The sequence below is a fragment of the Ammospiza caudacuta genome, chromosome Z, assembly GCF_027887145.1.
Source record: "Ammospiza caudacuta isolate bAmmCau1 chromosome Z, bAmmCau1.pri, whole genome shotgun sequence".
NCBI lineage: Eukaryota > Metazoa > Chordata > Aves > Passeriformes > Passerellidae > Ammospiza > Ammospiza caudacuta.
Genome location: NC_080632.1, coordinates 79,259,575 through 79,508,111, shown reverse-complemented (window position 1 = coordinate 79,508,111; position 248,537 = coordinate 79,259,575). Strand labels below are relative to the sequence as shown.

Genomic DNA, 248,537 nt, shown 5'->3' with positions numbered 1-248,537 from the left:
GCAGAGGGAAGGTCGCTGTCCAGCCCCGGTGTGACCCTGTTGCCCTCGGTCCCTCCTCTGAGCGGTGTCCGTGGTGTGACACCAATGGTGACGTCACCGTTCCCCAAACCGCCACCCGTGACGTCACTGCGTGCAGCACATATCTTTTCCTCCGCGTTCACAGAACCATCAGGGCTGGAAGGGACCCCCGGAGATCACCCAGCCCACCTCCCCTGCCAAGGCAGGGCCACCTGGAGCAGGTGACACAGGAACACATCCAGGTGGGGCTTGGATGTCTCCAGAGAGGAGACCCCAGGAGCTCCCTGCGCAGCTGCTCTGCCACCCTCAGCGTAAAGAAGTTCTTCCTCAGGTTGAGGTGGAGCTTCTTGTGTTTTAGTTTATGGACACTGCTCCTTGTCCTGTCACTGGACAAGGTGTCACTGGGCACCACTGAAAAGAGTCTGGCACCATCCCCTTGTCACCCACCTTTGATATATTTAGACGCATTAATAAAATCCCCTCTCAGTCTTCTCCAGACTGAACAGGGCCAGCAGTGCATATGGACATGCAGTATCTCCTTGTAAAAGAGATGTTTCAGACCCCAAATCATCCTTGTGGCCTCTGCGGGATCCTCTCCGGCAGCTCCTTGTTTTCCTTGTGCTGAGGAGCCCAGAAGGGGACAGAGCACTCCCGATGTGCCCTCACGAGGGCTGAGCAGAGGGGCAGGGTCACCTCCCTTGACCTGCTGGCCACCTGATGCACCACAGGATATCACTGGCAGCAGGGGCACACTGTGGGCTCACGGTCACCTCACAATCTGCCAATACACCCAGGTGCTACTAAGCAGAGCTGAGGGGTTGAAGTGACAGCTTAGGTTGCCCCACAGAGCTGTGGCACTGGAGTCAGCACAGCCCCTCTTGGCCTTGTCAAGTCCTGGCTACATCATATTGTGTCATGCTGTGTCGTGCTGTCCCTTCAGCTGCCTGTGACGCCCTGAGAGTTCTGTGGCATTACACAGCTCTTCAAACCAGCCTGTCCCAAAGCTGCAGCACCCCTCACTCTGTCACCATCCTGTTCAGCCCTGTGAGACTACAAAGTCTTCAGACACTGTCAGGCCATTTCATCACACTTCCAGTATCCAGCACCCCTTCCAAGGCAGGGCATAATGCACTCAAGGTGTCTCCAGCCTGCCTGCGGATCTCCCAGAGACACTGAGCAGACAAAATCCTTTTTCTTGCAAAAATTTTAAAAATTATTTTAATTATACCCAGCTGTGAGTTTTGTCTCTTTCCTTTTGCTTTGCTATTTGGTCTTTGCTCAGCTTCAGCAATGAAAGGGGGTCATTTGCTACCCTTCCTGGCCATAAACCTAGACTGCTGTGGGGTCCCTGTCTGTGAGACCTCACTGTAATCCTTTGGGCTCTGTGTAGGCATGTCTGCATGCATCCTCTTTTAGGAGGATTTTAGGATAAAAATCTCAGGTTAATTTGAGTAATTCCTGGGTCTTGTCTGCTACTGGATTATCAAAGGGTTTAATTTAAAAGTGGATGGTGGCCTGGCTGATAAAACCCTTTTGTTAACATTTTTAGATCAATCCTAACACACTTGATGTTAGGCTTGATGGGAGGAGGGTTAGCAGGCATGTAAGCAAGAGTGAGAGGATCATTCTGACATTCTTAGTCCCCTAGTAAGTACTAATAAGTATCAAGATACAAATGGCTTTATAAAGTTTTCAAAGGGCACAAACTCAGAATCAAAACCCACATTCAGTCCTAGACAATAAAACTATTTATGCTAAAATTGTAAAAAACCCATTAATAATGATGTGAACTAAACTGGGGATTAAATTCTTGCTCTGAATTTCAGTTTCTTTTATTTTCAGAATTTCCACATAAATATTTTCAATCATTTTCAGTAGCCATTATCTCAATACTCTGAAATGGAGAGGCTTCGATTGGCATGTTTGAAAAACTTAATGTGCTGTAAAGGCATTCCTTTTATTTTAAAGCTCTTGAAACATCATAAGCTGTTTAAACACTGAGGATGTTTGACTTTTCACATAATTTTCATCACAATAACCTAAAAGGCAATAATTGTAACTTGTCCTGTATTACATTTCCTATATTTGCCTTGAGCTTGTTAAATCTGATTGCTGTTTCACATCCTTTTATCTGCTAGAATATTCTTGCAGTGGAGGAATTACTCAGTGGAACTACCTCTGAGTCCAGAGGTATTCAACTACACAATTTTCCCTCATGTTCCCTGACTCAGAGTACAGATGACATCTCAGTGGCTTTGGGAGTGTGGGGAGTGAATGCCTTTGTGCTTGAGGGCCTGATGTTTGATATCTACTTGGCCATACTGGCTACTGTAAAACTAATTGGTGGGTCAAGGTTTAGATTCCAACTCTTGACAAGAATTATTCTGTAGTATTATGCTCTTTCCCCCTCTCCCTGTGCTTTTTTTTCTTTTTTTTTTTTTTTTTTTTTTCTGTATATTGCTTTATTCTTTATTATGTTTTTCACTGCTGACTGCTTTCACTTTGAAAATTTTTTTCTTGACATTGTTCTCAAAAGCTGGGATACTTACCTGTTCACCTGTTCCCTTTTACCATATATCACTTCCAGCTCCTCCTCTGCTTTCATGACTCCACGTTCTTCACATGCTCAGTGATAAATTCTTGTTTTGTTTTTTCTCCTCCTTATGTGGGGGTTGTCTGCTCTTCTTCTGTGCCTGTCTTGTATCTGCATTCTCCTCTAACATCAGTTTCTTGCTTTGTTTCACTCCTTTTTTTCTTTATCCAGATGATTTCTGCCTCCAGCTCAGACTCCAGCCCCCTGATGGCTGAAAATATGTCAAAGTTGGGCTGATCATAAGAATTCAAGTCTGTGGTGTTCTAGATGAATTACTTGACTTGACCAAGCCTTATTTATAAATGCCTGTAGGCTTTCATATATTTCTGTACATTAATAAGAAACTTTACTGTTTCAATGTTCAAAGTCTTAAAATAGTGCTGTATGTCTGGATCTTTGTGCTTCCAACGCAGCTTTGGAAATAACACCTATGTATGTTCTGTACTTCAATAACACCATTCCTTTCATCTCTGAAATACGTTATGCACAATTGAGCTCAACAATTTTTGTAGGGATGTGGAATTATGGAAAAGCATAGGCCAACTTTCCTGCATCAGACTGAAGGGAATGAGTGCATCAGATTCTCAGCTTTCATGAAAAATGAGGTCTTGAGCATGGCAAGCAGGACACTCAGAAGTGTGGTGTTAACAGCAGAGATGTGTGGCATGTGCATGGGCAAGCCAAAAGTGTTAGGGCAGGGAACAGCACTCTGTTGGTCTTATGTCAGTCCTGTGTGGGGTCCTGGGTGAGGAGAGAAAGTGGCCAGTGATTTTGAGATTGTTGTTTTGAATGTTTGACAGGTTGGAAGTGTTTGTTTCAGATTTCTGTGCTTTTCCTATGTAGCTCAAGGAGCTGTGTTAACACCCTGGGCTAGTGTGTACCTCAGTGGCTGCACCCACCTCAAGGAGAAGCAAGATCTTGTTTTGGCTCCTTAGCAGATCTTCCGTGCATTTAGTATTTAAAATACAAAACCAGAATGTTCAATCTTACTAGTTAGGGTTAACCCCACTGCTGGAACAGATCACTTAAGCAGTGCTAAGAAGGGGTCTGAATTAGGACAGAGAGGCATTTCTTTTTACCCTTGTGGTCTTGCACCCACTGACATTGAAACAGCTTCTTTGCTGTTCAGCAAGTCACAAAAGAAACAAATTGACCTCTTCCCCAAATACAGAAAACAATGAGACACAGTTTACTTTTTTAGTATTTTCTTATTTTCTATTTTTTTATTCCCCTGAGAAGGCTTTTAAAGGTGCTTACTTGTTCTTACACATGCATTAACATATCCATGGAGTATAAAGCAAACATTCCATTTAGCGTTGCTCAGAAAGCATTAGAGAATGTATTGGCAAATAGCTCTTAAATTGGCATCCCTAGTGTGTGCAAATAAATATCTGCTACAGGGCAGGCTTCAAGTGACTTTGTTTCCATGCTGTGATTTCTTGCTCCTTGTGCCAACTGGTGGTTTACTATGGAGTTTGTTAATATTCAAAACAGGAATAAAAAGCTAGCAGGAAACTTACAAAATTGTTGTACAGAAGTGCCAGGCTTAGTTCTCATAATGTCTCTACCTCTTTCTTTTAGAATCCAACAAGTGCATTACTACCTTACAAGTACATTACATTTTCCCCACAGTTCTAGTTAATCTCTGTGCTGTGCTGTAGAGGAAGTGGAAATTACTGTCGCTGCTCAGGAAGATGTACTAAACAGGAGCATTCTGTGATTGCTCAGCCTTGTAGCCTGATTGTATTATGGTGACAGCTAGCATGAGGAGCAAAAAGGCTGCAGGAATGTCTCTTTAATTATATTTTAAAAATATAGTCTAGGTTTGTCATTTGCCCTGATGAGTATTTCATTAATATGTAATCAATTTTCAGCTCTTGGAAAATTATCTTAATATGAACTGAACTTCAGCTTGTCAGAGTGACCAACATGCATCATCACTGCTACTGAGTTCTTTGGTATTTTAGGCTAGATCTGTGAATCCAGGTCTACTTGTCCACCCTTATGCTTTAAGGTGGAAATTTTACATTTCTCAAGGAGTCACTGAATAGTGGTGTCTGGCTCCTCACCATACAGTGACGCTTTATAAGATCTAGTCTGAAAGGGGCAGTTTGGGAGAAAGATGTACTGTGGGAATCCTTAAAATCAGAGGGTTTTGGGAAAGCTGCAGAAGGCAGGCCTCAGAGACAGCAGAGCTGTGATTAGAGATAAGCAGTAGCCATAAGATAGGTCAGCAGAAAAGTTATGTAAGAAGTAGAAAAGTAAGGACAAATAGAACAATGGTCTGTGTATTAATGCTTGACTAGAATAACTCCCTAAGCTTCAGAAAAATATATCTAGTGAGATATTAGGAAGTTCTAAGCTTAATAATGGAGCTCTGTGCATTATGTTTTAAGGCTTGCAAGTAGGTATTGTATTCCAAAATAAGCAAGCATTGTTTTAACGAAAGGTAGGTGTGCTTATGGTGGGTGGATAGAACTACTGTCAATGTGCTTTTGCTTTGTGTGATTGGTCAAAAAACTTTTAAAGTTGTAACATTAATTTCTTGGTCCACTGCCTGGGATGTCTCAGTCTGCTGCCTGAGCTGATGGCATCTTCCCATTGTCATAACCATGAAATGAAACTGATGCTGAAAACCAAAACAGCTCAAGATGTGTTCCTAGCAGTCCTGTCCTGTTTGTGATTGTACAGAGACCCTGTTCGGCGATATGTACCAGTCAGCAAAGGCTGCAGTGACAACCCTTATCCTGGATGGCAGTGCAGCACACGTGGGAACAATCATTGCATCTCCTGTTTGGATAGACAGTGCTGGCCTTGGGGCTGAACCTGAGGAATAGACATGTTTTTCCAGGAGGATTTCTGTGCTCACCAATTCAGGATTCAATCTGGTTTTAAATGAACACTGGCTCTTGAGAGTAAATCTGTGCTTCCTAGGTCACCAGGATGATTTAGTTACCACTGGAATTGCCACTGACAAGTCAGAGGATTTATGCAGCAAATGATAAAATAGTTGAAAAGCAAGGCTCAGGGAAAGCAGTTCAGAAGCAAACAGACTTGAAAAAACTTCAGAGCTTTTAATATTCAGTCAAGAATAGCAATAGGTACTGGTAGTCCTGTCTCTTTTATATTAATTCAGTTAATGATTCTCAGATCAGCAATTAGTGACTGTCATGTCACCAGCAAAAAGGAGAGCAATGTGAAAAAAATGTAGTTACAGTAAACCAGAACAAGACCTGAATGTATGGTTGAGTGCGATTTTTTTATTTTCTTCGTTGCAGGATAATCTGGTAATATTACTAGGGAGTTGAGGGCAAAACTTCTATTAAACATTGCAAGTCTTTGATGGTTCCCCTCACTGTCTTTTTCTTTTAGGATGCAGAAATATGATACCTCTTATGAAATGCCAGCCTGGTAGGGCTTTCTTTTCAAACTTCTTTCTCATTTACAGCAATGGTCTTTAGAAAGTCACCAGTAGTTTCTTCTCATTTTTGTTTTCCTATTTTATGACTACAGAAAAATTAAATATATATTATCCAGACATCCTACCCAAAATACAATTGGAAGTTCTTGTTGAATAGCTGAGCAGCAGAAAGACTCCCTGCTGAAGGACTTAATTTTGCATCTATTTGTACCTCTTGGTGGCTCCTCTGTGATCGAGGGAACTGTGAGAAGGGAAAGGAATATTAAATAGCATTTAAAACATCGCTTATTATCGGTTTCCTCTTTTCATTTTTATTATCCTATTGAATTATGGTGTCTTTGCTGTAGTCTATAGTCAATTTGTCTTGTAGCATAGTAGACATCTGGCCCAGGGAAGAATTCCTATATGCTGATATCATACACACCCTGGAAGAAAGATCCAGAAAGAAACAGTAACTTGGGTCTTCTGCAGCCTTTATCAAAGTATGGTGACTGTCGCAGGCTTCTAATATCTTTTTGCTGTTGGAAGTGTGGCAATCTGTTAATTTATTTAATGTAAGATAGTCATCAGAGTAAACATTACTAGCCTCCATTAATTCTGACTCTGGCATTTTTCTCTGGAGCACTTGAGCATCTCCTGGAGTGGTCAGAGTCACGATAGTGACCCGGAGGTGAGAAACTCCTCAATGCCTCCTGCCTGTTCTTTAGTTCCCTAGCAACTATGTCTGCTCTTTTTTCCCTAATATAAATTCCTCATGATTATTCACACTCTTCTTCTCATTAATTAATATTATTATTAAAGGCAGGAATAGCAGCACATTTATTAGGAAGATTTAGGAAGACAGTTGATTTTTTTTTCCTGTAGCAAAACCATCTTTAGTTTATCTAGAATTTGATAAAATGTAACTATTTGGATTGATTAGTTCCTTGTTGGATGTCTGATTTAGGCTTTGGATTACAACCCCCCCCCCCCACCACCACCACCACTCTAGATGCTGAACAATATGAACCAATAATCTATAGCAACATGACCTGGGAGGACTGAAGTGAGGCAGGAAACCTACAAAAAAACAAAGTGTGGGACTATGGAATTAAGCTGTGTATCATAATGCCTGTGCCCAATGGAATGAATTTAATGTTTCCCCGGCAACCTTAATTCTCGCATTTTCTAAGTTCTGAATGCTTCTCTTTGAGATGTTAATAATAGTTAACTTTTTTTCCCCTATAGCTAATGTGAGACACAAAAATGTGGTTGAATTTTAAACATGCATATGAAGGCAAGTAAGCATCTTACTAGTGAATATTGAATATACCATCATTATGTTGATTCACAGTTATAATTTGTCTTTTATTTGTATTGCAGATGTGGTTGTGAATTCTTCCCTATTGTATGAACGCTGTGTGATATATTTAGGTATCTGTCAGAGCAAAAGGATTACATTTTTAATCATAGTTTATGAGTAATGCATTGTTACAGTAAAAAGAAAAATGGGGAAGCCATGGTGACAGGACACAAACTACCTAGGTGATATTAAGGACTGTTTACAGCTAATGTGGCAGAGAGAACTTTTAAGAAAAGGTATTAAAAAAGAAAGTGTTCTGGCTTTGGAAAGATTTACAGAGAGCAGGAGCTTGCAAAAAAAGCCAGCAAAAGAGCAAAGCACAGATACACCAATAAAAAGGAATGTCAGGACTGCCCTTTTCATCAAGCAGCACAGCAATATTTTCTGTGCTATTGTCTGCATTAGGAAACAGTAAAAGATTTTGTATTTTTGACTGATTTATATTTGCTCCCCAGCTTGCTTCTTGTTATAGTTTTAAACAGATCTACTAGTTTTGATGACTTTCACATACTGCTAATATTGCCAAAATACTCGGAACCCATCTTTCCTCATCTTATTTTTTTATCTTTGTGCCACCTTCCAGCTGGGTTCCAAAAGTCTGAGATACTTTGGGATGCACCTTCTGCAGCATAGGTGGCAGTAGCAGGAATGATGCTTGCAGAACAAAGTATGTCTTTGCTTTTCATGCTGACTTCAATAGAGTACTGAGTCAAGTGGAGCTAGAGTCTCTACCTTCACTTGCGAGAGTCCAGAATATCCAACAAAAAAGTCATTCAACTTTTGTTGTTGTTTAAGTAGGCCTCTACATTGTGAGGGATGTTTTATCTGGGCAGGAGACAAGAGTTTTGCTGAACAACCCCAGAATAAGCTAAGGACCAACTCCTTAGACAGCTCCAGGTATGGCTGTCCTACGTTTGTGGAGCACACAGAGAAGAAAGCCCCAGACCCACGCTGATCTCTGTCTGCTGGCTCCCATCCTACCATTTCAGATTTATCATGTCTTTGGCATAGGCTATGTCCGTATAGTGCAGCATTTGACCAAGGATCTGTGTCATAACAAAGTAGTTCTAAAGCATAACTGTTCAGGTTGGATGGAGTGGTTGGAGTTTCTTCAGTTCAAAATACCAGACATAATAATTTTATGTCCTGTCAGTCATGTGCTTGCTCCCTGCTGTAGGGAATTTCTTGGCTTAGTTCCAGGGAGCCCCAAAGCAAACTGTCACAGTCAGCAAGTAGAGCCTGGTAGGAAAGAAGGAGAAGCATGGAGAAGGCTGGTGTATCTCACTGACAGATGCAATGAAACCTCTTCCTTGAATACCCTCTCCCAGTCATAAAGAACAGCCATCCTTTGATAAAGGTTAAAAACATGCATAGGGTCAAAGCTAAGACTTTCAGAGACTGGTTCTGTATTTTGCAGTAGTTTGTAAACTTTGTTGCACTCAAAATCTTGTTTATGGGCAAAGAGAAGCTGTAACTTATAAAACTAAAAATTTCCTGTCAGTGGGACAGAAATTTTAGTCTAAACATTATTGTCTGTCCAGAGGTATTCATTAAAGAAAATAAGAAATACTTCTGTGCGAAAAAAAAAAATCATTAATTGTGATACTGCAGTTGAAGATGTTGAGAAAAATAAAAAGCTTCCCAGTTTCTACCTCTTTTCTTGTATTTGCTTTTCCAGTGCTCTGATTCCTAAAGTTTGATTTTGCCATTGCTGGTGGTGTTGGTGGGGATGTTATGATAAGTTGTCAGCAACTGGAGACCTTCTTTGGGGAGGATTGAGATGTCCATTTTGATAGTTTCTTCTTTACCTGCAGTTTCTTTTATATGATACCTAATATATTTCCCTTTTTCCACTGGTCTGGTGCTCCACATTACACCTGATATTACTGCATGTGGTGCTTTTTCAGTGTGCTATATACTATTTTTTTTCCTCCTTTGCTACATCTAAAGCAGATTTTCTTCAGTTCCCCTGTTTGCAGACCTGCAATTCTCTAACTGGCCAGTGGTTACATGCTTATAGCTGTGGGATCTATGATGCCAAGTATGTGCTCCATGTCTTATCCTGCCCTGCCTGTACTCCTCTGTGCCATATCCTGAGTCTCCTCAGGGTCTCTCTATCATACCAGGCCTGTACTGCATCATTAAATTCCAGTTGTAAAACCATGATAGTTGTGTACAAAGACAAGGGAAATAGAGCCAACTAGCCACTGGTCCCTGGTTAATTTGAAAAATTTTTCATGCACTCATAGCTGTAGCTTTTCTTTAGTCTCACTTTTATATTTTAATACTGTTGCAGGTATTTATTCACAGGTGACTCTTTGTGTTATGTTAATTGAAATCTGTGCAACTGCTAAAACCAATTATCCTCAGATCGCCTTGGCAATGCCTTTGCTAATGGATAAATGCTTTTGTAGACCCACTTACAAAGGATAATAGTAAGTAGACTTAGTTTCATGTTTAAAATTAGGAATCTGATTTTGATTTGGATCAGAATAAAATTCTGCTCTGAAAATCTGTTTAAGTCACATCAATTCACACATAACAAGGTCCTTGTTAGGGAGAGCCCTTTTTTGCCCATTGCCAAGCAATCACATGTGGGAGACAGGCCAGCTGCATGATCCAGTCATCTCAGTAGTGGTTGTGACACAGGACCTCTTAGCCTCTGCTCTGCAATCTGCCCATGGTGGGACTATAAGGGAAATGTTATAACTTTTATCTTCTCCACCTGCATCACAAAAATTTGTATTTTGAAGTGAGGCATATTTTCTAAGCATAGAAATGTGTCATTCTGTTCATTTTTCATGGCTTTTAATATGTATCTTCTGGAATAAAGATAATCCCTAGTGCCTCTTTAGTAACAGCAGTTTTATGTGTCTTAGCTTGTACAAAGAGAAATAACACAGAGACACTGTCTCACATTTTTGTGGAACTTTGTTCTCCTCTGAAAATATTTCTTTTCTGAGTTCTTATTGTCAAGACTTAACAAGAAATGGGGCTTGATGAGCAATGCTTTGGGATTCTGGGTCAAAGTCTTTCTGGCTGCTTAATTGTTTAATACCTAGAAAGTAGGTGGTGGAAATGAATATTTAGTTTTCATAATGAGGAGGAATCATGAGGGGCATGTACGAATCTCTGTGGAGGCTTGTGTTCCTGAAAGTGTTCTTAAGACAAATGGAAGACAAGAGGAAGAATAGATGTTGTGATAAAGTGGGGCTTTCCAGAAGAAGAAGGTGGAAAACCAGGTGAGAGAAACAAATGGCAGACTTAAAAAGTAAGCAGTGGTTCTTTGCATTACCATGTAGTTGTACTGTGGGAGTCCTTGCTGTGGAAGCTGTGCATGCTAAAAATGTGCATGGATTCCAAAATCACAGAATAAATTTGTGGAGAAAAAGATTCACTGATATGGAATAAAAAGGACAGCATTTCTGGTTCAAGTCCCTGTGGCAAGCTAAGAGGTCATCCTGGAGAGAATAGAACAGACACACTTCTTTGAAGTGTTGGTGAGAGATACTTGGCTAGGTGGACCTTTGATCTGAGCTGAAAGGCACACTCTAATGTTCTTTTGAAGAAAATCAATCAGCCCTTGGGAGCTTGCTCTCCCACCCCTTCGTTTTCCTTCCCTCTTGTCTAGTATCCCCTTCTTTTCTGTCACAAAGTCAAACACTTTTTTTTTCTAACTCCTCTGCTTTTTTCATCCATACCATCAAATATTATTTGTGATCCTACCTGAAACTGTTCTTGCCAAGGTTTCTAATGTTGTTTCCTTTGCTCGATTTACCAGGTCTCTCTCTTCCTTCAGGATTCATGGTCCTGTCTGTCCCTCAGCATCTCCTCAAAAGGATCCTCTTCATTTCCTCTCCTACTTTCTGTTAAATTTTCACGAATCTTGGTCAGTGGTGCCCTTCTGTTATTCCTTGACTCTAGGGTAGTCTCCCTCTGTAAGGCACCCTATAAACAATTGTTTAATTGTTTTCCTTAAAGCCTGTCAAAATAATTTTTCTGTGCTATCATGTGTGCAGGGGGGTTGACAATGGTTTGTTTCCCAACTATTCATCAGTGTTTTCCATGTTTTCTCAGTGCTCATGACTTTATGGGTGTAGATCTATTGTCTTTGGGCTCCCTGTGCCATGTAAGCTCTTAAAACAGGGGCAGCCTTTTAGTGTGTTTGACCAAGGCACTAAAATGTGTGTATGACATTTGGAGTGTATCACAGACTAGGATAGACTGGTAGTGTTGTACTAGGACAGAGCCTGGCATTTTTTCATGCTGAAAAATCACTGTCTTGTGTTGTAAAAGTGACTGTTTTTCCTTCAAATGATTTATACGCACGCTGCTGGCATACTCAGCTTTTAAAACATACCATTGGAGCAAGCATCCAACTTCTATTCTGATTTTGTTAAATCCAGAAAGAAAGTGCTCTGGAAGTTTACATTGGATGTGTTCTCACTTTAGGGCCAAGGTGGACCTTCAGGAGGAAAGGCAGGAAAAGCTGGTAAAAGTAAAAAAAAGGTAAGATTCTCAAGTCTCAAAAAATGTTTTTTTCTTTTTTCAGCTATGAGATGTAAAGAAGATATAGTCTGAACAATGAGGTGTTTTTTTATAAAGTTGTTAAAATATAATTTGATTTAGCAGTAAGAGGTTGCTGTAGGTTTCCACTGAGAAGCGAAATATACCAGCAAGTTAAGCCAAAAAGTATCACCTGGAACAAAGGCACAATTTGGGTAAAATGCAATATGAAAAGATTAAATTAAGATATTTGGGATGTGAATTCCAAAATACTAGCTGACTTAGACTGTGAAAAATCTGCCTGCTCAGTTTAGAAAATTCAAAGTATAGCCCATATTCACTTATCAAAGAAGTATTAGCTGATAATAACTCATGATAATTTTTTTACTATTGGGCAAATAAATTATTTGAATACCTTGATTTCATCTACCTTCCTCTTACTTAGCTCCACTGGGAAGGATGGAGGATCCATGACAGGGATGGAAGAACAGTCTACATACCTTTAAATAGACATATTGCTAAACAGCTTTTCACTTTCTTGGGACAAATCAGTCTCACTGAATGTTCCTCTTTTCGCCATTTAAAAATGGAAAGTTATTTACTTTTAAAATTAAAATCATAAATAAAAATGTTAAAACCATAATACTGCTTATCTGATTCACTTGGGAAAACGGCCACTGAACTAACTGGCATCAAATAGTATGTGATAAATGTCCTACAAGCAGGTGTTCATGTGGGGAGCATTAAATCACAAACAACTGTTCTGCAGCCATCGTCCCTCGTGCATCAGAGCGCCTGACCTTCCTTACAGCTTGCCTCATTTCAGCTCCCTTGGGGAGAGAAATAAGGCTGCAGCCTGTGAATTTCCCTGGGCTCTTGAAATATGCAAAATTCTCAGTTACTTTCAGCCAATGCACATTTTTACCCAGCGTTGTGCTTTTTACCTTTGTGGTACTCTGCAGGTAGCAAAGCGTTGCTGGGTCCAGCCTCTATAGCTTCAGCCGTAAGCTGTACTTACACCTTGGACTCATCCTCAGCTTTGTATGGCTGTAAAGTCAGCAGGCCTGAAAGAGCTGTATTTACAAGAATGATTGATTTATTTTAAATCAACTCATTACACAATTTGAACTGAGGGAGAAATTTTGCCTGGAGCAGTTAAGCACTTTAATCAGCAGTTTTGTGTTCTGACAGTTTTTTCTGTAAGGACAATTAATTGAAATTCATTCCTGCAGTGATTCATTTTCTTTTTAATGACCTTATATCCTGACATGAGCCCAGTGCTATACCAGGGAGAGTAGCAGCCCGTTGTTTGGAGAATGGAGACATGCTGGCCTTTGCAAGAAATTGGTTAACATTCCTCCAGGAGCCACATCCCTGCAGCTTTGTATTTCAAACTAAATTCTAAGAGTAGCCTATAGAATAACAAGCCAGGAGTACTGGCAGGTTCTTGGCTTGTGCCCTTGAATAGTCCTTAAGTCCTATAATACCCTTGGGTATTCTGTGGCAAGGGAAACAGAATTGCCGACTTTTAAACTGAGATTGAAGTGGAATCACTTGAGTTTTGTTATTGGAGTTAATCCAGTTTTGTGCCAGGGCAGGAATTATCTTCAGAGTGCAGCTCCTCCAACTCACTGAACTCCTGCTGGCAAGTGTAGCCATACGAAAATCTCAAATTTTGGCCTGCCATTTGTGTTCTTCTGCTCTGCTCAAAGCAAAGATAGGTGGGAGAATGTTGTTTTTATCTCTTTGCTCTGTGCCTCAAGAAGTGCTGCTTTGGCAAGAAGCAAAACTGTCAGTCTTGTTGCATTTCTGAGCTTGTCATTCCTGTTCTAGGATGAAGATGACTTTCCTGAAGCGGGAGAGGACGGGTCGACAGCAAGGGCTGCAGTCAGATCCCCGGATCAGCTGGAGCTGACTGAAGCTGTGAGTAAAGCAATGCCTCTCTTGTCATGAGGTGTGTGTGAAACTCCATAAGCAGAAGCCTACCCATCAGTTTTGGAGGAAATTATGCAAGAGTGAAACTCCAGTACTTGCTGAAGTACAGTGTCTGCAGTAACATACGAAATGGCTTCAACAAAAAAACAGGGAAAATGTGCTATGAAAACCAGTTCTGGGTTTAAAGCACTGTAACTGCCTGGAGATAATCCAAAAGCAAAAATGGGGATGGGGCTTTGCTCAGTTAAGGAGGACTCAGAGCCAGCACTGAGCTTTCAGGTGCCTGTGTGCAATACACAGGACAGGGAAGTGTCCTACAATTTTATTGCTATTTCTTCTGTTGGTTCAGTAGCATTGCAATTGGTCACCCTTCCAACTGCAGTTGTTTCTCTCTGCGCACTGCCTCATAGAACTCTAGCATTGTTCCCTGTCCTTAAACTATCACTGTGACGGGGAAGGTTTATGCATGTCCTCCAACTCAGGCACTAAATATAGTTAGCAATATTTTTTTTTTGTTCACAGTGGTCAATCCTAAAAGTACTGCTACTGAGCTTATTGTTTATTTTTGGACAGTGTAAATTTTAAAGACACGCATTGTCTGTCTCACCCTATAGAATGCAGTTAGCATTTTTCAAGTGATTCCATATCTTAGATAAGAGTTAAAATCAAGAAAGCCCATTGAAATACTGTAATCGGAAGCAGGATGACTGTTCTGGATTCCACTCTGAGCCAGGATGTCCCCTGGCTCAGATATGTGGTATCTGTAGTGAACTGAGCATAAACATGGTGATTTTATTGCAGTACATTGTATTAGTAGTGAAGTTTTATTCACAGTACTATTTTGTTTCCATTCCAAAGGAATTAAAACAGGAAATTATACGTACCTTGACAGCTGATAATCCCCATGTTCCCCAGGATATTATCAGATTCAACTTTAAAGTAAGTGTGACATGATGTATAAAACTGGAATTTTTCACAATTAATTGGTTTTGTGTTTTCCTTTGGTTTATAACCAGGTAAATTTTCTTTTAATGCAGCTACATCTTATCACATATTTACTGCCAATGGTTCTTAAAGGGTTTTGTAGAGGGTAAAATCTAAAAGCACTGATTCATTTATTTATAAGTAGGATATCATAATTATGGTACAAGATCTGTCAGTGAAGGTAAAAATTGCACCTAATCTCATGTAGTTACTTTTCCCATTCTTTGGTGGTTAAAGGGCAAAAGGTAAAGTTTTTCTCAGTCTGTAAGAATTATGTCTCAGTATCCACACTTGTAGACTGAATTGCAGGAGAGCTAAAAAATTTGTTTTGTGAAATCAATGTCCAGCTTTATTCATGATGAGTAGGAGTGAACAACAGACAGCCAGAAAATATCCAAGAGTCACACCTTCACTTTTATATGTGCAGGGCACACACTGTTATACCCTCTAGCAGCCTTCTGCCACTACCATATACAGCCACCAACACAATAGGGAGGGTGGGTGATGGCCTTGCCCTGAATGAAAGGGCATGGAGACAGCTCCTCCAACTCTGGCATTGAATTATTCCCAGATTTAGAGAGGTGTCATGGTTTAATCCCAGCTGGCCACTAAATCCCACCATTCACTCAGTCTCCCATGGTAGGACAGAGAAGAGAATCAGAGGAGTAGAAGTGAGAAAACTCATGGGTTGAGTTGGAGACAGTTTAATAGGGAAAACAAAAGCTGTACAAACTAAACAAGGAATTAGTTCACCACTTGAGGCAGATGTTCAGCAATCCCTAGGAAAGCAGGGTTCCATGTCACTTAATGGTTACTTGGTAAGATACACACCATCATTCCAAACATCCCCTCCCCTTATTCTTATTCTTCCCTCCAGCATTCTTTTTCCCCCAGATTTATATGCTAAGCATTCCATATGGTATGGCATATCCTTGGAGTCAGATGGGTGAGTTAGTGATGAGTTGGGGTGGTGAACAGAACTGTGCAAGTGCTGCTGAGCAATAACTAAAACATCCCTATGTTATCAGCACTGTTTTCAGTACAAATCCAAAATAGAGCCCCAAAATACAGTAGCTACTGTAAAAAATATTATCCCTATCAAAACCAACACCCAAGAGAAGAGAAAACCAAGCAAAATATTCCCACATCTGTTTCACCTCTGTGCTACTGTACTTGTTTGACCAACCATCGCAAGATTCCAGAGAAAGGAAAACAGTCTTGTGGAATAAAAACAAAAGTCCTTCTCTTCCATTTGGAGCTGAAGCTTTCCTTATTTATGGTATATAGATAGGTGATCAGTAATCCATATCTTCAAATTCTCCACAATGACTGAAGTGAGCTCAATGATATGCTGTGATTGACATAGTAAGCAAATCAAAGTAAGCGGGCTATTGAAGCATCTGTGTTCTTTGGTGGCTTCTGTTTGCTTTTAGGTGCAGCTAAAAACTAAATTATACAGATTAAGCTGTTCTTTACTGTGAAGGTAATGAGGCACTGGAACAGGTTGCCCAGAAAAATTATGGATTCTGCAACCATAAGTGGGATGGGGCTTTAAGCAGCCTGGGCTAGGGGAAGGTGTCCTTGCCTAAGGCAGGGAGGTTTCAACAAGATGTTCTTTAAGATCCCTTCCAGCCTAAACCATTCCAGGATTCTATGATTCTGTGGTTTTGTTGGGTTTTACTTTTGTAGGAACGAGCATACAAGCTGGTGGATGATATGGATCATACAGCCGTTCACTTCACATTGAATGGATATTTGATACACAAAGATTCAGATGAAGGCAGACGCCAGAGTATCAGATCATCCACTGAAGCAGGTAGCTTTATTGTCTGATACTACAATAATTTTCAAAGAGGCACTAGTTCCTCTTATTCAACACGATGGAATGATCATGCTGCATTACCACAGAATTAAACTGCTCCTGCTTGGGCTTGCCTGCCTGTTGGCAATCAAAATTAGAAAAATAATCAGCCAGGTGTTTGCTGCAGTCTAGAAAATAGTGTGTGTTTTTTATTTGAATGCTAACACTGGAATTTTCCAAGTTATTTAGTGTCTTTTAAACATCTTTCACTACCTCTAGCTGGACATACATGTCTAAACTACCTAGCCTATTTTGAAAGTTTCAGACATGATTTAAAGTATCAAAGCAGAAATGTTTGGAATCTGGGTGATTTTTCAGGGAACTATCACATGCATGACCAATTCTTGAATTCTTACTAAGACATATACTTTCAGACAATGTGAGATACAAAACCCTGAACTACTTGGACCTTTGATCTGAGCTACTATCAACACTCTTAAGTGTTCGGACAAAAAGATGCATTAACCAGATACTGAAAGCTCTGTTGTTAGTAAAGATTCTAGGTTTGAATTTTCAGCAGGGAATGATGTACTGGCTAGTGATTTAATTGTATTTCTGCTGTTTGTGAAGGGAGAATTTCTGTCACAATGAGTGTTCTGTCAAAGTGGTAACTGCAGGCACAATGATAACACTGGGTAAACTCCTGAGAATAGTTTTTGCTTGGAGCTTCTGAGGGTCAGTGCCTCCTTTATTTTACACTTAACAAACTATGTATGATGATTTGAAGTAGGGCAAAGTGTTTAATGGGATCTTCAATGCCAGGAAATCATGGATTTTTGGCAGTGCTTTTCACAGATTCCAAACCAATTAGTTTCAAGTGGCTCTATGCTAGCATGGCTACACAGTCAAGGCTATGATTGGAATGCAGACATCCATCATTGTCAAACAAAACTCGTATATTAATTTTTATCCATATAAATAAGAACAACCATGTTATAACTTCTGTGTGCCTTGAAAACATTCTTAGTAGTTGTACAAACTGCAGAAAATTCTGGAGGATAGAAAGGTCTGGAGCTGAAGCGATACCCAGAAACAGAGTTACTCAGATCAAAAGGGTTACAGAAATTTGCTCTGAGTTAAAACATTTACTTTTTTTATTTCAGTTAATTGAGAAGTACTGCAAATGAATTCTAGAAATACCCTTGTGACCTTTTGTGACTTTGAGCAAACAATTGTTCTCCAAAGTGGGGATTTGTTACTGTGTTGTCTAGTTGTAAGGTTTTCATGTTTTTCTCCCGGCTGATTTATGTCCGGAGATATCTCAGGGACGCCACTTGTAAGGTTTTCTGTGCTGTTTAGGTGGCCTGGAAAGGCCCAGGGATGGCCTTGAAGAGCCCGGCGCTTCAAAGGACGAGGAGAGACTTCTGATCTTGTCTCGGTCTTGGTGTTTATTAATTGTTTATCTAAAAGATTTTCTTTCAGCCCGACAGAGGTCTGCACAGCAAGTCAGCCATGGGCACACTCCCGAAGCCCCCGGGCGGTCACTTATCTTTATACCCTAAGTTACGTGTACAATATTTATAATTTCTCCCCAATACCTTCTACCCTTATTAACCGGTGCGCTTTTAGTAATAACCAATCCCAAAGTGCCACCACCACCACAGAAGATGGAGGCCAAGAAGAAGAAGAAGAAGAACAGGACACACCCCAATTCCTCCATCTTACTTCTTTAGACCCCCCTGTACCAAAATCCTAAACCCTGTGTTTTACACTTTAACTAACTTATCCCTTCACCATTCACCCAGTGAATTCCTCCCAGTCCTCATACAGGTCTCGTCTCCTGTGTAGGATCAAAATCCTGCCACCACACACTTCTGGCAACATTCCAGGACTCCCGAGCCCCCCAAGGGTGGTCTCGGCCTCTCTGCACCTCCATCCTGAGGTGCTGAGATCCCACATCTAGTGATGCAGCATTAGGAAAGGGTACATATGTACATCTATGCTCCAGAAGATAGAGGATCTGTAGATTATTGGATAAGATGTCCTATTATTCTGGTCTCAGTCATGTATCCTTTCTGTCATCAGAAGAGACTCCTGCTGAGGATGAAGAGGCTCCTGTGGAGGCTGCTGCTGAGCCAACTGAAGAGGCAGAGACTAAAGATGAAGAACCCACAGAAGAAGCTGAGGTAATTCTCTATAGCCAGCTAAGAGCTGTCCATTTTATTTTTAGTATTAGCTTTTAAATTACATTACTATAAAATGGGTTTGCTTCTGTGATTGATTATTTTATGTCTGAGATGTCTGTACTGTAGGTGAGAACCTCCAGGTTCTCCTGGGCAGCTGTGGTCCTGCTGCCATTTTTCAGATATAGAAGGTGAACAAGGAGATCATACCAGATCTGTCTTTATCCAGATATTATATCAAAATAAAGTATAATCTGCTGGGATTTAGAATCTTCCTGGACAGTATATCCGTTGGTGAAAAACAAAAAACTGAAGAGATGATTAAGACATAACTGAATGAAGTGGTGGCTTGATTTAAAGGCTGATAGGAAAGGAGTAGCCTGTGAATGTCTGTTCTTATCCACACGGTGCCAGAACCCACATTCTCAGAATTTCAGGTGAAACTCATTGTCTAACAAGGAAATGAAGACACAGGGTAATGGGACTCTAACAAAATCTTGGTGTCCCTGAGTCCATTTTACCAAAGGCAGCTGTGCTATATTATCTCTCCGCATCAGGTATCTCTCTTATGTCAGGTTTTAAAATAATTTCAGTCCTTGAATGTATATATTCCCGTTCAGATATAATTTCAGAATCTCATTGATCTGAGTGCTGGAAGTCTCCTAATTTGCATCTTAAATCTTTATTCTTCAGTTACAGCCCCCTTCACTAGGCAGCAGAAGCCAGCAGTCTGAGAAGAAGGAAAGAGATAACTGATTCTCTCAGGGTGAAGTCACTGCTGTTTTTTCTTGCAGGCTGAAGAAGAAGGAGAGGGAGAGGGAGAAGGAGAAGGAGAGGGAGAAGGAGGGGGAGAAGGGGAACATGAAGCTGAAACAGCTGAGGCAGCAGAGGAAGAGCCTCATCCTGAAAAAGTGCCAGAAAGGAAGCTTAAAAACCAGTTCAACTTCATTGAGAGAGGTTCAACTACATTCCACTATCCTCTGCGGGTATGTTGCTGTTTCCTTCAGTGACTTGGAGGATCTTTCCTTTGGCGGGGGCATGTAGATCACCTGTGTTTGTATCATATCCTGTGATCTATCGATACTATTAGGGGAAAAGGTATAGTGGTTGTACTGTTGTAAAACAATTGTTGTAAAGACAATGGTGACAGAAAATTTCTTGCCTCATGAACTCTTGGACAGTCTACAAAAAGTTTTGAGGCTTCTGTAAAACCTTAAGCCTCTACTTGGTTCTATTTTTCAAGTCTGTTTTCTCATCTGAAAATGTATGGAGCAATGTTAGGGTAGCAGCTGAGTACTTGGAATGTGTGAAAGCAATTTCTCTTTGTCACTGTGTACTTTTATGGTTTTGTACTTCAATTCTTATTAATGGAGCAGAGATATAATAGATAAGATATAATCTCCATATATTAAAAGGACAAATATGTTTGGGCTTGTATTAACATGGGTACTAGAGTAACAAACTTATGTAAGTGTGATAAATCTGTACTTCTTGTACATGGTACATCTCCCTCCCACTTTGCATGCACTTTCCAATAAGTACAGACCCAAACCCTTATGTTCCTTCCCTAAGCTTTTTGCTGAACCTACATCCATACCCTGTGAACATGTTTTCATGGGGCCTTCTGACTGAGCAATCCTGGTGATGTTGGCTCCTGACAGAGTGTTCAAAAAGGAGTTTCCTACACCAGGTATACAAGTTTCAGAGATAAGATTATTTTGTTTTCCTTGCTACAATTGGAATGTGTATTTCCCCAAAGAGCCTGTCTGTTGTCTTACAGCCATTACACCGAGGGTTAAATGTCTTTACATATGAAGGGCTCAGAGAGATATATGAGTTACTGTGCTGCTGGAGACTGATCTCAGGACAGTTTGTCCAGCAGTGGGGTGCTTGCTATGAAGTTTGAGCTTAGATTCTGCATCTTTCAAAAATCCCACTGGAAGGTGTGGAATTTCTTATTACTTTGTTCCCAGATCTGAATATTCTTTCTTCCCAATGATTTTATTGGAAGAAGCTTGTGTGTCTCTGTAGGATTCTGCCTTTGAAAGCAGAATACAGACCTTAAATAGCTGCATAATATTTCTATGCTGTAGTGGATATGCAGTTTCCACCTCTGAGATGTCTTCATTTCAGAGGTCAGTAAAATGCCACAGGCAGCTTCCTAAAATTTTTCTGACACAACAGTTTTTTGAAAGATGCTGTTCTTTTAAGGGAATGTTTCATAGAAATATATTAATTTATTTCAGAATGTTGATGTAAGGATGGTAAAAATATTATTTCAGTAGCATCAGATGAATTGACTCCATTCAATTCTTTTGTTCTGATTGTTGTATCCAACTGGCTTTTTAATATATAGGACAAAACTTTTCAAATTTGGTAGGATGTCATAACTGATACCAGAATTGGTAACCAGAACATTTCAAATAACAGAGGTGAAAAAAACCCATATGAATTCCTTCAAAATTAACTGCTGAAATATTTGAAGTATGTGGGAAAAAATCAGAAGGTCTTGTGAACATTCTTTTGGCCCACAACAAAATCTTTTTATAGTTGCACAATCACCAACAGTGTTGTACATTGCCTTAGGAGTCATTTGGATATCAAGTTATTCATGCAGACTGTTTCCACAACTAGACTGTGGTACTGCAGGGTGCTTCAATGCTGAGATTATGCTTCTTTGAGCTTTTTCTTTTTTCAGGAAAAAGGATTGCAAACTGACCCTTTACCTTTTGGAACTTTCTCAGAAAATGTTAACCAGGTAAATTTATACCTATATCTATATCTATATCTATATCTATATCTATATCTATATCTATATCTATATCTATATCTATATCTATCTATATCTACCTCCTTTTTATCTTTAAAGTTATTTTAGACTACATTTTGGAAATTGAGGTGTGAGAAAGTTAAAACCGAATTATTGTGTTTACATTCCTTGCAGTGGAATGAATTCCTTTACTGTGGCTTTGGTCTCCTATTTGACTCTGACAGCAAACTAGTATGACTCTCTCTTCTGCCTTAATGGGTGAACTTGCTCATGGTTTGTATTTCTAAGGTTAAGTGTCTCAGTTTAGATGCTTTTCACTGGTTTATTTTTTGCCAGCCACCCTGACCTGTCTGCTTTACAGAGTCTTAAGGCAGTGGGAATGGGGAAACCATGGGGTGAGGATAGTTTTGGATTCAGCAAGAGGTGGGCTGCAGCCTGCAGGGTACTGGCTCCTCTAGGGACGTAGTTCTCTCTTGGAGTATTGTTAGGAATTTGGCATATACAGCGCTTGGGTTTTTACTCTGACTAAGTTTAGCAGTATGCAAAAGCAGGTTTCTAAAGCCTGAAGCTGAACCAAGTGAGAACTACAGCAAAAGGAACTGTTGCAAGAGACTTAACTCTGCTTTGTGTAGCAGAAATGTGCCTATCTATTCATGGTGAAAGGCTCTGTAGCTTTTTCTGCATCCCTTAAAAATGTAAAATGAACTATTTTGGATGAAATTTCACCCAAGAAATATGTTACATCTTTCAGTGGAAAGGGAATCAGCCAGTTTTGCTGATTAATTCTCAGATATTTGTAAAATGTAATTGTGTTTGTCAAAGGTATAAACATAGTTTCAAAGTAGTGTATCAAACTGGTATTGAAAATACCATTTGGGTACCAGTGAGTAGAGGAACGGGAGAAGACAGTGTAACATAATGGCAGCAATTTAAAAAATGCTGGTATAGGAAAATGATAGGAAGGGGAGTGGAAGTATCTCTGTCAGGTTAAAAACTGTAATCTATTCTATTCCTAAACCTGAAATTACAGAGTAATTGGCTTAAGATCTTCCTTCCCTCCAGCTGGAGTTTTCTTCCATTTTTTTCCTTACAGTGAGATGCCCTGAGACTTAGAATGGAGATCTTTAAGATAATTAGCCCCTGACTAAGATTTTGCATTAAATGTTTGAAAGCTAAGAGGAAAGGTTTTCCTTTGATTTCTTTTTATATTGTTGAAATTTTCAGTGGGTCTAAAATAGTGTTTTTGTATAAACACTTTTTCCCCCTCAGCTCTTTTTCCTTTATGTTCTTCCTTATGTTCACAATCTCCTATTCCAAATTTTTCTGTTCTACTCCTTCTCATACTTGTCTCATCTTATTTGTGCTTTCCCTGATGTTTGGAACATCTTTCCATCTTATTTCTGCAAATTTACAACATAATACAGTTATTTGTTTGTTTTTTGGTTTTGTTTTTTTTACCAAAGAGTTCTGCTACCTTTATTTCAATGTTCTAGTCTATAGTCTATATTTGAATCATACTCCCTATCCTAAGCTAATGTGTCAGATTGCCTTTTGTTTTGTCCTGAATGAAATGTACTGGCCTCAGATACAATACTAGAATTTCAATACTAATGAATAATTCTGAAGAGAAGTTACTTTTGGATCTACTCAAGTAAGACATGTGTGGCATGTGGCAGAGCAGAAGATGTTAAACTGCTCTCAGTTTCCATTTGATCATATGCTGCAGAGTTGGAGTCCAAATTTAAATTGTGTTAAGCTTCTACAATTTAATTTTCCAACACCACATGAGAAATGTCATAAAGCAAATGTTTAATGCATGTTTCCTGTTAAATACTGGTAAATTAGCCAAACACAAAGTCCTGCAAAAATAAAGGTACAGACAGAATCAAATAAGCAAGTAGAGTGTTGGAGGAAAGAAATTGTTAAGAATGCTGTAATGTTGTTAAAATAAGACATGCTCCATCATTCTTGAAAAATCCTAGACCTTCAGTCTTCACTTTTTGTGAAGAAGACAGATGTTCAGCTAATTCCGGGAACAGTTGAACTGTTGTGATGACTATAATATTTTTTGTGATGGTGTAGTTGGCTGTTCTAAGGAATATGATCAGCTCTTGATAAATCCTGCCTCTGTCTGTCTCTCAGTGGTTTATCTATGATTCCTATATGGAGGAACTTGACAGAATGGAAAAGGCAAAAGAGAAAGAAAAAGCAAAACCTGTGGCAGTAAAGAAGGATGATCAGAAAACTGGAAGAAAGTTATCCATTGTGGAGATACCGGTATGTTTCACAATGTGGGAGGAAAGGTTGTTCAAAGTCCTGGTGGATGCATCTGTAGAGCAAGTCAGGTCAAAGTAAATCATGTTGGCAGTGTAGCTTGTTGTCTTAGTAGAAAAAAAACACCTTTAGGAAATGCAAAAGTTAATTTTTGCTAGAAATTGAATTCCCAAAACAGGATTTCTGTTGTGCTGTATAAAACAGGATTTTGATTTTGCATAATCTAAGTTTCAAGCCAGATTTCCAAGTGAGATATATAGCTCTTGGCTTATGTGCGCTGTGTTTGTTTCACATTTTTGATTATTATGTGAGAGATAAAAGAATGAAATAGGTAGAAACACCCTGTGATTTTTCAAAGAGTTATAAGGGAGGATGGTTTTACATACAATGTTTCAATCTGAAAGGCACTGAAATTTATGATTATTTCAAAATACAGCACTGTAGTAAAACACTTCTCACTATTTTTTAATTTTAATTTTTAATGATTTTATTGAATTACAATTTATGCATTTTCTAATTATAGATACCTAAGTGGCATGCTTCTCAGAATATCAGGTGTCCTAACACATGCCATGCCCTGACCTGATGCTGTGAACTTGCTGTGAGTGTGATACTGACTCCTAATCCAGATTCAGGAGTAACCTAGGAGTGCCTTGTGGGAACGACTGTTCATTCTATCAAAGTGACAGTATCCCCATCTTAAAAATATGATCCCACTTCAGACACTGACTGTACAATATATAGGGCAATATAGCAACCCTGAGAGATCTTCTTCATGTTCCAAAATGTTTTCAAAGGGTTCAGGAAGTTTCTATTATGGTTTAACTGGCTGGTTCTTTCTTCCCCAGTCTAAGGTAAACAATTTAGAATGCAAACTGAAATAATGTCTTTAATGACTGGAGCAAGATGCTCTGAGAATTATAATACAGAATCATGGAAATCAGTTCGTAACTTCCTCCTAGAATAGGTGTAGACATATATATATAATGATAGATAGATAGATAGATAGATAGATAGATAGATAGATAGATAGATAGATAGATAGATAGATAGATAGATGGATGGATGTGTGTGTTTGTGTGTGTCTGTGTCTGTCTGTGTGTGTGTGTGTGTGTGTGTGTATGTGTGGGGGTGGGTGTTTAATAAGAGCTGACTCCTGAAACTGGCTTTAGCTCTTTCCTACCATATGGCCAATACAACTGCAGAGGATTTAGCTGGTTTAGCCACGAGGCAGCACTGTGCCAGCATAAACCTTACAGTATAAAGAGACCAGGAACATGTTCTGATAGGCTTCTTCCTGTGAATTGTGCCATGGAAATTCACAGTCCTTTTGAAAACCAGTGATCCTTTCACCTGTGTGTGTTTTGGAGAATTAGGCCTCAAGTCAACATTGCAATTACAGGCTTAAAAAGTGGACTGCTAAAAGCAAAATGAAAATAAAGTGAAACCATATTGTAAAGCACCTGCTGCTCACTCTGCTGACAACAGTGGGAAATTGAAATCCAGTCACTCATGCTATCTGTCCCTTTGGTGTTTTGCTTTTCACGCTTAACACTTTCCATGGGGCTTGAGGGGAAACCAAAAAGTTGATGCACTCAATAAGTGAAAGGAAAAGCTTCTTTATATAGAGCTGATGTCCCAAACTGAGGTCTGCTGTGAGGCTGATCAACCAACCCTGAAGTGTGTGAAAAACCTGATGAATTCTGACTCATTAACTGGAAAAAAAATGCAACCTGAAGTACTCCAAGGCTCAGATCAGACTTAAAACAGTTATTATGTCTCTTCAGATGTAGGTATATGGAAATTAAAAGCTGATGGTATCAGGATCTGTATTTCTGGCCGCAAGTCAGCAAATGGAGAAGTAGGTTTTGTGGAGCTGCTAACTCACACGTTACATATGTTGTTACACCATGCTAATTAAAACAGAGCTTTTCCAGCTGAGTGCTTTTAAAGGCCAGACTGTGCTTGATCATTGCTGAAGGGAACTGTGGAACATCAAGCAGGAGACGTGGCTGATCTGGATCAAGCTGCAATGGCTAGAAGCCACAATTAATTTCCACCATTGTTTTGGTCAGGCTAGGTATTAGCAAGAAAAACTATGATAGCTACTGAGATAGCACCAGATTTAACCCAAGGGAAAGAAGAAGATAAAATGGGTGGCTATTACCACAGGTGGGTCTCTCATGGAAGCTGTTGCTATGGTAGGAAGCCATAAAGGAGACGATCCAAGAACCAGAGCCACAGCTGGAGATGATGGTAGGAGTTAGATGAGGATTTAAAAATGTAGTGAAAGAAAAGAGAGAGAAAACAATACTGGTGCTGAATAAGAGGTCAAAGGAGTGCATGACTGGAAAAGCAGAGAAGAACAGAGGGAAGGGGAAGGGAGGAGAGGAGAGCCTTGGCAGTTCTTGACAGAAGCCTCTCACTAAAGGAGGAGAAGTAAAATGAAGCTATGCATTGCAGCTTTCTTGCTAGGAAAAGCAAGAAAGATGTGGTTTAGCAAAACAGACAATAGAGGCAGCCAACAGGAAAGGAAGGGAGATAACCAAGAATTTCCACAGAGGAAGGGTGAGAATTTTATAAAAAAGATGTGTGAGGGAGAAGAAGTTGGAATAATAGAAAATATTTGACTGGAGACTGTAATGAGGAACTCCTAGAAATCTCTCCATGTGCCTCTCACTCAAATGGAAGTAGAGGGGAAAGGGTGTGCTACATCTAATAACAGTGATACAACTTTTGGAACTTTTCCTCGGTATTTAATCAAGGCAGTACACAGACCATGGATAACACAGAATACCAAAGTGGAATGATATTAAATTTTCTGAGCTGAAAATGTCTGGAAGCAGAGATAACTAGACAGAAGTGTTGTATCTGCCTGTCCTGCTCTTTCTGTTCCTGTACCATCTGTTTATGGCTCTGATTACAGAGAGGATACTCAATGATCTTAAAGGTCTTTTTCAACCCAAATGATTCTGTGATTCCACAGTTCTGACCCAGAGACATGGTGGTCTGACCCATAACCCTCCTTATGTTCTTGAATGGACTTAGAAATGACAGTATTGAGGCAGAAGCAAAATGCAAGGAGCTTAATGTAATTGGTGCAGGCTTGCTCCTCTCACCCTTAGATGGCAAGGTATGAAAACACAAGTCTGGCATTAAGGATTTTGAATTAATCTATGCAAAGAGGGGTGGAGCAATGTGATTAGACCATAACAAGGACATGTATGCAAGAGAGGCAAAATCAATACCCTCAGTCTAAGCTTTGCCAGCACATGGGGCAACAGAGTTAATAAGGAGGGAAAAAATACATAACAGGGATTAAATATGAAATGGAATAAAATAGCACATATTTACCAAAGGTAGGCTGTGTCCAAATAATCTCATCTCTTTCTTAAATGAAAAGCAAGTTGTGTTTTTCTTGAACAAGCAAAGTAGAGGAAAGGTAATCTGGCTGGAATTCTGTTTAGCAATAGCAAAACTATTGCTATAGTGCTATTAGGCAATTATTAGATAGACCAGAAAAGTTGTTATTACAGCTTGAGAAGGACTGGTGGAGTGGAAGACTTCATTTTGGAGTATCAAAACAATCTTTGGTAAGGAGCAGGTTTATCTCTCTGTCATTACATTTCTCTCTGTAATGACAGAGAGAAATATGAGTGTGTTTCTCCAGCAGTTCCATGTTGGTTGGGGAGCTGTGATGTGGCTATGAGAGACAAGTCCACTGTTGGAATTTAGTCCAAACAAAATTTATATTTAACGGAGAAATGTGCATTCCTGAATCATGTGATGTTCTGTCTCACTTGTCTATCTCATAATAGCATTATGCCTGTCTGAGATGTGCCTGGTGAGACAGCCCACAGGGTCACAAATATCACTTGGAAGCTCTTGGATGATGGCTGTCATTTGTCATGTAACAGGTCAATTTAGAATGCAATTAATTTTCACATTATTGTTCAGCTGTTCTGGTCATCCTGAAGAGTGCAAGAGTTGTTACCGACTCCCCTGTCTTCAATATTAAGTTTGCAGTTTATCAGAATTAAAAGCAAAGAATGGAAATGAGGAGATGAGTACAGCTGTGGAATTTAATAACTGCTTGACATGCTATCAGCTAGGGGACTTTATTTGGAATTTACAGTTGGTGTTTGCATTCAGGTGTTGGCTGGGCAACAATGACAACAGCCCTGTACTGTGCTTCTTTTCTTTGTAAAGCAAGGACTCTTCTAGCCACAGTATATATATTGCTAGAGGTATGCGTGGATATTGCACTGATTTCAGGGTGGGGTTTGTCTCCTGGATATGCAGTTACGCACCAGTAGAAGGCTACTAATTCTGTGCTGTTTGAATGAGACTCAATCTCCCTTGAGTCTCTGCAGAGCCCAGGAAAGAAGCAGAGGGACAGACATAATCTGAGGTCATGTTCTTAGTTCTGACTGTGACTGTGTGGTGTAGTTTGGTCAACCCATTTCAATTTTTCTTTTCATATTCAGAGCACACTCTGAGCTGTGTTTCTTCCCAGTGTTGTCACTAAGAAGGAAATCTTACTGTGCTGGCAGCCATCAGTTCATAGCAGGGGCTTTAAGATTAAAGGCTTTGAAACACTGGTAGGGCTTTGGGGCAGCAGTAGTGGATGGGGATTCAGGTGCTTGGAGCAGCAAGCTCTCAGAGCACTTTGTATATGCCTTGGCATTCTGACATCATTGCACAGAGCTGTGATGACATACTTATATGGTCAACACTGTGGACTTTCAGGCTTTGTCCTTCCCACTGCTAGCACCTAGGCTTCTTGTCCTTCTTTCTAGTTAGTCCAGTTTGGATTTCACTGGTGATCACACTTACACACAGAGTATAGAGAGCACACTCACAAAAATAGTTGAGAATGGAGTTTAGTAAGATACGGTGATCAGCCAGAGGGCTCTGTGAGATAGGCATATGAACCAGCCAGCTGCTGACAGACAAACAGCCCCTGCTGGGCTCTCTTTTCTCCACGTGTCCATGGATGTGTGAATGGATCAGGTTGGAATTACCCAGTGATTGACCAAAGGACTCCTAAATCCTGTGACATTTACTTAATGCACGAAACCTTAGAGCTCTCCAGGTAGAGATGAGAGAGTGCTCATGCATGACCAAGCCCCTCTGATTTCATCACCAAATCTGATTAATTGTTAGACAGTGAGATGTGGTAGGAATCATCTGTGTCCTTTTAGATCATCCTGCCAGGAATTACATTGAAAGACAAGACTCTTATGTACCTTTAGAGGTTAGTATCAGTATTGAGCTAAATCAGAAGCAAACACTGAAGTTACTGCAGCTCAGCTGTGGACAGCATCTTGCTAAATTTATAATAAAGCAATTACATTTTTTCAAGTGCCTGTATCACTAGGTTCTGGTATGACACATTTCAAATTAATCTGTATTCAAGATCAAAGGACTCAGGTTTTTCAGTCACATGAGGTCTGAGGCACCTGTAAACAGACAGGAAATACATTTTCTCTTCCTTTCTATTCTCTTCAGCACGTCGATTCTCTAAGCATGGTTGCAAGGGCTGCTAAAATAGCGGAACGGATGGTGAACCTGAACACATATGATGACATTGCACAAGGTATGGCCCACTGAGAGGTGCTTCTAACTCAAGTCTCGAGTGTTAGTTCTGCACATAAGTACCTACAGCCACAGCAAGGACAGGACAGAACAGAGTAGAAAAACAACTAAAATGAGCAGGTCTAGGAACCTGCTGACTGACACAAGGCAAATAGTACATCAGACCATGGGCAAGCAAAGACCATGGCACATGAGCCTTGCTCTGAGCTGGCTGGGGACAGCAGGTCTGGTGAGCACTGCCCTCCCTGCAGCACTTCCTTCCCTCAGCAGGTACTTCACTCCTGGATGCAGGTGCTAGTGACAGCAACCACAGCAGAGCTGATCCCTGCCCACATACCAACCATGGCAATGTCCTCAGTCTTGATGTCATTTTACAAAAGTAATTTTGCTGCATCTGCTCAGCTTCCTCCTGAAGAGCCATGTCTAGCCTGGGAGTGGCCTGAGGTCACACCTTGCTCAGGGCTTCTGTTTTCTTATTAATTCTTTGTCTGATGATCATCAGTTTGGTTTTTATTTTTCTTATGTGTGAGAGAACTTGTTAAAATGTATTTAAAGGGCTGAGTTCTGGTTTGCAGTCAGGATTTAAGAACTGAGACAGATTTTACACTAACAATTGGGTTGTGCAGAAGCTGTGAGGATAACAGATTGTCTTTTAAAACTTCCCTGACACTGAACTATGCTGATTGATTTCTGATTTATATACTGGGACCTTTCCTTGATTTTTTTGTTTGTTTAGATTTTAAATATTTTGAGGATGCATCAGATGAATACAGAGGCCAGAATGGAACCCTCCTCCCACTCTGGAAGTTCCAGTATGAAAAAACCAAGAAACTTGCAGTTACTGCCCTCTCCTGGTAAGTCTCTTCATTCCAAACTTAATCTCGACTGTTGCGCAGGGGAGTGGAATGGAATGTAAAGGGATTTTATGAGGCAGGGCTGATTTCTCAGGGAAAACGGATTTGATTTGTTACAGTCGGCTGCTTGGGCAGCACTGAAACGTGCCTGGTGCTTCTGGTTGCAGAGAAGATTGTGTAAGGCTGAATGTGACAGGTTTGTGCCCTTCAGCAGAAACTGAAGGCAGAGCAGGCTCTTAGCAGCACTGGGGAAAAGTGAGTGTGGTTAATGGGGCAAAGAAAAGTCCTTTCTTGGAAAAGCTGGTTAGATGTGTTGTATATTCCTACAGTATGCTGTAGGAATTGGCCCTGCATAGGACAGCCCCAAAAATCCAGCTACGTACTTGAGTGCTGATCAAACACTTCTTGTGCTCTGTCAGGCTTGGTACTGTGACCACTTCCCTGGGGAGCCTGTTCTTGGGCCCATCCACCCTTTGGGTGAAGAACATTTTTATAACATTGAACGTAGCTCTCTCCTGATGCAGCTTGATGTCATTCCCTTGGCTTCTGTCACTGCTCATCATGGAGAAGAGATCCGTGTCTGCCCCTCCTCCTCACAATGACATTTTGAGGGCAGTGAGGTCTCCCCTCAGTCTCGGGTTCTCAGGGCCGAGCAGACCAAGTGACCTGAGCCACTCCCCACGCAAGGGCTTCCCCTCCAGACAAAAGAGGTATTTGTGTACTGGGATCTTGCACAGTTCAGTGCAGTTGGCATTTCCCCTGCAGTCCACTTTCACATATTTTGGTCAGGCCAAAAATGATCACTGATACTTGCAAATCTACTCTCTTTTGTTCTGAGATATTATTACTATGGTTATTGCTGTGGAAAAAAACCCCACTTATCACCAACACAAATGAGTCCTTTCACTTTTTAACGTGCTTGATGCTCCTCAGAGCTGGCTTGGTTCATGCACTGAGCATGAGACGTACCTAGTCAGACCCTGCCCCATGCTCCCCTGCAGTTAGGCCTCCTCTTACTTGTTTGTGTGAGCATGTTTGTGCCTTGATAAGGAGAATCTGTGGAGAGATAGAGCAGGATTGCCATCTTCTGCCTTTCGAGCCACTGTGGTATTATGTAAGAGAGTATCATGCATGCAGTTGTGTGAGAATTACAGATAACAGTAAAAATGGGAAGCAAAATTGGGAGAAAAGGCATCTTTAATAGGTAGTTTATACTGCTGTTAAATTTATCTCCAGGAAATGATAAGAGAAAGATGACTCTGAATGTGGACGAATTACTCCAAATTGCTTTATGGAATAAGCTTTTCTAATTCAATTTTTATTCTCTCATTTTTAGCAGTGATGGTGCATTTAGTGAAAAGAACAAGAGCATTAGGATGCCTAGGTATTAGCCCAAATGAAAAAGGAGAAATGAAAAGAGAAGTGGGTTTATTTTATCAATTCACAGTAGCAATTCAGAGAAAATACTCATAGATAATTTCCACATATGTTCATTTAATGGAATAGAATTCACAACACAGCACTGGTTGTGCTGTGTGAGCTCAGGGGTAACAACAGTACTGATCTTTGTCCCATGGAAATCCTACCTGCAGCAATCTACCTCCCACAGCAGAGGTTGTAGAGAGAGCAGATGTTTTTCAAGTAAAGGGACTTTTGAAGACACAGTAGATGGCTAATTGCTCATTGCCAGTATTTACCACAGGAAATACAATGTTCACCAGCTGGGTCAGAAGGGAATTTCCCTTCCTGATCTGTGGTTGTGATCATGAGTTTATGAACTGATAGCTGTCTCTGAAAGCATCTCTCATAATTTAATAACAGGTACAGAAAGTGAGCTTGTTGATTTAGAAACTCTTTAATTCTTGCCACTAAAAGATAGAAACCTATGTATTCCTGTCTTTTTGCTTTTCTCAAAGATCTAATTTTTTAAAGTAAACTTCCTGCAGTTATGAAATGGATAGGCCAAGAAGTGCTGGAGATTGACATGTCTGTCTTTTTATCTTTTTCATCTACTGTTTTGATCTTCTGATGTTCTGCTTTTTTGTGCATCATGGCTTTGGATGAGTTGCTTACAAACTTTATTAGTGCATATGGTCAAAGGGCAGAACCCTCAGACTGAGTGGAGTCCTGTGAGAATGAACTCTGAAGTTAATGTGCGAAACACTGTGTATTGCTGTGGAACTACGTGGTTAATAATAAATGCCATCTTATATATATTTTCTCATTACAGGAATCCAAAGTACAAGGACCTATTTGCAGTGGGGTATGGTTCTTGTAAGTATTAAATGCAAAAGAATCACTGAGAGATTTAAAATATTTAGCAAGTGTTCTGAGATCAATTCAGACAATCCTCTGAGGCATGGATTGCATCTCGTAGCAAGAACTCACTTAATTTCATATCAATAAGTTGAGATTTGACTCGTACAGGGATTAGGCCTTTCCATTCCATGACATGAACATTCAGAAATACATAGGCATAGACAGCAATTACTGTAGGACTAAACCAAATTTAAAACAGGATAATGTGATACATAATGGAATTGCTGAACTATTTTTTTTCCTTTGTGGTCTGGAGAGCAAAAATAGACATGATTTCAAAAGAGTTTAGATAGATTCATGGAGGTCCAGTTTGCTGTTGGAGGGATAAATCACCTGATTCAGTAAGTTGATAGCTGTGAGTTGCAGGGAGCTGAGTACTTACAAGGGACAGACTGACCTTCTCAATTTAAACAATTGCTACATGTGTTGGTGTAAGATACTTGGCTAGACTAGCAACAGGAGTCTTTGATATCATCCCAAATATGTCTTTATTCTTACGTCTTTTTCTGTGCTCTGACAATGGAACCAGATGGGTTGTCTTCATTTACACTGGTAAGGACTGTGCTTTGCTTGCAATGTTGCAAAATTTCATTTTCCTTTTAAATTTACATTCTTCTTTTGACTTTCACTCCATCTGAGTCTGGAAATGTTCTTGTTAGTTTGCCAAGATGCCTAAATTGGCCTGACACTCTTTTTAATTCAGCAGGCAGCAGCTATTCTCAAAAGCAGATTAGAATCAGCTTTAGGGAAAAAAAGCATGGTGTGAAGTGCTTAGGATGTCCTTGCCTTGTACAGCGCAGCAAAATCTTATTGTTCTCAACTCTCTGTGCTGAGAGAGTGCAGGAATTTAGTAATGCCTTCCCACTGCCCTGCCAACCAGGTGGCAGAGGAGGGATACAAGCTCAAGGAAGGTAATCTCCCTGCTTAGCCTATTCCTTAACCTATTCATTTAATTGTTTTAATTTCATACACTTTGTACACTAGGCAAGACCAGTATGCTTTCTGGGTTCTGCAAAAGTATTAGTTAGTTCTACCAGGGTCCGTTGTGCCAAAGGCAATACAGGGATGCAGAGGGAGGAAGACTCTAACTCAGTGGTTTCCCATGTAGGTGACAAGAGAGCCAGAAATCTTCTTACCCCATTTTTGTAGAGGACAGAGGGCATAGCTTGTCTCAACCTGCTGAAGGCAACTAACAGCTGAGTTTCTGCTCTCCACTCCCCCTTAAGTCAGCACGGAGAGATCAGCACATCCAGAGGCCATCCATCCTGATGTTCAAGGGAGGAGCTAAGTGGCTCTCTGGAAGGGCTGATCCCTCCTCACAAGTGTGCTGAGGCAGAGCACCTAGCTGGATTCATCTCACCTCACTTTAGTTGTCTTAAACGACTAAAGTGAGATGAGATAAATCCAGCCCAGAGGAAATGATCCTATAGTCACACAACGACTGGGATATCTTTGGGTCTGCTGTGGCCATAATTACATCATCAGTCTTCTGAGCAGCAGGCATTTGGGAGCGCTGCCAAAATACAAGTAACACATTTGTCCTGCTGCCTAAAATGTACTTTTTGAAACTAAAGATCCCTTGTTTACTGTGGGTTGACACCACTCCAGACTCTTTCTTTACAGAGAGGGTCCTAGCCTCTCCCTTGCTTTTGTACCCTATTTCTGCAGTCTGCTCCAGTGATTTATTTGGATGGGGTTTCTGATGCTAATGGTGTTTCTTTGAGACAGACTCTTCTGAGCAAGGAAATATTGTCATCGTAATTTGCAATTCAGGGTTTATGCTGCCTGGCTGGAACTAATTTTTATTCCCATGAGGAGGAGCTGTCTTTCTGTTTTTATTTTTGCATAAATGAGATTGCTGGGTTTCTGGGTACACTGACAGCTTGCAGTTCAGGGTTCAGAGCCACTAGTGGGTGTTGGGCTTGTGTTCTGCCTTGCTGATGGGAATACTATGAATACAAGCTCAGGTCTTTGCCATCACCTCAATTCATGTTCCAAAAGCAATTGTGCCTCTGACAGGCTTCAGAGGTGGCTTTTTATGTGCAGCTCCAACTGTCAGCACATGAGCTGAGTCGGGAATAACATTTTCTCTATGGCCAATGTATTTTATCCCACAGTTTCTTTGGATTTAATGGACGTAACTTTCCACTCAAGGATGTTTGAAGAGTACAGACTCAAACACAAAGCACTGGCAATCTGAGGTATTTGGCAAAGATGTCTACTCAGTTCTTCACAGTCTGAAGTAGGGCTCTATGTAGACAGAAGAAAAGCACATAAAGATACATATACTGTTCTAACTTTCTAGTGTAAAATCAGCATAAGCAGTGCTGGCACAGGGTCCCTGCACTGATGTGACTGCATCCAAAGCAAGAGTTGCTGCAACTTTGTGATCAAACTAAATTGGTGTCAAATCCAGACCAGAGCTTTCATGGAGGTGAGCTGTCTCTTAGTAGATGTCCTGAGGCTCCCCAAAGCTGAAGAGTAAGTGTGGAACACAGAAGATGGAGCAGCTCTGGTTGCACTCTCCTAAAACATAGAGACAAGTAAATACAGGGAGATTGGGCATACTTACTAGGCAGTCTTGTATTTTCCCGTTTCTCAAATGAACTGCCCAATGACCATGGATATTCTTTTATGTATTGCCTTGCACTGAGTGAGGCTGATGGATGGTTGGTCACTGCAGTAAGGGTATTCCCAAATAGGACATGCTTAGGATGCTTCAGTGAGAGGAGAAAATAAACCAAATGGCCTTTACAGCAAGGTACTGCCTTTTCCTGTTTGCCTCTCTACTTTATAGGCATTTTCAGAATCAGGCACTTTAATTAGAGATTAGAATCAAGAAAATGAAAAGTAAAACTAGCACACTCACAGAGGGAAAAGTCATTCTGCAGGGACTGAGAGGAGATATGCATAGAGATATGCTATTTGCCTCCTCTTTTTCTTCATGATGCCTTATTTCCCTTTATCTAGAAAACAAATAGTGGAAAAAATAATTAGTAGTGAATTCCCAATCCACTACTCACTCAAAAGATTGAATAAAAACAAAGATGAGCTTCATGTTACACCACTTAGGTTTGTACACAGCCTGTTTCAAGCCCCCGAGATTTATTCTAGGCAAGTATTTTGTTTTCTAGCAAAATATCTTTCAGCCAAATACAAATTTGAGAATCATGGTGTGGTTTGGGTTGGAAGGAATGTTAAAGAGTGTTCAGTTCAAATCCCCCTGCCACTGGCAAGAATGCCACTCACTAGATCGTGTTGCTTAGGATATCAAACCAGTCCTTGAACACTTCCAGGGATGGGACAACAGGTTGTCCCAGCATCTCACCTTCTTCACAGTAAAGAATTTATTCCTAATATCGAGTCAAAACTCTCAGTTTAAGAAGGTTATCCCTTGTTCTATCACTATCTGCCTATGTAAAAAGGTATCTCCATCTCTTTTATAAGCCTGCTTTAAGTACTGGAAGGCCACATTGAGATCTTCCCAGAGCCTTCTCTTTTCCAGGTTGAGCAACCCCAGCTCTCTCAGCCTGTCTTCATAGTGGGGATGCTCCAGCCCTCTGATCATGCCTGTGGTCTCCTCTGAACTCACTCCAACAGGTCCATCTCTTCCTTGGCCTCCAGAGTTGATCATCAGGCAGTGTAAAATGGGGTGGAAAATGCTAAATGTTGAGGAGACAAGGAAGAGATTATTGTGATGATGATGGCTAAGCCTTGGCTCCCTCACCCAAATTCTTGAGTATCAGGATTGAGAGCTCTTGCGCTCTAAGAAAAATGTATCTAAATGTCTCCCAGCTCCTATTCACTCCTTGATCTCTGAGAGTGTTTTCCCAAAGGGTGGCACATGCTAATGCTCTAAACAGCCAAGATATAGGCTCTGGCAGTGAGATTTTTTAAATTCAGTTAGAGTGTTTTCTGCTGATTCAATGCCATCTAAGTTTAAATCAAATCTTAGTATATACTTAACTGGATGCTGAATGATTGCATTCATACTTTTGCTAGTACAGTTATATTATCAGTTGTCCTGACAAGAGGGATGGTAGTTTTGACAAGACATTTACCCTCTCCTTAAGTCTAGGGATCCAAATAATAGGTGAGATAATTCAGCAGGATTGGAGTCCTACAGTGAGAGAAGCCCACTGCATACAGATAAGGTCTGTGATCATTAATTAATGTTAACTACTTGTTAGCTGTTCCTGAAATGGAGAGAAATCCTTCAAGTTTTCTATGAGATCTCAGTCAAATTATGGAAATAACAATTGAGAACCATAGAATCATAAAATGTCCTGAAATGGAAGGGACCCACAAGGATCATGGAAACCCAACTCCTGTCTCTACATAGGATGATCCCCAAGAACACCACCATGTGCTTGTGAGTGTTTCCAAATGTTTCTTGAGCTCTGTCAGGCTTGATGCTGTGACCTATTCCAGTGCCCAGCCACTCTCTGGGTAAAGAACCTTTTGCTGATATCCAACCTAAACCTCCCTGGCACAACTTCAGCCATTCTCTCAGGTCCTGTCACTGCTCACAGAGTGACAGGGACAGTGCCTGTCCCTCCTCTCCCCCCATGAGGAAGTTGTAACTACAATGAGGTCTGCCCTCCAGGCTGAACAGACCAGGTGACCCCAGCCCCTCCTCACATGGCTTCCTCTCAAGGCCTTCATCATCCTTGCTGCCCTCCTTTGGATGCTCTCTAGTGAATTTATATCCTTCTTTTATTGTGGCACCCAAAGCTGCACCCAGAGCAGGACAATTTGCTCCCTTGCCCAGCTGGCCTGGTGTCCCCAGGACAGGGATGTCCCTTCTGGCTGCCAGGGCACTGCTGACTCATGTCCAGCTTCTCATCAACCAGGATCCCCAGGGTCCCTTTCCCTGGCACTGCTTTCCACCCCTCATTCCCCTGTCTGTCTGTACAACCAGAGTTGCCCCATCTCAGAAGGAGACTCCATCACTTGTCTCCGTTAAACTTCATACAGTTGCTGATTGCACATTTCTCTAGTCTGTCAAGGTCTCTCAGCACAGCCTCTCTGCCTTTGAGGGAAACATCAGCTCCTTCCAATTTACTATCATGGACAAACTTGCTTAACAGTCCTTTGAGAACCTATGTCCAAGTTGTTTGTGCAGACACTGAGGAGCACAGGGCCCAAGATGAAGCACCCCACCACAGACCAGGTGTCAGCCTGAGGTAATCCCATTTACCATAACCCTTTGTGTTCTATGCATCAGCCAGTGTTCACCCACTGTATGATGTAATTATCTATCTGCAGACTGGACATTTTGTCCAAAAAGGATATTTAGGGAGTCCAGCTCTTTGATACATTAGAAAATAATAAAAAAATAGAACTGAAAATAATTTTAGAAAGTTATTAGTCTGTCTTCATGCAAGATAATTCTTTATTTAAAACATGGTTTGAGGTCTAAACTTAGTCCACCTAATGATGATTGCATGCCCTATAATTCCTGTCATCATTGACAGCACACCCCTGTAGATGACAGGCAAGCCTTGTGACAAGGACAGAAATGTATGTTTGAGAAGCAGAACATTAGAAAGCCTGAAAACTTTGATTTAACAGTACAAGCTGTGGGCTTAAGAAGGCTCAGTGTTACAAAATGTGCCAGATGTTTGCTTGTGTTTTCTTCTCTGCAGTGGTAGATTTAAAGGTTGTGATGCAGAATGTGGAACATAGTCTGGAAAGGATTTATATAACAAGCTGCAGTTAAATTTGGTATTTCTGATGAATGACCGAAGAGCTTCAAGTAAAAGCACCAAGTGGATTGAATACTGCCTAAAAAATTCACATCTTTGAAGCAGCTCTCAGAAAGTCTCTTCCAATATGTTTATGTATTTAAATTATGTTCCCAGAACAGGCAGAGAAGACTACTGGGAGCAGAAATCCCTACTAATCTTTCTCTAAGCTACATAGCTTGTTTTTATATTGGGAATAGAGATTTAAGACCTTGCCAGACAGAGAAAAAACATTTTATATTGCTTGGATGAAATTCTTTGCCTAGTATGAGGCTGTGTGTACATGCAATTCATGTGAGGGGAGTGCTCTGGAGAGGAGGGGTGGCTTGTCCCCAGTCACATAATGGCCTGTGTGCTGGACCAGGTGCAGCACTGACTGTCAGACTTTTAGACCCCACAGTGAAGCTATTGAAGTTTTCTGAGTAAAATGCTACAAAAGACTGATAGAAATTAATGTGGCCCACACATCTCACTCAAAAAGAAGTTCATGTTGCAGTCTGGATTCTGTTTGCTGTTTGGCATTTTGTATGCTGTAACAGATTCCAGCCTTTGGAAAAACTAGAATTTTTTTTATTCAGTCATGTTCCCAGCATGCAAGTTGATAAATGCATCTTCAGTGGTAAAAGATCCACGAGGCTCCCTCTCTGCTTTTGGTTACAGGTTGAGAACTGCATTGTACCACCATAGCGTCTGAGTGTTTCCTTTTAGTTATGAATGTAATTTTTATTGATATTTTGGTATTTGTACCGTAAATTGAAAGACTGTCCCCTTTTTCAAATGCTTGTGATACCAGTTATTAATGGTAGTTGGGACAAGTGATATCGAAATATCAATTAGTGATCTCTAAATATCAGTAGTGAAATTATGTTGAGGAAAAAAAGAATAAAATCACAGAAATAAAACATAGTGATTTTATAGGCACCAGTGGTTTCAACTGATTATATTTAAGTTGCTACTGTAGGAGGATATTACAATACAGAAAAAAAGTATCAGTAGAATAACGAGAAAGAAGAATTAAAAGGGAATTTGTAAGTTTTATTTGTGAATTGCTGTAGAACATTTGTATGGGCACTGAGTATGCCCACAATCAAACAGGAACACCCTGGAGGACTTGGGCTTGCTATGTACTAATTTAAGAGTGCTATTTGTACTATGTGATTTTTAAAAGCTGGAAGGAATTTTGCATTAATACATTGTATTAATTAGAAGAGGCTGCTGGGGAATAAAATAGGAAATAAAATGTAGCAATCAGATGCCTCTTAGGCAAGCATATCAAAAGCCCTTAGTAACTAGGTCTAATGCTATTCTATTATTTTATCCATGAAATCACTGCTGACAAAAAGTTTTGAGGAGACAAATGTCTGTGAGGTGTCAAGAAATGGAGCAACCATTCTAGGAGCAATTTAGTTCCCATTTGTAGGAGAATACAAGGCATCACTCTATGTTACGGTGTTCAAAAAAAGTCAAGCTGTGTACACATACAGAGGGAAGCCGTATTTTCAGGAGCAATCATTTTTTAAAAGTTTTGTGTAGAAACTCCAATACTGAACTTCATCAGAGTTCCTTGGATCTGTGGAGAGGAAGAGTTGCAAAGGAATTGAGGAGCTGAGAGAAATTTTAAGTGAAGTGTTTAATTTAATGCTGAAATGATTACCCTGGGAAGGCATGCTCATCACTGGTGACATGCCCAGGAGAAGGGTGACAAACTGGGAAGGGTTCAAAAAAGAAAGAATGATCTAAGAGCGGGGCAACTGACCTGGGAAACAAATTTAAGGAATTAGGTTTGTTCAGCTTGTCAAAGGAAAGCTTATTAAGTCTTTGGATTGTGGTCTGTTAACTCCATGTATTGGGAAAGCAGATCATGTAACAAAGGGATCTTTAATCTGGCAGACAAATGATGTAACAAGATCAAAGAAAAACTGGAGCTACATGAATCAGGCCAGACAATGTGTGGATCTTAATAGCAGATGAGCAATTGAGAACAATTAATTTTGGCATGTGGTAAATTACCATCTTCTGGAAAATGTAAAATGTGGAAATTTTAAAGATTTGATATTTGTTCTCTGAAGTTTTGGTCTGTTGAAGATACAATTTCTTCATTTAAAGATTTAAAGTAGTGAAATCTTGTGTCCCTGATATTTTATATTTTTCAGAAGTCTGATTTATTCACTCTTCTAACCTTTTTATGGGCTTCTTTCTGTACGCCATGTATGCCATTTGAAATTTCAGAGTTCATTTGCAAAACATCTATATCCTCCCCCATGGTCTGACAGTCTTTGAAAAACCTCCCTAGTGGAATCAGTGTTAGAAATTTAAGCCATCGTACATCCAGTTTATTGAGATCACCAATTGTGGTCGATTAAACATAATTACACTGAAAATAACACTTTAGAATCTGTTTTCCAAATACTGAATATCGCTTACCACATATTCAGGGAGAGAAAGGACCTATTACACTATCAACTCTGTTAATAAATATAACCTAATAACCATAATGCATCAAGTATATCACATGAAAGATGAATTTAATATGGGGACTTAATTACTGATTTGTAATATAACTTCTGTGAGCTTTGCTTGGTTTTTCTGAACCTTAACATTTTAATACATATAATTTTCAATTAACTCACAATATTAACTTTTGGTGTAGCATTTTGTTATGCTAGAGATAGTAAAGAGCCCCATTGATGTGTTTGGGAAAAAATGTATTTACAAATTTTCTAGAGCCTGGGCATCAAAGGAGCTGCTGAGACATCCTGTTGTGTCTCCAGTGCATTGCAGGCCATTAAATTCCACCCACCCACCTCTCTGTGTAGACTAGTTAGTTTGATTAGTGCATTTTTATCCACAGGAGGCTAAACACTTGTGTACCGTAGAGTCTTATCTGTTCAATAAAACTAGTCTGACCCCTTTCCTTTCTTAGCTTTGTCTCTGGAAATGGCTCCACTTAAGCTATTGTGGGAATTCTTTTCTTAGCATTTGGACAGCAGCATTCAAGGATAGACAGGTTAGCTCTCTGTCGTCAATGCCAAGGGGATGGTCTTGTGATGAAAATCTGCCAAAAGATTTTCTAACCATCCATATTGAGACACCCCTTGACTCACTAGGAGAAGACAGTCTACAGGTATTGAGGACGGGCAAAACAGTTCTAAGTACTCTTTCTTAAAAGGATCATGTTTGCTTCATTTAAAATATTTGTTTCCCCACACACAGTTGTTGTTATGCCTGCATTCTATCACATAAACACTATATGTTTTTATTTTGCATTCCCTCCAAATACTAAGGTTACATTTTCACCACAGCTTGACTTTTCTGTAGCAAATGTTCTTGAATGAATTCTATTTCTCACACTCTAGTCTAAGTAGTCAAAATTTTGCCAGGCCCTGATGCTATAGTGGTCCTGACCATCTTCACCATCATATCTTCTCCAGAACAGTGGAATGAATCCTGACTTCCCACAGAGCCTCTGTACTGCTGGCTGTGTTATTGTGCTTGGGTATCAGCTCCCTATCTCTTACCTGCATGGAACCCTGACACTTGACCTGTTTTCCTGATAATCCAATGCTTAGGTCAATAAATAGCAAAACAAAATCTGGATAAAACACAAGCCAGTGTTACTTAACTGTAATGTATTTACTCCTGCCAGATACTTAAATACTTCTCCATTTCACTTTGTAGTTAAAAAGGCTTGGTTTCCTTCTGTTTGCTCTATATTTCATAGTTGAAACCTTGATATGGGGTATAAAGTAGATATCTTAATCTGAGTGCTTTGACTTGTATCTGAGAGATAACAGTAGTAAGACCAAAGGTTAAGCCTTTATTTTACTCTTTGCATTAGAACTTTGAGGATGAGGTTTGGTAACTTGGGTAGATTCACAAAAAATAATAATTAATTTTATTTTTTTTTACCTCACAGTAGTTCAGATTTGTATGTCACTTTCTTCAGAAGAATTCCAGAGAGTCCATGTAAGGGAAAACAAAATTAATTGATTAGTTTGGCCTCCATAGTGCTCCATAAGTGAATCAGGGCTGATGAATGTCAGGAGGCATAAGATCTATTTAGGGCTTGTGTAGGCAGATGCATTGGTTCAAGGGAGGGTTTGGTATGCTACGGATTTGTTCTGGTTGCCTCCCAAGAAAAGGCTCTGGATCCAGTGACCTTGAGAGGTTTCTCCATTTTCTCTGTTTGTGAGATGCAACCATGCTTGTGAAATCAGCCACACAGATAAGAAATGCTGTTGGCTCTATAAGGTTTATTTATCAGTGAGTGCATACTTTCCTGTGGTTAATCAGCTATTGAAGCTCAAAAGTTTTTCAATCCTTGCTAAGAAGATAGAACTATTGTTAATCTATCCTGACTACAGGAGTGCAGCCTTTGTAGTGAAGCATTGCTGTTGAAAAACTTGATCATATAAATAATTTGTACAGAATTCTGTTATGATTTTTTAAAAGGTTATTGTTGCAGGCTTAGATACGACTGGGTGATCTGCATTGTTCAGTTGCATTCAGAGTCTTTCAAGCTAAGGATGTACTTCAGTAGTGAATCCCTGTGTGGTGGCTGCAATTTGGCAAGTGGCTCCCTGGGAGTAGGATGGGGATTTCAGGAGTCTTCTTGGAAGAATTACATGGAAACAGGTCCTGCAGGGAAGATGAGTCTGAGAGAGTTGGTTAATATTCAAAGATCACTTCTTCTCAGGCTTAAGAACAATGCGTCCCGATGAGCAAGAAATCAGGCAAAGCAGATGAGAGGCCCTGCATGGATCATTAAAGAGGTCCTGTCATTAATTAGGCATAAGCAGGAAACACACAGGAGATGGAAGTGGGGATGGACCACTTGGACTGAATATAGAAATGTTAACAGAACAAGTAAAAATGAGACAAGGAGGGCCAAAGCCAATCTGGAATTAATTTTAGCCAAGGATGTCAGGAACAAGAAGGTCTTCTTCAAACACATCAGTAACAAAAGGAAAACAAAGGATAATGTGGGCCTGTTACTTCACGGAGGAGGGGAAGTTGGTAAGAGAGAATTCAGGCAAGGCAGAGTTAATGAACACCTTCTTGCATTGGTCTTCATTGGCTACAACAGCCCTCAGGGATCTCTGACCCAAAAAAAATCAGTGTAAAGGAATGCTGGAAGCAAGGCTTTCCTTTGATCATGTTCGAGAACACGTAGGCGATCTTGGCATGCACAGATCCCTGGGCCCTGATGGAATCCATCAACAGGCATTGAGGGAACCGAGGGACACTGTAGTGAGGCTCCTCACCATCATCTTTGGCAGGTCATGGCAATCATGAAAGGTGCCTGGGGATTGGAAGAAAGTAAATGTCACCCCAGTTTTTAGAAGGGCCAAGTAAGAGGACCCAGTGAACCATCAGCCAGTCATCCTCACCTCGGTCCTGGAAAGATGGTGGAGCTCCTCATTTTGGAGGCCATCTCTTACCCCATGGTTGACAAGAAGGTGGTCACAAGTGGTCAGCATGGATTCACAAAGGATAAATAATGCTTGATCAACCTGGTTGCCTTCTGTGATGAAAAAGCTACCTGAATAGATGAGGGAAGAGCAGTGAATATTGTCTACCTCGACTTCAGCAAGACTTTTGTCAGTAACACTCCAGTGTCATGTTATAGTGCAGAAAATAATCAATAAGAACGCATATAATAAAGCATGCAAAATATCCCCTGTGCATCTTCTCTATATGCCTTGATCTGCCCCTTGCTAAACTGGACACATTAGCTACCCTAAAAAGCAAGACTGTGTATGTAAATAGCTTTTGTTACAAACCACTATAGGCAAAATATCTTTATATTTTTATGTAGTAACTTTACAAGTAATTAACTACAAGTTGTTTCTTTTCATAGACGCCCTTAAAACAGTCACTGGGACGGAGATTAAAGACATGGGGAGTGATGGAATCTTCTTGTCTATGATAAAAATAATATATTTAAGATTGTTTTGCAAATTACATAAGGATTTATGATGTCTTCAGCAGAGTTATTTAACATATGAAAGTGAGAAAACAGGAAGAACTTCAAGTGGAAAAGGTAATACTGAAAAGCATTGGGAGTTTGTCTCTCAGGGAGTAGGTAAATTTTGTTTGGTAGCTAGGACATTTTTCCCTGAGTGTGGCATGGTATTGCCAGGTCTGATCATTCAGAGATGACATGGCATTATGAGATTAGTGATTAATTGAAAGACTTTATTTCTTTTTATTTGCCCTTTATAATTTCAGGGTGGAATCTGTTTGTTTTAAAGCCTTCCTTTATTGCCATGAGGGCTAGCAGTGCTTTGGTCTGAAACAAAGCAGAAGCAGAATTTTGTTTAAATAATAAAGCTGAGACTTGAAAAGAAAACTTCCTGCTCTTGCAGCGCACTGGATTTCAGGAAATTGCCAGCCCTGTTGCAACTTTTGTCTCTCCTTGCATGACCCTCTAAGCAGTGTCACTTCATGAAGGTAGAGGCAGTGATTCTCAAAAAAATAGGGTTCTGTGACCTTAGTAAAATCCCAGTGGGCTTGGGTCTTTGTAAATCCCAGTGGGTTTGGGACTTGCAACTTTTGTATTTCATGTATCTTGAGAGACTGGTTCACTACTCCCCTCTGATCCCTAGAGTACAAAAGGAAGTCTCCCGTAAGTCGTGGGTCTGGTCTACCTTTGCTAGTTTGTTGCTCCTTGCTTTTCATTTGCTTCTTTTAAAGCTCCTCAGTTTGTCTGTAATGAGATTAAATTGCAATTGTGGCTGAATTATTTATGGCTTTTAATGTAATTTTCCAAATTTGAATTCCCACTGAGAAAAGTTAATTAAGTTTTGCAAAGGCAAGTTTGAAATACATTTCAGATTTGCAGAAGAGTTTTCAAGATTTGCACTGAAACCCCAAGCCCCAGTGGGATCTTCCATATTTTAAAGGCATCAGAGTTTAGCTTCTTCCTAAACACCCCTTGTACTGCAGGATCTCTGACAGCCTCTAATCCTTCCAGGCTTCACAGCATGCTCTGAAAATTGCAATTTCCTTTTCTTCTTTGAAACAAATTCTTATCATTTCTTGCATATGGTGTTACAACTGACAGCATGAAGTCCCAGCCTGAATATTAAGACTGTAATTCTATTTCTTGAGTTGTGGTGCAGTGTATAAATTCATTCAACTGGACTTCCAAGGTGGATGCCACCAAAATGAAATCTCAATTAATTTACTAATGACAGTCAGTTGGGACCCTGCTCTATGTTGAGCAGTGGCTGATTCATATTTTAACAAGCTATTGTTTTCCCAATTTAAATTCTATAATTTCTTGAATCATCAGCTTTTCTCCAAGATGCACTGGGTGGTGTTTGCATGATTAATCATGCATTTTGACTTTTACTTAGCACACATATTTACATAACTGCAGGATTAGTTAAGAGAAAGGGCAGAATGTGGCTTCCAGATGAAGTGGAAAAAAGTTTGGCAGCGGAAAGAAGTTTCAGCAAACAGCTCCAGGTCAGGAATTTGGAAAACCACATGTCTGAGACAACTGGGCAGTGAAAGCTTTCTGCCAGTGGGGAAGATGAGGGTAATACCACTTCTTACGGGTATTTTCTGTGTTGGAGTAGGAGAGGTCATTTGGGCAACGTTTATAAAATACTGCCGGATTGTATTCTGATTTCATGCCTAGGTTTACTAGAATGTTATGGCTATGAAATTATATCTAATTTCTGTTCATTTGGAAGGTGTTTGATGGTGTCTGTCTTCTGCATTACAAGATAAAATTTCTCCTTGTTTGTTGAAAATATCTTTTTATCAGCATGTTGATTTGATTTTGGCTATTGCAGTGTTAGTTTCATACAGTAAGTGTGAGTTTTAAGAATTATATAAGATCTGGCTGAAATGGGCCTCTAATTTTATCTGGAGAGGTTTAAGTCTGTTTAATGGCTTCTGATAAATGTGTGACACTTAAAATCAGTGTCTTAAAGCTCAAGAGGATAGGGCCTCATCTCCTCTTAAGCAGCTTGTCTCACCATTCTCAGACTCACTTGCTGGAGCAAAAACCTGCACAGGTGCACCTGGCACACCTTGCCTGAGGGCTTGTTATAGCTCCAAAGCTGAAATTCAGAAGTACAGGGAGACACCTTGGACTGGGAATTAGATGAGGGATTTCCCACTCCAGCCAGGTAGGCATGTAAGAATGCATTTTCCTGGAGAACAGCTTCCTTCTCCGTGGCTCTTCTGCAGAGTTATTTTAATTCCTTGTATGGATGTGCATGTACAGCAGCTTGAAGCTCATCACAGCCCTACTGATTTCCCTCTATTAGGAGAGAGAGTCCTGGAAGTCCTCTTCAAAATAGGGTTCTGTTGCATTAAAGCATTCACAGAGGAGCATGCGTGGGCTAATGACTCATCAAGTTTTTTGCTACCCCTTGGGAAATTTTAAAAGGACTGAGTATCAAGAAAGGAGGGTTCTTTCTGACCTTAAGTACTATCCCCTGTTTTGACTGGAAAATTTAGGGCTGAGGGTTTACATACAGACTCTGAAGATGCTTCATCGCTCTCCCTTTTGTGTGCTGTGCAGAGATGGAATAGAAGAAAACACCCAGTGTATCCTTTGAAAACTGTGGTAGCTGCTGTTAATCAGCTGTCTACAGATTGGATCTGTCTGAATCCTGATATTGTATTAGCAGAGTACCCCCTGTGTTAATGGTTGCTGGCATCACCTCTGTACTATAAATATCCCACTGGATAGTCACACAGTGTTAATTCTTGCATGTGTTCATACCATTTTTACTTGCTTTTTCTAACCAAATATTTACAAACAATTCCATTGTACTCTCTGGCATCGTGAGGCAGCTCCCTAAAGGAAACCATTAATTTTCTGCTGTACAGCATTGGTTGATTAGTTGCTTTGTGGAGGAGGAACTGATATGAAAGTGTAGAAATGAAAACAGCAACACTCCTGCCAAGCACTGTAGCCTGTTGCTTTCATTCATCAGCTGGTTTTATTCATTCATCTGAAGGAATGCTCGTGAATTAATCTTATTGGAGAGCTACACAGACTGCGAGGCAGTGCTCAGGAGCACAGCAGCCTCCCTCCCTTGCTGTCTTCTATCAGAATCCCTGTTCCCAACACCAGGGGTCAGCTTTCTACTGTTAATTTGAAGCCCTTTCTGCTCTAGCTATGTTATCTAGCTGTTACAGAATACAAGGAAACCAACGAGAAGCTCCGGCCCTCCTCTAGAGCAAACATACTTTACAGGAATGGTTAAGGTGGAAATACTTATGTGTTGGGTAACTTGTGTTGCACTTCTCTCAGCAGAGCTATTTTCTAATTGCCTTTCTCTTCCATCCAGGAGCTGCAGTTATCTCTTTGCTGTTTAGACTGACTTTGGAGCCAATGGATGTGACAGCTCCTTCACAGTGACCTGGGATTGCAGAGTGGGCAGGATTTCTGCCTGCCTGCTTTAGTTACTTACATGGTCTTCATTGCTGTCATGTCTGAGGTTCCTTTCTGCCTTGAGAGTCTCTGTCTTTCCAGATGAGGTCATGCAATGCTGCTTTACTTCTTAATGATGAAAAAACTATGCCAAGGGGCTCACAGCAAAGAGCAAATACTGAGATCAACATTCATCTCACATCCTGTAGAGCAGTCCTAGAAACAGCAGGCTCTATTCCCGGAATTCCCACAGAAGGGAAGTGACTCAAGAGACACTTTTTTTCAAATATGTTATTCAATCCTGATTGCCACTTCCCCAGACCTGTGCCATCACACTGTGATTCTGTTCTGGACAGCCCCTAACTTTTCCCAACCATCCCATGTGAAGAGCAGGAAGCTTTCCAACTCAGATGTCTTTGCTGGCTAGCATTCAATCAGACAGCTGGGTCACCAGGCAGCTTTAAAGACCTAGTACTTCTTAGATTTATTTTAGGAATTACTAGTTATATAGATTGAGTGTTACATAAGTGTAATGTCGCTATCAGTACCCAAAGATGGCAGTGTCATTTAAAATTATTATTTTTCAACCAGGTCAACAACCACAGGGCCACTGGGGTGAGAACAGAGGGGGGAAATAAAAAATGGCAGAGGGAAAGAGAGATCAGCATTTTTAGCAGCTGCCCATAGTTAGATTGGTTTGTGTCAGTCATGAAACTGGACCTGAAAATATTTTCCTATCTTGATGTACACTCTGAGAAAGAAAACTTCCAGCTAAACCTGGAAAAGCAGTTGCAGAAATACGTGTAAGGGGGTCTGACATGGAATATCCCATGCATTCTCATACTTGAGAGTAGCAGGGGGAACAGGTGCTACTTCTGTGTATGATGCTGATGAGATCTCCCCTGGAATGTTGTATCCAGCTATTAACAGTTCAGTCTTCAAAATGGGTGTTAAAATTGAAAATGGTTCAGAGATGAAGCACATTATGACTTATGTTTGAAAACTCTGCCTTACAGTTAAATTCTTAAACAATTCAACTTGGCTTGTTAAGGAGAAGATTAAGTAGTGATTTGATTACTGTCCATTAATTACTTGAAGGGAAAGGAAGGAGATATCTTATAGAAAAGAACTCTTTCATCTTACTTTTTCATCTAGGACAGAATCTAGCAACTGGAAGTAGAATTCAGAGATCTCAGAAAGCTGGAAATGAATTTTTAATGGTGGAAGTGATTAAGCATAGGAACAAATAAAGGATTTATTCATCACAACTATCTTCTTTAGTCTTGGAATTTACAAATCTGCATTGAACACATTCCATCATTAATTCTAGCAATATGTAAGTTACTTTGTAAGCTCCTGAAGTTAGATGGCTTGTCATTATTCCTAGGGCAGAATGGTACAAAGAAAATGTAAAAGACCCCATTAAAGACTTTTTCTCCAAAGACTTTTCTGTCTTTTGTCCTGAGGATGAGTGTGGATCATTTTTCAACAGAATGCATTAGTAAAAACCTGAAGGAAATCTATCTAATTTAATGTTTTCATTAGTTGAAACTTGTAAGATGTTCAGACGCTTCTTAGCTTACCTTTGGTTTCTTCCTGCTGTAAAGCAAAACCACAATTTTTGCAATGTAAAATCTTCCTTGTTTGTCCATGCTTAGGGAACTCAATCATACTTTTTCAGTTCTTCTCTTCATGCTTGGTAATACTTATGAGGCTGCCAAAGTGTAGAATATAACCAGAAATATTTGGATGCTAACCTCCACTGATTCATACAATAGGCCACTTCAGGATAAGATTCTGACAGGAATACTTTGAAAATTCTGGCCATTGAAAAATAAGGGCAGATCAAATTTGCATTTTTTGGAATCTTTTGCCATCAGATCAATTGAAAACAACTAATTTTGTGTATGTGTGTGTGTGTGTGTGTGTGTGTGTGTGTGTGTGTGTGTGTGTGTGTGTTTTAAAATATTTTCATTGTGTGTTCTCATGGGTATCACTTTGCTGTAGCATATGTGAGAGATGATAAAACTGAATATTTTTTAGGGTAAAATGAAGTCAACTAGGGAAGGTAGGAAAAAAAGGTATTCAGAGATGCTTAACTGTATCAGTGAAGGATCAAAGTGGTGAATCATGTAAGTAGATTTGAGTTGTTTGATCCTTACACTTCTGTTTTCCTGGCTGTGAGACAAGCAGAACACAACTTTGCTGTGTGAAGAACTTGAGGCTCACTCTGTTTGTATGACTGTACAATCTGTGCATCCTCAATTTTTCAACATTATCATTCTGGATTTAAATAATTGATGATATTTAGCAAGTGACTGCTCTTGGGAAAAAGGCTCACCTGCAATAAAAGAAAGGCGGCAGGTATTGCAAAATCTTTCAGTCCTGAGTTATTCTTATCAGATTCCTCCAGGTATGAGATAGCTGGCTGGGATTCTCCAGTTTCTCCCATCAAGTAGTGTGTGATGAAGTGGTTTCCACTACTGTGTAAGAGGTCTTCATGGAGGGACAGTTGTATCAGCTCTTGTGTTGTTTGGTGAGTCCTCAAAAGAGAAGCCGGCACAGTAGATTCTCAAGATGCTGATACTGATCCCTACCTTGGCTCCCACTGAACAGGAGAGGAATTTTATGGAGCAGAACATGCTTTCTAGATGCTGTGGAGTCCCAGGCTTCTTCCTGTGCTGCAGAGATGCTGGTTGTCCAACAGCAACCTGGCTGGTAGAGATGGGAGATAATGGGGACATAAATTGCCCTTTAACTCCCGCAGCAGATCCATGTGTTGGCCAGAGCCAGATCTGGTTTAGGTATCTCAGAGCTGCAGCTCTACAATGTTGGCTGTCCCTAGAGAAAGGTGGAAGTTTCTTATGTGGATAAACACCTGGTGGAGGGGAATGACAGAAACAGCGATGGACTCTTCTCAGTGGTATCAAATGAAAGGCCAAAGTCAATTGAAGTGAACAGACATAGATAAAAGTCCCTTAAAATGTAATATAGGACTTCTTTACTTTGGGAGTGGTTGAGCAGAAGAGCAGTATTTCCACAGTCTAGAGAGGCTGATTTTAAAAATGTGACAACACAATCCTGGACACCGAGCTCTGACTGACACTGCTTTAAGAATTGGACTAGAGGTGCCTTAAAATCTCAGGTATCCTGTGGTTCTGTGATTTTTTTTCTTTCTTTTTCATCCTTTATCCATCATATATAAGTGTAAGCCAAAATTTGCCCTATGTTTTGCATAGATACTTGATGCTTTATATGAAACTTTTGGACCAGTTCCATTCCCTAGTAGCAGTTTGTTGTTCTTTGAAAATTTCACTGTGAAGGACCCTCTGTCCTTTTGCCTCAACTATTCTTTTCCCCCAACCTTGCCATCTTTTTCCCCCGACTTGGTCAAAGGATTGAAAGCTACTGCTTTGTTGCAGTATACAGTGCAAACTTATCTTATTTTGGCAATTTTAGGGTGAGGAAGGACAAGGTGAAGCTGGAACTAAACCTGGCAAGGGACACAAAAAAGCTTCTATAGGTACATTAACCAGAAAAGGAAGGTCAAATGAGGTGCAACCCCCCCAATAAAAAAATTATGGAAAACTGATAACAACAAATGAGGAAAAGGCTGAGGCACTCAGCAGCTTTTTTCCCCTCAGTGTTTAATGGCAACCTCTCTTCTACACCTCTCAAGTGGACAAACATCAGCATGGGGACTGGGGGAGCAAAGTCCCTCCCACTGTAACAGAAGATCAGATCCCCCACCTGAGGAATCTTAATGTACATAAGTTTTGAGACCCAATGAAATTATGTGGTTGCCAAGCCACTCTCAATATTTGAAAGGTTGTATCAGGAAAATGAAGTCCCAGGTACTGGAAAAGGGAAGCCATTGTATCTCTCTGGAGAAGTGGTAGAAAGACTCCAGGAACTACTGACCTGCCAGCCTCCCCTCTGTGCCTGGGAAGATCGTGGGATCTGCTTTCCTCCTAGAAACTCTGCAAAGGCACATGGAGGACAGGGGGGGTGAATTGAGGCAGCCAGCATGGCTTTACCAAGGGTAAATCCTGCCTGACAAACCAGAGGCCTTTTGTGATGCAGTGATGGCAGGGATGGACAAGGAAAGGGTTACAGATGTCATTTATCTGGACTTTTGTACAGCCTTTGACACAGTCACCCACAACATCCTTCTGTATAAATTGGAGAGAGATTGATTTGATGGATGGACTGTTGGGGGGTGAGGCGTTGGTTGGATAATCACATCCAGAGAGTTGGTTGGATAATCACATCCAGAGTTGGTTGGTTGGATGAGTGGAGTCCTTCACGGATCCGTACAGGCACCAGTGTTGTTTAATATCTTCATTAAGGGCATATATAGAGGAATCCAGTGCACTCACAGCAAGTTTGATGGCAGCACCAAGCTGAGTGGTGCTTTGACACCTGAAGGATGGGATGCCATTCAGAGACAAGCTCAAGGAGTGGGTCCATGGGAACATCATAAAGTTCAAGGCCAAGTGCTGGTGCTTGGGACATCCCTGGTACCGGCCCAGGCTGGGCATGAGCAGCCCCAGAGCAGCCGTGCCCAGAAGGGCTTGGGGGTGCTGTGGGTGAGAGGCTGCACATGGCCCAGCCATGGCACTCCCAGCCCAGAGAGCCAAACGTGTCCTGGGCTGCACCCAGAGCCCCGTGGGCAGCAGGGCAGGGAGGGGATTCTGCCCCTCTGCTCTGCTCTGCTGAGACCCACCTGGAGCCCTGCATCCAGCCCTGGGCTCCCAGCACAGGAACCACAGGGACCTGCTGGAGCCAGCACAGAGGAGCCACCAAGGTGATCAGAAGGATGGAAAAATCTCTCCTATGAAAAAAGGCTGAGATAATTTGGGCTGTTCAGCCTGGAAAGGAGAGGGCTTCAGAGTTTTTTCTTGCCTTCCAGTATCTGAAGGGAGCCTCCAAGGACTATTTACAAGAACATATAATGACAGGACAAGGGTGGATGACTTTAAACTGAAAGAGCATAAATGTAAATTAAATATTGGGAAGAGATTCTTTACTCTGAAGGTGCTGAGGCACTGGCACAGGTTGCCCAGAGAAGCTGTGGATGCCATGTCCTTGTAAATGTTCTAGGCCAGGTTGGATGAGGCTTGGAGCAAGATGGTCTAGTGGAAGGTGCCCCTGCCCATGTCAGGGGAGTTGGAACAAGATGATCTTTAAGGTCCCTTCCAACTCAAGCCATTCCATGATTCTATGATTCTGTTTGAGACTAACAAATGTTTAGGTATTTCTGTTTTCTTTCTTTCTTTTTTCTTTTTTTTTTTTTTACTATTTTTTCTCTGAAATCTACTTTTAGTAGCTCTTAAAATCAATTTATGCTAACCCCCAATTATACAACATACCTGCTATGATACATAATATTTCATATGCTAAAAATAAAAGGAAGCAAAACCCCCCACAATTTTTGACAAAGAAGTGAATATCTGGCTTATATCTCAGCCTTATACAAAGAGGAATGCTGAAGAATATTGACCAAATTTAATGTTCAGTAGCTGGCTGCACTGAAAAATGGGAAGTGATCCATTAGGGACCTGGGAGATGCTTAACTACAAATTAGTAGGGGCCTGGGCAGTCCTCTAGAAGAAATATCACTGGTTTTATGTCCTGTTTTTATACTTTTCCCTGAACATTTGATGTTAACTACTTCTGCAAACAGGTTAGGGGCAGGTGTTGGATTTATAATGACTATTCTTAATTTTCATGGTGCATGCTAGTGCAAAATTGACTGCATGCCCATATGTATGACTCTGCTTCTTCCTTGCTCCTCTCTCAAATCTGGGTCTTCTGCCAAATGTCTTCAAAAATGTTCTCAGAGCTGCTGTATCATTTCTCATTGTCTCCTCAATGGCCTGAGCTGCACATGTCCATCTCATCAGGCATCATCTGTCTGCTTCCAAGAGACCACAGTGCTGCCATAAAACACTAACTTTCCTGTCTCTTAATTATGGAATACATAAGCATCTCCTGCAGTGTATGCATCCCCCTCAGAGCTGTTCTGGTCAGGAATACTAAAGTGCTGGCAGCCTAGCTTGTTTGCAGGCTGGTGTGATTATCCCGAGGCAGCACATTTGTAGATATCCATTTGTGGCACGATCCTGGGGATTTCTAATCGTTGCGTGCCACCTGGAAGCCCCTCACTTGGCCACTTGATGGCACTCTTAAATATTTAATTGGTTGCAATCAAATGTGCTAGTTTCACAGGACAGGGATAGAGGAAACAGAGCCTCAGGTATAAAGAGTGAAATACAATCAAAATCGGAGCTTATATCAATGGAAACAAGAAAGGCAGGAGCAAAAGTTGAGGTGATGATGGCAAATGCTGCCCGGTGTGTAAGGAGAGGATTAGCACCCATCCGGCTTCCCAGCTGTAGGGTGCTCTGCAGAGACAAAAGCTGCCTCAGCCTTTCCTCAGAGGAGAGGTGCTCCCTGCTTTTGATCATTTTGGTGGCCTTCTCTGAACTTGCTCCAACAGGCTGGGATCCGATGTGCTGAGGACGGCAGAGCTTGATGCAGCCCTCCAGGCAGGGTCTCATGGCAGCAGAGCAGAGGGCCAGAATCTTCAACCTGATGTTAGCTTTCATAACATACAGGCAGCTGCACCACTATTATTTACATTGTAAAATCATGCTCTTATGAGCATTTATTTAAAGAAGAAAATTTAAGGAAGAATTATAGGGTGTGCTAGACCCATGATGAAAAAGCCTGTCTGATCAGAATGAGAAAACTGGTTTTATACAGAGCATTGCAAACTCAGCCAAGTTTCATATTCCTTCTTTTTGCACTGCTCACCTGCTCACCTCACTCTCAGGGGAGCTCAGATGAAAGCCAGATCCTTCTGCTTTTTTCAGGGAACTGCTACATCTTTTCATCCCCTTCTCCCCTGTTTTTGTTTGCTTTTGAGCCTGTGCTTTCACAGGCTCTGACAAACAGTGGATGGTTCCAGTGGTTCCTAAGTACTCATTTTTGTTGGCCTGGTTGACTGTGTTTTCTCTTGTGTTACTCTGCCAGACTGTATTTTAGAGTAAGAAAGGCTATCTCTATCTACCCATCTCTGCTTCTGAAGTGTGTCTTGCCTCTGAGATGTGCAGAGCCCACAGCACATATTAGGACTGCAACAAGGCCTTGGGCCATGTATAAATTACAACTTGCTTTGTCATCTGTCAATTTTGTCTTCCCTAAAATATCCAGAAGACTTTGAAATTCTGGTTTTGTACCTGTCTTATCCAAGCTGCAAGTTCCTAAGAGCCCCAGCTAAAAATGTTAACTGGATCAGGAGTAATAGGGATTTGCCAAGCAGCCGGTGAAAGGTGTCAAGCAGAATGTTAAATTTGACATTCAAGCATCTAAATCAGCATAAGCCAAAAAGACCTATCACTTGCCTCGTCTGCTCTGGTGGACTTGCTCCGCGTTTGCAGATCTTGCAGTACCAACACTGCTAATTGGAAGGTACATATTTCCCTGTGATAGGAAATGCCTGTGCTCACAGAGTTCAGGCCTATGCAGGTGGTCTCAACAGGAGCATTCAGCTTCCACTGAGGAATGTCAGAAAGTAAATGCTGGTGGAATTATCATCTGAGGCAGTGTCTCAGAGGGGGTGCTGTAGTAGCCCTGGATCTAGGCATGGTTTTCATTGGTCCTGTGGGTGGGAATATAAACTCACAGCAGATGAAATGTGTGACTGATGAAAAAGCAGGTGAAGTTGTAAATCATGCTGGGAACCAAGCTGTCATACAGAGTGATTAATGTTGTGGTAAACCAGAATTATTCAAAGCAAATGCACTTTAGTGCAGTCAAACATAATATAATACCTCTCTAGACAAAAAGGAGTGTTGTGTTTTAGAAGGCAGCAACTCTTAAAAAAAAAAGGAGGAAAACCCCACTTTTGTGTACAAGTGAGAAATTTGAGTCCCCAGTGTGGTAACTTGGCAAGGACGCTGAACATGATTCCGGTGTGCAAACAGGGAATACTGAGTAGCAGTAGAAATATTATTTAAACATTAGTGAGACTAATACTGGAATATTATGTGTGATTCCAGAGCCAACATTTTTCAAAGCATGCAGAAAAATTGTAGGTAGTTCAGAAGGAGCCCCAGGTTGATTCAAGAGTTGGAGAGCATGCCCCAAATGTGGAGAGAGAACAACATCCAGTTGAAATTTGGACTCAAAATGTGTGAATACCACACATAAGGCTGAATAATATGATTGCTCGCACAAATCCTAGCCATGTGATATCCTCCACTTGTTTGTGGAAAATTTCTTAATATTCTACTCTTCTCCATGTCTGCTGAGAAGTGGCTTTCTCTTTTCAGCTGTGGAGGCAGTGCCCTTCACTGGATGTGGCAAAGTTTATGTTGGTTCCTGACTTTTTGCGAAGCAGCACTGTGCTGTGCTGGTGAAAATAAATAAATGGGATTTTTTGAGTTCAGGCTGTGATGGTTATCAAAAGTATGCTAAAATGTGGCTAGTGTTCAGTTTTTAAAGTATCTTAATTAAGAGAAGCACCAGATATGAAGGAAGCCCTTTATCCAGTCAAGGTAGGCATAATAGGAATTAGCAGTGGCGAGCCAGGTAAGTGAAGTAAGGAATTAGATGCAGCTTTTTAATCACTCAAAGTGATTAAATGTTGAAACAAACTACAAAAGGAAACAGTGGCTGGTCTGTTTTTTGAGATCTTCATATGAAGTATGCATTTACTTGCCAAAACCAAGTTATCAGGCTCAAAACAGGATATGCCAGTAACATTTTTGGATCTGTGAAAAAGAGGAGGCCAGGCTTTCTGGCCTTGAGTTACAAAGTAATGAGTTCTCAAAACATTTTCTTTTCTGGGAAGGGACTGTTTTGAAAGACCAATATTCATATTTTCATTGCCCACAATATGGTTCACAGCCTGATCCATAGTGATGTGGGATATATCAACACAGCATTGTGTTGTACACAAGTAAAGTGTACCCGAGTGCTCTGAGCATTTAAAGGAATAGGAACAGATTGAGCACCAACGATCCTAGTTTAAATTTCTCAGGGATCCTGGGATGATCAGCTGCTTGAGCAGAGCCCTCTGAAGTCCCAGCTCTGTTCCCTGTTCTAGCTTGCTGTAGTGTCTTTGGCAGTCCCCTCTGCTGCCCTTTCTCATTCTGTAAAAAGGAATGCTGCATATACAAGGTTAAAGCACTCTCAAGTGCTATAAAACTTTGTGATGTTATTGTTATTCCTGAAGAGTTTTGAAAACACATTCAGCCCATGCCTAAACTCTCTGAGCTCTTGGAAAGATTTGTTCTTTCCTGATTTTTTGGAACTACTGGCATACAGTTAAGGCTGAAGTGCCAGCTGTTTCCTTTCTTACAGCACACCAATTCTGCGACTGCAGCAAAGTGTGGAATTGGCACAGCTTTTTAAAATAAGCCAGGAGAGAGTCTTGCTAGAGCAGTGCAAGGTCATTCAACTTGTTTCACAGTGGGTTAGATTAGCCTGTGCTCGGTGCTCTGCTGCACAGGATTTGCTCACTGATGAAAAATAAATTGTATTGAAAATTCACTAATTTGAGACTTGCTCAGTCATCACGTCTATGCCATGCAGATGGAAGTACAGGAATATTCTTAGATTGCACTCAGGGTTTTGAAGATTTCCAATTTCCTAGGGAAAATTTGCTGGTTTATTTTTTTGTCGTCTACACATTAAATATTGGAAAGACAAATAAATAGCTGAGATATATCTTTGGCTACCAACAATTTTGTGAAATTGATCTCACCTCCAAAGAGGAGATTATCTCACCAGATGTAGAGCACAGCCAGCCTCTTCCCTTGGCTTCTCAGCAAACCAGTCCTAAAGGACAGAGCCCTAGCTAGCCAGCTCAAAGCATGAGTGTATCTGGGAGAGTAGAAGTGCTTGTGTAGCTGTGATGCTCAGAAATAATAATCTGTTCACAAATTTGCTTCATTTTGCTTTTTTTTTTTCCTTCCCAGATGGTCTCTTGGAGGACACAAGACAGATTTTAGGTACCAGCAGTTCTTTTTAGGTTGATGATATCTAGGCCCAAGCCATGTCAGTGAGACAGCTTGCAGACTTGATTTTTAGAAAACCATCACAGGATCACAGGATCTAAGATATAAGGCTACAGTTTTTTGCGTTTTAAATCCTTTAAAGAGAAAGTAATTTGCCAGTTTATCACTCAAAAAACTGTAGCACTGGCTCCTTCTGTAGTAAAAATACTGACTTTAACTCATGCCTGTGGAGGGTCCCCGCATTGATGTTTATTATGTGGCTGCAGGATTTACCTGAAGCATTGTGCTTTCTACCTTGAGGACAATGTTGCTTTGAGCATAGTTGTTCAGCCCTAAGCATTTTGGAGGAAATGGAAGAAGACCTGTTCAGCCTAAGTATTTTGGAGGAAATGGAAGAAGACCATGTATGTCTCATGGCTGCTACTTAGTAAGCATCAGAATAAAAGATTCAAATGCTTTTCAGATTATTACTTTGCATAAACTATTTGGTGATATCACAATGATATTCTGGGGTACTTTTCTACCACTACAGTATTTTTCTGAAAAGGATTTGGGGTGAATCTGTTCAGCTTTAAAGGCATATTCAGAAGCATATTTTAGACAGTGGTCATAGTTGGTTTGAAACCTATTTCTGTTTGCATGTGATTTTACAGGCTCAGTTCTCCATGTTGAGACCAGTAATCACACTATCTGCATCTTTCCTTAGCAAAACTTGTCTTCCTACATACACTTGTTACATGTCAGGGTCTAAAATTTAGCCTCTGCTCAGGTGAACACTGAGGGCTCCTCATGGCAGCAAGAGTCTGTTCATTCTCTTCTTCTTGCTGTGCTGCTTTGTGTCTTCCTGTAAAGAACAAGTTCTGTTGGCTCTGATTATCAGAAAAACTGTCCAATATCTCTAATATCTCCAGCCCTTGAATCTCAGGAAAAAAAAACCAAACACCATGTTGCACTTAGTGGATCTGCATGGGGCAGATATTCTCTATTCTTCCAGTCCATGAGGTGCAGAGCAGCTGTCTCAGGTCTGAAGCTGCTGCCTTCACTTCCAACAGTGGTTCACCATTACCAGATCTTGGTCTGTGCCTTTTGCACCTTTTGGCTGTGCTCTGTGATCTTCTAGCATTGATTCACCCTTCATCCTGAGAGCCTGTTTCCCCAGTGTTTTGGGGCAAAGTGCAGTACTCTGCTTGTTTTTTCTGAAAACCTAAAAACCTTTTCCTTGAAAATGCTACTCTTCAAAGCTATAGCACAGACGCGTTGCTGTGGGTATGTGCTGTGCTTGCCATTCTGGAACACTGAATATCACTAATGAAATAAGCCCTTTTTAAAAACTATTCATTAAAGAATATGTTGGTATGTCACAGGTGAGTACTCTGAATGAGAATTCACCGTACATTGGAATGGATTGATATGCCTATGCTCAGCAGGTTAGTGTTTTGCTGAGGTTTATGTGTCATGCTTCAGTGTTAATTGTGGGTTATTCTCATCACATTACCTTTCATCAAGAATAGGCTGTACTTTAGCAATCATATTATTCAGCCTTATGTGTGGTATCCACACATCTGTGATTTAACCCACATTCCTGGTATTTGATAACATAAAGGAGACAATATGAGTAGGATTCAGCTCTTAGGTTAAGCTGGGTTTAGCATTCTGTAGCAGCCACTGCAGTCAGTGGAGCCTGGAGACTAAAGCAGCATTCACACAAAACTCCCCTTTAAGGTGCTGGTGGTACTGATGGTAGCAGAGCTTGGACTCTGAGAGCACAGCCAGCATTCACAGACCTACATTTGGGTGTCATGAGCTGCAAAGTGGACCCTGCATTTCACTCTGCCAGAGCTTCTTCCCAAGGCTTTGGTTTCCTCCTGCCAGACTAACCCTCAGGTGGAATTGCTGAAGCTGCTGAGCCATTTCACCTGATGAAGGCCTGCTCTATCACCTCTCACTGAGCAATGTGGGTGGACTCTGTTCCTGTCAGGTCACTGGGAAGAGAACCACTTCCAAAACCCCACTTAGATCTCTGGCTGAATCACCCCATGTAGAGGTGTCTCCTCTGCTGTCTGTGCACGGAGCATGGAGGCAGCTCTCTGAGGCTCCTCAGCACAGTGCTAACACATAGAAAATTAATGTACCCTACAGACCTTTTGGGAATATGCCTGGCTGGTCAGCCCACTCCAAGAGAAATAAGAGCATGAAATAGGTTAAATTTGAAGGCTTTCCAACCAATTTGACTTCGTTCTGCTCTGAGTCACTCCTGGTGGTCGTTTCCACAGCCTTCCCAACTGTTTTTGCTTCTGAGGAGAGCACAGATTCGTCCTCATCATGCATGGACCTCAACTAAATATCAGTTAAATGACATTATTTGGCTAAAAACAAAGACAATTCTGTGATTAAAAGAACTGGAAAATCTTGGATGGAGAAAATAAGTTCACTTCCTTTTCAGCAAGAATTCCAAGAAGAATGTTCCCCTTTATTTTTAAAAAAAGTTAGAAATATTATTTGGGGTCAGATATGTTTCATGCCAGTTTTGGAATCTTGCCTTTCTGCAAAATAAAGAAGCCATTTTCCTCTTCTACCCCCAGTACAGAGAGACCTGTGAAAATATTCTATTTTGATAATCTAGTACAAAGCAGCAGTAATAGTTTTGTTAATGTGTGTTTCTTTACGGGTTCTTTGAATGCTTTTATGTGGCCCTGCTAAACATGGAGTACACAATGTCTGTACCTGCATGCTGACTTGGAATCAGTTTGCTACAAACTCTAAAGTTAGTGTTATCACTGGAGTACACATTTACCAAAACCTGATCCTGCAGGTTGGACAAAATGTTAAGAAAGGTAGGAAGCAGTTTTAAAAGGAGAGGACTGTTCTGGAAACAGAATGTCTAGTGAGTACTTGAAGCACAGAAAGCAGTACATTTATTTCCCATATACTGTGTGCCTGAAGGCATTGGCAGTAATAAAAAGCACTGGATGGCTAGAAAGCTCTCGGAGGCAGCATTGTTTTCATAGATTAGCAAAGTTCCTTCTTTGTTTCTGGAGAGCTTATCTACATCAACAGCTTTTCTTTCCCTTTCAGAGAATTTGGAAATTGTTTTTTTACATGATCGAAATACCCTAAGAATTGCAGAGACAGTCAGGGCATGATAACAAAAAAACACAAAAGAAAGATGATCCTACTGAGAAAAGGGAGAGCTAATTTCAGGCAGCACAAAGAAAAGGTGAAAGTAAATAGAAAAAAGATTGGAAAGTCTAGGCAAAAAAAGAGCTTCTGTGCCAAGCAGGGAGATGTTGGACATAAATAGAAAATAAAGCTCTAGTGACTTTTACATTCATGAGTAATGGCAATTGATAAAATGCTTTACAGATGCATTAATGAAATGTTTTTTTTTGAAAAAGTAGTGGAGACTGAAATATCAAATATTGCCAATACAGAAATTGAAATGGTGCTATCCTTGGTTCAGCCTTTATGTCTGCAGTGTAGTGAAGTCCTAGCCCACAGAAAGAAGTGTAATCCTAGCCCAAGGAAAGAAGTGTCCACAAAATTCTTCCTTTCCTCCATACTTCTCCTCCAGGGCTTCACAGCTCTCTCTCCTAGGAAAAAAAGCACACCAAAATAGTAGTTCTTCTGTATAAATACATTGTGCCTATGTCCTGGGGGTGGCAAGGCTGTTCAGATGTGGGCATATCAAAATGACCATGTGGTCCTGTGGCTGGTAACTTTGCATTCAGGTAGGTGTCAGGCACAGGTGAGAGCTGTCTGTTTCTGCATTTCAGTAGCTGAGGGTCCTGGAAACTGATCTGGGTTCTCCTTGTTTAGATGACTTCATGAAGCAGGGCCACGGCATGCTGCTGCTGTACACGCTGAAGAACCCCTCCTTCCCCGAGTACTCCTTCAGCACTGAGAGCGGTGTCATGTGCCTGGACTTCCACGGGGACCACCCCCACCTCCTTGTAGTAGGCCTCTACGATGGCAACGTGGCTGTCTACAACCTGAAGAGGGCAAGCCCCAAACCCAGCTACAAGAGCAGTGCTAAGTCAGGAAAGCACACAGAGCCAGTGTGGCAGGTAAGGGTGCTTTTCCTGCCCTGTGACTGGGCTTTGAGTTGCATGGAGCTTGGGCACAGCAGGGAAAGTCCTGCAAGGGGAAAGGTGCTGTTTTAGTCCCTGTGATTGATTAAGTTGTATTTCAAGCTTGTATTTCAATATTCAAGTTGTATTTCAATGTTTAAATATGCAAAAGGCAAAGCGACTGCATGAATCCTTGGTCCTCAGCAGACACTGAACATGTGAGCAAAAGTTTGCTGTAAACAATTATTTCTCCTTAGTTTTCATTATTATAGTTGACTTCTCTTTGGAGAAGAACTTTTATCTTCTGTATGTACCAGCATGCCGCACTATTTGTGTTCCAAACAGAACACCACAGGATGAGCAGTGCATAAAAACAAGTAAAACAAGTCAAAGAAGTATATCAGCCTAAAAGAGAGCTCTGTTGGGTGCAGTAAGTTCAGGGGCAGCTGCCTGCGGAGCTGGCTGCCACCAGGATTCAAGACATGCTACCGTGTAGGTGATTTTTGGTTGACCTTGAAGTACTCTAGTGAATTCATAACTATGGTGTGCAGGTAATGTTCTTAAACTACTGCCACTCTGGCATCCATCACAAAGATGGGTAGTACTGTGAAGGCTCAGGGTAAATATGTTGCTACATCCAGCTAACTGTCTGTGTCTGCAAGGTAATCTGAGCTCAGATTGAAGCACTGGTACATGTGTTTTGATCTTGTTCTTAGCAGTAGAAGTGTGGCAGCACAAGTTTCAGCAGGGTGTGTTTGAGACAGGGGAATGTGTTTTGTTTGTTAGCCTGGGCTAAAGATGTTACTGCAGTGACTGTGGCTGTCACCTGACTTAGGCTGACTGATACACTCTCATGCCAGTGTTCCTTGAACTTCGGCACATGCCTTGCATGGATTGTGTCCCAGACATGGCTCCATCTTCCAGTAAATTCCAGGAGATCAAGAGAACCTGATGGGACTACAGATGAATGTGGAATATTCCAAGAGCAAGACCTCTGCTTGCTAGAAACAGAGAGTTTGTGCAAATGTAACATTTCAGAGAAGACATGAATTTTATATTTCCTGCCTGTCTGCCCAAAGCTTTTCCTCTAGCAGATATTTATAGCTCTTCTATAAGAGGTTAACAAAGTAGCCTGGGTGCGCGCACACACACACACAGAGACACACACACAGAGACACACACACACACACAGACACAGACACACACACACACACACACACAAAAGAAAACTTCTGAGCTTTTCCCATTGCCATTTAGGCTTCTAGTAAATAAGCCTAGCAAAATAGTAAGTCCTATGTGAAGTTTTTTATGGTCTTGCTGCAGCATGCTGTGGGAAGTTGCAGCTGTTACATTAGAGACACAAAAATCCCAGATCCCTTGTGCCCCAGATGATGTAGGAAAGGACTGTGTGCTGAAGGGGTGTTATTAGCAGCAGGTTCCCAGACCAGGAGTAGGTACATGCAGCAGTGGAGGCACTCTGTGTGGGGTTTGTAGGGGTAGGTTTTCATGTACCACTTGGCAGCAGTGGTAACAATCATTAGACACTCTAGGAAGATAGCTCTGAAAAGGAAAGAAACTACTCCATGGATATGGATAGGTGAGTAAAGAAGTACCTGCTTTTTTATTTCCACAGGTTGAGTGCTGAGAATCATAATTGTTAGTTTTCTTTGGCAATAAGAAAAATTCTCTGAGCAACCTGTTCTAGTGGAAGGTGTCCCTGTCCATGGCAAGGAGGTTGGAACAGAACATTCCAACTTTCCAAGCCAAACCATTCTGTGCTTCTTGATTAAAGTACCGATATTTTACTAAACTTTAGAATTTTTAGCTTCTACAAAACTAGCAAGCAAAGTTAGTAGTTAGGTGATTATAAAGCAATCCAAAGAGCTTGTGCCTCTGTTGAAAGATCTGAAGTGTAAGCATTTGTCAATATCAGCCAAAAGGTTTAGAAAAGATTTGCACTCCATTCTGTGTGATGAAAAGCAGCATAGACTATCTGTTAGGTTGAGACATTGGATTGTTATTCCTCATTCAGCATCAAATGATTCTAGAAAGTGATGCCTTTTTTCTCATATTTAGCTCAAAGATTCCCTATTCTCCCCCACCGCCACCCCACTAGTCTGAGGGCCAGTCTTTGTCTAGATACTAGACCTCAAAAAAATCCCCCTTTTTTGTAGGAAAAGTGAACAAAGTAGAAAAGTAACAATGTTATCCTGAACAATTAAGAGCCTTTGTTCTCTGGACTGCCTGGCTTTTTTCTTTTGAAACAATGCAGCCCTTTCACAATGGAAACAAAATGGGAAGTGGGTAAAGCAGACTGACAGATCTTTTCTTGTGCTGTTTCATTTTCGGTGACTTAGTAATGTCTAAGTACGTTTGCATAAAACAAAGCTGATGTAATGTTCCCATTGTTAAGAGCAAAATAAAATAATACAAATTTTCTACTTCTGTTACCTAAGAAAGAGTTTGTCTACCTTTTACCACTCCCTATTTTTTAAAAGAACATAGCAGTGGTTTCTTATAGATCTGTCAATTATCTCCCATGTGTTAAGTGCTACTGCATTGTAAGTAATGGAAAATTCTAGCCTGTTTTAAATTTTACATTTCTAATTGCTTATTACTAATTGGTGAGGATCCAAATCCTCAGAGAGGAATAAACAGAGAGGAATAAGCAGGTACATAGGCATATGAATGGATATGCCTGCAGTGCAATGTAACTACTACTATCAAAACTCAGGTGTCACAGGATCATAGAAGTAGAAATTGTCTCCCACATCGGTGAATTCAGGCCTCTAGCTTTGAATGCAAACACCAGCTTAAAAGGAGTGACCTCCTTAAAAACTGTATCAGACCTGTCATGTTCTGGGAAAAAAAAACCTGTGTGGCATTAACCTAAACTCCTCTTTAATAAAAATAGTTCTCAGTTAGGCATCAAAATCCTCACACTCCCATCATCTCTGAGTAGACCTACAAAGCAAGTCCCTGAGCAGTGTATGTTTTTGAAGCAATGGCTCAGTCCCAGGGCTTGGCTCTGGAGGTTAATGAGGTTGGCCCATGTGGAACTACTGGGCTAGACTTTGGCAGCCACCGGAGCTGTGTTCTGTGGGAAGAAGGGATACCTTGCTGGGAGGGGCTCTCAGCACCGAGCCTCTCCTTTTTCTAGCTTTAATTTTTTTCCTTTCTCCTTTGTTTTAAAAAGTTTATGTTTAGGGTTTATTTACAGCTGAGAGGAGTGATTTCTCTGTTACCTTTTTCACAGGATATAGCAAATATTTTAGGTTTGAACTATTTGGAAGCTCGAGTAGTTCAGAATCAGGAATTGATAACTGAAACTATGTGTCAGGGTTTGTTTCTGTTGTTCAATCTCCTTCCTAAAGCACATCTCATTTGACATATTTGTTTTCACTGTGAGCTTCTATTTTACTTTCACAACAAGCCAAAAGGATGTTATTTCTGCTGAGACTAGCGCAGAGCCAATCCTGCTGCAGAGGGTTGAAAACAATTTTTTATTTTACTTGCTTACTATCAGAATTACTGACAAAATTCCCACTGCAGAGTGTTGACCCTAGGATCTGCAAATGGAACATTTCTTTTAGTTGTGCTTCAAGCAAATATTGGCTGTCACAAGCATGCCTGTGTGGACAGTGTGGTTTGGAATTGCTGTGGAGACCTTACTGGTTAGAAACACAGCTTTGTTCAGTGCTGATTTACTGAAGCTGATCTGGCCTCCCTGGGGAGCTGATACCATGGAGCTTCAGATGGCCTCCTGAGGGAATTATTATCTGCCCTGTATTTGTACATGGGAAGAGAAAGGGCTGGCTATTGCAGGCTAATTCTTCACCAAATCCCAGTCAGGTTAGATGTGGTGCTCATGGTTTGGACAAAGAAGTCAAGGCAAGATGGTAATAGCCTGCAAACTGCCAAAGGAAACTAAAAGGAGTGTCAGCTTGCAGAATAGTTTTCTAGCAGAACTTGTGGAAGTGCCATCTCAAGTGTCAACCTGACAAAACACACCTGAAATTGCTCACTGGACTTTGTCACATAATTGTGTGATCCCTTCTATTTATCTATTTTCTCTGTTCCAATCTAAGTTCTTAAATAAATCTACACTGAACTTTTGTAGTTTGTGAAGCCATCACTGAATTCTTGTTTTGTTGATAGAAGTAAATGAAAATCCCTTTAAAGTAAGCATAGCCTGCGTTCTTTACCCCATTCAGTGCTTCCAAACACAACTCCACAAAGAAAGATCTTTATGAAAAGCTGACTATACTTTCTGCACTTAGGAGAAAAAAAAAGAAAGGATTTTGTTCATAATCCTGTGTCACACCAGCACATTGTTTCATTCTGATGGTGAGCATTCTCCTAAATCTGTCATCTGCAGTCAGACAAATAGATTTTGCTGCTCGCATTGCCTCTGAGATGTTACTGCTTCACATAATATTTTGTTCCTTTGGCTTCAGGCACACAAATTTTTTAATGCAAAGGAAATACAAGAAAAATATAAGACAGAGCGTTGCTATCAAGGCCAGAATAAAGATCAGCTGTATCAGAACAGCCTCAACACCCCTCCTGTTGCCTTCACTAAGAAGCACAAAATAGGTGCTTGCTGAGGAGAGTTCAGTGAAAAAAAAATCTCATTCAACCCTATGATGATAGTCCTAGGGGATAACTACAGAGGAGAAACACAAATCTGGAGAAGAAAGGAAAGCAAAAAAGACCTGGAAGCCAAGGAATCTGAACCCAAGAAAGGAGAAATAATGTAGCCTGAAAGCAAAATGGAGCACAAACCTTATTGTGAGGGTCATTTAGCATCAAACCTCTTCAGTAATGCAAGACAGCTGTGTTTCTCATATTGGGTCAGTTCAGTGTTTGCATGGAGGACCTTCCTCCTCAGCTCCAGCTTTTTTGTACCACCATCTGTGCCTTGCATACCTGGCCCAGTGCAAATAGGACAGAAAGCTGAATTAGCTTCTAACACCCCAGAAGTAGAAGAGACCAGAGACGTCACTCATTCTGCACTTGCACAGAAGTAGGAAGCAGTAGGAGGAGCATCCATGGACCAGAGAGCATGCATTTAGGGTCCAGAGATCTCAGTCTGTCTGAGACTCCCTTGCTGAAAGTAATTTTCACTCCTGCAGTCCTTAGCTGCAATCCTACACTGAATTCTGTGTCCAGTAAGAGGCTGTTGCAGCAGCAGCTGTCCTGTCTGCTGAGCACCTGACACTGGGCTCCTCACTGCAGCACCATGAGGCATTTAGTGACTGACTGGCATCAGCTGTGTCCCTGTGCTCTCCTAGAGGGAGCTGTAGGGGAAGGGCTGTGCTTGCTGTAGAAATCAGGGTCAAGATCAGCAGCTTTCTGGTTGTCCTCAGTTGCTGTGAGAGCTCACTACAGGCACAGCCCTAATGGAGGAAATCCTGTCTCCCACAGAGTTAACTTCTACCACTTTTTGGAAAGGCTGTGCTGAGCCACAGAAATTCATCTGGAAGCTTTGGGGTCATTTATGCATGGTAGAAGTGGTGGAAATTGCAAGGTAGTCCGGTGGGAGAAATGCTGGATAAAATTTTTCCTGTGTGCTTATACCTTGTCCAGAACTGTTGGATATTTTTTAAGCCACTGTAGGTGAGGAGATGTAAACATCCAAATGCTTATTCCTAAATGTCTTTGACAATAAGGAACAAAATCTCTGATAGTATAAGTATAACTTCAGCATTGTACTTTTTGAGATGGTATCTGTGTCTTCTGGAGATTCAGAAATTATTCATGGTTATTTTTAAATTGTGCCTTGGGCATGGATTCTTTTGGGTTAGAAATTGTCTAGCAAAGTGTCCATTGCAGATCATGTAATGTTGGTCTAAAAATGAGCTCTTTTTGCTTTGATGCTGCATTTCCCTCTGTACTTCATTCAGATGCTGAACTTATTTTCTACCTTCTACTCTCACTGTTTCTTGCTAAATAGATTCTTATCTCATGCTACTCTTACCCTCTTCCCTTTACTTAAGATCCAAACCATCCTTCTGTAGGTTTTCAGGTTGATTATTTCTTTCCTGGTCTCTCCAAGCAACATACAAGAAACTTTCTTTGCCTGTTAGTTGCACTGGGGATAATTTGTAGAGAAAATTTCACTTATAAAATTTAGAAGTCCCTTTATGCCTTGGGATGTTAGAAGATGTTAGCCTGAGGTTTAAAATACCAGAGAGGTAGTAATGCATTTGTTTGGTTGCTTGGGTCTTTGAATTCTGCTCTGCTGCTTTATAGTGTAGATATAAATACACTGATGGGTCTATAATGGCTCTTACACAGCCTGTGAAACAACAGAATGCTGCTCTGAAGAGGATAAAATAAAAGCAAGGGAATGATAATGGCAGAGTTGGAGGCGAGTTGGGCAGGGATGCTGCGGGCAAGGTCACATTGATACACAGTGAGATACAGGGAGCTGGGGCTGGCATGAATCCCACCCTTCTCCCACTTTGATAGCCACAGCTTGATGTTGTGTCTGGGCCTCTCAGCATCCAGCTGGCCCCAGGAGAGTCTCTCCCCATCCCTGCTGCAATCCACTTGATCCTGTGGTGATGGGAATCTTCTGTTAGGCATTGCAGACACTCTCTTTGATGTAGCAACATCAGGCAGCTTGGGGGTTTGGGTATGAACCTGCCAGCCCTGTGTATCTGCTTTTCCTGCACAGAGAGTGGGAAACTTCGTATTTTGTCTATTGTAAACTGGGAATCTTGCACCATGAGCACAGTCAGAATTGAAACCAAGAGCTGTGAATTGCAGCTGGTGAGGTGCCCTGGAGCTTTGTTGGCCTCTGGCATGCATTGCTCAGCTGCATACTGTGCCTGACATGGGAACACAGCCACTGACAGGACAAGCAGGTGACAGTCTAATGTCTGCTTCCTCCCTCCTCTGTTAGTATACCAGCCTAATAAATTCACTGGGCTGTGCTGTGAGGGAAACAAGCACATAGATTCCTGGTGAAACACTGTACAAAACTCAGCATCCAAATCCCAGCAGGAAGAAAACAAACTGAAAGTAGGACCAGCCTTATCCAGTGCTATTTATAACTGAGCTCTGCTTCCTTCAGATAAATCTGAGTCTCTGAAGCATGAGTAATGCTCAGCCTCAGGCTGGGCCTTTGCCCTGCTTCAGTGGCGCTCCTATGTCCATGCTCTCTGCTTTCTGCTGAGTCCCTCCCTCCCACCACCACCACATATGCTCTTTGGTAGGACAGGTTTTGCTACCCTTTTTCTGCACCCCAAATTTGTGAATGGTCTGATGCATTAGGCCCAATTCCTTGCTCCTCTTGGCTGACCTTGCACCCTTGAGTTCACTTGTACTGAAGAGATGGAGCCTGGTCCTCTGAATCCCAGGAAGATCCCATCAAGGTGTAGGAGAGGAGTGGTTTTCTAAAGAGCAGTTTTTATGGGACTAAATGTGTGGGGTTTTATTTTAGAGTGTTTCCTCATTGCTGTTGAGCTCATCTAGTTGTTTTCCCTCAGCTATCAGGAAACTTTCAAGAACTTTGGAGGAAACAACCCTGAGAATGCTTGTAGTAAAACTTGTAAATAGACATATGCTGCTAGAAGGAGAGAAATAATTTGCAAAATCATTGGATGGGGAGTTCCTGTATTGCCTGTAGCCAGAACAGCTATATTCCACCAGATAGGCCCAGCATTTAGTGGTACCCATAAATAAAGTCATCATCCAGCCGCATGCCCATGACAAGGGTGCCTGACAGCTGGTGCAGCTCCAGGGCTGCTCCTGGAGCATCCAGGCAGTGCTGGGCTGTGTCTTCTATTCCAGAGGGTTTTGAGATGCTTTTCATTATCGTAGGTATTCTTAAAGAATTCTTCCTCCTGCATCTTTGCTGGGTGACATATGATCCTGCCAAGCTGGCTGCCTTGGTTGCTGCCTGATTTCTTGTAGATGAAGCACCTGACTTTGTTTCAGTACCTATTTACTGTCACCAAGGCTGTCAGCCCCCCTGACTCTCCTAACTGCTGTGTTCATCATCACAAACATACAGTTCATAAAGTAAGGAGTTATCTGAGTAGATCCCTGCCTCTGCTACAGATAGGATGGCAGGGAGTCCTTTAGGTCAGCACTGCTCATTAAAGATGTAAGAGAAATGCAGGAAGCCTAAACTGACTGAGAGACATTGGAATCTTTGAACTATTTGATATTCGTCAGATGTCTAAACCATTTCCTCTCTAAGGCAAACACTACAGCCAAATATTTAAATATTACTGACTCACCTCAGAAGGAGTTATTCCTTATAGACCTTACCTTTTCAATGGCTTCTGTCATGGAGGCAAGTTTACTTCCTCAGCAAATTGAACTGATCCGTTCTGTCTTGTTGCATGATTTAATGGTAAAATGTCAACAAATTTTTCTACAAAAGACTAAACAGCACTGAAAACCCTCCTTTGCTTAGCAGCTCCCTTATCTGCAGATTCCTGTCATAGCTGAAACATTTGCATTTAAAAGAAAACCCAGATTTTAAGATAGGAACATTTTTCAATGGATTTATTTTTAAGTAACAAGTAATTTTCATTTATCTCTCCCCATCAGCTTTTACTCACATTCGAAAGACTTGTTTGCTATACAAAGCAGTCTCATCTATTGCAGGGAGCAAAACAGTCACAATGTGATTGAACATGACACACAGTAAACATGTGAGAGGTGAGACTGGATTTAAAATAAAACTGAACTTTCCTTTCTGCAACTGGGAAACTGTGAATGACAGAAATGAGAAGTGGCAGAGGCCTTGAGTGTCCTCTTCCCATCATGGCTTCACAGACATTGTGTTATCATTCTTGAAGTATTTTCTTCACAATGACACAGGGCAGTCTAGCTGTCTTCACCAGTACTAACAGACTGGAGTCATTGCCTCCTGTGTCTTACATGGTATGCACTTCTTAATACAAGTAAAAATATTTCTGTGCCACTCCAGCAATATCACTTTGCTGGTTCCCTCACCAGCCACTGATGCTTTCCTCCACTACAGTCACTTATCCAGAAATTCCCTAATTTCTACACATTTAATGCTTTCCTGCTCCTGTCAGTCCCACTGCCCTTGTCTTTATCACATCACCTTATTATTTTCAGATTACGTCTCCAGCTTTTCAAGATAACTTAGAGTCCTTATCCTAATGGAATTCAATGTCTTTCAACTGCGTCATCTGCAAATGTCCTGTGTATTTTGCAATTCAGTACGCAACTTACTAATGAAAATATTGTATAAAACTGAGCCTGATGCCTTGGAGAGGCTATCTAGAGCAGAGGCTAGACAAAGTTTAAAGAATAAAGCTAAAAATGTTAAAAGGAACAAGGATAGTCCCTCATCGGAACCATCTAGAGATGTTCTCCCATCTGGTCAAGACATTGCTGTCTAAATTCTTGGGAATTTATTTTCAAGCACTCAGCCACTTCACAGTAATTTCTTATCTTTCTTCTGAAGACATCACAGGGAGTATGCCAAAAGCCTTACAAAATTAAAGATAACAAATCAACTCTTTCTTTTAGACTTGTTACCATGATAAAGAAGGAAATAAATTCTATTTGACAAAGTCTTTTTTTGAGGAGACCATATTCACTGATTCTCATTTTCTTATCCTGTACATATGTACAGATGACTTAACACTTTGTTCCAGTTCTCAAAGTTCAGCATTAGGCTGACTCATCCACTGTCCTTTAACCTATCCTTCAAGACAGGTTTGTTTTGTGTTTCCTGGGGGCATTTTTCTCTGTTCCTGTCCCCCAGGACATCTCCTCTCTTCTAGTTTTCGTAGCTAATTGCTATAAAATTCAGAGATTGCTTCAGCTGCTCCCTTAAGTACCCTAGATGGAATTTCATCAGGCCTTACAGAGTCAGATATATCTGCCTGTGCTCCTTAGAGTTAGTTTTGTTAAATATCTAGTTACAGTTTATTTTTTTTATATGTCACTGAAAGAAAGGCAGCCTCAATACAGCCTTCTGTTTTACTGGTAGCTCAATGTGGGACCTACCTTCCTTTAAACAATAAATGGATTCTAGGAGGGAGAGGCCCAGAGCCTTTCTGGGATATCTGATTTTGTTCTCTTGCCAGCATTAGCCTCCTGGGCTAAAAAGTCATGTTTGCCTCAAAACAGTCTCCAGCATCCTCCCCATGGAGATATCTCAGGCAGTGGCAGAGGGGTGACCCCAACTCAAGGACTCTTTTTACCGTGAAGTTCCTGGATGTGCAAAGACTCTGGAGTGTGACAGTGACAGCCCAGCTCTCACCACATGGCAGGCCTGATTCTTCACCTCTGGGATGGCTTCTCCTCTTTTGTTGTGGCTGGATTCACTGTGTTTATACCAGTATTTTTCTAGAACCCAGGGGTGCAGGTGTGGACAGGGACTGTGCTTTCACAGCAGGGTTTCTGAGGAAAAAAAAATCAAGCAGTAATACCTTCTATGACATTGTTGACCAAATCACACCTTTTAAAAAATTTTTTTGAGATCTTTCATTCTTGCTATACATTCCACAGCAGAAATGCTGTCTGTTTCCCAGGTAATAGACAGGAATGACAAAAAGTGCAGATAGAGAGCAGCAATCTCTTTTGCTCAGGGTGCATCACAGGACAGGAGCCCTTCATGCTGCACACTGCCATGCTGGCTCCAGCTGGTGATTTCATGGTTCTGGTGCCCCTCACTGAAGGACCAGCTGGAGCCCTACTAAGGTTCCTGCCTGCCTGCCCACATTTACCTTTGGCAGGAGCTCCATATCTGCAGAGAACCAGAGCACAGCTAAATCTTCTCCACAGTCATATCATATGCTCCAAATGCAAGCAGGACCCATGAGCTCTTTCTTCACCAAATATAGGCTTAGCCATAGAGTCTGACTGGGCTGCTTTGACCTTTGACCAGGCTGCACTCAGTTATCACAGCCCTTTAAAATCTTCATTACTGCCTTGAGTCAAAATGAGTAATCTGGACTAAGCTCAGTTTTTGCTTTTACTTCAAATAACCATGGTGAAGAATGAAGTTTTCTGTCTTCCTTCCTCCCACCTCTACACAGGATAACTTATACTGCTGTCCAAGTTGGCACTGAGGAAGGGCTCCAGGCACTGCACTGTTCCTCACCTCCAAGCCTTGCTCTTCCAGTCTCTTGATATGTAGAAACTGATGCTGGAGTTACTTTCCTTGTGAGTTAAGTACTCTGCTTTCTAGATGGCCAAGTGATTAATTTTGGGGTGTCCCTTGTAACTGATTGCAGGAGAGCAGCCTTGCATTTTGCTTACACTCCTCAGGGTGCCTGGCCTTGGCTTTGCTTGTGGTTGCTGGAAGAGGATCCTCTCGAAGGTGTTAAGGTCCTCTTATTGTGTCAGACATGATAAGCAACAAATGCAGAATAGCTGGCAATGTCCTTGATGGAGGACATTTGGGAACTTTGTTGTAGATGCATTGCTTTGTCTCAGCAGCAAGGAAGGACAAACTATTTGCTTTAGCAAAACAAAAAGTCGGTGGACTCTGGATAAGCTGAGTGTAGAGGCAGACTTTCACACCAGCAGATCCCTTGGCAAACAGCACAGATAAGTGACCCAGAGAGGAGAATAAACAAAAAAAATGTGATTTGTCATTGACAGAAAAGGAAAGTGAAAGATTTCTTCTCTGCTGGTAATGACTTGATGTTTCTGGATGCTGTTTTGCTGAAAGTTGCTGTCAGGAACCAACAAGAAACACATTTGAGGGTGACAGCATGAAGAAATAGAACTGCTTCTTGGTTCAAATCAGAAACTGCTGTAAGGTAGTCCAGGAGAATATTTTACTAGAGCACAGGGCAAATCAAACTGGCTTCCGAAGATGTGACCTGTGGAGCAATTTATTGTAGATCCTCACTTCAGCATGAGCCCTCAGCATGATGCTGAGGCAGAATAAAAGGCAGGCTAGCTGCAAAATGGAGAAAGTGTCCACTACACAGAGCAAAGGTGCCCAGTGGACTAGGGTGCCCAGGTTCAGATGGGTATTCCCAGTTGGAGTTTGGTCTGTCCAACTCTCTCTGCAAGAATCCATAAGGTTTTCACCTGCCAGCTGGTGAGCTGAGCCATTGTGCAATAGATGCAGCCAAACTGCATCCATGAGAGTTTGTGCTTTTGCTAAATCCCAGCACATGTTCAGCTTGTCCACCTTGAGAGTGCCCCAGAGCTTTTCTGGCACTTTGCTTTGGCCCAGGCTTGTGCTTCTGACACAGGAAATGTGGTTTGGACAGGGGGTTTGTGTCTGTGCTTGGCTGCCAGGTCAGGCACAGCAAGAGAGAACTGAGGCTGGTTCCCTTGCTCAAGGAGCAGATGTTTGCCTGTGGGAAGCCTGGAGTAAAAGTCTTTAGCCTGTGTGAATACAAGGAGAAGGGTCCTATCCCACTGCTTACCTTGTGCGACCAAGATGTGGGCAAAAGAGGGTGGCTGGAAGAGCCCAGCAGGGCTGGGAAGCACTTGTGCTTCTCTGGTGCTCACATGGACTTCTGCAGGTCTGTGTCTCTCTTCAGCTAAGGAGGCAGATGAGTGAAATCCCTGAGCTGCTGGGCTGGGCAGAATGGCAGAGTCTCTGAGTAGGGCCTTTACATCTGCATCTACAATTCAACAGCGACTTACAAAAAAATGCTTGAGGCACAGAAACAAAGACATGTCTAAAGCAGAGTATTAGGGAAAAGCACAAACATGAATTAATAAAAAGAAGTGAATGAGTTAAGTTAGCTGTGGTTATTCTGGGTCATAAAAGGGAAAGGGAAGCATTTGGGAAGCATCTAAGTAGTTAAAGGAATGAAGAAACAGACTTATTACTAATGCAAGCTTTCAGCTACTACTGAGCGTTATGAATAAGGATGAAATATTTGATGCTGTATTGTTTAATCTTATAGTGAGTGTCTGAGATTGTCTGCTTAATATAACAAGAGGATAAAAGCACAGGTCAGAATAAGGAAAGAGCATATTAAAGAGAATTTAGATAAGTTCTTGCTCATCAGCAAAATCAGATTAAACATACCCTGGAGCACTGAAAGAAATAACCAGACCAATTTCTTGCCATTATATGCATTTCAGAGAGTTTTTGGACCACATCTGTCCTGTGTTTTAGGCAGAGGCTGGAGTTTATGTGCAAGCCCACTTACAGCATGTGATCTGAGTGAATACCCTGACCAGGGTTGGCATGTGCTCTGCAGCATGGATGAGGGGAGCACCACTCTGCTGTCACCTATGGACTCACACTCATTCATGTACCTGTGACACGGGCAGACTGAAGTATGATAGCCTACTGTCATCAGTCCCCATACACTTTTCAGTGATGCTGTAGAGCCAATATCTGGCTGAAAGGTATCTGCAGATTCCTTCTTAAAAGGGCCTGTCCTTAAATGCAGGAGGGAAAGTGGCACAGACAGAGTACCAGAGCCCAGAAAACAGTGTCTGGACAATTCACCCAGCTAGAGGCATCCCTGGGCAGCCACAGGGGGTTGAAAAGTGTGGATAATAGCACAGCAGTTAATAATAGCTGCACGCTGGCCTGTAGCACCAGCAGGGCCAGGGAAAGGAGGAAAGTGCTCAAAGGGCCAGGAGTGGAAAAATGTCTGGAGGAAAATGATAGGATTGGACCCAGGGAATTACTGACCAGTCAGACCAATTTCAAAGACTGGAAAAGCACTTGAATAAATGGCAACACTACTGTTAAATGTCTGGCTAATAAGGTGATTCAGAGAAGCTGACATGGATTTGTCCAGAATAGATTATCAAGCCAATTTCTTTTCCTTATTTTCCACAGAAACGGGCCTCATGAATAAGGGAGAGGCAATCAAGGTTATCATCTCAATCCATCTTGACTTGACTAAAGCTTTTGATCCAGGCTTACACAGTGACATACATATAACCAAAGCAGAGAAATGTGAATTAGGTAAAATGGCCATAAAGAGGCTGCTCAGGTGGCTCAGGCAGTGTGCTTAAAGAGCAGTTATACAGAGCTCACTGTCAGACTCTGAAAGTGCTACAAGTGAGACTCTCCAGCTGTCACTTCTGGTCTTTTTTTGATCAATACTTTCATTAACAACTCAAATTACAGAATAGGGAAGCGCCCCTGGGAGGACAAGGTACTTTGCGGGACATGATTATGTTCAAAATGATCTTGATAAATTGGAAGAAAGGCCCAAAATCAATGTGATGAAATTCAATAAAGACAAGAGCAAATACTGCATTTAGAGAGGGGAAATTAAATGCACAGATACGAAATAGGAGATTGCTGGTTAGGCAGCAGGGTGCCCGAGGGGAAGCATGGCAGATCACCACCCGTGATCAGCAATGGAATACTCTTGTATAAAGATATGTGTCATTCTAATTAATTAGCAAGAATATGAGAGAGAGGAGGTTGTAACTCAGGGTAGTTCTGTGCCATGTGTTTGCAGCAGCAGAGCCAGGCTGAAGAGGAAGAACAAGAGTGGTGAAAGCTTGGGTCCTGAAGACAGGACCTGGACGCAACAGTTGGGGCAGTTGATTTGAGTTGGAAAGAGGGGAAAAGGGAACAGTGGCACAAACTTTTCTTGCCCTTTTGAAGACTGTTACAGAAAGGGGAATAAGCTGTTGTTCTTTGCATCCACTGGGGAGATAGTAAGGAGTAATTGGCTTGACTCTTGGTAGAGGAAATCTTCTGATAAGCGCAATTAAGCACAGCTGTATCTACAGGGAGGTTGTTGGGTACCTGTTGTTGGAGACTTGTGAGAGCAACCTATGTGAATTGTCACCAGTGGCAGGGGAGTGTCTGATTTCACCTCAGAAGAGAATAAATATGCTTTTTGGGTCACTCCAAACCCTGCATTGCCATGATGACTTTGCCTAGGAGTTTACTGATAGCCAGGTTGGCACTGGAATGAATTTGTCCCCAGGTCAAAATAGCATGAACATTCCTCAGCATCCCAAGGAGATGTTTGCATGCCAAAGTTATTTGAATGTCTTACTTGGCTAGTTCATGTCAGGGTGAATTGGGGGTGCAGGGGGGATTGATAATGCCCTTGTCTTTCCTCTTCTCTAGCTGGGGCAGATTTTATTAGTTTTTTCTAGGCCCTAAATTACAAAAAATCTGCCTTATTTCACTTAGGGCAGGTATCAGCAGGGCTGTGGTACTGCAATGCTGACAAAGGCGTCCTTGAAGGATAATTATAGGGAAGGAAAGGGAAGGAATTGCTCATCAGTTAATGTGCATGTGTTGGATGTGGCACCCCATTCCTGAGTTTTGGCGAGCCAAGGGCCAGCCAGATCTGTGTTTGCAGTAGCTGGTGCCTGCACCACACTCCAGACTCTGGGCCAGGGTGATTTTGACCAATTGTATTGTGTCAGTGCAAGTGACTTACAGCCTGTGTCCCATGAAAACGGATCAAGCATTATATATTTCATGGGAACGGCATCAGAAACATGGGTGTTTTCAAATCAGATTGGATAAATGGTCTAATCTCCTGCTGGGCAGGAGCCATTACCAGCTGCCACACATAAAAGTGATAGTATTCTCTTGCTGGAAATGAATGGATTATCACCCTGCTAACCTGCTGTACATAGTAATGAACATGAGTTATTAATATTTATATTTCTGTGTATTAAATACAGTTTTGAATTGTCTCAACTTCTTTATAAATAAATGAGCTTTAAGAAATCAAAAGAAAAAGTGGTAGGCTGTTCTTACAGCAATGAGTTTCACCCACTAATTTCGCACTGCAATAATAGTCAGGTTAAAGATCACTGAAAAAATTGCTTGTTTTTGTTACAGTTCTCATCATGATCAGGGACAGAAAATGCTTGCTGCTTTTTGCTTGCTTGTCTCCTCTCTGCTGTTTACACACTTTTCTTTTTCATGTGCTTCTTTACTCTGATTGTATCATAGTTGAACTTTTGCTCTAAATAGTTTCACACAGCCAAAATCCCTGGCTGATTATCACATGCTTCAGGGCAAAAATTAACTTCATGCCACTGTGCAGACAGTTGCTTGGTTTTCTCCTCAAATGCTCCACCCCTCTCAGCACAGATGCTGCTAATGGTGGGAGGTTGTGCCATGTTGACAAGCCTCTGGGAGCAAGGAAAAGGCCAGTTCTGAGCAGATGCCCGATTTGATTGCAGTATCATGAGGTCTAATTACTCTAATAAGCATTTGTGGGATTCAGAGATCAGGAGGAAAGGGATCACAAACACGATTAAGGTGTCAGAGGTGTTGAATGAAAATTGAAAGGATTAAATGCCAATTTCTGTTTTCTGAAATTCAAGCTACCATCACTGAGAGCAGCTAATAGTCATCTGAGGGCAGAGCCTGGTGTCCCTGAGAGGCTGTTTTTCAAGCTGTCTACAAAAACTACCCAACTCAAGTACTGGTGACTGATCTGAATAGAGGAGGAAGAGTACCCCAAGCAATTCAGCCTACTTGATTTTTGGGGCTGGTGACCCCACCTACCCATGTAATGGATTAAGAGCTGTGACACCTAACTAAGAGGAGAAAACTTGAATAGATCTCCATCAGAGAGAGGTTATTTGGAGTAGGCAAACCCTGGGGTAAAACCTCTTTGCTTTGGGAATGCTGAAAGGAATTAGCTTGGGAAAATCCCCCATGAACTCATGATAGCTCTTATGCTGTTTGGTCACCTCTGGACGAGGTTCTTGCAACACTCGGTGTTCACATCAGGACTCAGAAGTTGTGTCTGCACAGAACGGTGGGGGATGCACAGAATGGTGGGGATGGACTACAGCTGCTGAACCTTCATCCGTGCATTTACCAGTGCTCTCATGGTCTGCAAAGTTTTCCCCAAATATTTGGGACAGTAAGCTGGACAGAAAGAACATGAGTTAGAGGAGAACACACACATAAAAACATCTTACTGTCAGATAATTTTAGAGTGACATTTAAAAAACTTTTGATTCAAAATATGATGTTTTTTCTGCGCTCAGCACGAGGCAGATTGGACGTCTTTGTAACCAGTGTCCCTGAGCTCTGCATTTCTCACCTTGAATTAAAACTTCTCACTACACCACCTCCTTCATCTGAAGCAGCTGCTGGTGACTATCACTGTCAGCAGTAGCTCATGCTCACAGGGAGATGTTCTTGGAACAGATACACCCAGCCCATTTTGTCCACAGTGGGTCAGCCTTGGCAATCCTTGTCCTGTTGAACCTGCCTTTTAATCATTAATCATTTTATTCTGGGTCATTTTGAATTATGTTATTCCTTTAGTGCCATATAACAGAAGTAGTTCCACACAGAGACTTACAATTTCACCTGTGCAGGGATATTCAAAGGTATATGCCACTCAAAGCTCTTCAGTTGTGTCTTATAGGCATGAAACTGGCATTTTGAGGTATTCTCAGATGGATTCCTTTTACATTCTATTTTTCCTTCCTCAGAAAAGGAAGGAAACGTTCAGTGGAGGGTTAACTGCTCTCTGCCGAGTCTCTTGCTTAATTTTCATGCTCCACAGAACTTCACAGTATAAACAATTTTACAAAAGAGAATTAACAGTTATTCACAAGGACCTGTCACGCGAATACCCAGTCTGTGTAATTAAAGTATTGAGAAGGCTGTTTGTTTTCTGAACTAGGTATGAGTTATATAAGTGGTCATGGATAGAGTATTTGGTAAGTTCTGGGATGATCAAACCCATTTATCATGTTTATGGGATGATGTTTAGGGAACTTCATCTGCTCCACTGCTTGGACAGGAACAGATATACCTTTGAAAAGCTTCTCAGAACCTTCTAAAGTGCTTGTCCCCATCCTGATCTGACAGATGCCAACAGGAGTGTGTGCTGACAGACCCAGTGACAAGTCATTCTTTTCCCTTCAGTCTGATTGAATTCCCAGATCTGAAAATCGAGTGTTCTTAATGCTTTTGGTCTAACTGAAATGTCTCTTCTAAACTGTAAGCCATTTATCTGAGTTCTTATCTCTCCTGCTGAGCTGTCACAGTCGAAAGGCAAATCTCCTTACGAGGCAGACAGATACTCTGAAGGTGTAGGGAGGATTTCAGATTTAATGGAGAAGTTTTCATCTCCCTGAAACAGAAGTGCCCCAAGGACCCTTGTCACATGTTGCTTGCAAGGTCTTGCCTGCACCCCACACAGGGGCAGAAAGCTAATTTGAGGCTGTCTGGCTGAAGGGCAGCCATATGGCACTGCAGTAATGTAATGAATAATGTAATTAGTCAAATGTGAAAGGCAAGGCTGGTGCTTGGGGGCCTTGGTGTGGCTCCACTGGTGCTGTTTGGAGATGTCTCAGGGGTCTCTGGGATGGTGCTATGCCACAGTGTAGAGGTCTGGTGCACAGCTCAGACACCTCATAAGGCCTGTCCTTGATGGCAGTGCTCTAGTGGCCGTGGGTGGGTACCGAGGGGCTTTACTCCTGTGCTGGAGCATCCTGCAGGAAAGTGACTGACCAGAGTGCTCAGGACAGTTCTGCTCCTGCTGGTGGAGATAAGTGTTCACACCAGTGAGCCTCCAGGATGCAAACCAGCTGCTCTTTAGGAAGGATTTCAGAAGACTTTGCTTAGGCCATGGGACTCTGTCCTGCTAATGCTGAATACCTTGTGCTGACTGGGACTGTCTTCTTCTTTCTTTTTGTTTTAAGGTCAAGTGGCAGAAGGATGACATGGACAGCAACCGCAACTTCTTCTCTGTCTCCTCGGATGGGCGGATTGTTTCATGGACTTTAATTAAGGTAAACAGTAGGTGGCAATTTCTTTTTCCAGTGAAATTATACCTAATTTTCTCAAAAGTTCAGTGATTCATTAGTATTATTTTTATTTCTAATGAGCTTGAAAAGAAATGTTAGCAATAGCAGCTGGTGCAGTCACAGCTGGATCTGGGGCTGCACATTAAACTCTGAAATGAAGCAGGGTCAGCCTACTCATTGTCAGGACCTAACCTTCATCCTGCCTGCACCTGTAGCACCCCATGGGCCTGAAAATGAGAGCTCATTTTCCTGCTTGGCAGCAGCAGGGATTCAAGCCTGGTCCTTGTTCTCACACTTTCTTTGTCCCAGAAGGGTCAACTAGACACAGAACAGAATAATCTGCTTTTTTTCACAGCTTCCAGATTCTCATCCCCAAAATGCTCCCCTACAGATTGCAATTTGAATTGGGAGAGGGTCAATTTAAATTTCTCCCCATGTGGGACAGAGTGAGTAGTACAAAGTTTGCATTTGCAGTGGGATGGCAGCTTGCTATCAGACAGGCAGAGGGCTTCTCCCTGCCATGACATTGCCTACTCCAATACACATCCAATACAACTTTTTAAAACTAGTTTGCATGCCCTGCCTTTGTTCACTTTTCCTTTTGGAGTATGTTGAAATATGTTGATAGAAACCTAGAATTAATGTCCCCAAATGACCCTTAGATTCATGTCTCTGAATCCCAATGTGTGGGTTTTTCTGTTGGTTATTTCATTTTACATTTAAAGATTTCAAATCTCGCTAAAAAATAATTGCATTGCCCTAAATATGAGTTTGAAGCAGCTGTCCCATTATTCCCCAACAAAAGAAGAAATTTCTTTACATCCTAGGATGCTAATTTTTCAATCTGTTTTACCAAAGCTTTCCAGTTTTGAAATTTTTAGGCCTTGCTGCCATGGCAGGGATTAATTTCTAGCATTACATGTAAATCTTAGCCTCATGTCCAGTTCAGGAACAGGACCATCTCCTAAAGAACAGTGTAAGCACAGGCAGATGGCACACCTTATGAAGTTATTTTTTATAGACTTTTCCATGTTCATACATGCAGCTTCAGAATCAAAAATCCCTTCTGCAAATGTATCCCAAGTCCTTCTCCCAAAAGAGCTCCCTAGACAGGGACATACTAAGAGTGTCTCAGCACTCAGGTCCTGTGTTATCCCCTGAATAGGAATGCCCAAAAGATTTGGGTTGAAGTGGGCAGTACATGCCTGCAGCCAGACACATCTAGATGAGGTGATTTGGCAGGGTACACTTAGCAACTGAGCCCCAGTAACTGAGTGTGCTCAACATGGCCCCCTTAGGAGGCAGGGAACCCTGGCTGAAGTCTCTTACTTAATAGAAATGCCACAACTGGGATGACTTAAGTGTTTGCAGATGGATTCTGATAGCAGCTCACCCAGCAGAGGGTCTTTTGCACCAGTGCATAACTGTTTCCACTTAATAATCTGTAGTTTTGCTATCCCTTGAGCACATAGATATTTCCTTCTATGTATCCTTAGTATGACTTCTAAGATCTGCATCCACTTAGCCCACTGTAATTTCTACTTATTCCTTACATTACTGTAATGAACTTTGCCTTACCCATGTGAAAAGTCTTGGGTTTTTAGGGGTTTTTTTGATTAAATTACTTCTGAAATTGCCAGAACTAGTATTTACTTAGTAAGCAGGGGTGGAAAACAGCAATGTTTTAGGTGCTGTCTGCTTTGGACATTTTTGCGGGGGACAGATATTCAACAGAGAAAACAAAAACCACGATGAAAATAATGCTTTTTTATAATCTGTGGGGTTTTTTATACACAAAGGAGAAATGGACAATCTGCTTGAATTCCAGTTTCACAAGAGCTTTTTCTGGGTTTCATTTGGAGTAAAACTGAAAACACTCCAGAGGTTTTCTATTCTACAAAACCATGGTGCAAACAGGGAATAAATGAAAGAGTGCTTTGCTAATCTTTTTGAGAGGGCTATCCAGAAATAAAGCTCCTTCAAACACTGTTAGCTGTTTGACACTTCCAAAGCTGAGAGCACAAAGTGAATAATTTCATTATTTCTTCCAGACAAATATTTGGCAAACCGCACTCAAGATTTGGATAGAAGAGTTGTCAAATGTTAGCCAGGGACAGTTGATCTGCCTTGACCATAGTGGTTGTTTCTGTTAGAAATGGGCACAATCACTTCGGACAAATTTCATGAAAAAGCACATAAGTTCTGTGTACTTCGACTGTCTTGACTTTGGGTCCTCATGAAGGTGTAAAACATCAAGGAAGGATGCAGGACTTCTGCTGGATGATTCTCTGCCCCCCCTCCTTGTGGTATACACATTTCCTATCAAAATGGAGAAACGTCTCAGCCATTTCAAAGAATTGTTTGGGATGCAGCATGATACTGCTTCTCAGTCTGATGCTCAGCAATCCCATATTTGATTAGTAGTCATAGTTCACCCCCTCCTGTGTCACCTACAGCTAAATTACTGAACAGCTCTGGGCCTGCTTCATCACTTAAGGCTAATAAGAAGTAAGGGGAAAGCAGCAGCTGTAAGGCCTGATTCACTAATGCTTACAAAGTGCTCTGCAATTATTAGGCAGAAGCAACATATTATTGCTTGGTATTCCTGGAAAGCCAAATTGTCAGCAGCATGTTTACCCAGAGGTATATGTGAATGGCTCTGGTGACAAAGAGCCCCAGGAACAAAAGTGTTTTTTATGCTGTGAAGCTGGGTACAAGATAAAACCAGCACAGCAGGGAAGTCTGCACAAGCAGGGTCCTTTGTGAAGGAGAGGGGCTGCAGGAATTGTCCACAGGGGCCTCTGCCAGGTGAAGGTACTGGGAGAAACCTTCAGAGGAAGGCTGCAGAAAGGTGTGTGATTAGAAAGAAGGTCCCTTGAGGTTTACCCTTCTACCAGAACACAGAGATAGTGTGCTAGCACATCTCTGGGCCTGCACAAATCACACATCTGTTCCACTGGGTGTATCAATGTGACCTGCTGCAGGCAGCTCCAAAGCTGCTCTTCAGACCAGACTCATGTCTAGGACAGGGCACATGCTTTCTGGAGAGCAGGCAGACCTGGGAGCCTGAGCAGAGGTAAGTGCCTGCTTAGCTTGTCCTGTCTGCTCTCCCAACAACCCACCAGCACTCCTACTTGGGCATGCAGTGGAACATGCTGTGCTCCTGATCCCTCTGGGCGCTGCTCTTTCCAGTTCATGCACATGTACACCAGCACGTGTGGCCACTTTCTTAGCATCTCTCCTGCCTTTACCCACTGAAATGTGCTGTAAGAGCTGCTAAGGTGGAACTCTTTAGGAGTCTGTCCTGCTTCTTGCTGCTTTCTTGGAGAAAAATTTACTACCATCAATAGGCCAGCACATGTGGGTGTGTAGCAGTGAGAATTAGTGAGAAGGAAGAACATTTTGGAGTTTTGACCTTTTCTGAATCTTCTGTAACTTTGTACCCCCAGAGTATGATAGAAATGCTTTCTAGAACATTGTCCTCTCTCAACTGCAGTACTGAAGAAGATCTTCTCCCACGTTCCTCAGCATGGAAATTCCTGGGATTGACTTTGCCAGGCAGAATTCTTTTTCCACCTGAGTGCTGCTCTGGGCTAAGAGAAGCTTCAACTACAGTTTAATTCACTGAGCTAAGTAGTGGTGCTTCAGTGGGATATTTGCATATTATACCATCCAGTCCACAGCCCATACTGCTCACTAATCATTAGTTTTTGTTCTTTTTATCACATAATCAGGGAATCACAGAATGGTTGGGGTTGGCAGAGACCTCTGGAGCCCCAGGGTGTTTTTACAGTCACAACTAACTCCATTCTGCAGTGGTATTCCAACTCCCAAAGCCAGTCTGAGAATGTAACTTTCCCTCCAGTAGCTTCTTTATATTTACCTACATTATGTCTATTTACATCTGTCTTTGGTCTCCCACCTTGACTGTAAACTCTTTGGGACCCAACCTTTTGGCCCTGTGTTCACCACCTTGCAAAGCAGTGTCATGATAGTTCTTTAAAACTCTGCTGAGAACAGAAACATGGGGCAGTTTTCTCTTCGAGCAAACTGCTTACTAGATGTTGCTGGCATCTCAGAGCCCATGAAATTGAGAGTATTTTGAAATGAGGCTGCTCTGGGGATAAGATGTTAAGAAGCCAGAACTGGAAAGATGAGAAGTTGCTATTCATTAATGTGGGGCTTTTGTTAGCTCCCTGCGAATATGAAATATCCATCTTAAATCACACAGGGTGATTTAACTAAACACTATCATTTAAGCTAACTGTGCCAACTTTCACTAAAAAACACTGACCCTGAAATTCAAAATTTTCCAGGTCAAGTGCACATGTCAAGGTAATGTACCAGTGGCTCTCAGTTCCAGTGTACCAAAGCATCAGTTTCCTGAAGGTTTTGTGGAAAGCACCATGTTACAAACTGCCAAATGTGAAACATTAAGCAACTTCTGGGCAGCTTTTTAAAATTCCTCCATAAAATCTGCCATTTCAAAGTACTGAATGTCTCTGTATTGTTGCTGCAAAGCATGCTATTCATGTCGAATCTCCTCTGCCTGCAGAGTGAGCTGGTTCACATGGATGTCATCAAGCTGTCAGCAGATGAAACAACGATGCAGGGGCCAGAGGGGCTGCAGCTGCAAACGCTTGGTAAGAGCCCAAGTCCTTGCCATGCTGATTAATTACTGACACAAAGTCTCTCATCAGTCATTCTGGGAAATTAAATTGGGAACAGGGTGTTGAGATGGAAAGGAGCTAAAGGAGGGTTACGCCTCCTTGCTTTCATCATGCACTAGGGCAAAGTCTGTCTGGAGCAATGGCCACTGAGTCAAGTTTTGCAGGTTACATTTGGCCTTTACGTACATAAAAAGATGAATTGAACATTAATTCAAGAAATGTCCATTTTATTGGGCTATCTCTGTGTGGATAAAGCACATACCTGTTTGTGTCAAAACTCAGTTTTGTTCTTTTTGTCAGGCATTGATCTGGACTGGCAAAATCAAGGTGAAAAGAAACCTCTGCCCTTTACTGGGTGCACAGTTCACCCAGCCAGCTTTGGGATGTGTCTCCTCGAGTTTGGGCTCTGTAAAAACAGTGTCAATTCTGAGCTACTATGTTAGGCTCCTCTATACAAAGTGGAGTCAGTGCAGTCCTTCCAGGCTGAATCCTCTCATCCTGATCATCCTGCGCTTGAGACAGCTGAGATGAGTCAGCTCTGGAGGTCCTAAGCCCGAGGAAGTCCTTGAGGAATCCTCTTATCATCCTTCTACACCTGCTTTTGGCTGAGAAGATGGGACCTCTGTTTGGAGGAGAGCCTTGCTCTGTTTTTAAGGATTGCTGTGTTTCTAGGCTAGTAACTGCTGAACAGGCTGTGGGAAGCTTTGCAGTGCCACAATAGGTTGCAAGAAACCAGCTAAAGCAGCACACTGCAGAACTCTCAGGGCTTTGGGATTATTTGTTACTGTTACTGGGAAATGGATTTTCAAAGACTTGTCTTGAATATTAAACAATCTATTTGAATGTTAAAAATGCAGATGGTATTAGAGAGTTGAAATTACCCTAACAATTCCTTTGAGAACTACATTTTGTTAATGTTAAAGACATAATGCTTGAGACGACTGCCTGTGCAGAAAGTTTCTGTAACTGTGTGCTTCTGAGCCTTGTCTGCTCGTTCCTGTTTCTCATCTGATGGTTGCTGTGGGTATCCCTGCTGGGAGGGACAGCCTCAAGGAGCTCTGGCACTCAACAGACATCCCATCTTCTGTTCAAGAACCCTGCTGAAATTTTCTTTCACCAACATGTGAAATGGCTTTCTTGGATGGTGATGCATCTGCCTCAGGAGCAGAAGCCACAAAATCTCAATGAGTCACATCCTGTTTGTGGTTGACACCTGTTTTAAACATAGTTCACAATGTTGCACAATTCAGGGCTTTTGACATTAACAGGATCCTTCTGTCCCTAGCAGAGGATTTCTTCCCAAATCACATCCTTTGTTATTGGCTTTACTGAAGTGAGCCTGCTAAATGGATTCTGAATTAAGGGAAAAAAGAGTACTGGAAGGTATGGTGGGGTATTTTCTCACTCGGCTCTTTTATGCATAGGAAACCACTTACATTTTTGTGAATACTAAACAAATAGAAAAGATCTATTCTTCCCCAGCAGGAGGTGGCCAGATCCTTAGAATATTTATGTTTGCACCAGGTATTTTTGACTCTTAGTAAAATTAATCCTAGGCTAAAGTGGTTTCTGGTAACCTTTTGGTTCTTTCAGTACCCTTTTACATATCTCTGGGGTAGCTGTTCAAATTGCAGGTCTTGGGGACACGCACAGCTTGGAAAGCTTAGCAGAAGGGGTGTCTGATTTATTTTGGGAGCTTCTGGCTAAGAAATCACTTCTGAAAACACAGGCAGTGTGTGTTTACCATAGGCAGGAAGCATGTTTTGGCCAGCTGAACCAATTCTCTATGTGACAGACCTTTTTTTTTTGTTAACAGGCAGTGGGATATCCTTTGATTTTCACAAAAAGATAGACTATTTGTTTCTCGTTGGTACTGAAGAGGGCAAGATCTATAAGGTAAAAAATATTTCTTTATGCTTTGTTTTACATCCTCTGACCCATGTGTGTCTTTGAGGCTCATCATCTGAACTGTTTGCTCAGGTGATAACAAAGTACAGCTTCAGAGCCTGGTCCTGCCCTGGGATGCCTGTGGTGAGCCTGAGAGCAGAGCAGCACTGCAGAGGGTCACAGGGAGCTCTCTGAACAGACCCAATTAAGACCCTATTTTGCAGAAATTTTTTTCATGCAAACTGCATTCCAGAAAATGCTTGGCAGACTGCAGCTGTGCAAGTGAAGTGCTAAGTAGGATCAGTGCAGAAGTTAAAAGGCGTTGATCCTCTGTCCCCATGACTGTGGGGAAATGGCAGGAAAAATATCAGCTCTTTTCCTTTTTAGACTTGATATCCTGGGAGCAGCCAGGCTAATGAAGCCATATTTCCTACGGATTAGCATCCTACAGCCCTTCCCTTCCACAATCACATAGAATTATAGAATCATTTAGGTTGGAAAAGGCATCTAAGATCTTTCTAGATCCTTTCCCAGTCCCACTTTCTTCTTGCTTTCTTCTTGGTAGGAACCTCCAGTCCATCGCTACGTATCCAAACCTTCCTCCTGATCGTCCCACGCTGTTCCCAGCTCAGTGATCCCACCTCCAGCTATAACCCTTGTTTCCTGCTGACCACCTCCCTGCAGTGCCCTGCTGGTGCCTTGGTTCCCAGTGCCAGGCAGGAGCTGTGAGCCAGCCAGCTCCAGCCGTGTGCTGAGAGCAGCAGCCACACTGTGCTTGCCCTTCCCACACTGGGGACACTGCCCAGGTGTTTTGTCCTCTCTGGCCATTGCTTTTCACAGAATGTGTAAGACCTTAATGTTACCACATCCCACATGCAGCCAGCTTTGGCTGAAAATGCCAGTGAGGGCAAAAGTTGTTTGTGAAGAGAGATGAGCACACAGAAGGACACAGGCATCGTGTTTTCTTGAGAAATTGGGTTAAAAATAGGAAGTTTTGAGTTCTGCTGTATTTAGCCTTGAACATAAAGCCAGTAGTGCCTTCCTAATACAGCTGTTATTTGCACAGCATTCCTCTGAGCTGGCTCTGGGGCTCTGTTAAGTCTGTAGCCACAGCCCTTCATCGTGGGGGGGTGGACAATCAGCAGGAAGCTGACCTGCAGAGCAGATGCATCCAGCCATCCCTAAGGATGATCTGAACTCCTTCCCCCGTATCCCACCTGCAAAATGAACCTGTAACAGATTAACTACCCAAAGGAAATCATATCGTGAAATCAGTATCAATAATTTAGGCAAGATATGTTTAACAAATATGTATCCTTTGCACAGGGATGATGCTGATTGAAATCTCTCCCTCTGCCAGGCAGTTTCTAGGGAGGATTTCTGAGCAGTGCTCACTTGCTTTGGACAAGATAGGTACAGAAGGGAGGTGGGAGGAGTGGGCAGCTGAGCTGTTGGCAGTGGGCAGTGGGTAGGTGCACTGTTTTTTTGTTGGTTTCAGAACACAAAACGTCCATACAGTCATGTGCAGATGTTCTGAGTAGTCTGGTCACCCAAAAGAGTTGGTACCCTGGGTATTGAACTCTAAATTGGTGGGTACTGTTGTGTTTAGTCTGATCAAAAGGTAGGAAGGAACCACAGGTTTTAAATTCCTCTGTGTTTGGGTGAGTGATGGATGTAGGTGAGTGTGGCAGTGGGTGTCAGTGTGAGATGGGGGCCCTCAGGAGAAATATTCAGGATTGCGTCCTGGCTGAGTTACGCAGGAAATTAAACTCTTCATGGAGGAGCACTGGTCAGGAGACAATTTGGCATTGAAAAAGCTGTAGGTATTTCTGCCTTAGATAATTTTCAGTGAAACTAGAAGTAGGATGGTGTTTTAACATAAGAAGTGATCCCAGCCATGAAGCCATGCAGCCATTTTAGCATTCTTGTATGGACAAATGTGGAGAGATACTGATACATATCTTCCCTTTTATTGTCAGGGTTACTGCTAAGCAACATTCTTGCATTGGTGAGCCTCAGTGAAAAGTGACCATTCTCACGTTGTGCAACCCATCCCTGTAAAACCTTGCTGTTCCCACAGGCAGGAAGAGCCTACCTTCAATCTGACAGTCAGGGTCACCACAGGGAAGAGAAATCTTGTGTGTAGCCTGAACAGGCTTTCACAGTATCTACAAAAAACATGGGGAAGAGTTCACCCTTAGCATCCCCCAAGAGCTTGCTACAAGCAGTTTCAGAAGTTTTGGGGTCAGCTGCTGCTCCAGACAGTTTTCAAGGAATACCACACACCTTCATCACGTACTTTACTGAAACACTGCACATCTGAGCCCCTTACTGGAGCTGCCCATGGACTGCCTCCTGCAGCCTTGCTCCACTTGGATATGGGGAGCAGGGGCCATCCCACAGCAGCCTGAGCAGCTCTCAGGTCCTGTGGCTGCCCTGAGCAGGAGTGAGCTGCTCAGATCTCTGTGCTGCTCTTGCATCTGGAGTGAGATGGACAGACTGCTCACGTGCTGTCTGAGTCAGGGATCAAACACGGGCTGCTCTCCCCACAGGCTAAATTTTAGATTATTTATTAAATAACTAGGAAAGTGAATTCCGGAGAAACTTTTTTTTTATTTCCCCAGAAAGCAGGCATGCCCACCAATAGTGTGATAATATGTTAATTCTTTAGCTGCAGAACAATTGTGGTGAAGTTCTGAAAATGGCTTTGTTAATAGTGTTTCTGAAGCCAAGAAATCATTATCTAAATTACACACAGACTAATCTATTGCCCTTTTTTGTAGAGGAGAAACTGTTTCTGAATTAATATGATTCTGTAACGCAATTCTGAATGCTTTCTTGCATATCTTACTTGCTATTTAGGAATTGTTCAGCTTGACATCACAAAGTATGGTCTCTGAGATTCGTGTTGAAACATTGTGACTCTAAGTCTCTGGTCAGAATAACTTCCAATAAACAGACTTTCAATAGAAAAATTGTGAAGAAATTTGAATACACTCATATAAGAAAGGCTTTGGGTTTTTTTTTCAGTGTTAGGCAGTTTTCTTGAGAGTAACAAATGAATATAATAAAACCTAGTGCAAGACTGACTAGAAGAAAAGGTTATTCTAATTTTAAACAAAATTAATTTCACTCATACTCATTCTCTTATACTACGTACCAGAACATTTGTGTCTTTCTGTTTGGGACAGAACTATTATTATTATTATTATTATTATTATTATTATTATTATTATTAATAATAATAATAATAATAATAATAATAATAATAATAATAATAATAATAATAATAATATTGACAAAGGATGGTGGTTGTTGAATCCTTATCACATCACTTGAGATTTCCCTAAAACTGGATGACAAACTGTTTTCTGAACAGGCTCTGACTTCCAGTGACCCTTTAGTAATAGAGAAATAATTTGCCTCAGTGTTTAGCCTTGCTTTGTATTAGGCAAAGTTGTTTTCATTGTCTGAATATTTTGTGATTTAAGTTCTGTTCTTCCTCTTCTCACCACCTTATCTTTGGGGCTTCTGTCTGTGTTCTGTCTGGTTGTCTAGTCCCCAAACACACTGAATTTTTCATCAATTACCATAGGTTCTTTCTCTTATAATTTCCTACTGTTCTTCCCTATGCATTCACGTGCCTTGGTTTCTACTTGTGAGCCTTCCTGCAAAACTCAGCATTTCTGTTACAGATCTGTACAAGCAGTCACTGAGCTAAAACCAGGAGAGCATCTGGTGTAGCTGGTGACAGCCTGTCCACCACAACATGGGACACATTTGTGTCTGGTTTCTAAAGAGCATCTGGATGTCCTGAGAAAGTGCCAGTGTTGGGCAGTACTGCCTTTCTGTTGCCGGATACAAATCTTCTCTGAAAAAAAATTGCTCTTGGATCTCTGTATTGCGTAGATTCTCTGTGTTCCTGTTAGTGAACTGAAGAAACTCTGCCTTATAAGGACAGTAATAACCACCAATTCACCAGGTATGTGGGAGAGTTTTGTGTCAGACTACCGTCTAGCGTAAACTGAAGTGCTGTTGATGAAGATTATTCATAAGTTTTGTGTCCTCAGAGTTCTCCTTTTCTCACAGCATTCCTCCCCCATGTTTTGTAGCCTTGTCAAGAGTCATCTTTGACTGGTTTCCTGTATTGCCACAGACATATTTTTGCATTTCTGTCTCATCGTAAAAATACTGTTTACCGTTCAAACACATCTGCCATCATTTAAGTAGGAGAAAAACACTCCCAGCAAATTTGAGCAGTGCTCTAGAAGATCAGAGAGGCTGCACAAATTCATTCTCTCTGAATCTAGTCATCCTCTTCAAAGCTCTCCTGTCAGGACTTGGGTGTCACATATTCCAGTGGCTCTGTTTTCATACTGACATATCTAATAATTGTAGGGTTCTTGAACTGAACAGTAGGGAAAGACTTTGCCAGCAGTTCTAGTTAGCTCAGAAACTGTTTTTTATTCGTTAAAGTCATACTACTTTTCTGAGCTTTTTCTCAAGTTTGTGGTGTTTCTTCAAAATGCATCTTGGGAAGAAAGCAGCCCTGTCTTGCACTCAGAGATAATGATAAGGGTTGTGGTTAATGTGGTGTGGGGCTGGCAGGCACTGCCAGAGCACAGTGGATGCCTTTAGGCTAAAGCACACATGCAAGTTCATTTCTCACAAGGGACACAGGTGGGAGTTTGCCCTACACAAATCTTTTTGCTGCTGATTTCATAGAAAAAAATTCATATCCCTTTCCTGTGATGGAGATTGCAAAGGCAGTTCTGTAGATCAGCACATCCCAGAGCAGGATGGATCTCCTGTACCAGTGCCCAGAGAGCTGCACTGATCAAGGGCTTAGCCCCCACAAGCCTTTGAAAACAGGACACTGACCATTACAGTTCTGTTGGAGGCAGACAAATCTGGTTAACATCTCACTCTTCAAAGTTCTCAGGTATTAGGGACATTCAATCCACACACTTGAAAGGACAGATGGACAAAGGAGCTTCTCTCTTGTGTTAATTACTTGTGACCCATCCTGTCTGTTTCCAGCAGTGACTTTCAAAACAAGCCAAGTACTGATTTTCCTGATGGCTGAACATTAAGAATTATGAAGTAATGTTACAAAACATGGCATTAAAGGAGATTTCTGTCCCACAATTAAATACAGGGGCAGCAACACAGTGCAATAAACTATTAGCAAGCTATAGACGCTGTCAGTAAATCTCAATGGGATAGGAGCCACTTTCTTGTTTCCATTTCCTTTCACAACAAGGCTCTCAGGGATGTAGGAGCTGCTACTGTGGAATGGTTTAGCAGCCTTATTCCAGTGAACAGCCTGCATCAGTGAACAGTACCCAGACAGTAAGAGTCACTTGTGATAAACAGTTAAGCCTTAAGATTAGTTAGATCTTTGGTTTGCAAGGGTTAAAGTCACATAACACTTCAGCAATCTGCTGCTTGTGCAGATACTGTGCATTCAGTAGGGAGTAATGAAAAGTCATTGCTGTGACAGTAGTGAGGAAACTAACAGAAAATCCTGAAACTAACTCCAAGCTGCTGTGTGAATACAGCTTGTGTGGGAACACAAGCAAAAGGATGTTTCATGTGAGATGGAGTCTCTGTTGCTAGTAAAGAAAGCCTCTGACGTGCTTGGAGGGAAGGAGGTTTGGGGAAGATAACCTCAAATTTCCATGTGCACAGAACTAACAGGATCTGGATCAAGTCCCCTTGCAGCCAATTAGATTGTAACTTCTCACTGCTTCATAAGCTCACACGCAAAGTGACTTTTCCAAGGGTCCCAAATGTTTTCCTTTTCCAGCTCTTAAAGACAACCTTCATTTTGCAATTCAGCAGCACCCACAGCTGTGATGCTGCTGGTCTGACCCTTGTGTGTCTGTGTAGGCATTGTCTAGCTCACTGGCTGCTGTTGGCTGCCATTCAGTGGGGTCCCCTGGGCTGGCAGGGACATGCCTGAGCCCTGGACAGCCTCTGTGGTTCTCACACTGCTCTGGGAAGTGTGAGAACAGAAAGAGCTGCAGAGTCGTACAATGGGGCAGGCTCTCTGAGCAGGCTGTCCAGGGTGGTGACAGGAGAGGACTGACAGCATCTTTCCAAAGTATTTACAGTCAAAGGGACTGGTAAGACATTCTTGTGCTGAGAGCACTGTTCCTGGAGGCTTTAACTGTGGCACTTCAAATGCACACAACGCTGTGAGGATTTGTGCTTCTGAGCAGAGCACAGTACTGTGAGCACACAGTGCTCCTGAGCAGCACAGGGACGTTCTCCCCTGCCTTTCTTGTGAACCTTTTATGCAGGAGAAGCACAGCAGGAGCCCAGGCTGGCAGGAAGGCAATATAGCTCCCACAGTGGAGAATGGTCTCAGGGGCCTGGTTGTTTAAATCCAACCAAACAACTTCAGTTTCTATCTCTGTGTGTTGCAGGGGGGACCAGGATGTTGCCTGCAAGTGGGGTGAAACAGCATGTGCTAAATTATTGATTTTCTGTAGCACCTCTGGGTACAGCCGCCGCTTCCCAGCCAGCCCAGAAGATCCTGAGAGGCTGTACAAGTAATCAGAGGCATCTTCCAACATGAATTTAAGCTTCAGGAGGTCTAGCTCTGATTACTGAGTAGTTCTTTCCATTGCAGTGTTCAAAAAATTATTCAAACCAGTTTCTGGATGTGTTTGAAGCCCATCACATGGCTGTGGACACAGTCAGCTGGAATCCCTTCCATGTGAAAGTCTTCATTTCCTGCAGCTCTGACTGGACAGTCAAGATCTGGGATCACACCATCAAGTAGGTCCTGCTGGGTCCTGGTGTGGGTGAGGAGGTCCAGCCTGACATGCCAGCAGCACACATTGACCCTGTTCATACTTTAGCCTCAGTTTCCTTCCCAGGTGTTGATGTGTTAATAATGCTAATTGTTTTTTATTTTTTATACTCAGATTTGTACCCCCAGGTATGAGATATAAGATATAGCATCGGCTGCTCCAGTAACTTGCCAAGCAACACAGTCAGTCCAGAGCCTGACTGCTTTACTTCAGCTCTAGCTTCCTTCAGGCAGGACCTACTGTGGCAGAGAAATGCTACAGAGAGATGTCAGGGAGTGGTTTCTAGCTTCAGGGACCAGAAACCTCCTAAGAGCCAGAGAAGAAAAAAAAGCCAGATTTGGAACATTTTAAAATATGGACTGAAGTTCAGGGTTAGTGGTTAAGGAATGTCTGGTTTCAATCAGGAAATTGATTTTGTTGTAAATCAGTCAGAGTCACATATTTCCTGTTGCCAATACTGCTCTAATATTCAATGTTGTTGTCAGAAGTCCAAATAATTTTTTCCCATATAATTATTAATATTCAATGTTGTTGAGGAAGTACAGATAATTTTTTCCCATATGATTATTAATATTAACCAGAGAGACTCCATCTTGCTGTGTGTGTTGGGAAGAAGTTTTCAAAATGCTTTCAGAAAGAAAGAAAGAAAGAAAGATGCTGCCTCTCTTCTCATTGCAGCAGGTGAAATCCTGACCCATTTGTATTGGTGCTCAGCTTTGCCTTTGGCTCAGCCCTGGCTGATATCTGACATAGAGAAATACCCCATCTCCCACTTCTGCAACAGCCAGGTGTTCCTGACTCAGTGTTACACTTCCACAGTGGCATGTGTTTACATGAATTCTTCTCTCTGTGTCTTTTTTTATAGGACTCCACTGTTTGTCTATGACCTGGCTACTGCTGTAGGGGATGTTGCGTGGTCTCCTTACTCCTCCACGGTGTTTGCTGCAGTCACCATTGATGGCCAGGTGAGAGGCTGGGAGCAACACTGCTCTGATTCGAGCTGAGAGAAAATCAAAGGAGATTAGAGCTGAGCATGGGAAGGAGCCAGCCCAGTCCTGGCCAGGCGTATCAGGGAGCCACCAGTAGGAACCCACCCTTTCCTATGCTTTCCTGCCTTTGACACACACATCCCTGGGCATTAATCTCTCAGTCCTTCTCAAAGTGGGTGTTTCAAATTCATACAAGTCCTTCCCTGCTTTCCTGTTAATCATGTGAGTGCAGGTGTGCAGCTTGCACATGGTTATGCATGACTAAAACACTGAATTCCCTCAGTATTAAATCCCCAGTACGTCCCTGGAGATGGGGAGATAATGTTCCAGATGAGAACTCCCCTATACAAGCTGACATCAGGGCATTGATTGTGAGCTTTAAAGGTGTAGAGCAACAATAGAATAAAGTGGTAATATACTTACACAGATATTTAAAAATCATTTATAGTAATATGCCCAGGGTCAGCCCATAGAACTTTGTTCCAGTTAGATAAAATCAACATTTTTCTACCATGTGAGGCTGTCTCTAAGAGTAATAGTTTGGTAATGAACTCTGTAGATCAGTCCTAATACTGGCATGATGGCAGTTTTATTTTTGCCTCTAGCCATGTCTTGCAGTAGCTCAGATGGTTAATTTGGGCTTGGCAAGTAGCCAGAAAATGCAGCTATCCATCAATACTTGTTGAATACTGTAAGAGTGCATTGCTCTAATCCCATGTTCTTTATGTTTAGCTGCTATAAATTAGAAAGACTGTGCAGTTTGGCCAGAATTGCTCCAGCAAAAGGATAGCCTTTATGTGTCCCTATCATTGAATTGATGCCTTGGCCACTTTATTGTAGTTTAACCTTTATATTATAGCAAGAAAATAATTTCACTGATACACTGGCTCAGGCTGTGAATTTGTCTCTCCTAAGCAATAGAAGTCTCTTCACTGAGTCCCTGGAAAGCTCAGGATGCCACAGCCTAGGGAATGTTGATGCTCTTCCTTCCCAGCCAGGGTCAGGATTGGGTCCTTCTTTTGTGAATCTGTCTGTCCCCAGTCTCCCATACACCAAATGAAGGGCCTGCATGGAGGCAGTGAATGTGTTCAGTGCATCAGTCACATCCTCAGGCTTGTTTTCCACAAGTGACATTGTGTGTGCAAGAGTTCTGCTGGCAGTCACAGTTTTGGTTGAGTGCTAGGGTAAGCAGGGCTGAGAGCTGTGGGAATCCCAGCTGAGTCCTGGTGCCTGTGGGGAAAAGGGTGGAGATGTCTGCAGGCAGAGATATGTGCTGGGCAGCATGAACAGATGGAGGGTAAACTCTGTGAGTACTTGGATTTCATAGTTACATGGTCAAGTTTTGGCAGTGAGTTCATCTCTAGAGATGCCTCGTGCCACTTGGGCTCTTTCTCAGAGCTTTACCTACTGCGGAGAAACTGTTGTGGTCCTGGCAAGAGCTGGCACTGTGGGGTCTTCCCATCCCACCCTCGGCTTGTCCTAGCCACATCAGCCACAGCTTCCATGGACCTGGAGTCTGTGTGAGGCTGCGGATAAGGCAAAAGCCTGTTTGAGTTGGCTGCACTGCACTAGGGTACCTCACTTGGCTATCCTTGGATCTAATTCAGTAATCCTGAACAGAACCTAATTTAACAGGATCTAATTCTGCTTTATGCCTTGTACCCCAAACTCTGAGGAGAGTGGCCAGCAACCAGGAGCAGCCCAAAACTGGGCTGGCTAGCAGGAGAGGTCCAGGCAGGAGCTGGTTTCCTACTGCAGCAGGCTGGCCAGGCTGATGCTGACAGGAATATTGGGTCTCTGTGTTAGCCACCAACCATGCTGGCTGCAGGAGGGTGTGTCTGAAACGTAGCTTAGTTGCTATGGTTGAACAGAACCTTCTAGATCTGCAGTGGAAGTGGAATAAATAGTTGTTTACAGCTTTTTCTATTCTGGACATATTCCACTTTGTAGCAGAGTGCACTTGTGAATAACTCAGTGCTTTGCAAAGGGCAGGCTCCATTAATGCTGGGGAAAAAAATCTGCATTAACAAGATGTTCTATGATTCTCCAGAACAGAAAAATACAGAACATGAAGCCAGAAAATAAAACATTAAAGCCCTCCTGTTTGTGAACAGCCTCTGTCTTGGCATCTGCACATAATCATGCCTGCAAAATTTGAAGGTTGCCTGGAGGTGGTTTTAAAATCAGGCCCTAATTGCAGTCTTCAAGAGATACCTGGTACATTCTGTAATACACTTTTCCTTATTGGAGCTCATGCTATATGTCCAAAACATGTACGAGCCTCTTAAGATTGACTTGGAAATTGGGGCATTTTAGTATATAAAAATCTCTCAATCCCCATGAATCCAGGAGGTAGGGATTTAATAAAAGCTGTAAATATCAGGGTCATTATGATAAAATGTGTTTGTTGGCAGCTGGGCATCTGCTTTGGACAGCACTGCTCTTCATAAATAACCCAAGTGTGCACATTCCACTGCTGGTGCAGTGGATAATGACTGCTACTATTGCTCTCCATCATGTTCTGGTTAATTTCCTTAGTTTCCTGCTCTGCTTGCTGATCATTTTATTTCAGAAAGATCATAAACAGAGATTCATAAAAGAGAACACCTTATGTTGGAGATGGTAAAAGCCTGTCAGGAAGAAAAAGACTAGCTGGGCTGAGAGACTCACTTTGGAAATAAAAAAAAATTGGTGGTGGATTTGAATATCTGGACATTTCCATTTAGGGTACAGGAAATGTGGAGATACTGGTCAGCTTATTGTAAGGACAGAGGGCAGAGAAATTGAAGGGATTTAATTCAATCTTACAGCATTTAGAAGTATTTGCTTTTGGGAGTTTGCTGTAAGTCCATCTTAAACTTACATTTAGAGTATAAAAAAATAATTGAAACATGTAAAACTGGGATTCATTCCTGAAATTTTCTCTTGGTCTTCTTTTACTTTACTTTCATTAAAGAAGGAAATGATGTTGACATTTTCTACACTTCTGTGAGTGCAGAATTCATGCATGAATAGTTACACCTCTTAAAAAAGCCAAAGATTCATATCACAAGTGTGCCCCTGGCTGGATCCCAGGCTGTGGGCCATAGCTGCCCTAAGCAATGGGTGTGATGGTGTGGTCAAGCTGGGCTTTTTCAGCCTGGAGAAGGAGCTCAGCAGCCTGCCAGAACCTTCAAGGAGGTCACTGAGAAGTTTGAGCCAAGATCTTCACAGCAGCACATGAACTGATGATGACACACAACAGCTGAAGTGAGTTGAAATGAGGGGTTTGGGCTGGATATATGGAAAAAGCTTTAGCTCTGAAGGCAGTCAGGTGGTGAAATAGCTTGCTCAGACAGGCTGTGCAGTTCTGCCTGTGAAAGGCTTCAAGACCAGATTGGACAGACCCCTTAAAACCAAATGTGTCCTCAGGGTTGAATCTTCTTTAACAGAAGGTTAGGGACTTCTGTGAGTCTCTTTCAACCTGAATTACCTTCTAATCCTATGACCCTATGAAATGTCCTGTGTGAAAAGGAGGATCCCAGGTGTTTTGCCACAGGCTTGTACACTGTCTTGTTTTTGTGGGCTGTGTAATTCATTACTAGTGCAGCAAGAGGAGGGTCCTGTTATAACCATCTGTAGTAAATATTGATAGCCTCAAGATAAATGCCATCCCAGTGTTCACTCTGCAGAGAAAACTGGTCAGACATTTGCTCCAGGGTTTTTCCCCGTTAGTGAAACTGTTGACCTTTCAAGATGTGAAATACTTTAAACAACCCAAACCTTCAGGAAGTTAGTTAATAGTTTGTGCTGCTGCTCAGGAAGCAAGTGTGCTCTTTCCTGCTTATATAAACCTCTTTTACTGTTTGTACAACTGTTTTGAATGTGGAGCCTTGAAGACCAGCTTTCTGTTGAATCTAACTCACGGGATAACATGCCAAGGTTATTCTGCCAGCTGGTCTTGCTGCCATCCTTCCTCAGTGAAGAGAGAAGCATTTGCTTAGTGCTGGCACATGTGTGAGTGTACACAGAGCAATTTGCAGAAACTTGCTGCCCATTTAGCGTGGACTTGAAGCAAAAGTCAAACTCTATCTTCAAAGCATGAATGGTTTTGCAGACAAGAGGCTTGTTAAACCTTTCAGGCTTGCAAATCTTTCCCTGGGTATTATTGACTTAGTCCTGCCTCTCCTTGTAGGACATGAATCAGGAGTGCCAGCAGGTCTCTCATCTGCTGATACTTTTGCCCAGATGTCAGGGCAGTGAACACGACTACAAATGCCCTTGCTGCATTTGAATCTTTCATCCTCCCCTTCTGCAGTAGCCCAGGGGGATTATCCATACCTTGTGGGGCTACCATTAGTTCTGCAGGGCTGGGACAGGGTCTTTCCTGGCCCTCAGCACTGTGACCAGGGCAATTGCAGGGGTGTAAAGACACTGAATGAGCATAAGTCTCTTTGCCATCACCCAAAAGACCTTTGAGTAGGCTGAAGCAGGTGGGAGCTTTCTTAAAATGGCCTTGAAATTGTATTTGCAGCATAAGTGGCTGTTTCTTGTAAAACTGTTCATTTTCTTCTGCTGCAAAACCTAAAAGGCTCATTCTTATTCCCTGCTGAACCTTTGAGATTGATGTGGACTGCTGGAGAGTCAGCTTTAGAACAAGGGCTGGTAGCATGTCAGTGCTCAATGAGATAGATGGTCAGAGTCCCAAAATTAATGCTGCCTTCACTTTGTGCCAATTAGACTGTTCCCCATTCTCCTCCCTCTGCCACCAGACTCTTTGTACATCAGCATTTCTCTCCACTAGCAGCTATTTTTAGGGAATAAAGCTGGTTTGGAAGACTTTGGTTTACTATGGCAGGCTCTGAGCCCTCACTCCTATACTGATGCAGCCCCCCTCCCATCATGGTGTGCCCTAGTGGTCTCCAAGCCTCAAAATAAGCATCAAGCATCTCAGGACACTACTGCTCACTCACATCCATTAGCTGCTGAGTGCAGGTGAGGTGACTTTTTCAGCATTGTAGTTGGTTTCAGCACAAAGTCAAATTTAAACCCCTTTTTGTTGATGGCTTTACAGGAATTGTTTTTTTGCAGAGAGGCTCAGAGGCCAATTTTTCATTACTAAAGTCATTGCTCTTTCAGATTATGAAATATGGCATTTTGACAAAACTGATCCGCTGAGATTAACTAGTTCACTCAGGCACACAGGAGCCAAGTTTGCCTTTTTCTGCTTCATGGGTGTTTAAATCAAAAAAATTACTTCGACAGCATCTCAAAAGATTTTGTGTGTTGATTAATCTGTTAGACTTTGCATAAAGACCTACTGGGGGCTCAGAGTCCATCAGGAGAATCTGCAAGAGTTTATAAAGCTGCCCCTCTCTGTTCTTAATTAATTATTTAATTCACTGCTAGGAATGACTTCTCACTTAGGTTTGAATTTGCAAGTTTGGATTTTTGTTGTTTTGGCCACTGAGAGCCTCCAGCTGTCTGTCAAATCCTTCTGTACGGAGATAGCAGCTCCTGAACCTTGATCTTTATTGCTTGGCATTTGATAATGACCTGCAATCTGTGCAGGTTCATTTTAAATGCCAGCCTCCAAACCATGGCAGTTCAGTGTCTGCCCTGAGAGCAGTTTTGCTGGCCTGCCATGGGGTGCAGGGGGCAGAGACCAGTGAGTGCCTCTCCCAGCAGACGTGGTGCTGCCCTTTCCTGTGCCACTGCCTGCCCTTGCCCCAGCCTGCAGTGCTGACTCTCACTGGCATGGCCAGACCCTGCCAGCATGAGAAGAGATGAAGCTTCAGCCTGCCATCAGGGATTGAATGACTGTGGGTCACAGCAGGAGGGCACAGGGGGACTGGCACAGCTGGGGTGTGTATTCAGGCAGCTCAGCCTTGGGAGATGTGCCCCGGGGCACTTAAAGGACTGGTTGAAACCATCTCCCTGTTCTTTATTAGGTACTTGTGGTGGATGTAAGAATAGGGCAGTGTCAGGGGAGTGGAAAGAAAGACTCTTTGCCCAGTATTCAGTGCTGTGACAGTGCAGAAGAGATTAGCCAGCCTAAACAAGGTACCCAGAAAGATCCCAGGATGAAGCATTGGCTGTTCTGTTTGTGAGCACTGGTAGATCAAGGAGCAGGCAGTCTAGTAAGGTTTCACTAAAGCTGTATCACATTAAACCAATCAAATGCTGTTGTTAAAAGTAACAGGGCTGGTAGGTCAGAGGAAGGGGATGCAGCCCTTGCTTATAGGTTAACTTCAGGAACACTGCTTTATCCTATTCACTGAGGCATGCAGGGGGAGCCAGGCTGGCAGAACTGATGACTGACAAGGAATTTAGCTTGGATAAACAAGCACTTTCTTGCAAAACAATGTCTTGGGCTTTCCAGAAGAGGCCAAATGGTCCTCAGCTTGCCTGAATGAATAGCAGCCCTTCTACATGCTTAGGCTTTGATTTCTTACTGACTTGTGGGAGCTGGGTCAAATCACCTAAGGCTGATGCTGTTTCCCTATCAGGTCAAATTGGGAATGACCCAGTTCTTGCTGAATGAGGAAAGGATAAGAGATGCAGTTAAATCAGGTGACAGGCATTCTTTTCCCTGCTGTGTCATGTGCCCTGAAGCATCGGGCTGGGATGCTGCAGGACAGAGAGATGTGCTCAGCCCTCTCCCATACCTCAGAACATGCAGCTGGCTCCTGGCTGGCTCAGCCCAAGAGGTGGATTTCATACATGCCTCCTCATCCTCCAAGCAGAAAGCTGCCTCTGAACATACCTGTAACAGAGCTGGAGCCTGTTTTTTCACCAGTAGCATGAAAGTGCCAAGAAAGGCCATGAATTTTATGATCAGGACCACTGAGGTTTAGGATTCCTGTGTTGTCATTGCAGAAGGCAATGAATGTTAGATTCTGAGTCAGGTCTCCTTTACTCCTGCCAGGACCCAGACTGCCCTGTGTGTCAGAGGGACCAAGAACTGTCTTGCAACATTCATTTGTAAATGAAAAATGTCCTGCTCGGGAAAATTAACTGTATTGCAACCTGTTCTTGTTACAGTGGCATTATAGAATCTAGAATCAAACAAATGAAGGTCTCCAGTGTAGAGCAAGCTGGGCTGCCCTGCCTGCCCCATGCCTTTGGCATGCTCCAGTAGCTGCCATGGTGCTAGACAGAGTCTGGGGGTGGCCTGCCCACTTGTTAAATGTATTACCTGAGAGTTTGAAACAAATCATCTGTGGAGCTGGCGAATGGATGAGGGATCATGATTCAGTCAAGAAAATGAGGTAAATCGATCAAAAGGACAGTGAAAGCCAAGCTCTAAAAGAGATGTCAACTGCTAAAGGGCAGCATGGTATTAAATTATCCCCCACCTTTTGCTCTTACACTGATTTTATTCTTTGTTGCCAAGTTACCAGACATATCTGCCTTGTTCTTACACACATATATATATTTCCCCCCAGTCTTGGTTCTGGATGCCATCAGGATGTTTTTGAACATGCTAGCCCACTGCTGGGGAAGGAAGGCTTACAAGACTGGAATAAAAGCTCCAGCCATGGTAGATTCAGTAGGGGTTTGAGGACCAAATAAAGACAGTGTCAGTCAAAGTAGCCCTTCAGCTCCCTTCTTCATGAGCCACAAAAATTAAGTATTTTGTTCTGCTGGCAGAGAAGTTCTGCCAAGGGTTCTGCTTCCCCCCACATCCCCTTGCATTTGCCTTCCTGTTGCCTCAGGGCAGGGAACAAAAGGGGCTCAAGTCACCCCAGAGGTGCCAAGCAGATGAGAGCCCGGGATGGTTTCAAGCTGTAAGTGCAGTTGGTAGAGCAGGTGGGGAAAAGTAAGTCCAAAATTCTGAATGTTGTTTGGTGCTGGAGCTGTGGTACTTGCCTTGGACATGCACTGTGCCATGCTTGCAGAGGAGCTGTGTGGAGCTTTAGTGGGGAACAGCTGGATTTTAGGAGGTGGAATGCATTAACATGACTTATAGACAGAGAAGCTGTTGGTCTGGATAAGACTGAGCTGGATTTCTTCTCTGGCTGTTTGAAAGTCAAGCATCAAAGCAGCTCTTTTATGTCAAACATTTCCTGCAACAGTGACACAATAGACTTAGATCCGTTATTGCCTGTACATCAAGCACGAAGAGGAACTCAGTTGTTACTGTGATGGCTGATGATACTGTGTTTAAAATTGTTCTAATTGGATAAAAAGCATCAGAAACTGCCGAATTCACTTGGTCCCACCTCAGAGGAAGATGGGCTCAGTGCTTGTTTTCAGGGAATTAGCAGAATTGCTGCCCTTCCATCAAGAAATTTGCTTTGAACATCTGCCTGGCTTATCTACTACCAGCCTGTCCAGCACTTCAGTACTGTGGGTCCAGGTTTCTTTTGATTGTGGTTGATACCCGCTCATAAATCCCCATGCTGCAAGGAGCTGCTTAACTCAGCAGCTTGGGCTTCATTTGGAAGATGCTGCATCTTCTCCTGTGCTTTCTTGGAACAGGCACGGAGGTTTACAGGGATCATGAATAAAATTACTGTCACAGTAATTGGTACTGTCCAGAGTTTTATTCTCCTGTAGTTATGGGTGAAACAGAAGGGAATTCTTGCACTTTCCTATTTCAGACATTTTCCTATTTTTTTACGTCTCTCTTTGTGTCTTTTTCCATGTTTCCTGTTCTTGGAGTCTGATTTATGTTCCTTTAAGCAAGTGACCACATATTGTTCCTAAGTAATCTGTAAAAAAGAACTGAAATGCCCTTACTCACTGGTTTTTTAGCTCATTAGCAGAAAAAACATAAAGTGTCTGCTGTGGTCTGCAAGCAGCAGGCGCTCCAGACTCCTCACTTGTTTCTACGAAATCTGCAGAAGGTATTGAAATGAGCTTGTCAGGAGGCTTTTGCCTCCTTCCCTGCTGATGTACACCAAAATGGAAACATTTTTGAGGTCTGAAAACCAGAGGTTTGAGACCTTCACTCTTTAGTTTCTAAATTGCTCCTGGATGAGCAAATGTGGGTGAGCAAATGTGATGGCCCCAGGTCTCAGCACCTGCAGGGAGGGACCAGCCTTGACAGCATGAGAAGAGGCATGCAGAGCTGGCAGAAAAGAGGAGGACTCTCACTGGTTTGTAAACTCTGAAAGGATAATGACACAAGTAACATTTTATAAAAATGCCCTTTTGTACCAGCTGCCTGACAGTGTCTGAGTATCAGTTCTTGTCTGTGTGCTGCTGGATGGGTGCCTGCCCTGGAACCTGTGCTCCATGAAGGAGGGCTTGGACATAGTTCTGACTCTGGTCATCCTGGCTCCCCATGAGTTTAATACTTGAGTCACCTGGGGTTGGGTAGCACTTGTGGGTCATGGTTGCTCTTCTCTGGGTCACAGACTCTAAGAGGGCTCATCTGGCAAGACCTGAGAGGCCATCTCTGTGTGCAGGCAGTGGTCTTGGGGCGGGGGCCACCCTGGCAGTGGGATGGAGAGAAAACTGTGTGTTGTTAGTAATTCTCTGTGATGGGAGATCCAGCCGGATCCCACTCCATAATCCTTAATTTCAGGGCCTGAGCCAGCAGAGCAGGGTCTAGGGACTCTCAGACTAGGGGACTGAGTCTCAATGAGAGCTGCAGGTTTTCAGTCTCCATTCTTTGGGCAAAAAGGCAGCTCTACAGATGGCGCTGGCCACATGTAGCTCTGCTGCTTTGCAGCACTGTTAACCTGCCTCAAGTGTTGTGGGAAGCCCTGTGCTTCTTTTAGGCTAATCCCAAAGCATCAGAAGCAGTGCTGCTCTGACCCCATTTCCCTTTCTCCTAAGAGTAGCTGTGAGTGTTTAAGTCAGAGCCTCTGAACTCCTCCTCAGTGCCCGTGGCCCAGCCCTCCATCTGGTGTGTCTGATAGGAGGCTGATGTTTCCAGCTGAAGACTGAAATAGTTTGTTCTTTTCCACAATTCCCTTGGCAAAGGAAAACAAGCCCATTTGTTTAGAAGCTCATAAAAGAGGAGCTTTATAGTAGGAACATTCATAAACTTGTTTGCTTTTGACCTTCTCCACATTGCTGATGGTTTCAAGTTCTTGTCCCAGGCATTGTGCTTGTCTGGGCTGTTTGTGACATTTTTGAGAAACAGCCTCACCCAGAGTAATTTAAATTGCTCAGCACTCCAGCACTGAGCCTTTGGCCATGCCATCTTTCTCCAGTGCAGGGCTGGGCAGGATGTGTGAGGGGAGTATTGACAGCCTTACAGAGAGCAGTGCAGACCTGGCTGCCAAGAAGAAACCTAGCCACTAATTCCCTGCCACTTTTTTTTTTCCCCTAGATTAAATGGTGCTACTCAATCAGTGAGCATTTCCCAGGCTCTTAGATTACTAAATTAATAGAATGTATTCTATGAAGGCAAGAAATCAGATCTTTAATGAGTGTGGCTTGTGGGATACTGATATGCTTGAAAGAGTGCTTGTTTATTTTCTGAGAAAGTAAGACAGCAGGTGTAAAATACAAGCCAGAAGAGCCACCTTGATTTATGTTGAGAGGCAGGAAATTGAAGTTACCTTTGCTGGACTTTGAGACCTCAAGTGTCAGGTGAAAATTCACAATGTAATGCTGGCATCTAGTAATTTGAACAGATAAAAATGCTGCTGTGCTTTCACCTATACTTCTGCTGACTAGGGAAGGGCTCTCCAAACTGCAAATCCTTGTCTGTGGCTGATGCTTTTTATTCCCTTCTGCTGTCATGGATTTCTTCAAAATATGTCTTGACAACCCTGTCCACTCTTCAAGCACTTTCCCATTTTATTTTACTTCAGTCTGGAGGCAGTGTTCCTTCTCTTATTTTTTTGCAACTGTAAGACTTTTGTTCTCCTGCTCAGACCAAGGACATCACAAATTCCTAGACTTTTACTCCTGTGAAGACACAGCAGCTCATGAGACTGCCTGGGACATGTGCTTGCACTTGGCCCAGCTCTATGCTATAAATGGATTCAGATAAAATTCACTGACTCATTGGTGTATAATGGGAAAGTACATGTAGTGATTTGATACCTTCCACACTCTTTGGAATAAGCTTTTGTAGAGCAGCATTGTCTGATTTCAGATAATTCCTAGATTCAAATTGTCAGCATGGCATACTGTTGAAATTACATGTTTCCTTTGTCTCGTAAGTGCTGGTAAACAAGACACAGCTGGAAGGAGGTTTACAAGTAGTTCAGTTCTAATTTCCTCTATATTCCCACTGTACTTGTTAGCATAAAGCATTTGCTTCCTAATTTTTCTGAAGACAGAAAAGGGAAGAGAAACAAGGCTGAAAGTGTTCGTGGTGGATATCAGGTGGAAATTCAGGAGGCTGGAAATGGCTCACCTCAGCCCTGGGCGAGAGAGGCACATCATGTTTTATTAGCCTCTGCAGCCTGTATCAGTAACTGGAGCTAATTGCAATTATTGGGAGATAATGTTAATTCATTCTCTCAAGCAACTGCCACTCTTTCCTCTGCACAATGAAATGTGCATTATTGTGCAGCTGGGGATGTGGCAAGTCTGTGCCACTGGGCCAGAGGTCTGAAGTCCCTGCCAGTGGGCTCCTGCCTGAGTGGGTCCTGGGGCCCCTCTCCCTCCATCCTCACCTTTCCTGTTTGCTAATTTCCTGGCACTTTTCCTGATGCTGTGGGAGAAGGACATGTGTGCAGGTGTAGTGTCTGGGCTAGAGTGAGCTGCCAAGCTGGCATTACCCCAGGGTACACTCTAATCATACTATGGCTGTCCCCATCACTTCCCCGTTACTTACTGGTTTGTGTCTTTATCATTGTTATTATTAAGTTGAAAATGTTAGTGAGTTCTGTAATAAGCAGTAATGACAATTTCTGACAGCATTCCCCATTTTGGGCATCAATCTGTGTTAGACTCTGATTTAATGCCTGTTTGTTTCATTACTCACACTGAGAAGGGAGATTAAGGTCTGTGGGGTTAGCAGTGCTGGCTCTGAGCCTTCTCCAGCCCAGATCAGCTGGAGCCTTGCCAAGGCTTGCACCCACAGCAGGGAAGTGGTCCTTGTCTGTGAGCCCCTGCAGGAGAGGGACAGTTCTCAAAGCAGCAGCTGACTTCTGCACACTGGTTACTTAAAGAAGACCCTGAGCACAGATGGTAATTGTGTGCTGTGGCTGGGACGTTTTTTCAACAGGACCTTTTCTTTCTGATTTCTCCAGCCATCATTCTGTCACCGAGAGATGCTCTTGCCTAATTAATCCCTCTTGTGTTCTTTGCTTTTCTTTTTCCCCAGGCCCATGTGTTTGATCTGAACGTTAATAAGCTTGAGCCTCTCTGCTCCCAGCTAGTGGTGACCCAGAAGAAAAATAAAACAACACACGTGCAGTTTAATCCTGCTGACCCTGTAATCATTGTTGGAGATGAACGAGGCCTCATCACCTGCTTGAAGCTCTCTCCCAACCTGCGCAAGAAGCCCAAGGTAAGGGTGAGCTGCATTCCCCCAGCCACAGAAGGCCTCTGCAGGCCTTGTCACTGGACCCTCTCCTTCCATGCAAGGCTGTTGGCAAAGCTCCTCTCTTTAGAAAGGTTCTCGCAATTACCTCAAGCTTTTTGGGTAGGATGTCTGAGATGTTAAATCCTTGTGTCTGTTCCTGTTTGAGCAAGAGGACTCAGTTTGCTTCTGGTAAGGAGTGGGGACTGGTGGGAAGGGGGTTTGCTGCCTCCAGTCATCACCATGGTCCAGACAAGCTCTGGTCCAGAAGCTCTGCAGATGTTCATTTGTTTCCCAAAGCTCACACATTTTATGAGTTTTGGGTTTTATTTGCAAAACTCCTTGAAATCAAGTAAAGGAGAACCCAACTCTTGCCCAAGCCCTCCCACACAAACCATGCTGCCTGTTTCCTTGTGCTCCTGCATCAGAGCCTGTCCCTGACCACCATGTCAACTTTCCTGTAAATGAGCAAGCAGTATCTAACATGTAAGGAGACTTGGGATCCTTGTCCCAAGTGACAGCAAGGAGATACATTTGCCTCTCTGGGTTGGTGAAGTGTTTTTTCACCCATCCATGAGGGCCAATTGTGAAGGATGATAGCATCTCTTACGTGGACCTATTACTGGATTTTCTTTCTGGTCTTCATCCAGCTATGAGTTGAATGGCTGTAAATGCAATGTCCTTTTACGCCCTTGCAATTCTCATATCCAGTTGTCTTGTGTTAAGTGAAGTCTTTCAGTTTCAGGCTTTTTAGAACTGATCCAAGAAAGCAATCTCTCAAGAGGATCATCTTTTATTTATGTGCTCCCAAATGTTTTATATACTGTACTTATCTACTGTATTAGGCAGGGTCTTTGGCCAGGAACTAATCACACTAGTGTCACTCCAGAGTCTTGAAAATTATTTTTAAAAGGTTCCTGCAGCTGGCTGCCACTGGAAATGTGAATCTTCCCGGTGCAGAGAGGGCATAGAAAACAGTAACATGGCACTTTGTCTGAGGCTGAGTTGTGGAAGCTGTGGAGAAGAATCTCTGATATGCTTCACACTTTTCTATTTCCTGCAAAACTTGAGACTGAGACTGTCGAAGCTCTCTGTGTTGTCATTAGTTTGGCTCAGGATAAGTTTCCTTGGTGATTTATGAGTCCTTCCTGGACATGGATGAACAGTGTGTCTGCCATGGACCCTGCCTGTACAGGACTTGAGCAGGGAAGAGGAGTCACACACACACAAGTGAGGCTGCTCTCTTTTTTATCCCAGCTGTGGACTGATCAGCCCCCAGCAATACTGCACTGTGGGCCAGAGTCACAGAAGGGTTTGGGCTGGGAGAACACATGAAACACATCTAGTTCCAAACCCCTGCCCTGGGCAGGGATACCTTCCACTAGACCAGGTTGCTCAGAACTCCTGAGAACTCTCAGCAGAGCAGAGCAGAGGGGCAGAATCCCCTCCCTGCCCTGCTGCCCACGGGGCTCTGGGTGCAGCCCAGGACACGTTTGGCTCTCTGGGCTGGGAGTGCCATGGCTGGGCCATGTGCAGCCTCTCACCCACAGCACCCCCAAGCCCTTCTGGGCACGGCTGCTCTGGGGCTGCTCATGCCCAGCCTGGGCCGGTACCAGGGGTTGTCCTGATCGAGGTGCAGCACCTTCCACAGGGCCTGGAACTTTATAATGTTCCCATTAGCCACCCCTCGAGCTTGTCTGGGTCCCTCTGGATGGCATCCCATCCTTCAGGTGTGAATTCAAATGTCTCCTTCTGCTCCTGGTGGCCAGCAGCTGCCTTCCACGCAGTTATGGATGTTGTCATTTCTCTTTGCTGACCTTCTTTAAAGGCAAATTGCATGTTGTTGACAAAGCAATCTAAACTGTGAGTTTAGGAGTAACTCCAGTGCTTGCTGCTGACTGTAAACCAACATGTAACTACATCCCACACAAGATATAAATGGGGTGGAAATGGGCTCTGTTGCTCTGATGTTATTAAACTATCTGTCTTCTGCTGGCCTGGTTAGGTTGGAAGGACACTGAACACTGAACTAAAACTTTCCCACACATGTGGAGAGGAAGGAGGGATATTCAGGCACAACTGGTTGTGTGTGGGGGTTTCTTGACTGCAGCCACCCTGAAAGGTACAAGGATTTAAAACAGATGACATGCAGTGTGGTGGCAAAGTGAAGGATCTGGCCTAGCCTGCTCAGTGCCATAAGTGAACAAGTGGTGAGGAGATTTAGCTGATGGAAGAGAATGTTTTAGCAGAGGGACATCAAGCCCTGTCAGAACAGGCTGTGCCATCCAGTGTGTGCTCCTGTCTATCTCCTTCCTTTGCCAGCACCGGCCTTTGTGTCCTTAGCAGAAAGCCTCCAGCTGTGTTTGCAAGAATATCATCTCATGGTATGAAGTCAGATACATTCCCAGAGTATTGATCCAGGTTCCTCCAAAGATCAGATCAGTGTGCTCTTTACACCCTTACACTCTGCAACCAGCTTTCCTCTGTAAAATTACTCAACTTTTCCCTCTTTTCTGGGATTCCCCAGGCTGGAGCTGACAGTCACAGGACTTCCAGAGCTTTTTGTAAGTTAAGAGGGTCCAAAACTAAACTGTGCAGAGGAGTCCTGACATCCCAGCTGCCCCCTTGCATAGAAAAACCTGTCCATGCCTGGCTCGGTACCTGGGTACCCCAGGCTGTTCTGGCAGAACCCAGGATGCCAAAGGGACAGGGCAGTCAGGGGCCCATCCAGGTCCCACTACCCCTCTGTTTCACACTGGTGCCACAGGGGATTGCCTTCTCAAACAGCTGGGACAATTGCTTTTGACAAGTAAAACTCTCAGACAAATCAACCTGTTTTGGGAGAACTCTAATTAACCACATCATTCCAAACCCTAAACTTCCCCTAAAAATAGACACAGTGCTGTCTGCTTCATGTTCTGCATATTCCTTAGCTATTGCAAGATAGAGCTTACAAAAGTGACTGAATTAATGTAATCCTGGTGAAATTTCAGCCATTTTGAGTTTATTGGGTTTTGGCTGTTAAAGCTGGTGTGGTGGATAAGTGGAAATGGGAATGATAAGGATGCTTTGGTTCTCATCAAACCTTGGCCCCTTCCTCTCTTCATGTCCTTGAGCAAGGAAGGAAGGTTCAAGTTCTCTTTAAATAATTTGCAGGGTTGGCCTGCAGCTTAATTAATTCATGTTCGTAAAACACTTGGGGATCTTTAAGAAGGGTTATTTAATAGTCTGAGTTTTGCTGTCAGCTATATTAGCACAGTCTCATTTATGAACACTTGGCAGAACAAATATGCCAAGGGGGAGACTTCTCAAAAGCGCTCAGGTGGTGTTTTCAGAAGTAACTTTCACCAAGACACATAGTAAAATCTTTAAAAAAGGTCTAAAATTCCTTGTGAGTTTTGGCATCCTAAACTCATAGTGGCTCATGGGAAAAGGTGTATTTCTTGTTGAGAGGAAGCTGGGGACAGAGTCTGTGCCACCCATCAGGCACTTGTGTCAAGAGCACACAGAGAGCACAGGGGTACAAGAGATGTCAAACACAGTGGGTGTCCGTGTGCCTGTGCCATGGGGAATTGAGTCCTGGATATTGCCCTACCCCCACAGATTGAAGTCTCTGGGGCAGGACACAGAGATCCCCTTGCCCCAAGCTGTATTTATTTCCGTGAGGTGAAACTAGTTTGGGTGCTTCTGCTCAGAAGTGGGGGACAGAAATGCCTGCAGTATTTTGAGATGCAGCAGTAGGAACAAGTGACTCTCTGCTGTCATCCAAGCCACTTTTAGACTACAAGCGCTCTTTAAATATTGCAGCGGATGTCAGGCAGGAATTGTTTAACTAATAAAGTATCATTTCTAATTTGTAACGACCTTGGTGGTTGAGTTCACCCAAGGGAAGCATTGCTGTAAGAAGAATCAGTTTGGGGCAGAGCTGTTTAATTAGTGAGCCTTCCGGGTTTCGTTTGAGGGTTGGAAGAAATTAAAGCATTTTGTCATCACAGTCAGAAGAATGTTTGGTTTGTTTTTTAAAACTGCGAAAGTAGCCTGGCTTAACCTCTGCCAATGCCAAAAGTAAACAGAAGATAGTGAAAAAAACAGTGTGCAATGTTTTTTAGAAATTTTAGGAGAGCACAGCAGAGGAATAGAAGAGAAAGCAGATCAAATAAAAGTTGCCGTTCAGAATTTGCTGAGGCTAAGGCAAATTTCTTGGCCAGTACCCAGGATGAATGCCAGGGAGGCAGACAACTTCTTGGCCTGATGCTTGTCTTGGATATTTATCTTGGATTATTTAGGAAGTTAATCTCTGTTCCTGCTACTGGTTTCTTCACATGCAAAGCATCTCTTTTTCTGTTTCTTGGTAACAGCTGAATTTCTTCCCAGCAGTAAATCCTAATTGATTGGGTCTAGCTGGGCAGGAGAGGAGTGGGAAGGGGAACACAGCTGCTTGCCCACACCAGGACACAGTGCCAGGACTATGCATGTTCAGGAGCTGCAGGCACACACCTGTGGGTCTGATGCTGTGTGCCTGTGACCAGCTTGTAATGTGGGGATAGCAAGGGGTGTGGGGTGGCTCTGAGCCTTCACATCCATGTGCACGTGCTGGGCAGCTGCTCTGCTCTCTCTGTGCCTTATCACACCAGCCAGTGTCACCTCTGGACTCTGACTCCTTGCATCTTTGCAGCCCTGACAAGTTTGCCCTTGGCCAGATCCTGCCCAAGGCTGTTCAGCCAAGGAAGGAGCATTGAGTTTTGTTTCCTGAAGCACTGTGGCTTTTTGGCCATAGCTGATGGCAGGATCTGGGAGAGATTTGGGAGTTGTGATGGACCATGGGAGGATTTTGGGGTTTTAAGGAGATGAAAGAGGGAAGGGGATTTGGAGAAAGTTGGTGTAAGTGTCTTTACACAAGTTTTAAAGGAGACAACAGGAGAGTGATTGAAATCTCCTCTTCAACCTCTTCAATCCCCCTCCCCAACACTGTATCCCAGCACAGAGATCTCCTGAGGCCTGACGTTTCTTCCTTCTTCACACTCCCCAGCAGCACCCACTGCACAGAGGTGGTCTCAGGAAGGGACCCTGGTTTCATGCCTGTTCCCAGTTTCTCTGAGATGCCACTGATGTCCAGAGCAGGTTCTAGCCCTGGAACACACTGAACAGAGAGTGGGATGCTTTGTCATGAACTGCTTGTAGCCTTGTTTTTCTACCACTTTGGGTGAAAGGGAGTAACTTGAAGGAGTAAAGGATCAGGAGATTTTTTCTGTCCTTAGTGTTTTTCTGTAGCTGTGGGAGGTGTAAGGGATCAACCGACCAGCATGTAAATACAGAAATACAAACTTGAGCTCCCTCCTTCTGTCACAACATGTGCAGTCTGTCTGCACATCTGACTGTATTTAAGGAAGGAAGCTATGGATTAGATCCATTCTCCAAGGTCACGTCAGTCCTGGATTGGTGATCTGTTTAGTACTGAGGGAAGCATTTTTGTCCCTGTACTTCCTATCCCAGCAGTTCTCATTCTGTATGAGGGAAAAGCACTTGTCTCTCCTCTCCAAACAGGTCAAGTTCTGCTCTCCTAGCAGTGTAATTCTTAGTCCCTCTGTTTTCATGCAAATGCTTCTCTCTCAAAGCCTTCTGTGCTGCTCCAGCCATGGCCAATTTTCTCAGTGTCTCTTCAGAACTGGCTAATTGCTCAGTGACCCAGAAGCACAAAGCACAAGCAGTGCTGGAGGAATTTGGTTTGCTGCTGTGCCCTGCCTTCATGAGGATTGCCTCCTCCAGAGCCAGTTTGGCCTCTGGATAAGGAAGCACATTACAAATGAGCTTGGGTCTCATAAAAACTGACCTGAAGCTTGATGGCTTACTCTGAAATCTGAAAATGCTTTTTGGTTTCTTTTCAGTCTCTCCCCTGTTATTTAGCCTAGTTGCAGGTAGCTGCTCTCTGTACTGTTAGGCGGAGAGCTGGGGAACACGGGGTGCACCCAGGGACTTGTGAAATCCTGTGTCTGACTGTGCACAGCTTTCTGTGCCACTTTTGTAGGCCATGTAGGGATATATGCACAGGTGTTTATTCTTTGGTGTGGGAATTAACCCACTGCTGAGGCCTTCAGAAGAGGAGGTTGGAGACGTGTACACCCAGGTGGCTCTGAGGCTGCCTTGGAGCAGGAAGGTCTGGAGGTGGTTGCTGTGGCAGTCCCTGGGTTCAAGGCATGCAGGTCCCAGCAGGAGCTGTGCCACTGGTGTGGAGCTCACCAGGGTGTGAGCAGCTCTGCCTGTGGCCTGAGGCTGTTTTGCTGCACAGACCTGTGACTCATAGCAGTAAATCAGCAACCACCAAAGGGAGCACAGCAAACAGGCTACCGTGCCCCTTCTGCCTTCTCCTTGCCCTCCACGGGTTCCTGCCCTGACACTGTGCTAGGAAAACCATTAGCAGGAAGACCTTTGCATCCCCATAGGGTCTCTTTTCCCTCCACTGTCCCACATCAGGTTCCTCCCAGTTTAGCACAGCCTGAGATAAAATGAAAGGACTGTCTAAGCCTGGGAAGCTGTTACTTGGGTAATGAGATGGTCCATGTGCCAGCAGGCTACAGTTCCTGGGCAAAATGGAAGCCTTTGGATATTTACCTGGACACCCTGGGCATAGTCACTGTGCACAAATCCAGGTGTCCAAGAGTGTTGCTCCACAGTTACAAAGGGTTCTGGATCCTGAACAGAGGTGTGGCAGCCTCAGATACTCAGCATGCTTGGAGAGCTAACCCAAACTAGCAGAGGTAGTTCAACAGGACTTGAATACTCTCATTAAATCTGTTTTCTTTACTTTTGGTGAAATAACTTCTGGGTTACATCAATGTATGTGAAGGGAGAAGACAGCTCCATGTAGCAGAAGCATTGTTGAACCCCAAGGTCAAGAGCTGGAATTTTTCTTGCTTTTGCTGTTGCTGGCCACATCTTCAACCTTTTTTTTGTTACGTAATGTCCCTTTCTGTGGCTGCTGTGTTTGGCAGTTGTTGGAGAGAGAACATCAGCATATTTACAAGTTATTTTAAGTAAATTCCCAGTGGTCAGGGTGAAATGTGTTTAGTACGTTAAATGGAAACACTGGCAACTGAAGCAAGAAAAGGTCCCATTTTACAAAAAAATCCATAGTACTTATGAATAATTTCTAAAGTGCAAGTTCATTCTGTGAGGTGCTGTGTGCTGTCAAGGGGATACTGACAAAGACAAGAAGACTGGCTTTGACTTTTTAGTTTTTTCTTTGAAGGTCTGTATAATAAAAAGAGTTGCCTATGTTTGAAAGTGATGTGAGAGTGCTCCATTTTGCAATACTAGTGGTTTGGAGAAAAATACTAGGGGGATTTGGTATTGTGATCAGTAATAGTCAAGACTGCCTGGGCATAAATCTGGTGTGTGTCCTTGGATTTGCTGTCCTTAGTAACTGAGATCTCAATTTGGCTGAGCAAAATTGGTGTTTCTAGTTGTGCCTTGTTTACACCTTCCCTTTTATTTCCTTCCACATTGGTGCTGTTGCGCTGCTACAAGCACTGTTTTATCTGCAGGCTTTGCATCCTCTTCCTTTGTGCACAGATTGTGTCTGTTCTTTGGTGTCTGCCATCCTAGAGCTCCCCAAGTCCCACCAGTCTGGACTTTGCTCCTCTGCAGCCTGAAGAGCCCATTGCTGCCTGTCCTGGGAAATGCCTAATGCATGAGAAGGAGCCTTGCCTTATGTTTTCAAAGGACTTTCATTTTGGTTAGATCTGCAATTGTCTGAATAAGCCTGTTCAGCTTGCACAGGTGCTCTTTGAGCCAGGGCCTCATCTTTCTTCGATGCCTTGGCAGAAAGCACAGGGCAATATTATGGCAAGTGAGGCACTGCTCAGCCTCACAGGAGCTGCTTGGCTCACCTGTTCTTCCTGTTTCTTTATTTGTCCTCTGTGTATTTGTTTCTCTGCAGATGACTTAAATTTCATCCTGGAAATTGGGGTATCCTGAGAAATCACCAGTTCTTTGCTTGAATAACAGCCCCAATACTGGGGGCAGAGGGCAGAGGGACCCCTAGGGCAACAAGCTGTTTTCTAAGCATGGCTTTGGCAGAGCCAGCAGCGGAGGCTTTTTGGGAGGCTCTTATTCTTCCAGCAATGCCTGGGTGTGAGTGCAGGACTGCCAGCCATCAACCTGCTCTGCAGAGACAGTTCAGTGTTCAGCCCGTCTGCCAGAGCTGATTAGAGTGGCCTGATGAAGGAGATAACACGGGTGCTTATCCTCCAGGTCATCTGAGGGTGAGCTGATTTCATGCCAGAGAGCCCCAAGCCGCTCTCAGGAGTGCAGCTATTCCTGGGCACTGGCTCTGCACAGGGGAATGAAGGAGGAAAGCTTGTTGACTCAGCCCCTGAGCCACAGGGGGAGTTTGAAGGACAAGGTGATGGCTTCTCATGAGAACAAAGTGCAAAGCAATGCCTGGGGCCTCAGAGACCCAACCATGGTCCTGGCCTCTGTATATCCTTGGATGAGACACAGCTCCTCTCCATGTTGGATGAGGACACTCATCTCCCTTGGAGCCACAGCAGCCAAGTGACATTTTCCATAGGTACCATGGATCTACTCTCCTACAGCCTCTTCCCTCCTGCTGACACATCCAATACGGTCATACCTTAGAAATGGAGCTGCAGTTGGGATGCAGTGATGGACAGCCCTGTCCCACCAGGGCCCAGATCCTGGAAGGCTCTCCTGCCATCTTTCTGCACAATGTCACAGACTGTTGAGCCCAAGGTTCCAAGCTGAGCCAGCCAAGTCACTGAAAAATTTAAGAAAATTAGGAAGTGGAGCCAGGGGCAGAGGGAATTGATGGCAGTGGTATGAGCAAAGGGATGAGAAGCTGGATCATAGTACAAGTGGGAAGGAGCAGGCACCCCATGGGGGACCTGGCCAAAAAAGCACACAACATCCTGGAATGTAGGTCAGCAGCTCCTTGTTGGCTCTCTACCTCCACAGTGTAGGTTTGGCCTCTGTTTGCCATGGCATCCACTGGTCATGCAGTTAAGGTGGAGAAATGTAACTGATTCTCTCCAGCTCATGGTTGTGTAGTGTTTTGAGCACCTAAAAACTCACTCAGCAGGGATGGAGAACAGGACACTGGTCTTCATTTGCAAGACACTTTCCCATCATGTTTTTGCCTTGCCTTACAGAATCCAGTAATGTCCCAGAGCTTGGAGAAGGTGGGCTTTTACTCTTCTTGGAGCTCTACAAGGAGAATAGATACAAATTGAGAGGGGAAATTTAGGTTAGTTATTAGGAAGAATTCTTTTCCTGTGAGATTGGTTAGACCACAGGACAGGTTGCTCAGGGAGGCTGCAGATGCCACAACCTAGGCAGTGTTCAAAGCCAGGTTGTATAATGCCTTGAGCAGCCCCATCTAGTGGGATGTGTACTTGCCCATGGAAGGGTGGGGGTTGAGACTGGATGGTTTTTGAGGTCCTTTCCAACCTCTAAAGGTTCTGTGGTTCTGTGATACCTTGTCCCTGGGCATTGACTGGGAGCTCTGGGACAGCGTTGCTGCAGAGCCTGGTGGTATTTGCTACAGTGACAAATGCAGGAAATTTGTCATGACATGGAATAGGAAGAAATGCGGCTATGAGAGCCAAAGGAACAGCTTGATATCTGGCACATTCCTGCAACTCCTCCTGAGCCTCTGCCAGAGCCTGACACAGCCTTCCCCAAACAGCCAGCCTGGGCTGGAAAGGGCTGAGGCTGCCTGTGGAGACACAGAGGGCAGCTCCCTGCCTGGGAGATTGTGTCTGTGCCATTGTAAAACACACCCCAAATGCTTTGCTGTAAAAAGCCCTTTGCTTGCAGACTTCACCTGTGGGTTTTGTGACTCAGGGAGCATCCATCTGAAGCCCTTCCTGCCCCTGCACGCCCTGATCGAAACCATCGTGCTGCTTCCAGCCCTTCCTGAGCCTCTCCCCAGCTCATGCTTGGGCCACCTCCCTGCCTTCTCCAAAAGAAAAGAAACGGAGACACCTACACCTGCAGGCAGGGCAAATAAATGCCTCTTGCACAAATTGATTTGATGGGGTCAATGCAGAATTGTTTAAATGAGAGAAGGGAAGGGATTGCCGATGAATAAAATGTCTCACTGCTCACAGAGATGGAACTGACGCAGGAGGATTATTTTTATCCTGTGGAGAAAAGGAAGAGCCTTGTGAAGCAGAGGAGAAGAGGGTCTGACTTACAGTCCTGCTGGCTGTGTAAGATGCTGTGATGGCTACAATCAAAGCAGCTCTGAGGTTCTCCTGGAGGGAAACTGTTATGCTCCAATTCACTGACTGATTTTGCGAGAAGGGATGCCAGGACTGCATGAGGCCGTCTTAGGGTAAACATCCCCTGGTTGCCTCTACTCCCGTATCTCACCAGGGAGCTGCCAGTGATCCCACTGCTCTCAATCTAAGGTGTGCCTGACCTCCTCACCCCTCACAGGGTCTGGTCAGTGCAGAGACCTGTTCTGCCAGGATAATGTCGTGTTTTCCGATCTCCCACCTGTTGGGCTGAAATCTTGTTATCCCCCAGAGCACCTTCCATGAGCTGTGCCCTTGCTGCACCATGTCCTGTGGGTGCTGCCCTCCCCAGCAAAAAGAGATCCCTTCACATGCCTGCCCGTGATGCTCCCATTCCTCTGCAGTGGCTGAGCTGGCTGTTTTACTGTTTCACAAGAGTGAAACAATAAAACAGCCAGGTCCCATCCAGGTGATTATCTCTCTAACTCCAACCCTGATGGCAGAACACTCCATCCCCATAATCCTGTATTTGTGCTGGGGATTGTTCCTGCTCACTTCAAGTATCTTGTGTGTGTCCTTGCTAATTCACATGCAGGTTTTCCAGATCATATCTCTGATCCAGCAAAGTAATTTCAAATTCCAGTCCTGCCTTCCTGGACACCTGCAGCCTTCCCGTCTGTCCCACTATCCAAGCACTAACAGAAACTCTGACCAGATCCCCACCAGAGCTGTGAGAGTTACACACATCACAGTGCTGACAGCTCTGGGTACAAATATTCAGCTGGGTCTTACCAGTTTCTACTCACTTTATGTAGATCTATTGTCTCAGTTCAGGATCAGAATATCAAGGGAGACAATGGCGAAGTCTTCCCGAGGTCATGGTTAATGACTTCCGTGCCTTTCCAGTCCACAAGGTGTGTTCTGCTGTTGCAAAAAGAAATCAGATTGGTGCAGCATGACTTCTTTGGTGTAAATTCATGTTAGGAATTATGCATTTCAGGCACTCATAGGTTGTTGACTTGTTCTTTTCATCTTCTGAAAAGTGAGATTAAACGGAAAGGTTTTCTTTGCTGACTAGTTGTTGCATTTACCTTTTTCAGCTTCCTGATCCCTATCATCTCCTGAAATTCCCCCAGGAAATGTATCAGATTAAGGCTGTTAGGTTGATCAGGTGTAGTAACTGCTGCCCTTCCCAGGGGGCTGGGGCTGCTGTGGTCAGGATGCTCTCAAACACAGTAATCAAAACAAAGTATGTGGGTACAGATAGCACCTTCTATTATGGAAATAATTATTCCTGGGAAGGAAAAAGAAGCGCTTTTGCCCTAAAGCTGGTATTTTATTCTCCAGATATGTATTATTTGAGTTAATAAAAGTCATTGTCTTTCCCTGCAAGCCTGTGCTGTCTGGATACACACTAACCCTGCTCAACTAGACCAGAAATCTCCCCACGTGGTTACTGGTGTTGGCTCTTATATCCTGAGGAGAGGGGAAAGGATCCTTCCCAGAAGCACAGGAGGGAGCATGAATATCAGCACTGCTCAGTTACTGCTTTCTTATTTTTTTGCCACATCTGACTTTTTGATGATTATATAGGCTTGCTGTCAGAAGTAAGATGCCAAAACAGTTAGACAGCAGACTGACCAGGAACAACTTTGCAAATGCAGCTGTGAGACTGGAGGAGGCTCATCCCTCTCCAGGATAAGTTTTCCTGCTTTGATCTGCACTGAAGCAACATGCTCAGCCAGGGCAATGAACTCAAAGGCTCTCCTTTTATCTGGCCTGACCAACCAATGGATATTCAGTGGGAGTGCAGGAAATTAATGGTTTTGTTTATTTCATGTCAATAACAACAACAACAACAACAAGAGCATGCCAGGGATTGCCTCTTGGTTTGAGTTTGTAACAGAGCTGAGCAAAAAGCTGATGGATTTGGTTTCAATTAGAACTTCCTGCTCAAGAAGGAAAGCTGTGCATAAAAACCTGTGCTGTGAAAACACTGCAGCCCAAATGACTCCTGCAACCTGAGGGCTGAAAAAGTTAGGCAGCACAAGTGAAATGGAAGCCCACCCTGACAAACCTCTTCTTATCTGCTGCCATGAGGCCAAAGGCAGGGCTGTGGAGGTGCTGTGTCACTCAGCTCAACCTCATGGGGTTTTCCAGCTTAAAGCACCAGCAAAAGAGAAGAGTGTGGGTCCTGATTCTGCAGCCAGGAGAGCCTGGAGTAGCTTGGACCTGAAGTGCAGTGCCTTGGGATGGAAATCCTGACTGGCTGTGGGGTGTAAAGACTTGCAGAAGGATCTGCCATCCCTTCTGCAGTGACAGGGAAAACTCCAAGTTGCTTGTGCCTTGCTGTGTGGGGAAATTTCATTTTTGAGAATTGAGAGTGCTTTTACCCTGCTCATAGCCAGGGATGTGCTGCCAGCCATGATTTTTCAGATGCCTGTGTGGTAGGCAAAGTTTCCTGCAATCAGACCTGCGTGTCAAGTCGAGGTTAGTCTGAGCTCTGACTTAGAAAAGCAGTAAGGAAATGGGGCACCACCAGTGCTTACCTGCAATGGAAAAAAGAGATATGGCTTGGTAGAGAGAGCTCCAGTCCTCAGTTCCCTTATCTCTGAAATCCTCAGTGGTGGTGGCAGGCTGAGCAGGGGTTAACAAGACAAGGCAATTGGTATTTCCAATCCGTATCTTCTCCCTAGGGGTTCACTGGAGAGGTACAGCTTTGTGCCTGTGCTTCACAGCCTGTGCTTTTGGCTTTATGCAGGCTTTAGTGAAACCCCTGAGTGCACCTTGCCCCTGCCTCTCCCTGAGTGAGCAACCCCAGGTTTTGGAAAGGCTTGTGTGGATTGGGCTGGGAGGTGCTACAGAAATGCCACACATTATGTGATGTGGTTGAAGGACTCAGGGGAAACAACACCACCACGCTCCCTTTTACACGTGGTACTCCGTGGGCTTTCAGCCTTACTTAACAATTGCTGTTTGGCTCAGACCTGTGGTGAACTCTTGTCAAGATACTACTTATGCCTCAAAGAATGGTTGAACATGGACTTTCTCTGGAAATAATCACCCTGCACTGCAAAACACCTGTGTGGGTTCTGTTAAAGAGAGCTGGGAACAGCAGAACTGTAAATGTAACTAGGAAGGGGTCTCTGCACACATCCAGGGCTGACTCTGCAGTGGAGGGGATTGACTGATTGATTGATTGATTGATTGACACATTGATTGACTGATTGATGGGAAGTAGAAATGGGAAGTAAGTCTTGAAAGACAAAGATGGTTGACCTAAGGCCTAGGAAACATAATTTCAAGGAGGTTTTTAGGACATTGCCAGTAAATTAAGCTTTATAACTTATAATTTAAAATATGTAATTTAAGATTGTATATGTAATGCAATTATATTCTATATTGTATGCATATATCAAATATTCTATAATATATAGTATGTAATGCAATTCTATGTGATATCTAAATATATTTTAACAAAATGTAATTTGATTTCATCCTAAAGGCACCTATGTGGGGAGGGATTTGCAATGAAGGAAAGCTCTTTAAAATCAGCAGACAGAGATATAATGGGATTTGGCAGCTGACCAAATTAAACAAGGGCTTGAGCACACCTATTTAGCATGGCACTAGCTTGTCTGCATCCCTCACACTCTTTCAGGTCAAAACACCTTGTCTTTTAGTGAAAGCTCTGTTTTAGCTCCAGGAAGAGTCATTGTTGTGTTCAGGTTACTGACTGAAGCTGTGTGAATCATAATCATTATTTCTGGGTTTAAAAAGATATAAAATCTACTTCCACCTTTTGATCTTAACTGACATGATGGGGGAATTGTCAGGCAGCATTACAGAGAGAGATTCACAGCTTTTACAAAGGGGTAATGACAGCTCAGAACAGGCCACGTAGCTGCATTTACAGACTCCTCAACTCCTCACTTTTGTTGATTATAGCTTGGTTTTTAGCCTGTGTGTTAAACAATCAAACTGCAAGCCCTCAGCAACAACAAGGTGCTACAGTAACAGTGGAAATTTATTGGCACTAAACACATGTTATTGTTTTTTCTGCCACTCATTTAAGCATAGTGGGATAACATATACCTGTCCATTGTGTCTGGCATTATATAAGCTCCCCTCTTATATCAGCTTTTCAATTTGTGGGTAGGCATGGGGAAACAATCTCACCCCTGTGGTGCCAGCTCTCACAGACTCCTAGTCCAGCTTCCTCCTTGGTCCTGTCACCATCTGCCTCAGGCTTCTGCTCTCCATGGGTTTTCTCCAGAGCTTCCTGGTTGTCATTTTTCACTGAAGGACCTTTCTCTTCTCTTTACCTCTTTGACACCAACATTCAAATTGGTGTGTAGCTTCCACAGCATCTAGATACCCTGGGAGCAGGGTGCTGGGGACCTGGCTCCCTCTGTGCCAGTGTTCTCCAGGAGCTGGGAATTGAGGGCTGTGTTGGTCTGCACTGCTCCTGACATTATGAGCCATACAAGGTTTAAGAGGATATTTGCTTAGAAATGCTGTCTGCAATAAGAACATAATAGCAGAGTAGGGTAGAGCTGAAAGACTCATCTTCCAGTTTACACTTGGTGATGAAGAACATCCTGGGATTGCAAAGCCACAGGCACCTTCAGGCTGGAGGTGCTGTTGGGACACTTCTAGTCCAGCCTCCAGCTCAGAGCAAGTACAGCCCTGAGATCAGACAAGGTTGCTCAGAGCTTAGACTTCTCTTGAAAAACTCCAAGGCTGGAGATCTCACAGCCACTCAGGAGTCTTGTTCCAATGACTAAGTGTCAGAGTGGAGAAAAACTTTTTATGTTACGTTGAATCTTTCCCTGTTTCAGTTTATGGCTGTTGTGACTCATTCTCCTGCTGTGCACTCCTACAGAGAGTCCATTTCTGTCTTCTTAATATCCTCCACTTGGGTGCCGGCAGGTGCCTGTTAGGTCACCCAGAACTGCATCTGCTGTGGGCTGAGCAAGCCCAGCACTCTTAGAATCTGTTCAGTGCAAAGCCTCCAGCCATCAACACTCTTGGTAGTCTCTGCTGGACTCAGTCTGGTATATCAGCACCTCTGTTCACCCCTTAAACTGCCTTCTGCCTCTATTTCTGTAGGTGAAACCATTAGCTGAAAATGAAGACCTTTCAGAGCCTGTTTTTCATCCCCAGGGCAGAGAACAGACACACCAATCCAGCACAGCTGTCATCTCCTTATTTCTTTCCTTCCTGGAAAGCTCCTTTCCCTTTTTTTCAGTGACCAAGAACATGGCACACAGTACCAGGGACAGGAGGTGAGAAGGGTTCATCCTCTTTGCTTTCTCTCACCTCTCAAAATTTCTTTCATTAACACTCACCTAGTGTTTCTTAATTAGCACCTTCTGGCTTGGAACTGCCAGCCTGTGTTGCAGAAAATCCACACAAGCTCTTGTCTGTTGTGTGACAGGAAATATCAAACATTTGGGCTGTTTGCTAGACTGACAGCTGCTCTTACACCATGGATTATACAGGGGCTGAGTGTTGTTCTCACCCTCAGCCTCTGTAGCCATCCTTGGCTTTACCTGTCTCTCCTCAGGGAACCTTCTGTGGTTCTGTATTTGTTTTCTGGTGCCAAGCCAAATGGCAAGTGCATGTCTGAGCTAAACCAGGAGAGTGCAGAGAGTGCAGAAATTATGCCAGAAACAGGAAAAGTAACCATCTGAAAAATCACCACAAAAGAGCAGTTCTCAGTGAAAAAAACTGGGATGAAATCTCAGAGCAGTCTGCAGGCTTATTTGGGAGGATGGATTGGTGTCCTCATTGGCATTTCAAATTTCTTATTCATTCCTCAGCTGATCTAGAGAGTTCACTTAAAAAGTCTTGGGAGGACCTGGCAGCATGGAGGTCACAAGAGCTCTGAAAGGCTCTGTACCAGATCTCCACATGGGGATATGAACTGAAACTGAGGAAGTGGTTTCAGTGAAGACCAAAGTACCAACAACATCTGCCAGGGCTGGTCTCCACTGTGCTTGATCCTGCATAGGTACAGAACATGAATCAAGTTTCTGTGATCCAAAGACTCAGAATTATGCTAATGAGCCCAGTTTAGTCAGTAATCCCATGCCTCCAACAGGATATGATTTAATCATGGAGTGAGGTGAGAATTTGTCTCATATTATGTACACCACAGTAGAATACAAACCCCAGATTGTCATATAGAAAACAATGCCTTCCTTTATGGTTAAATCATGGATTGCTGGAATAAATCAGCTCTGTTGCAGGTTCTCTGCTGCTGTTGCTGGATTGCTGACTCATTTACAGGTGGTTGCTGGGGAATTTAAATTGCAAACAACCATTCATGATGATCCAGACTTCTTACGGATTTTAAAAGCTAGGGAGAAGCTGGCACTCTTTCTCCAGTTACCTTCTTGTCACCTTCAGGATAGTTTCAGCTCTTACCTAAGGATGTTATGCATCTTTATGGCAAAGAGGGCATCAATGCAAGTATAATTACTGTAGTTTGGATTTAATTTTCTGAGCACAAGTGCCTCCTTTCTGTCTTCCTTTTATTTCCTGCTTGGTTGCCAGCTGTGAAAACGTCTCTTTCCAGGATTGTACTTGATGCCAGGCATGCAGCAGTGAAATGGGCTCATCCCCTGCTGGGCTGTGTCTCACCCAGCTCTCAAGTGATGGTGACTCTTCCCTCACAGGGAAGGGAAGAGCTGGATCAGCAAAGGGCCAGGAGAAACCACCACACCTTGGCATTGCTGACTGCATCTCCCAGCACTTTACATGCAGGATCCACAGGATTAACTGTTTTGTGGGAGAAGCAGTGGGGTATGGAGGGCTGAGGCAACATTATTTCTACAAAGCAATTGCTTCCACCACTCCTCTAAGCAAGTTTAGGCATCTCTTTTGTGCTTGTGGAGAGGAACAACTCTGGTTGGAGAGGAACAACTCTGGTTGTCACCTTGAGTGCTCTGAAAACATCACCAGGTTCTTGTTCAGTCCTTACCAGTTCCCCCCAGACCTGCAGCCTGACAACACATCTGACTTTCAGGGATTTCCTCACACCAGGGTGATACCAAGAGTCAGTGCCTGGGCTCAGATCAGAATAGAAACAGAGAGCCTGGGGAGAAGTGAGCCCTCCTGAGATGATGATCTGACTATGCCATTGGAATCTGCAGCCAGAAGTGGTATCCAGATGTGAGAAGACCTCTGCCATCTCCATCAAGGAGATCCCTCCCTTAAGGAGAATACCTCTTTTAAGGATACCTCCTTTAAGGGCCCCCAGGAGGAATGGTGGCTGTTTTCCTGGCAGCACTGCCCCAGCCATGTCCACCTGTCCCAGCTCCAGCAATACAAAGAGTGAGGCAAGGATCAGGCCGTGTTTGCTGGTGTTTTTAGGCTTTCAGTGACACTACGGTGACCAGCTTTGTGTCATAGTTCCAGCTGTTAACCAGCACTGCCAAGCCCATCACTAAACCATGTCGCTGAGTGTCAGCATACCTTTTAAAGACCTTCAGCACTGGTGACACCACAACTTCCCTGGGCAGCCTCCTCCAGTGCTTGACAAGCCTTTTTGGTGAAGGATTTTTCTGTAGTGCGCCTATCCACTGAGTGTTAAGGATGTGCATCAATGTCAGTGAGCCTCTGACAACAGGTCCCCTCTAGTCCTTACATCTGCAATTATTTGTCAGATAGCTTATTTTGCCACTGTTTTGATGAAACTGCCGGCTGCTGGTTAAGCTTCTTCTGTCCTTGGTACTTGTGGGACTCGCTTGGCAGTGGAGAGATTACTTTGGGAAGTGCTTGCTTTAAGGACCTTGATGACTTCCCCATAATTTTCTTTCCAGCATGCCTCTATTTTGCAATACTTTGTTTCAAAGAATATCCATTAGTTTCAGCAGCCAGCGGAGCAGATGGGTTTAACTGGTCTATGGCTCTGAAGTAATTACATTTTGGTACAACAGAGACACAGCAGCAAACATGTAAAATTAATTCAGGTGCAGCATCCCAGTCAGTGTCTCAAAGCAAAGAGGACTTTAGGGAGGCCACTCCTGGCCACGCTGAGGCTGTGCTGTTGGCAGTGTGGACAATCACTAGGAATATCTCCCTCTGGTTTCCACAGATGATGTTGGATTGGCTTTTCCCATGGCCAGTCCCTTCTTCAAAAATGTATTAGCATCAGAGATGGATTACTGCTCACATCTCTCTCTCCTGCTTCTGTTATAATTAAAACAGCAATATATGCATGAAGCAATTAGATTTTAATAATGCTTTTCTAAACAGGATGTCAAGGAACTTAGTACAAAGACTTGGGCTGGAGCCAGATCAGCGTCTTAAGACTGGATTGTGGTTAAAACTGGCTGTCTCCTGCTTGAACAGCTTACACAAACACAGAATCCAGATTTGCTTTTTATTCAGGGTGTACCTCATCTTTGTCTCCAGACAGGACCCAGAAGACCCCCTGTTGCTGGGTGGCAGGCTCAGGGTGAGGTATGGGTAGGGACACATCACCAGTGCATGTGGTAATGTGTGTGTGCTGGTGGGACAGGAGCATCCCATCCCCTCCAGCCCTGCTGCCATCCCCATCACTGCATGCCAGGGATCCAGGTCCATCCTGGGCTCCTTCCTGCAGAGCAGCTTTTGGCCAGGTCAGGCCATATCAGCTGGCAGTGTCTCCCAGAAGGAAAGGAGTGCTTCTGTGTGTGCCTGTGCCCCAGGGGAGCACTCCCTGAACTGCTTCCCAGCATGTTGCTGGAATTCTCCTGCACTGTTTTATCCTGTCTGCTTCTGGCTGAGATGCAGTGCTTGGGCCCTGCATTTGCAGTCGAATGAGCAGGAATGCTGTTCCCTGCACAGCCTTGCTCAGACCCTCACGGACAGTCCAATGCAGCTGGGTCAGTGTGCATGGATGGGGAGTGTGTAACGCAACCCCAGCATCACTGCAGGATACGTGGGCTCAGAGGGCAGATGTCTCAACAGGCAGCAGAAAACATGGACCAGCACTATGCCAAGCCCACTCCAGGAGAGGACTGACACCAGCAACACTCAGGAGCCCCCTGTGGTGGGATACAGCTGTCTGTCTGTCTGTGGAGCAGGAAGGGATTTCTCAGCTGCCATAACTGCGTGAAATCCCAGGGAAGAACAACAGCTCTAGCGGCAGGATTTCCTGTGCTTGTCCTGCGTCCGGCTGACCTCTTTTAAGCCCTGATTTGCATGCTGCAGCGTAGCTCAGTCGTGGCTGATGTGATTTAGCGTGACGTCCCACGCTGCTCAGGCTAACAGGGTATCTGCTTCCCAGGCCTGGGAGTGTTTGTGTGGCATTCATCATTTGCCTGGCGGTTTCCTGTGCAGCAGGTGGAGAGAAGCTGTGCAAGCCATTTAATCTGAGGCAAATGGGAAGACTCAGTTTGAAGTAAACAGGATGCACTTCGATGAGGATGGAGGGAAGCAGAGGGAAAGGAGGTTGGAATAACTGGCTGAGGAGGTGAACAGAGGAAGGTCTCACTTACCTGAGCAGAGAGCACAGGCAGTGGGGGGGTGAGCAGGAAACACGATCTGATCCTGCTGCACTGCTTTGCACTGCAAAGGCCTCTGCTCCAGTTCTGGGTACTGGGGTTGAGGCACATGAGGAGTAGGAGAACAGCAAGGACAGTTGTCCTGGTTCAGAGCAAATTTGGGAGAGAATTCCCAAAGGGGCTTCTCTAGGAAAGCAGGTTCAATCGGCCCCTCCCCGCAGCCAGTCCGGGAGAAAATACCTCCTTGGAGAAAAGTGGAAAAAACCTGTTTATTAAACAATAAAACCTAAACAATATTAAGCAATAAAACCCCTTTCCGCTCCAAAAGAGATGACAAACTGAGAAAGTCCCTCCCCGGGTTGCAGCTCAGCTCACTCAGTCTCTGATCAGTCCCTCAGTGCTGGAATTGTCGCAGGCCCGGCCCAGCCCGGTGGGCCACAGCTGCAGCTGCCGGTGCTACCCTGGGTGTTCAGGCCAGAGCAGGTTTCAACAGGTCCAAAGAAAAGGGAAAAAGGAAAAAAAAACACAGTCAAGGGAACTTCTTTGCCTCAGCTAGCTAAAACTAACTAAAAGCAAAGGAGAGCTCTCTCCCACTGTCTGTCCATCCTCAGATAGCACAGTCAGGATCAGGAATGAGGAGGAGGGAGTGCAGTGTCTGAAAACAAACTGCGCCCTTCTTCTCTCCCCCCTTCACTCTCTGGAACAAGTCTTAGAGGTCCAAAACTTCAGCATTAGCAGAACAAGACGACTGGGGATAACAGCATCATATAGTCAACCCAGGACTGGTTCAGTAGCAGCTGAGAGGCTGGAATCAGGGAGCTGAGAGAGGTGAGCACTGCCAAAGAGATCCTGGGCTGGCAGGGTAAAGAAGGCAGTGCTCTGAGGTAACAAGACAGCAGGAAAAGACTGAGGGAGAAGGTTTCAGTGGGCATAAGAGGGGCATGCTCCTCCAATAGACATCTTGGAGACATCTCCAAGAATAGGTTGGCAGCACCATTCCTGGGCGGTTCCAAAAGAAATGGCTGTGCAGGTGTTGGGAGCAGAGTGGGACAATCCACTGCATGGGGCCTCTTGTGCTGGCACCCCAAGGACTGGACAAGCATCTGGACAAGCAGTTTAAGAGGAGCTGTTCCCACCATGGACAAGAGTGCACTAGTGAACTAACCCCTCCTAGGTCAGCCTCAGGTGACTCTGTGAGTTAAATTAAAAATACACAAGGAGAATGCATTATTGAGATGACAAAATTGTTCACATAGCTGAAATATCTAGTGCAATTTCTGAAGCATCCCTGAGTTCAGTCATGGTGAGTGGGAAAGAGAAAGAGAGGAATGTAGCTTGACATTAAATTGCAGACTGAGTTTTTTCATAAGCAGAAGAGTATCAGTCATAATACATCTTTCATGCCATTGGCATTTAATGTTATTACATATGAGGCTTCTTTGAGCACGGACATTTATTTTTACTTCTAATAATAACAAAATCCAGTTTCCGCTGCACTTGTACTTATCCAAAATGAAGTATATTCACATTCTCCCATGAAAGTAGCAACCAAGAATATATTTCCTATACAAATGCTTTTATGAACTGTATTAAAAAAATTAAAGAAGGTGCTGTGTTAAAAGGAAAACAGCAAGTGGACTTTCTTAAGGCAATTAAAAGGTGATTAAGGTGGATATGTATATGTTAACAATTGTGGCCAGAGAAAAAGGCATTGAGAAAGCTCCAACTTTTTAAAATATACTGTTCATACAACTGCAAATGTTGTCTCAGGAGATGCTGTGCTCTATGATATAAAAGCAGCACCCAAGAGTTGCAGGAGCTGCATATTCACATTTGTGTTTGATTGCTTTTATTAAACTCTAATCAGTAACAGCTTACTGAGCTGGCATGCCAAAATGCTAAAGTAAAGCTGAAGTAATAAAAAAAAAAAAAAAAAAAAAAAAAAAAAAAAAAAAAAAAGATGCTGAGTGCTGACTGTGCTGCTGTGCTGCCTGGCAGGAATCAAGGGCTGCAGCTCAAGAATGCTGAGGTCACTGCACTCTGCAGGGCATATCCTTGAGTTTATCCCTCTAGATGGGTTTGCTGTACGTGCCTGTGGGTGCTGTGTGTGCCCAAGCCTTTCACGTCAGGTTTGCCAACCCAGGTGAAGAGGTGCTGCAGATGTGGCCCCTCATGGCAGGTGCAAAATTAGGGAAACCTGCTCAGCTTTTGGATTGTCTAGGTTACCCTGAGGTTTGGTGTTGGGTGTCACTGGAATTCCAGCAATATTTGAAGTCAAGGTAGAACACTAGGTATTGCCTGTCTGGTGGGTTTTATGGATAATCTCAATTAAAATCTCATTTCCTTTCTCCCCACTGCTTGGGTCTGAGAGATCTCACAGCTAAACACTGGGCACTAATGCCTCCACCAGCCTTTGCATCCCAGGCCTTTATAACACCTGGCATGTAGACAGGCTTTGACAATTGGGGCTTCCCAAAATGTTAAAAGCTACTTGAAATAATTTATCCCATCCTGATGAGCCAAATGGCACTTCAGAAAATCTGAATCCAGTAGGGCTGGATGCAGGGTTTGAGTGGGTGATGCGCTGCCTGTCCCCACAGTGAGGTGAAGGAAAGGGCATCCCATTCCCTCTGTCCTTATCCCAGTGATGGTTTGCACCACCAGGACTCCCTGGGCTTGAGGAAAAAGCTTTTAGGGGTTTTATTCCACTCTGACTCCTTCAGGAGGTCTCAGTGTGCCAGGACAGGATAATTGCCTTGCACGATGAGCACACAATGGTTTTTCTCAGTGCTTAGTACAAGTCACTTAAGTGATACGACTGAAAATCTTTTCCATGTACCTTGTGAAGAGTTTTTTTTCTCACCAGGCTGCTCTGTTTGAGTAGAGTCTATAGATGTTGGCTCATCTCAGTGACTAAGGCTGATGACACCCAAAAGAAGCTATTGTTCATCTCACACACCCAGAGCTCACAGTTAGAGTTTAGCTAAATTGTCCTCAAGGCTGACAAAACACAGTGTGACCTCCTGGGACCCTGTTGCTGATGTTTCCTAGTCACAGCATCTGTGCAGAGTAGAGTTTATGGTATTAGCTCATTTCAGACCCATAACGTATTAAGATTACTTTAAAACTTATCTTTCTCTTTAAAGCTATTTATTTGGTGATTAATGACCTGTGGGTCCTGACAACACCCCTCTTCTGAACTTGTGTCAGACAATGGAAAAGACAGAAGACTGAGAGTTTTAAATGGTTTTGGTGGGTTTCTGCAGCTGGTACAGGGATAAATTCAGAAGGAGGTAACAAATCATTGTAATGCCCAGTTCAGAGGAGCTGTGGGGACTGCCATGAGACAAATCTGCACTCAGCTTGGCCTTGTTCACTGAAGTTTTCATGCTAAATGTGGTCTTTTTATGGCTAAATTTAGGTGCCTAAATTAGTGGTCTGTAAGAGACATTGCTCGAGGCTCTGGAGTTAGCAAGAACAGGGAACGTTCTTCAGGGAACAGCTCCTGCTGTGTGCACAACTTCTGCTTGGCAAGAGGACACTGCAGGGGGGGGTGAGCAAGGAGGGGGAGTCCCAGCCAGCCCCTGGCAGGGCAGGCACACAGCAGTGACCATGCACAGGCTGTGCTCCCCGATGGCCATGGATCTGACCAGGCTCTTAGCTCCCTGCTGCTGCTGCTGCTGCTTCCATCAGGCATTCCCTCCCCTCTCCCATAGATGTTTGTGGACAGGCCAGCTCTGTGGTGTGCTCTGGGCAGGTACACAACTGTCTGGGGACAACTGACCCCTGCCCACATGCCCTGCCCAATTCCTTCTGGTTTATTTCTAGTGACAATCCCATCCGCTTCCAGGTCTGATCCAATTTTGCACTTCCTGCCTGCTGGATGTCCTGACCTTTGCTCCCATGCCTTTCCTGGCAGATGTGTGCTGCTGAGCCACAGGCTGGTCCCAGCACTGTGACCCAATCTAAATGGTGACTTCCAACAAGCAAAGGCAGGCAGCTGGGGCCCTGAGACCCGTGTGCCCTGCTGTGCTTTGGCATGGGCCAGTGCAGATTCCAGGGAAAGTCTCTGAGTCAGGATGTGAGTTTGAGCAAGGTGAGGGTGCTTGCCCTGAGCTGCACAGGTTGTACCTGAAGCTGGAGGTAAGAGCATCCTTGAGGCCAGTGATCCTGTGTGGCTGCTGTCACCTGAATGACCCAGCCATCTCCTGGGCTTTTCTGCTGGCTTCATTCCCTGCAAAAAAGCTGTTTACTGTGTCATTTATTTCCAAACAGTAGTGGAATAAGCCTAAATCCTTATCTCCAGTCTGTCAGCTAATCCTTCCGTGGGCCAGGACCGATGCTGTCAGATCAGGCTGTGGGTGTACCTCAAGGCTTTCTGTGGTAGAAAAGCATGTTGCTGTTCATGCAAATGGACTTCTGGAGAGCCCAGAAGTGGTCCTGGCACAGACATCATCCCCAGCTCAGCACAAATCCAGCTTCATTTGCAGCATTGGGTTGCAATAGGACCATGATGAGGTAGATCTGGGAGGCTTCAGGGCTGCAGCTCTTATCATATTCCTGTTGATCCCATTAATGTTTTGTTAGAAGCCCAGGGAGATGATGAGGAAAATTTTTCTGTGTTCGTGAAGGAGTTTGGCTTTCCCTGGCCTTCCTGACAGAAATGCTCCAGGGAAGCATCACCTTTGCTTTCATTTGTTGAGTTCACCAGGCCAGTCACTAGTGTGTTTTGGTAGTGGAGGAGCCCTTACCCTGGAACTGTCACCTTAACCTGAGCAGAAGGAACAAGAAAAGATCTTCTCTCAAAGAAGTACTCCTCTGAACAGCTGGCAGGCTGTGTGCCCCTTCCCACTGAGGATAATAAGAATAAGCAATTTTAAATGTCTTCTTGAGGCTTCTCACCCCCTTCAAAGCAACTCTGTAAAAGCTTAAACCCTTGTGCACAGGAGGCCAGTTCTTAGGTCTGGGCTGATTTAGAAAATGTCTGGGCTGCTTTATAAAATGTCTAGGTCCTGTTCCAGCATGACTGTATCCAGAAATCACATGGTGTAAGGAATGACATCAGTGTCATGACAGCAGCAGGGCAGAGACAGGCCTGTGCCCCTTGGCCAAGCTCAGCAGGGTAAAGGGTCACCTCTGCTCCCAAGGAAGTTGTGGGACTTTCCTGACTATGCTCATGTCAGCATGGTTGACTTCCTTGCTGCTTTAAAATATAAACATGTTTGGCCTTGTTTAATCAAGACTTCGGAGCAGATGTTTCATGATTATTCAACCAATGGGAAAAAGACATGGAAGCTGAGAAGTGCCAGCATCACAGCTTTTATGGGAGTTTTATTAACTCAGTGGCATACTGTTCAACTAGGGAATGAAGGCATTAGCCAAGACTCCAGTTTAAATGAGTCCCTTAACCTGAATGCGGAGTTCAGCATGTGCCAGTGTGGGGATGGGTGGGGCTGAGGCTCCCAAGGGTCAAGGAATCTTCAAACAGCCAGGCCTCATCCTCATCTTTGTCCTAGTTCTCACTCCACCCTTCCCCCTGAGGCTTCCCTCAGTCATCTGTCACCTCCTGCTTCACTTCCAGTGCCAGCTCACCCTGGGGCTGAGAGGACCATCAAAAGTCCTCCACACTGCCTGTAAGCCTGAGCTCTGTGACTCAGTTTCCCTGTTTGACAAGCCAGGGAAGACCTCAGATGTGAGGTACAGGGAGTATAAGGGCTGTGAGAAACCTGGCAACAAATACAGCAGCATGGACACAAACAGGGGGTCTCTTCCCCATCTCTCCTCCCTGAGGTCACATTCTGTAAGCAGGGCAGAGTCCATCCCCACACAGCACCTTTCCTGGCCTTGCCCTGAGCTTTCCTGCCATGTCCCTCGTCACATATCAACAGGAACACTTTGCTCTCCAGCTGGAAGCAGCTAACAGTAAAGTCAATGCAAATGCTGCTCTGAGCAGCTCCAGTACCCCTTCCATGAGCTGCTCAGGCACAGACCTCCCATGTAACCTCAGCTCTGCATCCAGCAGCTGCAAGGGGGAGATTGATCTGCCCTGGCTCACTCCCAGCTCCTGATGAGCCCTATGGATGTGGTGTAAGCAGGGATGTAGGTGGAGGGCAGGCTCAGCTGCACACATGGTGGCACAGCCCCACAAGTGCCCTCTCCACACCTGGCTGTGGCAGCTGCTGGAGGCAGAACCTTTTGGCAGCCATGTGTGGAAGTGACACTTCCCCACCTCGTGTGTGCCCTGGGACATCAAATAGCTCTGCTCCAAGAAGGACTGCTCCTCAGAGGTCTGATGCAATCCGAGTCCCTGGATTTGCAGGAAGCTGCCACATGCATCCAAGCAGATCCCTCCGTGCTGTGCTGGTGCCATCAGCGGCCTAGCCAGCTCACAAGCACAAGTGCCCTGGGGAAGCAGATGACAGAATAAAGGGAAACTTTCCATGCCAGTGCCCCCAAAAGGACATTGTAATTTCCATTCCCTGTGTCATCTTGCTTGCTTGGTTATGTGGCGTTAAATTAGGGCTCTGGTTCAGTTACGGCTCATTACAGGCCTGCATGTGGCTTTGTTACAGCGTGCTCACAAGCACCAAAGGAGCTGAGCCAGTGTGAAAGTCAAAGTTTTAGGGACAGTTTGGTGACCAGGAGCTGAGCCTTGCCTGAGGCTGGTGAATTCAGCAAGGCTTAGACACAGTTCCCATGGGCCTGCATGACATCAGGCAGGGTGTGTTCCTGACCCTGCCAGTAGAGAGGTCAAAGGACTTGGGATGGAGATGGATTGGTGACAGGTGTCTTCAGCATCTTCTCTTCCCATTTGAGCAAAGCAGGTGCCTCTTTTGCCTGTCTCGAGGACCTTTGTGTGGTGCTGTATGTGACACAGAGTGCCAAAGGGAGGAGTTTGAATGCTGTCAGACAGAAAAATAGCTTTTCTGCAGAAATAGCTAGGTCCTGAAATACCTCGAGCAGCTGTGTTTATGCCAAGGCTCTCTTTCAGAGAGATGCTCTGCTGTGGTGTGGGCCATTATTACAAACATCACTGGTCCAGACATTACAAACATCACTGTGGCCCAGACCAGAGCCACAAAGGGTGCTGCTCACCTGCTGGCATTAACACAATCCAGCACTGTCCCACCATGGAGACTATGGACGCAGTAAATGAAAGAACCTGGGCTCATCCCAGTGCTCAGAACAGCAGTGGGGCTCTCTTCTTGGGGGCAGAGGGGTTTCCAAATATCCCTGTCCCCATCCTCCCCTCAGGACTGCTTTCATCTCAGCAGTGTCCTCTGGCAGCTTAGGAAACCTCTGCCCCACCGAGGTTGTGCTGGGCTGGGAGGAGGGAGGACACAGGGAGGGATTCCCTGGTGTTTTCCCCCTTGTCATCACTCAGCAGTGCCCGCGTTTGTTGGAGACACGCAGCGAGATCCATGCGGGATAAGAACTTTCCCGGTGCTGTGCGCTGAAGGGAGGGTGTGTGTTTGTAATTGCTGCGCCCGCGGCCATTAGCGGGGCTGGAGAATCGATCAGCTCTAAGTGGGGAGAGAGGAAAGCTGGCAGCCTCCTTCCTCGGTGCTGAGTGCTGCCCCTGGCCTTTTGAGAGCACGGAGAGCAGTGGCTGTGCTTTGGGGATGCCAAGAAGAGCCTGTACAGCAGCTTCCTGCAGGCTGCCTCCAAGAGTGGCCAGGGATGTTCCCTTCCCTCTGCTCTGCTGCGGTGCTGTAGGCCCATTGCCACCTCTCCTGAGCCCACTTGCCAGGCTGTGCCAGCCCTCCTGCTCACCTATGCTGGGCAGCTGCTTCCTGGGGTGCCTAGAGCCATGCTGCACACAGAGGAGCTCCCCAGCCCCAAAGCAGGGGTGTCCCACCAAATCCAGAGGCAAGGCGAGATCCAGCAGGCTGGCAAAGGGGAAGGCTGGGACTGAAAGGCAGCACTGCATGATGGAAGTGGTGACTGTGGAGATGCTGTTTTGGAGCAATCCCATGGCATAGACGCTCAGCTGCAGGAGGGCTTGGTGGGCTCAGTGTAGCTTGGAAAATTCCTCTGCTGCAGCTGTGTCTTACGTGATGAGAACCTGGAGAGCCTAAGCCCGGTTAATCACTTTCCCAAAGTGCCAGAACTCTGCTGAGAGCAATGCTGCAGCCCACAGCGCAGCAGAAACATGTTCTGCCCAAAGCACTGAGTGGAATTTGTGCCTTCAGCAGGGACATCATCCTCTGCCAGGCCTGGAAAGCTCCTGCTGCACCCAGACAAGCGAAGGCTGAACTGAGCAGGTTCTTTCCCTTGTGCTATGTGATTTTTCTCAAGATGCTGGTATTTTGCTGTAGCACTCAGGCAGGGAGTCCCTGGGATGCTTGGGACAGCTGCTGGGGGAATGTGGGGCTAAGAAGGTCTAGGAAGAGAGAGGTAGAAAAGGCTTTGAGTCATTGTGGATCAATAGATCCACTATCATTCCTATCCAAACACTTCATTAGTGTCCTTTCCCAGCTCATAGGAGCTTTCACACATCTCATGGCACCTTGGGCTTGAAAAATGAGGATAAGCAGGTGCATCCCCCTGTGGATCAGCCTCCAGTGAGGGGTGAGAGCTCAGACACAGTACGCCAGCAGCCGTCCCTGTGGTGGACACCCTTCCTCATCCCTGCTTTCCTCCCTGCTCACAGTTCTATCCTGCTTGGTCTCTTTGCAGGAGAAGAAAGGCCAGGAGGTGAAGAAAGGTCCCGAGGAGGAAATAGCAAAAATGGAGAAGCTGCTTAGCCTGGTGAGACAGCCAGGGAAGAAAGAAGAGCAGTGAGAGGGGGGAATGATGACTCTGTGGGCAGTCTCTGACCAAACAAGCTGGGCTTTGATCGGTGACTGCTTGGCATGCAAGCCACGGGCCCCTGCTGCCCACTTTTTGCACAGCAGGAACACTTCCTCTATGCCCGGACAAATAAACTGAGGTGCTGGGAGAGCTGTGGTAAGCACCCATGTCTGGGTTGGGCAAATCTCACCATGCTTGGCCCTCCAGAGCCACAAGGCCCTTGGCTTTTCCAAGCCTTGACTGGGCTTGCACCAGCTGAGAGCCCTATGGAGGGCAGGAGTGGGGGCCTAGGAAAACTTTAGGGCTGCAGCTTCATGGCAGCCAGTCCCACTGTGTGAGTGCTGGCCAGAGAGACTGAGCTCTGAGCTGTAAACACCCCCCAGGCATTTGTGCAAGTCAAATGGAATGGCACTCCTGGATTTTGGGGTGGGGGGTGGCAACCTAAGCCAGAGGGTGCCTAGAAACCGGGCCTGATGCCCCAGGACTGTGTGAGAGACGTTCCATGCCTCCAGACAGCACATGGCAGCAGCTGCCCGTCCCCAGGCTCACAGCTCCCCTCTCCCCTGGGGCCTCAGCGTGGGGCTGGGGTGCCTCTGCCCAGCTGGTGCCCGTGGGTTTGCAGAGCCTGCCACCACTCTGTGTGCAGCAGAGGATCAGCTGCTGTGTGGCTGCGGTGGCAGCAGGAGCAGCAGTGCCTCACAGCATGCTGATGAGTGGTGGCTGTCACCACCAGATCTCTGTGCACAGCTCCCAGGCCTGGGGAGCAAAGCCACCAGACAGGTGTGGTGGCAGGTGTCCTCCATATGCTCAGCTGGCCTGTCTCCCACAAGCATCCTTGGAAAGTGAGGCCACAGCTTGGGAACTCTGTGAGCCTCGGGCACAAAGGTTGGGGAATGCTCTCTGCTGACTCCCACATGCCCCAGGCAGGAAATACCCAGTCAGGCTTCACCCAGCATTTAAAAGCCACAGACAGATGTGGACATGAGCCCTTCCTTATCACCATCCCCGAGCAAACCACCCACAGTCCTCTGGACACATCAGTCCCCAGCCCCGGGACAGTCACTCCTCAGCCCTCCAGGATGGCAGGACGTTCCACTCCCCACAGATTTTCCAGGCACTGGCTAGAGCTCAGAGACACAAGGTGGGTCCTACAATCTGTTTATTAGTCTAGTAAAAACAAGGCTGCAAAGGGATGTGTTTGCTACACCTCACACAGGGAGGAGCCGCAGGCCTTGTCAGGCCTGGCCAAGCCTCTGCAGGACCCCGGGCTGGCATCCCTCCCACCCCACCCTTCTGTCCCCTTATTGCAGTGGCCATGCCAGCGGTGACTGTGGCTATTGCTCGGCTCTAGGAAAGGCAAGGCAGAGCCCTCCAAAACCCACAGCACCCACTGGCAGGGCAGGGGGATGCAGCTGTCAGGCTTGCAGACAAGCCAGACGACAGTATCCCTCCCAAGAGAGCCACTGTGATCCCCAGGGAACAGGCAGGGTCAAAGAACCTTCAGAGCTGTTTGTCCAGGCACCCTCATCTCGCCAGGAAAAAGCCACACCAGGCTGCTCTCAGCAGGATCAGGGATGCCTGCAGGGGCACGTCTGCTGCCCACGGGCAGGGCGAGTGACACGGCTGACCTCAGCTGGGAGCAGGCAGGGGGAGGGCAGGGACACGCACCCAGCGAGGAGGAGGAGGGTGGTTTGCCTAGCAGCGTTGGTGCTGATGCCGGAGGGGACTGACAGACAGGCCGGGGATGATCGGGCAGACCATGCAGGCCCTCTTGTGCCTCATTAAACCCGCTGCTCGGGCACACATCTGCCAAATGCCCACCTGAGGCTGAGGGCACACAGCACCCAGGGCCACCCCCAAGCATCTGGGCTGGTGACACCCTGCTCTGCCAGCAGGGCTGGGGCTGCTCAGGTTTCTCTGGGCACACCCTGCCAGCCTGCACTTGTGCCAGCCCTGCTGCCTCCCCTCTCCAGGCCCCCAGCTGCTCAGGCCTGTGACTTTGCTGCCACTCTCCCAGGCCATGAGCACCTGAGAAGGGCCCGCAAACTCTTCCCAAATGAGGGGTGCACTTGAAGGCAGAGCTCCTGCTGTGCTCACTGGCTGCTGGGACAGGCATGGCTGTCCCTGTAGCATATCCCCATCAGTTGTCTCTCTATCCCCATCACCACTGTGGGCACTCGCAGGAACTTCACACACCAAAACCACAAAGGCAAAAGACTGTGCCCCCTGTCACAGCCCCTGCAAGCAGCTGGGTGTCCCCTCAGCTTTCATCGTGCCTGGTCCAGCACTCAAGTCCCAGCACAGGCATCCAGTGTGGCACAGCTCCTTCGGCACAGCTGGATAGCCCAGTCCTCAGGCAGATCAGGGCTGCAGCAGGTACTTCTCTTCATTCCTTGACTCATCCACATCAGAAGCCGGGGTCTTCTTGGGACATGAGGGGGTCCTGCAGGCTTTGCAGAGGATGAGGAAGAGGATGAGGATGAGCAGCGCAATGACACAGTTAAAAGAAATTGCCACGATGGCTCCGGTGGAGAGAGCAGGTGCCATGGCTGCGGTCCCGCGGGGATCGGCAGCGCCCACAGCCCGGTCTCACGCTCGGGATGCCAGGGCAGTGATGGAGCGTGCAGCCTCCACTGCTGGCATTGGCAGGGGACAAAGGGGATGGCCGTGGTGCTGGCGGTGGGACGGGGATGGACAGTGTCACCCCATCACTTCGGGCACTCACACCTGTGTCCCGAGCTGCACCACACCACAGGGAAGCTTTCTCTCGGCTTCCGCTCCTCCGGCAGGGCAGTGAGGACACAGGGATCACTGTTCTGCCTCCAGCACCTGGAAGAGAGAAAGTCGCAGTCACCGTGGCATGAAGGGACAGGCTCTGTGACCCCCTCGGGCTCTGGCGGTGCCAGGGGACAGCTGCCCCAGAGCCCCCTCGGGGCTCCGCTGGAGTTCGAGACCTGCAGCGGCTCCCAGGTCTCGTGCTCTTTGGGGGACATTTCCAGCCCTGGCTCTGCCCCTTATCCCCCGCACGGGCCACCAAGCTGGAGGTGTCCCCAGTGGGAGACCCTTCGCCTCATCCCGGCCCAGACGCTCCTTCCCGTGCACACCCGGGTGACTCCGGACAGCCCTGGCCCCGCTCCGATCCCCTCTCCATCCTCCAACTCTTTTTCCTGCCGGCGGGACGCCGCTGCCAGGTCCCGCATCCAGAACGGGCCGGGTGGCAGCAGGCGGGGGGCCAGGGCAGCCCCGTTGTGCTCTTTACCGGGGTCGGGCAGAGAGCCCCGGCTGCGCCTCTGACCCCCGGGGCCTCCGACCCCCGCCCGCCGCGGAGCGGGACAACCACGGAGCCCCCGGAACCGGACAGCAACAGGTCCCACCAACTCCGCCTCCCGCCGCGGAGCCCCGGCGTTACCCACCTGCCTCCGCTTCTCCCCCGGGATCGGACCCCGGTGCCGGCGGGAGGGCGGGCGGCGCTGCCGGGGCGGGGGTCCCGCTGGAAGCGGGCTGGGGCGCGGGGTCCCGGCGCGGAGCGGCCCCGGGGCGGCCCCGGCAGCGCTCGGAGCCGGCGCGGTCCCGCCGCGGCCGCCCGTGGGTGCCGCAGCCCCGCGCGCCGCCTGCGCCCTCCCGCCGGCACCGGGGGGCGGGCCCTGCTGCCTCCCCGCCCCTGCCCCGCCATTGGTCAGCCCCTCCGCCCGCCGCCCATCATTGGCCGAACGCCTCCCTCGGGACACGCCCCCTCGCCCGGCTCCCACGTGAGCGGCGGGGGGAGAACGCCGGGTAGCGCGCGCTCTGCCGGCCCGGCCCGGGACCCGGCCCGGTACTGCCCCGGTACTGCCCCGGTACTGCCCCGGTAATGCCAGCTGTACAACCCGGTACTGCCCCGGTACTGACCCCGGTACTGCCAGCTGTACAACCCGGTACTGACCCCGGTACTGGAAGCGGTGCTGCGCCGGTACTGCCCCGATACTGCCAGCTGTACAACCCGGTACTGCCCCGGTACTGCCAGCTGTACAACCCGGTACTGCCAGCGGTACTGCCCCGGTACTGCCCTGGTACTGCCAATGGTACTGCCTCGGTCCTGCCCCCACTACTGCCCCGGTACTGCCAGCACAATTGCCCCTGGTACTGCCAACACTACTGCCCCAGTAGTGCCCTGGTACTGCGAGCACAACTGCCCCTGGTAGTGCCCCCGGTACTGTCCCCGCTAGTGCCACCGGTGCTGCCCGGACTGGCCCCGGTGCTGCCCTCCCACCGCTGCTGGTGCAGCCCTGCCCGCGTCCCGCTGCACTGCCCTCATGTGCTGCCTGCCTGCCCTGTCCTTCGTGCCCGGGGCCACGGGCTGGCTCTCCGTGCTGCTGCCTGCCCCTGCACACACACACACAGACAGACAGACAGATAGACACGCACACAAACACACGCACACAAACACACACGAACACACAAACAAACAAACACACACACACACACATACACACACACACACGTGCACCTGGTCCCACACACATCGGGGCTTGGGGATGCTGAGGATGGACTTGCCAGGGCAGGGCAGGGCTGGGCTCCTTCCCAGGTCACAAGGGCTACAGTCAGGCAGGGGTGGGCTTGGGCCCCATGATAGCCCAGGGAGAGGAGGCAACAGGACATTAAGGGAAAATCAGTATCTGGAAAATAAGCAAGATGACTGGCATCGCCGGCTTCTCCCTGTCCTGTCAGTGGGGAAACTGAGGTACAGGGCAGCCTGACCCCATGCACAGCTGCCAGCTTCCACACGGGCATTGGAGCCAGAGAAGCCCTCGTGTGGGGCTTCACCCCAAAGGGGGGCACCCCTCCTGAAGGGCACAGGTGTGGCACCCAAAGGAGATGGCTGGGACACAGGAGGGGGGGCTGGAGGGGCCCTCGGGGAGCTTCCTGGAGACCCGCAGGGATCAGCACCTGCAAATGCTCTGAAAAACCACATTCCAGCGCCACACATGCCTGGTGACACAGATGCACAGCAGTGACACCGGGGTCTGTGGCAGCAGGCATGGTGTCACATGGTGCGGCTCCGTGGGAGAAGAGGCAGCCGGATGAAGGATGGGTGAAGGGCAGAGCTGTAAGGGAGCTGGGACATCTCTGTGCTGACCCAAATCCAGTAAGGGTTTGATGGTTGGGTAAAGCTCAGTTCTGAAGGGAGAGCCACCAAGTCAGCTGAAGATAACTTCTAGTGAAACAAAAATAACAATCACTTCGCAGCTTTGATGAGGTGGCTTTAAACGTGCCACGGCCATGAGGGAGGGTTACACAGGCTGCCTGAGGATCTGGCTCTCGACTCTCTGCTAAGAGGGTGTTTTGAGTAAACATAGACACATTGCCAGCCGAAATGTCAGAAGCCATCTGATCAGACACTCGAGCATCTTCCTTGGCATTTATGGCTAATCTGCTAATTAGTCGAGAAAAGCGGTCTCCTCCTTAGATGTGAGGGAGCAGCAGCTGGGAACGGCACTAAGATAAAACAGATTAACTCTGCCCCATCCGCGGGACTCACATCTGCCAGCACAGCAGACAGGTCCAAGCGTTTCCCTGACTCCCTCCGGGCAGTGGGGCAGGAAGCAGCAAGCCCTCCAGAGGGGCAGGAGGCGTGCAAGCCTGGCACAGCCCTGGCTCCTGGCGCTCGTTTGGATGCAAGGCAGGTGTCTGTGCGCCAGGCAGGCTGCTCAAGTCCTGTCTGGTTGCATGGGCAACACACCGCACCTCTCACTTGGGTAAAATTTCTCAACATTTGTGCTGTTACTCTTTAACTGACAGTGCAGAGTGCTGTGTCCAGCTGGAGCTCACCGCGCAAACACCGACACGGGAAGAGCGCAGGACAGGGAGTGCTCAGGACACGTGTGAGCTCTCAAGGCGAGAGCCCAGCCCGTCACAGGAACAGCCCTTCTCTCCAGCCCAGAATTACTGACCAGACCTGTTCCAGGACGGAAACTACTGCACAAGAGATGGTCCATCCTTTGCCTCACTTAGCAGAGTTTAGGACGAGTCTTTTTGAGGCTGCAGTTCCAGCCAGTTTATTAAAGGACGGAAAAAAAAATAGCAAAAAACTTCACAGAAAAGAAACAGAACCTTGATCTATTTTGGATGCGAAAAGAGGTTAGTATTTGGATAATAACCTCCCCTTGGATCAGGGTCCATTTACAGTCACACAAGGAACAAACAGTGCAGCAGGAGGGCCGGAAGAGCAGAGCTTCAGCCAGCAGCCGCAACCCCACCACCAATGCTTACAGGGTGACCTCCAGTGGGACGAGTGAGACATGACAAATTTCCGAGTTACATGAAGTAACATCTTTATTTTAAAACCATCTTTGTGCATTATCAAGGAGCAGAAAGGGGAACGAACAGGATCCTTTGGAGCTTCCCATTACCACCACCCCAGGACAGCTGCAGAGCCACAGGATTTCAGGCTGGTTACAACACGAGTCGACTGCTGCCTGTTTGGAGAGAGATCCACAACCACCAGCTCTGCTGAGCCAAGGAGGTACCTGCACATGATGCCACACAGAGCTGCATCCTGGCAGTCCTACATTCCACCCCCCCGACAGGCTCAGCAGGACTCTTCAGGCACAGAAATGGCTGGCCCAGCCCTGTGCCCTGCTGTCTGTATGTTCATGAGCCAGGGCGGTGCTGGCAGCTTCCCAGGGATTCCACATCAGGTCCTGTCTCCCCTTTGTACTGGTCAGAGCAACCTGCACCTGGCACACAGACACGTGTCTGTCCCACTGCCCAGGCTGCTGCACGGCCAGGCACCTGAAACCTCACTGTTGGTTGGTGTGCTGACAGCACACCGACAGTTCTTGCTCAAGAAGAGGCAATTCCCATCTTCCGCGATCCCCTAAGAAGTACAGCCCGGCAGCCTCTGGCAAGGGAACTTGTCAAAACCCATTTTCAGACAGCCAGGATCACGCCCAGTTGTAACAGTCCGCTCCTCCTGCCCTCCCCTCAGACCTGTGTGAGCCCCGTGTTCAGCAACAGCTGTGCAGCCGCAGCCCCGGGCTGGTTTCTGCAGCTCCCCTGAACCACGCGGAGCCGCCGCCTCAGGGCCCGCCCGTCACTCCCCCGGTGGAGCGAGGGTGCTTCCCCGTGCTGGCAGCTCCCCGGCCTCCGCCCTGCTTCCTCTTCATCTGGCCCTGCGATTCTGCTTTCAGTGCCTCAGTCCAGAAGGCATCGAAAGATCCTGGGGCCTGGTACCCCGGCTCCTGGGGATCCAGGGCATCTTTGCTCAGCAGGACACAAATGGCAGGAATGTTCCTCTTCACTGTCAAGGCATCGAGGCCTGCCTCAGGCACAATGGGCTCCCAGATTTCTTCGATCTGTCTGAAGAGCACTTTGGTGATCTGGTGCAGCTCCTTCAGCCTTCGTTTCATGATTTCCACGCAGGTGATGGTCTTGCTGACGGCCTTGCCTGAGCCAGTGAATAGAATCTGCCTCACCGAGTCCTGCTCCATCTTGCTCATGGCATAGCCCATCAGATTCCTAATTTTGCTCCCGTCCTTCACCTTCATTTCAATAATATCAGCGGGCAGGTCAGTGAAAGGAAGAGGACAAGGTCTCTCCACAATTTTGGTCTTCTTATAGTTCTCCATTCTGCAATACTGAAAAGGAAAACAGACCCATGAACACCCAGCTGTAAAGAAACTCTCACCACAGTTAGCTACAGTCTTTCCTTTGAAAGGCACTCTGAACTGTCAGGGTTGGGAATCCTGGAAAGGCATAACCAAAAGATTAGCCCAGTCCTCATAAGGACATACCTACACTACGAATGTTACCACAGGGCAGCCTGAGCCTTGGCAGGCAGGCTGTGAAAAAAACAGCTTTAGTGTTGTGCGCCTAAGCAGGGTGACATGAAAAACACTGCTGTATCTCAAGAGAATGCAGAACAAACAAGTGAAAAGGGGTGACTAAGAACAGAACTTGGGGATGCTGGCCACAGCTGCACCAGAAAATGCTCAGGATAAATTCAAGCAGAGTTTATGTGCAGGACCTCGTGTACAAATACAGCTCATGGGGACCTGGCCAGCCCAGCTGAGGGTAAAACACTGCGTGTCACAAGAGAGATGGCAAGCCAAGGATTGCAGGAATAAAAAAAGCTTTCCTCGAGTAAAAGACAGAAAGGCCAAGTCTCACATCTGCCACCTCAGCCAAGGCAGGTGCCATCCTGACCTAAGTCTGCTTGACCCTGTGCAGGGCACTCCACGTCCCCACGCACAGCTCAAGGTGCAGAAGGTCGCAGTACTTTGTTTCCCGCAGGGTCCTGAGTCCCGCTGCACCCAGACCCTGCACCCCGCACCCCATCCTCCTCAGGGACACGGCAGCGCGGAGACCCCGCTCCGAACCCTGGGAGTACACGAGGCCCTCACCCCCACACGGCCACCGCCGCATCGGTGCCGGAGGGCCCGTGGGGAGCCAGGCCGCCGCGGTGGGATGCGGGAATGCCGGGGTGGGAGTGAGGGATGCCCCGGTGTGGGGTGCGGAACCCCCGCTCACCTGCGGCCGCCTCAGCGCGCCCTTCGACACAAGATGGCGGCCGGCGCCGGGCGCGCGCAAGCGCGAGGCGGATGGGGGGGGCTCGATACCGGGGCCACGCCCATCAGCCACATGACCGGGTGTGCCCGTAGTGGGCGGGGCAAACGGCGGGCCCGCCCACAGGGCGGCCCCGGGGCTTCCCCGCTCCCGCAGGCACATCCCGCTCTCCCGGCACCGGGCACAGCATTCCTGTGTGCTCCCACGGGCACATCCCGCTCTCCCGGCACCGGGCACAGCATTCCTGTGTGCTCCCACGGGCACATCCCGCTCTCCCGGCACCGGGCACAGCATTCCTGTGTGCTCCCACGGGCACATCCCGCTCTCCCGGCACCGGGCACAGCATTCCTGTGTGCTCCCACGGGCGCATCCCGCTCTCCCGGCACCGGGCACAGCATTCCTGTGTGCTCCCACGGGCGCATCCCGCTCTCCCGGCACCAGGCACTGACACAGTGTCTCTGTGCGCTCCCACGGGCACATCCCGCTCTCCTGGCACCGGGGATGGACGCAGAGTCCCTGTGCGCTCCCACGGAAGGCCGAATGCCAGCTCCCACCCTTACCTGAGCTCCCCAGGCAGCTGCAGGGAGCAGGTTTTTTTAAAAAACAGCGAGGTTGCTGATCAGGGAGAGTTCAGGGACCGGCAAGCTCTTCAGGGATTCCTGTGGGGATTCTGCCCCGTTCCTGCAGGACTCCCAAGTCACACTCAGCTGGGCAGTGTCTCACCAACCTGAAGGGCTTGAGACCCTTGCAAAAGCATGGCCTTGGAAACTCCATGTTACAGCCAGACCAAGCAAGGCATGGCTTGTGCCTCTCACTGGAAAGGGAAAGAGCCAGCACGGGCCTTTTCTTGCAGCAGCCTCAGGAAAGCAGAGGCGGGATAAAGGCAAAAGCTACTCCTTCTGTCAGCACAGAGATGGGAGAACTTCAAGGCAGAAAAGATCCACAAGACCAGATTCCCCTGAGCATGGGCAACTCACACGAACAGGAGTATGGGGCAGTCTACAAGAGTGTGGGACTGGAAGGAATTTACCCACCCTTGGCCCAAGGCTGAAAGGAACCACTGGCCATCTCCTGGAGGCTGCCAAGAGATCACTGCCTGGGGAAAAATCCCCAGTCTGTGCCAGGAGCACTCCTCACACCCAGGGAGAGACAGACAACGCAGTTAGTGTTTCAGGACTTTACTACAGCCCACAAGGAAGCACAGAAATCGCGTTTTTGAAATACGTTAAAACGAACATGCATTTCAGAGAAGTGCAAGATTTGCAAACGGTGGCAGATTAAGGAGAGTGTGGCTTTGACTGGGGGCTGGCAAGGCTCTGTACAGAGCTGGGTGCCCCAGGATCCTTCCTTGTCACTTCAGCATGCTCGTGCCAAGCGGGAAGGGGCTGGGACCAGCAGGATGCAAGCTGTGCCACAGGAGCCCTGGGCATGCTGTGCTCTCAGCTCTGCCATCACTCTGCCACAGGTTTTGCCTGCTTGGCCACTTCCAGACGTGTCAGGATTTCATTCCATTGCACAAACTGCTTGGAGAGAAGCAGGGTCTGGACATGATACTTAAGGAAAGTAATGTGGAAACTGCGAGGAAGAAACCCAGGTCAAAGCATCCTGACAGCACCATTACACCCCTGACTCCCTGGGAGAGCACAGGGCACCAGGCTGCTGAAAGCCTATATGGATGCAATCCACCCAGTGGCTGAGCCACTGCACAGCACCATACACCCACGGGAGTCCAGGAGGCACTTGTGAACACCACATACCACTGCCATGCAAGGGCTTTCTACAGAGTTTCCCTACCCACTGTGGCTCAGTGGGATGTGGGATGTGCCTCAGCACTGGGATCCTACGCAGCCAAGACAGGGACACAGGTGTCACCACATCAGAAAGGCTGTTAAACCCCCGGCTGGAGATGCAACAGGATCAGCCAGGGGAAGGGGTCAGTTCAGGTGTTCCAAGCCCAAAGTTCAAAGGATACCATTTTGTTGTAATCCTCAAGGAGTGTCTTGACGCTGTCAGTGAGATCATGACGCTTCTCCTGCGAACAAAGGAGTCACGGTGCATGAGCAAAAATAAGGTGAAGACATTTCTCCCTTCCCAGTCCATGACAGCATGGCAGGAAACTCATCCAAGGCCAGCACTCAGTGCTCAGGCCCTGGCTGTGGGTGCTCACTGCAGCTGGACTGGTCCCATGAGGCAGCAAAGCCCCCAGGCTTGCACTGCTGCCTGCCTCTCCTCAGTATCCAGGATTTGCTTGCTCCAGAACTGAAACTCACAGCAAAATGCTGAAACAGACCATTAGGAACTGCCCAGGCTACTCACTGCCAGCTCCAAGAGTGCTCATACAGGGAGAGAAAGGGTGAAGGGACAGGGTGACAGTGTCAACAACATTGCAGAGAGTAGGACACAGGAGGAGAGCAATGCCTCACTTCAGTGTCTCTGTAAAAGGGGGAATTCAAGATGGTTGAACCTACTGTCACTTACTAGGTGTCACTGAAAGCTGTTTTGAGTGGGGTTATGGTGGGCAAATTTCCAACTTGGACTCAATTCACAGAAATCCTGGCTCCTTTTCCCCCTTGGAGTACTTAAAACTTCTTTAAGACCATAGTTTGAAAATTCAGATTGCAAAAAATGCCATAAATGAGCAATTCAATCAAATACAAATACAGGAGTGTCAGTACAGCCAGTGGCAAAAGGTTCCTAGGCCCTTCTAGTCAGTACTGATAAGAATATTGACGGTACCTGCTGCTGTATGTGGATCTGTGAGAGCCGCTGCAGTTTGGCTGCGTGGTCAGGAACCGCTGGAAGCACAGAGGAGAAATCACTTTGGGTTGTTTTACAGCACATGGGAACAGCTCCCAAAGTACAGCCCAGTCCTCCTCCATGAGCACAGCATGGCAGAACTCCACTCACTGAGTGCAAGTGTCACACAGGATTGAAAAAACCTACTTAACTACGCTATGAGCTCAGGGATGCCCACAGTGAGGGCTAATCAAGAACTACATCACAGCAAACCACCTGCCAGGAGCAGAGATGTGCTGGATGTGAAAGAGCTCACAGGAAGGAATGACCTGCCAGGCTCCACCCTCTCTGCCATGGTGCTCTCCCTAGGCTGCTCCACAAGCTCTATCACCTCCTTGTCCCTGCAAGGGAGGCTGGAGCAGCATGAGGAAGGGGCAGACCAAGTTTGCACTCAGTTTATTCTCACCCCACTAAGCTGTCCTCTTCTCCAGTCCCAGGCTGAAGACAAAACAAAGAAAGCAGGACAGGCCACAGCTCAGCAGGTGGCATCTGCAGCTCCAGCTTGCAGAACATGCATACCTTGGATACTGGGGCTGTCCAGGATGGGCTGGAGGGTCTTCACCTGCTCCAGAAGGGCTGCACGGGCAGGAATGGCCTGTTCCTCTGGTTGGGGGGGACAAGGAGCAACATCAGTAAACACAAAACACTGCTCTGGCTCTTCACAAATAGTGGTAATTTTTCCAGCTGATCTGCCTTTACAGAAAGGAATTAGTTCATTATTTTATTTACATTTTTGTGCTGCTCATCCCTGGGTATTGATTCACACCAATTTCATGCCGGAGAATCTCCACCAAGTTTTAATGAGAGGACAAGGAGTATGGGTACAAATTGAAACAGAGGAAATTTAGGCTGGGTATTAGGAAGAAATTCTTTACTGTGAGTGTGGTGAGGCACTGGCACAGGTTGCCCAGGAGGCTGTGGATGCTCCATCCCTGGCAGTGCTCAGGGCCAGGCTGGATGGGGCTCTGAGCAACCTGGGATAGCTGGGGAGGTGTCCCTGCCCACGGCAGGGTGGGTTGGGACTGGATGGTCCTTAACCTCCCTTCCAGCCCCTTAACATTCCATGACTCTATGGAATTCCATTCACAGATTGCACCATTGCAGCTTGATCGAATTCCTCAGGTAAAGAAAGGACAAGGCTAGGGAATGTCAAAATACACCCAAATGTCTTCTGATTTTGTCCCAGCCTGGAGAATACTGGAAGTGGGGTGAGGAAACCATTCTAGCTCCAGCTTTTCTTACCAGCCTTTGATTAATTTGGGGCTACAGTGAGTGATCAATACGGGAGAGATCAGAGCTGATAAAAATACAGTGTGGCTGTGCACAAGGGAGAACTGAGGGTGGCAGACATCCTTGTACAAACCCCTCTCTGACACCTCCTTGGAGCATGCTGTGCCACATCTTTACAACTGAAGAAAAGAAATCCATCCTGACCCATCTTAGGTAAAGGACACTTTTTTTTTTTTGCAGTGCTACAAAAGCCTCCTGTTTACTCTCATTTTTTCATGCCATACCTGCCAAGATGAACTGCAGCTTCATAGTGTCTGGAACAGCCATCCTGTCAATGTACTGGGGGTCAAGGTATTTTATTACATCTTCAACTGGAGGGATGAACAGGTTTGGACACAAAAATTAGGGGAGATGTTATGGCATTCACAAGAGCAGCTTCCCCTCCCTCTACGTATCAGATTACTGTGCAAACACTGCTCACTGGGCCACCTTTTTTTTTCTCCCAAATTAATTAATTTCTATGTCACTTTGGAGCTCTGTGACCAAGAACTGACAAATGGCTCAAGCCAGGAAACACTGCTTTAGGGACAACAGGAAATCTTGCTTTTTGTCTGGACAACAATTATCAAAGGTGAGTGAAATCTGCTTTCTCCCATCCTCAGGACAAAACCAGCCAACAGGCCCCCATCTGGTCCTTAAAATCATCCACAAATGCAATTTATTCTGTGATACTGAGCAGCCACTGCAGAGTTGGACCACAGCGACCCTCCCTGCCCCTCCCGTGACAACACAGAGCAAAACCTGGCCAGCATGCAGCTCTGCACGATAAAGCACCACCCAGTTTGGAGGCAGCTCCCCAGTTCTGCCCACTGAGTGTGAACTTTATTGCTCCCACTACATACAGAGGGCAGAGCTACTTCAGCATGTCCAAGAAGTCCAAATGTGCAGGAATTCATTCAAGAAGCTCATGCTCCAAGAGCCTTCAAGGACTGCCCTTCAGCCAGAGCAGATCCCGGCACTGACATGGGCAGATGGAAATTGAGCAAATAAGAGCCTCCAGCTGCCCGTTTCCCATCTCTGACTGCTGAGCTGGAGGATCGCGAGCACAAAAACCTCTCCCAGTTACTTATTTCTGTGCCAAACAAACTGAGATAAAGGCCCAAAACAAGCAGATTGCGGATGGTACTTTTGTTTATAGCAGCGAAACGCTTTGGAGCTCCCCCGTCCCGCCCTCTGCGATCCTTCCCGCTCCGCAAGAGCCGCTCACTTTTCTTAAAAAGGATTTTGATCCTCTCCCTCTTCCCGGCGATACTGTTCAGCGCCACCTGCACCTTCACCAGCTCGTCCGCCACCTGCAAAGGCACAGAGGGAGGGGACGGCCCTGTCAGGCCCCGCCGGGCAGCAGCACCCTAGGCCGCGCCGGCCCGTCCCAAACGGCCCCGGGCCGCCCTCCGCAGCTCCCCCCCGAGCACCCTTCGCGGCGCGCAGCCCCCGCCGCCGAGGCCGACGCGCTGCTCCAGCTCCTCCAGCCGCCACTGCAGCCGCCGCAGCTCCGCAGCGCCCGCCGCCATCTTCGTGCCGGGCGGAAGCGGCCGCGCCTCACTTCCGGCGCTCCCGGCGGTTGCCATGGCGGCGCGTTGCTAAGGACCGCGGTTGCCATGGAGGCGGGAGGGGAGGCCGCGTCTGGCGGAGCGGGGCCCTCTCGGCGGACGCGGCGCGGTCGATGGCGATTTGCACTGCAGAGGGAGGCGTGCAGCCCTCCCGCCGCCTGGGAGGGCAGTCGATGGCCGCTTCATTCCTGCGTGGTCCTCCAGGAAAGAGGCGCTGGGATATATTAAAAGGAATTGATGTAGCGATCCGTGTGGATGCAGGCCCTTTGAAATCCGGGAAGCTGCCGCTGGCTTTCCCCCAGGCCTCTGTCTGCCCGCGTTCACCTTTCTCTTATCGACTGCCACAGGTGACACTCGCGAAGAAGAGAAGCACTAATGAATGGTGCAGCCAACCCCAGCCATGCTGGCACTCACAATTACACGGATTTCTGACAGGGATGAAACTAATTCATAGTAGCAGCATCTGCCACAGAAAAAGTCCAGAGGGTTTCCCAACCACAGAGCAAGAAGTATCCTAGGGAAGACTGTGGCCAGCAGGTCAAAGGAGGTGACCCTGCCCCTCTGCTCAGCCCTGGTGAGGGCACATCGAGAGTGCCCTGTCCCCTTCTGGGCTCCTCAGGAAAGGGAAAATAAGAAGATACCAGAGAGGCCACAAGGATGATCTGGGGTCTGGAGTATCTCTTTTCTGAGGAGAGACTGTGGGAGCTGGGCCTGTTCAGTCTGGAGAAAAGACTGAGGGGATCTCATAAATGTATATAAATGTATCAAAGGCTGGTGTCAGAGGGAATGGTGCCAGACTCTTTCCAGTGGTGCCCTGTGACAGGATGAGGAGCAATAGCCATAAGCTAAAACAGAAGGAAGGACTTCATTATCCTGAGGGTGACAGACCACTGGAATGGCTGACTAGGGAGGTTGCAGAGTTTCCCTCTCTGCAGATATTCCAACCCCACCTGGATGTGTTCCTGTGTCACCTGCTCCAGGTGACCCTGCCTTGGCAGGGGGGTGGTCTCCAGGGGTCCCTTGCAGCCCTGATGATTCTGTGACTCTGTGAATTTTCAAAGCACATTCTGATATCATTCTCTGTATCCCAGGGCTCAGCCCCATCATGTACAAATTTCCTCAGCAGTGCCAGGGTGAACACGGGCCTGGGTATTGCACTGCCATAGCCCAGCCACCAGGGAACACCATGTCAAGGTTCCAAGCCACTCTTTAGATAAAACCCATCAGCCAACAGCAGGTATTTTGCTAACATCGCTGATAATGTGGGCTGCATGGCTTTGGGGAACCCTCCCATTGCCCTCTGCTGAAAGCTAAACCCACTGTGCCCTGAAAAATCATTGTCCTTACAGGTGCATTCCTACTGAGCATGGTACAGGATGCAAGCGGGAGCTGTGGGGTGGCCCAGTGCCCCAGCAGCCCTCACGCCCCCCCAGAGCCCCCGCAGGAGCTGTGCAGAGCGCTCAGGCAGCAGGAGAAGGCTGAGGCTTCGTGTGCGCTGCCTTTTCTTCCCAGGGATCGATGCCTTCTCTCTCTTCAGAGGGCGAGGAGCTGAGCTTTGTTCCACAAAGGTGACAAACAGAAATGGCTTCATTAGCAGGAGTGCCCGGGGGCTGCAACAGGGCCGGGGGCTGCAGGGGGGCAGGGCTGGGCACACAGCCATGGCCTCTGCTTCTCTAAGCTATGGCCTGTGCTCAGAGGGAACCAGCCCTGCCGTGGCCTGGGCCCAGCATGATGGCCAATGCCCCAAACACATAAATGCCTGTCCTAGAGGGTCCCAGACCACCCAGCACCCTGAGCTGAGGCACTCAGGCAGCACTGGGATGGGCTTTGGGACTGTCCCCATCCACCCTTCAGAGTTCCATCCAGTCTGCAAGCCTTTGAGTTCCATCCAGAGTTCCATCCTTTGCAACACCTTGTGACGGTGTTTGCAGGGGTCCCAGGATGAGGGAAGAGACAAGAATGTTGACTCTATGTTTCAGAAGGCTTGATTTATTATTTTATGATATATATTATATTAAAACTATACTAAATGAATAGAAGAAAGTATTTCATCAGAAGGCTAGCTAAGAATAGAAAAAGAATGGAATGAAAACAAAAGCTTATGTCTCGGACAGAGAGGCCGAGCCAGCTGACTGTGATTGACCATTAATTAGAAACAACTATATGAGACCAATCACAGATCCTGTTGCATTCCACAGCAGCAGAAAATTATTGTTTACATTTTGTTCTTGAGGCTTCTCAGCTTCTCAGGAGAAAAAAAAATCCTAAGGAAAGGATTTTTCAGCAAATATCATAGAAAATATCAGATATTTTCAGAAAATATCATGATATTTTTCAGAAAATATCATAGCTACAGAAGGGAGCTGCAGCTGCAGCACTGATTGCCCACAGCCCAGCACATGCAGCCTGCTCCCTGCTCGTTGGGAATGAGAGCAGGCCTTTGGCCACATCCCCATCCCTGCAGCCTGCAGGGGCACACTGGTTCAACCACTTGCCCCGGGCCCAGCGCTGCAGCTGGATTCAATGCTCCATCGGCTGGGCTGGGTTGTCCCCTCATCCTCCACCTTCTCTCTCGTGCTCAATTACAGTCCCTGCAGGACACGGGGAAGCAGGCATCAATCAGGGCTGGTTGCTCAGGTGACAGCAGCTGTGTCCCCGAGCTCCCCAGGGAGCACGGAAGCGCACATCACCCTCTGAGCCCGGTAATGAGTGGGGACGCGGGCCCGCATGTGCCCTGCCGGCTCCCTGGGGCTGCGCTGCTCGATGAGCCGCGGCCAGCGCTTCAGAGCAGTGCAAAGGGACACGAGACCTCAATTAAGGCTGCATCAATCCCGCTCCAGCTCTGCTTGGTACACTCACAAACAGCCCACACACACACGCACACACCCCTTGTTGTGCATGAACCTTCCTCCATCCCCGGTGGCCGGAACACGGGGATGGACTCGCCAGACCATCCTCCTCTGCAGGGGTTCTGTGTCACCCCCATGGCCTTCCAGCGTGACACCCCGACCCTCCGTGTCACCCCCGTGTCCCGAGGCTGGGTCTGGGGCCGGCAGCGCTGCTGCAGCACCCTGGACAGCAACACCGCTCCCCGAGTGGGCTCGGGGTCCGGGCTGGGGTCCCCCCTTGCCCTGGGAATGTCGGCGGGACTCTGGGTTGTGGCTGCTCCCGAAGGGCTGGGGCTGTTCCCGGAGGACTGGGGGCTGTCCTCGAGGGGCTGAGGTGGGGCTGTACCTGAGGAACTGCGGCTGTCCCCGGGAAGCTGGGCGTCCCCAGGGGTCCGAGTCTGGCCTCAGTGGGGGACTCAAACAGGAGTTTCTGTCCCCACGGGAGTCCTCTGTGCATCTTCAAATCTACAGGTGTCTGCACACGTGTGGAAGCCCATGTGCGAGCCTCAGTGTGACAGTCTGCGTGTACATGCCACTGAGTTTGTACAAGGGAGCACAAGTGACCACCCACATGTATGTGCACCTCCCAGCTCCACCACGGTCACCAGTGTCCTCTGTGGGCACTGCTCAGGTGCCAGGCTGGTGCATCACTGCTGGCATCTCACCAGGTCCAACCCGACAGCCCCACGGACATGGTCTCAGCAGCTCCAGTGTCATATTTCCTTTCCTGGCACAGAGCAGCCTAACAGGATGCCCACCCATGGGTGAGCTGCCACTGGGGGCTCATAGGGGCAAGCCCCACAGCTTGGCTGGCACAGCTGGAGTTGGTGCCCTGTCTGATCCAGCCCATGTCTGGTGGGCATAGGGCACCCGTTTGCAACTCAGAGCTCCCCAAAATTGAGGTTTCACAGTGGGCTGTGAAACCTCAGGCATCACAGGTGATACCCCAGCATGTTGGGGTTTCCTGCACCTCCAAACTGGGCCCTGTGGCTCAGTGGGTGGCACCATGCCCTGCATACAACCGTCAGCACCAGTTTGGTTCAGGAGTTTGTTTCCTTTAATAGACAGACGGAGTCACGGCTGCGGTGGGAGCGCGGGGAGCAGCCAGCGCCGCGAGCCCTCGCGCTGAGGTAGAGGAGAGCACCACTCCATGCTCCCCTGCTTTGGCACCCTGGGGCACACACGGGAGGAGGAGGCGCCTGCCCAGCCCCAACGAGGTAGTTCAGAGTGCCATCTTCTCCCCCTGTCACCCATCTGGGGACCCTGGCACCCAAGCAGTCTCTTTGGTGGTGGGGGGGGCTCTGCTGGGCAACCCTGCCCTCCCCAACATAAACCCCCAACCCCAGCCACACCCCAATAAGCTTCACCCCCACCATTCCCACCAATATCCCCATTATTTGCCCCCCCCAGGGTGATCCCCCTGAGCTGAGGACCTGGGGGGCTGAGATGCCACCACCCTGGGGTGTCTCAGGGCAGGGACAGCAAGCCCAGGCAGCACAGGAGGACTGGGTAGGGGTGTCTGCAGTGGGCAGGGGGTGCAGTATGAATATCGGGGCTGCAGTGTATAGGGGCTACAATTTATAGGGGCTGCACATATCGTGCCTGCAGTGTTTGCATGGAGGGTGTGTAGGGAGAGGCAGCGTGGGCACCAAGGGTGTGTGCAGGGGATACAGTGTATGCATTGAGGGGTGTAAAGGGGCAGCAGTGCGTGCAGCGAGATGGGTTAGGGGCTGCAGGATGTAGGGGATGCAGCATGCAGGTCCTGGGGGTCCCCCAGGCGTCAGGGCAGCAGGAGATGTAGGGGAAGGTCACCTGGGGGTGGTGCCTTGGGAAGGAATGTGTGTGTGCGTGTGTGTGTGTGTGTGTGTGTGTCAGAGGGCACACATGGGGAAAAGGGACAAAAGGGCCCGCGTGGGTGTTCACAGCCTTGCATGGACACAGCTCAGTATTGCAGCAAGAGGCACCTTTGGGTCCCCCATCCCACCCTGGTGGCCCAGCTGGGTCCCACAGCTCAGACCCCCAGACTCTGGGCACCCCTAGCTGCTGTCAGGGTGTAGCTGCTTACAGCGAGGTGGTAGTGGGAGTGTGGCTTTGAGAGGAGGCTGGGAGCAGGGGGTTTGGGGCAGGCATGGGGTTTGGACGGGTCTGGGTGCTCCCTCCACCAGGTGCCAGGGTGGCTGAGGGCCGGCGGGCGAACAGGACACCTGGGGGACAAGAACAAGCAGGTTAGGGCAAGCCCAGGGTTGGAGGATCGACTCACCTGGCTCCCAGCACCCAGGCTGGGGAGGGTGGGACAAAGACTCATGGGGGCTTCAGCTCCCTGTCATCACTTGTGATGTCTCCCCCAACCCAGTCATCCTTGCCTGCATGGGGCAGCCTGTGGGGTGGCCCAGGGCCCTCTTGGCTGGCAGCGCCACATAAGGCTTAGCCTTGACCTTTCCTGCTCATTAAATATTTAAATTCTGAAGGCAAAGCCATTGATTTTAATTGTGGGGTGTCTCAGCAGGACAGGCATAGATCTGGGGAGCATGGGATGGGGATCTGGGGTGCACACTGGCACCACAAAGGATCCTCTGCTCCACCAAAGCACCCCAACATCTTTCTGTGCACCATGTTCTGCAATCAGCCAAGCCCCACACTCAGCCAGAGACCCTCTGGGGACACAAGCTTTGGGCTGATCACAAATCCAAGCCCTGCCTTTGGGACCCTGGGGTGTGGAATGACCTTAGGTGCAGGGTCACTTCTCAGCCAGAGTCTGTCCATCTATTCCCCCCCCACTTCATCGCTTCATCGCTAGCACCTGCTTTGGGCCAATTTCCATCCTTGTCAACCCCCTCCTCCTCCTGCCCCCTCTCCCCAAGCCCTGCCACTTCATTACGATGGATTTTATAGTAAAGACATCAGATTGAAGGAAGGACTTGCTGGCCAGGCAGTGGCTATAAGTTATTGGATTTCCTGGCCGCAATTACACGGGCCAAGCGGCCCTTCTATTTACCTGTGTAGACAACTCCATTTATTTCTATTGACATGTTGATACTGCTAATGCTGTTGGTGGACAGGTTCAATGCGGTCTCCTGTCTGTCATCTGGGGAAAGGAAATACCAATATGAGTGTTAAGCGAAACAGAAACAAGAACCTGTCTGAGACAGATAAGCCGGGACGCAGTCCCTATGGGCATCCATGCTCCTCTCCAGCGGCTGCTGCTGCCTCCACCTCGGATGCCAGAGGAAGGGATGGCCAAGGCTGAGGTGTTGCATGTCTTTACCTCGGCTGGAGATCTTGATGTTCATGGGGAACTGGGAGGCCATGGCCAGGAGGTTGTGCTGGAGCGCGTGTTGCACCAGCCGCTGCTGCTCCTCTGCTGTCAGGGCCACCTTCTTCTCTGGGGGCTCTCCTGTCTCCAGCTTCTCCCGCAGCTGCTCCAGCACCACTGCCTGTGAGGCAGCTGCTGCTTGGGCTGCTGTGAGATGGTGGCTGGCCAGTCCCACTGGGATAGCAATGCGCCCCGGCACTGATGCTGCCAGCATTCCGTCCTCTGCAATGACCAAGAGAGCTCAGTGGGTCCCTCATCATCACCCCACCTCACCACCCCCAGTGGTGCCAACTCCACCCCACCAGCAATGGGGCAGGCCAGGCCACCACTCCCAAAATCTGGGCTTGGTCCTTCTCCAAAGCCAGGGAAAATACGCTGGTTTCGCACCCTGAATGGGACTAAAAGAACAACACTGTTCCTATTTTCCCCCAGCAAAAAGGTCAAAAGCTGACAGGGAAACATTCCTGCTGCTGCAGCAGTGTCCATCTCTGGGAAGACGGGATCCTCACACACCTTTCTTAACGCTGTGCACTTGGCTGAGCTGGCCACAGCTGTGAGTGGAGATGCTAAGAGCTGGCAGAGGCATTTTGGGGGTGCCCAGCAGGGTTGGGGTGCTGGCTGGCGAGTAGTTGAAGAGTGCCGTGCCAAAAGTCTGCCTGCGCCCCTCCCGACGGTTGCTGTCGATGGCAGCTTGGAGCTCTCCGGGAGAGCTGAGCGCCCGCTTCTCACATTCGTAGGGATACAGGTACTTCATGTATCTGCACGGGGAGAGAGCCAGGGGGAGATCCACGGCTGTGCACCTCCCAGCCAGCCCCGTGCTAAGCAAAGAGCCCTTGGGAAGGAGCAGAGCCCTCCAACCACTTTTGTGGTACTCCATGTCCGACCCCATCCAAGGCTCTGGGACATCTGAGCCAGAGGGTGTCTCAGGAGCAGTGTTCCCCACCTGCCATGCTGCCAGGCACTCACTGTGTGCGGAGGGTGAAGGCAGCACTGGTGATGGAGGTAGGTAGGTTGAGGCCCTTGGTGATCTCCCGCCAGATCTTCTTGTTGATGACTTCAACCAGGCCACCCTTGTCTGTCACCAGCTGGTACAGCGTGTACAGGTCCAGCACTTGCTTGGCCATGATGGGGATGCGGTTCACTGGTGTTCCTTCAGGAGGCACACAGAGACACAAGAGGGTGTGGGGGGCTGCCCACAGGGCCCTTTGTGCCTGGGATCACAGCCCCCACCCTGTCCCCACTGCCACTGCAGGTACCCACAATGGGAGGCACATCTCTCCATGCCCAGGTGAGCACCCATGGGCACCTGGCGTGCAGGTAGGACCTCAGGGTGCCTGGGAGAGTGGCACTGTGCCAAAGAGCAAGGGAGACCCCAGCATGCTGGCAGAGGGTCACCTCTGATGGAGCTGTCAGTGCAGCTGGGTATGCTCTCATGTGGGATATGGAGCCTCAGTGGGATGGGCAAAGACACCCTTAGGTTGTGTCCCTACAATTCTCAGAGCTATCTGTACAGCACCAATCTATGAAATCTCTCAGAGCATCCTAGAGTGATTCACTCTGTAATGCTCCTTCAGAGCCCCATAAAGAGAGACTCCCTCTACACTTTAAAAAGGGACCCATCCTATAACCTTTCTGAGGAGGGATGATCCTCACAACCCTTCTGGGAGCACTCACCCCACTATCTCTCCATGGAGAGGTATTCTCTTCCAGCTCCAGACTCTTTCAAAGAGTTCCTGAAAAACCTCTTAACCCTACAGATGGCCCCAGAAGTTTCCTCTGCTTAAAGGACCTTAGTGCCCTGCTTCAAGAAACCTGACCCCAAATCCTCTTCAACTGCCCTCAGCAGAGACCCTGACCCCTGGTGCCCCACCATCACCCTCCTCTACAAGGCTATGGGGCAAGGGAACATCAGTTCACCGGGGTTCTGTGAGCCCAGTATAGAACAGCATGGTCTCCACAGCCACCAAGTCTGGCTAAAAACCCCTCCCCACTTCCTCAGCACCCCCAAATAACCTCACAGCCCTGCTGTGCTCCATGCCTCCTCAGGATGATGGTCTGGGCATTTGCTGGAAGCTGGGCAGAGGAGGGACAAGCACCACATCCCATCCCACCCTGTTCCAGCCTGTGCCATTCCATCCCCTATTTATTCCTCCTGCGAGGTGGCGGGGCACAGGCAGTATTGGAAAGCCATCCATTTGGCCCAGGGAGGCTGTCACCACTGCGCTTCGCCCCTCAAACGAAGCCGTCATTCACCGCCATCCTCCAGCATCCCTAATTTATGGCCCTGATATTGGCTTGGCTTCTTCACATAAGCCTGAAAAATGAGCTCTTTTTATTCTTTTACTGAGTTCATTTAACTTTTTTTTTGTGTGTGTCTGTGTTGTTCACCAGGTCGGGAAGGGGGAGAGGAGTTTATCCTCCTGGGAGAAAGGCAGAGATATTGACTTGACATCTGCTGTCAGCAGCTCACCTAACCAGCTCTGCTCGGGGCTGCTGGCGCAAGACCCATCACCTCCGGGGTGGTTGAGGGCTCTTCCTCACCCCCAAACAGTGAGTTTTCAGGGTCTCAGCCCCCAGCCAATGGCCCATGGATTTCTCCCATCTCCAGCCTTGGTGGCTTACAAAAGTACCTCACCATTAATCTCAGGGCTGTGTGGAGTGTGTGGCTGATGCCTGTCCCATTGACAAAGGCACCTGTCTGCATCCCCACAGAGTGATGGCCCCAGCCCTAGCCAGGGAGAAGGGCACAAAAGCCCAGGGAGGTGATGCAGCCATTGTGGGGCTGCAATTAGCACCTTGATTGATTAATAGCCCTGTGTTATCAGCCGGGCACGCAGATTGGTGGTGAAATGGGGGGGGGGGGCTGCACACCCCAGTAAGTAGATGTAGAAATAGTAGAAGTAAATGTAGAAATAGCTCCCTTCTGTCCCTGATTACTGCCTTTGAGGTGCCACAGAAGCTGGGGCACGACTATGAGCTGCCCCACTGCCTGTGTCTGATGGTGGTGGTGGCATGGCCTCCATGAGCCACCAGGGCCAGCTGTGCCCTTGTGCCATGGGGTTGCCTCAGAAGGTCTGCCCCCCAACCCATTCTTCAGCCCTACAAATCTTCCGCTCTGCTGACAAATGTCAGTGCTGGTACTGTCCTAACAGACAGCAGGTGGGATGCAGTCCCTTTCAGCAGGGCTCACTCTGTGGACGTCAATCCCTCCTGGAGAGCTTGGGGACACAGCCTGGGTGTCACAGTCCCCTGCCCATGCACCTCTGGGTGCCCCAGCTGCACCTGCAGTGGTTCTCAGGTGCTGCTTCTTACCCAGCTCTTGATGACCCGTGGGATGCTCTCCTTGCCCCTCAGCCCTTCTGTCCCCTTTCTCTTTGGTACCCCAGTCCAAAATCCCTGTCTCCTCCAAAAGATTCATGGACACCAATGCCTGCACACCTGCACCTGTGCACCCACACCCTGCCTGTCCTGCCCAGGGGGATGGCACCCACTCAGACGGGAGGCAGGACAGAAGGGATGGAGGGCACAGGAGTGGGACATCCAGACACAGAGGGATGTGGAGCAGCACTGTCAAGGAAGCATTAGGCTCCCTCCCTCCTCCCCACACCAGCAGGCACTTACTTAATTAGCCCCGGCCCCAATAGCGAGGGAGTTAATTAGCTCTGGAGAGAGAGATAATGAAGCTGCAGAACAGCCCATGAATCTTGCAGCTGATGGATGCTGGGGGGCCGAGGCAGTGCTGATGCTCCCACTCACTCCCCACAGCTCTGCACCAGGGCCAGGGGGGCACCCATGGCGCAGCACCCAGCCCACCCACAACCTACAGCTGGCCCTAGGGTGAGCCCTCTGGCCATGCCAGCCACTCACTACACACCCGTGACTGCAACAGGTTTGTGGTGTCCCAGCCAACCCAAAAGTCAATCTCTGCAGCCCCACAGCCAGGTGGGCACCCTCACCAACCTTCCAGTGTGCAGGGCAGGCAGGTGACTGCCCCCTCTGCCCTCCCTCACCCCATGCACAGCCAGCCCCAAAGCTCCTGCACCCCCCTCAGCCCTTCCCTGTTAATTAGCTCGGCATTAACCTCTGCCTGGGGTTTACTGGCTATCGAGCGGCTTGTTCATTAATCCACACACCAGCAAAAGGCTCTAATTAATACGGCCGGCCACACGTCCGCGCTCGGCAACTTTTAATTGTCGCAGGCCCGGCCGGGGAGGGCGAAGGTTAAAGCATTTATCGAGTCCCCGGGAGCCGGCTCGGCTCCCCATGCCGATAGCAAAGATTTCCGATGAGGATGGGTTGGCTGGCGAGCCCTTAACCCCTGGGCGCCCGGCGCCACGCGGATTGCCGGCCCCACTCCGCAAATCACTGAGGTGCTGATGGTGGGCATCCTCACCAGGCGCTGCTAACACAGAGCCCTAAAGGGCACTGCCAAGGGCATTGCCACCGGGCATCCCCAAAACGTCCTGAAAACTGCTAATGGGCATCATCAAGGGGTGTTGCTAATGCCTGTCACCAAGGGGGTATGTTAATGGACATCCCCACCAGGTGTTTCCAGCGGGCATCCCTGCTGGGCATCCATAATGGGATATCTGGGACAGATGCCCCAGCTTGGGGTTGTGGGGGAGGCCCAGGGGGAGCACCACAACACCTGCCTGAGGGATTTGCAGAGATCTGGAGCAGCACCCACCCCAGCCACCCACCTTTACCTCTCTTCTGCATGAAGCCAAAGAGGTCATCCAGGAATTCCTTGCGTTTCGGGTCCTCATCCAGTTCATAGAGCTGGAGGCAGGAGAGAGAGAGGGATCAGTGCTTCCAGCACATGCAGGCGAGAATGGGGAGGGGAGCAGTGCCTGGGGCTGAGCACGGCCTGTGCCAGAACCTGGCATCACCCCTGGCCCCACCTGCCTGCCCTGCCAGCAACAAGAGGCTTTCTGTGCCTTGAATCCCCTGACACATCCTCTGCCTGGGTGTGGGCTCTCCCTCTGCCTCGGGTCTGGCATGGGCTCCCCACAGACCAATGATTATTCTGAATCTTTGCTGCAGAGATGCTGGGTCTGTGCCTCAGTCTGTCCGGCCCCTTGCCCTCTTAGACGCAAGAATCACAGCCCAGAAGCATCAGCAAACCCCAAGCCCCAGCCAGGAGCTCAGGATCAGGATGCTCAGCTCTGCTCTGCCACTGCCAAGTGTTGGTGTTCCCAAGCCCCAGCATGGTATCAGCATCCTCATCACCCCTCATTCCTCACAGGAACACAAGCCCACCTGAGCAGTGGGGGATGATTCCACCCTGGGAAGGAAAAGTTGGCTCGACCGTACCCCTGGGCACTATCAAGGGAGCTGCAAGTGCTGGGGCTGCCATGTGCCCAGGATTGCACAGACACAAACATGTGTGGCTGTGAAGACACTTATGGTGGATGGTCTGGACACACGGACACAGCCTGAGCTGAGGGACAGCACTGGGGAGGTGAGTGGAGCCCCTACACCACAGACACCAAGTGCTGGATCCCTGTGAAAGCCAGGCTCGCCTGATTCCAGCACAGCGCCTGAGTGACCATGACAAATTGGAGCCTGCCAGATCGATGGCCCAGCAGTAAAAGTCAGAGCACATGAAGGAAAAATTAGCACCAATCGAAGACACTATAGACACCAATTCCTTCCAGCAAGCCCGGCAAGAATTTAAAGCCATTGAAAAGAAACAAAACTCAGCAGTCCAGAATGGATTTCAAAAATGTATACAAAGAAATGCAAGCTGGAAAACAAAGTCAGGCACAAAATAGAGTCGTTTAAAAAACAATTGTGCTGGGAAAGGCTGTTAAAAAACAATAGGAAGGGAGCACACCCCCGCTCCACACAGAACATTATTCACCAGACAGATAAAGGGAGCTGTGCTTAAGGGTCGTCAGGCTGCAGGCACAGGGGGATGTGGGGATGGGGGTGGATGCCATGGGGACACATGAATTCAGAGATGCGGGAATGTAGGGATATGGGTCTGCAGGGATTCAGGGGACACGGGGATGGGGTGATGCAGGGATGCAACGGGGACACACATACAGGGACACGGGAATGTAGGGATGTGGGTTGTAGAGACTTTGAGGACATGGAGATGTGGGATGTGGGGATGGGGGAATGTGGGGACCTACAGGGATGTGAGGATCCTTCTACAGACCCCATGGTTCACACCACTGAATAGACACACCTAACACAGTCCCCTGTCTAACTCAGGTGCCAGCTGCCTGTCCCTTGTCAGTGACGGATCGGTGCTAACTGCCTGTCCCTAACTTTATCTAGGGGTACACCTGCCAGACTCTCACCCTGCCCACAGGTGCTGAGCACCTGCTCCATGGAGTTCCTTCTGCACTGCTTCTCCACTCTCTGGATCCCACTTACCTATCCCCTCCTTGCAGCTGGGTGCTCCTGGAATGCCCTGACCCCTGGGTGCCAGTACTGTGTCCCTCTTCACCGCGGTGTTCCCTTCTTTGCTCTCCATCGCCTGCTCTTTTCCAGGAGGTCCCTGAAGCATTGATTGCAGTAACTAGGTCAGGCTCTGAGCAGAGCTCCAGGAGGCTGGTTTGATTTCTGCCCCAGGAAGGCTGCGTCAGCCAGGCTTTGCCTGCATTTTCCTGCCTGTCCCTGCCCCTGGAAGGCCTCCACACCAAACGCTGTGACATCTGGCTTGTCAAGGCAGGGGCAAACCCCCAGAACTGGCAACTACCACTCATCCCACTGCAAGGTGAAGCCATGGCCTTCCTGAGGGTCACCTAGTGGATGGGCTTCAGCACCCACACACCTCTGCCCTGGGTGACACTTGTGTTTCTCCTCCCATGGATGCAGGCAGGATTCCCCCCTAGAGCAGGCCGCTACTGACTCCAGCCCGCAAAACAGGTGTGACCTCCAAGGGCCAGGTTCTATTTTTCCACTGTTTATTAACCTCTAACCTTTTATCTGTGGGGCACTGAGATGCAAAAACACATTACATCAAACGGGGAGCAAAGGTCAGCTTTTAAGTGGAGATGAGAGGAGAGTGGAGCTGAGTAACTGGGGACAAGCTGGCATGGCCCCTGGGTACGCCTGGGATGCACGGGGTGTTCCTTGGGATTTGGGGATGCCCAGGCTGAAGAAGAGATCTCCCAGGTCACATACAGTCATTGTGCATGGACACATGCCTCATGTGGGTGTGCATAACCCCACATGGGCTGCCACAATCCCATGTGGGGGTGCACAAGCCCACGGGAGCATAGACAACCCTACACAACTACACCTGGGCTTGCACAACCCCACAAGCATACACAGCCTTATGTGGGTCTACTCGACCCCACAGGAGCGTGCACAGCCCCTTGTGGGCATTGCACAGCTCCACATAAGCATAGCACAACCCCCTAGTGCCACACAGATCCCCCTAGTGCCACACAGAAAGTGGAATGGGCATGCACAATCCTGCACAACCTTGCATTGGTGCGCACAGCCCTGCAGGGACACATAGAACATCACGGGAGTGTGGAAAAGCCTGTGATGCAAATGCACACACAACCCACAGGGGCACAAATCCCTACACAGGCACACACAGCCAGGGCTGGAAGTGCACAGCCTCTCACGGGCAGGTGCAGCACTCTGGTATGTGCCCAGACTTCCACGGACACACTCCAAACTACAGGAGCATCCACAACCCCATACACACATCATGGGCACGCACTCCAAATGTGCATGCACAGCCCAGATGGAACGTGCACGTTGCTGTATGTGCACCCACAACCCAAGAATGGAACACACAACACCAGACAGGCACTCACAACCCCACATATACATGCACAATTCTGGACAGGCACTCACAACCCCAGAGGGGCATGTACAACCCCAGAACGGAACACACGACTCTAGACAGGCAAGCACAACCCTGACAGCACACACAAATCCCAGCTGGGCATGCACAGCTCCAAATGGGCAAACAGAGCCCCATACAGGCATGCAGAGCCCCAAATGGGCAAACAGAGCCCCATACAGGCATGCACAGCCCCAAACGGGCAAACAGAGCCCCACACATGCGTGCACAACCCTAAACAGACATACACAACCCCATATATGCACACACAAACCCTGTACGTGCATCCACAATCCCAGATGGGGACATGGAGCCCTGAACAGGAACACAGAACTCCAGAAGGGGATGTACAACCCCAGACAGGCACTCCACATGGATGGGCACCCCTGATCCCACAGGGCAAATGCTGCCCCAGAGCATCCCCCTGCCATGTGCTTTAAGCAGTGGTCTGAGCCTTGCCCAGGGGCAGTTGTGCAACACAACCAGCGGCTCCTGCTTGTGGTGACCTATGAGCAAGGACCCTTTTAATCGTGTTTGTATTGATATAATTAGTAACTCATTTAACGCCATCGATGTAACTATATTCCTCTATAAACGGAAGTATTAAACTGTCAAGCCCCGGGATCAATATCCCGACGGTGTGCAGCGCAGCCCTGCTCTGCCAGCCTTGGGGACCCATCCATGCTTGGCCACCCCACTGGCTTTGGGATTCCAGCAGCAGCACCCCAGCTCCACCTGGCCCTGCTGGCTGGGTGCTGGTGCAGGACTGGCTCGGTGTGTCCTCATCCCACACCCCACACTGGGTGCAGCTCTGGGACCTGCTCCCTCCTGTCATCCCATTGCCATGGCGACGTCTATATTCCTTAAGGGATGGGGATAATGGGGCCTGTCAGGCAGGTTAAAGGTCAGTGGGTCGAACATGGTTTATTAACAGGACGTGAATAGGCCTTGTGCTTCCTCCTCCTCCTCCCCCCCACGATTAAGTAAAACACCATTCATTCACCCAGGACATGACTTTGCTGGAGCCAGGAGGGCTTCTAGATATGAAGCTTGGGTCCCCTTAGTCTAGCTGACACACTAGACAGAGGAAGGATGTGAGGAGGTGCTAAGCCACCCACCAGGCACTTCAGCTTGCCCTGGTGAGTCCCCACACAGTCCCCCCTGGGCCCTGCTGCCAAGAGAAATGATCTCAGCGGGACCCCCACAGTCCCTGCTCAGCTGCCACCTCCTGCTGGCAGCGAGGGCTCAGATCAGCAGCCAGGATTTAATCCACTTAATATGAGCTGTATCGATCCTAGACCCCGCTCAGCTCCCCCCCACCATGCAAAACCCCCAGCCCTGAGCTGCTTAATATCTACCACATTGATTAGCCACACTGCTAATTTTTCCATCTGGCCACTGTTCACGCAGCACGCCCAGGTAATGCTCACCTCCCTGCACCCTCCAGCCACACACCACGGGTGGCTGACTGCTGATGCACTGTTTTGGAGTCACCGCACCTCTCCGGAGCTCGACTGCTGCCTCTGAGATCCTTCCTGAGGAGGATGGCTGGTGCACAGCCGAGCACCCAGACACTGGTGTGTCCTCCCCTGTGCCCTGCTGGCATGCCTCAGTTTACCCTGCAGATAATCACAGTATCTGGCCATTCCCAGGCGAGGCACAGCTCTGAGCACACTGGGGTTCAGGGATCCCAACAGTATCCACAGTTACAGCCTTCCCTGCCATGGGGCACACACAACAAACTAAGGGTTTGCAGCTCCCTCCCCCATCCCCACAGCCAGAGCTGGGGGGCAGTTCACTCCCCGCCAGGCACAAACCACCCCCTGACCTTGCAAGCCACCACTCTCCTCTTCCACCAGTTGTTAATAAGTTAATGGTTACGGGACGGCCGTGCTGGGACGGCCAGCTGCATTGGAAGGAAGGCAGCACTGGCTCGTGGGGCACGCTGCTCCCCTGAGCCCACAGCCCCGAGGGGTGCCCACCCATCCCAACATCCCACCAGCCCCAGCAGCCACCCCACTAGCAAGGCCAGACACCTCTGTGTGGGGACCTCTCCCAGCACCGTGGCTCCCCTCAAAGCCTGTCATCACGCTTAATATTTAACGGTGCTTTATAGAGCAGGCAGGTTTAATCAGCGCTGATAATGCGGCGGATCCGGCAGGTCATTAGAACCCCCCTTGCTGCTGCTCCCGGGAGGGCTGCCCGCCTGCTGCAAACATTAACCCAGCCTCGTGCAAGCTTGGCTGGCAGGCATTGGCCTTGGGACAGAGCCCCCCACCCACAGCCTGGCCCCGGTGTGATGTGGGGCGCTCTGTGCAAGCCTTCTGCTCAACACACTCTGCAGGAGGGGAAACTGAGGCAGGGGGTGCTGGCATGGCTCCCGCACAGGCTGGAGGCAGAGGAAGCACATGGCTGTGTGGAGTCACCATGGGCAGCATTCAAGGCCCCTCATCCCATTTGGGGGCTGGCCCTTGTCCCATCCGCTCCCAGCTCCTGGCTGTCCCGCACGGTCAGCCCTTGTTACTCGTTCATGGCTGAGCAGGCAGGGAGTCAATGAGCGGATTTGTTCGGGTTAACCTCCCTGACCCATCGGCGCTTGCTCCGCCACTGCCTCCCCCTCCATCCTGGCTTTCCTCTCCGTGTCTGCCTCCCCCTCCATTCCTGTCCCCCTCCCTGCCCCTGATCCCTCCATGGGTGACTGGAGTTGTGAGACACCCTTCGATCCCTTGAATCCCTTACTAGATGACTGGAGCCATGGCACCCTGTCCATGACCAGCACCACCCCAGGTGTCCCCAGGGGACACACACAGGCACCCCCATGGTACTTGTGTGGGTGAGCACACAGGGCATGCTCTAGCGCCAGGTCCATGCAGGCACACAGCTGCTGTGGGGCTGTGTGAGTATGGGGTGCACCCACGGGGGGCTGTGTGCATGCCTGGGATGTGCATGGGCTGTTCAATCCCTCTCCCCACCATGCACCTCTGGCCCCATCCCCTTCCTGCAACTTCTTTGATGGGACAATGCAGAAGGAAAGGTTGGTGGCCACTGCAAACCACACCCTGTGAAAGCAACCCCAGCCCTCACTTCAGCTACTGGAAGAGCTGTGTGCCTGAGCAGAAAGAGCATTGGGGCCTGGTTCTCACTCGTGCCCTCCCACAGACTGTTGAAAGCGAAGGGAGATGACCCATCTTGTTGTTGATCAGCATCGACTCCGATTTATTGATCAAATCAGTAATCTTTTATAATAGTGTTAACTTCATGCATATTGCAAAATCCGAGCTCACAATAGGTTACAGAGAAAACTCTAACCCCTCCTTTTGTTTACAATACCCGTGGTTGTTATTGAAACCAAAATTAGTGTTCTCACTGTGATATGAAAAGTTCTCAAAACCTTCATATCTGTTCCCAGAGCAGCCAAGGACTGTTATGAGAAGACTGTCTAAGAATCCTGCTGTTTATAAAAAAGGTGCCTGAAACCTAGTTATTTACAAAATCAAGCCTGGAAACTGCTGCTTTACAGCTGCCTTTTACTTTTCCATCAGCTGTATACCCTCATGGCCTCTTTCCTTAAGCCATGTTTGAACCAGGCTCTCCACAACAGACACGGGATGTAAGCTCTGGAGCATGATGGACAACACAGCCTCACCAACAGAGACAACTCAAGTGGGTGCCCTGTGCCCCAGGGGACAGATTTCCAGAGCCCCCACACAGAGTCTGCTCAGCCTCTGCACATTCATGCACACTGCAGCTTGCTCTGCAGATGCACACACGTGTGTGCATGCTCTCCTCGTGCACCCTCACCCTGGACAAACAGCCCCAGCAAGCACACTCACACAGCCCCTGTATGTGCTCCCCCTCTGCACAGATCCTATCCACGCTTATGTATCCCTACAAACTCTTCACACACACACACACACATCCATCCATCCATCCATCCATCCATCCATCCATCCATCCATCCAGCCCCTTGAGGCAAGACTCCACCACCTGAGATCCGATCTCCCCGCTGCAGACCTGCCCAGCTGGCCGGCAGCACAGGAGATTTACCTCCATTATTAACCCAATTAGTGGATTATTGGAGGCCCAAGTTGATGGGGGGGTGCATCTTCCCCAAAGACTCAACTGGCATCTGCTTTCAGGGAGGCAGCTGGGGAGGGAGCTGGAAGTGTGAGCTCCTGATGGTGCTCCTCTCCCCTCCACAGTGAGGGTATTCTCACACCCTCTACTAGTTTTTACACCTCCTCTTTGGAGCCCCATTCCCAAACCCTTTGGACCCTCATCTGGAAGACAGTGTTGTGACAGCTCCGAGACTCTGAGCATCCCACAGGCTCCAGTGGGGCCAGGAAGTGCCCTAGGGGCAGCAAAGGGAGCAGGTGCCTGGCACCAGCACCACTGCTCAGCACTGTCTGCTGGGCAAGAGGCAGCCTTGGAGGGGGCTTAGCCCTCAAACTCTGCCTCAAGGGTCCATGCAATTCCAAGACTGTGTCACTGGTACAGGCATGCAGATGCCTAAACACACTGGGACACCCCACATGTGCCTGTACATGATGTACATGGGTGTGTTCAGACTCGTGTGGGCACACACACACACACAGAACCACAGCCATATGGATCCATGCACACCTGTGTGCTCATACAGACCTATAAACACAGTCCAGCACTTCCATGGGTTTTCACACACTCTGCATGCTCCTGTGCATCCATACAGACACACAGGGGCACAGGTAGGTCCACACACACACACGTACCCCCGCACTTATATGTGGGGTGCACTTACATGACAGCGTGCACTCATAGCGATGCACACACTCAGGTTGGTCTGTGGGTACACACACCCCCAGAACACCTCTGTGTGCCCTTCCAGCCACATCCCAGCAGCCCCCCTGTCCTGTCCTGTGCCCTCCACTGCTGCTGGGTTGCCAGAGCTGTTGGAGCTCCAGGGATTGGCACACTGACCCTTGCTGCTGATGCTACCTCCCCGCTGCAGGGGGTCCCAGATCAGGGGCACAGCTCTGCTCACAGGTTTGCTGGAGAAAAGTCTCCAGGCAGACATGGATGGGGCAATGTGTCCATTTCTCCCTCGGTGACTCTGCAGATTAATCAGGACCCTCTAATTTAGCCCTGGGAGCCCTTGGTCCTGCCCTTAGGTTGAAGATGCACTGACGGTGAGGAGGGCACTGTAGCATGGAGACCACTACCCTCTCCTCAGAGTCCCCCTCTTCAGCCACCTCCATTCCCGGAACATTCCTGACTCTATTTCCTCCATCCCCAGGGACAACACCACAGGAGAAAGCAATAGGGACAGAGGTAGGAGGGTGCACACCACTCATTTTGGGATGACTCTCTGTGTCACGAGGAGGTGCTTGTCTACAGGGGCACACACACCTCCATGCTCTGAGACGTGAGTGCACACATCACAGCTGGCAAGCCCTCCCCAAATGCATCTTAAGGACAGGTGGGTGGGTGCAAGAGGCAACTCCTGGCATCAGGGACAAGCAAGGCAGGAGGAACAGCCACTCCAGGGTTAGGCTAAGGATAATGGCAAACAGCTGCTGGCAAAACCAGCCACCCCCAAATTAACCACTGAGGCTACCAGTCACTGGAGTTCCTAAAGGGCGGGCTGGGGCTCACCTCCTCCTGAAGCTGCTCCTGGGAAAGGGGGAAGGAGCTTCAGAGGATCCTGATCCCCCCAGTCACAGATGGGTGTGAACATGCCAGAGGGGCCCTGGCAGGGAGGGCATCTCCTGCCAGCAAACACTCTATTAACAGAGAGCTGGATGCAAAGCCCAGATGTTTGAGTCCCTCCCACCCCAGGGAATGGAGAAGAAAGCCCCAGGTTCTGGTGCTGTTCTTCTATCACTGGAGGAAATCAGCGCACCCATCCCTGTCTATACGCATGGTTTCTCTAGGGGGAAAGCTGAATTCATGGAGCTGAGCTTGGCACCAGAAATGCCAGGCTCTTACCCGTGCCCTCCAAGTAAAAGATAATGCAGCACTACAGAATCAAAACCTGGAGGCATCCCAGCCCTTGGGGAAGCTGGGGTTCATGGCTAATGCATAATCACACCCCACTTGGTACCCCCCACCCCAGGGCTGGGTCTGCCTGACAGCCTTGGGTGTGGAGACCTCCCAGACCTTTGCCCAGGTCTCTACCCATGCGTCCTTATCAAGGTACATAAACCGGCGCCGGGGGCTGATGCAAGAGGCAGGGGTGAGGGGGTCTCTCAGCCTCCTAACACTGCAGCAGCGCTCCCAGTCAGAGCAAAGGTCCCACCAGCCCCCCTTCCCCAACCAGCACCTCAGGAAGCACATAAAACTACAGCACACATGTGGGATATTTCCCCAAAAAGCTCCTGTGTGCAAAGCAGCATTTGCCTGTTAACCCGGTGGGTTTTGACACAACCACCTCGTCCTCTGCTCCCATTTTTAGCACCACTGCATTGTGTGGAAATGCTGGACTTTCCCGGGCTGGTCCTGCACGAACCTCCCACCCTATCCCCATCAAGGCATCATCTCCACTGCAGAGAGATGGGGAAGTCTCTCTCTGCCCACTTTCTGCCAAACAGCCTGGATCTGGTGGTCTCTGTTCACTTAGCTGTGCCCCCATCCAGGATGATGAGAGCAGGGACAAGCCCTGAATCCCACCCTGGATGACAGCACGATGGTTTGGGCAGTTTCAAGCAGGGAGTCCTGGTGGAAAATACAGTTCTGGCTACTCCAAGGGTCCCTCTCCAGCTCCAGGACCCTCCCAACCACACTGCCACTACCCCAGAGCTTTCCAGCAGACAGACACACGCTGCCCCCTCACCTCCCCCACAGCATCACAGCCCAACCCCTGGGAAACCTCCAAAAGCTGAAGCACAGCCACCCTCCCCAGAGTCCCTGCAGAGAGCGGAGAACCTGTTCCCCAGGCTGGGTGAGGCACAGCCCTGCAGCTGTGGAGGACCCAGCAGGGACATGTCCCTCCCCGGCAGGGGAATGTCCCCTCCTGCATGATCCCAGGGGAGTGAGAGCAGTGACAGCCACCCTGCAGACCCCAAAGCAAGCTGGCACCTCAACCTGCTCCAAACCACAGAAGGACATCCCGTTGTTCCCTGGGCTGTCTGGGACACGCCACAAGGTGGGAAACACAGGTGTGGGTCTCCACATGAGAGGTCCGTCACTTTTCCAATCAGGGTTGAAAAAACCCAAGGAGAGTAAACAAGGAACGATCCAGCTCTCACCCTGGGAAGCTGTGGCAGGATTTATCCCGCACCCCAACCTCTCCTGTCACCTCTCTCCCACTGTTCACAGCATTCCTGCCCTGCACAAGGAGCTGGGCAGCCCCAGACAGGGGCAGGGCGGGAGGCTGAAGGACGAGAAATGCCGGGGATGCTTTCCTAGCCTCCCTGGGAGGGAGGAGCTGCTTCCCACCTCCCGGTTGACCCCGGGAACCGGACAGTCAGCCTTTTTCTGTGCAGCGGGGTGTAATGTAACACTTCCCGGATGAGCTGTTTGGCCTGTGCAGCTCACCCACCCCGGGCTGCTCCAAGGCAGCGCCAGGCTCTGGCAGCATCCCCGGGCACAGCCGGGGGCAATGTGCTGCCGTACCCTGTCTGCACCTCTACCGGCTGCCCTGTAGGCAGGGGATGAGCCACGGACCCCCAAAATAACAAGGTGTTGAGCAATTTGAAACAGAAAAGGCAGCAGCACACCCCCGCAGCAGCCAAAAGTTGGGTCCCTGCTGCTGTTCCCTTGCTCTCCTGCCAGAACTGGATGAGACCAAAGTGCTCTCATCCTCCTGTCCCTGAGCAGTACCGTCCTAAAAAGCCACACAACAGCTCTATGGGGACATCTCTGTGTGTTCTACCCCCTCACCACATCTTCCCTGTCACCCACTGTGCCTCTCTCTCCCCCACAAGGAAGCTGAGAGCACAAACCTGCCCTGGCGCTGTGCACTCCGTGCCCACACCCCTGCATGCAGAGGCACCCACTGTGTGCAAACCAGAGCTTGCACAACACGGCTCAGACGAGATCCACACGCATTAAATACAGGGGGACTTTTCCTCCATCCTTTACACGAGCTCCTGATGCCCTTTCCCCATGTCCTCAGCTGCAGAAGGGTCTCCCCTACACCCACCAGGAATGAGGGGACAGGGTGTATGTGCTATTTTCTCCATCTGTAATACACCCTAGCCCTTGCAGAGACACAAGAACTCAGCTCCACGGCTCGCCAGCTCCTTGGGGTGACCACACACCAGAGCCCTTGCCCTTTTTCATCTCTGTAAAACCCCCGTGGACAGGGGTCAGCTGTTTTACTCGTTATAGAAAGCAGCAGGATGGAGCACAGATCAGGGTGGGCACAGGGAGATGCCTGGACACAGGACATCCTATCATGATGCAGGGCCTGGGGACAGGCACAGGGGACACCGAGGTGGGGTCATGAAGCAGGGCTGAAATGGGGTTTGGTAGCAGGGAGATGGGGAGCAGACAGGATGACGACAATGCCTATAGGATGAGACAGGGCTTAGGGATAGGGGACATGAGGAGCATTCAGGGGGTACCCACTTAGGGGAGGATGAGGTTTGGGGACAGTACTGGTGGGGTTTAATTTAGGGTGGGATTGCAATAATGTCTGGGGGTTAATGGGGATATGGGGGATGTCTACTCAGGGTGGGTCCGGGCTGGGGCATGGTGCTGCCCATTCAGGGTGGGATACAGACAGGGTTTGGGAGCAGTGGGGGGCATAAGGATTGTCCATTCAGGGAAAGCTGAACGCGAGTTTGGGGGGACACCGGGGATGCCTGCCGGGAGCAGCCGGTGCCGGGGCAGCGATGCCTCCTTACCTGCTTGAACTGCTCCTCGTAGGTCCATTCGTGGTGCGGTGGCGGCGGTGGGTCGCGGGGCTCCCCGTCTTCCTCCTCTTCCTCTTCGTCCTCCTCGTCCTCCTCCTCCTCCCCGGCAGCGGCGAGCGGCGGGCGCGGGCCGGGGGCCGGGCGGCGGCGGGGAGCGGCGGGCGGCGGCCCGGGACCGGGGCCGGGCTCCCGCGGGGGCCGTCGGGGAGCGCCGTCGGGGCCGCGGGCCAGGCGGGCCGCCTGCTGCCGCTGCAGGCTCTCCATCACGGCGGCCAAGCGCAGCCCCCCCGCCGGCCCCGGCCCCCGCGGCGGGGCGGCCGGCTGCGGGCACAGGGCACGGCCTCAGCGCTGCCGCCGGGGCCGGAGGAGGAGGAGGGAAGGGAGGAAGCATCCCCCACCCCACCCGCTCTCCCCGCCGCTCCCTGGGGCCTTGCCCGAAAGTTGCCCGCGGAGCCGTCGCCGCTCCCGCCGCCGGAGGGGCTTCGTCCCCCGCCGGGACCCCGGCACCCTGCCCCGCGGGGAACGCAGCCCTCCGGTGCCACAGCCCCGCTCCTCCCGGCGACGCCGTCCCCGCTCCTGCCGGACACGGGTCCGACCCGAGGAGCCTCCTTCCTCCATCCCGCTGGGGACCCGTGTCCTGGTGGGACTCCCGCCCCAGTTCCACTGGGAACCGCGTCCTATCGAGGAGCCCTTTCCCCCCGGTCCCAACGGAGACATCCGCCCCGACGGGGAACCCTCTCCTACCGAGCCTCCACCGCCCCGTCCCCGCGGGGACCCCGTCCCGATCACGCCGGAAGGTCTCGCCGGGCGGCCTGTCCTCCCGGGACGCCCCTCCCGCTCCCACCGGGAACCCCGATCCCGCTCCCTGTCCAACGCGGTGTCCCTACCCCGCTCCCGCCATGCACCCCCGCGTCTCCGGAGCCCCTCCGGCCGCTCCGTTCCTCACCAGGGCAGGTTTGGCCGCTAGGCTGGGGTTTTCCACCATGCCGCCGGCTCCGAGCGCCGCCCGGGGCTCGCCCCGCCGTCCCGGGGGCACGGCCGGCTGCTCCGCCCGGTCCCGGCCCCGGCCCGCCGCTCACATGGCGCCGCGCCCGCCGATATTTCTTTTATTCCGCAGCAGATGAGGGTGGGTGGGATTTTTCCCCTCTTTTCTTTCTTTCTCTCTTTCTTCCTTTTTTTTTTTTTTTTTTTTTTTTTTTTTTTTTTTTTTTTTTTTTTTGCAACAAGTGGCAGTCAGACAGCAACACCCCTCCCCGCTCCCATTTGCTAGCGCACGTCTAGGGAGTCACCCGGGGAGGGCTGGGCTTCTTACGGCAGCCCCGGGGGATCGCCCCGCACCGGCCCGCCGAGAGCCGGCGGGAGGGAGCGGGACCGGGCCGGGGGCGGAACGGGCTGGGAGACCCCCAGTGTGTGTCCATGTGGGGGTGCTGGACGAGGGGAGTGGGGGGGGGGTGTGTGCAGGCTGTGCACACATAGACGTGTGAGGAGAAGGGAGCGTGAAGGAGGGAGGGTGTGTGAGGGGTCTGTGCACACGTGTGTAAGAGGGTGCTGCACCCATCGCACACCTTTTAGAGGGTCTGGCTGTGTGTGTGTGGATAGCTGCGTGTGCTGGGAGAGGGTGAGCGTGTGTGTATTTGCTCATTGCCTGCGTGTGTGCAGTGGGATGGATGAGCCTCCCCCACACGTGTGTGTGCAGGGTGTCTGAGCACCCCTGTGCCTGTGCACAGTGGGAGAAGTGAGTGCATTAAACGTGTGGGAGCCCCCACACACTATCGGGAGTGTGTCCGGGGTTTAAGGGGTGTGTATGTCCTGGTGGTGTGTGGGGAGAATGTGGGTCCATCACTGGAGCAGTGACCATGCACATGCAAGTGAGAAGCAGCGTGCACTGTCAGAGAGGCTGAGCACCTGCAGTGTGCACACACGTGTGTTTTTTCTTATAGGACAATAACAAATGCCCTCTGTGTCTGTGGGGAACTTGGGGGTGTGTGTTTCGTGTGTTCACCTGTTGGTGTGTGCAATCTCTGTTAGGAGGGGCAGGAGTGTGCACACGTGCTTTTTGGGGAAAGGTGGGTGTGTGTTCATGCTACTAATCCATGTGCAGGCACAAAGGGGTGTTCGGGGCAAGCTCCAAGTGCTGAATCCTGAGCTCCATCCTCAAGGGCTGGGGTATCACAGCAGTGTGATCCATGACCCCCAGCCTGGAACTTTGAAGGGATCTTTGTGGCAGGTGCTGTGGGTGCCTGGCTCCTGGCTGAAGGGGTCAGATTGTAATGTGGCCTGGATGCCCAAAGAGGCTTCCTGGCATGGGTAGAACAAGGCCAAGTGTCTCTGTCACTGAAGTGGCTCAGTGCTCCTGGCTTGCCCTGTGTCCCTGCTTGCAGTGGGGTAAACTGTGGCACCAGTGTATCATCAAGTGTGTCTGCAGATGTCACACAAGGATGTAGGACAAGGTGAGAGCATGGCATCTCTCTGCCGTGGGTGCTGCCAGCAGGCAGCACCCCCTGACTGTTTCCTTACTCTCCCTCCACCTGCCTGTCTGCCAGATTTTCCTGACTGCTTTCTCTATGGAGGAAACTGCCAGGAGGCAAAGGAGGCACCTGCTCTTCGTTGGGCTTTTTTTGGCCAGGGCAGCTTAGGGACCAGCATTGCCCCGCAACACTGGGACACAAGGGACAGTGGCTTTGATTCCATCCCACAGCCAGGGCAGTTTGCCACTGAGACTTCCTACTGCTGCACTGGGTTTTGGTGGCATGGGATGACAGGAGGCTGGGTGGCAAGGGCTGGTGGCTCTGGCCCCTCCATGGCCACCTGTGTGCTGCAAGGGCCAGGGGCAGCCAGCATGAGCCAAATCCTCCCTTTTCCTTGAAGCAAAGAAAGGAAAGGAAGTCTTGAGGAAAAACAGCCGCTGGCCATGCTGATGGCAGGAGCTGACTTCGCTCTCAGGCTCCATGGCCCAGCTCTGTCCCCTTCACCACTTCCCTCTGTGGGGAAAAGCTGCTGCTTCTGTGCTCTCCAGTTTCCCTATGAGCATCTCCTGAGCAGCTACCCCATGTCCTGCCATGGCTCTGATGATTGTCAGGGCTCCTTAAGCTCCTGGAGCCTCAGTGCGTGTGACACAGCGCACCATACTCACCAGGGAGGCTCTCCTGGAAAAATACGACCGTTCCCTGGGAGCGCAGGGCAGCTCCCGACCCTACAGGGCCCCCAGGCGCTGTTTATCTTTGCACAGGAGATAAATTAGCTGTCGGCCATCCTATTTCAGTGCTGGACAGCTGTAGCTTGCACTGGCCCATCCCATCCCGCTGCGGCAGAGGCAGGGACCTCCTGGTGCTTGCCAGCCCCTCTGAGTGCTGGTCAGTGTGGCACTCTTGTTGAATTGCTGCTGGGAAGATGAGACCTGGCCCTATTTCAGAATGATCCACAGGGCCAGATGACCCTTGGGACTTATGACACAGGACCCCATGGTTCCAGCTTCCCTTCCCAGTGCTGCTGCCTTGCACCCCACTGTGCTGCACCCTCTGCTTTGGGCTGTGCCTTATCACCTGCACACTGAAAGCTGGGCTGGGTGGAGTGAGACAGACGTGATGACTTCTCCATGGCCCAACAGGAATCCAAGTGTTTGGGGAAGCTCCCCTTCTGCAAGGCAGAGGGGTTGGGGTACTTGGGTCAGTTTAGCACCCAGGCCAGCTAGTGGCAGCACCAAGGTCTCCAGAGGGTGCAGTGTGTCCCATTGCCTTGGGCATGGCCACCAAGGGACCTGTCCTACTCAGCTCCTCTCTAGAACCTCCACAGTGATGACAGCAGCTCTGGGGTTCTGCACATGTGTCATGAAGTGTCAGGCTCTCCTTGGGGCAAGCAAGAAGGACCATGTCCCCTTTGCCCCACTGCTCAGCATTTCGCACCCATGGCGTCTGGTGATGGTCCCAGCTGGAGAGAAATTCCCCAAATGGCTATTGACAGCTGCAGCTGAGGCGGCACAGATGGATAGTGAGGGTATAGACGGGCACAGCAGACAGCACAGCAGAGTGAGAGATACTTGGAGCAGAGAGATACTGCAGGAGGAATCGAGAGATAGATCCTGAGGGCTGATCAATACCCACTGCATGTGGAGGGACAGCAAGATAAAGCAAGTTGCAGGGGGAAGGTGTTAGGAGGGCAGCAATCTGCATTACTCCTGGTGACAGTTCTGGGGAGATGCCCCTCATGGTTGCTTCAGCTGGGATGGGGGTAGAGTCAGACCCAGGATGCAGGTGCCCGTGGCTGACACTCCTTGCCCATCTCCAGCCACTCCATAAGGGTTTGGTGGCCCTTGGGGTTGTCCTGGGGTCCCATGTGGCCTCTGGACACCAAAGGGTGTGTATTTTGTGTGTGTCCTGGCCACATCTTCTGTCTTTCCAAGGAGTACCTGCTGCCTGTGGGCATTTTGATGGATGCTGTGTCCCCAGGCAGCCAAGGGGGAAAGGGGCAAGCCCTGGCCCTGTGCTGCAGCTGGGTGACTGAAGATGAGCTTCCAACCTCTTCCTCAGTTTCTCCATGAGAACCAAATGCTGCAGGCAGCTGGGTCAGGCCAGCATAGATTTGGGCATGGATAAAGATGCACGGGAAGAAGAAGCAGAGGCACTAACAGCCTGCAGAACTTGCTGTGTCCAGAACTCATCCCTTCTTTGCTGGTCATTGGAGACACTTACCTGATTAAGAGGTTGCAAACAAGAAAGGGATGCTTTCTGTGACCCTTTAATGAATGTCTGGCACTCAGTGCTCTGTGCTGCGATGGGGACAACCCCTCCTGCTGCAGCAGAGCAGCCAGGGTTCCTGGGTCTATGCCCAGCTCCACCTTGCTGGCATTTGCCTGAGCTACCCTGTGCTATGTGGTTTCTCTGCTTGTCATGGTTTCTTTCTTCCCAGCTGAGCTGGGAATGCTGAGGAAGGAACCCCCAGACAGGGCTGCTGGCCCTGCAGCCAGGCTGGGGGGGATCCCCCGCCTGGTGTGGAGTTATTGACACGGGCGCTACAGAAAACACTGCTGAGATTGTTCACACTAATGTTATTTAGCAGCAATATTTCCGTAATAAAAGAAATCAATGGGCAAGAGAAAAGACCTGTCCAGAGCTTTGATTTTCTTATTTTAATGGCATACTTATTTACTCCCACCAGCGTGCCCATTGGATTTTCATTACGTGGCCTTCGCTGTAAGTGGAGTGGTATTGATACGAGCTGCTGAGTTAGCGCCTTGCCACGCGGGCCAGCTCGGGTGGGACTGCTCGTGTGCCCCAACGGGGCCCTGCCAAACCCCGGGGAACAGCCTGGGGTGGGCCAGGGAGGCCTGGTAGCCACAGGAAAACACGTATGTGCACACACAGAGCCTGCCTGTGCGTGTGTGCGTGCACACACAAACACACGCGCGCACAAAAACACAGCCTGCCCATCCATGAGCACACATGTGTACTGCAGGCTGTGCACACGCACAGGTGTGACACACACGTGTCACCTGCATGGGCACGCACACACAGAGGAACAAAACTCTTCTGGCTACACCCACGCACACACATGTCCTACCCACATGTGCCCCAGCACTCACACACCTGCAGCTGCTCTGTATGGAGATACCTGTTTATAAATGTGTGATAAATGCCTGTTTATAAATGTGATGTCATTTTTAAATGTGTGCCAGCCCCACCTGAAAATTGTTCTACCTATAATGCACACACGATCTGTGAACACACACATGCGTGATGTGTCTGACACCATATATGTGCAGCTCTTGTGTGTGTGTGTGTGCAAACCTCTCAAAACCACCCACTGTGTGTGGGTCCAAACCATTCTCAGCACTGCCACTATCCCTCAAAAGGATGAAGCCCCCTGAGCTCCAGGACTGCCCATGGAAGCAGGCACCTGGCTCCAGCCCAGGCATTTGGTCACCAGTGACTGCGGTGGCGAGAGGAGTAACAGCACCATCTTCTGCCAATCCCCGGGAGCTGAGGCAGGGCTGATCCTGCCCAGCAACATATTCCCAGCTCCCGGGACCTTGAATGGGGTGATGAACCAGCTTCCCCAGGGACACCCAGCCGTCAGCAGTACTGCTGCTGAGGCTGGAGCTGGCCTTCACTCTGCCAGGGCTCAGCATGCTACAGAGACTCACCCAGAAACCCAAGTATGTGGGATGAACAACTTTATTACTGGTATCTCTTTTCAGGTAGCAAATTAAGAACTAGCCCGTGTGCAGGGCTGCTGGTCAGCAGAATAGGGACAGTCCGGGGAGCAGGAGAATCAACATGCTACAGGCCTGGGTGGCCAGGAACACACTCGTGTGTTTGGCAGCAGAATGGAGGTGAAAGCCCTCCACCAAGCAGTGAGCTCACACGGGTCTGACCACAGGGGTGCAAGCAGGGTGCACATCTGGGTTTGGCTGGAGGATTACAGCACTCTCTTGGCAGCCGGGATCCCATGCCGGGAGCCGAGCAGAGTGGCTGTCCCCAGGGGGTCTCACAGCCAGGGGAAGCATTTTGAGGGGCGAGATCCCATCCTGAGCTAGTGCAGACATTTGGGCACTCAAGGACACCAGGTGCGTGCATAGCCGAGAGGCCACGCAGAACGGGGTCTCCATTAAGGCGACAGACGGTGGGTTTCCCCCTTGGGGGGCACTGCCTGGAGAGCACTGTGGGGAAGTGACCCTCTTCCAGCCGCAGCCACTCCCAAGGGTAGGTGACACACAGGGGAGCAGGGGGCCCTCCAGCACAGAAGCCAGGCTGGGGGGAAGTGACCCTCTTCCAGCCCCAGCTATCCCCAAGGGCAGGTGACACACAGGGGAGCAGGGGGCTCTCCAGCACAGAAGCCGGGCATCCCCCCACTGCCAGGGGGTCTCAGCGCAGATCCTGCCCTGTGCCAGGGTGACACTGTGTGCTGCCAACCCTCATCAGCAGAGATGGAGCCACGGGAGACGCTGCCAGCTGGACACAGCACTTTGCGCTGCCCGCAGTCCCGGCAGGCTGCCAGAGACAGGGGGACTCACTGGCCGACCTCTGCAATGGGTGCTCTGGTCTGGCCTACCCTGTGCACCCTGCCCTGAGGGCAGCATCGTTCCCCTGATGTCTCAGGAGCTGAGGAAATCTTTTGGGGCCCGGGGACAGCCAGCTCCAGCTTCTCTCCTGCTGCATGCTGAGGGCACACAGGGGTGTTTGTACACTGCAAGACCACTCCAGCCCCGAGGGATGGAAAAGCAGGACGTGACTCCGATAGAAAGGAGGGACAGGCAGGTAGTAAAGAGAACTGACGTTCTGTGTTGCTGGACTGCCAAGGTCCCTCTGTCCTGGCACCCTGTTGGCCTGTGGGGAAAGGACAGAACAATTTGGGGAAGGCACAGGGGATCTCCTGCTGCCTCTTCTAGAACCTGGGCTCGGGGAGGAAGAGAGAATGGCTGGGAGGAAAGGAGCCAACTGGGCTCAGCAGGGTGCCCTGGTGAGACGGGCTCAGCACCCAAAGGTGCTGAAGAAGGCATTTGCTTCCAGGAGCAGCCCCTTTGCGTAGACACGCAGGGTGTAGAAGAGGGTGATGAAGTCCTGAGTGCTGAAGAGGGTGTCAGCCAGGGCGAAGGCGAGCGTGGAGGGGATGAAGCCCCGGCCATACTCCACCATCCAGGTGCCTGCACTCCACTGCACTGACGTGGCCTCTCCCGCCAGGTGCACGATGGTGTCGCCTGCCAAAACACACAACCAGCACAGCTCCCAGGGGCTGCCCCACATCACACCCAAATGTGAGACATGGGATTAGAGCCTGCAGGGTTGAGCCCACCCCACCCCAACCATGCTCCCTTTTCTCTTCCTGCCACCCACTGAGATGCTGGGATGTGCTACTGGGGACCCAAACTGCTCTGCCCTGAGCTCTTGGCTTCTGTCAGCTCAAAGGAAGGGCCTCATGACAGCAAGCAGCTGTGCCCCAAAGACATGGATGCAGCCCACAGGTCACCATAGTGCTGCACTTACCTGGATAGTAGATCTCACTTTTGGTGGTCCCCTCCTTCCATTGCCGGAATGTCCCCGAGATGACAGTGTCAGAAATATCTGCCCAGTAGCGACCTGTGGGAGGACAGACAACACTGCCTCAGTCTCCCTGCCAGGGACAGCACAGGAGCCCAGGTCTGAATCGCGGAGCAGGAGGGTCAGGATGGCAACCCCACTGCCTCAATACACCAAGAAGCACCAACAGCTGTGGTACCCTCACTGTCTGTGTGAAGAGCCATACACCACCAGCCAGGGCTGCTCAGTGTCCTTAAGCCCCATTATTTCCAATTTCTTTGGCATTTGCTGCCTCCTAAAGCACTGGGAGATGAGATGTCTGCCATCGCCTGCCAGCTGGATACGGAGAGTCCTGGCCACACAGCATGTCACACACGGGGACCTGCAGATGCTGCAGGACACTATGGGGGCTGGTCCCCTTGCAGGGAGGGTTTGGCCAGCATCATTCACCCCATACAAGTAGTGAAGCAGTGGGCTCCCTGAGCTGGGCACACCATGGCCAGCTGCACCTGAAGAATGGAGTAGAAATAGCTGAGAGAACTCCCCTGCCAGCAGCCCGGTCCCCCTGTTTACCTGAGTGTCCCCCGGTGTCGACAGCTGTCCCGAAGAGCAGCACGTACTCGGTGAGTGAGGCATGGAGCAGGCACATGGAGCCCATCCACCCACCCGCATTCACAAACACCCACTGCAGGTCCTCGTCCGGCAGGATGTGCCCTGGGTGCCTCTTTCGCAACTCCACAATGATCTTGGAGAAAGCCAGCTCATGGTCCAGCCCTGCACACCCACGGCCACTGTAAGTCCCTGGCACAGAAAAACCTCACCCAAGCAACACCCGAATCCCTTGCACAGCCACAGGGTTTCAGTGCACCCTTGGAGAGGTCTGCCTTGGGAAGATATCTCCTCCCTCCAGCCCTCAGCTCCCGCTGACCCAGCTCCACCGCCTCCCTGGATGGTGACGGAGAATAAGCAGCACCGGGTGCTCCAGTCCTACAGCCCAACCCAGGTGCTGGGCAATACGGGAAATCTAAATAACGTGACAGTGTCCTTGACCTGGTGACATGCAGCTCTGGCCAAACTGCCTGTGCCCGACAGGGACAGCCCTCGTCTGAAGCTCCGGGCCTGACCCACCTGGAGCTTCAGCCCCAACCAGGTTGGATGATGCCGCTGCCCTGCTCCTCTTTGCTCCAGTCCCATCTTCCACACCGCTTTTCCTGTTGCTATTCCCCGGAACCGATCCCCTCCCTCTCCCATCTCGCTGCCCAGGTCCAGCTCCCTGCCTCTCCCTGACCCCAGCCCCATTCCCCATTCCCCCCATGATCCCGATCCCCCTGTACCGAATTCTCCTCGGTCCTTCGTCCCCGCAACGCCTCCCCCCTACAGCCCAGGCCGCCGCTCCCCGCCATGTCCCCGGCTTCTCTCTCCCTCGCCAACCCCTTGCCTATCCCCATCCCCATCGCCATCCCTCCTCGGCCCCGCTCCCCGCCGCCCCTCCGCGTCCCCACGGCCGGCGGGTACCCGCGTGGTGCCGGGCGAGCTGTGCGATCTCGGCGGGGCTGAACTCGTACCGCTTGGCCGCCAGCCACCCGCGCAGCCCCTGCAGCACCAGCGCCAGCGCGCCCAGCGCCAGCCCGGCCCGCAGCGCCCGCCGCCCCCACGCCGCGCCCATGCCGCGCTCCGCCGCCCCCGGCACCGGGAGCGGGACCCGGGCCGGGACCGCCCCCGTCGCGGCCACGCCACGCACGGCCCGGGCGGCTGCGCCGGCGCGGCGGGGCGGGGCGGCAGCCTGAGGGGGCCGGGCCCGCTGGGTTTCCGGGAGTGGGGAGGCATGGAGGCATCGCTGGCAGGGGCTGCGGAGGCGGGCGACAGCTTCCGTGCCAGCGGTACGGATGGGGTTGCCTTCCTCCGTCCTTCCTCTCAGACCCCCGGCGGGGCCCAGCACGGCCCCAGGCCGGGAGCTGCGGGGACCTTCCCTGCCCAGAGCAGCGGGGCTCCCGGGCTGGGACAGGGAGGAAGGGGAGAAGCTGAGGGAGGGGTGAAGCTGAGGGAGGGCATCAGGCGGCGTGTATAAGGCAGACCGTCCTGCTTGCCCCGTGAGGAGGCCTGGCGGGCGGGGTGCGTGTGCCCCCATTGCGGGGGGGGGGGGGTCTGTGACTGCTCTCCCTGCCCACAGAGCACCAGCACGTTCGGTACAACCCGCTGCGGGACGACTGGGTGCTGGTATCGGCCCACCGGGTAAAGCGCCCGTGGCAGGGTCAGCTTGAGAAGCCTCCCCCCGAGGATGTGCCCCGCTGGGACCCCAAGAACCCCCTCTGCCCGGGGGCCGCCCGGGCCAACGGCGAGGTACCACCAAGGACACAGGGACCCGGGCTGCCCCTGCCACCCCCTCTTGCCTTCATGCCATCTCTCACCCCGGCAGGTGAACCCCAAGTACGAGGGTACTTTCGTCTTCCCAAATGACTTCCCTGCACTGCAGCCCGATGCTCCAGAGCCTGGTAACTTTGGGGAGCAGAGCAGGCTGCTGGGGACCCCCCGACTTGGGGCCTAGTGCTGCTGCAAGGCAGCCTGGAGAGGCTTGGGTTCTGCCTCAGCACTTTCTCTCTGTCCCCTCTCTGTCCTTCCCCAGATGACAATGATCACCCCTTGTTTCGAGCTGCCTCAGCCCGGGGTGTGTGGTAAGTACCTACATGGCTCCAGCGGGTTTGGGACACAATTTGTCAAAAACCTGTGGAATGGTGCTGGGCTGGGTCTGCTCCCCTCATGCAGTGCCTGTACTATACGCACCTGTTCAGTTTTGGGGTCATTCTGGGGGTTTTGGCCCTGTCCCTTGTTCCTCATCCCACTGCGCCCAGCAAAGCTGTGAGGGTCTCTGGAGACACCTGCAGTCACAGCTAAGTGTGTTTCCTCTGTAGCAAGGTGATGTGTTTCCACCCCTGGTCGGACCTGACGCTGCCCCTCATGTCCCTGCCAGAGATCCGGGCTGTCGTCGATGCGTGGGCAGAGCTGGCAACGGAACTGGGTGCTTCCTACCCCTGGGTGCAGGTGTGGGGCTGCTGGGGGCTGCTCTTTGGTGGGTGAAGGTGGGAGGCCAGCACTGGATACTCTGGCAGTACTTGGGGTTGGGAGCATCCAAGTTGTGTGTGGGCCTTTTGCTTTGTGTCCTCTGTGCCCTTTGAGCCCTGCTGAGCCTTTCCACACCCTTGGGTGTGAGGCTCTGTCCTCCTGCAGGTTGGTTCCCTGCTGTGCTGGGGACACCAGGACAGCCTGCAGCGGGGGCCCTGTGGCTGGGACCTGCTGGCTGCACCTCTTCCTCTTCTCACAGATCTTCGAGAACAAGGGAGCCATGATGGGCTGCTCCAACCCGCACCCCCACTGCCAGGTGAGGCTGTCCCACCTCTAACCTGGCTAAACTACAGGTCCCTGTGGTGACCTTACAACAAACCCTGGGGGCAGATGTGAACGGCAGTCACCCTACCCTGGTCCCGAAGCTTTTTACAGTGAGGATTCCCCTATGTCTGTCCTGTCACCCTCCCTCTGAGGACTTTCCCTTGTGCCTGTCACATGCCAGACTCTCCACCTGGTGGCAGCAGGGACCTCCAGATGAGCAGCAGGACTAGGGATACCCCTGCAAGTGCGGACTATGAGCACCTCAGTCCTGTGCCCCAATGTCCCTCCCAGGTGTGGGCCAGCAGTTTCCTCCCGAACGAGGCGAGCCTGGAGGACCGGAGCCAGCGCCAGCACCTGAGCCAGCACGGCGTGCCTATGTTGCTGGAGTATGCTGAGCAGGAGGCTCGCCGAAAGGTGAAGGCATGGATGTTGTCTGTGTCCCGTCCCTGGGAACTGGGTGTGTGCTGGGCTGGGCTCCCCAGCCCCCAGGAGATGGGCCCTAGGAATGCCCTGGGGAGTTGGGACTTTGTGTGTCCGCATCAAGCACTGTGTGTAACACCCCCCAGGCTGGGGACAGAGTGGCTGGACAGTGACCAGGCAGAAAGGGATGTGGGAGTGCTGGTTGGAGCTGGGTGAACATGAGCCAGCAGTGTGCCCAGGTTGCCAAGAAGGCCAATGGCACCTGGCCTGGATCAGGAATAGTGTGGCCAGCAGGACCAGGGAAACCATTCTTTCCCTGTACTTGGCACTGTGAGGCTCCACCTTAAATGCTGTGTCTAGTTCTGGGTTCTCAATTTAGGCAGGATGTTGAGATGCTCAAATTCATCTGGTGAAAGATCTGGAACACAATCCACATGTAGAACAGCTGAGGGAGCTGGGAGTGTTTAACCTGGAACAAAAGGAGGCTTAGGGGAGACCTTATCACTCTGTGCTACTCCCTGAAAGGAGGTTTTAGTCAGTGAGGGGTCAGTCTCTTCTGCCAGGCAAGCAGTGACAGGACAAGATGACACAGTCTTAAGCTGTGCCAGGGAAGTTTAGGCTAGACATAGGAAAAAATTCTTCACTGAAAGAGTGATTGGGCGTTGGAATGGGCTGCCTAGGGAGGTGGTGGAGTCAAAAAGACTGGGTGTGGCATTCAGGGCCATGGTTTAGTTGATAAGGTGGTGTTAGATCATAGGCTGGACTTGGTGATTTCAGAAGTCTTTTCCAACCTGGCTGATTCTGTGATTCTGCAGGAGCGGCTGGTGGTGGAGAATGCAGACTGGCTGGTCGTGGTGCCATACTGGGCCACCTGGCCCTACGAGACCCTGCTGCTGCCTCGCCGCCATGTCTGTCGCCTCCAGGACCTCAGTGACAGTGAGAGGGACAGTGAGTGGCCCTGAGCTTTGTTGTACCCCATCCCACATCCTTTGGGCTTGACCTTTGTCATGAGGCAGCCATGCTGGTGCTGGAGGGCTTGTGTCCTTGGGGTGGAGCTGCCGAGCTTAGCTGGGGAGGGGAATGGCACCTCTGATTTGTTAGGATAAGAACTAGTTGTTAGGATAAGAACTAGCACTTCTCGTGGCACTTGTGTATTTTTGGGGTGATGAAGCACATAGTGCTCCCTGTTTTGGTGGGAGGCTTCTTCTGCTGCATTGCTCTGGCTCCCTGTGTGAGTGGGGAGGGGTGAGAATTCCCAAGTGCATCCCTCCTGCCTGTCCCTGATGTCCACCCAGGGACGGTGCTGTGGGTGACCCCACTGCACACCTGACAAGCTGCTGGCCAGCTCGGCGTGTGAACCACTGTCACTTTCCTGCAGGCCTGGCCTCCATCATGCAGAGGCTGCTCATCAAGTACGACAACCTCTTCGAAGTCTCCTTCCCCTACTCCATGGGCTGGCACGGTGAGTGGCGTGGCTCTGCAAGCCTCTCATCCCCATCCTTGTCTCTTCCCTGTGGCTCATGCAGTGCCTCTACCTCTCGGGATCTCTGCTGGTCAGAGTGACCCTCAGATGCGTTAGAAAGTCTCTTTTCCCAGCCAGGCAGTCAAAGAAGGAGTCAGAACTCTTCAGTTCTCAGTCTCAAAGTTGTTTATTGTTTCTTATATATAAAATTCTCTCTCCTGACCTGCCAAGGTCTGCTCAGCAGGATAGACAGAGGCACTCTGCCTCCCCCAGGGTGGTGTTATCTTTTTATACTAAAAACTACATGTACAATATTTAGAATTACTTTCTAATACCTGTCACCTATGTTAGACAGTGAGCTTCTACTCTAAACTGATCTAAAAGTGCCAACATCACAGCAGAAGATGGAAGCCAAGAAGAAGTAGGAGGAAGGCTGGGCACACCCAGATTCCTCCATCTTGCCCCCTGAACCCCCATTCTAAAAACCCCAAAAAATCTATTTTTCTCCCCATGACAAACTGATTATTATTCTACTTATACTTTTGTGGCTTGCAGATCCTCATATAAAGTTGTTAACTTTTTCCATGGGTCATAATCAAAGTCACGGGTGTCTTGGGCTTCTGTGCCAGGGTCTCTGAGCCCCCTGGCAGGGATCCTGGCCATCCAGGACAGCCAGATGTCCTGAATTCTGACATCTACCCCCTGCAGGAGCCCCCACAGGCTCCTACCTGGCGGAGGACTGCAGGCACTGGCATCTCCATGCCCACTACTACCCCCCTCTGCTGCGCTCCGCCACCGTCCGCAAGTTCATGGTGGGGTACGAGATGCTGGCACAGGCGCAGAGGGACCTCACCCCGGAGCAGGTGGGTGCAGCTCAGGGGGATTGGGGCACCCAGGGGGCTGTGTGCCAGGGCTGTGCCTGCGAGCAGCCCCCGGCTGTCCCTTGTGCTGTGCCCTGCAGGCAGCTGAGCGCCTGAGGAGCCTCCCCGAGGTGCACTACAAGAAGAGGGCTGAGTAGGTGTGATGGGAGCAGCAGAGCACCCAGTCCTCGGATGTGAGTGTGAGAGGGGTTGTTATTGCTTCCCAGCACTACCTGAAAGGAGGTCATAGCCACGTGGGGGTTGGTCTTTTCTCGCTGATAACTAATGATAGGACAAGAGGGAGTAGCCTGAAGTTGTGCTAGGGGAGGTTTAGATTGGATGCTGGGAATATTTCTTCACCAAAAGGGTGGTCAGACATGGGAACAGGCTGCCCACAGAAGTGGTGGAATCCCTGTAGCCTGGAAGTATTAACAAAAAAAAAAAAAGTAAATGTGGCACTTAGGGGCGTGGTTTAGTGGTGGTCTTCACAGTGCCGCACTAAGAGTAGAGGTTTCAGATTTTATCGTTTGGTGTGCTCAGTGAGGCCACGAGTCAGCTGGGAGTGGTGACAACTGAGGTCTGGGAATTCATGTCGGTTGTGAGTCCTCTGAACTCCCAGATTCTCCTGAACCGTGTCACAGTTTGGCTGGGTTTTGGGACTGGTTTTGCCTGTTTGGGGACTCAGGGTCTAATCCTGTGGCATTCTTGTGTAGGTGGTGCTCCTTGTCTCTTTCACCATCCCAGACTCTGTCTCTGCCCCCATGCTCCTACCACCACTAAAGGGCTTACCCTCCTTACCAGTCCAGTCTCACTGGTGGGACTGGGATTTCTTCTGCCCCGTGGAGGGGCACAACCCCCCTGGACAATAAAACCTGAAGCAAAGTGCCTCTGCCTGTGCTTTCGTGGCTCTCAGCCCTAGGTGGGAGGTTTGGGGTCTCTGGTGAAGACCCCAGGTGGGCGGTAACACGGGGCTCAGGGTTTGTGCTGGTAGCCCAGTACCTGTTGCTTGTGTCCCTGCCTCTGCGCTGCCTCCTCTTCCTCCCTGGGGGGAGCTCTGAGTCTGTCTCTGAGCGCTGCAGGCTTTGGAGGAGTGGGAAGCAGAGGAAGAATGCATGCAGCCCAAGGCCTAGCCAGCTCCTGGGAGAGGGCTGAGCCCTGGCAGCCTTGCTGCACGGGGGCTGCTGGCTGAGTTGGTCAGCCCTGGAGCTGTTCGTCCTCATCCTCTCTGGCTGGGACTGCTGATGGCAGCCCTCATGCTGCCTGCTACAGGTACGGGGCTGCTGGGATGCAGCCAGGGAATGGTTCATCACTCACCTGGTGGTGCAACTCTTCCTGGTGCTGCTGTGCCCACCCATGGGGTGGGATAGTGGCAGCCTGGACCCTGGGCTGAGCTGGGGGATATTGTATTCACCTCTGTCTTTGCTCTCCTCCCTTTCCCTCCAGGAAAGCCCTGGAACTCTGCAGGGGTAGGTGATGGACAGTGATGCCACCACAGCTGATATGGGGGGATGCCAAGCACTGTGAACCCTCACACCTTCACAAATAGTTTTTATTTGTCATTAATGAGCCATTCTCACAGCTCTCTAATGAGACCCCTCTCCTTGTCCAGTTTGTGAGTGTGCTCCTGGGGTCTAGAAATACCTTGCTACGAGAGAAGTGCTCTCCTCCCGCCTCCAAGACAGCAGTCCCTGGGGAGGGCCGTGTTCCCCGTGCCCCATCCGTGCATCGCTCCCCGTGGGGCTGGGACAGATGGAAGGGCCTCCTGCCTGTGTGATGCTGGATGCCCTCCTACATGCTGGTTTTATCTTTTTGTCTGATTGCCTCATCCCAGAGCCCACAAATGCCATCACCTGACCTCAGCCCTCCCCAGGTGCTCTGGGGCTGTGGGGAGGAGCTGGTGGCTGACCCTTGAGCTTGAAGCCATCATTGTACACAGCACCCCTCACCAGGGCATCGGGGCTGCCCAGCTGGGAGCCTGGCCTCTTGCAAAACTGATTTCTCCCCTCCTGGGACAAACAGAGTCCGTTTGATCTCTGCCACCATCCCGATCATGAGCCTTTTCCATTGCAACAAGTGCCTCTGCTCCAACTTCCCAACTTCCCCGCTTATTCTCCAGGGTCCTGGGGAAGCGGCAACAAATTGCCTTAAGTGTGGCAATCCAGCTCGGGGTAATTAGCCGCTGAACCGGTTGTAACGAAGCTAGTCATCTCCCGGCACGGGCAGTTAGCTGTGATTTAATGGCCCGGCGGCTCCCAGCCCCGGGATGCTGCGCCTCGGCCCGCGGCCGTAAATGAAACTCGCAGTTAAGTCAAGCGGTATTAAACTTTACAGTCGCCGTCTCTGAAAACGGGACTCTCTTCAATAAATCAGGGCAAGTGGGATTGTAAATATCGAGGCAGGATCCATATTGCTTAATTAAACAGCACCTAATGAACAGCCTGTTTGTTGTGTTGTGATTTAGGATGGAGGCTGGGGAGCAGTGTGTGCTCAGGGGGGCTGGTGCCCGTGCCACGGTGCCCTCTGCTGCAGGTACCAGCTGCCCAAGTTTATCTGCTGCTAAAAAATCTCAGAGATGGCCTGAGAATTAGTTTGACGGTGGATTTTTTTTTTAGTTAAAACAAAATCCCCCTCTGAAATCTGAAACAGGGTGAAAGCAGCAGTTGAAGGAAGAAGAGGAGGGAGTGTGCCAGGTGTAAGAGCTTGACCCTGGTTATGCTGAGCTCGCCACTTCCTCACAACAGCTCCAGCCTCCTCTTGCCCTCATACTTTTGGCTTGTGCACAGGGTTGTGTAAGGCTGGAAGGGAGCAATGAGCCTTTTCCATGGCACAGGGAGGCATCAGGGTGGTGCAAATGGAGCTGCTGGGGATTCAAAGGCATTGCAATTCATAGGAGCTATCGCTGGTGTGCTGTAAAGCCCCAAGCCTTTTATATTTTGGTAGTTGCAGTCCACTTGTAATTAAAAAGTGATTTATTGCAGGAGATTAAAAAAGTCCAGCTGGTGAGGGATGAGGGAGTGGAGGGCCTGCAGGGCACCCAGCTGTTGTTCTGGACCCGGGAGCTGAGGCCCATTGGGATTCTCCATAAGGACGTTCCTTGATGCTGTTTCATTTCTCCAGGGGAGCTGCTGGAAATCCTGGGAGAAGTATCTCTGTGACTGGGTCATCCTTGTCCTGCATCTCCATCTCCCAGCATGAGGGCAGAAACATCCTCTGCAATCGCTGCCCTGAGCTGCTCTGGAAGAATGAACAGGGCAGGGGGTAGGGAGAGTGAAAGGAACTCAAGCATGGAATTAATGAGTTAAAATCCACTGGGGTCCCATAGGATAGGTCCCTCTGTGGTGTGCTAATGGGTCTGTGAGGGATTAGGAAAGGGACAGAATGTTGCTGTGCCAGGCTGGCACAAGCTATGCTCTGCCAGGAGCAAGGGATACACCCAGTTGGGGATCCAAATGTACAGAGATGCTTGGTGGGGGTGAGGCCAGGAATTTATTTTCATTTTTGTCCCATTTTCTGATGCCACTGAAAGAAATTGGTCAATCTGCCAAGAGATGTGACTTCCCCAAAGCTCCTGGGAAGCTTTGTCTCTACTGAAATGAGCCAATGTCCTTGCCCAGGTTGTAGCAGTGGCTGTGTCCAACATTGTGCATGTTTGGGAGACTCAGAGCACTCCCAGCTTTGACACTGACTGCTCCTGTGGCCTTGGTTGAGCCCTGGGTGCCATTCTGGGAGGCACATGGTGGACAGGCACCATTTGGCATGAGCACTTCATGGTGGAGGGCAAGGGGAAGGTTTGTGCCCTTTGGTTGGGTGTCCATGTCCTTGGCACCTGCCGCAGGCTGCAGAGCTGCAGACAGGCTGCAGATCCTGTCCTGCCCACCCCTCCTCCTCTTCCCCCTGCCTTCCAGTGCAGGTGAGACAATAAAATATTGAGCAAAGGAAGGTAATCTGTGACCAGTGAGTTTTAATCAGAAAGAAATGTTACGAGTTGAGGCCTGCTGGCTCCTGCCATGCTGCAGTTTTACTGTCCTTCCTGATACCAGGTTAATGGCTGTCATTTCATTCCAGTTTTACTATTGGATTTGCCCTTATTGTTGAGTTTCTTCTTGTCTGCTGCTGCCTGCAACCCTGATTCCAGAAGAATTTGAGTTGCAAGGATTCCTGCTGTCACCCACTGGGGGTTTTGGCAATGGAATTAGAAGAAATTAGTAAAATTTTAGGGAGGAAGAGAGGAAGGATGAAAGAAAGAAATGGAGGAAAGGAGGGAGAAAGAAAGGAGAGGAAGGTGGGAAACAGAAAGGGAGAGAAAACTAAATCCCTCACATTTCTATTTAAAAGACATCATCAGGCACTTACCATGAAAACAATTAATAATTTTAAGCAGATGCTAAACACTCTGGTGCCCTGAAGCAGGCAGGCTCCATGCAGTGGGGAGATTTTGTGTGCCAGGAGAATGCAAATCAAAACTCAGATCCCTTTTAGATCTTGTCTTAGCTGGCCATGCAAGAGCAGCTGGGACAGCAAAGAGCACCCACTGTGTCCTGGGCCACGTGGTGCACCTTCCCTGGGTTTGGCAGCTTCCTTGGCAGGAGTTCAGACTAGCAGGAAACAATTTTGGTGGTGTTTTGCCCATGTTTCAGACAGCTGGTATGTTTCCTCTGCTGATGGTCCCTGAGTCCTTCCTGCAAGGTGTTTTCAGAGCCCTTGGGCACCGTGAGTTGTGGGATGGCTGCTGGTCTCAGGTGGACACAGTGGGATGTCTGGATGCTGCCTAGCAAGCTCTGCATGGACTTCAGGATGGCAGCCCCAAGGCTGGAATTTAGTTGGTTAATCATCTGATAATACATGTAATTTTATACTGTCACATTACAACATCCATGTGCTCAGTAAGCACTGGCCCCCCAAATTTCCTGCATGCCTGGTGTTGGGGAGGTACCTTGGGGCTTCAGCTCTTGGCCGTGGGGTCCTGTCATTGCGTGAGGTTTGAGCCTTTCCCATCCTGAAAACCCATCCCAGAGTCAGCAGCCTCTGTTTGGAGCAAGAGAAACACCAGGAGCATCCAGATTCCAGCTGGATTCAACCCAAACAAAACTGTCTGGGGACAGAGGGGAGCAGGTGTGGGTGGGAGAGCAGGGGACTGCCCTGGGATGGGGGCAGCCAAAGGGAAGGTAATCTTTGCCTGCAAAAGGGAGTTATCCACAGCAGTGCCGAGGCTGGGAGAAGGAGCTGGAGCCCTTGCAAGCACCCAGGATCTGGCATGGCTGGGATTGGGCACCCTGGCTGTTCCTGGCACACCACTGCTGCTGGAGCCAGCTGTGAAAGCCTACAGACATCTGTGCCTGCCCCGTGGGGAGGGATCTCCCTTCATCCTGACGTTCCAGAGAAGAAATCTCTATATATTTGCTAATTATCATGAGTGATGCTGAGAAGTCTGCTACAAAGCCCCAGGAGCAGCAAGACATTGCAATGCCAGGATGGATCGGAGGTGGGAAATCATCCCTTGCGGTGTGCCTGGGCATGAGGTGACTCCTGCCAGAAGCAGAGCCCTTGGGAGAGAGGAGGAAGTGGATACTAATTAGGTGTTAATAAGCGAGTAATTAGTAGATCTCCAGCCTCCTTGGTGCCCCTGGGGCTCCCTTGCCCAGCTCCAAGCCAAACCACCTGCTTCAATGTACCTAAGGTGATTTGAGCCCCTCAGGAGCAGAGATGAAGAAGCTGCTGCTCCCCACACATAGTGACAGGCTCAATCTCACAAAATATCCTCATAAATTGCCCTCAGGAAACAAAGCTCGACGAATAAAAGCCAAAAGTCCATTTGCAGCCTGTTAGCTTCTAGTGTTTAATCCCTCACTTATTTTGCCTGCATTTATCTCAATATCAGGGCAGGTCCTCCACTCCCTCATGGCTTTGTGCTTGGGCAGGGAGACAGGACTCCTGGGTGCCTGTGCTGTCCCTGTGGAAAAGGCACTGCCACCCTCTTGTGCCTCAGTTTCCCCATGGCTCAAACACAATCAATCGCACAGAGGCCAGACCACATCAGCTGTGACCAGGCAGTGGGGGCCCCTGTGACAGCTCTGCAAGGGCTTTTATAGGATCCTTGGGATATCCTCAGTGTGACACCCTTGAGTTCCTCTGGCTTGGATGGCTCTGTCCCATCTGGCACAGAAATGAGGAAAAAGGTTTCCCATCACTGGGACTGGCTGCTGCCCCCAAACAGCGCTGTGCAATAAACCCCTGGGTTAGCACGCCCAGACTGCTGACTCAATATTTAATTTCAGACAATAAAAATACCTAGTTTTAATTTAATTTTTAAAATCAAATTTTTAATTCTCACACAGGAAGGAAACAGAGTGAGAGCGAAGCCAGGATGGGTCCCCAGGATGCCAGCTTGCTTTTTAACCCTTCCCATCCCGCTTTCAAATTCCTCTTGGGATCAGAGATGCTCAAAAAGTATCTGTCTGGTTCCAGCTGCTTCCACTGCGCTTCAGTAGCAGCAGGACCCTGCTCCATCACAGCCCGTCAGGTCACCTCAGAAGTAGCAGATGCATTGGCACAGGAGAAAAGGAATGACCCCCAGCCTCTGCTGGGGTCTGAAATTCCCTCCGCCCTGGAAAAGACTAGCCGACACATCAGGAACTCGGAATGATTATGATAAAACCTGTGGGACACCAAGGGCATCACTATGATTTGTGCTGTCTAAATGTTAATCAGAATAATAATGCCTATTGAGACAGCTGTTTTAAAAGGCTGTGATGTCGGAGTAAAAATTCCAATAAAACTCTATTAGCCCTTCCTCGTTACACTAATGGTGCCTGCTGCTAAAAGCCCCCTGCTATAGACACCCGTATTAATGGGCTTATTACAGGAAATAAAATCTGAGGCTGAACATTATAGAGAAGCCTGATTAATTCAGCAAGGTAATCTTTTTTTTCTTCCCCCTCCTCTCTGCCTGTTCTTATTCTCCCTCTCTTTATTTAATGAATGTACTTCTTGAACTGCCAACTTTTGAGCTTTTCATGGAGTTTGGGATGATTTTAAACGGATCTCGTTCACAAAGAGATGAATCTTTGAGCTGGCACCTGGTGCAAATGGGGGGGAAGGCTTGTCAGATATCTCCATCAAACCAGGGGAGAGGAAAAGCAGCCAGGCTAGAAGTGAAGAGGTTAGAGAAGGGGGAAACAATGGATGTCCCAGGGATATCCACCTGGAGTAGTGGCTTGTGGGCCGAACAGCCCATTGCTTGTCACCAGGCAGGTGCATGTGACATTGGCCAACATGAAGCTGCTGGGGGTAGAGCAACATCTGCCCTCAGATTCTGCTTCCCATCCTTTCTTGTCCTGATTTATCCTCTTTTGCCGTCACCTCTGTCCCTGGAGGAAGGTTTGCCTGGGTCTCCCGTTTGCAGGTGCCATCCCCAAGCCCACTGGCTTCACCCAGCGAGGCTGGCACCCTGGGCTCATGCTGAGAGGCAGAAACACTCTGACAGACACACCACTATTCATCCAGGCTATAAATAACTCCCATAAAAATCCTCTTCTTAGCCTTTTGTGTTCAGCCAAACCCTGCCAATGGGAAAGGAGACGGCATCTATTTTATGGGCGGCTGGAAGCCGGCTTTGCATTTTTCTGGCTCACGTAATCCCACAGGTACCCTCGCTTCTTTTCTTTTTTAACAGACTTTTGATTCACATTCCTCCCAGCCAAGTTTAATTATGACTTCGTTTCCTGCTACCCAGGGAGGGGAAGGGAAGAGGGCAGCTCTGCTGGTGTGTGCAAGGACAGGGAACATGGGGCAAGAAGGATGGAGAGAAAGGGGAGAACAGGAGGGAAGGAGGAAAGTGAGAAGGAGGGAAAGCAGGAAGAAGCGGACAGGCTGTAAAAAGGAAGAGGAAGAGGCAAAGGAAAAAAAGGAAGGAAAGTGAAGCCCAGGTGTGTGCCCATCCTGGGAAGCCCAGAAGGGTATCCAGGTCCCAGACTTCATAATGACTGCATTTACTGATTTCTAATTAACCACAGCAAGAAGCTGTGAACACTGTGAGTTTTTGGAGTAGTCTGGACATAGTGGGTGATGGGCTATCAAAGTCTGGAATTCCTTGATCCTAATTCCACATGGGTATGTTGCAGTCATACACGGGGCCAACATGCTACAGGCAGTTAATGATTTAATGACAATGTAGGGAAGTTAAATTGCACTGGGAAGGAGAAGATGGTGGGATTGCACAGACCCTGCCAAGCAATCCTCAGGGGTCTGCAGGTGGGGCTGGAGTTGATGTTTACCTCTGGGGAACTGTGACCTCCTTGCCTTGGGAAATGTGGTGGTCTTGGTTTGGGGATGGCTGGAGATTTTTTCTTGTGTTCATCATGCTTGTGTCCATCCTGCTGTCAAGGCAAACACCCCGTTAACAGCAGGGGTCTCTTCTGCCCTATACAATAACACAGCCAGTGCTCCCTTACTTACATGTCTACCCTAAAAAAGAATGCCTTCCACGTCATTAGTCCCTCAGATCTTGATGGAGGGGTTCCTGCTGTGATCTCCTCACCACCACACCCTTGTCAGTGCCATCTGGAAGTGCAGGTGAGGATCAGCATGGGAAAACCTGTGATGAGGGAGAGCACTCTGGGGAGTGGGAAGATGGGACAAAAGCCTCCAGAAGGAAGGGGAAAAAAAAGATGAAATCAATTTAGTAACAATAAAGCCTCTTACTGTATTAACTGCTAATCCACAAAAACACAAACACACAGAGGGAGTCCTTGGAATAAAGGCATTTAATTAGGCTATTTGCTTGAAGCTGGCTCTGAAAGGTCTGGCATGATGGAGGAACAGGCACAGTGGGAACCTTGTGGGTTATATACTTGCCAGGACCACTGGTAACCTTCCCCTTTGGTTCAAGGCCGTGGAGCAGTGCTCTCCCCTCCATGGGGACATGACTGGATCTCTCTGGACTTCCCTTTGCTGGCTGGGGAGATTGTCTCCTGGCCCCCCACGGATGCTGGGGAGCTGACTTTTCATGATGTTTCCCATCCAGCTGGGGTGTGAACTGTTGGCATCATGGGGCCATTTGCTTTTTCCTCCTCTCCTTTTCCTTGAAGGGAGGAGGCCACAGTCAGAGGGGTTATAACTCTTCTCTCCTTTCATTTGATCTGCCAGAGGGCTCAGCAGGGGGAAGACCCTGTCTCGGCAGGCTGCCCATGAGATAAAAGGCAGAGAGGGCCAAGCCAAGACATTTTTTCCACTGTTCCCCCCACCCCTTTGCCCCTTCCTCCATCCCTCCTGTTTTCTTGGCAAAGGACAAAACAGGGAAATGAGCATACTCCTTTCAAAGCCCTTCCTCTTTCAATATTGAACCGGGCCTGGATTCCCTTCTGGATGCCTGATTGCTGGCATTCCCGCTCCCCATGCAGCCTAAACTGTAACAGCTGAGGGCTGGGGATGCTGTCGGGGCACTGCAAGCATGTGTGGGGAGGCTGTAAGGGAAGCACCAGCCTCCTGCTTCCCATTCCAGTGCTGGGGCTGGGCTGCATCCCACAGACACCCAGACCCTTGGGGTCCCTCAGCCCCATTGCTACTTTTTGCCCCCGAAACTCTGCTGCTCTGGCATGTCACAAGGTGTGGGGTCTCTGCTCCTGGCAACCTCATGGGTTGGGAGATGTTTGGCTGTGTCACCGTGTCCTGCAAAGCCTGTGCTAGTGTGGGTCATGAGAAGAAGCTCCACTGTCCTGGGATTCTTGTTAAGGCTTGGGAATGCTGTCCTGCCCCGAACTGGGATGAAAGCCACACCAGGGAACCTGGCAGAATGCAGCCCAACTCCCACTTGCTGCATTGGACTCAGTGGAGTGTTTAATTTTAACTTTTTCCAGAGATTTTCTTTTGATTTCATCCTTTTTTATTTGATTTTTTTTTGAAGGAAGATAACGATCTTGCATTTCCAAATGAAATCATTTGGCACCTGGGTGGGGTGAGGGAGAAAATATTTATTTTTCATTTAAAGCTGTTGAAACAGGATAGCTGAAATGTTACATGTCTTCTTTTTTTTTTTCCCCAGAAGGTTTTTGGAAAGAGAAATTTGTTTGAAGTGACCTTTTCTTAGGAAGTGTTTTGATGAACTGGCATTTTCTGGATGAAAAAGCATTTCTGCCCAAAGTGCCTGGCCCTTCCCCAAAGAAAGGGCAGGAGCAGAGGGGCCATGTGAGCTGCAGAAGGACAGGGCTTGGTTTTGGGATTTTTCCAGTGCTCTGGGAAGGGTGCTTGGACTGGTGTGGCAGATTTGGAGCCAGAACCTGGGGCATAAAGACCGAGGTGGTGGGGGCAGCTCTGGTGTTGTGGCTCTCTGGGGCTGCTGGTGAGAGGAGTCCAGTGGTGCAAGGGAAGCGGAACTTAGATGGGACAGCCCAGACCTCCAGCACAGCACTCCCCAGTTCCTCCTTATCAACCCCTTATCATCTCTCATGACTTTGTCATGCTCTGTGTAACTTCCCGAGGAAGGAGGGCAGCCCACTGGTGAGGCCTTAGTGTAAACCCTTAATTAGCAACCACTTCTAGTTATGCTTCGAGGCAGGAGCATTTGGATTTGTGAGGGCACAGCAGGGATGGAGATCTGCTGGGTGTGATCCACAGCTCTCTTCCTGGGAGAGTCTCCCTTGGCAGGTTCCCCAGACCCAAATCCTGGCAATGCACATTCCCTGGGGCTGGAGAAACACAGCGTGCCTCTGTGCTGGCATGATCCTGCCTTACATCCAGGGCTGCACAAAGCCTTTTCAGCTCCAACAGCCCAAGGACTGAGCTGGACATCCCACGGGGCAGCACCGATCCCTGCAGAGCTGCTGCCCCCAACCAGGGGCCCACATGGTCAGTGCAGCCCAGTCCCAGGAGGGCCACATCTCCTCTCCTGCATCCCATGTGCATGTGAGAGGGATGGCAGTTGGGGATGCCCCAGGAGACGCTCTCTTGGAGGCTGTTTCCCTCCTTTAATCCCATTTGGCTGTCCTCATTTGCTGCTTTCCTGCACATCTCGTGTGGTATGTCGATTCGCTGTCGCTCTGGTTTATTAATCAGAGTGTCAGGCAGGGGCAGATCAAATGGCTTACAAGAGCCTAAGTACGTTACAGCAATGCTATTATCTCTCTCCACTAAAATTTGTAATCTCCATGAAAAATTAGAGCAAGCTGCTCTGACAAGCCCCATTCTCCATATGCCCCACGAGCAGGACCCTAATTATTTTACCTTTTTTTAACTCTTTATTAATCCCATCCTCCACCAGCTGCCTGTTATTTTGCCTGGGACTCTTGTACTGACAGAATAGATTGGCTTCACAAATGCTTTTAGTCCCCTGGTGCTTGCAGACTGCCGGTGTGAGACTGCTCTGATTGCATTGAGATCCCTGCCAGAGAGGCAAGCAGCTGCTTTTGTGGGGTCCCTCATACTTTTTGGGGTGACCTTGCCTGGGGGGGGCCGTGTCTGAGGCTCCTTCCTGAGGTACCCAGCAGGTGGTGGTGATGTATAAGTAATTCCTCACAGTGTTTTCTTATCGGAGGATTTTAATGTTTTATTCAGCTTCAGGTTGATGTTATCCATCTCTTGGGCTTCCAGTGGGGGCTCACCACATCATGAGACTTTCTTTTCATATTTGCCAGGGTGGACACAGTCAGGGTTTGGTCCTTGTTCCCCTTTTTGTGCTCTCCAGACCGCACCATGTGCAGACTTTCGTGTGGATGGAAAACAAGCAAAACCTCTTATCACTCCTGCAAGTCTAGTTGACACAGTCTTTCCACTCTTTGACTGCATTTAATACCTTTTATTTCACATCTTTCAGCACTTTACAATAGGACCAATATGATATCCATAACAATTTGAGGGGATGGTGTCTGGAGGGAGAGAACAGATCGGCCTGGGATGGGGATGATGCTGTGGGTGTACCTGGGCTGAGAGAAACATTGGTGGACTAGGAAGCTGAGGTGTTCGTGTCCACTCTCTGGGGGTGAGAAGCAGTGCCATGATTGTCACCCAGTCCCTTCCTGGTGGCTGTTGGGACAGCTGTTGTCCTCTGGGGAAGGCACTGGAAGAGATCCTGGGAAAACTCACTAGTTCTCCCAAGAGGTGCAGCCAAACTGAACCAGAGGGACATGCTGGGGCTGGAAATGGAGAATTTAGGAATATGTCTGTCAAAATCTTTGGGGCAGAGGGGAGCTGAGGGTGTGCATATTGGTTTTGCTGGGCTGGAGCCTGTCTGGGCGTTGGTGAGGGTCTGGGACTGCAAGAGCTGGTCCAGTTTGGCACTGCTGGGTTTGCAGCCCCATCTCATCCCAGGGATGCTCAGTCTGCCAGCTGAACCCCACGGGCATCAGTACAGAACAGCCAGGGGGCACAGTGCTCCATCTCACTGCCCTTCAGCATGGAAATACCCACAGGTACCGAGGGAATTTCTAATTCTAGGAGCCATCTACTTTCCTGGAGAGGCCAGAGGTGTTCTCAGATTCTCCACCTTGAATGTCTGACCCCAATGCCACTGCTTTGCATGGGAAGTCACTGGTTCCTCTCTGCTTTTTACTCTCTGCCACATTTATGTCCAGGTGTTTAACTCTGATCTTGGATCAATTTAAACTTATCCATTTTTTCTATGACAAGGGCCTCTGAGATGGTGAAAAATTGACATGGTGTAATAGCAGAGAAATGGCTTTGGATCTGCAGCCAATCTCTCCTGCAGCGTAGAAATGAAGCCCTCCAAACACTACAGAACATCTGAGCAAATTCAATAGTTTCTCATTTTTATATAGGTGTATATATATATGTGTGTGTATGTACATGTGCATAGCTCCATAATACTCATATTAATATTCTCCACCCATTTCATTGCAGCATCTGGCCATCAGAAATGCAGCTCCTAATGCCGTGGGCTAATGGGATCTGTTTTTATTTGTCCTTGTTATAAAATAGGTACCTCCATATTAACTTTGCAGGGCATTATATTGATGTAGGGCAGTAAACTTTATGGCAGATTTCACAACCCTGTTAAGTGCATCGTCTTAGGCTGTAATATCTATCTGGGAAGACAAGTGAAACCCTTGCCAGCAATACACGCCTGGGAAGGTGGTGTGAAGCTGGAGAAGGAGAGGAGAAGTGGTGCTGATACCTGCAGGATCCTGGGGTGTGCAGAAATCTCTCCAGATCCCTGGGAAAGGGGTTTGCTCACTGCTTTTTGGCTGCTCACAAATTCTCTGTGAGCAGTGTCCGTGCCAGCAGCGATTGCATCCCTGGGGGTTCTGGCTGGCTGCTCCAGAGGCTGTTTGCTCTCCTGCCCCTTCACCCTTCCCATCCCCAGTAAATCTGACGCTATGCGCACTGTGGCCGCTGGTCACAGATAACTGCTTAGCTTAAATCCTGCTTGAATTCCCTTGGCTTATCTGCTAAATGGGATCTTGGTTATAAATAGAGTCCTGCAGACATGAAGGTCTATTTGGGCAGGGGCTTGTTTGGCAAGGAGTTTTACACAAGTTTGAGCAAATTGCTGGGGAAAAGCTGAGAGATAATAACAAGGAAAATGATATTAAACTGGCTCCTCTGCTTCCTCCTTATCCCTTAGCTGTTAGCAACTCACCAGGAGAGTACAGCTCTCAAGCAGACAAGGCGTCGCGGGTCTCCAAACTCCAGTCCAGCAATTGCAGCTGTGAAATGCTGTCTCAAAGCCAGGAAAAGGAGAGAAAGTTGTCCTCACATGTGCCCCCGTGGCTGCCCTCAGAGAGGAATGGGTCTGTGCAGGGTGAAGATGAGCTCTGTGGCCATTGAGGCACAGAAGCTGCAGGGATGCTGGCCCTCCTCCCCCAGCTCCTATGGCTGGCTGCCATCAGTGTCAGCTAATTGGGATGCTGATAATTATTAGTGTTTCATGATTTAATTTTCTCCTCATTACAGTCTCTGCCTCAGCCTAACTGGCGCTGAGCAGATCCCTACAGAAGACCAAAGGAGGTGGTGGGGGTGATCCCCACCATGCAGGACCCTGGTGAAACCAGATCAGATGCAAACTGTGCCTGGGGGGAACCAGGTCAAAACCCCATAGCTTTGGGACAGTGAAAACCAGGCTGGGCAGTGGCTCAGCAAGGCTGGGCCTGCAACAAGTCAGAAGAATCCTAATTCTACTGAAGGGTTCTGGGGGATGAGTTCAGCACCTGAGAAAGACAACAATCTGGGGACGTAGGGGGGTCTGTGTGCAGGAGAAAAGCTTTGTTGGTGTGTGTATCAGAAATTGCACAGCAACTCAGGTGAAAAACAGCCAACAAATTAATTTATGTGGGTTAGCACAGGATAAATGTCGTGTGGGGAAATCAGTCTGCTGGACAGGTTGGTTGGTCAGTGCCTGGTGGTGATGGGAGCCTCCATCACAAGGGTTCTTGCTGTTGTGTCCTCAGCTGGGCCAGGAAAATCTGCCAGACTTTATCTTGCTCAATTTTCACAGCCTAGCCAGGCATGATCCTACCTGAGCCCCCAGAGCATGCATAATTCAGTAACACTGGCACCTCAAGTACACGAGGAACATCTCTGAAATCCCTGAACTGCATACAGAGGACAATCCTACATGACCATTCCTACTGATGACCTGCAAACCTCTTGTCTCAACACAGGGAGGTCACTGCTGCAGCAGGGATGCTTCAAGACTTTCCTCCCAGGGTGGAGATCATCCCTTTCAGGTACACAGGGCAGGACTGAAATTCCCGCCTGGAAGGCTCCTGTAAGAATTAGTCAGACACTTAATTGTGAAATTGCCCTGAGGGTGTTTGCAGCCAACATGAATTTTCAGGACTTGTTCCATCCTTTTGCTTCTAAAGCCTTTTAATTTCTTTCCCTTGTCTGGTCATCCCCATTAGGGAAGAGTCAGGTTTTCCTGAATCCTGGGGTGCTGCACTGAAAGGACATTTGAGCAGACATTTTTGGCTGGAATTCAGCACCAAGACCCTTCCCTGTGCAGAATCCAGCACTCAGTTGCCAAATAAGCTTTGGCTTGGGTGAGATTCTCCCCAAGGGCAGAGAGGTGGGTAGGACAGGGCGCTGGTGGTAGGGAGCCTTGCAGTAACCTCTGTCTGGATCAGTGCAAGCCCTCGTTGATGCCAGCACTGCCTGGCACTGGGCTTGAACCAGGAGCGTGGTGTGGTACAAAAGGGAAACGAGAGAAGCAGCTTGACAGAGGGCAATTTGGGTAAAACAGCATCAGGAGTGTCAAAATAGATTTGTTTCCAATATAGAAAACACCTCCCCAGGGAGCATGAGGGAGACTTAGGAGTTGTTGGTTTTGGAGGAGAGAGGCAGTGAATTTGATCTGCGAACAAAGGGGAACTGGCAAAGCTGACAGCTTTTGCTCTGATTGCTTTGCTTCCTCTGTGCTGGGCTATGTCTTCTTTTTTTTTTTTTTTATCCTTTAATTTTTTCCCTTTTAATTTATTGAAATGCTCTGGATCTCAATTCACTTTCTTTGCTCTTTACTTCTTATTGCTTTGGCTGAAACTTTAAATCCCCAGTATGACTGGGATCAGGGCAAGAATAAAAATATCCCATGGAAAAACAAACCAGCCCAAGGACATGAAAACAAGCTGCAGCGTTTGTGATGTTCAGTTTTGGTAGCAGAGGGTGGGTGTCTCTTGGGAGCAGGACAGGGACACGGGGATGGAGGGCTGTTGGCAATCCCTGCACCACGGGGTGGTCAGAGTGAATTGGTGGGCTGCACTCTGACTCCTAAGGATCAGTCTCTGCTAAAATCATCTCCCTGACTTGAAGGGCAGGATAAAGGAGAAATATCCCTGCCAAGGGGTGAGGCTAGAGGCTTTTCCTGAAGCTAAGAAAGTGCCAAGAAGGAAGCTTTGCCTTGTGAAATGTCCTCTGAGAGCTGAAGGGACATTAAAAAGTAGCTGCCAAACCACCTCCTTGCCTGACGCTGTTTTTTTCAGAAATGAAAATCCTTTTTCACAGGGGCAAACTGAGGCCCAGGGCAATGGTGTGGTATCAATAGGTGGGGAAGGCTTGGAGCAGCACCCTACATTTCTGGGCATCAGCTGTTTTCCCTCTGTGCAGACAGCTTGTGTAGTCAATGTGTCACGTTACTCTCCTTTCATCAGCCTGAAATTACCATTTGTAAAAAGGGGAAAGAAATCCAAATCTTCAAGAAGCCACTCAGGCTGTTATCTGAGGCTTGTTTCTTTTTTTGTTGGTTTGGGGGTTTTTTTGGTTGGCTTTTTTTTTTTTTTTTTTTTTTTTTTTTTTTTTTTTTTTGCCTTTTTTTTTTAATCAAAGGAACAGATGTTTCTTTTTGATATTAAATGGGCTGCAGGGCTGAATCCTGCTGTTGCTTCCAGGACTGTGTATCTGGAGTGAAGCAGCAGTCCCTCCAGTTGGGGAGAGGTACTTATTTGCAGTGCCTGATCCCTGGAAATTTTGGGAAAGGGGCTTTCCCCTCTTTGTGGCACCTTGCTGTTGATGAATTAGTAACAGATGCATTTACAGCCTGCTTTGGAGCGGCTCTAGGAATATTTCTCCTTCCTGATTGCTCTTTTGTCTACCTCAAAACAGGGCAGGTTTAGTTTTTCTGCAGCCTCCCCATGTGCCTTTGGCTCAGCTTTTCTCTCAGTGGTGCTTTTCCATGGATGCCACTCATAGAGACCCAGGGTGGACCAGTGCAGCTCCTCTCAAGAATTTTCTGGGTAAAACCATTTCCCAAGGGCATCCCCAAGCCCTGCTCAACCTTACCCTTTCTGTCAGTGTTGGCAGGTGCAGACCAGCCTCCTGCAGCACCTTGTGTGCAGGGCCTGGCTTGTAAGATGTTTTTCTGCAGCACTTGGGCTCTTGTCACCTGTCCTGACCCTTCTCGCATTTCTACTCCAAAAGATGTGGTGAGTAACTCTTTGCCCTGGCAATGACCTTGAAGCACAGGGCCAGGGGCTTGTGTCCAGATGAAACCTCCTGCATACCCTGCTTGGACATGGCCTGCTGTCAGGGTCTGATTCTGCATCTCTGGTCTGTGTCACAGCTGGATTTAGCTCCTGGTAAAAAAGATGAGAAAGCTGGAGCTCAAGTGATGTGCAAGGTTGGATCCTCAGGGCTGAATTTTGTCAAAACAGGTGATTCTCTGCAGGTCATAGTGGCATCTGCTCGCAGGGTATTTGAGCAGAGACTCAGGAAGGAGCTCAGCAATGCACAGTGCTGAACCTCACCATCATCATCCTCACCATCAGATTGGCAACAGGGCACAGCAGGGCCAGGAGCTGCAGCACGAGGACAGATGCCTGGTGGAGGGGACAGTTTGTCAGTCCTGTCTCCTCAGGGCTCCCTGCCCTGAAAAGAGAGTGGGGTCCACCCCAGAAATGCCTCATCCTGGGCCTGAGAGAGCAAACTTCATGATCACCCTGCTTCTTTGAGAAGCAGCATCTCAGGGGTGTCAATTTAAACACCTAATCTGAAAGAGAGGAATCCTAATTTGGGAGAGATGTGCTGGCCTGGAAAATGCATGAGCACTATTCCTGGCCACACTGCAAAGAATGGTCTCTGTGCCTCCAGCACCACAGATGTCCTGACAAAGCCCCAGCTGCTCTCTGAGGACAGTGGCCACTTTTCAAAAAAGGTTATGGGCTCCCTGATCAATAGCTGAGAACTCTCACTGTTCCACATTAGGGCTGAGGTACAGGGGCTGTGGCTGGTTGGGTACAGAAAATAGCTCTGGACTGCATCAGAGTCAGATTGTCTTTAATCATGAAAATAAAAAAGCAAGAATCCAGTCTGACTGCTTGGCTGTGCTGAAATAATAGCTCATTTGGAAGGTGGAATTTAAGCCTAAAAGCTAACATTTTTGGTGTGTATTTATAACAGGCAGGTGCAGAGAACCTATCTACACTGTATTTAATTTCTTTCACAAGCTCACAAGCTCCTTTGATCCAGGCATTACTGTCCAGGCAAAACTGGCACAAGCTCCTTCACAGGCATGACCAACCATGCTGCTGTGAGCTGCCCAGCACTGGAACTGAGAGTGGATTCATTTTAATTGAGTGCTTGGGCTAGCTGCAGCCAGAAATCTTGCTTCAGCTTGTCACCATGAGCTCATTGCCTCCAAAACCCAAAGCCTTGCCTACCTCACAGGGGTGGAAAAATGGGGCACTTGCCAGGTGCCTGCAGCAGGTCTCAGCTGCAGTGTGCTGGGGGATGCAGAGGAGATGCTGGGATGGGGATGCTGGGATCCCAGTTTGGCTGGGATGGAGCCAGGGAGGTGTTTGTGCAGCCTCTTGAATGCCCATGGGATGTGAGGAGTAAAATCCCTGAAGAGGAGGGCATGAATTCTGGGCTTTCAGCACATTATCACTGTCTGCTCCAGGGCAAGCAGGGGGACTGTGAGCTCTGGGAAAATCAGGCATCCCTTCCCTCTGAAGGCAGGGATATATTGCTGGAATCTGCTCCAAACTCCTCCTGCCCTGCCCTCCAGGGTACAGTTATTTTTGCTAGGAAGGAGAGGCACTTTTAAAGGGTGGCCCATTCTGAACACATCAGATCCAGGCTGGACCACAGATCCATCTGGGAGGGAAGACAAACACACTGCCTGGGCTCCTCCAGTAGCACATGCCTAGCACATGCCCAGTAAAGCCTGCTCCCTCTCCCAAAAAATATTTCAGCCTACCACAAACTCTGGGTTTGCTGAAGCATGGCAACTTCTGTTGCTGACCACTCCTTGTACCAAAAAACAGTGAAGAATTTAAGTACTCCCTCTGCACCTTCTCCATGCCTTTAAGCACCTCTGTTTCTCCTGGCTGTACAAAATCTCTTTTCCAGGCAACAGTGTTCCACTTGACCAGTTCCTCTAGAAGCTTTCCCAGACCTTGGATTGTCTCCATCTGGGGATCTGGGAGAGCAGGAGCATACACACTGTCCATGTATACAGATGTACATTGTTACATGGTGATGTTGGTATTTTGCTATTATTTCCTGACAACTGGTACCATGCTCTGGAACAGCAGCACCTAGCTCATGAACTTGGCAGTGCCCCAAACAGTTTATTTCCATTGTGTAAATCAACCCCATATCTCATTTGTCATCTCACTGATAAGCAGTTTTGGCAGGTCTTTTGGCAGCTTTTAGAAATCAGATTACCTTGAACACACGTGGTGCTAGCAGAAGATGTCACCTCAGTGTCCACACCCTTCCTTAATTCACTCATGCACAGACTGAGCAGGGCGGGTGCCTGTGCTCCCTGCCTCAAGGGCTGAGCCCCTCTGCTGAGAAACTGGCCATGCATCCCAGCCTGTTTGTCCATTTCTAACTGGTTCAAAACCTCCCTGCTCTTCTGCCACCTTTAGGGGTTGTTTTGCTGCTTGTCTTCAGGTTTGTTTGGAGATCAGCCATAAAAAACCTTGTGGGATGGGAACCCTTCCAAACCTGCTTGCAGTGTGTTTGAATAATAACGGTCCTCTGCTTTGTTCTGCTGTGGGATTGTCCTCAGTTCATCCTCTCCTGCATCATGGGAGGAATAACCCCTTACACCAGCACAGAATGGAGGCTCAACAGCTGGAAAGCAGAAGGACAAGGAGCCTGGGTCACCTGCTGGGCACCAGGCTGTCCATGGGCCAGCAGTGCCCTGGTGACCAGGAGGGCCGAAGGTGTCCTGGGGTGCTTTAGGAGGAGAATTGCAGCAGGCTGGGGAGGTGAATCTGCCCCTCTACTCATCTGGAGTGCTGTGTCCAGATCTGGGCTTCTTAGTACACGAGAGGCTGCTCCTGGAGTGGACCCAGCAGAGGGCTGTGAGGGAATGGAGCATCTCTCCTATGGGGAAAGGCTGAGGGAGCTGGGCCTGTTCAGCCTGGAGGAGAGATGACTGAGAGGGGTCCTCATCAGTGCATAAAGTATCTGAAGGGTGTCAGAGGATGGACCAGGCCCTGCTCAGTGGTTTTGCCCAACAGGACACGAGGCAATGGGCAGAAACTGATGCACGGGAAGTTCCATCTGAACGTGAGGAGGAATTTCTTTACTGTGCAGGTAACTGGAACAGATTTTCCAGAGAGGATGTGGAGTCCCCCTCACTGGTGGCACTCTTGAGCTGTCTGGATGCAATCCTGTGCCACGTGCTCTAGGATGGTCAGGGTGGTGGGAGCAGGTGGCCCCTCTGTGCGACCTTCCAGCATTCTGGAATTCTGTGACTCTCATGAGTCTCATGAGTCTCTGGAATTCTCTGAGTTCTGAGCTCATGGTCCTGCAGACTCTGCTGCACCTGAAACAGGGACCCTGAGGCACCCTTGAAGGAGGGACTGTTCATTTTTATGGTAATGGCAAATTGATCTTCATGCTCCTTTCTGGCTGTCTTATTGTGTATTTACATTTAACCTGCCGGAGGCTGTGCTTTTTAAAAATTCCTTAGCTGAACAAGCCTTCAATATGTGAAATCTGCCCCCTTTCCTTCCTTGCTCTGCAGTTTTACCCAGCTGGCCTTTCAAAAGGCTTTTTCTATGAGGAGGAATGTGCCCATGCTGAGCTTCCAAAAGGCTATTTTTATCCAGTCCCTATGTTTCCTGCACAGGATTCATCTCCTTGGCTCTTTTTCTAGTTTTGTTTCTTTTTAATGAGTGTCCTCATGGCAATGTCATTCCCTTTTCCCAAGGAAAGACTGGCAAGGGGGATTTTGCCATCCATACATGTATGTGATGGGCACCTCATGTGTGGGTTGTGGGCACTGTTGGCTCAGAGGACAGAGCAAAGTTTCATGGCCTCTTTGGTGAGCTCAGGGACCAAGCGCTTTGTGCAAAATTCTCCCTAGAAACAAAAATATCATGTCAGCATCACACAAGGAAATGGCTGAGAAATGCTAATTTTTTTCAGAGATCTCCTGAAGCCACAGTAAGAAGGGAGCCTGGAGCTGTTCTTCTAGAAATTGACAATGGTGTTGTTTTCATTAATTTATTCATGGAAAGGGTTGTCAATCCTTTGAACAGACTGCCCAGGGAAGTTGTGGAGTTACCATCCTTGGAGGTGTCTGAGAAACCAATGGACATGGTGCTTGTGCTGTGCTCTAGTTGACAAGGTGGGGATTGGTCAAAGATTGCACTCATTGATCTTGGAGGTCATTCCTGACCTAAAAGATTCTGTGATTCCTCACTGCCTCCCTCAGGAGAGGTCTGTTTTTCTCTCTGGACCCACAGCAGTGAGGGTGGGCTGGTCCTGCACTGCAGCAGGGTGCAGCACACACCCCTGTCAGCCTTGCAATGCTGCTCTGTCAGAAGAGGAATGTCAGGAATGTCGTATCCAGCTGGATCCCTGAGGTCTCGGTGGTCTTTTGGAGGGAAGTGGCACTCCAGGTGGCAGAAATTGCTGGGTACCTGGGGAGGAAACGTGCATGGAACCTTCTTTCAATTTTATTGTTATTAGTCTTTGCTTGTGCAGCAGCCAAGTTGTCTTCTCCAGCAGCTTGGCAGTATTTGAGCCTGTTTTCCTGCCCTGGGCAGTCCCCCATGACCAGCCTGCTGTGCCAGGGATTTTCCCCCAGCACTGCTCGTGCTCTTGTGCACTTGCAGCAGTCCCAGAGCAGAGAGGTGAGATGCTTTCATGGCAAGCTGTACCCTGACTGGCAGGATTTACCAGATTTCTCTGTGAGACAGCACTGGTTTGCTCACAGCAGTGTTTCCTACATGCTGCTGGTCCTCAGGGCTCCTTTGGAAACCAGAGTGAGTGCAGTGAGCAGGTGTGGACCCTCCCAAGGACTGGGCTCGGCTCTGCTGTGGCTCCCTTGGGGCCTGCATGGTGAGGTTTGTATCCCACTCTTCCTCAGCTGGATACCCAGATCAGGCAAGGGGAGAAAGGCCAGCAGAAAGAGCTGTGGGCCCAGCAGCTCCGTGGCTGCCTTCACCCCATCACAAAAGCAAGCTGAGACTGAGCTGGGGAGCCTTCTGCACTGGGATCAGCCTGATGAGCAGTGCTCTTACTGTATTAATTAGACATCTGGAGAATCTGGCAGGAAGCCCACTTAATTATCCTTGGTGATCAAGGATACTCTCAGGAGCCCTTCCCTTTTTGCCTTCTCTCAGAGCTTCTTCCCTCCAGTGTGTCACCATTTGCACACCCTGGAGAGACCCTTACTCTTGGCCCAGGTGGGGAAATTACTCCTCCAGACTTTGAGAGCCCAGGAGAGTCCATCAGTCACCAGATACAACATGGTAACACAAGGTGGTGGGGAGGCAAGATGGGACAGAAAAGTCAGACTGTGGAGCATTGCCCTTCTTGTGGGCCTGTGCTGCATTGCCTGAAACTGCATTTTGGAGTGTCCTGAAGGCAAGTTTCACATCTCTGGCTAATAGCAGCGTTTGCAGTGCTTTGTCCCTGGTGTTTGGCACAGCATGTGAGATATCCCTAGGTTTGCCTTCCAGCACCTCCCAGACCCAGGACAGAGCTGAGATGCATTTCCAGCCCTGTGCCCCAGGGTGCTGTGAGGATGGTGAGGCACTGGCACAGGTTGCCCAGAGAAGCTGTGGATGCCCCATCCCTGGGAGTGTGCAAGGTCAGGTTGGATGGGGCTCTGAGCAACCTGATGCAGTGGAAAGTGTCCCTGCCTGTGGCAGGGTTGGAATGAGGTGGTCTTTAGGGTCCTTCCAGTTAAGGCCATTCTGTGGCTTTGTGATTAGCAGCTGTGCACAGGGCAGGGTGTTCAGATGCCCTGTAAACAGTAACCTGCAATCCACTGGGCAAAGAGGTCCTTGCTGCCTGCACTCACTGCTTGGCAGCTGCTTGCAGCCTGGAGCCCCTTAGCTCTGCCACCAACTCCTGAGCCTGGTTTTGCATCAGACCCCTCTCTTGTGCAAAGGGGTGCAGACACCATCCCCTGATCCCCTGATGGAGCTAAATAGCTGCAAACTCCTCTCTGAACATCTAGTGCCATTAGTAAAAATGGGGAGGGGCCACCTCCTTGATACTGCAACTGGAACTCCAAGGGTAGGAACAGAAGCATGAAAAGCACTGGAGGAACAGATCTGCTGCCTTGATCCTTCCTAAAGCTTGAATGGTACTGGTGGGCCACAGGAAGCAGTTAGTTTGCAATTAGCACATGGGAGGCACAGTGAGATAATTAGCCACCGGTTAACAGGATGAATGTGAGGACCATTCCCTGCTTACTGATGTTTGGCTAATTTGACATCAGAGGCTTTGCTAAGTGATTGTGAATTGCACGGGAGGTGCAGTGAGCTGGATCTTGCTAACAAGGGTGCAATGATGTGTGACTTGCACCGGGGACATTACCTGCTCCTGTCCCACATGGCTGTAATGTCTCCTGGATTTCTCCTGCTCCCCAGCTGCTCTGAGGGCTCTGCCAGAGCTGTCTGCTGGCCTTGGCCCTGTGGGGAGGGAAGGCACAGAGCTCAGCTCGGCAATGGCTCCTTGCACCTCCTGGACTATCATGGCCAGCCTGACAAGACCACTCTGCCATCCTCTGGTCTGCTTGACCAGCAGCAGGGTTGGATGTTAGGGGACAGGGACTTCAGCATGGAAAGGATGAGGAGGCCTGGCAGGATAATAACAGGTACAAGGAGGTGGCTTTTGCAGACAAAAAATCAGTGTAATGAGGAGTAAGAAAGTACTGCAGTGGATGATATTAAGGAGAAGGGGCACCAAGATGGGCACAAAGGAGAAAAGAGGGAAAGGAAAAATTTTGTGGTGGCCCAAGGGAAACCTGTGGGATGGAGCTTGCCAGACAGGGAAGTATGAGCTCTCTTGTGGTCCTGAGGGACTCTGACATGCCAGTTCTGTCCTAGGCAGAGGGAATGGCATGGAGACACAAAGAACATCCTTAGAAACCTGGGATGTTGTGGGGCTATTCCCATGGGTTACAGCCTCAGCACCAGGAGACATGAAGTCTTGGTCTGGACAGGTGTCCATCTGCACAGTGGTTGTCTTGCTACCCCCACATATGGGCATGGTGAGGAAGGGAGAGAAGCAGGGATGCCCAGCTGGTGCCTGCCCAGGTTTGAGACAGGCAGGCCCAGATGTGCCTGTGGAGGCAGCCCTGTGGCTGGGTCAGCACTGTGTGCTGGACTGAGCCAATTGCCCTGCTGGGAGATGGGGATAATTAGCTTGAGCCCAGCATGGTGCTGATGGTACTTTTGAAAAATGCTGCCTTAGATATTTCAAGGGCGTGCAGCTAAGCAACCTGTTAAATGCTCTTACAAATCTAACAAGATAACCAGCCCCCTGAGAAGCTGAACAAACACTTGCATTTCCACTCAGAGGAGGTGAGCAACCTTTGCAAACGTCAAGCCGTTCTCCAGGAGGCTTGGGGGCAGTGCAAGAAGAATCCCCAGGGGCCACAAAATGGGAATAGAAACCCTTGTAAAGTGGCTTGTCTTCAGCAATTTGTCTCTTTGCTCCCTGACTTGAATGAGAAGCTGCAGAGACAGCATGAAAATGAAATATAACCAGGAGGAATACTCCATTTCAGCTCTCCTGCATCTCTTACTGCTCCCTCCGGTCCCTGCCGCTCATCTGCTGAAGTCCAAGGCAAAGTGTTATTGAGCTGCAGGATCTGATTGAATTTTTTTCACATCCCTGAAGGGCTACAGTGACTGGAGCGCTGATTTGAGCAGGAGAGGACATGGTTGGCCAGTTGGCAGGACCAGTCCTCGTGAGATCCAGGCAGTGTCTGGCCCAGACTGCTGAATGAACGGGGGGCAAGGCCAGCTCTCTGTTGCTGTGTGGAGACTGCAGCAGATGTTTGAAGAAAGGATAGAGGCTGAAAGCAAACCTGCCTTGGTAACACACTCAGAGAATAGTCATATCCTGTGTCTGTGGAGAGGAGCTCTCTGCTGCCCCATTGCTGTGATTCCTCCTAATGGGGGTTGATGGGCTGTAGGTAACACCCCTGAGATTAAACTGTGTTGGGAGACAGACCTTTCTGTCCCTGGATTGAATGTCTTTCTTAGGATGCCCTGGAATTTGACTCAGCTCTGAGCTGCTCACCTGCTGGTAAGCCCTGGAGGGCTGCCAACATTTTGGAGAGGAAGAGAGAAGCAACTCGCGGCTTCAAGGAGGGCTCTGAGCCACTCCCAAAGCAAATCAGAGAGTGAGCATGGGCCCAGAGGCATCTGAATCATCCTTCCTCTGCAGGGTACAGTGTGGGGGTGTGGTAGACAGCCCCTGCCACCACACAGTGGTGAAATGAGGAAGGCAAAATCTCAAAATTTCAGAGCCTTTGGGGGTACTCCTCTCCTGAAAGCCCTGGGCTGTAGGTGGCCACCGTGGTGACTGGGGGAGCTTGTATGGAAATGCAAGGCTGGGCTGGGGTGGAGAAGGTGAGGATGAGATGCTGCTGCTCTGCACTGTCCATTGTTAAGAAGGAATTGACAGAGGAATCATCCTACTTTTCAGGGTGTACTCTGTTGCCTCTTCAAAGCTGTTCAGCCAGGCCCAGGGGGCTCAGTGTGGTGCAGCTCAGGGAGTGAGAATGCAGCCCCTGTTCCCTGGCTGAGCTGCAGGCAGGAAGCACAAGGGCTCCTGCACCTTTGGGATGGGGGAAGAAGTGTTGTGAGCTCTTGCAGCTATTTGCACAGAACAAGTCCATCCATAGTTTTCAGGATCTCTGTGATGTTCAAAGGCTGAGCTGTGGTCTTTGGTCTCATCCCTCCCTGGGGACCCCCAGCTGTGGCTCTTTAGCTTTGGGGTGAGGGTGCTGCCTGTCTGTGCACAGCTGGGGCTCCCAAATGAGGTGTGCATCAGCTGCCAGGCCAACCCTGCTCTAGCCTGGAGAGGAGATGGCTCCTGCTGGCTTCAGTGGCATCAGGCTGAGCTGGCTGGGGATGATACAACATCATGTGTTTGTTGTCCAGCTGGCCCCACCAAAGGCAGGAGCAGAGACCTGGCTGTGGTACCTGCTTCCACCTCCCTGGTGCAGGGGGAGAGCGAACCCAGCCCAGCAAGGACAGTGGATGAATTGAGGTGAGGTGAGATGGCCAAGGAGGCTGGTGGTGGGGCTGGGCTGAGCACACAGGAGCTGGACCACGATGAAACCCCTCAAAGGGCAGCGTAGTGTCATGGATCCCTATTCCTTGGGAGTGGAGAGAGACCTCTGCTCCACATTTCTGTGGTTTCTTTGCTCATTATAGGAAAAATGAAGGGTGAAGACAGGTCCATGAATCATTACTGTTTGGTTTGGCTGCATCACAGCTCTGCGTTTAGGAATGGCTGATTCTTTTTCTTCTTGTGAGTTGTTCTCTCTTCCCCCACTCCTTCGGGTTTTGGGGTTGTTTTCTGGTTTTTGTCCCTTCAATTGTCCTGAATTATTGCAAGATGGTGAAACAGAAGATCTCTTCCTCTCCTTGCATTGGCTTCTCTTGCAGCAGATGTCAAACAAAAGAGTCCAGGTTTTGAATAACTCGTCCCAAAAGGGGATATTTCACCCGTTCCATGATGAGACATTGCAGGAAGCCACTGGCGTGGCCTTCAGGCTCATGAGAGCACTTTCCAGGGAAAAAAAAAACCAAAGTAAAAAGGAACAGGATTCCTCTATCTATTTCTTAATTACGTTTTTTTTTTTTTTTTGGGGTTCTTGCTGGAACATCTGTTCTGAATTTGTGCACACAACGTGAGTATCCCTAGATTTGTTCATTCCTTTGCTGCTGGGATGCTGGGGCTGCACAGGGAGAGGGTGCACACACCACCACACCCTTGTACCTCAGCAGCATGGGCTTGACACAGGACAAACACAGCAGCAGAGTGGCTGCTTCCATCTCATGCTCCACATGAGAACTGGGGCTGCTGCCCTCCCTTCCCACTGCTACACATCAGGGCTGGCTGTGCCATGTGCTTTGGGCATGCATGAGCTCAGTGCCCAGTTTTTATCTCGTGGCAGGGACATGTGCCTCGATGCCTGGTGAGGGTGTTTCCAGACCCACTTCCCCTCTGCTGTTCCAGGCTGAAGCTGGGAGGGGAGGCAGCATCCCTGTGTTTGCAGTGATGAGGGTTCTGGAAAGACAGGGTGCAATTTTCTCATTTGATTCTGTGCTGGGTTATAATCTTTCCTAATTCGTTACCTGTCATGACACAGGAGTGAGGAACGAGAGCTCCCTCTTACATATCACTGCTTGATTACATGGTGTCAGAAGAGGCTTTCACAAATTATTCCACATAGGTGGAACAGTCTGGAAGGGGACTTGGTAGTGAGGCATGCACAGGGGCTGCAGTCTTTGCAGCTCACCTGCAGTTGTGCTGAGAGGCCAAGGGTGGACATCCTGATCTCTCAGGTAGATTGACATCCTCAGGAGCCAAAAATTGATCTTATGTTGAACTGGAAGGAAAAAAGCAAATCTCCCCCAGAAATCTAAATGTGGGTGTCATCCTGATGGCATTGTCCCTCGGCAGGGCCTGCTCCTGCCCTGCCCTCCCAGACTGAGTAGGGATTGTTATAGAGCATCCTGATGGAGATCAGGCTGGGGAGCTTCACCACCCAGAACTGTGCAGTGGGATTGTTCTGGGGATGGCAGCAGGAGGGCTAATCAGGGAGCAAACTGCCAGTGATATAATCAAATCAGGGAGAGGCTGCTGTGAGAATTGGAGGTGACATTGCAAAGTGTGTGTGTGTGGGGGGGCTGTTTGTAAAATGGCTCATCATCACTGAGGGAAGGCAAGCAGGTGGCCAAGGAGTAACAGTGAGTCTGGCTAACAGAGCCCAGCTCAAACATGTGCTGTGCACAGAGATTGAGACATTTCTTCCAGTTTTTTCTACCTTAGTTTTCATGGGCTCATTAGGGAAGGCAGGTTTGTGTTCCTTCGTGTTCTACAGAGACAGTGAGGGAGCCCAGATTTGCTGAATGACCATGTGGGTTGGTTGTTTCCACGTTGGAAAAAGTGAGACAATGTCAGAAACTGAGAAAGGATTGTGAGGTACTGCCCTTGTGCCAAAACCAATTCTACTCCATTGCGTACTCATCACCAGTGCTCTTGTGACTGCATGAAGTGGCACTGATCTGGCTAAAACCCCTATTTTGGGTGGTGTGGGGCCTGCCAGGTTCATTTTGGATGGATCAGCTGCATGAACAGGCTCACTGTGCCGTGGTATGACTAGTGGAGTCAAGCAGAGGGGATGAAGGATGCAGGAAAGGACTGGGTGGGAATAGCTCCAAAGCTTTGGTGGGCTGCAAAGCCAAAGCTGAAACCTGCTGCTGCTGCTCTCTATTGGGCCAGGAGCTCCCTCAGAGCTCTAAGGGAGCTGCTACCAGCAGCAGCACAAGTGTTAGAGAGCCTGAACTGCCCAGCCTGCTGTTACACTGTCCCCTGTGGCTCCAGCATCTGTGTTCATGTGGGCTTGGATTCCCCACTCCACATCCTGTGCCTGGGCATTCCTGGCTGAGCCTGGAATGGAGGCTGGCTGGGATTGTAGTGAGAGCTGCTTGTGAGGGCCTGCAGTGAGCTGATGAATGCTCAGAAAAGGTCTCTGGCACATGTGCTGGCCTTGTCCACCCCTGCTATGCCCAGGGCAGCTGCAGGACAGATCCTGACATGGGGACTCCCAGGAGAAAGAAGTGGTCCAGATCATGGTGAATGACAGCCTCCAGTGTCTGTCCAGGGGCTTGTACTGAGGAGGTGACTTCAGCTCAGTTTTGAGGGACAGGTGCCCAACCCTAGCCCCAAAGGGCATGTGGCCCTTTTCCTTTTGCCCCTGTGAAGTTTGTGTGTTGCTGTAGCCCTTTGCCACCACTGACTCTGGCCTAGAGACCTGGGGTTGCCTAAAATCCAGCTGGCCTGGTCTCATAAAATCAGAGAATCAGAGAATGGTTTCAGTTGTCAAGGGACCTTGAAGATCATCTCATTCCAACCCCACCTGCCATGGGCAGGAACTCTTTCCACTGACCAGATTGCTCAGAGGATGTATAGTAGAAATGTATATAGTAGAAATATCATCCAACCTGGCCTTGAACATTTCCAGGGATGGAGCATCCACAACTTCCCTGAGCAAGTTTTCAGTGCCTAACCAATCTCACGGTGAAGATTTTTTTTTCCTAATATCTATTCTAAATCTACTCCCAACATCTCCTTGCACCATAACAGCTCTGGTTGAAGTGCTGGTGAAATGCTGCTGGCCAGGAGCGCATGCCATGCCTTGTCAGGGGAATTGTAGGGCTGTGATTGAGCTGATTGAAGATGCCCCAAGGAGATGCTTGAGCTGCTCTTCAAGCTGGCAGAAAGGGATATGTGATGATCCCTGATCCATGCTGGCCAGGGAGGCCACCTTCCATGTTCTCAAGGACCAGGGAGAATCTGACAATGGGTGTTGTGGGAGAGCATGCACAGACAGCACAACAGATCAGGAATAAATCAGCTATGGGCACTGCCTTACTCAGCTCCCTCTAGTCCAACTCTCCTGCAGCACAAATATTTTCCCTGTTTGCATCCCTGGATCCACTGTTTAATCTAGTTTCAAATGCCCCAGGCTTTCCTTGGAAAAAGCTTCTCCTCAGCCTCATAAATCTTCCTGTCAGGACGTTTTTTTTTCCTTGCTACAGACCTGAGAATTTCCCTTTCTTAATTTCATGCTGCTTATCCTCCCTTTCCCACACCGAGCCCTCCCCTGGAAAGGCTCTGAAGCAGGACAGGAGCAGCATTTCTTTCTCTCAGTCTGCTCTCTTAAGGGTTCTTTCTCACTTAGGACTTGTTCCTTTCCTCCTGTCTCATTCTACCTGCTCCTAGGCTATGCCATAAGAGCCTTGGGCTGTGCTGGTAGTGCTGGGAGAGGCACAGGATAAACCTCAAGGGGAGGCTCTCTGAAGCCTCTGGTCCCATGGTCACCTCTCCTTAGCTTGCCCTCTTCCTAAAATCCCCCTCACTTCTCACCTCTGAGACTCAGGAATGACCAATTGCTCTATTTTTGCTGCTGTCCAGCTTAAACTTTCTTTGCTGCAGCTTCAGTCCCTCCCTGTATTGCTTTGCCCAGCACAGCCATGGAGCAGAGCTCATTGTTGTGACTTTGGTTGCAGCTTTTCCTCCACTGGAATCCTGCTCATCTCCTACTCACACCAGTGCTTGAGGTGACAAGAAACACTGGTTCTGAAAGTCCTCTGTGCTCTCCTGGGAAAGGGTTTCAGGCTGCTGCTTTTGCTGCCCACATACTGAAAATAGATGAGCCCAGAGAAGCACCTTGCAGGTTAATCTTGAGCCTCTAAATGTGGTCAGGTTGGGTTGCAGATGTTGATGCCAGAGTGTATTTATTCATTTCACAGTTTTGCTTATTTATCAGATCCTGTGATCATTAAATTGTGCATTACCATTTGGCATGTGGCAGGTTTTAATTCCTATGGCTGGTTTATGCCCTCTGCAGGTATTAGCCTAAATGCATTTCCTGACAAGTGATGGATGCTCCAAAAAGCTGTGGCAACATATTTATTGATCAGAGCTCTCCATAACCCCGGCTCACTAATGCAAGCTCTTGCAGTGCTAGGAACTATTGTCTCCTCAGACTGTTTCATTAACTCAGATGTGAGGGTTTGGTCTTTCCTTTCACGCAGGATGGAGTAAATCTTGCTCAGTGTCAACTCTGACAGCAGCTCCAGCTCTCTAGGTAGGGTAGACCTGGCCTGTGCTCGGCAAGGGGACCTCTGAGGGACATTTAGGGGTAGAGAAGCTCTTCAATGAATTTCCAGAGAGTGCAGAGGCAAACTTGAACCTCCCAGGTATATTTGGGGCTGGCAGGTGCCTCTGCAGTTGCCTTTCTTGCAGATATGTCTGAGGTGCCTGTGTTCTGGGCTGTGCAGCAGAGGGGGGAGCACAGCAGTGGGTGCTGCTGCAGGCTCTCCCTGGAGCAGATGGAGTTGGTTTGGGAAGTGCCACCCCGAGGCTCCCTGCAGGGTCTGCACTGCAGAGCTGCCTGGGTGCTCCAGGGAATGGGGTGTGTCTGCTTGTCGGACCTCAGCACATCCCTCCAGGTGTCCAAAGTTGCCAAGGACCCTGTTGGGGGGCTCAGAGACCCTGGCATGCTGCCCAGAACACCTGGAGATTTGATTTTGACCCTTGGAGCAAGTTGCCAACTTTGTATGAGGACCTGAAAGTCACACAGGTTTGAATAGTGTAATAATAAAATATTCATAGGGTGAAAATGTAGATTTTAGGATTTTTGGTATGGGGGTTATGGGGACAAGATGGATGAACTTGAGCATGTCTAGCCTTTCTCCTTCTTCTTCTTGTTCTCCATTTTCTGCAGTGATGTTGGCACTTTGGGATTGGTTTAGAGTAGAGGTGCACTGTCTAACATAGGTGATAGGTATTGGGAATTAAGTGTAAATATGATAAATGTAGTTTGTAGTATAAAAAGACAGCACCACCTTGGGTTGGTCAGAGTGCCTGTGGCTGCCCTGCTGAGCAGATCTCGGCTGGGCAGAAAGAAAATTTTATAGATAATAAACAACCTCAAGACCGAAAAGTGAAGAGTCTAGACTCGTTCTTCAGCTGTGTGGGCTGAAGCAAAGACATCCTACGCATCTCTGGGCAGCAAATATCAAGAGCTACCTGAGATCTCCTGCTGCAGGCAGGGCTCTGCTTGGAAAAAACTAGTAGGAAAAGTTCTGCTGAGAAAGGTCTGTCAAGGGAAAAAGCTTTTGCTAACTCTAGAAGAGGTGGAGGACCAGAGAGGCATCTTGAGCTACCCCTTTTCATGGAGGTGTGTGTGGACTCTGACACACTCAAGGACCTAAGAGACTACCACAGGTGAGGAGTAGATAACAGTGTGGCCAAGCTGGCCAAAAATTGGTCAGGAAACAAATTCAGCCCAAAGGTGAGTTATGGAGGCCTGAAGGAGTGACAGGCTACTGTGGAGTGGAGACAGGGCTGCCTGCCCTTGCACATGGCATGAAATCCTTTCCCTCTCTGCAGCTGCAAAACTTTGCTCCTGCCTGGTTTTCCCAAACCCACCCTGAATGAGTGTACGCTCTTCAAAAACAAAACCCAGAAGCCTTGAGAATTTCCCCATTCTTCTGGGAGAGAGCAGGGTAGACAAATGCAGGACGTGCTGCCTTATTCAGCATCCCAGTAGAGCTGAGGCTCCATGCGGTGGAATGACCTTGCAAGATCATGCCCAGAACTCTGCATTGTCATTTTTCCCTCTTTTTGAGAGCAGCAAGGTGGGATGGCATTAACTGGGAGATTATGGGAGCCCCGTGCCTTGCAGGGTGACAGCGGAGTTCAGGCTGTGGTGATGGCTTTGCAGAGCCACACCTGGACATGGGCACTGGGGTGGAAAAAACAGAATGAAGCTGCCAAACCCATGGCTGGAGGGGGAGAAGGTGAGAGGACAGAAAGAGCTGGTGGGAGGGAGATGTGGGATCCTGTTGGCTCTTCAGCTGTGGGAAACTCCAGCTGACCCAAACCTGCTGGAGAAGCTGCTCTCTGCTCATGCTGGAGGGGAGTGACACCCCACAGGCTGTAAATATTTATAGAAAACAATTCCTCACCTCTTCTCCTGCTGTTTGCACGGCCTGATCACCTGTGGTAAGAGTAGATGAGGCTGTGAAAACAGAGAGTTCCCCATGGATGTGACCCCTGTGGCCAGCACTGACCTCAGCTCTGCCAGTCCCACCACCTGGGCATGGGTTATTTGTGTGCCTGGTTCATCTGGTTCATCTCCTCTGGTTCATCTCTGGTTCATCTCCTCTGACCTGTCTTGCACAAAGCCACTGGTCTGGGGCTGGAAACTGGAAATTAAGCCCCTGAGGAGTGCCTGAGGCCAGAAAAAACACAAGCTGTGTGCTCACATCTCACTCATGCCAACACTCACAGCTGCCTGGCAGGAGCAGCTCTGGGTCTGAATTAACCTCAAAGGGGCAAATCCACCAACCAGCAAATTCAGTACTGAACTAGGGTTTCCCTGCAGTCCTATGCAATCCTCCCAAAATGCCAGCGGTGTCAGGGGATGCTCATCCAGGTTCCCACCACCTGGAGGGAAATACTGTTTGGTTTGCCTGCATAAGCACCAGGTCCTTGGGCCTGTTAGCAGATGACCATTAAGTCTGGAAGTTCTCAGTTGTCCTCACAGCTGGATCACCAATGATAATGAATAGTGTTTTCAGGGGGCTGCAGCAGGGTATGAGCTGGAGCCAGGACCCCTTGTCAAGGGGTGCAAAAGACCTTTGGGAAGAGCAGGGTTCACCCTCCTGTCATTGCATGGGCAGCCAAATTCCTGGGGGAAAAGAGTAGGATGAGGATATTTTCACCTGGGGCAACACAGACATCAGGACTCTTTCCATCTTCAACTTCCCATGCTGGAGACTGGTGAAGAGAAAAAGTTGTTTTACAGAAAGAAACTGGGTCTTGCATTGATAGAGATTGCAGCCTTAGGTGAGAAGAAGAAAGAAGCTAAACGAGGTGCTGATGCAGTGAGGATCTTTATTGTTAAGCACTCTTAATAATGCATAGAGTTGTACTCATCTTTCAGTAACTTTATTCCACTATTGTAAATCTCGTTTTAGTGATCCCATCATTTCAGCCTTAATTCCAGCTGGCATGGTGGAGCCATCTGCCAGCCAGGAGACATTCTTACCTTCCCCTCCTCGTACATGGGGAATGCCCTACTCCCACAAATTCAGCTCCCACATAGCTGAGGGCAGCACAGGAACCATCTGGAGCAGATGGACCTCCCAGACACCGCAGTGAGGAGAAGTGTCTGGCATCCAGTGGGAAACCAGAAATTGGGCTGGGAGAAGTCCTGGGGGGAATAGAAATACAGCTTGAGAGCAAAACTTGATGATGCTAAATCAGAGTGAGCAGTTAGAAATGACATCCCTTTCACACAGGCTCTCCAAACAGCTGTGAAAGCTCTCTTATCAGAATAGGAAACCCCCCAACCAAATAAATTAAATATATTTTGGTTTGTAAATCACTAGAATGGGACAGAAGCCAGCAGGTTTCCTCAAGCATCCTGCTAACACCTGTGTCCCTTTGCTGGTCCTGTGAGGCTGGAGACAATCTTTGGGAGCTGTTCTTGGGACCGGGTGGCAGCGCCCGAGCTGAGCTTTAATTAACAGAAAGTGGCTGCTGTTCTGCTCAGCGCAGCAATCTCAGACTTCAATTGCTGATTGAGGCAAGAGCCATTTCTCACCAGGTAGAGGAAATAAGGCTTGCATCAGAACATAAAAGATTGTTTTAATTAAACCTGGTATTTCTAAGCCTGTTGCTGGCTGCAGCTGAATGGGGGAGGCAGCTAGAGCCGGTCAGAAAATTCCCAGAAAAAAGGCACTTTTTTTTCCCACTTTTTAGGCTGGAAACGGAGCATGATAGAAAAATAAAAGGCTTTTGTTTTTTTCAGAGTTTTATTTGCCTCTTGGTCATGCAGGCTGGGGGCATCTCAGAATTGCCTGTGCAGTGTCACAACGGAGGAAAGGACCAGTCCTGCATCCAGCTCTGGGGGCTGCATTTGGCCCCTGCAGGACTGACTGCAGCCCAGACAGCCTGATGAGATCAAACCCCATCCCTAGCCAGCACTGCCTCTTTCTCTGCACATTGGTTCTCTCCTCCTTTCCCCAGCTCACTTTAATATCCACAATGGCCTTTGCAGAAAGATCAGTATCCAGATAAATTTCTGCCTCAGCACTGTAAAAATCTTGGGGTGCTCTACACTTAAGTCTGAGGGCCTTTTTTATCCCAAGCAGTTGTGTGTCAAGCCTGTGGCTCTCTCCACCAGCAGCCAGGTGGAGTTTTGGGTGGTTTAATCTTGCAACACAAGAGCAAAACCAAGCAGACACCAAGCCCCAAGCTCACCAAACAGTCTGAGCAGGCTGTAGAAAGGATCCCAGCCTCAGCTCAGCTCTCTGCTGCATTTTCTAATTCTGTGAGGATTTCGAAATCCTCAGATTGAGCAGCAAATCCCTCCAGCTGTTCCCATTCCCACTGTGCTCACCCAGCCCAGGAACATCTTACACTGATCACTGAGCATCTTTGAGCTGCAGCAACCTGTTCCCTGGGCAGAGGCAGCCATCCAGGCAAAAACACATTTTTGAGTGCATGTCACCTTTGGGGTTTTCCTGCTGAAGAAGGTAAAATTCAGAGCTCCCAAAAATCATGACTGCCCCGGAAATCAAACTGGATATAGGCTTGGGCTTCACAGGCAAGGGACAACCAGAGTCAGTGTGGCAGCACAAACCACCCAGATGGGACACATGGGGTGGACCATGCTTTTCTGTAGCCACAGGCCACCTCCCACCACTACATCCCTATGGAGGGTGAAGAATATCTCCAGGTGGGTTTAGAATCATAGAATACGTTGAGTTGGAAGGGACCCAAAAGGAGTCACTGAAATAGAACTCCTAGCAGAGGACAACCCCAAGAACCTCACCATGTGTCTGAGAGTGTTGTCCAGACACTTCTTGAGCTCTGTCAGACTTGGTGCTGTGACCCCTTCCCTGGGGAGCTGTTCCAGGGCCCAGCCATCCTGTGGGTCTGCTAAGATGTTGCTTAGCATCTGGGCATCATGTATGGATGCCTGCCCTTTTCTTGCATTTGTTTTGCCGTTTTATTTTTGGACCTACCCAGTAACTCGTTCTTCAGTAGTCCCAAGCTGGTTGTGACATGGTCTGGGTGAAGTGACCAGGGCACTGGGCTGCATCTGGAAAAAAGGGGCTCCTTCTGAGCCCTTTGGAGGTGCTCAGGGCCTCCAGCATCTCCCAGGCTTAGCCACAGTGGTGGGAGTGTGGAATGCTAGCAGCACCATCAGACCATAGCGTCCAAAACGGAAACTTCCCAGTTTGCTCTGTGCAACTAGTTGATATTAAATCCTCAATTTCTTGCCTAAAATAAACACAATTGAGCAAACACATAAAAATATGTCTGTATTCACAGACCGAAATACACTTACACGCCACATATCTGGAGTTTCAAATGTTTCATTTGCCCAGAATGCTGCTTCAGCAAAACCAAAACTATTTGCAGAACAAAGTCAGTCACAAAAACCCAACTTTCCCAGCTCAGAAATTTCTGGGGGCAAAAGCAACAATGGCTATTAAAATGAAACTGCCTGCCAATGTATTTCCAAACCAGAGAGCTGCAGATGAATCCAAATGGTCCCATTTCAACACTGGAATAAATTTAGACAGACAAACAAGTAAATTGAGACTAGCATGAAACTACTGGAAGTTATCAAACCAATCTACTGTTCTTCCCTTCCTTCTTCCTTGGAATTATGAGCTTCTCAGTACCAGTAAGAAGGCAAAAGAGCTCAAATTTTTGTCTCAGCACAAGTCAGGAAATAGTCCTGAAATCTCAAATATTTCCATGGATTAGATTTTTCAAAGTTTTATTACTTATTTACAGTGTTCCATGGTGCTTCTGAAATACCTCCTGCTAATGGCTGAACTAAAATAACTTCACTTGATTGAGCAGAGGAGCCAAGATGTTTTGGCTGTGCATCAGGGATGTTTTTCGGCTCTCTGGGTCCTGTCAGGGAGGGGCTGCAGCCAGCTGAATTAAACTGCATATGCAAATCTTAATTAATTAGCAATTAGGTATGGCAGCTTGTCAAACTGCAAAGCCTGGCACTGAAAGACGCACTCTGTGGCCAGCCACATCCTTTCCGAGTGTCAGCCCTTAAGCAGGGCAGCATTAAAGCTTTAGTGACAGGGATGTGTTGCTAAGCTGTGGGCTTTGGGAACATCCAGCTCAATTCCAAGGAGCACAAAATGGATGGAAATGTATTGGAGATAGATGGAAATGTACTGGAGATGGTCTGCCCCAGATTGCTGTATATAGGCAGAGAAGAGGGGGTGTGGGGTCGTGGGCTCTTTTCTCTCCTCACAGATCAGGTGTGTTTGGGATTCTCCAGCCAGACATCCCCTGGCTGGGGACACCAGGTGAATATCCCAGCTTGCAGAGGCAGAGGCCTTGCCTCCCTGGAGGTCTTATTGGCCTGTACCAGAGCCACCTCTCATCTGTGCCACTGTTGGGATTACCTCAATCCACGCCAACAGACAAATTTCCTTAAAGTCAAATTTAATTTTGGACCATCCTGGCTGGAGTCCATGGGTGTTCACGAGGCTGTGTGCACCAGGACAGGCTGTTGGGCCGCTGGGGCAGGGCTCTGGTGGTGGTGCAGCACACAGGGACCACAGAGCATGTTTCTGCCCACAGCCTCTGCCCCTGGGAGGGATCGGTCCCTGCACGGCTGCAGGCACTGCCCACACCCAGCTGCCCTGCAGCATCCATGGATCCACCATTTCCAGGTATGTGTAGGGGGTGCTGGGCAGAGGAGATGGGGCAGCAGGCCAGCCAGGGGGGCCTGGGTACCCTGGGAGCGCCAGGTTCTGCTGGAATTGCCCTCCCAGGGCTTTTCTCTCTGAGCTTGCGCCTCACGTCCTGCTGCTGCTGTTAGCCAGCCTGGCCACAATCAAATCATTTCCCACACAGCCTGAAAAAACCCCACATTTCGAACCAATTTATTTTGGGGACCTTTACACATTTCCTAACAGATTTTCCCGCAGATTTCTGGTGCATTAAAGCCCACTGACCATTGCCATGGCTCCTCCTGTGGGCCCCTCAAGCTGCCCTTATGTTTCTCAGCAGGAAAACTTGCAGGAAAAATACTGACCTACATTTCCCCATGAAAAGTTTGAAGCACCACAGAGGAGTGGCACCACAGCTTTGGGCCATATGACATGAGTGGCTGCTCACATTCACCTGCACTTCAAGTCATCACCAACGCATCAAGGAGCAATGGTGGGAGCCAGGCAGGGCACATTAGAGACCCCCATGGGGATGTTACTGTGCTGCTGTGATTTTAATATCATTAGGCAGGAGATAACCTATCTCCACAGATAAAAACAGGAACCCAACATGAAAAATGCAGCCATTATCCAATAAGACGCAGGTTCTTTGGGAAGCTCTGAGTGGAGGTAAATGCATCTAGGGTTGAAATTTCAGTTTGTTCCAGCTTCCTCCTGGGGCCAGATCTATGCATAGAGAAAGGAAAAGATTTGTTTCTTTCAGAAGAGGTGTAAAGCTCTTTGCATATCATGGTGCCTTGGGCAACATGCTGACCAGGTCCACTCGTTCTGTCTCATTTTGTTAGAGCTGTAATCATGTTAATGACAAACCTAACATTTCCCAATGACTCTGGGTCAACAGCTGAATTCTGATAATTTACTGCAAATAAGAGGATTCCAGAAGTTAGACTCCACTCTCAGGTGTCCTGGCACCCTCTCTGCTTAGCACAGCATCCTGGGGACATCTCCTGAAGAGATGGAGAGATTGTCCTTGCTGGAAATCATCTTTTCAGCCCTCTCCTGCACATTTCCTGTTACAGCTCTTTGCATCAAGCAGAAGTAATATTTGGCAATATTTGCAAAAATAAAGACAGCTTAATCCAGAGCCTCCAGGAGGAGGCAGAGGGGAGAAGATGTGTTTAGACACATAGAAAGGAGCTGCAGAGGGGACTGGAATAAGCAGAGATCAGCTCCACTGAGCACAGACAAAACCAACTGCAGGCTCAGCAGGGAAGGTTTAGGTAAGACATTAGGGGGCATTTGCCAGTTAAATGGGCATCACGGCACAGGAATCAGGTGCCAGGAGGTCTCACCATCCCGTACCTTGCTGGGCAGTGCTGGCTCAACTCAGGCAGGAGCGTGGGGCTGCCGTGATCACTCGCAGCGCGGTGACCTCCACCAAACACAGAGGAGACAGCCCTGCCTCGGCATCCATGCCTCGGAGCAGGCAGGGAACAGCCGATGTTGTGTCTGCAGTGGCATCCTACAGGTCCTGTTAATCACACTGAAATAATCAAGCCCGGAGGAGGAAAGTCAAATGCATTAACTGCTAATTACAGGCGCTGCTAACCCCGCGGGCACTGCGTGCCCCCATCACCGGGCCCGGCACCAAGACAGGGAGCCTGGCACTGTGAAGGGCAGGACCTGCTGGCCTCACCACTCCATCGCCAGCACCTCCCTTCTTCCTCACTCGAGGCAACTCGCAGCTTCCTGGGCACAAGCACAGCGCACTAATTAAAGAATGTGTTAATATTCCTGAAATAACCTCCTTCTTGACTCATTCCACGACCTTGGGCGACAATTTTTCTCCTCCTTGGAGGGAGGACAGTGCTTGGCCACAGGCCGGCGTGGGGCAGAGGGGAGGCTGAGAGCCAGAGCTGCAGCGCTCTGATCCAACATGGCACTGTGTGTCCATGCGGTGAAAATGCACGAAAAGCTTGAATCCTGCTGGCATTTCTCTTCTGCCTGCCCATTTCAGCTCTGCTTGTCTCCTCTCAGCACTCAGCAATGCAGCAGATGTGGAGAATCTTGAAATAACAGGATGGTCTTTAGCACAACTGGAAGCTCTAACAAGAGGAGATTAAGTGCTGGAAATCAGACCTCTGAGCTGCACCAAACACCTCCTGAAATGCAGGGAGCCCTCCCTAAGAAGCAGCAAATCTCTGTCAATTTTCTTCCATGGTCTCAATCCTGCATCAGCACCAGGGCAGGTTTCCATTTCAAACCGAACCTTTCTCTCAGCTGAAGCAGGGCTAATCTGGCACTCAAAACTGAGGGCACAAAACCAGGAATAGCAAATTGTGCTTCAAAGCAGCAACTGTGCCCGGGTGTCTCCTTGCTGCAGCCAGACACCCACCTCCTGGGCAGCCTGTAATCCACAATCACCACACAGACCTCATTTGAACCAGCATACCTCAAACTACCTATTTAATTGCCCAATATTCATCTCTTTATGAATCTATAATTACTATGATCTTATTAGTGTTTGCACTGAATAGATGCCCAGGCAGCATCAGGCTCGTTCTGCCACATTACTTGCCAGGTCTTTTACTGAGCTGTGGAAGCAGATCTCCCTTTCCAAGCGAATTTTATTCCTTGCATTAACTTGGCTTTACTGACAAGGCTTTAAACATGGAGCAAATTAACTCATTAGCCTCAAATAATCCAGTGACCAAAACAGGCCATGTTTCATGGACTGTTTTCCAGCCCATACTGTCCTGGCAGCAACTGCAATTGAGAGGGTGGGATATTTTCTCAGTGGCTGCCCTGGGGATTTCCCCATAGGTGCACCAACTCCACCACTCACAAAAAGCACCAGCAAATTTAGAGTAAAAGTTGGACCCACATTTCTCCAGCCAAAACTTTCTGACTGGAAAACTAAACATTTTCACCAGAAAGAGAACAACTGGAAGAAAAACACTGCAGTTCAGGCCAGGCAAAATGGGACTGCCTGCAGTGTGGTGATGGCTTATGAGAAAGCATTTCTGAGCCTCTCCTGCCACAGTTTGTGTGTGTAATGTGGGCTCTCCTGTCACCTGGGGGATGCATTTTATCCCCTCCTGCAGGTCCCATATCCCAGTGCTCTAGGGAAGCCTGGTGCCTGAGGCCATTTCCCAAGACTCTTCTAAGTCTCTTTTCAATGAAACACCACGGATACCCACATAATTTCTCCTCTTTTACATTCAGCTCCAAAGCAAGCTGGCTGGTAAGTGCAGGAACTCAGCCCGTGGGCAGCCAGCTCTCAGCCTGACCTCCAGCCAGGGCTCCATACCAATTGCTCTGCACAGGCTTTTATGGCTCTTTCAGCTGCACTCAGCTTTGATTGTGCCTGATCAAAATGCACATGGCCAGCGTTGATAATCACTGATGATCAGGAGCTTTTAGGAAGCAAATGACGGGGCCAGTGCTCGCTTGATGGATCAGGTCATTGGGAGCAGCTGTTTCCCTCCTTGACTTGCTTTTTGAAGGGAATTTCTGTTGTCATTTTTTCTCCTGCCCCTCTGGGAAACTGTGAAGGTATTTTGGGGGTCTCTGGCCATTGAACCTACTTGAAAACATGAAAGATTTGGTGGGTGTAAGGGGGGAGGTCAGCACAGCCCTGCTGTGTCCTGGCTGGCATGCACAGCAGTGGGTTTGGGCAATAATTTCTGCGTCAATCAGCTGCTGATCCTGCGGGTGCTCAAATAGTTCTCCTGGCTGCAAATGGAGCATCTTTATCATCACAGAGCCCCTGGTGGGGGCAGAGGCACAGGTGTGGTGCAGAGGGATTTAGAGAGAGTTTCCAAGGCAGGGTTTGTGTTCCCAAGCTTTGCCTGCTTAGCTGGATGGGCTGAAGGTGTGAAGGGCTCATCTGTGCTGGCCCAGCTGTGAGCATCACGTGGGGATTTGGGGGTGAGGGGCTGCTTGGGGGGCAGTGAGGCAGCCCTATCCTGCTTGGTCAAACCCTGGTGGGACATTCTGCCAGATCAGGTTCCTTCCTCAGTGAGGAGCTGTAATTTTCCAGATGAGACTTCACCCCTGAGGACAGAGAAGTGGCTGTAACTACCACCCACCAATGCAAGGGTGCAAATATGGGGGCCACAAATACCCTCATGCCCTGGGGGAGCTGAGCTGCTGCTGCCAGAAATCCAGGAGTTGGTGACAAACTCCAGGATGTGTTCTAGCCCAACTGATGCTTCCTTTCCCTGTCCTTCTTGGGACCTCAAACCAGCCCTCAGGGGCCTCTCCAGAGCATATTCCCACTGTACAGATGGAGACAGAGACCTGCTGTAGTAGCTGAAAGGGTTCAGAAAGGTTCAGTAAACTAGCCCCCAGATCCTGATGGGCTGCAAGCCCCAGAGAGAAGCCCACAGAGAGAAGGAAGAGTGCAGCAGTATTTAGAGAAACCCATCAGAGATGGAGTGACAGCTCTCTCTGTCTGCAGAGATTTGGCAGCCCTGGGCTACTGGAGCCAGGCTGAACTGCTTTATGCAGCCACAGTAGGTTTTTGTGCCATGGTAGGGCTGAATGCATCCGGGGAGAGCTCATCCTTGGATGTTGCACTGGTCTCTGGGGATGGATGTGCACACCAGGTTAATTGTAGGCGCTGAGTATCTGCTCCCCTGAGGATACTCAGCTCAGCCCTCCTTGCTCTGGTGAGACATTGAGTGTTTAGGAATTAATTACGAACATGAGTTACAAAAAAATATAATTCTGTTTAATAATAATAAAAAAAGGGCGGGAGGAAGAGAAAATTTGCCAGAGCCATATATTAAAAACAAATTATGTTCAGCAGGCAGGTGAGTCAAGGCCTGCCAGGCAATTGGGAAGGCAGCGTGCAGGTGGTAATTGAAAAGAGTGAGACACAAGTGAGCAGCCAAAGCTCTAGCATAATAACTCCCAGCACACACAGAATCACAAAGTTAGCAACAGGCAACCCCTGGCTGGGGTGGGAGCTGCCCTGTGCTGTGTTCTGGGGACCCCTGGCACCCCCAGCACTGGGATGGGGTCTCTGTGCTTGGGAGCAGGGCAGGGATCTCCTGTGGTGATTCCTCATGGTGTTTCCTCACAGTGCTGCTCTCTTGGGCCTGATGAACCTCAGATCACCCCTAGGCATTTATTGGATCTGAGTTAGTGCCAGAGATCCCTTTACAGCTCAAATTATGGGTTATTGCAGAGCAGGAGCACTAAATACCTGCTGCAGGAAGGATGCTGTTATCCCTCGTCAATCGTCTGCTTCTCCTTGTAGCTCTCTCCTTGGGAAAAGCCTTGGCATCCCATCCTTCTCCACTGCTCCTGACATCCCTGCTGGGTCCAGCCTTTGTCCTCAGTAAGCCCCCTGGACACTTGGGAGCAGCTCTGGCCAAGGCTCTCCTGTGGCTTGTGTGCAAGCAGGTGTTTTTGGGCTTGTTTTGGGCCGTGTGTCTGGGAGGCACTCCTCCTGTGGGGTCCGGTATTTCCTTGCATTGTGAGCTCATGAGGTGTGATGAGGGTCCCTCTTTTCAGGGGAAGCAGACCATCTTGCCTGCTGCAGAGAGTTCCTCTCACTCACACCATGCTGGCTCCCTGTTCCTGGGGGAGAACTGGGGATACTGGGCAGCCTTTGGGTCTCCTCCTCTTCACCACCTAATTGCCAGGAGTCTTGATGTACTAGGGCGACATTATGATGCTTGCATCCCCATTCATGTGTTCTGCTTATGCTGGATATTATGTTCTGTGCCTTCAAGACTGGCTCTGAAGAGTGAAAGCTTTGTTTGGGTTTCTTATCAGCCACTCCCCCACGGCTGGCAGGACACACAGATGGTGCAGTACATGGTGCTGCTTTTGCTTTTTGCTTTGCTCTTGCTCTTGTTTCTGCTTGCTCTTGCTTCTGCTCATTAGCTAGTTTAGCTAAACAGTCTAAATTTCTTCCTGGACTGTTTCTCCTTTCTTTTTTTGGGCCTACTCGAACCTGCTCCAGGCTGGGGCCTGGCAAACACCGAGAGTTTGCACCTTGTGGCCTAGCGGGGCCTACTCTGGGCAGCAGCTGCCCCAGCACCGGAGGGACTGAGAACAGAGCGACCATCCCCAGAGAGACTTTCTGAATCTGTCATCTTTTTCAGAGCACTGAAAGAGTGGTGTCATCTGGTATTGTTCATTTTGTGTGCTGGGGGCTGCTGTGCCTGTCAAATAAACAGGTTCTTTCCACTTCTCTCTGAGGAATCCTTCTGGAACCAGTTGGGGGGAGGGGCTGTGTGGGTTTACTTTCTGGAGGGGCCCCCCTTTGGAGATTCTCTCCCACATTTGCCCTAAACCAGGACAGTTGACAAAAAAGGAAGTGGTGGCAATGAAATGGAGACTGGGAGAGCTTTCCATCCCACTGCTTTGCTTGGGTCCTGTCTACACACTGTCAACCGGCACACAGTCAGGCCCTGAGGTTGCACCAGTGAGAATCTGCAGAGCATCTGCATCTCAAGGAGGGCAGCAACTCCTCCACTTAATGGCCCAATTGCCATCCTAGCCCCTCTCACCAGGACTCTTGCCTTCAGGAGAGGTTATATATAACATCTGATGCTGCTGCTAATTCCTTCTGTAACCTCATTCCCTCCTCCTCCCTCACAGTTCCTTTGTTATCATGTCATGGCTTGGGCTCTGTTCCTTCGATTGCTTCACATCCAATGGGTCAACCAAGACCAGCACTCATTTTTGAGAGATGCTGTGTATGCAGAGACTATCCCTGCCCAGGGAGCTTATGGATAGCTCAGAAGCCACAGTTTATCCAGGGGCTGCAGGGAATAGAGGCACAGGGAGAGGAAATAACCTGCCCCATGCTGCACAGAGGATTCTACATGAGGAGCAGTCCGAGCCCCAGGTGCAACCATGGCCCCACATAAGGCATGTGGAGTGCTAAAAACAAGACAAACTAAACGCAGCTGGCATAAAATCTATGCAGTACATTGAACTGTAATGATTCTGACAATAAAGCAACCCAATAAATATTATGAAATGAAAACAGCCCTCCGGGAGCATTTGCAATCGATTGCTGAGAGCTGGCATTTGTGCAGCAGATTACGTGCGAGACAGGTTTGCTCTGCCTTTTCTTCTTTCCCTTCTAAATGCAGAATGAAAAGAGCTCTCTGGAGTGGATGCTAGGGGGAGACCCCCTCCCTCCTGTGCTTGGGACCTATCAGAAAGGGAGAAAAAGGTGAGTGAGATAGAAGGGGATGAGAGGCCAGTGGGGTAGGAGTTTAGGGGTGCAATTCCTGTTCTTGCAAGCAGTGACAAGGGGGACAAGTCAATGCCCCCCTCATCCCAGCCTGCAGAATTGGGTTTCCCCTTCCTACCCTGAGACATTAATTTCCCAGCAGTTGATGCATGATGCGGATCTCCTGCCCCAATATGGGGTGAGGGGACCTGGGTGGTGTGTGGGGCTGGGATCTGGAGTGGGTTTGTCTGAGCTGGGATGCACTGGTGGTGGGAGGAGGTTGTTTGCCATTGGTGCCTTGCTCAGACACAGCTCTGCCCTTCCTGCCTCCCTATCCCTTACCTGAGCATGGGTGGCTACAGATGCTCCTTGGCTGGCCTGGCACACAGACCAGTGCTCAGCTGGGTCTCATGGAGCTGGGGCTGTGGAGATGGGAGTGCTGTGTATGCAGGATCACTGGAACCTCACCCAGTTTCTCTGGTCTTTGCCTGCCGTGGGCTAACCACAGTGTGATTTTACCACCACAGCCTGGATTTTCCTTTTGCACATCCCCTGTCCCCTTGGTGTCCCATGAGATGCTCAGCTGAGCCAGCCCTTATTCAGTTTCAGCTCCCTAGGTGGATTATCCAATGGTGTGTGCCCACCATGATTTTCCTGGCTCCTGCCTGCTCCCTCTTGAATCCTCTCCGCTGGGCTAATTAATCCTGTTCCGAGTGCTGGCCTTTTTACTGCTGCTAATTACAGGAACATCAGCCTGTGAGATAAGTGTGATGGGCTGGAAACCTGTGGTTTGCAAGGAGTTTGGTCAAACTCAAGGATGTGAGAGGGTAAGGGAATTCCTCATAAATTCAAGACATGAACCAGGCGGGCAAGGTGCAAGGAGAAGGATCCACTGGATGAAGCAAAGTGGAGCCAGGCTCCAGAGTAATTAAGAAATACTTCCAGCAATAAGTAGTGGATGTTCAGCAACCTGGCCATGGATGCCAGATGCTTACCTGGATGGCAGGAAAGGCTGGGCAGCTTTATAGAAAAGAGAAGTTTGTAGTTACACGGGAATTCTGTCTTGCTCAGGAATTCCCTGAGCTGTGCATCTGCTGCATCTTCAGCAAACACTCAGACACTGGTGCTGAGGAGGGCTTCAAACCCTCCTCACCCTTCAAACCTCGGTGCTGAGGAGGGCTTCTCCAGCACACAAACCCTCCTCAGCCAGCACCTCTCCCTCTCTGCTTTCCACCACCTCCATTTCATCAAAATCCTCTCTTCTGCAGACTCGAGGCAGGGCACTGAACACTGAGAAACATTGCTCAGGCACTGCTGGCGTGTTGGCCACAAATAGCTCTGTATCAAAAGAAATACATTTTAAAGCTGCTGCAACATAGCAAGAGCTGTCTTAGAGAGTGTTATCTCATCAAGCGTGCCCAGAGTGAGCTCAGCTCTTTCACCAGCCTCATTTTTCTGAGCAGCAGCTGATTGCGATTTATCAAGTGACACCTCTAGAGCTATGGGTTCTTTTTTTTTTTTTTTTTTTTTTTTTGTTTTTTTTTTTTAAGTTATTAAGTTGTTTGATTTGGTGGTGGGGCTTTTTTGTTTGTTTTGTTGTTGTTGTTGTTGTTGTTTTTCATTTTAGGCAGCTCTTCTGTGAACTGTTTAGACAGGAACAAGAAAAAGAAAAAAAGAGGAATAACAATTATCCCTCATTGGGGAGTGAGGATAAATAACCCCACCTACTGCGGGTGTTTCACAGACTGATGGTATGGCCAGCTGCTGGGTAGATGACAAGAATGGGCCCAACTCTGCTCTCAAATACTTACCAGAATAAATTTGAAGTATCTTTGCTAGAGTCAATAGTTATTACACTGGATTTTTATCAGTGTGAGTGATAGCAATTGAAGGATTTTTCAAGGCATTTATAAATAAAAACGTTCCTGCTGGCTAAATAGATACACTTCTTTGCTAACTGGGAGTAATCATATGCATTTTGATATCAGCATCTGCTAAATAAGTCCAGGGCTGTGTATTAATGAGGGTGCTGCAAGAACTTTGGAGTACAGGCTCAGAATTCAAAACAACCGGGATGGATGGGAGAGAGTGTCTGGAATCAGCCAGATGAAATTTAGTGCAGAGAGCACAGGGTACCACATTTGGGAGGGATAAATGAATGCATGAATGCATAGACAGGAGAGCCTGGAGAGGCAGCAGGATGGCAGGCAGGGATCAGGGGGTTCAGATGGATGACTAACTTAGCATGAGTCAATAGTGGGATGGTTTAGCAAAAAGGGCAGCTCACCTCCTGGGATGCATTAATGCTGGATGTTGGATGTAAGCCATTGAAATCTGCAATTCTGCTTTGTCTGAGCTGTGTCCAGGTCTGGACACTGCAGCTGAGGGCACCTGCAGATGAACTGGAGAAAAACAGCAGCATGTTTGAAAGGAGAGCTGCTAGAGTGGGTCCGGAATCAATGTTTCCTTCCTGTGAAAACGTCTGTTTTTCAGGGGCAGGAAAGGAAGGGCACTGGCTCAGTTAATTTCTGAAAATGAACCTCAGACTCCTCTGAATTGACCCTATGGGGCAACAGAGCCTGCTTTTTGCTATTTCTGTCCCTCAGACCCTCCTCCCAGGTAATGTGGCCCTGCCCTAATGGGATCCCATATTTTGACACAGCAGCTTTCTTTTAGTATGCATTATAGTACAGAGCAAACCATTCTCTCTTCCTGTTTTTCAGGTTATCTCCATTCCAGCTCACATTCCTTGGGTTTGATGAGAAAAGAGCTCCTTGACTGACTTCGGGACAGGAAGTTTGGCTTCAGCATTCATGCTCTGGGCTTTCCCTTTGTGTTATTTCCTTAAAAGCTAAAAAGGGGCTTCTGGGCCAAAAATACGTCTTATCCTTGTGATATGAACTGTAGGTCTGAGCAATGTTTGGGGAAAAAGTAACCCAGAGAGCCAACACCTACTGCTCGTGATACCTGTGCTCAGGATCCCAAGAGCAAAGGGCAGAAAACCAGAAAGCAGCTGCTTACACTTGGAAGTGGGGCTCCTTTGTGGCCAGCCCTCCCTGACTGGGAAATATCCGGCTCCTTCGGCTCGGAGGCAGCCTGTGAGGTTGCGGGGAGGCTGCCGGAGCAGTTCATTATCCAAGGCTCGGTGGAAGCGGAAGGCAGAGTTTTCCACGCTGCCTCTTTGCGATGCGCAGCGCATAGCGGCTGCTCCCGGGTGACATTAGCGCTCCGGCAGGCGTGCGGACACCGCAGGAATGCAGGAATGCCGAGAGAGTTCCAGAGCGCCAACACGGCCTGGGGATTCAGCTCCTCTTTCAGCGATATCACGGCACACCTGCAGGAGGGCTCTTGAAATCAGAGGGATAGATTATCTTGATAATAAAAGCAATCAGAAGCCTTCCTGCCCAGGATATTTAAATGGCACTGCAGGAGTGTCAGGGATGTGCCTGGGAGTGTTTTTCACAGGGTTTGTGGCAGTGCCTGTGGATCTGGCAGGGCAGAGGGAGGATGAGAAGTGTCCCTAACCACCCTGACCCCACACTGCCTCTGTGTGGGATGGGCAGGGGAATGAGGCAGCAGGGCAGGGTGACACTGAATGCCTACACTGAAAAAACAACAGCCTAGAGAGTGATCCATCCCTACCAGAGGAGGCTGAAAGGAATTGGATGAGCCATCACCCCAAAGGACTTAATTTCTCCTTCCCTTAATCTTGCCCTTCTCCCTGCTCCTGCCTGGAGGGCGCCCATGCATGCCGCTCTTCTCCATGGTCCCATCACCCCAGATACAGACCCGTGCCCCATATTGGCCTTGGCAAGGATGGATCCTTCTTACACCTCCTCCCCTCCTTGCCCACGTCCATGCATGCCTAACACAGCACTGCTGTGTGTGCCTCTGGCTGGCAGACAAACATGCTGTCCTCCACAGGCATGTGTCACCTGTGGCAGCTGCAGGGTCCCTATCAGACAATTTGAGGGGCTGTCAGGGCACACCATCAGGTAAGTCCGTGCCCCGGGAGCTCTCTCCTAACACTGCCTTGACATCCAGGATATGGTCCCACTATGTGTGGCCAGCTTGTGTGACACCAGTCAGCTTGGTGTTGGATGCTGAGTGACTCACTCTGCTCTCCAGCAGTTCAGGGACATCCCCTTGGTCTCCAGCTGTGCAGGATGCCAGGCTGGGGTTGTTTTATTTGTCTGCCTCTCCTAAAGTGTTTTGTGCTTAGCTGGATTCTACCAGAATCTGACTGGGCTGGGGAGAGGAGCCTGAGATGAGGTGCAGAGCCTTGACTTGCCAACAGCCCCCTGTCCCATCCCACCAGACCCAGAGGAGCAGGTTCTTAGGGCCAGGGGCTTGCTCTCAGGAATGTGGTGGGAGCTGGTAGAAATCACACACCCAGAGCACTCAGATGTCTGCTGCTTAGCAGGGCTGTGTCTGAAGTGCTGTGCTCAGATGAGATGTGTCCTCTTCAGAGGGCTGCACTTCCCTGTCAGCTTCGCCTTTTGATTCCTCCTGGCCTTTTTGCTGTCTTTTTTTTTTTTTTTTTTTTTTTTTTAATAGGGTTTTAGAAATGAGGCCAGTGCTTGAATATAAAATGCCACTTATTTTTAAGGATTAGCAGACAGGTCACCTCGTTCAGTATTTGAGCAGTGATGTCTCTGGTTTACCCCAACCTGTCTGCCAAGGGAGGGCTTTGGGGGGGAATGTCTGTCCCGTGTGTTGGTGTAGGGGTGCAAAGGCACAACGGCTACACACACCCCCCAAAGCATGAACAGACACAAGACAAAAGCCTTTCACACCACATCCCACACCAACTGTGCATGCAGAGCTGTCACCCACATTCCCTGTCATACAGCCATACAGCCCTCCTGCCTAAATGCATTGCCAGAGCATCTCTTTGCACCCGCATCTCTTTGCACCCAAACACACATCTCCAGCCTACAGAACCTGTTGTTTGAATGTTTTGCTCCACTTATCACACACATATACATCACCTCATTTCTTGAAACGTTCAGAGGAGCAAACAGAGCCACAGCATCCCACACGCTGTCACCTCAGCACAGTGACCATCCCCAGTGCTGCTGTGCACCCATCACAGTGCAGACAGTGCCATCCCACCCCACATCTCCTCCCAGCTGCACTCTGCTGACCCACGGACTCATTGGCTCTTCAGCACCCCTGCCGACCACAAGGCTGCTGTGAGAGATTGCTGCTCAGTCCCTTATTAGCAAGGAAAACAAATCTAATCAGGAGCAGCACGGCTGCACGTCTCTCCTGGGCGAACAGAAGGGCTGAGCAAGCCCTGGGTGCTGTGTGCAGACAAGTCCTGTGGCCCCGGAGGTGTCACTTCCACAGCTGAAATGAGAATTGCCACAGATCCGTGTGACATTTTGAGTCATAAGGCTGCGTGCACAAGGGTGTCAAAGGCCTGGCTGAGAGCAAAGTGCAAGGCAGAGATAAGCCCCTGTTTATTACCAGTGGAGAGATGTCAGACCTTGCTTTTCTCCTCTGAAAAACAGACCTGGTGATTGCACACAGCTCAGACTGCTCAGAGAGGGCAGGCTCCAGGGGGCAGGCTCTGATCCCGAGGATCCATGTCTAGCTTGGCATCTCTGGGATAGAACTTCCTCCAGAAGACACCTGAAGCATATTTCCCCATCCTCTCTGTTCCCACAGGCTCTCTGCAGGTACAACAGGTTGCTGCTGCCAGCTGCCATCCCTGGCAGCCCCCTAGGGCTGCTGATGTCTCTGTCTCCTGCATCTTTTGGCACCTCTGTTTCCCTGCAGCTCCCCATCCCTACTCCCCATCCCTTGTGGTCTCAGCTACAGGCACTCAAGCAGGGACAGCCAAGCATGAGACAGTTTCTTTCCCTACGTGCTGCAGGGAAAGAAGCCCTGCAACCAGGTGAAGCGTAAACGAGGCTTTTGAGTGATCTGATTATTGCTGTTTCCTCTTGTCCCATTTTTCCGACAGCAAAGACACCCCTGACCTCGGCACTGTGCTATGTTTCAGCTGCTTTCTTTGATTTACTGTACCAGGGATGCAGCCAGCTCCACACCCAGGTTTGCTGGCAGACAGATTTCTGGGAGTGTGTGTGCCTGAAGTTTGATCTCCTTCACTTTGTGCCTCTGCAGAAAGAAAAACTGAGCCGTGCTGTGAGAAATTCCTCAAAGGAAAGGAGGGGAAGCATTACCCAGCAGGGCAATACACACAGCTCAGGAACCTCGAGCAAAGACAGGGACCTCTTTTCTTTCCCATAGATGGGTCGACAGGAATGGAAATTAGCAGGAGACTGGACACTGAGGTTAGGACAGGGCACTGAAACTGGAGCTCCTGCCCAAACCTGGGGATGCTCCTCTCGCCCCTGGAGCAGGAGGTGAGTGGTGTGACCTGCCTGCAAACAGAAGAGGCAGGGGATATGTGAGGATAAAATCATCTCCCTGGGAGTGGAGAGGATGCAGGATGTGCTGTGGGTGCTGTATACGAGCTCTGAGTTCCAGGACATGGTGTCAGCTGGGTTTGGGATGGGAAAATGTACCAAGCTGAGGCAGGAGGAGGGAGCACTGTAGCACTGAGTCCCCCAGCCTGGCAGTGACAGGCAATGCCCCTCCATCTGCTCTGTCCTGGGGGGAACTTGGCTCTGCACTTTGGCTATTGAGCCCCCAACTCTTGTTTAGCTCAGATGCCTGGTGCAGCTCCCCAAGCACACCCTGGCATCGTGGTGTGCTGCGTGCTGCTTGCTTGCAGGCACAAAATGCCATTTTCCAGGGTTCCATGTTCCTACAAGACAGGTGTTCTTTAGCCACTGGGGGAGATTTACAACAGCTTATGTCTGCTCCTAGATGGGTGAGACAGCTGTGATTCGGTTTGGGCATTGTTTCTCCCACCATCATCACAGAAATTGGAGTCAGGATGCCTGTGCTGTCATCTGGGATGCAGCAGCACTGATGAGGCAAGGGCCTGGGCCTGGAGAACTGGCCTGACCCTGGATCCCAGGGTCCATCTCCTGCCAGGAAGGACAAAGCTCCTTGGCACAACAACCCACATGGCTGCAGCCACTGTGGGGATGGCACAGAGCAGTTGGAGGGCGGCAGATGCAGTAATCTTACAGGGTTTAGGCAAATGGAGACAGGCAGGAGAGGGGGAGAGGGTAGGGGAGGTAGGCAGGCACACAGGAGGGAGGAGAGAATTCCAGAGAAGCACCAATATATGGAACAGACAATTAAGACACAAAAAAGTGGGAAGCAAGACCTAAAAGGTAACTGACTAGAAAATTAAAATTATTCAGCTGCAGAAAATAGGTCTAATGGGCTTCAGTGTGGTGCAGGCTCCAGCAGATCACACAAACAACACATGAGGGGGAGTTTCCTGAAAGGGGCTGGGGACCAAGAGGAGCCTCAAGTCCCCTGGAGTCTCTAGAAACCACTTTCCTTCCTGCTCACAGAGTAAGCCCCTTCCAGGCTCCTTTCAGGCTCCTGTCTATGCCTTGGTTTCCTGTTGCAGATGCTGCCAAACTAATCTCCCCAGGGTGGATCAGGCACACCTGTCCCCATGTCAAGGTTGTGCAGGTGCAGCAGCCCACATGGGTCCTTTGCCTTCAGGGCAAAATGCCTCCCCCTGAGGCTTGGGGAATTAGCTACTCCACCCTTCAACTTGGATTTTTTGAGATGGTTCCTCCAGCTTGCTGAAGTTGCTCTAAATTCTAAAATCCTGCCTTCCCCAGTCCTTGAAATCCCTCATAGCTTGCTGATGCCTGTGGATGGAAGACGTATCCTCTGCTTTCCATCACCTGAGCCATCACTTAGAGCATCAGCAGCCCATGCCCACCCTGTTCACCAGGCCCCACAGGAGACTGATGGAAAAAACCATTGGGTGTCCCTGCTAAAATGAGAGGTGATGGGGATTGAGGCTGTGGAGGACAGGGATTGTGAGCTGCTGGGATCTGGGTCCCAGCTTTGCTGGGGCTGAGCAAGGCTGTGCTGAGCAAGGAAGGGTAAAACTTGTGCAGAGGAGGAATGCAAAGGTGCACACTTGATCTGGAGGTGCTGGGTCAGCCTCTTGATGAGGAGACGTCACCCTAGTTTTTTAAGATTTTCTAAGCCTTCTGATGTTGACATTCTTGTAGTGAACTTTCTCACACACTTTCTGTAAATAACTCATTGTTTTGCATTCCTTTATAGAAGAAGAAAGAGTTGATGGACTGTTAGTTTGTCCAGTGTCATTGGAGAGGTGGCACTGTCACCCTCCAATCCACTGTCACTCTTGGAAAACTATAAATGGTGGAGTCAGAAAATAAACTTCCCTTTTTTCTTCACCTTGAGAACAGTGGTGTGAGCTTGTGTTCTTTCATGTCCTATAGCGACAGAGATCCACTCTGGAGAGGATCCAGGAGGACCCTCCATGGAGACCCCAGTCCAGCTGCAAGGTAGGGGAAGCCCAAACCATGTCCAGTAAGTTGTAAAGGGATTGGAGACAATCCCAGAGGGAGAGCAAACAGCCTGGCCATCCCAGCTCCATCCCTCCTGACATCTCTGTAAAAGAGGGAGGTGGGAAGATGGTTTGTGCTCAGGCACCAGCAGCACCAAACACCCCAGTGCCTTTGAGAGCAGCCACTGTAAGGGTGGATATGGGAACAGCTTCTCCTCCTGCTAGGGTGAATGCCACAGGGTGCTGTGTGGTGGCTACAAAGGGACACCTTACTCCCCCCACCTCCCCAGCATTTATTGCCTAACACCTTGTTCTTTCTCCCTTTTCATCCAGCCTGGGCTCCCAGCCGCTCGTCTCCTGGAAACGTGCTGGGAAAACATGGCATATTATACAATGAGAAACAGTAAACAGTGTTCTTGCTAGTTTCCCACTTGTTTTTATTCTGTGAGCATCAGCTGAAGCCACAGGGATAGGGTATTTAATTAGAGTATTGTCTTTCACCTGCCTTTAGTCTCTGCAGGGTCTTTTTGGGGGGATCCCATTCCAGTGTGGTTCAGAAATTACTTTACTGGGGAAGTGACAGGGGCACATCCCTACAGTGTTTTAACTTTGCTTAGCACAGCTTGTTCCTTGGAATTCTCATTAATCTGGGCATGGGATGCCAGGCAGAGGACAGAGAAGTCCCAAACAGATTCCAGGCCTGTTCCTGGGCAGGGATTAGATCCTGGGATAGATCCTGATGGGGTCTCAGATCCCAGTGGATTCTCTCTTAGAGACAATACTGGCACAGAATTCTATTCCTCTTTAATATCATGTCCCTGCAAAAAAATGCCTATGATTTGCACTCAGTGCATTGCAGCATATTCCCCTGGAGGGTTCTCAGGCTCTTTATGCACTCTGATTAACAATGATCTCCTTTACCATCACAGTAATTTATTTATTCAGCACCAAGGGGCAGGCACGCTGCCTCACAGACAAAAATACCTCACATCCCTTCAGTGATACTGGTGGAAGTACAATGGAAGATGGAAGTCTTGCTTTGAGACCAAACTCATGGCCCAAAGTTTGAGCAAAGGCACCAGCTGGTGCTGAGGCTGCAGCCAAAAGTCTCATCCTGCAGCTGGACTGTGCTGGGCAGGGCAGAGTAACTCCTAAACACTTCTGCAGCAGCTTCTCTGCCCTTGCTTTCCATCAGCTTGGGTCAGTTCCCAATTTTCAGCAACCGGGATGAAGGGATAGAATGATCCCTCAGCAAGTTTGCTGATGATAAGAAATTGGTGGGTGTGGCTGATAGACCTGATGGCTGTGCTGCCATTCAGGCACATCTCCATGGGCTGGAAAGCTGAGCTGAGGGAAGCCAAATGAGGCTCAGCAAGGGCAAGTGAAGGGTCCTGCACCTGGGGAGGAATGCACCAGCACAGGCTGAGGGCTGAGCTACTGAAGAGCAGCTCTGTGGAGAAGCACCTGGGAGTCCTGGTGGGTGACAAGTTGACCATGAGTTATCAGTGTGTCCCTGTGGCCAGGAAGACCAATGATATCCTGGCATGGATCAGCAAGAGGGCAGCCTGCAGGCTGAGGAAAGAAATCCCCCTCTCTACTCAGCCCTGGTGAGGGCACATCAGAAGTGGTGTGTCCTGTTCTGGGCTCTTCAGCACAAGGAAAACAAGGAGCTACCATAGAGGGTCCAGTGAAAGCCACAAGGATGATTTGGGGTCTGGAGTATCTCTCTTCTGAGGAGAGACTGTGGGAGCTGGGCCTGTTTAGTCTGGAGAAAAGACTGAGGGGATCTCATAAGTGCATATAAATATATCAAAGGTGGGTGACAAGGGGATGGTGACAGAGTTTTCAGTGGTGCCCAGTGACAGGACAAGGAGCAGTGTCCATAAACTGAAACACAAGAAGCTCCACCTCAACCTGAGGAAGAACTTCTTTATGTTGAGGATGGCAGAACAGCTGTGCAGGGAGCTCCTGGAGTCTCCTCCCTGAGACATTCAAATCCACCTGGATGTGTTTCTTTGTCGCCTGCTCCAGGGGATGCTGTCTTGGCAGGGGTTTGGACTGGGTGATCTCCAGAGGTCCATTCCAACCCTAATGGTTCTGTGACTCTGTGAATTATGGCAAGGATAATCCCACCAGGGATACCCTCAGACTCTTTCCTGAAGCCTGCAGGCTGATGGGACCAGGGCTGTGTGACACAGCTTCTCTCCCAGGTGTGCAGCCAGTCATGCTCGGGCACATTCTGACTTTTGGATGGATAAGTTGTGGCCTAAAAATTATTTTATGTTAACCCTACCACAGGCTTCTGCAAGGCATAATTTATGAACTCACATCCTGCAACATTCCCTCCCTTTCCATGTACAGAAGCAAGCAGCTGTGCCTGGGAGGAGTGGTGGGCACACACGCACCCTGAGGATGGCAAATGTCCTGATGTGGGGCCAAGTCCTGCCAAAAGCAAACTTTGGTGGCAAACCAGTTCTGAAACTTATGCCCCCGTGTGACTCTTCTTTGGGAGCAGAAGAATCATCCTGCAAGAGCAACCGCCAGGCTGCAAAGCAGGGGGTGTTCTGAGTTTTCAACCCCACCATGCCCACAGCAGGGGTGACACTGGCTAGCTCCAGGTTGAACATGGCTGCAGAGCAGTGGCTCGAGTCCTCCAGGCTGTTTGGAAGCAGAGAGGTGGGAGGAGGGTGCCCGATAAGCTGAGTGGTACAGGATGCCTGGCAAGATATATTGTGTTGTGTTTTCAATTTGCACATTGACACAAGACAAACAGATGAGATTTCAGTACAGCAAGCTCAATTAATCAGGGCTTTGACAGCTGTGAGGCTGGACATTATTAATCCCTTTTTGCAGACAGGCCAAAGGGGCAATAATTACATTTTTTCCCAAAAATAATAAGGAAAGATGTTCCTCATGCTGCCCCCCTGCCCCTTCCCTGAAAGTACATTTCCTGATCACATTATTTAACACTACACTAACTGCAAAAATACTTTATCTCACCCATTGCCTGCAAAACAGGACACACACACACAAAAAAGTGTAAAATCCTGAGAATGTCCTTCTTGGGGCTCTAAGGTTCATAGGAATGGGGGCACTCAAACCCAGGGCTCTGTGAGGTGAGAGCTGGCACATTTCCCTGTGCACTTGGAGCCACAAGTGTGTGCTGCAGCATGGGACACCCTGGATCCATTCCCAGCCGGGAGGCTGCCTGTTTGTGAAGCACAGCAAGGAGCTGTGGCATGGATCCAGCACCCTCTGTGAGCACAGGGGGTGGAAATGCTGGTTGTCCACAACACCCTAGGACGTGGGGATGCTGGAGCCTCACCTTTCAGCCCAGTACTAATGGGACGCTCCAGCCTGTGCTGGGCTGGGCTGTCTCCAGCCATCAGAGCATGACCTACCTTTCCCTTTCATTATTCCCCATCCAGGGGAGCCAGATGGAATCAAGGCAACTGCAACCCCCAGGGACGGGGAGGACAAACTCCTCCAAGGGCAGGGAAGGGGCATGTGCTAACTTCCAGACTGAAACCAGCTTTTTATTACTGTGCTGCAAAAAGTCATCCTGCCTGACCCTGACTTCACCAGTGGAGAAGGCAGACAGGCAGAGCAGCCCATTGCTCCCGTGCACTGCACCTTGCAGACACCACCCCGATCCATCCGCCTCCAGACAATGTCATCTTCGAAGCGGGAGACATTTAAACAGTGAAATGCCAAAGGAGCAGCATGGTATTTAAAGGCAAAGAAGCAATTATGAAAGTTCTCAGGAGAGTAAGCACACAAATGAGGGAGGAGCGGGGAGAGGTTGTTTATCCCACTCCTAAATGTGCCATGTGTTCACTGGGAAGGGGCTGTGCAATGACAGGGCTGAGTGGAGCATCTCCAGAGGGGACAGGTTTGTTTGACAGTTCTCCATTACATCATCTGAAAATCCTGATGCTGCCTGCGGCCACGGGGAAGGTGAGGAGCCGCAGTTCCTGCAGTCCTGTGCCTGACTGAAGCCTGATCACAGGCATTAGTGGCAGAGGGAGGGAGCATCAGGGGCTTGGTTTGTTTCTGCACTCTGCCAGCAGGAGTGCAGGCGGGAAGGGAAGCAGCCAGGTGTAGTTAGTAGTGCTAAGGGAAATTCTGGGGTGGGCCTCCTCTGCCTGCTGCTCCCTGCTTTCCCCAGTTCTCTTCCCAACACATTTTGCATCCTCACCCTTCTCTTCACGACCCACAGAAGTCAGTAGCCTCGGGAGTTCTGGGGGTGGGAATTTGGCACAGAGATGGTGGCATCTCCATGCTGGTGCTGGTGTGTGAGCTGCTGGGTGGTGCAGCAATGGAGGAGGAAATAGATGTGGGAATAACGCTGTCTGCATGAGCTATGGTTCACCCCCAACTCCTGGCACCCCAAGAACTGCTCATTTGGTTTTCTGATGAGGCTGGTCAATCCCCCACAGGGGAATTGGCAGCATGGAAATGGGACTGCAGGTGTGGACAGCCTGCCCGTGGCTGTGCAGCTCCCCAGGGAAGGAGGGCTCAGCCTCCTCCCCTCTCTTTGCTGGGCACATTCGAAAGATTTCTCCCAACATCCAGCCCAAATCTTTGTTCAAATCTCTCAAGTGCCTTTAGTGCTAGGTAATGCTAAATAATGCTAATTTTATTCCAGCTGCCTTGCTTGTGCTTAAAAACACTGTTGGAGAGATAGAAAAATCAACATCAGCTGGAAGTGCCATCTTTGAGAGAGAAATGCTAGAGAAGCAGTGGGAGGCAGGATTGAAAACCTGTGGGGGGTGAGAGGCTGAGAAGGAGACAATGAAGGTGTCTGGGGGCTCAAACCCTCGGCAGCACCCAGGCCTCAGCGTCCCCTGCTGAAGCAGAAAATGTTCCCAGTCCCGGTAAATTTCCCTGCAGTTGTGGCTGTGGTTTATCAGCCGATAAAATACAGCCCTAGGGCACCTCAGGCGGCCACATGGTGTGGACAGGTGCCCTGGTATGAGCTGCATCTCTTTGTTCTGGGTTGTGAAGTATTTCCATGCATTCCCTTTGCACCTCCAGCTCCTTGCAAAGGGCAGAACATCAACCCCAGCCACTCTCTGCCTTTACAGCTGGTTAAATACACCATTACCTCCAACAAAACAAACATCCAGGGATGTCTGCTGCTGCCTGTGGAGGGATGCTTTTTGTGTGCTGCTGTGGTGGTGAGAGCAGCCTTGGAGGGCTGGCTGGCTAAAGAACACTGACTTGGCAGGGAGGAATGCAGGGAGAGTCCCCAGGCAGCTGGGGGGACTCGGTGGCAGCTTCTCCTGCTGCAGAGAGGCGGGGGAGAGCCCACCCTGGGACAAGATGTGAGGAAAGGCTGAGCCTCAGCTCCCCTCCCCTCCTCTCCAAGGCCTTGCCTTCGGTCCCAAGCAGCAAGACAGGGTGTTCCTGCCTCTCCCAGACACCTCTGGATGCTCACAGGGAATTTCCACGTTGGCTTTAGGTCAGCCCAAGGCGTTATTTTATTTGACCCTAATTTTATTTTTAAGAGCTACACTAAATGGAGGGAAAGGTAAAAGCATTTCCCCTCTGCCCTGCCCTCCCTGCTGGAAGGTTAACACATTGGCCATTTCCTGCCTGCGCAGATGGGGTATGCCTGGAGTTTGTCAACTCAAATTCAAATTAACTCTCAATTCAGTGGCTTCGTGTGAGGCCCCGGGGGCAGGTGGGGTGAGCAGCAGCTACAGATGTGGGCAGGCAGGGGACACGAAAGGGGCAGAGGGGAGCTGGCAGCTGGCCCTGGGGACCTTGTCCTGTAAACCTTGGGGTTTTCAAGAAAAGAAGGGGAAAAAAAATAAAAAGAAGGAGAGGAGAGGAGAGGAGAGGAGAGGAGAGGAGAGGAGAGGAGAGGAGAGGAGAGGAGAGGAGAGGAGAGGAGAGGAGAGGAGAGGAGAGGAGAGGAGAGGAGAGGAGAGGAGAGGAGAGGAGAGGAGAGGAGAGGAGAGGAGAGGAGAGGAGAGGAGAGGAGAGGAGAGGAGAGGAGAGGAGAGGAGAGGAGAGGAGAGGAGAGGAGAGGAGAGGAGAGGAGAGGAGAGGAGAGGAGAGGAGAGGAGAGGAGAGGAGAGGAGAGGAGAGGAGAGGAGAGGAGAGATAACCTGGGCTTCTAAGGCCAGAAGGAACTCTTCTAAGGAGCTAATTTGACCTCCCATGTGCTCTAAATCATTGAAATAGAAATGAGCAAATACAGGTGAAAAAAACTCCCCTTAATATTTGCTTGCCTAGGGGAATAAATTTGCTGGGTTTGGGCTATGTACGCCCCCTCCCCATGTTTGCTTTCTGCAAATATCCAGTCATTGAGTTTTACCTGAACAGGCATTTGGGGGAAGCCAGTCACAATCTTGTGCACACAAATTAGTGCAGAGATGAATTGGCTATTTCCAAATGCCAGGCATGGAGCAGGACCCATCAAAACGCCCTGAGCAGCCACCCTGTCAGCCCAGACTGCCAGGAACCAGCCTCTTAGTGACTGTTTTCAGAAAAATTACAGATTTTAACAGCATGTTAAATAGCTGTGGCTTGTTATCCACATCTGAGGAGTCTGCAACCCACTTCCAGACATGTCCTAGGCAGAAAAACACGATAGGATTTCTTTGTGTGGAGCTTTGACTTTGTTTCTCTACAGAGGAGTGTGAAAAATGGCTGATGTAGAGATCTGTGCTTGTGTAAAGTTGTGTTTGGAGGGGGACTCGTACAGCTCTGGGTGTTTGCACAGCTCATACATGTGGCTGTGGCCTGGCATGTGGTTTTATAAGATCAGCAGGATCCTTTGTAGCCCTCCAGGCTGCTCTAAAGGGAAACCTCTTCCCAGCTGTGGCCAGATGTAGAGGCCAGGTGATGTGGTGTTCTGCTCTGTCCTCCCTGCTCTGCTCCTGAAGCGTCCTTGCTGATTCTGATTGCACACCCCACACATCTCAGCTCTCCAAAACTCCTGCCCAGGTGCTCTGGTCATTCTCCTGTCTCCTCTAAGCCCAGTGGCTTGCTGAGGGTGTCTCGTGGGTGTCTCACTGGGCAAAACCAGGGGTTGTCGCTCAGCCTCACATGGCTGTCACTGCCCTGCTGGGACATGGCACATCCCCTGGTGATCCTGAATGTCTCTGGGGGCAGAGGTATCTCCCTCCCAGTCATACTTCTCCCAGTTCCCCATAGATGGGAGCAGAGGTCTCCTTTTCCTCCAGTCCCAATTTTGTGGGACGGAGCAGATCCTCTCCAAGCAGGGGGTTTCTGTCTGGAGGAGGGGACACAGCAACTTTCAGTGCCCTTTTCACTCACTGGTTTTGAGATGTATGAAGAAAACAAAAGTATCAGTCCTGGACGGCCAGCCCCGCTGTGGAGGGGGATGCTGTCTGTGGGTGGGGCTGTGCTCCATTACACTGTGATGGAGAGAGGACGTGAGAAATTTGTGATCTGTTCCCAGAGCAAAGGGAGCCCCCAGGGAACATGGGCATGTTCTGGGCCTGGGACAATGAGCACGGTGTGACCAGTGGGTCCAAGGTACCTCTGTAGGGTGGGTTGAGTGCTCACTTCCCGTGGTGGCCCAAAAATCTTGGGCCCTTCCTTACCGCTGTCAACGCCAGCAGAAATGGTGTGGGGTCAGGATGACCGATTCCCATGCTCCCTATCCCCATCAAAGCCACAGGGTGATTTATTTCTTCCACTCACCACCCCCTCATATTTTCTGCAATTTTTCTATGTAAATCATGACACTGATTAATAACACTTAGCGCTTTCCAGTTCCACAGCACATTGCAAGTATTTCCTAATTAATCCGCGCGAGGCTCCCATCAGGGAAGGCACGGTGCCACCGTCCTGACTTCCCAGGCTCGCGGCCTTCTGGCGGACAGAGATGGAAGTGCTCATCTGCACATCGTTAGCCCCACGCTGCTGACGCTTAATGAGCTTCCTCGCAGCAGAAGGGAGCGGCGCACGGAGCAGATGGGGCTCTCGCCTGCATGCCACGCCGAGAGGATGGAGAGCCGTGCAGCCTCCCAGCTTGCTGTCCCTCTGTGGGGCTTCTGCCCTGGGGCAGGTGGATGCTGGCTGTGGGGCGCTCTCCCACTCCATGAGCAGGGGTTCTGCCAGCTGAGGATTCAGGGGACTTAAAGAACCAACTCTGGCTCCAAGTGTACTTCTGCTGGTGAGAAGTAGAAACCACTCAGGCAGAAAGAGCCAGCCAGGAGGGGGTTAACAACCTTCTCATGGAGACATCTGAATTGTCACTTCCTGCTGGATGGTGCAATGGCCCATGCCATGGGTGCTGGTGTATCCCATGGAAGATGGAGCCTGGGAAGGGGTTAAAATGAAGAGTTTCCTAGCTGCAAACCAGGAGCAAGAAACAGATCATTTTTACCCAAAGCAATTTCCCTGGCAGATCATTTTCCCACCTCCCCTCTGCTATTACGGCAGGTAATTGTGTCTGAATGACAAGCTCATCGCTTCTCTCTCCCTCCTGCTTTTCCTCCTGCTCTGTCTTACAGCCAAGCCATGAAACTGGTTGCGGCAGGTGTCAGGCCCCAGGATGCAGCCCTCAGCCTCCCTGCAGGCAGCAGCAGCCCAAGGCAGGCAGGATGGCCCTTTGGGACACTGGCTGGCGTGCCCTGGCTAGCTTCTCACACCTCCTGCAGCAAGACCATGAGCTTTACACCTGCCTCCCACAGCCTCAGCCCTGGCCAAGGGCCATTT

General features: G+C 48.2%; 6 protein-coding genes across 9 annotated transcripts; 2 read left to right on the top strand and 4 right to left on the bottom strand.

Moving 5' to 3' along the window:
* The first annotated feature begins 5,319 nt into the window (after window positions 1-5,319).
* Window positions 5,320-135,946, top strand: DNAI1 (dynein axonemal intermediate chain 1). Its single transcript, XM_058824480.1, has 20 exons — window positions 5,320-5,379; window positions 11,827-11,883; window positions 13,714-13,803; window positions 14,674-14,754; window positions 16,489-16,615; window positions 18,686-18,786; window positions 19,578-19,769; window positions 21,482-21,541; window positions 23,696-23,830; window positions 29,339-29,426; window positions 30,162-30,279; window positions 32,510-32,553; window positions 61,590-61,837; window positions 80,435-80,524; window positions 85,095-85,182; window positions 87,026-87,105; window positions 93,734-93,882; window positions 94,783-94,882; window positions 107,127-107,312; window positions 135,757-135,946. The coding sequence occupies exons 1-20, from the start codon at window positions 5,320-5,322 to the stop codon at window positions 135,859-135,861; spliced, it is 2,199 nt and encodes a 732-aa protein (XP_058680463.1). The 3' UTR covers window positions 135,862-135,946.
* Window positions 135,947-142,179: 6,233 nt separating this feature from the next.
* On the bottom strand, window positions 142,180-145,189 carry RPP25L (ribonuclease P/MRP subunit p25 like). 2 transcript variants are annotated; one of them, XM_058824049.1, is made up of 2 exons: window positions 144,975-145,189; window positions 142,180-143,486 (listed from the first exon to the last, which is right to left on the bottom strand). In XM_058824049.1, the coding sequence occupies exon 2, from the start codon at window positions 143,475-143,477 to the stop codon at window positions 142,929-142,931; it is 549 nt and encodes a 182-aa protein (XP_058680032.1). In that variant the 5' UTR covers window positions 143,478-143,486; window positions 144,975-145,189; the 3' UTR covers window positions 142,180-142,928. The 2 variants fall into 2 exon arrangements, with proteins under 2 accessions (XP_058680032.1, XP_058680030.1); XM_058824047.1 differs by lacking the exon at window positions 144,975-145,189 and adding an exon at window positions 144,379-144,419.
* A 387-nt stretch (window positions 145,190-145,576) lies between these two features.
* Window positions 145,577-150,068, bottom strand: DCTN3 (dynactin subunit 3). Its single transcript, XM_058824016.1, has 7 exons — window positions 149,913-150,068; window positions 149,708-149,792; window positions 148,725-148,811; window positions 147,730-147,813; window positions 147,151-147,209; window positions 146,387-146,446; window positions 145,577-145,955 (listed from the first exon to the last, which is right to left on the bottom strand). Exons 1-7 carry the CDS (start codon window positions 150,066-150,068, stop codon window positions 145,866-145,868), a joined length of 621 nt encoding a protein of 206 aa, XP_058679999.1. The 3' UTR covers window positions 145,577-145,865.
* A 4,894-nt stretch (window positions 150,069-154,962) lies between these two features.
* On the bottom strand, window positions 154,963-174,029 carry ARID3C (AT-rich interaction domain 3C). Its single transcript, XM_058824163.1, has 8 exons — window positions 173,845-174,029; window positions 172,890-173,219; window positions 160,958-161,030; window positions 157,218-157,401; window positions 156,765-157,009; window positions 156,204-156,473; window positions 155,934-156,023; window positions 154,963-155,142 (listed from the first exon to the last, which is right to left on the bottom strand). Exons 1-8 carry the CDS (start codon window positions 173,881-173,883, stop codon window positions 155,000-155,002), a joined length of 1,374 nt encoding a protein of 457 aa, XP_058680146.1. The 5' UTR covers window positions 173,884-174,029; the 3' UTR covers window positions 154,963-154,999.
* A 5,021-nt stretch (window positions 174,030-179,050) lies between these two features.
* Window positions 179,051-182,602, bottom strand: SIGMAR1 (sigma non-opioid intracellular receptor 1). 3 transcript variants are annotated; one of them, XM_058823893.1, is made up of 4 exons: window positions 182,426-182,576; window positions 181,484-181,684; window positions 180,878-180,970; window positions 179,051-180,591 (listed from the first exon to the last, which is right to left on the bottom strand). In XM_058823893.1, exons 1-4 carry the CDS (start codon window positions 182,574-182,576, stop codon window positions 180,365-180,367), a joined length of 672 nt encoding a protein of 223 aa, XP_058679876.1. In that variant the 3' UTR covers window positions 179,051-180,364. The 3 variants fall into 3 exon arrangements, with proteins under 3 accessions (XP_058679876.1, XP_058679877.1, XP_058679878.1); XM_058823894.1 differs by lacking the exon at window positions 181,484-181,684 and having other exon boundaries at window positions 182,426-182,602; XM_058823895.1 differs by lacking the exon at window positions 182,426-182,576 and having other exon boundaries at window positions 181,531-181,582.
* Window positions 182,603-182,726: 124 nt separating this feature from the next.
* On the top strand, window positions 182,727-187,840 carry GALT (galactose-1-phosphate uridylyltransferase). Its single transcript, XM_058824035.1, has 12 exons — window positions 182,727-182,790; window positions 183,081-183,250; window positions 183,327-183,402; window positions 183,534-183,582; window positions 183,820-183,949; window positions 184,230-184,286; window positions 184,586-184,708; window positions 185,530-185,662; window positions 186,093-186,176; window positions 186,885-187,039; window positions 187,138-187,230; window positions 187,750-187,840. The coding sequence occupies exons 1-11, from the start codon at window positions 182,736-182,738 to the stop codon at window positions 187,192-187,194; spliced, it is 1,089 nt and encodes a 362-aa protein (XP_058680018.1). The 5' UTR covers window positions 182,727-182,735; the 3' UTR covers window positions 187,195-187,230; window positions 187,750-187,840.
* The last annotated feature ends 60,697 nt before the right edge of the window (window positions 187,841-248,537 follow it).

What these genes read in the sequence shown, in the direction of transcription:
- DNAI1 (XM_058824480.1), top strand. Translation starts at nt 5,320, where the DNA reads ATGTACCAGTCAGCAAAGGCTGCAGTGACAACCCTTATCCTGGATGGC. An exon ending in TGGATGGCAGTGCAGCACAC is followed by an intron (nt 5,380 to 11,826) that starts GTGGGAACAATC and finishes TTCTCACTTTAG; the next exon opens with GGCCAAGGTGGACCTTCAGG. An exon ending in ACACAGAGCCAGTGTGGCAG is followed by an intron (nt 61,838 to 80,434) that starts GTAAGGGTGCTT and finishes TTTTGTTTTAAG; the next exon opens with GTCAAGTGGCAGAAGGATGA.
- RPP25L (XM_058824049.1), bottom strand. Translation starts at nt 143,477, where the DNA reads ATGGAGAACTATAAGAAGACCAAAATTGTGGAGAGACCTTGTCCTCTT.
- DCTN3 (XM_058824016.1), bottom strand. Translation starts at nt 150,068, where the DNA reads ATGGCAACCGCCGGGAGCGCCGGAAGTGAGGCGCGGCCGCTTCCGCCC. An exon ending in AGATCCACATACAGCAGCAG is followed by an intron (nt 146,447 to 147,150) that starts GTACCGTCAATA and finishes CTTTGTTCGCAG; the next exon opens with GAGAAGCGTCATGATCTCAC. An exon ending in TTGAGGATTACAACAAAATG is followed by an intron (nt 145,956 to 146,386) that starts GTATCCTTTGAA and finishes TATCATGTCCAG; the next exon opens with ACCCTGCTTCTCTCCAAGCA.
- ARID3C (XM_058824163.1), bottom strand. Translation starts at nt 173,883, where the DNA reads ATGGTGGAAAACCCCAGCCTAGCGGCCAAACCTGCCCTG. An exon ending in ACGAGGAGCAGTTCAAGCAG is followed by an intron (nt 161,031 to 172,889) that starts GTAAGGAGGCAT and finishes TCCTGCCTCCAG; the next exon opens with CTCTATGAACTGGATGAGGA. An exon ending in AAATGGAGTTGTCTACACAG is followed by an intron (nt 155,143 to 155,933) that starts GTAAATAGAAGG and finishes CTTGTCCCCCAG; the next exon opens with GTGTCCTGTTCGCCCGCCGG.
- SIGMAR1 (XM_058823893.1), bottom strand. Translation starts at nt 182,576, where the DNA reads ATGGGCGCGGCGTGGGGGCGGCGGGCGCTGCGGGCCGGGCTGGCGCTG. An exon ending in GCTCGCCCGGCACCACGCGG is followed by an intron (nt 181,685 to 182,425) that starts GTACCCGCCGGC and finishes GTGGGTGTGCAG; the next exon opens with GGCTGGACCATGAGCTGGCT. An exon ending in CGACACCGGGGGACACTCAG is followed by an intron (nt 180,971 to 181,483) that starts GTAAACAGGGGG and finishes GTCCTCCCACAG; the next exon opens with GTCGCTACTGGGCAGATATT.
- GALT (XM_058824035.1), top strand. Translation starts at nt 182,736, where the DNA reads ATGGAGGCATCGCTGGCAGGGGCTGCGGAGGCGGGCGACAGCTTCCGT. An exon ending in GCCCGATGCTCCAGAGCCTG is followed by an intron (nt 183,403 to 183,533) that starts GTAACTTTGGGG and finishes GTCCTTCCCCAG; the next exon opens with ATGACAATGATCACCCCTTG. An exon ending in CTACTCCATGGGCTGGCACG is followed by an intron (nt 186,177 to 186,884) that starts GTGAGTGGCGTG and finishes TACCCCCTGCAG; the next exon opens with GAGCCCCCACAGGCTCCTAC.